The sequence below is a fragment of the Chiloscyllium punctatum genome, chromosome 33, assembly GCF_047496795.1.
Source record: "Chiloscyllium punctatum isolate Juve2018m chromosome 33, sChiPun1.3, whole genome shotgun sequence".
Classification (NCBI taxonomy): Eukaryota; Metazoa; Chordata; class Chondrichthyes; order Orectolobiformes; family Hemiscylliidae; genus Chiloscyllium; species Chiloscyllium punctatum.
In genome coordinates this window covers 10891072-11142092 of record NC_092771.1, presented here as the reverse complement: position 1 = coordinate 11142092, position 251021 = coordinate 10891072, and the positions used below count along the sequence as shown (strand labels likewise).

The 251021-nt window shown below is 42.9% G+C and overlaps 3 protein-coding genes across 4 annotated transcripts in view; 2 read left to right on the top strand and 1 right to left on the bottom strand.

The window, feature by feature from the left end:
• fbxo22 (F-box protein 22) overlaps nt 1-22206 on the top strand; it is a 27124-nt gene extending 4918 nt beyond the window's left edge. The window contains exons 2-7 of the mRNA XM_072552961.1: nt 2920-3064; nt 6769-6853; nt 7965-8078; nt 11042-11209; nt 16810-16975; nt 21223-22206. Of these exons, the coding sequence (XP_072409062.1) occupies nt 2920-3064; nt 6769-6853; nt 7965-8078; nt 11042-11209; nt 16810-16975; nt 21223-21640 (1096 nt within the window). The 3' untranslated portion in view covers nt 21641-22206. The remainder of the gene's footprint in view (nt 1-2919; nt 3065-6768; nt 6854-7964; nt 8079-11041; nt 11210-16809; nt 16976-21222) is intronic.
• A 10065-nt stretch (nt 22207-32271) lies between these two features.
• Nucleotides 32272-50372, bottom strand: LOC140458587 (pro-neuregulin-4, membrane-bound isoform-like). The gene is made up of 5 exons (XM_072553343.1): nt 50083-50372; nt 47404-47450; nt 40388-40478; nt 36536-36691; nt 32272-34347 (listed from the first exon to the last, which is right to left on the bottom strand). Exons 2-5 carry the CDS (start codon nt 47414-47416, stop codon nt 34206-34208), a joined length of 402 nt encoding a protein of 133 aa, XP_072409444.1. The 5' UTR covers nt 47417-47450; nt 50083-50372; the 3' UTR covers nt 32272-34205.
• Nucleotides 50373-82875: 32503 nt separating this feature from the next.
• Nucleotides 82876-241282, top strand: tmem266 (transmembrane protein 266). 2 transcript variants are annotated; one of them, XM_072552960.1, is made up of 12 exons: nt 82876-82943; nt 83581-83828; nt 121896-121996; nt 176065-176253; nt 188918-189072; nt 189182-189255; nt 191773-191829; nt 198730-198868; nt 212594-212709; nt 214374-214566; nt 226492-226554; nt 236171-241282. In XM_072552960.1, exons 3-12 carry the CDS (start codon nt 121983-121985, stop codon nt 236773-236775), a joined length of 1605 nt encoding a protein of 534 aa, XP_072409061.1. In that variant the 5' UTR covers nt 82876-82943; nt 83581-83828; nt 121896-121982; the 3' UTR covers nt 236776-241282. The 2 variants fall into 2 exon arrangements, with proteins under 2 accessions (XP_072409061.1, XP_072409060.1); XM_072552959.1 differs by lacking the exon at nt 82876-82943 and having other exon boundaries at nt 83415-83828.
• Nucleotides 241283-251021: the final 9739 nt, after the last annotated feature.

Below are 251021 nucleotides of genomic sequence, written 5' to 3'. Positions count from 1 at the left end.
CTCCCCCACCCGACCCACCCCCCTCTCCCGCTTCCCCACCCGACCCACCCCCCTCTCCCGCTCCCCCACCCGACCCACCCCCCCTCTCCCGCTCCCCCACCCGACCCACCCCCCTCTCCCGCTCCCCCACCCGACCCACCCCCCTCTCCCGCTCCCCCACCCGACCCACCCCCCCTCTCCCGCTCCCCCACCCGACCCACCCCCCTCTCCCGCTCCCCCACCCGACCCACCCCCCTCTCCCGCTCCCCCACCCGACCCACCCCCCTCTCCCGCTCCCCCACCCGACCCACCCCCCCTCTCCCGCTCCCCCACCCGACCCACCCCCCTCTCCCGCTCCCCCACCCGACCCACCCCCCTCTCCCGCTCCCCCACCCGACCCACCCCCCTCTCCCGCTCCCCCACCCGACCCACCCCCCTCTCCCCGCTCCCCCACCCGACCCACCCCCCTCTCCCGCTCCCCCCACCCGACCCACCCCCCTCTCCCGCTCCCCCACCCGACCCACCCCCCTCTCCGCTCCCCCACCCGACCCACCCCCCTCTCCCGCTCCCCCACCCGACCCACCCCCCTCTCCCCGCTCCCCCACCCGACCCACCCCCCCTCTCCCGCTCCCCCACCCGACCCACCCCCCTCTCCCGCTCCCCCACCCGACCCACCCCCCCCTCCCGCTCCCCCACCCGACCCACCCCCCCCTCCCGACCCACCCCCCCCTCCCGCTCCCCCACCCGACCCACCCCCCCCTCCCGCTCCCCCACCCGACCCACCCCCCCTCCCGCTCCCCCACCCGACCCCACCCCCCCCTCCCGCTCCCCCACCCGACCCACCCCCCCCTCCCGCTCCCCCACCCGACCCACCCCCCCCCTCCCGCTCCCCCACCCGACCCACCCCCCCCCTCCCGCTCCCCCACCCGACCCACCCCCCCCTCCCGCTCCCCCACCCGACCCACCCCCCCCTCCCGCTCCCCCACCCGACCCACCCCCCCCTCCCGCTCCCCCACCCGACCCACCCCCCCCTCCCGCTCCCCCACCCGACCCACCCCCCCCCTCCGCTCCCCCACCCGACCCACCCCCCCCCTCCCGCTCCCCCACCCGACCCACCCCCCCCCCCGCTCCCCCACCCGACCCACCCCCCCCTCCCGCTCCCCCACCCGACCCACCCCCCCCTCCCGCTCCCCCACCCGACCCACTCCCACCCGACCCACCCCCCACCTCCCACCCGACCCACCCCCCACTCCCGCTCCCCCACCTGACCCACCCCCCACTCCCGCTCCCCCACCCGACCCACCCCCCCCCCCGCTCCCCCACCCGACCCACCCCCCCCCCGCTCCCCCACCCGACCCACCCCCCCCCCCGCTCCCCCACCCGACCCACCCCCCCCTCCCGCTCCCCCACCCGACCCACCCCCCCCTCCCGCTCCCCCACCCGACCCACCCCCCCCTCCCGCTCCCCCACCCGACCCACCCCCCCCTCCCGCTCCCCCACCCGACCCACCCCCCCCTCCCGCTCCCCCACCCGACCCACCCCCCCCTCCCGCTCCCCCACCCGACCCACACCCCCCTACCCTCACCCCCCTACCCTCAACCCCCCAACCCCCCCACCCCCAACCCCCCCAACCCCTCCACCCCCAACCCCCCCACCCCCAACCCCCTACCCTCAACCCCCCACCCCCTACCCCCTACCCTCAACCCCCCACCCCCTACCCTCAACCCCCCCACCCCCTACCCTCAACCCCCCCACCCCCTACCCCCAACCCCCCCACCACCCCACCCCCTACCCTCCAACCCCCCCCACCCCCTACCCTCAACCCCCCCACCCCCTACCCCCAACCCCCCCACCACCCCACCCCGTACCCTCAACCCCCCCACCCTCAACCCCCCCACCCCCTACCCTCAACCCCCCCCACCCTCAACCCCCCCACCCTCCCACCTCAACCCCCCCACCCCTCCACCCTCCCACCCTCAACCCCCCCACCCCCAACCACCCCACCCTCCCACCCTCAACCCCCCCCATCCTCCCACCCTCAACCCCCCCACCCCCCGCCCTCCACCCCCCCACCCCCCACCCTCCACCCTCAACCCTCAACCCTCCACCCTCAACCCTCAACCCCCCCAACCCCCCACCCTCAACCCCCCCACCCCCAACCCCCCTACCCTCAACCCCCCCAACCCCCCCACCCCCTACCCTCAACCCCCCCACCCCCCCGCCCTCCACCCCCCCACCCCCCACCCTGCACCCTCAACCCTCAACCCCCCAACCCCCCTACCCTCAACCCCCCCAACCCCCCCACCCCCTACCCTCAACCCCCCCACCCCTCCACCCCCACCCCCCACCCCCCCACCCCCTACCCTCCCACCCCCTACCCTCAACCCCGCCACCCCCCCACCCTCCCACCCTCAACCCCGCCACCCCCCCACCCTCCCACCCTCAACCCCGCCACCCCCCCACCCTCCCACCCTCCCCACCCTCAACCCCCCCACCCCCCGACCCCCCACCTCCAACCCCCCCACCCCCCCCACCCTCAACCCCCCCACCCCCCCCACCCTCAACCCCCCCACCCTCAACCCCCCCACCCCCCCACCCCCTACCCTCAACCCCCCACACCCCCCCACCCCGTACCCTCAACCCCCCACACCCCCAACCCCCCACCCCCTACCCTCAACCCCACCACCCCCAAACCCCTTCACCCCCCCATCCCCCTCCACCCCCCCATCCCCCTCCACCCCCCACCTCCCCCACCCCCCCTAACCCCCCAAACCCCCTTCACCCCCCCTCCACCCCCTCACCCCCCACCCCGCATCTCCCCCACCTCCCATCCCCATGTCCCCCACCCCCCAATACTAAAATACTAAACCACTTATCATATTGAACTGCAAAGCGAATCTACCATATTGTGTTTTAACATTTCAATAAATAATATTTTAGGGTATGCAGACTGTGGAGAGACTGTGCACGTAGGGTCATCCGGACACATCAAAAGCTGTCGTGGATCTCCACAAGGGGCCACTCTTACATAGATGAGGATGATGGTCATCATTTCCTTGCGAAGAAAATGCTTGTTGACCTGGAGGTAACATTTGATAGGCCGAATGGTTTTCTCCAGTGCCGTTCTTACTCAATGATGTTTGCTATAAATGTTAGAAGTGTGATGGAGTGCATTCAAAATTCACGTGAGTAGCGATCTAAAACACCAGTTAGCTACAATAAATTTCTGAAGTTACAGCAGTGACTTCACAGTACATTGATCGTTGTAAGTTCCTTTGGGACATTATGTCACTGCGAATGTTGTGATACAATTATTTTGTTTTATCGGCATCTCTTGCCTTCTTTGTTTCAAGTTGAGATTTGTCCTGTGTCGCTGTGAAGCATCTCAGGACGTTTTGCCTATATCTAAACTACCCAGGGTAGGAAGAACAGTAAGCTATTTAATACCTCAACCCTGTTCAGTTTAAATAAAGCATGGCAGTTTTGTACCACAACTGCATTTACTCATCTTAGTTCTATCATCTGTCAACAGTCTTACAACCCAACAGATATTTCACCCCCAAACAAGGGAAGAGTCACTTAGTCTACTCAGTGAAGCCAAGAGTCAATTCCTGCCCTTAAAACTCTGCTCCCCATCTCCATATCTCCCTTAAATTTAACTGCAACCACGCCTTTGTCAATGCTTTCCTCTCTTTGGTCCAGTGTCTGTTTTTAGCCTCCATGAATGCCATATGTCTTTCTGCATGGGAAGTGTTATATTTGTGTTGTTCATTGAATTTTTTTGTCATCAATTTCTGTCATAATTTCCAAGTTGAGGGAATAATTTGGCAGAATGAACTGTAATGTCTTCAGTGAACAAAGTTTAAAAATCACACAACACCAGGTTGTGGTCCAGCAGGTTTAATTGGAAGCACACTAGCTTTTGGAGCACTGCTTCTTCATCAGGTCCCACAACCACCTGATGAAGGAGCGTCGCTCCGAAAACTAGTGTGCTTCCAATTAAACCTGCTAGACCACAACCTGGTGTTGTGATTTTTAACTTTGTACATCCCAGTCCAACACCGGCATCTGTAAATTGTGTCTTCAGTGAAGCATTTGAATCAGTTATTTTTTTTTGCAAAATTGTACACATATCTTTATTTCCCCTCCATTGATGTTGAACCACAATCACCAAATTTATTGAGGTCAATTTTCCAAGTTAACAGTGAAGTAAGGAGGACGAAATGTAATATTTGTGCTAATTTGGTTGTTAGTTCTAATAACAGAACCAATGCCACACAAAAGTTTCCTGCATAGAATTCTATATCCATTGATGGGATGTGGACATCGCTGGCAGAGCCATCAGTTATTGCCCATCAATGACTGCCATCAAGAAGTTGCAGTAATCTACCTTTTTAAACTACAGTCCTCTTTCCAAGCCCCACAGTGCTGTTAGGAATGGAGTTCCGTGGATTTTGATGTCATGATATTTGAAGGCACAATGACATCTATTCCAAATCAGGATGATACGTAGCCTGAGGGGGAACTTGCAGGTATCCCCATACATCTGCTCCCCTCATCCCATTGTGATTGCAGCTTTGTAAGGTGTTATCGAAGGAGCCTTGGTAAATTATTGCAGTGCATCTTATAAATGGCACACCTTGCTGCCACCCAGTTGATGGTGGTGGAGGAAGTGAATGTTGAAGGTGGTGAATAGGGTGCTATTCACGCTGGCTACGTTGGAGAGGTGATGGCGTCGTTAGACTTTTAATTCAGAAACCCAGGCAATGTTTTGGGGACCTGGGTTCGAATCCCATCATGTCAGATGCTGGAATTCAAATTTTGATTTTTAAAATCTCTGGAATTAAGATTATGGTGACCATGAAACCATTGTCAATTGTCGGACAAAGCCATCTGGTTCACTAATGTACTTTAGGAGAGTGTTAAACTAGTTAAGTGTTATTGTAGTTGCAGCTAACCAGGCTAATGGAGACCATTCAGTCACACTTCTACTTGTATCATGTGGCACGGTGGTGTCAGGATTTGAGTTACCTGTTGAAGCATTCCCAACCTCTGACTTGCTGTTATAGGTGCAATGGTTGGTTCAGTTCAGTTTCTGCTGAACTTACTTTCTGCTGAGAATGGTTATAGGATTCATGTTGTTGTGGAATGATATATTCTGTGATTTAAGATGTAGATGTATTTTATGGCATCATCTCACTTTAATACCTCACTGTCAGAGGCCAGTCAGAATCTACTTGTTGTAGATAAAAACGTTTACAGACTGCAAGGAGTTTATCATTTCTTGCTCACAGAACATAAACAGCATGTTTTCTGTATAACATCTCCATTTTGAAAAGTAATTAACACCCTCAATGAAAATCAGTGAACTCAGTAACACCTTTAGAATTTTTGGCCTTCCCTGTTTCAAATTCAGATTATTTCCATATTGCAAGTTGTTATGACACTGGGTAAACACTCCTGCTTAATTTAATCACAGAAAAGATTCATCCCGTGCAATAATCTGTGAAAATTCGAGAGGCCAAGAACTATTTAGAGTAAAACTTAACAACTTTATTCTCTGTTATACTTTAAGAAATAATTAAGTAACAACTGTTTAAATCTCCTTCCTCTAACCTATCTTTTATCTTCCCTTCTAGAATACTAGTCCAATAAAACCCCCTGATTAAGGTTTACCAAAAATTCAAGATTTCAAAACCAGCCAGCTATCAGATCTTCTGTTTGGATCTTCCTGTGTCATCTCTGATTCTTCTTAGGGATTATGTCTCACAGGTCACTGATTGATAAAGGAACCTTTAAGCGAGCTATTTTCTTGGGCAGTCTCTACATGCTGGTGGTGTGGCAGTTTTCCTCCCAACTGTTCAATTTTCCCTGGTTTGGTTTCCCCTGGCCCCCCCTCCCGGCCCCCCCCTCCCCAAGCATTGGATTGTGTCATTGGCTTTTAAGATTGTCAATATACTCAATTCAAACTTGATTGGAATTTGGTATTTTTCGGGGTATAATTTAAACTGATTGGCCTAATTCGAATCTGTTTTTGTCTCCAGGCAACCAGCTACCCTAGCTACCCCAGCAGCTGGACTACATGTTACATTGTATCTTATTCAGAACACTTGGTGCTGTCAGGTAGTTCTGCTAGCTTTTAACTCTCTTAAAGGTACTGTACACCCATATCTTCATAAAATGGTATATTGTCTCAAATCCGGCTGTCTAAACATTGGCAATGTTGGAAAGCTGTTCAAAAGCAGCCATGATTAAATTTCAGTTATTATTAGTTGAACAAAGTAGCTGGCTGGCTTTGAGTCTGTTGTATTCCTGGTCTGAATGATCCTTGACCCATTCTGACAGTATACTGCTTCACCCAAAATTGGCAAGATTTGAAATCCAGCACAGACTTTGTCCTGAAGTGGGTGCTTTGAGGACGTTTTACCTGTACTTACCCTGCTAAAATAAAAGCATTTTGAGTTACTGTTGTGTCTTTCAGTTGTGTTCATAAACTGGTTCTGTTTGGATAGGTGAAAGTGAGGACTGCAAATGCTGGAGATTAGAGTCGAGAGTGTGGTGCTGGAAAAGCACAGCAGGTCAGGCAGCATCCAAGGAGCAGGAAAATCAACGTTTTGGGCATAAGCCCTTCATCAGGAAGGGCTGATGAAGAGCTTTTGCCCAAAAAGTCAACTTTCCTGATCCTTGGATGCTACCTGACCTGCTGTGCTTTTCCAGCACCACACTCCCGTTTGGATAGTATGGTTTATTGATTCTCTGACTGACTGTCTTTCTCTCTCCCTTGAATAGGAAGTGTATGTGCTGCCAGAGACAGTACTTTATATGGCTGGCACTGATACCTTCAGTGCACAGAGTTCTAGCAGGCGGAAGAAAGGTGAAATACAGTTCTTTGAATATAAATGTTTTTAAAAATTTTTTTTAATTTAAAATAAAATTTTAAGTTAAGCAGTATAAATAACACGCTTGTTTTAATTTAATTATCAATTAATTTGTATTAAGATCTGTGACTTGATCAATTGCCCTAATTTATTTTTATGGAAACTTTAATTGGGGTTCTAGTTTACATTCCATGTGACTTTTCTGTCACTGTTTTCCATCTAACTCTTTAACATTTCCTTCTCTTCCCTTCTCCCTCATATTTAACAAGCTTCTCCTCAAACATACTTGCTCTGTTTGCCTCAGCTATTCCTTATGTTGATGAGTTTCGGGTTTTCACCATCCCCTGGGGTTTGATCTTAAAAACTAATGGCAATTCTTTTTTCAATGCAATGTTAGACGTTGAGTATCTCACTCCCAATAATACCCATTTACTCAATCCAATGCTGCAGAGCTGTCTTTCCTCACAATTTTATTCATGGGATGATAGTGCTAGACAAAAATAAAGAATCCCATGTTGTAAGGAGTCTCATTAATGCATTCTTTAAAGTTACGCCTAATAAAAGCCAAGAAATTAAACCTTGAAAATAATTGCTTAAAATCTGTCTTCACGCTTCCAAACCAAGTTGGAGCAGCACGGTGGCTCAGTGATTAGCACTGCTGCCTCACAATGCCAGGGACCTGGCTCCAAGTCCAGCCTTGGGTGGCTGTCTGTGCGGAGTTTGCACATTTCTCTCTGAGTGCTCTGGTTTCCTCCCAAAATGTCCAAGGATTGGTCATGGGGAATACAGGGTTAGAGGGATAGGGACTAGGTCTGGGTAGGATGCTTTTCGGAGGATCGATGTGAACTCAATGGTCCGAATGGCCTGCTTCCACACCGTCGGGATTCTGTGATTCTAAATGTTGTGTATTATTTATGGCAGTTTCAAGCTATTGGATCCTTTTACGGTTCATTTATAATGCTCCCTGCTTTCTTATATAGGTATAATGTCAAATAGTTTAGTTGTTACTTTCACTGCCATTTGCTACTGTCTGTTTTGTTTTCTGTTTTCATGAATATATATATACTGATACTTTTCTTACCTTCTTTTTGACTTTGAATGTCTCAGAGAGAAGGGATGCATTGTCAAAGAGAAGCAAAGCAGCAGAAATGGCAGCAAAATTGGAAAAGCTATTGCCTTTGGAGTGCAAAACGTTGGGGGTCAGTTCCCCTGGAATTGTCTGTAAGTGGCATCTCTTGTGAGTACCTTATGGCCTGACATTTGTGTGATTGAACAAGGTGAGTTGGGCTAGAATGAAACTTTGAACAGAATCAACATTAAAATCCTTATTTGGGGGAAAAAAATAAAATTTAATCTGCATCATTCTCCTTTTGTGTGAGGGATCTGCTGTAGTGTCAGTCTTTGTTCCTGCACTTGTATGTTTTGTCCGCATTGAGAGTATTTCCCTACATCTGGGAGCCACACTGTAGCAAAGGTGAAAAGGCATGTGGGTGTGAAACAGATTAAGCATAGGTCCAGCGAGGAGATACTTCAATTACATTGAAGAAACTGGGACTGCCCTTAGGAGGTTGAGTGGAGACCTGTTGGAGATATTCTTGAGCATGGAAGAGAAATTGAAAACCAGAGACAAAATATTAAAGTGAATAGTAAAGAACAAAAGGAGATGAGAGGAAACACAATCAGAAATAAGTGGAAAATCTCAGCAGGTCTGGCAGGATCTAAGGAGAGAAATCAAGAGTTAACATTTCAGGTCGAGTCACCCTTCCTCAGAACTGATGGTAGCTCGGAAAAAGTTGTTTTTTATGGAGAAGGTTGGTAGGGGGGGATGGGGGTACCTAGTAAATGATAGGTGGAGATAGGGCTCAAAAAAAGAGAAAGGAGTGAATAATGATCAGCCTACAAGAATGAGGACAATGGGTAGCTAACAATAGGTAGTGTATAATAGCAGACCATGTGATAACAAATCCTGGTGTGTGGGGCTGGGGTAAGGAGATGGGAGAAGGTGCCTCATTCCCTAAAATTGTTGAACCTGATATTGAGTCCAGAAGGCCGGAGAGTTCCGAAAATGAGGTGTTCTTCTAGTTTATGCTGAGCTTCGCTGGAGCACTGCAGCAAGCCCGAGACAGAGATGTTGCCCAGGGAACAAGGTGGTGTGTTGAAGTGGCAGGCAACTGGAAGCTTTATCGCAGACAGAATGTAGATGTTCTTTGAAGCAGTAATCCAGCCTATGCTTCATTTTGCCAGTGGAGAGGGCACCACATTGTGAGCAGTAAATGCAGTACACTAGATTGAGTGAAGTGCAAGTGAAATGCTGCTTCACCTGGAAGGTATGTTTGGGCCCTTGGATACTGAGGAGGGAGGAATTAAATGGGCAGGTGTTACACCTGCAGTTGTAGGGGACGGTACCAGGCTGTGGGAAGGCATTAATTGTGAAGGTCAAGTGGACCAAGGTGTCCCAGGGTTGTAGAAGGCTGACAAGAGCTGGGAGGGTGTGATGATGGAAACTGGAAGCAAGATTGATAAATCTTTTCAATTCAAGGAGCCCATAGATGCTCGTTCCAATCCCTACAGTGTGGCTTTCAAAATGGGATTGGGTAATTATCTGTAGGGTGGAAAGTTGGCAGGTAAGTGGAGAAAGGGCGAGGGAGTGAGACTGACTGAGTTGCTTTGCAGAGTGCTGTTATGGACAAGCTGGGCTGAATGACCTCCTCCTGAGCTGCACCCATTCTGTGGTCATGTTTCATATGCGTCAAGAAAGTGAATGCCATCTTGCGGTTCAGTTGTTGGGAGTGGCAAATGAACTGAATCTGACCCTGTCCTGCCAAAATGCTTGTGCATTTTTTCAGCAGAAATTTCAAGTTTGCCCTTCAGTGATGAGTTCCTAAACTAATTGTTGTTACAACGTGGTTTGCTGAACTGTCCACCAAACTTCACACCTTTCAATGGGAAACAATGGTGCATGTTTTATCAAACATATATTAGTTTGTTGTGTAAACTGTATTGAAATTTTATGATCTGCAGTAAAACCTCCTGCACTCTGGAGTTTTGAAAGCCTTGAGCTTGTCTAACCTGCTTGTTTGCGAAAATGACTTGGACCCATAGCAATGCTGAATGTAAAATCCAGGACTTATCCTTGGTCTGATCATACCTGTTGCATTATTTGAATGTTTGACTAGACAATATTTACAACATTGCATTCTGGTGGAAGGTACAGATTGTCCACTGCATTGCCTCAAGGAGACAAAGAGTTTCAATTCATTGCAACTTGTGGTCATTATCCATGCTGATGCTCAGTAAACCGGCTGCATAATTGCAGTGGAAATGTGGAACTGCATTCGGTATGGCAGCAATAGCATGTCATAATTGGTTATCTGACATTTGAGCACAAGCACATGGTTTTAATACACATCTCACCCGATTCTGATCTGTAAAAGGTTAAGTTTTCAGTTGTGCTGTCCAGTCTTTCATGGAGCAATTTCTCAAAAGTTAAATAACTTTTCAGCCCAATGCTGACAAACCATCTGTGGATATTTCCCTCAAACTGGACTCGAACACGATAATCTCTCTAACTCGGCAAGTCTGGTCCATTCCCTTGTGTTCCCTAACTTGAGGTGGGAAACGTGACGTTCTGTTTATTTTATGCTATTCAGTTTCACAGCCCAACTTAAACACAATCGCCTTCTATATGTGTGTTTGGGACAAGCTGTCAAAGTGCTGAACCATGTTGCTGACATTTATAAAAGGGATATGCTATTAGACAAAGTAATTGAACATTTTATGAAATTTCAGCCAAGTAAAGGCAATTTGTGGAATTTGAAGTATTTTGAGGTGTAAAATGGGTTATGCCAGTAATATTCTTGAGAATTCTATATTTAGGATTAAATGTCCGTAATAATATCTTATTACATTGTCCATTGTATTGCCTGTGCTCAGTTGATGCACACATGTTTTTTGTGTGAAAAGTTGGCAACAGAGATTTCAGAAACCCAGTGGCCAGACCTTACATTTTATATCATTGTTTATACACAGGGTTTCCATTCTAAATGTTTACACAGGCAGTTTCAATGCTAAACATTGACATAAAAGCATGACCAAAGGTTGATCTTTTCGCTAAAGAAAATACTTTATTACCTCAGTTTTTGTGACTTTGAATTTATCGCCTGGTTAATAATTTGTTTTTTCAGACACTCCTATGGGATGTGGCACACAGAGACCTCTTGAGGTGGAAGATGGAATTGCAGGGTTTGTTCTGCTCCTGCCCAAAATTGAGGGAGTGACAGTCAAACGCTTTCACTTGTCGAACAAAGATTTGAACAATAACGTGTTTGATCAAAAAAAACTCCAAGAGGCAGGCAAGTTTTCTCTCTGACCACCTTTGTCCACCATTGGGATAAAGCTAAAATCCTGTATGAAACATTCAGAGCTTATTCAATTTTTTGCACACAAAGGGAATTGAGGTTTTGTGGGATCTGGTGAGAGGGTGAAGTTGAGATGGAAGAATGCCAATGATTGTATTGAATAGCCGAATAGGCTCGAATGGCTGTATGACCAATGCCTGCTCCTTTTTAATTATCATGGGTTAAATTTGAGGTTTAGAGATATTTTATGCTTCAGGGATGGTTTCTATATTTGAAATGCTGTTAACAAATTTTGTTACAAGTCAATAATTGAACAGTTGACAAGGAAATGCAACTTTTAAAAATAAAAAGTACTTGAGAATTTAGTTTTGGAAGTCCTGACTAGCTCATAAACTTTGTCTTAAGAATTATTTTCAGTCAACCTCTCCTGACATGTTATGACACACCTCTGGGGCAGGTGGGACTTGAAGCCAGATCTTCTGGCACAGAGGTAGAGACACTGTCACCTGAGGTTTTGACTGCTGCCAAGATCTGCTGAGTTTGCCCAGCTTTCTCTGTGCTTATTTTGGATTCCTGCACCACAAGAGTCCCTGAGAGCACTGTCTAATTTGACAATAATTAAATGTGCTGAATCCATTGGATTCTGTTTCTTGATGAGGGGCTTTGATTGTTGCTTGGTAACTGGAAATTGACTTTAGTTTGTAAGCCAGCAGCTCCAGCTTTAGTAAGTACACCTATAATGTCTGTTGTCATGCTGGGTTAGCTGAAGGTTGGGCTCATTGCTTCATTGAAGAATTTGCAGTTGCAATGCACTTGTAAATATAAGAACATTAAATGATGCAGGTGGAGGTCACACAGCCTGAGCTTGTTCTGCTGTTCAGTAAGATCCTGGCTGAGCTTTGCACTCATCAGATCCCCACAATTCCTCAATCCCCTTTAGCGCACAAAAATGATCACTCCGTTTTGAATATACTCAATGGCTGAGCAGCCAAAGTCTCTGAGAGAAACAGATCGTTTTCAATCCACAGAGTGAGAAAGTTTCTTCTTATCACAGGGCTGATCCCCGTATCCTTTGACAATGATGTACAACTCCAGGATGTGAAAATTTTAGGCTTTGTTTTTGGTAAAAGGAGTCACGGGAACCCGTAGGAAGAGACAATTAGGATCTGGAATGCACTGCCAGAGAGTGTGGTGGAAGCGGCTAAAATTGAGGTCTTCAAAGAGGAATTGGGTTATTACCCGAATTGGGGGGGAACTTGCAAAGTTATGTGCAAGAGGTGGAGAAGTGAGACTAGGTGAGTTATTCTTACAGAGAAGGGCTGACTGGCCTCACTATGCTTCAACCATTCAGCTATTCATCTTTGTCAATGTTTGCCAAAGCATTTATTGATTTTTAATCTTCAATTTATGTTGTGAACTTTTCAAAATGTGTGTGTAATATTTTTACAGTTAATAAAGCATATTACATCTCGTTCTATGCTACTACAAGATTTTAGATTCTCATAATTAAACTTGTAATTTAGTGTTTGAACTGTTGTCACATTTTACTCACTGTATACTTGAGCTTAGTGTGCATGCTTTACTCCCACAGTGGGTGGTTGGAAGGGAAAGAGACTAATATTGGAATATTTAGGCTGCTTTGGATCCACTGTGACTGCAGCAAGTCATCCATCATTGAAATGAGGCTTCTATTTCCTGCCAGCATAGCTCGTGAAGCTCTTCACAAGGAACTTTCACAGCAAGAGTATTTCCAAATAAAGATGTTACAGTTTAAACACAGAAGGCATGTTATTGCTAAAAGCAAAAAGTCCTGGGATGGAAGTTGGCTTTAGCAATGGATGTAAAGACTTAAAAGTTTTGTTGACTGTACATCCGATAGCTAGCAGGCGGATGTAAATTTTGACTTCATCAATTTTGAGTACAATCCATGCAGCACAGTAAAATGGAGGTAAAGATAGTAAATGAATTTAGAATTGCTAAATATTATCTGTTAAGTATACACCTCCAAAGGAAGAAGCAGGAGCTGGTTTGTCTTCTACATAGGTTTGTTTATTTACAGTACTGAGTAAGTGCAGACTGCTTTTCCCTTCACGCACCAGCACCCTCCCAGTTGGAATTGGATTCTTGTATTTTTAGTCAGCTGGTTTGAATGTTTTTTGATATGCTTCTGTGGTTGTCATATCTTGAAGTGTGACACTACCAATGTGCTGCAAAACCCAAGGTAAACTGCTGTTTCTATGTGCACCCTATGTTTTCTAAGTTGGTATCAGCTGCTGATATGTGCTTAATGGACACAGCATTTGCAGCATGAGCACTATCTTTTATTTGACCTGGGCGTGCAGCTTGTTGCTGTACTTGCCCTGAGTATTGTAACAAATACTCCTTTCAAATTTTCACTTGATGAACTCTGTATTACTTCTCAAACAAAGCTCCAAGCCATTTCTCTATGAAGTGGTGTCCAGGGATTGGATCAATGGAGATGAGTCAGAGGCCATCAGATTTAAAAAGAAAAGAACCCAACTCCAGCTGGGAGGATATTGGTGTTTGGAGGGAAAAGCGGTCTGCAACTACGATGTAATTAAAAGCACACCCCTTTTGCGGGTTTCCAAGGCAGGCTCACGTACTGGTGTTTGAGAATAGGTGCTGTTTTAGGCTGACTCCCACCTGACCTCTATGTGTGTTGCATTTTAAGCAAAGGGTGCAGTTAGGAGCACAGCTGTTGCTGACTTTTTTTGACCCTACTCTGGGTATTGGAGCTCATTATATAGCCTGCTTTTTGCCATTGCTGCTGTGATCGGTCAACTCAACTCGGATCACTGAATGAACAACTACTTTGGTGCACATCGGTATAGAGAAATTCAGATGCATCATTTTATAGCAAGCTTGTTTAATAACTGACCCTCTTTCACATCCTTTTGCAATGAGTAGTTACTCATAACCCTAAAGGGTCAATTACAACAAATCAACTATGATATCCCTGTTGCAAAAATTGTTCCTATGTCTGATTTCTATTCATAATACAGTTAAATGGATCTAATTGTATTTGCAATTCAGAGAATGATAGTCAGTAGTATTGCAGAGCAAAATTTTGTAAAGACTCTGTATAATAAGTGCTGGTGATTGAATGTCTAGCCCATTTACAGGATTTTGTCAGACCTAATGTGGAAAACTCCAATTTGTTAGCAAGCTCTTTTGATTTGCCTTCCAGACATTGCACAGACTGGCTCATGACCTTATGGGGCCTCTATTTTGTTTCCTGCCTAGATGGCAAGTTGAAGGCATCTTGCCTTTTGCTCTTTTGACTGCTGTTAAATGTATTAAGTGGAATATTTGGACAGTTATAATTTATCTCCAGGGTCTGCTTTATCATGTTCCATCCACTCCACAACTGAGTTGGCTGTCTAGACTTGTAACGTAATCAAGTATTTTGACAAACAAGATAAAGGTGCTTCACCAGTCCTCTTGGGTTATTGATTACAGGATCCTTGCAATGTAGAAAGAGGCCATTTGGCCCATTTACTCTGTGCTGACTCTCCAAATGAGCAAATCAATTAATACCAAACCCTACAAGCTGGCATGTTCGTCATTTCCAGATGACTGTCTAATTCCCTTTTAAGTGCTTCAGTCTCCACCCCACACTCAGACAGTGCACGCCAGATCTTAACCCCTTGCAATGGGAAACCACTTCATATCATTTTTGCTTCTTTTGGAATTACGTTAAATCTGTGCCTTCTCATTCCCTGATTCTTTCAGTACTGTGAACGGCTTCTACTTCCTAACCCTGTCCTGACCCGTCATGTTTTGAATATCATCTTGGCTGTCTGTTCTCTCAGGAATATAGTCCTTACCTCTCCAATCTATCTTCATTGGGAACGTTTGTATTGATTGTTTTGCGCCCTTTTCCATGCTTTCTTGTCCTTCCTAAAGCCTAGATTGGACACACTAACTAGTTGAGACCCAACCAATGTTTTATACAACTTCAACATAACCTCTTTGTTCTTGTACATTTTGCCTTCATTAATTGTTTTCTCAACCTGTACTGTCATGTTCAAAGACCGACATACATGCATCCAGATCAGGCTTGTGGCTTTAACAGCTAGGTATCAGTGAACTGCTTTTGGGAAGGAGAGTAAACAAAACATACCATTGTTAGGTCTTTGGGAAACATGTTGTTGCTTTATATCAGTAAATTACTTTTTACTTTTGTTTGCGTGTTGCTGGCATGGGGAACATTGCAATTTGTATCCATCCTCCATAACTGGAGTTCTGAGAAAGGGTCACTGGACCAAAACGTTAACTCTGATTTCTCTCCACAGATGCTGCCAGACCTGCTGAGCTTTCTCCTGCAATTTCTGTTTTTGTTTCTGATTTTCAGCATCTGCAGTTCTTTCGATTTTTATATTTTTGAAATATTAAGATGAAAGCAATGGGAGCTGGCATGAAAGAAGAGTTGAGGTTCAGAGGGGATCAGCCATGATGTATTTCAAAGTAAGGAAGGTGTGATGTTAAGGTGATAATGTGCTCTTGATTTTGCCACTCTTGTCCTTTTGTGTGGTAATATTGGAAGGATTTGGAGGCGTCTTACTTTTCAGTGGAGGAATTGTTTTATAGGCAGAGATGAATGCCATTTAGAGTCATAGAGATGTACAGCACGTAAACAGAACCTTCGATCCAAATTGTTCATGCCGACCAGATATCCTAATCTAATCTAGTCCCATTTGCCAGCACTTGGCCCATATTCTTCTAAACCCTTCCTATTCATGTACCCATCCAGATACCTTTTAAATGCTGTAATTGTACCAGCCTCCACCACTTTCTCTGGCAGCTTATTCCATACAATGAAGTTGCATAGCTTCTTAATGTTTTACTGCTTTCCCTTTCTTTTTAAATGCGATTTGGTATCTGATCTGTTACCACTGGATGGTGCTGCATTAACGCTTCGTGTTGTATTGTTCTGTGCCTAAACTGAGAATTATTGCATAGGATTTATAGTGAAACTCTGAGAAAGATTCAATCAACATTAAAGTTTGGTTCAGTGTACTGGTCCATTACAATGCTTTCCACGAACAAGGTTTAGGGACGAGAATGAGTTTAATGATATTGCTCTGTGATTTTGTTGGGATTTTGTTTTCTAGAACCCTTTGTGTCAAATTGACTCCCATGAAAGTTGTTGACATCTTCTTGGCTGTCATAGAAGGGAAAATAAATATTGCATTTGTATAGGGCTTCATCGCATCTTTTAAAACCTTTTTCACAAATGATGAATAGCTTTGAAGTGCAGTCATGGTTACGTAACGCATTCGTAGCCAGTTGGAATCTTATCTGTAAAGGATAAAAAGTGGAGTCTGTATTGCTGCATCTAGTGTAAATGAAATGAAAAGAAAGCATATGCTAATAATGTCTTCAAACTGCATGTAAATGAGCCAAAACTAGCATCTTTTAATTTGATACAAAAACATAATGAGTTCCCTGGTGGAAATAATTCCAGATTTGCTTTTACTGTTGGATATACCTATAAGAAAATCTCATCCCATACCCAGGGCACATTGAGGATGTGTAGGGACAGCTTTATTACTCTTTCTTTCCTCTCTCAGGTCTTCAGGATAACCCTGACTTACGTGTTGTCTTCCTGTTTGGATACAACACCTTTAAACCCGCAGCTGCAGACTTCATTCAGCGTCTCACAAAGCCATTCAATGTGAACAACACCATTGTTATTGGGGGACACGTTGACCAAGTGGTTTCGCCTAGTTCTGAAAGGTAGGTGCCCATACGAATGAGTCTTTATCCAAGCAAGTACCTTGTTAACACTGGGGAGAAATGCTTCTGTGCTTTCTTCCCACATTTAATTCATTCCACGACTCTGAATGATTTATCTGTCCATCAAGCTGGCTCCCTGCAGTATAATTAAGCTGTCCTCTACCACGTTGCCATGTAACTGTATGCTCCTGGATTGCAGTAAAAAATTGCAAATCAGTTCCCCCTAAAGCCCAGAGGTAAATGCACCACTTGACGTGTTAGTGAGCCCTGGAGACAACTGAAGTCTTGGATCTATTCCATGTTGTGTGCTGAACTAGTTGTTCTTGAGGAGGAAGGTTACTCATTGTCTTCAGCAGAGACGGAGGTAAAGTCATCAAGGATTCCGGTGTTATTTCACGAGCTATTGTTAGAAGTACATTTCTGCACAGAGGGAAAACTGAGAAAGTAGTTAACAAAGCACACAAAATCCTTGACTTCATAATTAGAGGTGTGGAGTATAAAAGCAAAGAAGTTATAGTGAATCTTTATAAACCATTGATGTGTTCTCAACTAAAGTATTGCATCCAATTTGGGCCCCACACCTAAAGGAGGATATGGATGTTTCAGAAAGAATGCAGAAATGATTGGTGAGAATCATTCCAGGCATTAGGGCCTTCATTTACATGAATTTGTTGGAGAAGCTGGAGTTTGATTAGATTCCCTACAGTGTGGAAACAGGCCCTTCGGCCCAACCAGTCCACACTGACCCTACGAAGAGTAACCCACCCTCTGACTAATGCACCTAGCACTATGGGCAATTTAGCATGGCCAATTCACCTGACCTGCACACCTTTGGACTGTGGGAGGAAACCGGAGCACCCGGAGGAAACCCACGCAGACACAGGGAGAATGTGCAAACGAATTGTTCTAATTAAAGAAGAGAAGGTCAAAATTAAATTTGAAGAGACATGTTCAAAGTTCTTCCAAAGTTGGAAAAGAGAGAAACTTCCCATTGATGGTAGGGTCATGACCCAGAGGTTAAAGATTTTGAGCATTTGGCAAAAGGATCAAAGTTGGCATGAGAGTAAAACTGTTTACCTATCAATTGGTTACAAACTGAAGCACACTGTCAGAAGCAGTGGAGTCTGATTCTTTCACAACTTTCAAAAAAAAATTGGGAAAACGTCTGAAGTGAAGAAACCTGCAGAGAATGGAATTGCCTAAATTGCTGTTGTGGAGAGCTGGCGTGACCTCGATGTCCCAAATGGTCCCCTGTTCTATAACCATTTTATATGTGATGATTTAGATGAGGTAGTTTAGCAGAAATATAAGAAATTTCAAGTCCTTAGCATCTGCATGCAGCAAGTGAAATACGTTGTTTTAAAAATATGATTAAACTAGGTTAGATGTCATACAAGGAGAAGTACCGATTAAGAACTTCCTTAAATCACTATCCAGGTCATTCAATTGAAACAATCTTTGCAAGTGACTAAATTGTGGGAATTTGATGGACCATCTATGTTCCCTTTCAGCTCTCAATGATTTGATGTTGCAATCTTACAACACTGACAGTCTCATGAAGCTAAAGATGAGTTAATGCATAATACCAAATATATTGGAAAACCACTTGTATTTATTGACAGCAAAAGTAAAATATACTGCTGATTCTAGAAATCCAAAACCAAAATAAAAGCCTTTAGATATACAGGGCAGGTCAGTCAGCATCACTCTGGAGAGAAGCACAGTTAATATTTCACATTGATAAACGTTCAGAATTTTTATATACATTTTTCTTTAATTACATAGTTCAAATCTCCTGTGATGCTTTGACAATAGTTGTAGTAGGACAGGGGCTATTGCACATGCACAAAAGTGCAAGCCATTCTGCGTCAGCAACATCTCATTAGGCTAAGAAAGTCATTCAGCATAGAAACAGATCGTTGTTTGACATGGACCATAATTCCCAACTAAACTAGTCCCCCCCTGCCTGCTTCTGGCCCATAACCCTCCAAATCTTACTTCTCCAAGTGTCTGTCAAATGTTGCAATTGTGCTCACACCTACCACTTCCTCAGGATGTTCATTCCATACATGAACTACCCTCTGTGTAAAAGGTGTGCCCCTCATATCTTATAAAATCTCTCTCGTCTCATCTTAAAAATGTGCCCCCTCATATTGAAATCCCCCATCCTAGGGAAAAGATACATGCCATTAACCCTATCTATAACCCTCATGGTTTTAAAGACTTCTGGACGGTCACCTCTCAACTTCCTACTCTCCAGTGAAATAAGTTCCAGCCTCTCCAGCCTTTCTTTATAACTCAAACTTTTCATATCTGTCAGCATCCTGATAAATCTCTTCTGAGCCCCCTCCACCTTAATAATGTCCTTCCTATATTAGTGGTTTTTTTTGCAGCAGGATCAGCTGAGAGAACCCCATAGTGTCTATAAAAACAGACAGAGTGATGCTACTGCTGTCACATCCAAAGCTTGATGTATGCAGAGTGATGGCATTGTTCCTGGTATTTCTTTACTGTCCAAGCTGAGTGAAAAAGTTCCATGTGTATACAGGAGCAGTCCTTGAATGTAGGTGCAATAAAGAATTCAGTATTTGGAATGATTGCTTTGGCACAGTTTAAAGAATTGGGTTTAATTGTTTTGGTGTATTTATGTGACTGTTCCTGTCAGTCAGGATGAATGTATCTACTTTGTGTTCTGTTGATTAAAGTGATAATCTGCCCTTGTCTGCTCACCAGTAAGTCGTCATCATTTTAAAAAAAAGACTTCACTGTGTTTTGACTCTCATCTTGGAGGAGGAAAGCCCTAATGGCATTTGTTTCAGTACAAAGTGTTTTCCCATCCAGCCTTTATCATTTCAAAAGGTATGTTCCTCATTTCATGTGGGTGGTGCCATCATCATTTTTAATATCAAATGCCAATTAGAGAGTAAAATGAGTCAGCACTGTGAAAATCAGGAACTCCCAGTTGATGAAACAAATTGTACAGTACACAACCAGGTAAGCAGCTAGTCACAGATATGAAGGATCAAAGAGAGGTAGAACATGGAGGATAAATTACTGTCTTACTAATAAGCAGCGAAGTCTATTTCTCTTCCTAATTAGAAATCCACTAACTAAATCGCCTAAGAAGTTCCACATTTCAGAGCCATATGTTCGAGTGATTTTGTTCACAGGTTGTTAATCATTGGAGAGTCATGCTTTGGGTTTATTTTAGTTCCTAGCCCACCTGGGCTCAGCTGTAAATGTTTTTTTTCTTTTCATCCAATTTACAAATTCGACAGAATTAACACCCACAGAGAGAAGGAAAGCACTTAATTATAATTCAATCCTCTTACCTGTCCATTCCTGAGGTGACTAAATTAAACAAGTAACTTAAACCATAAAATGGTTCTTAAAGCTGTCTTCTACCACCTGATTTGTTCTTGTGAATTTTATGTTGATTTGAGGTGAGAGGTGTTCAGAGGAATGAGTTGTTAAATTTTAGGAAAAGCAGGTCGTAATTAATTACTGTCAAATTGGGTATAATTTAGATTTACATGGTTCTCCCTCTTTTTCCGAAACAATGTGTCTTAGTACTAACTCTAAAAGAGTCACAGTTGTTTCACTAGTGGGCGTTATCCATTCAGGATGGTTTTGCACTTTAAATTGAGGGGTGATAGACATAGGACAGGTGTCAGAGGTAGTTTCTTTACTCAGAGAGTAGTAGGAGCGTGGAACACCCTGCCTGCAACAGTAGTAGACTTGCCAACTTTAAATTTAAATGGTCATTGGATAAACATGTGGATGAAAATGGAATCGTGTAGGATAGATTTGCTTCAGATTGGTTCCACAGGTTGGCGCAACATCGTGGGCCGAAAGACCTGTACTGCTCTGTAATATTCTGTGTTCTGTGACAACCTTGTTTTAAGATGGACTTTTGCACTTTCATCCCTTAATTCAGGTGTCATCCTAATTCTGATCTCAGAGGTGAAAGGCTCCCAATCTAAACCATAGCAGTCCTTTGCTCCCATATTATTTCTGTAAACATGCCATTTCCCATAAGCTTCATTTTGGAAATAAAGTGATGTATAAGCACTTAGACATTACAGAGCTATTTTACGTTCTTGTGCTTTAAGGGGCAAATATTCATCCTATTCTGTTCCATTGAAAATGCAGAAAGTTATTCCTGTTGCCTAGAAACTGACTGACTGACAGCAATCTTTCACAATCAATGTTTTACTTTCATTCCCCCCCAAAATAAACCTTTCTAGTATCGACGTACAGTACATGTACGGTTTTGTTGGCCTATCCTTAAGTGGAAGATCGATCCAGGCGGCATCAATCCTCCTGGATGAGGATGTAGAGACACCCAAGAGTGCTGAAGCAGCCATGCAACGTCTCAAAGCGGCCAACATACCCGAGGTCAACACAGTAGGCTTCATGTTTGCCTGCATTGGACGGGGTCAGAACTATTACTCCAACAAGGAAAACGTGGAAGCAGATGCCTTCAGGAAGCAGTTTCCTGGCATTCCATTATTCGGTTTCTTTGGAAATGGAGAGATTGGCTGTGATCGCATTGTGACTGAAAACTTCTCCCTGAGGGAGTGTGGCAACTCTTTAGATGGCGATGAGTTGCTTCATGGTTACACTACAGTGATCGCGCTTGTCCATCTGGGACCTGTGAAATAAAAAAAACAAAAAAAAAACTCTTCAAGAGGCTCGAAAATTGGGCCCATGGTATACAAAGATGCATACCTATTGTAGGATTGTCTCCATTATTTTGAAGCAACATTGTTCTAATGGACTAAGCAAATTTGCAGAGTGGGTTCATATAATTCGGGCTCTGATGGCACAGTCTAAGTTAAAGTTGCACCTGCTGTAGACGTGTGACAACCTTTCTGAACTGGAGGGGGCTAATTAAAAGTAAATGGACTCATGTTTGAGCTAAGTGATCGACCCAAACAATTCTCTTGTGCCTCAATAGAACAGGAGGTGAAACTGGGCTTTTGGGTGTCATCAATTTAATTGATTCATAGCTTTTTGACATGATTTTGATTTTGCTTTTTATTACACACTGGAATGCAGAACTAATCATGAATAAACAAGCAATTTTTTTAGTGATCTTTCCCATGTAATTTTAAAAATTTGTAATCTTTTGTGACTTAAACCAAAGGGTTCAGCGGGATTTTAACTGCTGTGACTAGGAAAATCTTGAACTTTCTGGATTGTTCCAATAAATCTGTTGGTTGAGTTTCTATTGTGATCGTTGTTAATGCTTCGGTAAAGAGTAACAGTGGTGAAAACTGGAATGCAGGAAGTATGCACATACCCAGTGATGAGATTCGTAAAGAAAAGAGAGACTTGCATCTGCAGAGCACCTTTTCACAATAGTTGGCCATCCAAAAATGTTTTCGGGCTAATGAGGTACATTTGCAGTATAGTCTATGCTGTAATGTTGGAAACGTGTTAGCCAATTTCTGAACAGCATGCTCCCAATAGAAGACAATTTGCTGCAGTTACATTGGCTGAGGGTGAAACATTGGCTGTAGCACAAGGAAAACTACTCTTTGAATGCTACCATGGGATCTTTTGCAACTACCTGAGTAGTTGTCTCAGTTGAACATCCTTTAAGAAAAGTGACAGTATATGACTTGTACTTGAGTGCCAACCTCAATTTTATGCACCGCTCTCTGCAGTGAAGCTTGAGCCCATGTCTTTCTGACTCAGAGGTGGGAGTTCTAACCACTGAACTGTACTGACACTATCTCAACTTCCTTTCTGGAAACCGCCCAGGTTGGTACATTTGCCCTTCCCTGAAATGGGCCTAGAAGAGAACGTTTTTGGGTTCTCTTTGAGCTGTCATTAGTGAGATACATAAATGAAGTGATTAATGTAGGGGCAGCATCAAACAAGACATTACATAGCAAGTGCAGTCCCTCTCTCCACATTCGAATCCAGGTTTGACAATGAGGATGGACTGTGTGGAAAGAGTGGGATCAGGTGGAAGTGGGATGCAGTGGAACCTTTAACAGATAAGTTGTATAACCTGGAGCCGAGGGATTTATCATTTTAAAGGTCTTCAATGATCTGATTTTTTAAAAAAATGAAAATGTACAAACCACCTTCCCCATTCCACCTCTCCTCTCCAAGCTGAAGATTTTAAAATGAACTAATTCTATCAGCCTTTTTATGATTGTGTAGCAGGAGACTCTCGGTGGCGGGGGGTACAGACAAAAAGTGCTTCAGCAATGTCCTGGAAATCCCTGAGAAGTTTGAACATCCCCACAGACTCCCGTGGGTCCCTGTCTTCTGACTGACCAAAAGTGTTATTCTTTACTCTTTCATGGAATTTGGGTGTCACCGGCAAGCGCAATGTTTGTTACTCATCCCTAGTTATCCTTGAACTGAGTGGTTTACCTAAACGTTTAAGAAGGCAGTTAAGAATTGTCTGCTTGGGTTTCCTCCCACAGTCCAAAGATGTGCATGTTAGGTGAATTGGCCATGTTAAATTGCCCATAGTGTAAGGTGCATTAGTTAGAGGAAAATGGGTCTGGGTGGGTTACTGTTCAGAGGGTCGGTGTGGACTGGTTGGGCCAAAGGACCTGTTTCCACACTGTAGGGAATCTACAAAAAGAATGAGCCATGTTGCTGTGATTATGAAGTTTCACAGACTAGGTAAGGGTGGCAGATTTCCTTCTGAAGGGCATTAGTGAATCAGATGGTTTTTTTACAACAATCTAATAATTTCATGATCACCATTACAGATCAGCTTTTAAATTCAGGTTTAATAATTGACTCTAAATTCCACCAGCTGCCATAGTGGGATTTGTCTGCACAGTATTAGCTTGGGCCTTTGGATTAATAGTCTTAGAGTCATAACAGATGGAAAAATACCCTTTGGTCAAACTTGTCCATGCTGACTAACTAGTCCCATCTGCCTGTTTTTGGCCCATGTCCCTTTAAACTTTTCCTATTCACGTACCTGCCCAAATGTTTCTTAAATGTTGTGACTGTACCTGCATGTACCACTTCCTCAGGCAGTTCATTCGAAATTTGAACCACCTTCCATGAGGAAAAAGTTGCCCCTCAGGTCCCTTTTAAATTTTTCTTCTCTCAAGTGACATTACACTACACTACCTTCTCAAAAGCAAATTTAAGGTCGCAGGGAGAGCACACAGAGACCTCTAAGTTCACTATATGACCAACCTTTTAAATGCTACCAGTCCTATAAGTAACATAGTCTGCCAACCTCCTACACAATTTGTCAGTCAACTCCGTATCCACTGAAAATGAAGTGGAAACAAATCACTTTCAATCCTGTGGAATTGTTCAATTCGAAGTAAATATACATGCTTGTGTTACAAACATCTATGATTACCTAAAAATCTCCAGGAATTGAAGATCAATCCCATGTACATTCCAGACTGAGTTAAACTGAGACCCATCGCCTGCTTGGAAGGATGTAAAAAAAAATCCCATGGCACTGTTTTAACAAAGTGGGAAATTATCCCCAGTTCCTGGCCTATATTTGGACCTCAGTCAACATTACTTAAAGCAGGTTATTACCACGTTGTTCCATGTGGGATTTGCTGAATGAATATTACCCCGCTGTGTCTAATCTGGCAACAGAGACTACACTTAAACAACGTGCACTTCATTAGCCGTAAAGCACATTGAGATGTACAGTGGTCGTGTAAAGTGCTATTTAAATGTATGATTGTATATATTGTGTCTTTAATTAACCTGGGAGAAATATTGTAGAAACTTGAAAGCACAGAGGGAATGATTCAGCCCCTTGAGCTTGTGCAGGCCTTTTGGAAGGAGTAGTTCTTAGTTTCTACATCCCTGCTTTTGGCATTTCTGTCCAACTCCCTCCAAAACTTATTAATGGCGTTGGCTTCAACCACCACTTCAGAAAGAGATCCTGACAGATCAGAACGAAATGTATGCCCCTCTCCCTTTGCAACAATCTTCTCGAGCCAGGTCCATACACAGACATCCTTTGAAGTTAGAAGCACAGGCAGTTACTAAACATTTCTTACGAGAATCCCGTTGATCAGATGGTGGGCTTTGAATTGCCATGGTGAGAGTTATTTCAGCATAAACCCCTTCGTGAACAGACACACATCATGCTGCACATTGCAGAGGAATGCCCCCCTGTACAGATTAAGTGGCAAACTAATCACATTGAACTCAGCAAATGAGAAGGTATTTCAGCCATTTGTATACTCATTGAAGGAATAAATCTCTCAACCCTTTGCACATAATTAGTATTTATGGCTGCTGGATATTGAGGAAGATGTCGGCAGTTGTATTGTTTTTCATTTTCTTGGGATGCTTTTTGCTTTTTATTTACAGAGATGGCAGGGGAAATCCTCTGACGAGGTCAGACCTTTGGAGTTAGATGGTTACATGACAAAGCCTCCAGGAATTAGTCGAAGTAGAGGTGGTAACCAATGTTAGTCCCGTTGTCGCTAACAATTTCTAACCTTAGACTGCAGTCCTTGTGTGAGTGAGGATACTGCGTGATGGGATAACTGCAGCTTTCGTAGCAGGTGTGACCTGTTTGTTGTTAGATCAGAGATCATTATCTGAATTGGAAGCACTTTTGTTACTATAATTAAAATGGCTAATTACACTCATTAACTTTCTTTTTATAATACAGGAACTGTTTAAAATAAATGTATGTAAATAGATCACATTATTAGTGTCTTTTTCTCTGTTTAGAACTGTATGCTGATAGCAACACAGTTTTTGGCTGTAACTCCTAAGTTTGTCATCCTCAAACACGCTTCAAAATTTAATAATGATTTCACCTTTCACCGTGTCAGATCAAGCTCCTAACAATTTGGACTGAAAACTATTCTGGCATCTCGTCTTGGTGATTATTGCTCATAAGATTGCAAAGTTAGGCTTTTTGAAAAAATTCATTTGTGGGATGTGAGCATCGCTGGCCAATTTTGGTTGCCTGTCCTTCTTGCCCTTAAAGAGACTTTGTAGCACTTGGTACAACTAAATGACTGGCTCAGCCTTTTCAGAGGGCAATTGAGAGTCAGCCACATTTGCGTGGATCTGGAGTCACATGTAGGCCAGACCTGGCAAGCTTCCTTCCCTGAAGGGTATTCGTGAACCAGATCATTTTTTTTCTGACAATTATTTCATGGTCACCCAGATATTTTTTACTGAATTCAAATTCCACCTGGGTCCCCACACCACTAGCTGAGTTTCTGAATGAATAGCCTAGCGATAATACCACTAGATCAACCATATTGGTTGAATTCCAATATCTTTCTGATAGTCCAACAATTTGCAAGTGGGAAAAGGAACAGTTAGCATCTTAGAGGTCGGCGTCAATCGTTCCAAGCTTCGTGACATCATTTGCAAGGGACCAAGGATTTGTAATGGGATGTAAGAGTGTGTTTTTATTCAGTACATTTACCATAATCTTGGACTTGTGAATGTTGAAAGGGTCTATTATTGGGTTCCCACAGTACATATAAAAATAGGGATTAGGAGTAGGCCATTCAGCCCTTTGAAGGTAAAAACAATGACTGCAGATGCTGAAAATCAAATACTGGATTAGTGGTGCTGGAAGAGCACAGCAGTTCAGGCAGCATCCAACGAGCAGCGAAATCAACGTTTCGGGCAAAAGCCCTTCATCAGGAATAAAGGCAGTGAGCCTGAAGCATGGAGAGCTCCCCACATACGTTCGAGACACCACCCACGCCCTCCACCTCCTCCAAGACTTCCGTTTCCCTGGCCCCCAACGCCTTATCTTCACCATGGATATCCAATCCCTCTACACCTCCGTTCGCCATGACCAGGGCCTCCAAGCCCTCCGTTGTTTCCTCTCCAGACGTCCCCAACAGTACCCTTCCACTGACACTCTCATTCGTTTGGCCGAACTGGTCCTCACCCTTAACAATTTCTCCTTTGAATCCTCCCACTTCCTCCAGACCAAAGGTGTAGCCATGGGCACACGTATGGGCCCCAGCTATGCCTGTCTCTTTGTTGGCTATGTAGAACAGTTGATCTTCCGTAATTACACCGGCACCACTCCCCACCTCTTCCTCCGCTACATTAATGACTGGATTGGCGCCACCTCGTGCTCCCGTGAGGAGGTTGAGCAATTCATCAACTTCACCAACACATTCCACCCTGACCTTAAATTTACCTGGACTATCTCTGACACCTCGCTCCCCTTCCTGGACCTCTCCATCTCCATTAGTGACGACCGACTTGACACTGACATTTTTTACAAACCCACTGACTCCCATAGCTACCTGGATTACACCTCTTCCCACCCTATCTCTTGCAAAAATGCCATCCCGTATTCCCAATTTCTCCGCCTCCGCCGTATCTGCTCCCAGGAGGACAAGTTCCACCATAGGACACACCAGATGGCCTCCTTCTTTAGAGACCGCAATTTCCCTTCCCACGTGGTTAAAGATGCCCTCCAACGCATCTCGTCCACATCCCGCACCTCCGCCCTCAGACCCCACCCTTCCAACCGTAACAAGGACAGAACGCCCCTGGTGCTCACCTTCCACCCTACAAACCTTCGCATCAACCAAATCATCCGCGGACATTTCCGCCACCTCCAAAAAGACCCCACCACCAGGGATATATTTCCCTCCCCACCCCTTTCCGCCTTCCGCAAAGACCGTTCCCTCCGTGACTACCTGGTCAGGTCCACACCCCCCTACGACCCACCCTCCCATTCTGGCACTTTCCCCTGCCACCGCAGGAACTATAAAACCTGTGCCCACACCTCCTCCCTCACCTCTATCCAAGGCCCTAAAGGAGCCTTCCACATCCATCAAAGTTTCACTTGCACATCCACCAATATCATTTATTGTATCCGTTGCTCCCGATGCGGTCTCCTCTACATTGGGGAGACTGGGCGCCTCCTAGCAGAGCGCTTTAGGGAACATCTCCGAGACACCGGCACCAATCAACCAAACCGCCCCGTGGCCCAACATTTCAACTCCCCCTCCCACTCTGCCGAGGACATGGAGGTCCTGGGCCTCCTTCACCGCCGCTCCCTCACCACCCGACGCCTGGAGGAAGAACGCCTCATCTTCCGCCTCGGAATACTTCAACCCCAGGGCATCAATGTGGACTTCAACAGCTTCCTCATTTCCCCTTCCCCCACCTCATCCTAGTTTCAAACTTGCAGCTCAGTTACTGTCTCCTTGACTTGTCCGACCTGCCTATCTTCTTTTCCACCTATCCACTCCACCCTCTCCTCCTTGACCTATCACCTTCATCTCCTCCCCCACTCACCCATTGTACTCTATGCTACTCTCTCCCCACCCCCACCCTCCTCTAGCTTATCTCTCCATGCTTCAGGCTCACTGCCTTTATTCCTGATGAAGGGCTTTTGCCCGAAACGTTGATTTCGCTGCTCGTTGGATGCTGCCTGAACTGCTGTGCTCTTCCATTCAGCCCTTTGAGCCTGGTGTATCATTCAATAAGGCCATGTCAATGATTCAGCAAACTGGTTTGTTGGGTTCTGAGTCCCATAGACCAGCACATGTTCAGTCTCTGTCACTAACCTGTGCTGATTTAGTTGAATTGGTGCATTTACTGCTTTGCAACAGGTAACTGATTTTAAACTAGCCTTGCAGTTGCAAATGCAAAAGTAGGCTTTGCATGTAATCTTTGGGGAAAGCTGGATTGTCAGATCACAGTATCCAGGGTTAGTGTGGCCCCAGTTTTAGATAATATTTTCTGTTGTTTTTTTAAAAAAAATAATTTGCATCATCGATGGTCAAATAAAGAAATTGTTTAATTTAAAAGGATGCAGAAAAAACTTACAAGGATGTTGCCCGAGTTAGAGGGTTTGAGCTACAGGGAGAGGTGAATAGGCTGGGGCTGTTTTCCCTGGAGTGTTGGAGGTTTGGGGTGACCTGATAGAGGGTTTTAAAATCATGAAGGACATGGGGGGCTGAATAGCCAAGGTCCATAGGTAGGGGCCTCCAAACCTAGAGGCCACAGGTTTAAGGTGAGAAGGGTTTAAAAGGGACCTAAGGGGCAACTTTTTCATGCAAAGGGTGGTACATGTATAGAATTAGCTGCCACAGGATCTGGTGGAGGCTGGTACAATTAAATGTTTAAAAGGCATCTTGACGGGTTCCTGAATAGGAAGGATTTAGAGGGATTTAGGCCAAATGGTGGCAAATGGAACTAGATTTATTTAGCATACCTGGTCAGCATAGCCGAGTTGGACCAAAGGTTCCGTTCCCATGCTGTACATCTCTATGACTATAAAATAAGTCAGAAATTTGAGAAGCTGTGAAGTAGAGTTTGTTAGACACAAGGAAACTGTCTTCAGTATAGATTGCAACAAAGGTACTGTAGTGCTGTATTTGATGGGAAAGGTAATTACAATGTGACATGTTTCCGTAGGAATTTATTATGACAAAACCTGACACAAGTATGATGTTTTGAAAATGGTCGAGTGGAGAGTTAAGGTTTTCAGAGAGGAAACATGTAAGTGCATAAGATTGACTTCTATTTAAATTGGATAATGGAGCCTACATGTACTGTAGTTTAGAAGAATGAAGGTTTATCTAATTGAAACATAGAAAATTCTGAAGGGACTGACAGGGCAGACAGTGAATGATTGTTGCCTGTGGGAATCTAGAACACAGGGGCACAGTCTCAGGATAAGGACTGAATTGGACATTGCGAATATTTACATGATCTGTCCCAGAGGGCTGGGGAGGCTCTATCATTTGAGTATGTGCATAGCCAGGACAGATAGAGTTGTGATGTCTTCACAAATTAAGAGATTTGGGAAATGGGCAAGAAAGTGGAGTTGAGGCAGAAAGTCAGCAATGACCATATTGAATGGCAGGGCTGGCTTGATGGGATGAATGGCTTCGTTCTACTTTGAGGGGGCAAGTTCAAAGGAGATGTGAAGGGCAAATTTTTTTACACAGAATAGCAGCAAAAACAACACATGACCAGAAACCCTAGCCACTCTCCCCTACATCAAAGACATCTCGGAAATGACTGCCAGACTACTCAGACTACTTGGCATCATGGTAGCCCACAAATCCACCAACACACTAAAGCAGCAGCTAATGAACTTGAAAGATCCTATACAGACAACAAGTAAAACTAATGTCATTTACAAAATACTGTGCAAGAACTGTAACAAACACTACACTGGACAAACAGGCAGAAAACTAGCCACCAGAATACATGAATGTCAACTAGATACAAAATGACGTGATCCTCTCTCACTAGTATCCTTACGTACAGATACAGAATTCTAGATTAGAGTAATGCTGGCAAAGCACAGCAGTTCAGGCAGCATCCGAGGAGCAGGAAAATCAACATTTTGGGCAAAAGCCCTTTATCAGGAATAGTAAGGAAGGACACCACTTTGACTGGAACAACACATTCATCCTAGGACAAGCCAAACAGAGACACACATGAGAATTCCTAGAAGCATAGCATTCCAACTGGAACTCTATCAACAAACACATTGACTTTGGGCCCAATTTACCATCCCTAAGAAAAAGAATGGGAAATGACATCACCACAGGAAATGACATCACCAACCCAAAGAAACCCAAACATATAAATAGATAGCAGGAATCATCAGCAGTACTTCATCCAGGGACTCACTGAAGATGTTACCTAGGTTAGTGACAAAACATCTGAAAATGGGTAATATTAAAGCTACCACTACCTTTCAGACATATGACACTGTGTACAAACTGCATCTATTGACAAGATGTCCATCATTTCCATGCTGCCTCACATCGAAGTCTTACCAAATCAACCCACAATATCCAAGCAACTTGATCAGAATCAGCCTTACTTTACTTTACTTTTTACTTTATTATTTGAAGTAGGCCAGAAGGTTTGGTTAAAAAAAATGGAGTTGTCCCATTGGAAAATATATTCCAGATCAGAAAGCCAAGATCAGTTGGCGACATTAACTTGAGATGTAAACAAATTATTGAGATCTTTGAGCTAAATGTTGTATATGGCCAGAGGTTTCAAAGGAGCTTCAAAACTTGGACATCATCTTTGACACCATATGCCTCTATCTAACAGTTCTTTTAATCACAGTAAGTAGAAGTAGGCAAGTTATGCTAAGTATTTATAGATTGATGGCTTGGTCCCAACTTGAAAAGAGTATTGCCTCTCAATGCTCTACTGCTACTGCTCCTCGGATGCTGCCTGAACTGCTGTGCTCTTCCAGCACCACTAATCCAGAATATTGCCTCTCAAGTCTGGGCAACACATTTTAGGAAGAATGTTAAGGAAACAGAGGATGCAGAGGATATGTCAGAAATCAGGGGGTTGAGTTCAAACAGAATATTAAACTGTGATTGTTCTTCTGCAAATAGGGAAGGTAAGCAGAACATTTAAAGGGAGTTGCTTAAAATCAGTGCTAAGAAGAAAAAACTGTTTATGCTGATGGAAGGGCCATTAAGCAAAAGGCACACGTGTAATATAATTGACATAGAATCAGTAAGGAAATGTGAGATTGTTTTCTTATGGAGTGAGTTCTGGTTTGGACACAGAACCTTGGAGGAAACAGATCTGATAGTAATTTCTAAAAGGGAATTGAACAAGAGTCATAGAGTCATGCAGCACAGAAACAGACCCTTTGGTGCAACTTGCCCATGCTGACCAGGTTTCCCAAACTAAGCTAGTCCAATTCGCCAGAATTTGGTCCATGTCCCTCTAAATCTTTCCTATCCATGCACCTGTCCAAATGTCTTTGAAATGTTGTAATTGTAGCCACCTCGCACACTTCCTCTGACTTGAACAGAGAAAAAACTATTTGCAGAAAAATCTGAGGCTATGGAGCTAATTGGTTTTCTTTTCCTGCACAGATGTGATGGATTGAATAGCCTCCTTCTTCCCTGTAAACGCCCCCTTTTGGACAAGATGTTGCCCCTCAAGCATTCCCCAGTTATCTCTGGAGGAGATGGTGATAATGATAGTGAGCTAGTAAACCTGGGGATGTGGGTTCATATCCCACCACAGCAACTGATGGAATTTAAATACAGTTCATTAATAAATCAGGAACGGAAAGCTAACCTTGGTAAAAGTAATAATGAAACTAACATCAATTATTGTAAAAAAAACCTTATGGAATCACTAATGTCCTTTTTGCAAAGGAAATTGGCCATTCCTACTAAGTCTGTCCTCCAATGATGCTGTCAAGATGGGTTCGTGATGGACAGTGATGCCCACAGCTCGTGAAAAAACAAAATAATCTATGATTCTAGCAACGTTTATGTTGAGAATACTCTGATACGCCACAAGAAAGTGGAGAGGTTACGAACAACAATATACATTACTGAACAATAATTTACCAGACTGATGACTAAAAAACAAAATCATTGCTTCAGTAACTGGGGTAAGAATTTTTCCAGTCGCTGCGTTTAGGAGCATGGATGTAAGTTTGCTTGCTGAGCTGGAAGGTTTGTTTTCAGACATTTCGTCACCATAGTAGGTAACGTCACCAGTGAGCCTCCGGTGGTATGGCCCGCTTTTTATTTATGTGTTTAGGTTGGCTTGGGTTGGTGATGTCATTTCCTGTACTGATTCATTTCCTGCGGTGATGTCATTTTCCATTCTTTTTCTCAGGCGGTGGTAAATGGGATCCAAGTCAATTTGTTTATTGGTAGAGTTCTGGTTGGAATGCTATGTTTCTAGGAATTCTTACGTGTATTTCTTCTTGGCTTGTCATAGGATGGATGTGTTGTCCCAGTTGAAGTTGTGTCCTTCCTCATCTGTATGTAAAATACTAGTGAGGGTGGGTCATGTCTTTCTGTGGCTAGTTGATGTTCATGTATCCTGGTGGCTAGTTTTCTGCCTGTTTGTCCAATGTAGTGTTTGTTACAGTTCTTGCACGGTATTTTATAAATGATATTAGTTTTTGCTTGTTGTCTGTATAGGGTCTTTCAAATTCATTAGCTGCTGTTTTAGCATGTTTTAGGAGCATCTTACTTAAAGGTTTGATCCAAATGATGGGTGAATGGAACTTGGTGCAGGTCCGGATATAGGCAGGAGAGTTTTGGATGAGCTCAAGATTATGGAGGCTGGAGCATACAAGACCAGCCAAGAGTAAATGGTAGTTTTCATGTCTGGCAGAAAGAAAAGCAAGGATTAGGATCTCAGCAGCTCATGATCATAGACAGTGGTGGAGGTGGGTCATGTGGGGATGGAGGCAAACTATTTGGGTCCCAGTACATACTCAATAGTCAACTGAAGTACCACATCTTATCTTTGTCCAAGAAATTTCAGGGAAGATCGCAAGGCAAAAACACATCATTTTTACTAGAATAATTTATCTTGTTGCAGTGTGTATTAAGTAGAACATACAAAGCTCATATAATGTGATCACAGTCGGGCAATATCTCAGCTGTTCTCCTGCCAACCTCTACATCAAATTACTAACCAGGACAGTGTGATTTTGAGCCTTACAGCCAAGTACAGGAATTGATAAGGCACTGACGAAAAGGTAATTCCAGCGAAAAATGTTTCATCATATCAGATTCAAATCATTAACTCTGTTTCTCTCTCCAGGAATACTGCTAGACCTGCCGAGCTTCTTCAGCACATTCTGTTTTTGTTGCAGATGTTTCATCACTGATAAAACAAAGTGAGTTTCATAACTGAGGTGGAACAACAGAGGTGTTTGGAAGAATATACAAAGACCATAAGAAATGGAATCAGATGTTTACTGTTCGAGCCGGCTCCACCAATCAGTAGGATCACTGCTGATCAGATGATATTCCTTGTGTCCACTTTCCTGCCATAACCCTTGGTTTTCCTACTGATCAAACCTGTATCTATCTCAGCCTGAGGTAGAAACAAGGACTCTACCCCCACAGCTCTCTGTGGCAAGGAGTTCCAAAGACTCACAACCCTCTGATAGAAGAAATTCCTCAGTCTTAAACTGGCGGCCTTTTATTCTGAGACTATGCCGCCTGATCCAAGAGTCTCCCATGAGGAGAAACATCCTCTCAGCATTTACCTCATCAAACCCTTTTAGAATCCGAGATGGCATGAAAATGGAGGCCCTTGTTACTAAGAAACCAGGTGAGAGGGCATACAGGAGCAAACAGGTCAATGCCCTTCTGCTGTTGCTGCTGGTCACTTGTGTGACTCAAACATTTTGTTCATTCATTCCAGGAGAGATACTCTCAAGCTGCAGTTCAGAAGGGTCATCCACTTTGACATTTCTCACCTAAAACATCCCCTCCTTGGACTTCTAAACGCATCTGGAATCTACATCTTGCTTTTTGATGCTGGAGCTGACCGACAGTATCTCCCTGATGTCAATTGCTCTATGTGCTGTCACTGTGTAGTACAAGCTGCTGTTCCTCTGGTTGTTTCTTTTTTGTCTCCGTTTCCTGTAAGTGCAAGAAACTGTGAATAATTCATCTGTCCAACATTTGTCTTCAGCACTTGCTGCGAGCTGTGCAATTTTGCAAAGAGTAAGCTATGTACCTTGGAGTGATGTGGGTGGAGGACTTTCTTCATCTTATCCCAAACTCTGGTGTCCAGACCCTCACTCACACATCTATTGCCCCTGTGTTCACTGATCAACATTGGCTCCCAGTCCGGCAGCATCTCAATTTTGTTATTCCCACCTCTGCTTTCAAAGCGCTCTATGGCTTTGCCCCTCTCTATCTGTAATCTCCTCCTACAACCCTCTGTGTTCCTCCATTTCTGGTCTCTTGAGAAAGCCAGTATTTTAATCACTCCAATCATTGATGGTTGTATCCTGAGCTGCCTGGGCTCTGAACTCGGAAATTGCCCTCCTAAATGTACCCGGCTCTCCATCCTAATTCCCATTCATCCTTTAAGATGTTCCTTAATAAACTCCTCTTCAACACATTTTTATGTGGCTCCCTTAATGTAACTTGGCGTGAAGATTCCTTTGATAACATGTCTATGGAGCTGCCAGGGACCTGTTGCTCTGCTAAGGTGCTATTTAATCCAATGCTTCCCCCCCACGGTGAAACATCTTGGTGACACTCAGTGATGCCCTGGAATATCACCAGAGCCTCAGTCAGAGGGTTGTATGTTCAAATCCCACACTGGGGACTTGTACACAAAATGCAGTCTGACAATTCCAGTGCTTGGGGAGGTGTTGCCATTGTGTCTAGTAACCCAGAAGTCCAGTCTAATGCTATGGGGACGTGGATGCAAGTCCCACCAGGACATCCAATGGTTTTTGTATTCAGTTACTAAAATCTGTAATCATGAATCTAGGTTCAATCATAGTGACTACGAAACCATTGCCAATTGTCATTGGTTAATTAATGCCCCTTAAAGAAGACCTACTTATAACTCCACACCAATGTGACTGACTTCGGTGAAATGACCATTACAAGCCACTTAGTTCAAGGGCAGTTCGATGTGGACAACAAATGTAATGCCCACATCCCATGGAAGGATAAAATAAAACTGTTGGAAGAGCCCCCTGAGACATTAAACCAATGCCCTACCTGCCCTTATGATTGGATGTAAAGGATCACATGGTTAATTCAGAGACCAACAGGGGAGTTTTCCTAGTGCCCTGACTGACAGGAATTCCTCATTCAACACAATAAGCCAGATTATGTAGAGCAGTAATTAATTGCTGCTTGTGGACGTGTGCGGTGCACATATGTAGTGTGCAGTGATTGGAACAATGTCAATTAGGTGACTATCATTGAAGTTCCCTGATTGGGGCCATTAACCTGGATGAAACAGGGCATTCTGACTGACAGATATAAACAGGAGTGTCAAGGGTTCTGTTCATTCTAAGAGCTGGCTCTAAGTTAGCTGGTTCAGAGTCCATGTAGTATGCATGTGTAAATAATGGGTGACTTGATGACAGGATACCAACCTTGGTGGAATTATTTCATACTGCATTTCCCACAGTTCAACAAGTACCTAATTGACTGTAAAGCACTTTAGGATATCCTGAAGTTGTGGAAGGGGCTAAATAAATGTCAGGTCTTTTCTGCCCAGTCTAATACACTAAACAATATCTTGCTGAACAAGGGGGCATGCTGTTGAATTTTTTCATCTTCATCACTCAGCAGGATACAACACAAGAATACTAAATTTCAAAAGGAGCAACAATTTACACTGCATAAGAACAGAGTGTTGATTAGTTGGCCTGTCGACTCTGATTCGTTGCAAGGCTGCCATGGATTATGCATTTGGGAACAATTCCCCCTGAGCCTTTGTTTAATTCAACAATTGAAAAAAATTCAAATATTCACATCCTATACTACCATATATCAAAGAATGCAATCATTGGTAATATGGAGAGATACCTGATAACCAATAGCATTTTGGGCTAATCCTAACAAATATTCTGAGTTTCAGAAAAGATGAAGGTAGCTGAAGACTCAGAGAAGGCTCGAAGCAGGTCATGTGCTGTGTCTTAGGGTATATGATAAAAATGCACCAGTAGACTATTTATGAGCAGCGGCAAACTAAGATGTCTTGCCTCTATCCTGCTCCCTTCCTCCCTATTCAATCCCAGCCATACTGATGCATTTTATTGTCAGGCCATATCAGCAGTTAATCAGGTACACTCACCTGCAGTAGAAGTGTGCTATACCAAGTGTTATGGCGAACACAATAATCAAAGCCACAACAATAACAACGATCAGTGATGGACTTATAGCCCTATGTAATTGATGGCTCGGTAGCAAGAACTCTTCACATCGGCTTCCTTGGAAGCTGTCATCGCACCTAGGGAAGATATTACTCTGAATTAGCCCAGGTAACAGAACAGGAGACTGAGGGTGGATCACATCATGATTAGTATGATTGACAAGCATCAGCTAACATCCATCTATGTTCAGTGAGTTGAGGTCAGAGCTGAAGGCAAATGAAGGAACATAGGAACTGGACCTGCCATTTAGCCCTTACTCCTATTAGGAATATAAGAGCAAGAGAAGGCCATTCGGCCCTTTGAGTCTGCTATGCAATTCAATACGCTTATGTCTGTGTGACGATGCTGCTCCTTTAACAAGGTTATGTTGTCTTTGATATTTTTCAAGAGGGGTTATAAAAGGCAGAGGTTCCGATTTGTCTGGAGTAAGGCCACTTTGATTATAGCTAACAGATCCCACCTAAGGCAATAATCAGGATTTTTAAACAAAGCACTTGTACAATGAAAGGGGAGTGGCCAGTTCTTCCAGTTCAGGGATTTTTCTAGTTTGATTTATCTTCGGGGATCTAGAGAAGTAGCTGCTGGAGTGTGAAGCAGTTCCATGCTGATTCTCTCTCTCTGACATCTCTCTTGTAAGAACCTGGGTTTGAATTTACCTTTTTTGTCGGGGGGGGTGTTTATGGAGATGTTGTAGGAAATCAGAGCAGCATCATTAAGTTGCGATAGAGTTGGTGGGATTTTCAGATAGGTTAACTTATTCTATATTCTGTTCTCTTTTGTTTGTGTTTCATTCAGTAGTCTGTAAATAAGTTCTGTTTTGATTGAAACTGAGTGGCCTGATCAGCTGCATCCCTCCTGGAATATCCACTTTACACCTGTTTAAAACAACTAGCAAAGTTAGAGTCTGGGCTACCTTCTTGAAATGTTTTGAGGGGTGCATCACAGGCTGCCTGATTATGGTCTCAACTCCATTTTCCTGTTAACTCTAGACTGCTTTGTCCATCGAAAATCTATCCAACACAGCCTGGAATAAATCCACTGACCACCACTCCACTGTTTCCGCAGACAGTCTCTGCGAGAAAATATTTCCCATCATCTCCATCCTAAATGTGAGAGCCTCTTATCTTTAGCATGTTCCCTTGTTCAAGTCTCTTCCACAAGAAGAAACATCCTTCCAGTCCTCAATCAGAATCTCATACATTACAATAAATCTCTCATTCTTCTTGACTCCAACCCTTTAAACATTTCTTCTTTAAGTGAACCCTTCACCCTAGGAATTGAACTAGGAAGTGAATTGCATCTGAACAGCTTCTAGTGCAATTATATTCTTTTGCAAATACAATTATTCAAAAGTGTGCATTTGGAGAAAAGTAATCTGTATCTTAACCTCATGTAATAACTCTGAATTCCAAGGTAAAATGGTGGTGTAGTTTAGTGTTGCTGTCCAATAATCCAAATGCTGTGGGTCAAGGGTTCAAATCCCATCATGGTGGCTGGTGAGCAAATGTTGAATATAAAGCTATTATCAAATTGACATAAAAGCCCAACTGGTATCAGTAATACTTTTAAGCAACGAAACCTGCAAGTTTGGCCGTTTTGTGATTCCAGCCTCCTAATAATATGGTTGACTCTTAACTGCCTTCTGAAAATAGCTGAGTAAGTCACTAAGAGGCAATTAAGGAGGGACTTTCCAGTAATGCCTACACCCCAACCAAAGAAGCGTGTGGCTGTCAAGCATCCATCAATCTCAGTTCTGAATTTTCAGTTGACCCTCCAGTCTAATGAGAGGTCAGAACTTGACTTAGCCATGATGACTCCCACACTTGAATGACTTGATGCCAGCTCCTAACTTTTGCCTCTCCAAAACCTTTCTACCAGTTCACAAGGCACATGTCGTGAGTGTGAAGCATTACTCCCTGCTTGTCTGGGCCAGTGCAGTTCAGCAACACTAATGCACCTCAGCATCATCCAGGATAAAGCTTGTTCAAGACCATATTTATTGAGTAACAGTCATAGAGTAATACAACACAGAAACAGACCTTTTGGTCTAACCAGTCCATGCTAATCATAATCCCAAACTAAACTAGTCCCACCTGCCTGCGCTTGGCCCATATCCCTCCAAACATTTGTTATTCATGAACTTACTTAAATATCTTTTAACTGTTGTAACTGTACCCACATTCACCACTTCCTCTGGAAGTTCATTCCATACACAAACTACTCACCTTTTAAAAAAATCTTTCTCCTCTCACCTTAAAAATATGTCCCCTAGTCTTGGAATCCCCCACCCTAGAAAAAAGACACCTGCCATTCACCTTATCTATACCCCTCATGATTTAATAAACCTCTATAAGGTCACCTCTAGACTCCAGTGAAAAAAGTCCCAGCTATCCAGCTTTTCCTTATAACTCAAAGTCTCCATTCCTGGCAATATCGTGATAAATCTCTTTGAATCCTTTCCTGCTTAATAATATCCTTCCTACAGCAAAGCCACCAGAATTGGACGCAGTAGTCCAGAAAAGGCCTCATCAACATCTTGTACAACCTCAATATACATCCCAATTCTTAGACATTCACTCCCTGTACCTCCAGCGCACAGTGGCAGCAATATGTACCATCTACAAGGTGCACTTCAACACCTCTTTTGTGTTTCTGTCAAAGCACATTGCAAACTGAGGGCATCTATCTCCTAGGACAAGGGCAGCAGGGGCATTGGAACACCACTGCTTGCAAGGTCCCCTTCAAATCCCCTCCTATTCTAGTAATATGTCCTTCACTGTCACTGAGTGAAAGGTTTGGACCTCTTTTGTGAACAGCATTGTGGGTGCATGAATACCAGCAGTTCACCATTACCTTCTCAAGGGTAACTGTTGGAAGGGGTAGTAAATGCTGGCTTATACATGGCATTGGTGATGCCACACCTGGAATATTCTGTACAGTTTTGACCTCCTTATCTGAGGAGGGATGTTTTTGCTTCAGAAGGAGTGCACTTTACCAGACTGACCTGGGAAGGCAGAACTGATGTACAAAGAGAGATTGAGTTGGTTAGATATGTATTCACTAGAGTTTAGAAGAATGAGGGGGGGAATCTTGTAGAAAACTATCAAATTCGAACCAGACTAGACAGATTAGATGCAGGAAGGATCTTCTCGATGATAAGGAGAACAAGGGGTCATGGCTTAAGGATAAGGGGTAAACCTTTTAGGACTGAGACAATGGGAAATCTCTTTACCTGGAGAGTGGTGAAGCTGTGGAATTCACATCCACGGAATTTGTTTGAGAGCAAAACATTAGGTATTTTCCAGAAGGAGGTAGCTATAGCTCTTGTAGCTAAAGGGATCAAGGAACATGGAAGAAGGTGGGATTAGAGTGTTGAGCTCAATGATTAGCCTTGATCATGATGAATTGTGGACAAGGCTCAAAGGGTCAAACAGCCTACACTTGCTCCCATCTTCTATGTTTCTACATGAGGGTGCGGGCCACTCAATTTCAGTCCCTTACAATGAACAGGCCAGGTTCTCACCACACCTGGTGATGGGCTTTTGCCCAAAACGTCGATTTTCCTGCTTCCTCGGTTGCTGCCTGACCTGCTGTGCTTTTCCAGCACCACTCTAATTTAGACTCACACCACACCAGAGCCCGATTTGAATTTCCCACAGAGGGGCCTCCTACTGCACCCTCCATCTCTATGGACCACCATGTCCACTATGTGTAATGATTTTGTTGGGGTCTGATTCTGATTGGTTACAGACTGAGGGCTACGTTTGACTTACCAGCAGAATGGATAGGACATTCTTAGAATGTAGCAGGTGCCTCCATTAAGACAGTAGGAATTGTAGATGTTTGGACAGAGCTGACCATGTACTAACAGAAAAGAAAAGAGTCAAAAGTAATGATTAACATGGCAAAATCTTTGGTCAAACATCCGTAGTGTGAGTGAAATGCTTACCTGTTACATTGCTGTTGGACTTGCTATTCTATTACAGCTCAAGTACGGTATGATTGAGCTGTCCTAAAGTTGTTTCTGTACATTTTGCATATTTGATTCAAATTCCAAGAAACTTTGCCAGTTCCTGGTTGTTTGTGCTGCTGAGTCCAGTTCTCTTAGCTGGCGGCAGAATGAGATGACAAAACAAGGACAGAGACACCAACATCAAGGAGTCTGGATTTGAACAGTATGAGCAACAGATGCTAGACAGCAGTGTCTATGTATACAATCATTGGTCAGACCTTAAGTGCTTTATTGTTGTCAGTTAAGGGGAGACAGTGATGTAATGGTAAAATCCCTAGACTAGTAATCCAAAGCCTTCAAGCTAATGTTCTGGAGGTCAAGGGTTCAAATTCTGCCACGGTAGCAATTTAGATTAGATTAGATTAGATTACTTACAGTGTGGAAACAGGCCCTTCGGCCCAACAAGTCCACACCGACCCGCCGAAGCGTATACCACCCAGACCCGTACTCCTACATTCACCCCTTCACCTAACACTATGGACAATTTAGCATGGTCAATTCACCTGACCTGCACATTTTTAGATTGTGGGAGGAAACCGGAGCACCCGGAGGAAACCCACGCAGACACGGGGAGAATGTGCAAACTCCACAGAGAGAGTCGCCTGAGGCGGGAATTGAACCCGGGTCTCTGGCGCTGTGAGGCAGCAGTGCTAACCACTGTGCCACCGTGCCGCCCACAAATCCAATTTAAACCCAGTTTTTTAAAGAAAAGTAATATCTAGGATATACAGCTAGTCAAATGGTGGCCATATAGCAACTATTTTTATTTTTGAAAGACCATCTGTTTCACTCATGCCTTTTAGCAAAGTAAATGTACCATCCTGACTTACTCTGGCCTGCATGTGACTCCAGACACACAGCAATGATGTTGATTCTGATCTATCTTTTGAAATGGTATTAGTGAGCCACTGAAGGGACGGGGAAACTAATGTTGCCAGTGACACCCACATCCCATGGAAGAATAACAGAGGAAAGTTCTGAAACCTACACAGTCCAAAACCACAGAGAGGATTTTCTCAAATGGCTCTGGTGATTAGGACTCCAAAAATGGGAAGATAAATTAGGCTTATTGTCCTTGGAGAAGAAAAGGTGAAGGAGACGTTTATTCGAACTGTTCAAAGGCTTTGATAATTGAGAGGGAGAAATTGTTTCCATTAGCAGGAGAGTCGATAACTGGAGTACAAAGATTTAAGATAAAACAGGCAAGAGAAGCAGCAAAGAAATGAGTAATGTTTACTGTCACACAATGGATTGTCAGACTCAAAAGTGACACTGATCTAAAGCAAGAGATATTAAGAAGGTTCACTATATGCTTGATCAAAGGGATAAGTTTTCTTAATAAAGGATTTGTATTTTTCACTGCACCTTTCATAACTCCAGGATGTTAAGTAAGATAATGAGAGTCCATATTCTGACACAACAATGATGTTTGTACTGCAGTGCTGTACTATAGTGAGTAAATAAAAAGAATTTGTTAGAATTCCTAAGTGTCAGACCATGGTCACTCTATTAAGGAACAGACCTTGAGACATCACACTGACACTGAAGACAGTGCAGTTCCCAAACCTCCAACCTCAAACTTCATGACTCACCCCCAAGACCTGACTGGGCAGGGGGTCAGCTGGACAGCTTGACACAACGTCAAAGCCATGTCGATGATACAAACATTAGTGGCAGCAGGTTAAATAATTTTACAGCCAAGTTAGTACTTTTGACGTGTAATTGTTCTCATAATGTGGGGGACAGTGAATAAGGAGAGGCAAAAAGACTCAGAGTTTACAGAGCTAAGGACACAAGTGACTAGGATGCAGAGAAGAAAGGGTACGAGAGGTTAGAGTTGGAGAAGCACAATGTTGGAACGTTGCAGGAGTGGTTAAAACTGAAATGGCTGAGGCCGTGGAAGGACCAGAAGGTGAAGACCTTGGATTTGGAGTTGTAGAAATTCAGAGACCAGGAGCGAATGAAGATTCTTGAACAAAACTTGAAAGGTTTCAGAAAAGATTTACAAGGATGTTGCCAGGTTTGGATGGTTTGAGCTATAGAGAGAGGCTGAACAGGCTGGGGCTGTTTTCCCTGGAGCATCAGAGACAAGGGGGTGACCTTATATATCAGTGGGAGACAATGGCCTAGTGCTATTATCGCTGGACTATTAACTCAGAGACCTAGATAATGTTTGAGGGGCCAGGGTTTGAATCCCACTGTACCAGATGGTGGAATTTGGATTCAACAAAATAAAAAAAATCTGGAATTAGTCCTTAGACTCTGGGGCAGTAGAGAAGGTTTACTAGACTGATGCCAGGTACAGGAGGTTTGTCTTATGAGGAGAGGTTAGGTAGATTAGGCCTGTACTTGTTAGACCATAGAAGAATCAAAGATATTGAAACCTACAAGATTCCTAGGAGACTTAAGGGGGAAGATGCGAAAAGGTTATTTCCCCTTCTGGGAGAGTCTAAGATGTCATCTCAGAATAAGGGATTGTACATTTAAGACACAAACAAGGAGGAATTTCTTGTCTCAGAAGGTTGCAGGGGTCAATTAGCTCAGTTGGCCAGACAGCTAGTTATTCATGCCAGTGCTATGGGTTCTGTTCCCACAGTAGCTGAGATTACCATGAAAGACTCTCCATCTGAACCTCTCCCCTTGCCTGGTTACCCGCAGGTTAGGCCACCACCAGTTGCCTCTTTTTAATGAGAGATCAGCCCTACAGATAACAGCGACTTTTCCTTTCAACCTGTGGAATTGTTTACCATAGACAGTGGGTCATTAAGTATATTCAAGGCTGATATGGATTTTTAATCAGAAAGGGAATCAAAGGTAATGGGGCAAAAGCAGGAAAGCGGAGTGAGGTTTAACAGACAAGCCAGGATCTCATTAAATGGTGGAGCAGACTCAATGGGCTGAATGGCCTACTTCTGCTTTTGCCAATGTAATCTCACTGGTGACAGAATGTTAGATTGCCAAAGAGGAGAGTTAGGAACCTCAAAACATACTGACTGGTTTAGAGTTTCTTACTGTAGGATGATATCGGATGTCAATGATCTGGAATGTCAAATGTTGACACTTACTATCCAGATTTGATATGGTTGTCAAAGCAACTGTGATAGAGTTCATGTTACTATTATACTATCAATGGCAACAAATTTCCAGAGAAGAGGCAATCTGAAGAATGCATTACCAGCAGATCCTGTGAGCGCCCTTTGTGAGCTGGGCAGGCTGGGGCAGGGATGGCATCAAATAGTGGGTATGTGGATTAACAGAGACATGTGAGCTGTTGAGGAGGAAGCTGCACAACCTCAGGGTTCACACACCGTCAGGTTCACTCGGGATGGCTGATGGCGGAAGCTAACGTAGGAGGGAGTAATCTGACCACTGCCATGGATGATCCATGAATGCTTGACACGAACAACGGGAGTGAAACGTGAGGAAGTTTCCGTAACCCAACACTGACATTCCTCACCACATGATCACTCAGAATTTGTGAAATCAGAAGTACGAAGGGGCCAAATATCTACTTTTCAGCTAAAGAAGAAATGCTTGCATTTATATTTCTCAACTTCCGACGCAATGCTGCAAATTGACACACATCACAAATGGAAAATAAGATTAATTACTAGTTAGTTGATGAAGGTGGTTAGGAGCAGGAATACGTCATTTGATCCTCTCAAGCCTGTCCCACCAGTTGGTAAAATCATCTGACTGTAGCCTCAAATCCGCATTCCTGCCCGCCCCCACTATCCTTTGACTTTCTCATTAGTCAAGTATCTATCTATCTTCATCTTGAAAATAGTCAGTGACACTGCCTGTCTGGGGAAGGGAGTTCCATGCATTCATGATTCTCTGAGAGAGAAACCGTCTCCTCATTGCCGTCTCAAGTGGAAGGAAGAGGAGGAATGTCTACTCAGGGACGTGGGAAAGCTAGGAGAAAGTGAGGACTGCAGTGAGATCAGAGTTGAGAGTGTGGTGCAGGATAAGTACAGCAGGTCAGGCAGCATCCGAGGAGCAGGAGAATCGACTTTTCAGGCAAGAGCCCATCACCAGGATTCATTCCTGATGAAAGGCTTTTGCCCAAAATGTCAACTCCCCTGCTCCTCGGATGCAGCCTGACCTGCTGTGGCTTTACCAACACCACACTCTCAATCCTGGGAAAGCTCCCTGTTCAACTTCAACAAGTGTCATAGTACTCATTACATCCACTCGTGTAATCCGACATGTCTCATTTGAAATGCACCTCTGGCAATACAGGGCTCCCACTAACACATCAGGCTAAATTATCTGCTCAAAGTCCAGCAATGGGTATCCATTAGGCTCTCTATTTTGCTAACAGGTCTAAGATGACACCATTTATAACATTACTTACAGTCTTCAGTTCTTAGGTGTTAATTTAACATAATACCAATCCCTCAGGGATGGCCATTTGATGGCTATTACAGACCACAATTACAGGAATCAAAAGAAGAAAGACATGCATTTATATAGCACCTTTCCCAACTGTGGACACCTCAAAGTGCTTTACAGCAAGCAAGGAACTTTTGAAATACTGTTACAAAGGGAGAAAATGTGGTGTCAAAATGCCCCAGTAAACTCACGACATGCAGTATGGAGATAAAGCCTTGACTAGTCAAATGGCCAAGTCCTGAACTGATCTTCAATGTTTCTATGATGAGAATATGATAACTATTGGAGTGTGAATGCCACTCCTTTGGGGTTAGTGTCTTATTCACATGACAACGGGTTTGAAATGTTTGAAATGGGATTATGATTGACATGGATTGGTTGGACCAAAGGGTCTGTTTCCGTGCTGCCTGACTCAATGAATTGGCAGCAGGGGATGAAGGTTTGGTGCAAAAGTGACAGGAAGCACAGACCTACTTATCCCCCAGTTCCACCGAGCATGCCTCAGGACAGAAGTTGGATTGAGTGGCTTGTGGTTTGCCCTATTGAGGGACTTAAATTGTGACATAATGGTAAATGTTACCAGACTGGCGAACTTAGATATCTATAATGATCGTCTGGAGATATCAGTTTGAATCCCACCACAGAATTAATCTGGAATATAATGAGAGTCTCAGAGATGATAACCATGAATTTTGTCACTGTCGTAATAACTCATCTGGTTCACTAATGGCCTTTAGAACATAGAACTGTACAGCACAGGAACGTGCTCCTCAGATCATGATATTGTGCCGAATATGGCACCAAATTAAACTAATCCCTTCAACCTGCCCTTGCTCGATATCCATCCATTCCTTGCATATTCATGTGCTTCACTAAAAGTCCCTTCAAGATCCCTATCAGAACTGCCTCTTCCACCACCCCTGGCAGTGTGTTCCAGATTCCTAGTACACTCTGTGCAAACAATTTTCCCCTCACATCTCCTTTGAACTTACCCCCTCTCACCTTAAATGTATGCCCTGTAGTATTGGACATTTCGACTCTGGGAAAAAGATTCTGACCATCAACCCATCAACAGCACATTACTTTATAGATTTCTACCAAGTCTCCCCTCAACCTACTGCTCCTGGGAAAAGTTTTTCTAGCCTCTCGTTATAGCTCAAGTCTTATAACTCTTTTAGGAAAGGAAATCTGCTGCCCTTACCCGGTCTGTCCGACATGTGACTCCAGACCACAGCAATGTGGTTGACTTTAAAGGTAGAAAGGCCTAACAAGCCACTTAGTTCAAGGGGCAGTTAGGGACAGGAAACAATTGCTGACCTTGCCAGTGGTGCTCACACGCCGTGAAACGATAATTTTTTAAAAAATGACACCAATATTTAAAAGCAAAATATCACAGATGCTGGAAATCTGAAACAAACTATGGAGAATGCTGGAGAAACTCAGCAATTCTGGCAGCATCCGTGGAGAGAGAAACAGGGTTAACATTTCGAGTTCAGTCTGATCCTTCTTTAGACCTCAGCACAACCACCAAATCAAGCAACAACATTTGCTGTTCAGGCTCAGGGTAAGCGGTTGGTGTCTTGGACAAGGTGTCACAGGAGATTATCCCCTGGCAATCCAATGATGGGTCAGCACATTCTGGGGAAGGAGTGAAAGGGAAATGTTTGAAAAAAAATGGATATTGAATATAAGTCAAAAGGCTAAAGTGGGAGCCCAATATGAAGTGGTTCAATGTCCCACAGATTTAATTATCAATATTTTCTGATTGACAGTATTATTACTTGACTTGAATCCAGACCTCTTGGCTGAAAGGTAGAGGCACTACTACTGCACCACACAAGCCCTACAGATTTAATTATGGTGCAAGGGTCTATGCTTTCTGTCTTCCTTGCCAGTTTTAACTTTACACAACTCCTAGAATTCCCATAGCATGGATGCAGACCATTCTACCTATCGAGTCCAGACCAACATTCCAAAGAGAATCACTCCCAGACCCATCCCTACCCCATCCCTGTGTTTCCTGTGGCTAATCCACTTAGCCCACACATCCACAGACACTATGGTCAACTTAGAATGGCCAATCCACCTAACCTGCACATCTTTGGACTGTGGGTGGAAACCCACACAGACACTGGGAGAATGTGTAAACCCCACAAAGACAGCTGCCCAAGGCTGGAATTGAACCCAGGTCCATGCTGCTGTGAGGCAATAGCGCTAACCACTGAGCCACAATGCCATCCTCTCCTGTGTTATGACAAATCTATAAACAACACCCTCTCATAACATGGCCAAGGTTCTCAATCCCAACAAAGTTTAGAATGTTTTTGTTCTCCTTTGGAGTAATGCACATCATATCCCATTAATCCTGATTCCATTCCCTACCTGGCGTTGCCATGTCCCAGTGCTCCTTGTGACCCACGTTAATTTTCCTGCAAAATGAGAAAGATCAGTTCAGACAGCCGGCATGGTCTCAGTTGGCATTTTATCAAATTGCAACAGTAAAGTTAGTCACAGTTAGGGCGGCACGGTGGCACAGTGGTTAGCACTGCTGCCTCACAGCGCCAGAGACCTAGGTTCAATTCCTGACTCAGGTGACTGACTGTGTGGAGTTTGCACATTCTCCCTGTGTCTACGTGGGTTTCCTCTGGGTGCTCCGGTTTCCTCCCACAGTCCAAAGATGTGCAGGTCAGGTGAATTGGTCATGCTAAATTGCCCATAGTGTTAGGTAAAGGGGTAAATGTTGGGGAATGGGCGGGTTGCGCTTCGGCGGGTCGGTGTGGACTTGTTGGGCCGAAGGGCCTGTTTCCACACTGTAAGTAATCTAATCTAATCTAATTTTTACAGCAGGGAAGAAACAGTAAATGCTCAGTGTGACACTGGGATGACATAAAATGAATCTACCAAGGACATGCAACAACAACTTGCATTCATATTACATCCTTACCATCCCCAAGGCACTTCTTTAAGGGTCGGACAAAGTTTGACACTGAACTACATTGGGAAGTTTTAGAACGGGTTACCAGATCTTGGTTTTGAAGTAAGTTAAAGAAGATGTGGTGAAGATTTAGGGAGGGAATTGCAGAGCTCAGAATCTCTACACAACTAATGGAATGGATGCCACTGATGGAGGTGTTAAATCGGAGGATGCTCAAGAGGCTGGATTTGAGGAGTGCAATAACCTTGGAGGATTGGAAGAGATTGTGGAGATAGAGAGGTGAGTTCTAGGGAGGAGCACATCTCTGTTAGATTGGGCTGATTAGCCAGTGTGTGGGTCAGAATAGCATCAACTCTGCTGGTTCAATTCCTGTTCCAACTGAGCTAGACTTACCATCTGACTCTGAGTATTGAAAACAGCAGCAAGTTGCCACTGAGGAGCTACTGCCATGACAGCAGCTCAGGGTGAAGCTTCAAGAGTTCCGGTAAAAAGCCAAGGACCTGCCTCAAGTGAAGTTCATCAAGAGTCAGACCAATTAGGACCAGGAACACCAGTTCTTTTATTCTCCTGCCTTCTTACCATCTAAGACAAAGGAAGTTTTGCATTTCTATAGCACTTTTCACAGCCACAGGATGTCCCAATCGTCTTTGTGGTTAACAAATTACTTTGTGGAATGTTGTCACATCGAAGAAATGGCAGTCAACTCGCATGCATCAAAGATGCCACAAAGAGCAATGTGATCATCTGCTTTTATTATACTGGGTGAGGGTTAAGTATCAGCCTGGACACAAAAATGAACAACCTTCTCTAATCTTCTTTGCAAGGTTGAGAGGGAAAATTCCATCTGAAAGGTTGGCAACAGTGCTACACTTGCTTAGCATTGCAGTGAGTTCTCAGTCGAGATTTTTATGCTCAAGTCTCAGAAACAGGATTTGTAAAGATGATCTCCTGACTCAGAAAGCTGTGAGTTACAGCTGTCAACTAACTTTGAACAAATTGAGAGTTAAACAGAGATTCTGGTTTACAGTCATAGAGTCATAAAGCTGTATAGCACGGAAACAGAGCCTTCAATTCAACTTGTCCATGCTGACCGGATATCCTAAATGAATCTAGTCCCATTTGCCAACATTTGGCCCATATCCCTCTAAACCCTTCCTATTCATATGCCCATCCAGATGCCTTTTAAATGTTGTAATTATAACAGCCTCCACTGCTTCCTTTTCAGCTCATTCCACATACACACCACTGTCTGTGTGAAAATGTTGCCCCTTAGGTCACTTTTAAGTCTTTCCCCTCTCACCTTAAACCTATGCCCTCCAGTTTTGGACTCCCCTACCTTGCGGAGAAGACCTTAACTGTTCACCCTATCCATGACCCTCATGATTTTATAAACCTCTATAAGGTCACCCCTCAGCCTCTGACATTCCAGGGGAAATAGCCACAACCTATTAAGCCTCTCCTTAATAGTTCAAGCCCTCCAACTCTGGCAACATGCTTGTAAATCTTTTCTGAATCATTTTATCTTTCTCAGTGTTGGTGCCTCTGACTCAGAAGATTGTGGGGTCTACGGTCCCACTCCTGGACTTTAGCATGAAAATCTTGCTTTCTATTTCCAACACAGCACTGAGGAAATGCTGCATTGTCACAGATGCTACCTTTTGTATCAAATGTTAAACCAAGGCTCCACATTCCCCTGAGTAGGGAAACAAAAGTTCCTTTCATGCTATTTCAAAGATGAACAGGGGAGATCAGTATTTCCATCAGTAAATATTACAGAACCAAATTATTTTCTCATCATAGCACTAGCTAGTCATATATTGGCATGTCTCAATGAAAGCATCATTGATATCAAGGTGATTTCTGTTGCCTTTTTGAGGGAGCTTGCTGTGCGCAAATTGGATGCCACATTGCATTCAAGATTGGCTGCAAAAGGAATTTTATAAACACAAGATATTTTGGATGTGTTCTGACTGTCAGTAAGAGGGTACACAGTTCACAAGCATCATTTGTGACACTGAAATGAGACTGCACATTTCACAGCAAAAGAAACCAACACACAGCCATCTTTACATAAGTTGAACCCTCACAAAACCACCCAAACCCAAAATGAAATCCTCTGTACTTACTTCTAATGCAGCCCGCAGTTGGTTATTGCTCCTCTACATATACTTTGACATCCGCCCAATTTGTATTCAGCTCTTCACTACTGGTGGGGAGTGTGCTGGGTGTGAAATCTATTCCAATTCCCCTGAGGCAAATATAATGAAAGAATCTGTTGGTTTTGGAACAGTGTTAAAAATCACACAACTCCAGGTTATAGTGACTGTGTAGTAAAAAGGTTCCTTTCCTGCATTCCCAGGATGTGAGTGTCACTGACTTGGCTAGCACGTGTTAGCCGTCCCCAATTGCCCGTGAGTAGGGGGTGAAGAACCCAAAATAACAAGTACATCAGCTCTTCAGTGTGTCGCAACTTAACACTGAGCTCTGTAAAGAACACTTGAACATGGTTTGACTGACGTTTGCGAGCTCAAAGTCACATGCTTATTCTGGGTGGACCAAGTCTTCGTTGACTTCCACTTGCTTGTTCCTGCATTCTCCGGCTTGGCTGATGGCCAAGTTAGATCATATCTCTCAAATCTCTTTCCTTATATGTGATCTCTATTTTGATGAATAAGCAGGGAGGCTGGAGCCAAATTTGCGAAATTTTAACACAAAGGGATATGCAATGTCAGAATGTGAGCAGAAATTTCCCATCGAAGACTTTTCACCCGAGGCAGTAGAAACCACCTTTTACAACATAGTCCTATCATTACGACACGCTATAACTAGTCAGTACATGTAACAGCACCCTATGTTCAACAGGTTTGTATAAAAACTGCAGATGCACAAAATGAATTAACTCTTCCTAAGTTAGAATGTAAGATTTATAAGTACCAGGTCAAGGCTGTTCGTCACAAAATACACAGTCCTTCCCCTACTTTTCCAATTGAATTGCCACTTTTTCTCCCAATCATTTCTACTGTCTTCAGAAATGTTTCTAACATCCCATTATTCCTCCTTACTTAAATAATTTTCCCTGCTGAGTTATTCCACAATTATGGATGCAACAAATGAAAAATGCTGTAAGTTAATCTCTACTTGTGTTATTCCATTTACATGACATAAAACATTCCATCCTGCACATAATAATACACACATTATTCTCCCACCTTGCACAATACACCCCTCCCACTTTACACACAATACCTCACATCCCACACACAATAACCCACACCCAATGCCTCACGTAATAGTAATGTCACTGCAGTAATAATTCAGTCAGTACGCAGAGGCCATGGGTTCAAATCCCATCAGCAGCTGCTGGAATTCAAATTCAATTAGCAAAGCAAATTAAAAAGTTTTGGAATCAAATATGAATTGCAGTCATGGTGACCATTACAACTATTGCCAATTGTTGTATAAACCCATGTATTTCACTTTTGGGAGGGAGATCTGCCACCTCCACCTGGTCTGGCCGACAAGTGACTCCAGACTCACAGTAAATGAGGTTGACACATAGCTGCCCTCTGAAATGGCTGAGTGAGTCACTTCGTCCGAGAGTAGTCAGGGATGGAGAACAAATGCTGGCCAGACCAATGATACCGACATCCCATAAAAGAATGAAAAAAAATACAATCACAATATTCAACTCCATATGCCTTTTCGTCACAGTTTGCTCAATGCATTTGGTTTATTTTGCTTGTTTACTTTGTGATACCTTGCCATTTGCAGGTGGACTGCAGTGTTTGGACTGCAGTGTTTTGTACAACAATTGCAAAACTAATTGATGGAATGCCTTGAATTCATGAAAAGTACGTTGTCAATACAAGTCTTCAGTTTTCTGATATGGCTCACTTTGGTCACCCTGGCCAAATGGATCCTTACCTGGCTCACTCACAGCTTTTCTTCCTACTTGTAAAGGTATCATATAGATGCAAATTGTTGTTGTATTTAGCATATTTAATGCAGGGCCTCCAGCTGCTCTGTATTTTGACAAACCATTAAAGGGCATTTTGATTCTGATTCAGGTGAGTTAGATTCAATAGTTTTGTTGTTGAATCTGTTTTTGCATTGTCTGTTCAAAACTAGACTCAACGAACAAACAAGAGCAGCGAGGTCCCCAGACAGGATAGAAAAGAGCAATGTTGGCATCAATGTTGACCAGGGATTGGATGGGTCATTGTAGTTCATGATCACATAGTCTGTGTAGTGCGGTGGTAGGAGTTGGCCTCTGTCGATGTACCGAGTCTCATTGTGTTAGACATTGATCCTGAGTGTAGACATGAAGGACCTTCCACTAGCAAGCCCTTGTGTTTTCCCCACCCAGCATTATTAGTGGAACAGCCAATCTTAGGTAGTGGTACATTGTTGTAAGTTGCAATGTTATTGTTTTCCTGGACATCCAGTTACTGTGTTGGGAAACTGCACTACTGAGCTCCTCTGATATAAAAGTCCCATTGAGTTTTGTTTGAAGTTAAGCAGAAATAACAAGGAAAAGGAAGGAAATAGATTTGAATTTACATAGTGTCCTTAAGTGCTACACAGCCAATTGGTTCTTTTTGAATTCTAGTAATACAGGAAACAAAGCACAGGAATCTAATGTTGGACATTATGTTCTGACTTTTGCATATGCCTTGCATGCTTCTGATAATGGATAATATGTTTGCATTATTTGAATCTACAGTTACATGGAACAATCTCCATACACAAATTAATGAACTCCATCCAAAGATATTCAGATTAGGGTGGATTGGCCATGCTAAAGTGCCCATAGTGTCCAAGGGTGTGTAAGTTGGGTGGATTAGCCATGGGAAAAGCATGGTTACAGGGATAGGGTGGAGGGTAGGTCTGTGTGGGATGCTCATCGGAGGGTCACTGTGGACCTGATGGGCTGAATGGCCTGCTTCCACACTGTAGGGACTCTATGATTCTATGATCCAGCACTTGTACTCATCTTTGTAAAGGGGCAGCCTTTTCCTTGATGCGCTCATTGGGGAAAGGCACTAATGGGTTTTCTACTTCTGCCTGACACATACCACCCTCCATCACTGGTCAATACACACATTGGGATTCCTACGATTCTACTCACTCAACCTTAGGAACAGAGTTTGAGGCATTTTCTCATTGGAAAGCTTGCTATCCAAATAGGGTATATGAAAGCCATCTTGCAGGATAGTTATCAATCAGATCTTTGCTCCCTGAGTATCGGGCATACTTATCTAAAGTATCCCCAGTTGCTGTTGGATTACACTCATATCTCAAACACTTGACCAACAGGTGAAGTTTTCCATTTCACAACATGAGTGGTATTTTCCGCTAATGAGATGCTATCATCAAGCTACAAGGATGTTCTGACCACTACACTAATGAGGCATGTGGTATGTGAATTTCAGTGTCAGTGTGATGCCAGATTCATGGGCCGCCACAGGTCCCAATGACTAACATTGTATCAGACTGCGTGCCTCTTTCACTGTTCGCAATGTGTAGTGCACTGACCATACCTGGACAACTTACACTCAGGACCTGTCCTCTGTAGGAAAAACAGAGACTGGACTGAAACAAAGAAAATAGGAGCAGAAGTTGGCCATTTGACCCCTTAAGCCTGTACCACCATTCAACACAATCATGGCTCATCCTGTATGGTCAAAGTCAAATTCCTTCTCTTTCACCATTTATCTTGACACCTTCAGTGGCTTGATATTTATAGTCCTTAACTATATGCCCAGGCCTTGCATCATTTTTGAAGTAAATAAAAGCCTGGGGGAACAACAGCTCCCTGGTGCATTCCCCACAGGAACAACTTAACCAATGAGACCAATGTGCCAAAGATTCAGCTCCTTTTTCTCATGCAGTGCAAATGTGCTCCCTACGAAATTGGCATTCTTGCATCTGTCCTGATGAGTGCAAGATGAAAAGCTTTGACTGCATGTCTCTTTTTCTCAGTAATATGGTATAGAAGCAGGCCAATTGGTCCATCAAGTTTATGCCAGCCCATTATGATGTATATCATTCCCTTTTAATCCTTTACCCAACATATGTATATATATGTAAGATTTATACAGACATCCAGCTTCCTCTTAAAGAATATCTACACTATTCACTTCAATGACTCCATGTGAGTTCCATACTCTAGACACTCTCTTTAATGGAATCCTGAATCGTAACATCCTCAATGTGACCCACAATGAGATCAGCTCATTCTGCACTAATTAGTTCCCAAGTCTGGGTCCGTACAGTTCAGCATTAGAAAAGTTATTGTATTCACACGCTGAGCTATGGAGGGGGCCTGAATCTTTTTAACCTGTGTACCCCTCTCGAAATTCCAAATGGATTGTCTATCCTAATGCAGGATTGTAATAAGCTGAGCTCATTATCTCACCATTTGGCACTCTCACCTTGACTTGGATAAACTGCTGTTCAGAATCTGGCAACAATTATCTGTTAACACAAGCTTTGCAGATATTGATATGCTTCAGGGAAATATGGAGCAGGATAGAGGCATAAAGGACTTTGATCATAGCTTGCACTGAGTTCTCTGATAAGAGTGTGCACTTACAGAGCACAATTGCTGATGAATCCTGTTGCATTCCTCTCTACCTGTCCTCCCACAAACCCCCCCAAAATAAGGAGAAATTGTTTCCACTGACAAGAGAGGAAGGCACCAGAAGACACCGATGTATGATATTTGGTAGAAGTACCAGAGGCGGAGATGATGAGAATTGTTTGAATGCAGACGAATCATTATGATCTCGAATAAGATGCTTAAAAGGACAGTGGAAGCCGATTAATCATCACCTTCAAAAAGGAAAAGGATAGTCACTTGAAAATAATCATGGTCCAAAGTATTGGAAGAGAGAAATTAGGCTCAATGAGCCTTCCTTGCTGTAAGACATTATGAGGTTAATGTTCAGGTTCCCAGAACATATGTGTAACCAAATGTGAATGTTAAAGAATCTTTCCATTCTAAAGTCTGTGGAATGGATCTCGAACAAATAGTTCTTCTAACTAATAACTTAACCGGGGGTGCGCAGAGGAGAAGTTGAGGCATTGGAGGGAGTGGACAAGTCACTAAATAACCCATCTATCCAATTCATCTCTCACAGTATATACCAGAGGCTGGAGATTACATATTGGCCTGACCAATCTATCTGGAATGGAAGCAAGTCATCCTCAGTCCTAAGGAGCTCCTAGGCAGAGTCCCTCAGGAATTCTCATTTAAAATTTGTTCTGGACCATATTAAGCAAAATTTCTTGTCAGCTCCCAAACAGAAATGTTTGGCAGAAATGCCTGAAGGGATGCAGATGGCATCACACTGGTATGAATGTGAATCATGGGGCACATCTCTCTTCACTTATGAGATGGGCAACTTAACGTCAATTTGTAACTTAGTACTGCTCATTGACAGCATAGAGTCTTAGAGATGTACAGCATAAAAACACACCCTTCGGTCCAACTCGTCCATGCCGACCAGATATCCTAAATAAATCTCGTCCCATTTGCCAGCATATGAGCCATATCCCTCTAAACCCTTCTATTCATATTACCCATCCGGATACTTGTTAAATGCTGTAATTGTACCAGCCTCCACCACTTCTTCTGGCAGCTCATTCCATGCATGCACCACCCTCTGTGTGAAAAAGTTGTCCATTCGGTCCCTTTTAAGTCTCTCCCCTCTCACCTTAAACCTATGCCCTCCAGTTTTGGACTCCCCTACCCTGGAGAAAAGACATTGACTTTTCACCCTACCCATGCCCCTCATGATTGTTTAAACTTCTATAAGATCATCCCTCAGCCTTCAGGAAAAAGAGCCCCAGCCTATTCAGCCTCTCCCTGTAACACAAACCCTCCAATGCTAGGACAGTTCCAAGCAAGGACACTGCCATCAAACACAGTTTGTAGTCTGGGGATTCAATCCAAAGTTGTTACCCGTGAACTAAAACCTCTTCCTTATGTGTATCACGAATGGAACAATGTGCCAACTGGCTAACGTATATCCAATTGGTGTAGTGCAGAAGTGCTACCTCCATTGTGTTCTGTGAAAGCTAGCAAATACCATCAGGGCAGACGGTCTCTTACAGGCTCTATTTAAGAAAATGGGGGCTTTGTTAGTTTGGCCAGCTGCTTTATGAATCAGAGTGATGCAAACGGTGAGGGTTCAATTCCAACACTGACTGAGATTACGCTGAAGGAATTTCCTCCTCTACCTCTCCCTTTACCTGAGGCATGATGACCCTCAGGTTAAACTACCAGCAGTTGTCACTCTCTAATGTGAGAGCAGTAATATGGTCTGGTAGGACTATGGTAGGAGTTTTTTTACTTACATTTAACAATCAGATTTATTTATATGTAAGATGATAATATTGAAACAGAAATGCACCATTATTTTCTGATTCAAAGAAAAGCAAAACTTGCATTTATATAGCACCCAACACATCAATACGAAACATTTGACAGCCAACAAAACATATTCACTGTGTATTCAGTGTTGCAGCTAATTTGTGCACAGTAGATGCTATACAAGCAGCAGAGTGAATACATAATTTAGTATTGCTGACTGAGAAGTAAATACTGCTCAAGACACTGGGGAGTTCCCTCTAAAATGTCAACTGAATAACGCCATGGGATCTTGTCTGCCCATCTGAGAGAGCAGTGGTGCTACCTCTGAGCCAGGGAGTCCCAGGTTCAAGTCTCACCTGCTTCAGTGGTTTGTAATAGAATCTCTGAACTGGTTGATTAAAAATTAATCTAAACTCCTCTCTGAAAGTCGGCAGCTGTGATATTGTAACACTCCCTGAGTGCTGCACAAAGATTTTTGATCTCATGTCGCTGGAATGGGACTCAAGATTGTCCTCTTACTCAAAGGGGCAAGACTGCTACCCTTTGACCTACAGCTCATCTTGACTTCACAAATACTCAAACAGCAATTCAATACAATCAATTCAGAGGAATTTAAAATATACTTTTTGGGAATGCATTCTTTGCATGCTGTTAGAAGCAGGTTAATCTTTTGTGCACTCCCAGATATCATGTTTACAAAAATGACATGGTTCTTATATTATCCACAGAGACAAGGTCCTAAAACTGAACTTGAACATTGGGTTAAGCATGATGAGCCATGGAATTTTTTTATTTGCCAATAGACAACATTTATCTCATTGATGTTAATCTCCAAATGTTAATGATGCATTTCCTGGCCAGACATCCTAAATAAGTTAATCACTAAACAAAATTAGATACTTCCCCCAGTCTGAAAACTCTACGCTTTCATCAACTCGAAGTGGTTCAGTCCATTAACAGACCTAACCCAATTAGCCTTTGATCACAGGCACTGACACTTAAAAACTGAGTAAATTCTCACTGGGACTGTGATAATTCTGAACAGCTTTATGTATTGGCTACTTGCCTTCTCACTCAATGATAAAAGAACTTCCTTCCCTCATTTGTCTGAAGCCAATCTTCAATTTACCATGTGTCAAGATCTGAGTGTGAGTGAGGGGGAATTGATGAGCAATGCAAACTTAGCTTCTGGTACATGAGAACAATGAAAACAGATCAATCAGCCCAGTTAGGCTGTGCTACATTTATACTACATTCAGACCCCTGCCCAACTTTTCTCATCTAAAGTTGTGGGAGCTGACTCCACCCTTTCATGCTGCTTCGATTGTTCCAACTTAAAATAAGCAACAAAAACCCTTACAACTTGACTTTATTGTCTTGGAACAGACTGTTCGGCATTTCTGTTTCAACCTCTCTTCATAAAGAAATCCAGGAGAAAATCTTAAAACCATAGTATCATCACAACCTGGAGGTAGTCAGTGGTTGGGTTCATCACAGCTACTGAGGCAAGAAGTCAAAAAGTGTGGCACTGGAAAAGCACAACCAGTCAGGCAGCATTCGAGGAGCAGGAGATTCGATGTTTCGTGCATAAGTTGTCCTGACGAAGAGGTTTTGCTTGAAACCTTGACTCTCCTGCTTCTCGGATGCTGCCTGACCGGCTGTGCTTTTCAAGCACCACACCTTTTGACTCAGATCTCCAGAATCTGCAGTCCTCACTTTATCCTGCTGAGGCAAGAAAATGGGGAGGAGCAGAATGGAAGGTTAGAGAGACTGACACCAGGGTCTAGGGGTGAGAAGAGTTGCAAGGGGGAGCTAACACTTTGAAACATTTCAACATAGGAATAGTGTATTGTATGAGCATTATTATTGTAATTAATACTGTAAATTAGATAATTTAATGCTGTGCACTTAGAGTCATACAGTCATAGAGTCATCCAGCACGGAAACAGACTCTTTGGTCCAACCAGTCCATGCCAAACCTTGTCCCACCTGCCTGCTCCTGGTCTATATCCATCCAAAACTTTCCTATTCATGCATTTATCCAACTGTCTTTTAAATGTTGTAACTGTACCTGCATCCACCAGTTCATTCTGTACAAGAACTAAAAAGAATTTGCCCCTCATGTGTTTTTAAATCTTTCTCCTCTTACCTTAAAAATGTGCCCCCTCGTCTTGAGACCTCCCACCCTAGGAAAACGACAACTACCATCAACTCTACCTATAGCTCTCAGAATTTTATAAACTGCTATAAAGTCACCCTCCCGTCAATCTCCTATGCCCCAGTGAAAGAAGTGTCAGCTCCTGTGAATTAGTCGAACTGCAGTAGCAGTGTTAAAGTAAAACATGTGTTTGTGCTCTAGTGACCTCATTGGTCAATGAAGGGCATGTTAAGGGGAAACATTTTGGATAAAAAAGTTGTATCAATTGCTATTTTTGCCAATATTTCCCATGTCAATTAAAATATCGTAGTGTTTTGAAATACATGCTTTCCTTTTATGCTGTGGCTTTAGATATCCTGGAGTGATGATGATTATTCAGGATATTCTACAATTCTTTTAGTGTTGCTTCGGACAGACTCCAAATATCCCTCGAGTCAACTTTGAGATCTCCTTACAAGTTTGTTTCTCAATTTCCCTCTGACTATTAGGGGGTCTATAATACAATCCCAATAAGATGATCATCCCTTTCTTATTTCTCAGTTCCACCCAAATAACTTCCCTGGATGTATTTCCAGAAATATCCTCCCTCAGTATAGCTGTAATGCTATCCCTTATCAAAAATGCCACTCCCCCTCCTCTCTTGCCTCTCTTTCTATCCTTTGTATCCTGGAACGTTTAGCTGCCAGTCCTGTCCATCCCTCAGCCATGTTTCTGTAATTGCTATGATATCCCTGTCCCATGTTCCTAACCATGCCCTGAGTTCATCTGCCTTCCCTGTTAGGCCCCTTGCAATGAAATAAATGCAGTTTAATTTATTAGTTGTACCTTGTCCCTGCCTGCCCTGACTATTTGACTCACTTCTGTTCTCAGCTGTACCCGTCTCAGATTGATCTCTTTCCTCACTATCTCCCTGGGTCCCACCTCCCCAAGTTACTAGTTTAAATCCTCCCGAGCAGCTCTAGCAAATCTCCCTGCCAGTATATTAGTCCCCTTCCAATTTAGGTGCAAACCATCCTTCTTATACAGGTCACTTCTACCCCAAATAGATTCCAATGGTCCAAAAATGTGAATCCTTCTCCCATACACCAGCTCCTCAGCCATGCATTCATCTGCTCTATCCTCCTATGCCTGCCCTCACTAGCTCGAAGCACTGTGAATAATCCAGATATCACTACTCTCAAGGGCCACCTTTTTAAACTCCTGCCTAACTCTCTGTAATCTCTCTTCAGAATCTCAACCTTTTCCCTTCCTATGTCGTTGGTTCCAATGTGGACAATGACCTTTTGCTGGCCCCTCTCCCCCTTGAGAACATTCTGCACCCTCTCTGAGACATCCTTGATCCTAGCACCAGGGAAACAACACCCATTCTGATTTTTCTCTGCTGGCCACAGAAACGTCTGTCTGTACCTCGAACGAGAGAGTCCCCTATCACAATTGATTTATTGGAACCGGACGTATCCCTCATTGCATTAGAGCCAGTCTCAATACCAGAAACTTGGTTGTTCGTGCTATGTTCCCCTGAGAATCCATCATCCTCTACATTTTCCAAAACAGCGTACTTGTTTGAAATGGGTATAGCCACAGAAGGCTCCTGCACTAGCTGCCTACCTCTCTTACTTTTCCTGGAGTTAACCCATCTATGTGACTGTATCTGAGACTTTCCCCCCTTCCTATAACTGCCATCCATCACATACTGCTGCTGTTGCAACTTCTTCATTGCTTCCAACGGATCCATTCGATCTGATAAGATTCACAACCAACAGCAATTATTGCAGATATAATCCGCAGTAACCCTTAAACTCTCATTAAACTCCCACATCTGACAAGAAGCGCATATCACTCTACTAAAGGCCAATTTTGCTCCTTCACAATCTACATACCCAGAAAATAACACTGTCTTATTCTACAAAACACTGCCCCAGGTTAAATTAATAGTTATGGCTTATATTGTAAGTTTAATCAAGAGACATATATCAAAACAAAATCAAGAAAGAACCCACTCTACTCACTACTGCAGACTTTCTGTAGGCCCCACTTATAAACAATACACTTATCTGATTCTGTGCTGTGAACTTCACCCAAACAGTTCCTCCAAGATCAGTTGTGAATTTCACTGTTTGTTAATTTTCCCAGACACACTCCGATGTCCAGAGATACATGAATTCAGGTGGCTGAGGTGTGAGTGGTGGAGCACTTTGGGGCCAGCGACCATAATTCTATTAGATTTAAAATAGTGATGGAAAAGGATAGACCAGATCTAAAAATTGAAGTTCTAAGTTGGAGAAAGTCCAGTTTTGATGGTATTAGGCAAGAACTTTCAAAAGCTGATTGCGGACACATGTTTGCAGGTAAAGGGATGGCTGGAAAATGGGAAGCCTTCAGAAATGACATAACGAGAATCCAGAGAAAGTATATACTTGTTAACGTGAAAGAAAAGGCTGGTAGACATAGGGAATGCTGGATGACTAAATAAATTGAGGGTTTGGTTAAGGAAAAGAAGGAAGCATATGTAAGGTATAGACAGGATAGATTGAGTGAATCTTGAGAAGAGTATAAAGCCAGTAGGAGTATACTTAAGAGGGAAGTCAGGAGGGCAAAAAGGGGTCATGAAATAGTTTTGGCAAATAGAGTTAAGGAGAATCCAAAGGGTTTTTACAAATATATTAAGGACAAGGGATAACTAGGGAGAGAATAGGGCCCCTCAAAGATCAGCAAGGTGGCCTTTGTGTGGAGCCACAGAAAATGGGGGAGATACTAAAAGAGGATTTTGCATCAGTATTTACTGTGGAAAAAGATATGGAAAATATAGAAAATAACGAAATAGATGGTGACACCTTGCAAAATGTCCATATTACAGAGGTGGAAATGCTGGATGTCTTGAAATGCATAAAAATGGATAAATCCCCAGGACCTGATCAGGTGTACCCGAGAACTCTGTGGGAAGCTAGAGAAGTGATTGCTGGGCCTCTTGCTGAGATATTTGTATCATCGATAGTCACAGGTGAGGTGCCGGAAGACTGGAGGTTGGCAACGTGATGCCACTGTTTAGGAAGGGTGGTAAAGACAAGCCAGGGAACTATAGATCAGTGAGCCTGACCTCGGTGGTGGGCAAGTTGTTGCAGGGAATACTGAGGGACAGGATGTACATGTATTTGGAAAGGCAAGGACTGATTCGGGATAGTCAACATGGCTTTGTGCATGGGAAATCATGTCACACAAACTTGTTTGAGTTTTTTAAGAAGTAACAAAGAAGATTGATGAGGGCAGAGCAGTAGATGTGATCTATATGGACTTCAGTAAGGCGTGCGACAAGGTTCCCCATGGGAGACTGATTAGCAAGGTTAGATCTCACGGAATAAAGGTAGAACTAGACACTTGGATGCAGAACTGGCTGAAAGGTAGAAGACAGAGGGTGGTGGTAGAGGGTTGTTTTTCAGACTGGAGGCCTGTGACCAGTGGAGTGCCACAAGGATCGGTGCTGGGTCCACTACTTTTTGTCATTTACATAAATGATTTGGATGTGAGCATAAGAGGTAGAGTTAGTAAGTTTGTAGATTACACCAAAATTGGAGGTGTAGTGGACAGCGAAGAGGGTTACCTCAGATTACAACAGGATCTGGACCAGATGGGCCAATGGGTTGAGAAATGGCAGATGGAGTTTAATTCAGATAAATGCGAGGTGCTGCATTTTGGAAAAGCAAATCTTAGCAGGACTTATACCCTTAATGTAAGGTCCTAGGGAGTGTTGCTGAACAAAGAGACCTTGGAGTGCAGGTTCATAGCTCCTTGAAAGTGAAGTTGCAGGTAGATAGGATAGTGAAGAAGGCGTTTGATATGCTTTCTTTTATTGTCAGAGTATTGAGTACAGGAGTTGGGAGGTCATGTTGCGGCTGTACAGGACATTGGTTAGGCCACTGTTAGAATATTGTGTGCAATTCTGGTCTCCTTTCTATCAGAAAGATGTTGTGAAACCTGAAAGGGTTCAGCAAAGATTTACAAGAATGTTGCCAGGGTTGGAAAATTTGAGCTATGGGGAGAGGCTGAACAGGCTGAGGCTGTTTTCCCTGGAGCGTCGGAGGCTGAGGGGTGACCTTATAGAGGTTTACAAAATTATGAGGGGCATGGATAGGTTAAATTGACAAAATCTTTTCCCTGGGGTCAGGGAGTCCAGAACTAGAGGGCATAGGTTTAGGGTGAGAGGGGAAAGATATAAATGGGACCTAAGGGGCAACTTTTTCACACAGAGGGTGGCACATGTATGGAATGAGCTGCCAGAAAAAGTGGTGGAGGCTGGTACAATTGCAAAATTTAAGATGTGTATATGAATAGGAGGGGTTTGGAGGGATATGGGCCGGGTGCTGGCAGGTGGGAATAGATTGGGCTGGAATATCTGGTTGGCATGGATGGGTTGGACCAAAGGGTCTGTTTCCATGCTGTACATCTCTATGACTCTATAAATGAAAAAGGTAATGTTATTATGTGACTGCATCACCTAGTAGTTAATGAGAAAGATAAAGGAGCTCCCTAAAACCAGAATAGCTCTTGAAAATTCAAAAGATTCTTGAGAAGATCTCAAGAAGGATCCTCAAACATAATACTGACCATCGTTCCCTTCCTCCATAATTAGTTTTGTTTTAAAGGCTTTTATTTATGCTCTTCTACACAAGGAAGAGCAGATTCTCTATTTGTCTTAGACATTTTCAGGTCATCCATCAGTGGTTTTTCTTTGAAGAGAAGAAAGAGAGAGAGAGACAGCCTGTTCATTCTTACCTCGTGTTTAACACTGTTAAAAGGTTGTTCACTTGGCAAGAGCTGTATTCTTTCTTCCTTCCAAGATAACTATTTTAAAAGTGTGGAGACATACTTTATTTATTGTGTAAATTATGCTCTTTGCACCAGAGACTTCTGGAACTAATTTAAGATTTATCCCCTGACATTTCCTTCTAAAGAATTATCGCCTCCATAAAACAGTGCCACCACATGAAGTACTCGATTTAATAACTTACATACAATAACTGGAAGTTCCCCTTTCTCTACACGCTATCTTTATAGTGAGACATTATATTGCATGTGGTGTGACTTGATTGCATGATATGGCTCAACACAATATTAAACAATAGCGTTGTAAATGAAAAAGTATATTTTTTAAAAATCAATGTTTACTTGCTGAAGATTTTGGATGTGCATAGAAGCTTGAAGGAACACTATTTTAAATCTATACAAAATTTTCATTTACTGGGAATGTGATATAGAGATGGAAAGCTTGGTGAACCCATTGGGTCATCTTTATCTGATTTTCCAGTTTCCTCCTCTTATTCGCTAGGTTTTAGGAACATGAACTGATAGCTGTACAGCATCCTTGTCCCCATCCTCACAGTGACGGTTCTGAAATGCTTTTGCTCGGTGCATGCAGTTTCCTGGCAATAGCACTGGACAGTGCTCCATATTAGGAACCCAAATGTTCATCCCTTGATCAACGTTCAAAGAAAATTACAGACTGTTTAGTAATTGCCAGAGACTTTGTTGTGTATCAATTGGTTTTCTACAACATAATATTGATGTGTCCTCAAATGTACTTCATTGTAAATAAGAAATAAGATATGTATGTATTTACAAAGATGTCTCAATGTCTTAAGACAGCCAATACAATGTTTTTGACGTGTGGTCACTATTATGTAAGTAGTACTGTGGGAAGGTAATGGTATAGGGGTCATGACACGAGGTTATCAGTGTAAAAGACAGGCTAATGCTCCAACAGTATGGGCTCAATTCTCACTGTCATAGCTGGTGGAACTTGAACTCAATGAAGAATTCTGGAATTTAAAAAGCTAATGAGCGTTCAAAAAAGTAAAGTCATCTTTAATTGTCTTAATAAGACTGACAGCAATAGGATACGCAGGCCATCAAGTTAAAATTGGAGGTGTAGTAAACAGCGAAGAAGGTTACTTCAGAGTACAACAGGATCTTGATCAGATGGACCAATGGGCTAAAGAGTGGCAGATAGAGTTCAATTTAGATAAATGTGAGGTGCTGCATTTTGGAAAGGCAAATCAGGGCAGGACTTATACACTTAATGGTAAGTTCCTGAGGAGTGTTGCTGAACAAAGAGACCTTGGAATGTAGGTTCATTGTTCCTTGAAAGCTGATTCATGGATAGATAGGATAGTGAAGAAGTCGTTTGGTATGCTTTCCTTTATTGGTCAGAGTATTGAGTACAGGAGTTGGGAGGTCATTTTGTGGTTGTGCAGGACATTGGTTAGGCCACTATTGGAATATTGTGTGCAATTCTGGTCTCCTTCCTATCAGAAAGATGTTGTGAAACTTGAAAAGATTCAGAAATTATTGAGAAGGATGTTGCCAGGGTTGGAGGGTTTGAGCTATAGGGAGAGACTGAACAGGCTGAGGCTGTTTTCCCTGGAGTGTCGGAGGCTGAGGGGTGACCTTATAGAGATTTATAAAATCATGAGGGGTATGGATAGAGTAAATATCCCTGGGATGGGGGATTCCAGAACTAGAGGGCATGGGTTTAAGGTGAGAGGGGAAAAATTTAACAGGGACCTAAGAGGCAACTTTTTCACACAGAAGGTGGTCCATGTATGCCAGAGGAAGTGGTGGAGGCTGGTACAATTGCAACATTTAAAAGGCATCTGGATGTGTTTATGAATAGGTGAGGTTTAGAGAGATATAGGCCAAGTGATGGCAAATAAGACTAGGTTAGTTTAGGATATCTGGGGCATGGACAAGTTGGATCGAAGGGCCTGTATATCTCTGTGACTCCATGACTCTGCTCCACCATTCAATGGGTTGACACAGGGGTTAGCACTGTTGCCTCACAGTGCCAGGTATCAGGATTTCAGTCCATCATCAAAAAACTGTCTGTGTGGAGTTTGCATGTTCTCCCCATGTCTGTGTGGGTTTCCTCTGGGTGCTGCAGTTTCCTCCCATAGTCCAAAGATGTGCAGGTTAGGTGGATTAGCCATGCTAAACTATGCTGTAGAGTCCAGGGATGTACAGCTGGATGGATCAACCCTGGGAAAGGCAAGGTTACAGGAAAAGGAGGCGCAGGGTGGTAGTGGTGGGGGGTGGGGGGGGGGGGGGGTGGGGGGTGGGAAGAATGGGGGGCAGTAGAGGTGTTGGTTCTGGATTGTGGATGTTCTTTGGAGGGTCAGTGTAAACTTGATGGGTTGAATGGCCTGCTTGCATACTGTAGAGATTCTATGATCATGGAAAATTTGAACGTCCCTAACTTCACTCTTCTGCATTTTCTCCAAAGTCCCTAATGCCCTTACTGATTAGAGATTTCTCTATTTCAACCTTGAATATACTTAATGGCCCAGCCGTCTGTGGTAAACAGTTCTGCAGATTCTCTAGTCTCGGAGAGAAGAAGTTCCTCCTCATCTGTTTTAATTGTAAGATCCCACCTGGTTCACTAATGTCCATTCAGGGAAGGAAATGTGCCGTCCTCATGTGGTCTGTCATCCACACACATCTCCACAGCCACAACGATGTGGCTGATTCTTCACCACCCTCCGAAATGCCCCAACAAGCCACTCAGTTCAAGATGAACTAGAGATTGGAACCAAATACAGTGGCACTTTTATCTTTTCAAAAAGCTATAAAGACATGGCAGTCAATTTGCAACACGGCACACTCCAACACGTGATAATCTGATTTGATTTCTGATTTTATTGTCACATGTATTTTGCAATAAAAATACAATGAAAAGCTTTCACTTGTCACCACGATTTGGCACCATTTTGAATAATTTAAGAATAAGGAAAAAATAAGAAGATACCACTTTAAAGAGAGACTGTCAGTCCCGAGGCAGGTCCTCACCATCATTGAGGCCTGCACTGACATCCTCTGCCACCTCTTTGCCGCCATCAACACTGGACCCAACCAATGTCAGAGTCGCCAATCCTCAGATGCCATCTTTGTCACTGGTCCCATTCTCCTCCGCCATTGTGTCACCACTGCCTGTGCCAGACCAACCAATGTTGCGTCTCTTGCTGCTCAGCCCACCTCAATGTCAATGTGATGCACTTTCACCACCACCAGCACCAGACCCAACCAATGACGAAATTGCCGCTCCTCAGACGCTATCTTTGCCACTGGGCCTACCTCACCTATGTTGCAGCTGCCAATTCCAGGTCCCATTCTTGCTCCAGAAAAGTAAGTAGAGGCCCACTTGAGGTCCTTTCCCTGGGCCCATTCTCCTCCACACTGGCCCTGCTCTCCTCTACACTGGGCCCATTCTCCTCCACACTGTGCCCACTCTCTTCTGTACTGGGCCCATTCTCCTCCACACTGGGCCCACTCTCCTCTATGCTGGCCCCACTCTCCTGTGCACTGGGCCTATTCTCCTCTCTACTGGGCCCAGTCTCCTCTACGCTGGGCCCACTCTCCTGAATGTTGAGCCCACTCTCCTCCACACTGGGCCAACTCTCTTGTGTAGTTGCCCACTCTCCTCCATACTGGGCCCACTCTCCTCATCACTGGGCCAACTCTCTTGTGTAGTTGCCCACTCTCCTCCATACTGGGCCCACTCTCCTCATCACTGGGCCCGCTTTCCTCCACGCTAGGCACATTCTCCTCCGTGCTGGGCACACTCTGCTCCACACTGGCCCCAGTCTCCTCTGCACTGGGCTGACTCTCATCCACACTGAGCACATTCTCCTCCATGCTGGGCCCACTCTCCTCCACTCTGGGCCCACTCTCCTCTGCAATGGGCCCATTTGAGGTCCACGCTGGGCCCACTCTCCTCCACGCTGGGCCCACTCGAGGTCCCTGATAACCAGACAGTCTTTGCAGTGTTGAGGGGCAAATATTGACCAAGGCAGCAGGGATAACGTCCCTGCTTTTCATTGAAATTGTGCTATGAAAACTTTGACATCTACTCAAACAGACAGTCGGGTTCTGGGGTTTATTGTCGTATCCAAAAGACTGTTCCTCCAACAGTGCAGCACTCCTTGGGCACTGCATTCAGACAACAGTTTTGGTTTTTATGGTCAAGCTTAGATTGTACCTGGAACCTTGTAATTCAGAGAAAATATTACTGCACGCTGAACAGCTACTGATGGGAAAGATCTCGTTAAGTACAAATCTTTCTATTTTCTACTGTCATGAGTGTCCACTATTTACAGGGATTATTGAATTTGTTGCTTATGGTTAATTCTTAAAAGGCTGCATATTTCCTCCCATTTTTGGAAGTGAACGACTTTCAATTCCAAAGAAAAGATTCATGGCACTTTTCTTGCCAACTCTATTGAACAGAAAACCTGCAATAAAAATATCAATAAGCGAGTGCCACTAGGGACATCATTAATATTTTAATTCAAAACATTTTTATTAAATGCACTCTGGGCTGCAGATTCCAAAAATAAATGATCTGAAGCAATATAGGGTTGAAGCAAAGATGCACCATAGAACATTTGACTTGACTTCTGATTTTTGACTTTATTGTCATGTGTATTTTACAGTAAGAATACAATGAAAAACTTTGACTTGCCGCCATTTTGAATAATTTAAGAATAGGGTAAAAAAACGAAAGATGTAACTTTTGCTGAATGCAAAATGAATATTTTTAATTATCAGTCTATTTAGAGTTGATATGATATACCTCTTGAATTCTAATTGCTTTGTCCAGTGATAGGGACACTATACCACCACACCACAAAAGCTAAAATGGTCTAACTTTATGGCAGTACTGTATTGGTTGGTATCCTACAGCAATAACAACCTTGCATTTGTATAGCAGCTTTAACAGAGTAAAACATTCCATGTTGCTTCAGAGGAGGATTAATAAATATAAATTCAACCCCATGCTACAGAGGTAGATGTTTGAGGAAATGACCAATTGCTTCATTAATGGTTTTAAGGGGCAACTGAATGGAGGAAAGAAGCAAGTGATTCACAGGAGGAATTGGGAGTAGCAGGCTGGGGTGCTCTTCAGAGAGTTGGTGCAGACTTGATGGGCTGAATGGCCTCTTCCAACACTGAAGGTATCCTATGACTCTGTGAATTCCACGGTCATGGAGCTGAAAGTTCATCCCCAAATGCTGAAGCATATGTGGAAGAGGCCAAGGTTAGAGGACTGCAGAAACCTTGTGGAGTTGAAGAGGTTAGAGGGTTGGGGTGGGTTGTGGCCATGGAGGAATTTGAATAAAATTAGAATTTTAAGATTGAAGCAGTGATCAAAAGCTGATTGTTCCTTATCATCCACAGCCTTTTAAAACCATTAGAGATAGGAACAGGAGTAGGCCATTCAGCCCCTTGAGCCTGCTCTGCCATTCAATAGGATCATGGCCAATCCAAATTTCTTCCCATTCACTTTCCTGCCTTTTCTCTGTAAGGAGGCTGGAAGAGCACAGCAGGTCAGGCAGTATCGGGACCAGTCCTGTACTGATTAAGAATCCACCTATCCCAGCCTTAAGTTTTGGGGAATGGTTTGAGATTTTTACTGGTTAGATATTTGACCTCCCATAAACGTTAAGCACATGTATTTCTGTTCTTGGTTTCACCATCAGGTTCTTCAATTTATCTACTCCACCAACCCCTTCCTGTACCTCTAATAATCCTGAGTCCCATTTCCTGAACAGAATCGTCTGTTTCCATCTTAAAAATGACCATCTTAAAAAGTTTCCCATTCCGTCAGATGACTGAGAAACACAAAAATAGACACCAGATGACAACATTTCACTGTAATGCCCTTTATTGGGTTGCACAACCTGTTTGCCAAAGCTCATAATCTCGGTTCACAATTTTCTAATGTACTTCTGCATATGCAAATCACTTACTTAATTGAATAGGTCATTTGCATAAACAACTAATATGCATACAAATGTGCCTTTCAAACAGATTCTGATCTGTGCTCTTTTGTTGCATGACTTTTGTGCTCATCAAGGTAAGAGATCTTAACATTAGGACACGCAACATTTTCCCTGTATGCTTCCATTGTCAGCAGCAGGCAATCCAAGGTCAAGTAGAATATTATAGACTTAAGGTCCCTGTACACTTTCACAACAGTGGGACTCAGGCCCATTAATAGTATTAGGAAGCTATTGGCATATTTAGAAAGAGAATTTCACAATCTCATGAAATTCCGAAGATACAAAAAATGGTGAAGTTGTGGGTAGTGTCAAAGGATACAGCAGGATATAGATCAGCAGGACAGTTGGATAGAGAAATGGCAGATAGACTTTAATCTGGATGAGCTTGGGGTGATGCATCTTGGGAAGTCAAACGCAAAGGGAAAGGATGCAGTAAATGGCAGAACCCTTGGGGGTATTAATATACAAAGGGATCTTGGGGTGCAAGTCCAGCATGTTCAAGAACAGTTTGTTCCCTGCCATTATTAGTAATGAATGGACTCTCAAACTTCAAATAATGCTGATCTTCTAAATGTTGATCTTGCCTAGTGTATGTCACATTCGACAGTCACGTTGCAGCTATAATGGTTTTTAGTTTGGCCACATTTGAAGTATGGTGTGCAGTTCTAGTTGCCACACTACAGGAAGGATGAAAGGCTTTGGTGAAGGCATAAAAGAGGTTTACCAGGATGTTGCCACAATTGGAGTAAATTAGCTATTTAGACAAACTTGGATTTCCTCTATTTTCCACTAGAGTGTCAGAGGCTGAGGGGCAACCTGATAGAAGTATATAAAAGTATGAGAGGCATGAATGGTCTTTTTCCCAGTTTGGAAATATCAAATATTAGAGGCATAGGTTTAAGGTGACAGGGAAAATGTTTAAAGGCGATATGCATGGAAATTTATTTATACAGAGGATGGTAGATGCCTGGAGAGCAATTGCAACATTTAAGAAGCGTTTAGACAGACACATGAACTGGCAGGGAATGGAGGGGTACAAACCATGTGCAGGCAATTGCAATTAATTTAGAATGGCATCATTGTTGGCACGGACATAGTGGGCCGAAGGGCCTATTCCTGTGTTGAACTGTATTTGTAGCCAATGGATTTAGTGTTGAAGTATAGCCATGGTTGTAACATAACAACTGTGACAGCCAGTGTGTACACAGCAAGGTCCCTCAATAGCAGTGTGATGATAACCAGAAAATCCATTTGGTTTAATGATATTGAATGAGGGATGGACATGAAAAGTTTGTACAGTGGTGTTCATAATCACAGGACTGCCCAAAGTGTTTTACAGACAATGAAGTTCTTTTCCAATGTAATCACGACTGTATAACTGTAATGTAGCAAATTAGTAAATCAATTTCTACATAGTGAGATCCCACAGACAGCAATATAATAATGAACAGACCAGTTTTTTTTAAGTGATGTTGTTTGAGGGATAAACACTGGTTGTAACACCAGGGGTGTCTCATATTCTTCTTTGAAGTACCAGTCTAGAATGTTTTACATCCACCTGAGAGGATAGGATGCAGCCTCAACATCCCATCTGAAAGATCCTCTGAAACTGTGACTCTTCCTCACGATAGGAAATGCCCCTTTCTTCAAAAGGCCGCTCGTTCCTTTCACCCACAGTCTTGCTGCAGGCAGTTTCAGATAATTGCTGCTGTTTTATGAAAAACAATGCCTTCTAATTTGACCTCCCGCACATTTTAAGCAAATGTACCCTATGTCTTGATATGCCCGTCAGCTTCTTCAGTTCGTCTAGTCCACCTACCCGTTGTGGCATCTCTAATAATCCTGAATCCCATTTTCTGAAAAGGATCTATCTGATCTATCTTGAAATTTGCAAAGCTTCTGGGCTGATGGCAATGTAGTGTTAATGTCACTAGCCTAGTAAGCAGCAAAGTTCTGAGGGAGCAGGTTCAAAGCCCTCCCATGGCAGATGGTTGAAACTTGCGTTTGACATTTGGGGAAAAAAAAGGTCTGAAATTTGGAAAGATAATACATTAGCAAGTCAATTGTTGTAAAAACCCATCTAGTTCACTGAAGTCATTTAAGGAAGGGAAGTCTGCCACTTTTACCTGGTCTGGCCTACATGTCACTTCAGACCCACAGCAATGTGGTTGACTCTTAACCATCTCTGGGCAATAAATGTTAGCCTAGCCAGCGATGAGCCAAAGTTTAAAAATAATTTGCAGGATACGTTTTCCCAGAGAACTCACAACCAGTGATTTTCACAACCATCTCCCTGTTCTAGGGAGAATATTATTTAGCTGGAAAGGGTTCAGAAAAGACTTAGCAAGTTGTTGCCAGGTATGGAAGGTTTGAGTATAAAGAGAGGCTGCATGATTGACCTTTTTCACTGGAGCGTAGGAGGTTGAGAGGCAAGCTTATAGAGGTTTATAAAATCATAAGAGATGCAGATAAGGTGAATGGCAGGGGAATATTTTTAAGGTGAGAGAAGAAAGATTTAAAAGGACATGAGGGACAAATATTTTTACACAGACAGTGGTTCATTCAAAGGAAGTGGTGGATGTAGGTACAGTTACAAGGTTTGAAGAGATATGAGCCAAGTGCAGGCAGGTGCTACTCATTTAGTTTGGGATTATGGTCAGCATGGACTGGTTGGACCGAAGGGTCTGTTTCCGTGCTGTATGACCCGATGACTCCACGCACCTAACATATGCATTGTGTTTACTTTCACTCCAGGAAGTAAGATTGTTTTTTTGTCTTTACGGCTGTGATAAATTACCTATTGCGTGCAGTTAGCAAAATGTGTTTCAATAAGTATCATGTGGAAGACACAAATGTAGACAATAGCGCTGGAGCATCGATGGAGATTTTATGCTCACATGGCTAGCATCGCATTTGAACACACAATCTCCTGACTCAAAGCACTGCCTCCTGACCTAATATCTGCTAAATCCATTGTGCTTCTAGCTTTCATACCAGCCACATTTTTAAAATATTCATTCATAGGATGAGAGTCTTATTGGCTAGGCCTGCATTTATTGCCCAAAGGGCAGTTAAGAGTCAGCAGAAAACTTGCCACCAGGATGCATGAACACCAATTGACAACCAAAACACACGACCCACTATCACTAGTTTCTATACATACAGACAAAGAAGGACACACTTTGACTGGGACAACACACAATTCCTAGGACAGTCAAAACAAAGACACGCACAAGAAGTCTTGGAGGCATGGCATTCTAACCAGAACTCCATCAATAAACACATTGACTTAGATCCCATCTACCTTGCCTTGAAAAAAAGAACAGGAGATGGCATCACTCACCTTAAGAATCCAAGACCTATGAAGACAGAGGCGGGACATACCCCCAGCACTGCACCGGACACTCTCACCAATAATGTTACCTAGTACGGGTGACGAAACGTCTGAAAACAAACCTTCACGCTTAGCGAGCTAACTTACATACTTATCATCAATCTGAGCTACAAATCTTCTCAAAGATCATTAAGTCAGTCCCATTGCTGTAGTCTGGAGTCACATGTAGGCCAGACCAGGTAGGGAGGGCAGATTTTTTTCCCCTAAAGGGCATTGGTGAACTCCAGCAGTGGGCTCATGGCCAGCACTAGACATTTAATTCTAGATTTTTAAAAATTGACTTCAAGTTCCACCATCTGCCATGGTGGGATTTGAACCTGGGTCCCCAGAAAATTATTTGGGCCTCTGGATCAACAGAGCAATGATAATACCACTAGGCTTCCCCTCATGCATATCATCTGGGCACAAATGAGTTTTGAACTAAGGGTACTTTATGCCTTAAGCTCATATCAAGGTAATCCAAGATGGAGGACAGGAAAAATTTCTGGCTGTAAGAGCTGCTCCTTTGTTTGAGATATTTTAGGTGTTGGAGGTGATTTCCTCGAATTCCAGAAGCAGCAATTACTGTTTTATATGCTGTTGCATTGTTTTGGAATTTTGGAAAAAAAAAGTCAAAACAACAGCAATTTAAAAGGGAGAAGAGCAGACAAAGGAAGAACATGGTGAGGACAGTGCAGGAGAGAGAGAGAGAGAGAGAGCGAGAAAAAGCTGCACAGTTACCACCTTTGCTGTTTGAATTCGTGTATCGCTGGACATCGGAGTGCATCTGGGAAAATTAACAAACAGCGAAATTCACAACTAATCTTGGAGGAACTGTTGGGTTCACAGCACAGAATCAGATAAGTTAATTGTTGTTTTAAGTCTGTCCAAGAGAAAGGCTGCAATAGTGGGTACAGTGGATTCTTTCTTGATTATATGTTTTTGGAGATAACTCTCTCGGATTAAACTTAAAATATAAGCCATAGCTATTAATTTAACCTGGGGCAGTGTTTGTAGAGGAATAAGATGATGTTATTTTCTGGGTCTGTAGATTGTGAAGGAGCAAAAATGGCCTTTGCAGTGATATGTACTTCTTGTCAGATGTGGGAGTTTAAAGAAAGTTTAAGGGTTACTGCGGATTATATCTCCCATAAATGCTGTTGGATGCGAATCTTATCAGATCGAGTGGATCGTTTGGAGAGACAGATAGAAGCGATGAGGAATTTGCAACAGCAACAGTATACGATGGATGGCAGTTATTGAAAGGGAGGAAAGTCTCAGATACAGTCACATAGATGGGTTAACTCCAGGAAGGGTAAGAGAGGTAGGCACCTAGAGCAGGAGTCTTTTGTGGATATATCCATTTCAAACAGGTATGCTGTTTTGGAAAATGTAGGGGGTGATGGATTCTCAGGAGAACATAGCACGAACAGCCAAGTTTCTGGTATTGAGACTGACTCTAATGCAACGAGGGGTACGTCGGCTTCCAAGAAATCAATTGTGTTAGGGGATTCTGTAGTCAGAGGTACGGCCAGCAGAGAAAAAGCAGAATGGTGTGTTGTTTCCCTGGTGCCAGGATCAAGGATGTCTCAGAGAGGGTGCAGAATGTTCTCACGGGGGAGTGGGGCCAGCAGGAGGTCATTGTCCACATTGGAACCAATGACATAGCAAGGGAAAAGGTTGAGACTCTGAAAGGAGATCACAGAGAGTTAGGGAGAAATTTAAAAAGGAGGTCCTCAACGGTAGTAATATCTGGATTACTCCCAGTGCTACGAGCTAGTTACGGCAGGAATAGGAGGATAGAGCAGATGAATGCATGGCTGAGGAGCTGGTGTATGGGAGAAGGATTTACATTTTGGGATCATTGGAATCTCTTTTGGGGTAGAAGTGACCTGTACAAGAAGGACGGATTGCACCTAAATTGGAAGGGGACTAATATACTGGCAGGGAAATTTGCTAGAACTGCTTGGCAGGATTTAAACTAGTAAGGTGGGGGGGTGGGACCCAGGGAGATAGTGAGGAAAGAGATTGATCTGAGATGTGTACAGCTGAGAACAGAAATGAGTCAAACAGTCAGGGCAGGCAGGGACAAGGTAGGACTAATAAATTAAACTGCATTTATTTCAATGAAAGGGGCCTAACAGGGAAGGCAGATGAACTCAGGGCATGGTTAGGAACATGGGACTGGGATATTTTGGCAATTATGGAATGGGCAGGACTGGCAGCTGAATGTTCCAAGATACAAATGCTCCAGGAAGGTTAGAAAGGGAGGCAAAAGAGGAGGGGGAGTGGCATTTTTGATAAGGGATAGCATTACAGCTGTGCTAAGGGAGAATATTCCCGGAAAGACATCTAGAGAAGTTATTTGGGTGGAACTGAGAAATAAGAAAGGGATGATCACCTTATTGGGATTGTATTATAGACCCCCCAATAGTCAGAGGGAAATTGAGAAACAAACTTGTAAGGACATCTCAGCTATCTGTAAGAATAATAGGGTGGTTATGGTAGGGGATTTTAACTTTCCAAACATAGACTGGAACTGCCATTGTGTTAAAGGTTTAGATGGAGAGGAATTTCTTCAGTATGTGGATGTACCTACCAGAAAAGGTGCAAAACTTGACCTACTCTTGGGAAATAAAGCAGGGCAGGTGACTGAGGTGTCAGTGGGGGAGCACTTTGGGGCCAGCAACCATAATTCTATTAGCTTTAACATAGTGATGGAAAAGGATAGACCAGATCTAAAAGTTGAAGTTCTAAATTGGAGAAAGGCCAATTTTGACGGTATTAGGCAAGAACTTTCAAATGCTGATTGGATGCGAGCATAAGACGTAGAGTTAGTAAGTTTGCAGATGACACCAAAATTGGAGGTGTAATGGACAGCGAAGAGGGTTACCTCAGATTACAACAGGATCTGGACCAGATGGGCCAATGGGTTGATAAGTGGCAGGTGGAGTTCAATTTAGATAAATGTGAGGTGCTGCATTTTGGAAAAGCAAATCTTAACAGGACTTATACACTTAATGGTAAGGTCCTAGGGAGTGTTGCTGAACAAAGAGACCTTGGAGTGCAGGTTCATAGCTCCTTGAAAGTGGAGTCACAGGGAGATAGGAAAGTGAAGAAGGCATTTGGTATGCTTTCCTTTATTGGTCAAAGTATTGAGTACAGGAGTTGGGAGGTCATGTTGCGGCTGTACTGGACATTGGTTAGGCCACTGTTGGAATATTGCGTGCAATTCTGGTCTCCTTCCTCTCGGAAAGATGTTGTGAAACTTGAAAGGGTTCAGAAAAAATTTACAAGGATGTTGCCAGGGTTGGAGGATCTGAGCTACAGGGAGAGGCTGAACAGGCTAGGGCTGATTTCCCTGGAGCGTCGGAGGCTGAGGGGTGACCTTATAGAGGTTTACAAAATTATGAGGGGCATGGATAGGATAAATAGACAAAGTCTTTTCCCTGGGGTCGGGGAGTCCAGAACTAGAGAGCATAGGTTTAGGGTGAGAGGGGAAAGATATAAAAGAGACCTAAGGGGCAACTTTTTCATGCAGAGGATGGTACGTGTGTGGGATGAGCTGCCAGGGGATGTGGTGGAGGCTGGTACAATTGCAACATTTAAGAGGCATTTTGATGGGTATATGAATAGGAAGGGTTTGGAGGGATATGGGCCAGGCGCTGGCAGGTGGGACTAGATTGGCCAGCATGGACGGATTGGACCGAAGGGTCTGTTTCCATGCTGTACATCTCTATGACTCTAAGTCAGCATGGATTGGGCCCCCTCAAAATCATTTTACAGAGAATTCTTGTTGATAGATTTGCTGACAATTTGACCCCTGCTTTCATGGGCAATACTACAAGTTCCCACTGCTCCACCTCTTTGCAGACTCGAACACCCTTCCAGTGAAAGAGAAAGCAAATGTGAAACCAACAAGGAGATATTTATTGCTTCAGAATTAAGCTTCCATTACACTCTTCAGGTGTAAACCCCTTGAATAAGAATGAGAATGAGTTCGTTGTCGGCTCTAGAAATTAAATACACCACACGCAACACCTAACCATCACGGCAAAGAAGCTTTCTTTGACGAACATTTGCCCCTTAGGTCCCTTTTAAATTTTTCCCTTCGCAACTTAAAGCTATACCCTTTAGCTCTGGACTTCCACATCCCCTGGAGAAGACCTTGTCTATTTACCCTATCCATGCCCCTCATGACTTTGTCGACCACTGTAAGGTCATCCCTCAGCCTCTGATGCTCCAGGGAACACAGTGTTAGATGAGTTGGCATTGGAGTTCGCTTAACTTGGTTAAAATGTAGGAAAATTCATTAAATGTTTCAGCATCAAACAGGCTACATATGGAGCTGGAAAAGACCATTCAGCCCTTCGAGTCTGCTGCATCATTTAATTAGTTCATAAGTGATCTTCTACCTCAATGTCATTATTCCATACTATCCCCATATCTCTTGATGTCTATAACTTCCATTGATATTTTACTCAAAATATCATTACTTATATCAAATCAAATACACATAAAATCTCTACCCCCGTGCTTCTCTTTGTTGCATTGTTTAATCCTACTTTCAACAGGAAGTTACATTTATGTAGCAACTTTGATGAAGTAAATCATTCCAAGACCTTTCTCTAAAGGGTTGTCAGGTGAGGTTTGACTTCAAGCCACATGAGGAACTATTAAGATTGGTGACAAAAGTCTTTTTCAAAGAGTTACGTTGTGTGAGGAATCTTAGAGGAGGAAAATGAACAGACAGATTTAGGGAAGGAATTTCTGGAGTTTAGGGCTCAGGAAGCTGAAGGCATGGCCGCCAATGGTGGAGCAATTATCCATAGGGATACTCAAGAGGACATCATTGGAAGAACACAGAGATGTCAAAGTCTGTAAGGCTGAGGATTATAGAGATAATAAGGTATAGGTCCATGGAGGCAGTTGAAACCAAGGTTGAGAATTTTACAATTGGCAGCCTCTTGTGAATATTTCCAGTGACTGACCACTTTGGTAACCAAATTGCAAAAATAAAACTTTATGATCTAACAGCTCAAGTTCCACTCTGGAGTCTAACTTGTTCAATATATCATCTGGGATCATAACACAGAGAATGTTATCAGCCTTTTTGTAAAGATCTTTTTTTCTAATCTTTCCTTGCATATTTTTGCCTCTGCTACAAGTAGGTCCCACAACTCATTTGCTGTCTGTCCTGCTGTCAAAGCTGTTATCAACAGCTTATTTCTTTCACAACTTATCATTATCCCTCTGTCCTTGCAAATGACTCCCCATCTCCAGCCTTCATTTTGCTCTCCCAGATTTAGGAAAGTGGCTTTAATTCCCAAATCTCTGCATATCTTTCTCAAAAGATCTCCAATTCCCAGCTTCCCAATTTAACTAGTTCCTATTCTTAACTTAATCTTATTCCTGCTGAAGCCCTGAACCTCCATACATCTGACCAAGACCAGGATGTGATCTTTTTGATAACATCTCTTCCCCACACTGTAACCTTTAGCTCAGGCAGCTCTGTGACTTTTTCTGATCTAGCATCAGGTGCCTCTCACCCATTACTTTTACATTCATGGGTTTTTGACTGCTATGGGTTCCTAACTCCGAAAATATGAAACTTTCATCCTTGTGTTCTAATTCTTGCATGGAATTAATTCATTAGCACTCCTCGGCCAAGATTTTAATCAGCTCCTGGCTTAGGCATAATTTTGATTTTTCTCTGTTTATCTTCTGTTACAGGTGCTACAAAACATTTGTGGAACAGTAGATAGTGTCTGTAACTCTAGACCAGAAGCTCTGGGTTCATGTCCCACTCCATGACTTAATAATCCTTGTCAGGTGCATCTGTAACGTGGCCAAACAGGTTGCGGTCAGTCTGTAAACCTTTCCAATAGCCAGATGGAAAACCATAGGAATGAGAAAGATTTTCCAAGTTCTTGGTCAGCCATCATGCAGATGGCAATGACAAACCAATGCAACACTTTACTGTAAGTGTGAACATATCTAATGAAAGCCCAGAGCCCAACATTTAGAAACAAGGATGAGAAGACAGGCAAACAAAGGCTCTAAGTGAATAGAAGGATTTTGATTTATTTATTGGTGTTAATTTGTTTCCGGTTATGATAATATCCTGGCTTCACTACTTAGGCAAAATGCAGTGCACCAACTCACCAAGACTCCTTTAATAGCACTTTACAAACACGCAACCGCTACCACCATGAAAGACATGAGCTACAGATGATGGGAACCTCACTGCTTGTATGTTCTCCTCCAAGCCACTCACCATCCTTACTCAGAGGTATATCACCATTCCTTCACTGTTGCTGGGTCAAAGTCCTGGAACTCCCTCTGCAACAGCTATCTGGGTGTACTTAATTCTCAAACAAGATCAATGGTTCAAGAAGGCACCACCTTCTCAAGGGCAATTAGGGATGGGCAATAAAGAAAATATTCAATGTTCCTCAATAAAACTTCCTCTGTAACTTCATCCTCTCTCAGGTGCAACTCTCTAATTCTATCATTGAGCAGTTTCTTCTTGACATTTCAATTTCCCACCAGAAACAGATTCCTTGAAGGCTGAGGCTGTTCTAATGGAGGTTGAACACAGTGCAGGGTAAGAAGTTCAGTCACTATCCAGGTTCAGAGCTAGGCAGCTCTCCTTGGTGGCCTGGTCCATTATTTACCTTTTTCACCAATGCCCAAAGTATAGAACTCCTGCTCACTTATTTCATTGCTGCTGGTAGGCTCATGCTGTGTGCAAGTTGGTTGTCCTGTTTCCTACATTACAGCAGTCACTACACTTCAAAAGTACCCCATGAGTTGCAAAGCACTTTGAAATATCCTCAGCTTATCAAAGACACTGCATAATGTCAATTGCTTCTTCCTTCTTTATTCTTAATGTCTAAGTTTAGTTGACTTTGCATAATGTTGAAACTCCTTAATACAAGATCTTTGAATGATTGCAGTGTTGCTGTGCAGCATCTGGTGTGCACTGCCTGTTACCTTTCGACAGGTTGCTTGCATTGTTTCAGATATTAGGTGTGAAAATGCTCAGCAATGCAGAGCCATCTGTAGTGTTAATTTACAGAGTTGGAACTCCAGTGAACAGGGTGACACCTAATAAGGAAATTAACTGAAGACACCAATTAGTAAGTGTTTGTAAATTGAAGAAACTTCGAGCATTCAGAAGGCAGTGTCTCAACACATTGGACAATTAACCTATAGTCAACCATGAAGCGGGAAAATTTTAGAAATTAAATAACATAAGAATTCTCAAATTGCAAACTATGTTGGGTGCAATTTCCAAGGAGCAGGAAAAGGTTAAGTTGGGAAAATAAAATATATAAACACTCAGGTCTTCCTGCCTTGTAACATTTGCAAGTAAGCGATTGTACTTTTTTATTTCTTTTATTTGTGTTTGGAAGGTTACGGAAGATGTGTGGATGTGTGTGGAGGTGGGGGGAGGTGGTAATGGAATGAATGTGAAGCCTTGTGTGATGGTCCAGATACTGTAATGGAATTGGGAGTATCATCATAAAATGAGAAACAGGCCAGTCCAGTGAATTCAGGAGACAACTTTCTCACAGAAGGATATAGCTCAAATCTGGACCTCTGTCCTCCAAATGGCTATGACTGTTAAGTCCAATGAGAGGTTCAAGTTCAGTCGTTCATTAATAAAGGTATCACAGATTCTAGATGTAAATGACAAGATGGATAATGACATTGAGATACAAATTGACCATGATCTAAATTTGAAATGTGTACAAATGGCTGAGGGACCTCATCCTCATTCCATGTTTCTAGTGAAGATACTGTTTCTCCCTGTTCCTTTGCCAGAAATTTGATCATGTTTTGTCTCCTTAACAAGCTTAAAACTAAGAGTCCAGTATATCATGTGGCATATATACAATGCTGGACCATAAGTAAACACTGCAAGCACTCATGGCACTTGCCTTAAAATTACTAAACAGCTCAATTGAATTATCACATTATAAACAGAAAGTGCTGGAGATCCCAGTGGATTGGGCAGCATCCAGGGACAGAATTCCTCATGAAGGGCTTATGCCCGAAATGTCGATTCTCCTGCTCCTCAGATGCTGCCTGATCTGTTGTGTCTTTCCAGCACCACACTCTCAACTCTGATCTCCAACATCTGCAATCCTCACTTTCTCCTCCTGTATCACATTATAAAGTGTTTTTGAACTAGGGCACTTTGCTTAATTTAAAGTTCAAATCAGCCATTTTCTAACACAGAGGTTTCCAAACATTTTCCCACGCAGTCCCCAATTTGAGGCTGGGAGAGTAAGGAGATTGTTAAAGTGAGAGCATAGCTGTTACAACTTACTCAGAGTGCCACAGCGATCATCATTACCTCAGAGCTCATGACCCCATTTAGGGTCCTGATCCCCAATTTGGGAAGCCCTGTCCTAACTGATCAGTGGTCAAGGGGTGAATTGGTCTCCTGTTTAACAAAGGCTTCACATTTGTTGCAAGATCCTATTGTGAAACTGATCACCAAGAGTTTGACCAGATAAACTTGCTCAACACCTCATGGTGCTAAGTGTTACATTGGATGAGAGAGAAGAAGGGACAGAAACAATTGCATGAAGAAATCTCAATTCGTTCTCTGCCAGGGAAGATTGAGAACTATTAATTCAAGAAACTGTGAATTTAAAGACCTTTACTCACTGATATTCTGATGTCCCATCAATTCTCCCTTGATATTCACTGGGATTTTCTGTACGCTAAGCATTTTAGCAGCAGCAGTTAAGAATCTGAAGGATCTTGAGATTATTCCTTGTCTAGTGTGCTACACAATTTAAGTGACTGCGCACCTGACTTGCAGGATTTGGCTTTGTCCTTTAATATTGACACAGTCAAAATAGCAGTGAGCTCTTTGGTGACTGACGAATTGTCCACAAAATGAACAATGGATGTCAGGTCCACCAGTTTGGAGAACTGGATTCTTCAGGTGAAAATTCTTCATTTGCATTTTATATTCAGTTCAGAAACTTGGTGAGTGTTGTAGTAAGCAATGCCTTCATGGATGTGATTTCTTTCAGCATGCTGTACTCTGAATTAATGTGAGTTATCACTACAGTGAGTCAAATTCATTTTTAAAAATTAATTCATACACAGGATGTGGACATGACAGGCAGTAGGATCAGCATTTATTGCCCAGAGGGCAGTTAAGAATCAACCACATTCTTGTGGAGTAGGAGTCCCATGTAGACCAAATCACATAGTCCTTCCCTAAAGGGCATTACAGAACCAGAAAGTCTTTTTTGGGCAACAATCTACAGTGGGCTGCACGATCACCAATTCTAATTCCAGATTATTTTTGGAATGGTAGGATTCAAACCCACATCTCCCAGTACTTTAGCATGCAGCTCTGGATTACTAGGCCCACTGAAATTTCCACTACACCAGTGCATCTCCCATTGTGATTGCAGTTAAGTTGAAGTTGTCAACCATTTGTCTTGACAGAATAGTAGAGTAATAAGACTATAAGACAGTAAGATATAAGAGTAAAATTAGGTCATTTGGCCCATTGAGTCTGCTCCACCATTTGATCATGGCTGATATGTTTCTCACCCCATTCTTCTGCCTTCTCACTGTAGCCTTTGACCCCATTACTAATCAGGAACATATCTATCTCTGTCTTAAATACATTCAATGACTTGGCTTTCACCGCCAATGAGTTACACAGATTCACCACACTCTTGCTGAAGAAATTCCTCCTCATCTCAGTGCTAAAGGTTCATTCCTTCACTCTGAGGCTATGCCCTCAGATCCCAGTCTCTCCTACTAGTGGAAACGTCTTCTCCACATTGAATATCAAGGGAGAAATGTTTAGATTCTCTCACAGTGGAATGTTCTCTCATTGCCTGACACTTGTTACTTTTACAAATCTTTGTAAGTATCTAAGGAAAATGCCAACGGGGAAAGAGAGAATCTAAGTGATATCGCTTTGTGATTAAATGCCTACAACGCACCTTAGGGAGTTAAGTAAGCACACACACATGTGCTTATGTAACCATTATTGGCAAATACCAAAATGAAAAGTCCTACAGTGGAACAGATGATACCTTCACTCTTCTGAACCAGGTCTGATGCCAAACAAATTATTTGGTTCTATATTTCTAGAAACATCCAGAGAACCACGTTCCTCTGGTGGATCTATCGGGTGCATAATAAATTTAACTGGGATGCCTGTGCACAGGAAGTAGCCGTACAGGCACAATGGGCAAACTACAGTAAGTATATTTCCACTTCCAACGCGGGTGACCGAATTGAGCATTAATGAAACAGGTTTTGATGATATAATTCTCAACATGGATTAATACCGCCGAGATAACGGGGATGCCTTCCCCCCACCCCCTCATACAAAACGGACGAAATCTTATAATCTGCCGTCCTTCCAGCGTGTATTGATTAAAAATAAACCCTTGCAACAGCCCATACACAGAGGCATATAAATACGCTCAGACCGATTCCACTTTAATTAGAAGACGAGGATTTAATCATCGCCAGCAAAAACGAGCGTGGAGAACATCGTCGCTTCTATAATAGGAGCTTTCTCAGGTTTCTGAGCACGTTCCTGCACGGCGGAGAGCTTTCCTGGAAATTGGCGGATTCAGCACGCTGGACAGCTCCCGTTTTAATTGCCCAGTGTCTTTCCCCCGCTGAGAGGAAACCTCTCTCTCCGTTTGGTTGCGGTGGGGGTGGGGAGCAGAGGTGGTTTGTGTGTATGTGTGCATTATTGTCAAGCATTTACCCCCCCCACACACATACACACACACACACTGTTATCTAGTGCGTGCATGTGCCTGTGTGTGTGTGTGTGTGTGTAGCTGTTAAAACCTGCGCATGGTTTTGTTTGGGTCTTTTCAGCCGATCGTTCCAAACACTCCGCTGGTGATGACGCTAGCATTTTTATTCCGCTCCTTGTTCCTGAGCAAGAGCAGCATTAGTCCGGGTAGAAGCCAAATCCACTAAAGGAGAGAGAGAGAGCGTGAGACAAGAAGACTTCCATGAAACAACCTGAACCCCGTGCGAGATCAGCGAGAAAGCCCCAGCACTCCCCCCTCTCTCCGTGAGGAGCCACGCTCGCTGGCTTTCCAGGACGTGACTTGCAGAAGGTAACGATGCAATTTCTAACCATCCATCCTTTTACACGTAGAGAGACAGAGAGGTGGGGGGGGGGGGGGATTAAATAAATAACAGCCTATTTCTCGAGTCGCTTGTGAAAAAAAAATGCAATGTTCCAAATGTACATTATATAACTCCTTACTTCTGAGTCAGTGCAAATAACGGGGAGGGAAGGGTTGGAGAGCACTGGGAGAACAGCCGTGTTTGCATTTTCGAACAGGAAGATGAAGTGCAGCGCCTCACGACCCGTGTTTAAATGTTTATGTATTGTGCAGGTGTCTACATGTGTGTGTTTATCAAGAACAGGGAAAACCATCCAGGCCTCGAAACTTACAAAGCACCCAGAGACACAATAAGGATTTCAATGTATCAACAATATTTATATGTTTTTAAGTGGCCAGGGCAGCGGTTGCTGAGGCGCTGTTACCAGGCGGTAGAAAGCGGGAGCCATGAAATTTCTGAAAACTGGTTGAGATTACAGGCGTGCCTCGACCTCGAGGGAGCAGTGCAATCTTTAAACAGGAATTCATAAATATTCAGGGGAAATCCGTGTGAGGAAACGGTTTCTATTTTGCTCGTAGATAGATTTATTTGAGATGAACGGGGGCGGGGGGCGGGGGAGAGCGGCACTCAGGATGAATTCCTTTTGATGATTACCCCGTTTTAACTTAGTGGGGCCTACTGTACATCGTTTAGAAAAACCAATTCGACATCGATAATCCCATATTCATCAACACGGTTAGGCATAATCTCTTCCGGAATGTCAGCGAAGGCTGTGCCCGGTTATAATGTTGGAGGGGAACTCTCTACAAAGTGGTCAAAAGCAACCAAAGTGGTCAAAAGAAATGACTGAATTGCGTTGTGTAAGTACAGAGTGACCGCCTGGTTAGAAACATAGAAAATAGGTGCAACAATGACCCTTCGACCCTTCATTCAATATGATCATGCAATTTCAGTATCCCACCTCTGCTTTCTCCCCACACCCCTTGAACCCTTTACCTGCAAGGGCCGTGTTCCAGCTCCCTCTTGAATATAACTAACCAACTTGTCCCATAGCTTCCAATGGGAGAGGGTTCCACAGGTTCACAACTCTCCCAGTGAAAAACTTCTTCCTCACCTCAGTCCTGAATGGCTTATCCCTTATTCTTAGACTGTGACCCCTGGTTCTGGACTTTCCCAACATTGGGAACAGTCTTCACACATCTCACCTGTCCTGTTCCATCAGGATTTTATATATTTAATAGTACACTGTACATATGCGGTAATCAAATACTTGCTGTTTTAGAGACAAGGTTTTGAACCCCATGAGGGCAGATGGTGAAATTCAAATTCAATTTTTAAAAATTGAGTTAAAAGACTCATTGTAGCCATTATTGATCATCATGTATACCCATCTGTTCACTAGTTCCTTTCAGGGAAGGATATCTGCCCTCTTTACCTGGTCTGACCTACATGTCAGTCTAGACCTACTGCAAAGTGGTTGACTCTTAAGCACCCTCTGACATAGTCCCAGGTTCACACAATGATCATAGGCAACCAGGAATAAGCAACGATTTCAGGACCAACCAGTGACACCCACCTCCCATGAACAAACAATAATAAGTTGGATGCTGGTAAAGTTTGATATTATTTAACATTAACCATTATGCACTAGGTCAGACTCTTTCTCCAACCCACCTTCCCTTGTTCCTCTCTCTCACTCCTTCCCCCCCTTATTTCTGTTCACATTTGTCCCTTCCCCGCTCTCTACCGCTCTTTTCTCTTTGGCTATTTCCCATGATTTCACTGCTTAGATAATTTCAGGCAAAGCAATGGTTTTACCCTAATAAACAATATTAATTAATTAATCAATGGCAGTAGCAAGTAATATAGTGATTGGTTAAATGTCTGTGGGCACAGGATGATAAGTGTCTGAGAGCAGTTCACTGTTCCACAGACACTTTTGTATGTGTAGTTTACTGGTTTACACGCAGTTACATGGTAATGAAAATGTTTAACATTCTTTCCATTTCTCACCTCCTTTGCCCTTCACTTGGTGGTCATGCCTTCAGTTACCTGGGCCCCAGGCATGAAATTCCCTCTCTAAATGTCTCCAAACCCTCACACTTTTAAGATTTTACTCAAAACCATTTGTCATAGCATCTTTTTCATTGACACCCTCAGTTGTGGCCTGACTACATTTTGGTAAATACCTCAGAATTCATTGGTACATCAAAGGTGTTATCTGAATGTAAGTAATTGGAGTTGGTATGCAGCAACATATGAAACTGCCTGATTGTGCACACACGGGAGTAGTGTTCATTTGAAGTTTCCTGCAATTCCCCTTCAACATCCACCTGAAATCCTGCTGCCATGCTATTCCCTTTCTCCTCAGTTGAAGATTGAATCTGGGCAATAGTAGTGCATCAGCACACAACAGAGGCAGTCTAGATCATGGGCTCTGGAGTGGGATTCAAACCTTTCACCTGCTGTTTAACAAACACTGGTGTTGCCATTAAATAAAGTGATCCGATTTTTGCACCCACTGCTAAGCCCATTTTTTAAAAATGCACTTTAGTGGCATGTTACCCACTCCTAAATGCCCTTGAAATTTTAAATAATTATTATGTTTGATTTCTGTCATTGATATTGGTGCCTTGATAGGGCGACTTATAAAACTTTTCACTGTATTTTTAATGTAAAAGTACGCATGATAATAAATGTCTATTCTATTCTGTTTCTGTTCTATTGAGCCAAGCAGTTTGTTAGGCCATTTTAGAGGGTAGTTAAGAATCAATGTTTAGGTTTAGATTTAGATTTTATTGTTACATGTACTGCTATGGGTTTGTAGTCACATGCAGCCCAGTCTGCATAAGAATGGCAGATTTCCTTTACACAAGGGCATTAATGTATCAAATGGGTTTGTGAACAACAATCAACTATAGTCTCCATGGTTACCATCATTCAATTCCCAACCTTTACTCATTTGAAGTTTACCACCAGCAGGTATGGACCCAAATCATTAGCCTGGGCTATATAGATTATTACCCCAGTGATATTACCAATACACCACATACTGCCCAACCCCAGCTGCTGTCACATGGTTTCTTGGATGTGGAGTTGTACCTGATGGTTTTCATTTGCTCACTGTTGGATAAATATGGCACTTCAATTTCCAATTTTCTCCTGAACACAATACTGGGCAGCACAGTCAGGTGGTAACAAACTGCTATCAAGAGTGTGGTGCTCGAAAAGCACAGCAGGTCAGGCAGCATCTGAGGAGCAGGAGAATCGACGTTTCAGGCATAAGCCGAGCATCAGGCATATGCCCTTCGTCAGCCCTTCAACAACAAACTGCTGTAAACCTCAGTCATCAGAAAGTTATTCACTGGTACCTTCCCTTTGTCACTTATGTAGTTTCTTCCACTTTGTGAATCTAAATAACTGACAAGCTAACTGTTTTGAATTTCTGCTCAAAAAAATTACAATGCAAGTTGCAGATTCTGTTAAAACCCTGCATAAGTAAATAAGGATATTTTCTTAATCTGTCATGATATATAAGGGGCCTTACTTATGTCAGTACAAAATCCTTGTTTAAAACCTCATGACCCAATATAACAAGACGAAGTTTCACTTGTTCAATCATTCAAAGGTAACCGGTCAGTATGTGCTATGATTAGCAATGAGGCTTATTTTTTTGAGATTCAGAGTTGTTTAAGAAATGCAGTACAGCTGTCAGATAATAATTTAATGCAGTCAATTATCATTTTTGATTTCACTGCACATCAGGGGGCAGTGAAATTATCATCACTGTGCAATAAATAAAAGGCATTTTGCAGATAGGTTGAACACGCATGCTTGAAAGGAACTGCACAAAGAATGCAAAATCCAAAAAAAGGTTTTTCCACTGTATCGTTTAATTCCTTTTTTTAAAAAAAACATTAATTTAGGATATATTTTATGACTACAAACTTCTGTTGCCTTGTCCACTGGAGGATAGATAGACACGAGGTAGAAAGGGATACAGGGATATGCCAATAGGTTTAAGTTAAAGGGGAAGGCAGCAACAGTGCCAGCAAAAGCCTTTGGGCTGAATGGCCTGTCCTTATGCTGAGGGCTCTTTGTCATGTTGGAAAATTGACCTGTACTTAACAATGAAATTGGTGGAAAAGCCCAAGTCACCAGAATTATGACAGTATCGAAAAAAAACTGTTGAGCCCATTGTGTCTGCACCCACTCTCAAATGAACGTTTCCTTTAGTGTCATTCTCTGACCTTTCTCCTGTAACCTTTGAACATTGTTCATTTTCAGTTAAGAGTCCAATTCCCTTTTGAAAGCATCTGTTGAACCTCTATTCGGCCCAACTCATCCATGCCAACCAGGTTTCCTAAACTGAACTAATACCATTTGCCTGTATTTGGCCCGTAACTCTCCAAACCTTTCCTATCCACTTACTTATCCAAATGATTTTTAGATGTTGTAATTGTACTCGTCTTTACCATTTCCTCTGGCAGCTTATTCCATATACACTATCCTGTGTTTGAAAAAGATGCCCCTCAGGTCCCTTTTAAACCTTTCCCCTCTCACTCCAAACATATGCCGTCTGGTTTTGGACCCCTCTACCCTGGGGAAAAGACCTTGGCTATTCACTTTATCCATGCCCACATGATTATATAAACCTCTATAAGGCCACCCCTCAGTCTCCCACACTCCAGGGAAAACAGTCCCAGCCTAACCAACCTCTCCTTATAACTCAAACCCTCCAGTCTCGGTAACATCCATGTAAATCTTTTTTGCACCCTTTTCAGTTAATAACATTCTTCCTGTAGCAGGACAAGCACAATTGTACACAGTACTCTAGATGTGGCCTTGGTAAAAACAAGGACTGCAGTTGCTGGAAACAAGATTTTAGATTAGAGTGGTGCTGGAAAAGCACAGCAGGTCAGGCAGCATCTGAGGAGCAGGAAAATCAATGTTTCGGGCAAAAGCCTGAATGAAAGGGTTCAGAAAACATTTACAAGGATGTTGCCAGGGTTGGAGGATTTGAGCTACAGGAAGAGGCTGAACAGGCTGGGGCTGTTTTCCCTGGAGTGTCGGAGGCTGAGGGGTGATGTTATAGAGGTTTACAAAATTATGAGGGGCATGGATAGGATAAATTGACAAAGTCTTTTCCCTGGGGTCAGGGAGTCCAGAACTAGAGGGCATAGGTTTAGGGTGAGAGGAGAAAGATATAAAGGAGACCTAAGGGGCAACTTTTTCACACAGAGGGTGGTACGTGTATGGAATGAGCTGCCAGAGGATGTGGTGGAGGTTGATACAATTACAACATTTAAGAGGCATTTGGATGATTATATGAATAGGAACGGTTTGGAGGGATATGGGCCGGGTGCTGGCTGGTGGGACTAAATTGGGTTGGGATATCTGGTCGGCATGGACAGATTGGACCAAAGGGTCTGTTTCCATGCTGTACATCTCTATGACTCTAAGGGCTTTTGCCCAAAACGTTGATTTTCCTGCTTCTCGGAAGCTGCCTGAACTGCTGTGCTTTTCCAGCACCACTCTAATCTAGAATCTAGATGTGGCTTTACCAATTTCTTGTACCTCCTCAAATTAGCATCTTAACTCCAGTACTCAATTCTCTGACTGATGAAGGCAAATATGCCAAACACCTTGATTTTTTCATTTGTTCCTGTGATGTTGGTGTAGCTGGCCAAAGTTTGCGTGGGAATTGTACTTGTGAAGCCTCTTGAGAACTTATCAATGTGTTGAACATTCTAAGTAAATACTAGTAAGGTCAGACCAGGTAAGGGAATACATTTTCTTCCCTGAGAGCTATAGCTGAGAGTCCCTGTTAAAGAGGGTGTTTCTCTATCGGGATCACTTTGAACAAAGGTTCGTTAGCAGGACATGTTTTAAAGTGCACCATCTCACTGCTGAGACTCATGACTAATGGATCATGTGGCTGTCTGTAGTTTTGAGAAGTAGGTTGATGAGAAATTGAGTAATCAGCAGCAATGTGATGTCATTGTTAATTTGTGATGAATAGTTCTGGTTAGTTTTACAAATATTCTAGAGATGACAAAATCTCATTACCCTTTATGGCCTTTTCCCACCGTGCCCAAATCCACCCAGCAATTATGTCAAATCCAATACCTTCAGAGATCTAACTTTTCAGTTAAATTTCATCTCCAGAGACGTCCTGTTAGTAAAGGTTAGACACAGGGTTGAGTTTATCCTTTGCATAAGGCTCTGGTCAAATGCATTCAGAATACTGTGAGCAGTTTTGGGTCCTGTATCTAAGGATGGGCTAGCCTTGGAGGGAGCCCAGAGCAGATTCACAAGAATGATCCCAGGGATGAAGGGCTGGGCAATGAGGAATAGTTGAGGATTCTGGGTCTGCACTGGATGGAGTTTAGAAGGATGAGGGGGGATCTCATTGAAACTTACAGAATACTGAGAGGCTTGAACAGAGTGGACGTGGAGAAGATGTTTCCACCACTAGGAGAGACTAGGATTGTAGGGGACGGCTTCAGTGTGATCCTTTAGAACTGAGATGAGGAGGAATTTCTTCAACCAGAGGGTGGTGAATCTGTCAAACAGAAGGCTGTGGTGGCAAGTCACTGAGTGTATTTAAGACAGAAGTAGATATACTTTTAATGGGTGAGGGATTCAAGGGTTATGGGAAGAGGACAGGAGAATGGGGTTGAGAGCCATGATTGAACAGCAGACCAAATTGAATGGGCCAAATGGCTTAATTGTGCTCCTAATTCTTATTGGTCTTTCCCAGAGTGAATATCCTCAATGCCAAAATAACTCTGGAGCATGCCTGTGATGTCAGCTGGCTGTGAGAGGCTTCAGGAAGCAGGTGCTGATGTGTTCTTGTCAAGGGGACCGGGAGATCAGGACTACTGAAGCAGAGTTTCTATCCTAGGGGTACTTGTGGAGGAGAATCCCTTGGCTGATTGTGACAGCAGGTCAGGGAACTTGTTTAGAACAGCACAATGGTTTCAAATATCAGTTGGGCCACTCAAGATGAATGCAGAATTTAGATTAGATTAGATTAGATAGATTAGATTAGATTACTTACAGTGTGGAAACAGGCCCTTCGGCCCAACAAGTCCACACCGACCCGCCGAAGCGCAACCCACCCATACCCCTACATCTACCCCTTATCTAACACTACAGGCAATTTAGCATGGCCAATTCACCTGACCTGCACATCTTTGGACTGTGGGAGGAAACCGGAGCACCCGGAGGAAACTCACGCAGACACGGGGAGAATGTGCAAACTCCACACAGTCAGTTGCCTGAGGCGGGAATTGAACCCAGGTCTCTGGCGCTGTGAAGCAGCAGTGCTAACCACTGTGCCACCGTGGTTATTGCAGGTGGACACCAATTATCCTTTTTTTTTGTTTTTCCGAATGAAGCCAGTTCTTTTGGCCCTTTTAATTTCAAAGATATGGAGATTGCGGGCCAGGCCAGTTATTGGTTATCTCTAACTGCCCTTAGGAAGGGGGTGGCGACCTGCCGTCATGAATGCCTGCAGTCCTTTTGGGCAGGGACACCTACAGCGCAGAAAGAAAGGGAATTCCAGGATTTTGATCCAGCACCAGTGATGGGACAATGGATATAGTTCCAAGTCTGAATGGTGAGTTAGTTGAAGGTGAGCTCACAACTGACGATATTCGAATGCAACTGCTGCCCTTGTCTTTCTAGGTTGTAGAGATCATGTGTTTGAAAGGTGTTGTCAAAGGAGATTTGGCAAGCTGTTGCTTGTTGATGGTCCCACTGTGCATCAGGGACTAAAGTTTTAATGTGCGCTTTGTCTTGATTCTTCACTCCCCTAACTGAGATCAGCAAATTCAGTACTGCACTCATTGGGACACGACCATCAAACTATTGGGACATGTTACTCTCTTGATAATCAATAAGGCAAAGGTAAAGTTGTAATTGGGAGAGATGACTGGTGATGGTTTAATCCAAGGGTCACCACACCTCAGGCAAGGGGAGAGGTTGGGTTGACAATACTTCATGGTAACCTCAGCCATTGCAGGAATTGAACCCATGCTGTTGACGTCACTCTACATTGCAAATCAGCCATCCAGCCAACTGATTCTGTTTTTATACTAGAAGGTGTCACTGTATCTATCCGAAAAGCATAATCATTTATAATTAAAGCTATCAAATTAATAGATTATTGATATGATCAGGTTATCAATAATAAGGCTGTCAGCACATAGTACAACAATCTTGCATCTGTGTAACATTTCAGGACTCATGACCACTCAAACTCATGACCAGTCAAATATGTACTTTTAATTGTAATGTGGAATAAATCTGGCATTCTTATTAATTGAGTATTGTATTTAGAGTCATCCAGCACAGAAACAGACCCTTCGGTCCAACTCATATGTGCCAACCAGACATCCCAGTCTGATCTAGTCACATTTGCCAGCATTTGGTCCATATCCCTCTATTCATGTACCCATCCAGATGCCTTTTAAATGTTGTAGTCGTACCTGCCTCCACCACTTCCTCTGGCAGTTCATTATATACACGCACCACTCTTTGTGTGAAAAAGATTCCCTTCAGAACCTTTTAAAATCTTTCCCATCTCATCTTAAACTTATGCCCTCTAGTTTTGGACTCCCCACCCTAGGACAAACACCTTGGTTATTCACCCTCTCCATGCCCTTCATGATTTTATACTTCGGAATAAGATGGTCAATAAGTAAATTTTTACATTGCTTTACATAAAATGTTACTTGCTCATTTGTTAAGTATCAGAGATGTGCAGCTGAAATTCGTTGCAATTTTGAGAATTTGAATAAGTCAGGTACAAAAGTGAAATGCCAACTATGTTTATGAAGACAAAGTAACATAGTCCAAAGCTTCATGCAGCACTACTCACTTACGGAACATCTGTTAAATTTCCTCCTCCTTTCAGAAAGGAACATGTCGTTCCACTTCCCGACAGCTGTACATAAGATCTTGAACCTGGGCCACCTTCACCTTCAAATTATACATGATGATATAATGTAGCAATTTTAAACAATTAATTCTAAAATGGTGGACTGAAAGTAACATGGATCTTGCACCTGCTCCTGAGATTCAGGCTTATTTCTGACAGTTATTATATTTCAATAGTATTGGATTTTTATTTTGATTCATTTTAGTTAAAAGACATTTAGATAAGTACACGAATAAGAAATGTTTGGAGGGATATGGGCCAAGCACAGACAGGTGGGTCGAGTTTTTTTATTCATGGGATGAGGGCATCACTGGCCCATTCCTAATTGGCCAGAGGGCAGTTAAGAGTCAACCATATTGCTGTGGATCTGGAGTCACATGTAGGTCGGGCCAGGTAAAGATGCCCAGTTTCCTTCAAGGACATTAGTGAACCATACGGGGTTTTCCAGCAATTGACAATTGATTCATGGCCATCATCAGATTATTAATTCCAGATGTTAATTGAACTCAAATTCCACCATCTGCTGTTGTCAGGTTTTGAACCCAGCTCCACAGAACAATCTTGGGTCTCTGGATTAACTATCCAGTGATAATACCACTAGGCTATCACTTCCCAAACTTAGTTTGGGATTATGGTGGACTTGTTGGACTGAAGGGTCTACTTCCTTGACTCGATGACTCTGTTATTCCTTCATACTGATGGCATTTGAGTTAGTTACAGCACCGTCTTGACTTGGAATTGTGGTTGCCATTCCTTCACAGTTGCACAATCAAAATCCTGGAACCCCTGAACAGCATTGTGGGTGTATCTGCAGCAATTCAAGGTGTCCAAGGATGTGAAGGCGAGGTGAATTAGCCATGGGGGATAGGGTAAGTGGAGTGGCTCTGGATGGGATGCTCTTCGGTGTGGATTCGATGGGTCGAATGGCCTGCTTCCACATTGTAGGGATTCTATGATTCTCCTCCTTGAAAATGCTGACAGCCTCTTCTGACTGACTAAGACCCTCAGCTGGGATGAGGATGCCCTAAGCCTCTCTCGCACCCTGCCCCCATAAATCATGGGTGGTCACATGGGAAAACCTAGAAAGCTCTGCAGTCATTTGTGCCCCTCATAATGTGTAAAGTTCTGCCCGTAAGGCTCTGAAGTGACTTCACAGGGTAAACACTGAAAACTTCTACCCTCCCCACCAGAAGTGGAGCAAAGAACTCAGTATCAGAGTCTCAGAATAAAGAGTCCACCATTTTGGACTGTGATGGGGAGAAATAACATCAATCAAAAAGTTATACATCTTTGGAATTTTATATCCCAGTTGGGTGGAAATGTGTTGGAAACAGTTAATAGGAGGTTTACCAGACAAATACCTGGGTTATCTTATTAGGAAGGATTGGACAGGCCACGTCTGCATCCACTGGAGTTTGGAAGAGAAAGAAGTGACCTGATTGAAACATGTAGGTTCCTGAGGTGTTTTGACAGAATGGATGTGGATACAATATTTCTACTTACGGAAGAATCGAGAACTAGGGATCACTGTTTGAAAATAAGGGAGGTCACCATTTAAGACAGAAATGAGGAGAAATTTTAGTTGGTAGGACGCAAAGTCTTCGAATATCTTGAACGGAGAGTTGGATAGATTCTTGAAAAGGAAGAGGCGTGTGAAAGTTTATCAGGAATAGGCAGCAACGTGGAGTCATCAGATCAGCTGGGATCTTATTGTGTGGCGATCCGGCTGAGGAGCTGAGTGGCCTGATTCTAATTCATATATTGGTTCGATCATGGGGAAGTTAATGAAAGTTTGGATGATGGGAGGATTAAGCGCTATGCGTGTACTGGTGGAGCTGAGGTAGTAGATCAAATATGATCTTTTTGAAGAATGGAGCCGGCTCAAAGGGCCGAATGGCCTATTCCTGCTCCTATTTCTAGGGTTCAGCAGAATTCGCTTCCTAGGCTTGTGCGCAAGCAGCTCTTGAAGAAAGCACAGGACATGCTGCCCTAGCCCAATGGAACTGTACACTGGGAAGAGTCAAGACTTTTCAGAGGGATGAACAGGAAATGGAAAGGTCAGGGAAGAGAAATGAAGAGGATATAGAAGCAAATTATTGCAGATGCTGGAATCTGTACTGAAAACAACAAATGCTGGAGATCACAGCAGGTCAGACAGTGTCCATGGAGAGAGCGTAAGCCAACATTTCGAGTCGAGATGACTCTTCATCAGCTGTCTCTCCAAGGATGTTGTCTGACCCACTGTAATCTCCAGCATTCACTGTTTTTATGAACAGGATGTACAGAGCTGAAAATTGAATTTGCTCTGAGACAGTGAGACGCCCAACAATTGTCATAGAGTCATACTGCATGGAAACTGACCCTTCCTTCCAACTCATCTATGCTGACCAAGTTTCACGGATTAAACTAGTCCCATCTGCCTACATTGGGCCCACGCCATACTAAATGTTTCCTATTCATGTACCTGTTCAAATATCTTTTAAATGTTTGAAATGTACCTGCACCGACCATGTCCTCCAGCAGTTCATTCCATATATGAACCACCTTTTGTGGGAAAAAGTTGCCCCTCAGGTCCCTTTCAAATCTTGCTCTTCTTACCTTAAAATTATACCGGCTAGTTTTGAACTCCCAACCCTAGGAAAAAGACCTTTGCTGTTCACCTTATCTATACCCCTTATGATTTTATACACCTCTATAAGGTCACCCCTCAACCTCCTATGCTCCAGGGAAAAATCTCCCAGCTTGTCCAGCCTCTCCTTATAATTCAAACCCTCCAGCCCCAGTAATATCCTTTAAAACTCTCCAATTTGATAAATATCCTTCCTGTAGCAGGGCGGCCAGAACTGAACTCAATTTTGAAGATGTGGGTCAGATCACCCCTTAACCTTCTAAATCCTAGATAAACCAACCTCATTTGTACAATCACTCCTCATTATTTAACCCCTGAAATCCAGGAATCATTCTTATTAACCTGTTGTACCCCCTCCAAGGCCAATCTATCCTTCTGAAGATGTGGTGCCCAAATCTGTTGAAAGTACTCCAAGTGGGGTTTAATCAGGGCTTTGTATAACTGCAGCATAAGATGTGAAGGCCAGCATTTAATTAGCTTCCTTGATTATTTTCTGGGCTGTTGAGGCTGTTTCTTTGAGTCGAATTGAAACCCATACACCCATGCATTTGGGTGCTTGCCTGTCAATAAATCATGCTGCCTCTTATTTCTGGCAATTGTGTGAATCCTAGCCATGCCTTTGATTTACTTTTTGAAAAATAGGCTTTAATAAAATTACATCTCAGTAAAATAGCGCGGTGGAAATAATTGTTAGAAGGAAAAGTATCATCTTGCACTTCTAAAGCACCTTTCACCTCCTTCAGGATGTTCTAAAGTACTTCAAAGCCAGTTAATTATTCTGACCTTTGTCATCATTGTAACATAAGCAGAGGGCAACTGTTAAGTTGTGAACAGCAATGAGAACTGAGGTAAATTGCCATTCAAATCGTTTTGGTTGTGCAATCTAAAAGATGGATATTAAACAATTTTTTAAAAATCTTTTGAGTTTTCATAGGATCTTTCACAGCCATACAATGTTTCAAAAGCAGTGAAGTTCTTTATGAAGTGTAATCATGACTATAATATGAGAGATGTGGCAGCCAGTATGTGCGCAGCAAGACCCCAAAATCAATAATACAACAAATCCCCCAGATAATCTACTTCTATGATGAGAGGTCAGTGCACTTCCCACTGAGTCTGGGTGGTGGCATTGGTTAGAGCATTAGGACAGTTCTCTCAATAGTGCATTAAACTGATGATTGTCTGCTTAACTCCTGAAATGAGCTTTAAACCAATGACCCTCTGACACTGAGGCCAGGGTACTAGCAACTGAGCAAAGCTAAAACATGGTGATTTCATCAGATAAATTATATCTGCTGTCACAATAAGAGCATTTGATTCTTTAGAGTAAATAAGTTAAAAGTCTAATTTTAAGTTACAAAGTTAATTTTATAGTGTGCGTCAAATTAAGCGTTTGGTTATTAATATTACAACAGTCATTTTGAAGTTAAAATGTTTATGGAACTGGATATAAAGATAAAGTTGAAGTACATTTTTTTCAATTTCTACTTTCAATGCCTTAACTTTAGAGTAGGAGAACTGAATGGAAACCCTGTATCAGCATTATTTCACACTAGCAAGATTTAATTTCAGCACTGCTGATATTTCCAGATTTGATACAACAGTTAGATGCAGAATTGAATCTTTCTGCTCTGCCACAATCTGACTGTAATAATGTGACATTGCTATTTCCTGTACGAGCTGTTCTCTGGCCTCTCTGAGTGCGACTACCAATTTAGTGGAAATTTAGGAATGATTTTCCACTCTGAGACTATGTCCACAAGGAACTGGGCTGAGTGCTCGAACACATTGCTTCAGATCGTTAGCAGCACACAGGCAAGGCTTTCATCCATAAGTCTAAGCTGGCTTTGAACTCATGTCAAGTGATAAAAAGCTTGAAATGAATTTTAACTCATCTGCAAATTGCAAAAAACAATGAAGGTGGGAAGGAAATCATTTTCTAAACATATACATATTTGCCAGTCAATTTTTTAAATAGCAGAATGTTTGACAAAGGGATATAACTGTGTAATTTATTGTATTGGTGAGATGTGAACCCAGACTGCTAAGCACAGAGGACACGACACCACTAGCGCCTACAGATTTCTGGTTTAGGTTTAATGTATCCAGTTGCTGTGAAGAACAAAGAGAAACCAGGATCTGTCTCTGGTGCCAGTCTATTGCAATCTCAATGTTAAAGAAGTAACTCCCCTGTTCATTTCACAAACAAGAACAGAAATTGCTGGAAAAGCTCAGCAACATCTGTGGATTGAAGTTAGAGTTAACATTTCAGGGTTCGTGACTCTTTCTCAGAAGTAGATCATTCCCCTGTTCATTTACCTGATTGTTATTTGTGGACAAAGTCAGAAGTCACAAGACACCAGGTTATAGTCCTACAGTTCATTTGAAATCACAAGCTTTCAACACCCAGTGAAGGAGCAGCGGTCTGAAAGCTTGTGATTTCAAATAAACCTGTTGGACTATAACCTGGTGTGATGTGGCTTCTGACTTTGTCCACCCTAGTCCAACACCAGCACCTTCATATCATGGCTATTTGTGGGGGGGGTGTTAGGTGTGAGGATGGGTTCAGTTCCTGCATTGGTTGAGGTTAAATGAAGGTGCAACCCTACCTGTCAACTGAGGTGACCCTCGGGCTCAACAACCATTGGTTACCTCTCCCTAATAAGAGAGTGGGCTATGACTACTATGCATGTGCAAATTAATTGGTGCAAGTTGAGGAAATTCATTGATGCAAGTTTGCTTTTCTTTTTCTGTTAAGACAGTACCTGCTATTCTAAACCATAGAGAGACCTGCATTCTAAATCTAATCTATGCTTAGAACTAACCTGGGAGTGTTTGACACTGACATGAGTGATCTTAATACCTTCTTGGAGCTATTTTTAGTGGACTGATTAATGCAGTCATAGAAATTCCTGTCAGTGCTATCTTATCGCAGATGTGAATCGATTTAAAATAAACAGCTTAGTGACTCTGTGAAAATGCACATTAATTGTCGAGCTAAAAATAGCTCGCAGAGGAAATCAAACCGACAGGTGTCAAATGGAAGAACATACTCCAGTCTTCAGTTGTTATTGCTGGCGGTGAGGGTCCGCCAGGGCGAGAGGAGGAACAAAGGAAAAACATTCATGAATTTTTCAGTGTGTCTGGAGTCCGAGTTTTCGCTCCATTTATTTATTTTTATTAAAAGCTCCTTCAAAAGCGGGTACCGGGAACGGAGATCAGTTGCTGTAACTGACAGAAGCCTTTGGAGGGAGTTCCCTGTAACTGTTGCACCCTCGGCACTTGGTTCATTGACAGAATTAGTGTCATCCTGAGTAGGTATGCCACGAATGAATCGGGGACGTGAATGTCACTGAGTAGGGGTGGTATTTATTACTCATCCCTAACAGCCCAGGGAGCACCCACAATGTTCCCTGGTCAACATCTCCGCCTCTCAGGCCTGCTGCAGTGCACCAGTGCCGGCTGGGTCAACAACGCCTCATTTCCTTCTTGGGAACTCTACAGACTTCTGGACTCATTATCAGATTCAACCATTTTAGGTCTTGAGTATTTTCTCCCATGTCCTTACCCCAACCTCCATACGCCAGGCCTTGACATCACATAGGCCGCTACCACACAACCCATTGTCAGCTACTAATACTGTAGTCCCCACTAGCAGCTATTCCCTCTCCCAATCTGATCTTCACCCACTCCTTTGTCTGTCCAACTGTTTTTCTCTTCTTCGGGCTCTATCTCCATCTATGGTTTACTCCGTCCTCCCACCCTGTCTTCTGCAAATATATCAACCTTTTCCTAGCTACGATCAGTTATGAGAAAGGGTCACTGGACCCGAAATGTTAATTCTGCTTTCTCTGCACAGATACTGCCAGACCTGCTGAGTGTCTCCAGCAATTTCAGGTTTTGTTTCTGATTTCTAGTATCTGCAGTTCTACCACCTGAGTATATAGGCTTTGAATCTAGGTCCCCAGAACATTGCCTGGGATACTGGATTACAAACCCCATTGGTGGGACAGCGGCTTAGTGTTTAGCGCTACTGCCTCACAGTGCCATATCTGGGTTCAATTTCATCCTCAGGAAACTGTCTGTGTGGAGTTTGCACATTTTCCCCATGTTTTGCATGGGTTTCCTTCAGGTATTCCAGTTTCTTCTCACAGACCATAGATGACAGGTTAAGTGAATTGGCCATGGTAAATGGCCCATAGTGTCCAGGGAAGTGTAGGCCAGGTGGATTAGTCATGGGAAATGTAGGGATAGGTCTGGGTGGCATAAGTCAGTGAGGATTCGATGGGCCAAATGATTAGATTAGATTAGATTCCCTGCAGTGTGGAAACAGGCCCTTCAACCCAACAAGTCCATACGGACCCTCCAAAGAGTAACCCACACAGACCAATTTCCCTCTGACTAATGCACCTAACATAATGAGCAATTTAGCATGGCCAATTCACCTGGCCTGCACATCTTTGGACTGTGGGAGGAAACCTATGCAGACACGAGGAGAATGTGCAAACTCCACACAGACAGTCGCCTGAGGCTGGAAACGAACCTGGGTCCCTGGTGCTGTGAGGCAGCAGTGCTAACCACTCACCTGATTATTGCCGATCATTGGTTTCTTAATCTGTAGAAAATATCTTGCAACTTTGGCAAAGAACTTCATAAGATGTTTTCTGGGTATATTCAAAATCACAAACCCCGTGGACATCTGTCTCAACCTCAATGGAAAAGCGGCAACTTTTGGAAAGGCAGGGATTAGGTGATCCATACATTGTCATGTCGTAAAGACTGCTCCACTCAGGTAGAGTCAGTTTTTCTGTTCTTTGGCTTTGATAGAAATCAAAATCAGAACAAAGTACAGAAAAAAATCACAAATAAAAATGGCAGCAGATCAGGCAGAGAAGAGAAATTGAGATTTTAAAGTCAGTGGAGGGAGAGGAGGGGCAGGGAGAAGAAAGGGAAAGTCAGTGACAGGGAAGACACCAGATGAAATTTAAATATCCAGAGAGTTCTTGATGCAATGACCAAAAAGAGTGGTAAAGGATTCAGTGAACAAGCAAGGACTATGTCCAAATGAGGCATGAATTGCTTTATAAGAACCATCTGAGAATAACATGGCAGCCATGATGTGGAGGTGCTGGTGTTGGACTGGAGTGGACAAGGTAAAGTCACACAGCACCAGGTTATAGTCCAACAAATTTATTTGAAATCACAAGCTTTATGAAGGAGTAGCACTTTCAAATAAACCTGCTGTACTATAACCTGGTGTCGTGTGACTTCTGATCTTGAGTATGACATGATTGGGGGACCAAAGACCAAAATGATAATAAAGACCGACCCAGCAAGCAAAGGGGAGCAAACAAAAGTGATGAAACAGAATCATGCATGACAAGGTAGAGGCAGAGTTTATAATTTAGTTGTTGAACTCAACGTTAAGTGTGGAAGACTGTAGATTGTTGCCCCTCGTGCTTGCAAAATTGTAAACAATATTAGGCCATGTATGTAATTGACGGCTTATTGATATCTCCCACTTCATAACATCACCCACAGTTCAAATGACCCCTCTGCATACAGACCCCATATTCATGTGGAATATCATGTGACATTGCCTGGTATGTAATGAATGTTAGATTTACGGTTACCTTTCAGTCTTACAATTTTAATACTACACAAACAGTCCGATTGATAGCCCAGGTAATTTAATAACGTTATATGCTAAGGTACACTGGTTGTTCTATTGCTTTACAACAGGCAGTGACATAAAATCAGCTATTACTAAAGTTCGGATTATGTGAGTCATGGGACCATAGATTCCTCTATTCTATACCTTGTTATCTGTCATTGGCAAATATAAAACTACCTCCGCAACTGCTACTTTAGGTAACATTATAAATGATGTTACAGAGGATTACACATTTCATTGTTGAGGGCAATGCAGAAGTTTCCCTGAGCTGGTAATCCAAGGTCTGTGCTGATTTAGCACAATGTCGGGCAATGTTGTGAAATGAACATTACCATGGGCAAAGATATTCTGTTAGTTTTGTATGACGGAGAAAGCTTACAATGGGATGTCTCATTTGACACTGTGTTCAGTAAACCCCCAAACCATTGAGTGGGGAAATGAGGTACCTTCTGCAACAAATGTTACTGGGCAGGTTGATATAATGACTTCCACAGTTGGAGACTACACGAGTCACAATAATTCCTTATTTTCCATTTATGAAGCTGTGACTGCATTGTCTGTGTCCTGTGTGCATTGAGTTGAGTGCTGTCTTTGAGGGAGATTAAAGATAGGGATGTCCATTGCTGGGTCAGTGATGAGCTATTGCTTGTTCCTGCTGTAAAGATCCCATGATCCTGGGGTAGTGAATGAAATAACTGCAGAGGCTGGTCTCCTGTCACTAAGCCACCCTTTATTTATTTGTGGACAGCACACTGCCTGAGACCAGCCAGCTCACAGTCAGTCCCTGAAATTAGGAGACTCTCTGAATCCCCATTTTTTTTTTCTTTTTTTTATCTTTTGTGTGTGTGCAGGTATCGGACATAGTGAAAAACAACAAGTGTGTAAATCTTTATTCAATTTCCACCACCAGGAAGAAAGGAAACATCCAAGTGGTCAGCGGCAAGCAGTGCCCTTCTCAAAGGGCAATGCTGTGTGATCAAACAGTGAAGGGGAGGGCAGAGATTAAATCAACATAGAGTTGGAGAGGGAAATAATACCCTCCGCTATCCCCTGTTTATTTATTTTTTTTATTAAACCCCCACACTACCGCCTAATTGCGGTGGTGCTTATTTTTTCCCCCAGCACCCATGGTGTGTGTGTGCAGGTGTGAGACACAGTGAGAGACACAAAGTGCACGAATCTTTATTCAATTTCCACCACCAGGAAGATAGGAAAACACCCGGGTGGCCGGTGACAAGCACTGCCCTTCACATCAAAGGGCAATGCTGTGTGATCAAACAATGACGGGGAGGGCAGGGATTAAATCAAAATAGAATTGGACGGGGAAATAATACCCTCCGCTATCCCCTGTTTTTTTTTTCTTTTATCCAATTCTCAAGATAGGCAAACACCCGAGTGGCCAGTGACAAGCAGTGCCCTTCACATCAAAGGGCAATGCTGTGTAGCTCTGTTTTTTTTCGTTTATTTTTTTTTAACCCCCACACTACCACCTAACTGTGGGAGTGCTTATTTTTTTTCCCCAGCACCCATGGTCCCCTGTTTATTTTTTTTCTTTTTTTAATTTTTTTCCAAGGACACCCAGGATATTTCTACTTTTTCTTTTTTTTTGTTTACTTTTTTTCTTTTTTTTAACCCCCACACTACCACCTAACTGCGGGAGTGCTTATTTTTTTTCCCCAGCACCCATGATCCCCTGTTTATTTTTTTTTCTTTTTCTTCTTTTTTCTCTTTTTTTCCAAGGACACCCGGGATATTTTTACTTATTCTTTTTTTTTGTTTATTTTTTTCTTTTTTTTAACCCCCACACTACCACCTAACTGCGGGAGTGCTTATTTTTTTTCCCCAGCACCCATGGTCCCCTGTGTATATCTGTCAGTGAGGGCTCCTGGATTGGCTCAGGTTAACAACCCTAATCAAGGATTTCATGGTAAATAAGATCCACCTGATTTCAATCACTACAATGACTCAATTTTTTAAAAAAAACCATTCACAGGCTGAGGGCATTGCTGGCTAGGTCAGCAATTATTGCCCATTCCTTTAATTGCCCAGTGGACAGTTAAGTGTCAACCATGTTGCTGTGGGTCTGGAGTCACATGTAGGCCAGACCGTAAGGATGGCAGTTTCCTTCCCAAAAGGGCATTAATAAGCCAAACGGGTTTTTTCTGACAATCAACAAAAGATTCATGGTCATCATTAGACTCTTAATTCCAAATTTATTTAAAAATTGAATTTAAGTTCCACCATCTGTTGTGGCAGGATTTGAACATGGGTCCCCTGAACAGTTCCTGAGTCTCTGGACTAACAGTCCATCAATAATATTACCAGGTCATCGCTTCCCCAAATGTAGTGCAGTATAAAAGGGAGGGGGATTATGTCTGATGGTGTGAAGTGCTTGTGAGAATCAGTATAGATTGTCTCAGGAAGTGACATGATGTCACATGATCTTGCTATTTTCTGCAGCCTTATGATAGGATGAAGCTCCAGTAAGATGTTTCCTAAGTTCATTTTTTCCTTTCTTCAGCACAATTACTCTAATAATTTGAATATTACTTAAAAATACATTTCTTTAAATTTTTAATATCTATTCAGCTGAACAATTCACAAGAAATGCCAATGTAGAAGGAAAGCAACCTTTGTACTAGATTTAGCAGAGTGCTGACTGATTGGCAAGTGCAATCTGATTGTTAGAGTTGTTGCCACGGAGAATGTAGCAGTTAATGATGACTGACAGTTAACTGTGAAGCTTTGATTAAATTTTAAACCTCTGAATGCTCAAGATATTACCCTGAGAATGAACCACAGAATGGCTATCACATATCTTGTTAAGTTGAGGCATAGTGTGTGTACGTGTTATATCTGTCTTCAACGAACATGGTCCGTTTTATTGATACGTGTCATTTGAGATCACAGTGTGGCATACTTGTATGACTAGAAGTTACATATTTCATGCAGGTGATGCTTATCTACTATAGGAGGTCCTGCAGAATAAGTGAGGATCGATTATTGCATTCTTCAATAAGAGGTCTCCAAGCTGCTCCAATGTCACCCTTCAGTCTGATAGTCAGCCCCAGATAGAATTCTCAAACTATTGGTGAAATATCATAACTTTCAAGCATAATTACTGTATATTATCACAAAAATTGCCTTTTCAGAAGAAACATCCCAGGGTGTATGAAGTACAATGGAATTTATTTCAAGTATACTAAAATGAAGGGTAGAAGTTAGAAGGGAGGACACAATGCTGGTGCACACATTCCAATTATATTCCTTACAGCATTATTGCAGACAGATCATTATCTTTGAACCATTATAATTACACAAAGGTCAGTTACACTAAAGACTAACACACTGGTGAACTTCAGACTGACTCCAGGCATGGAATTCCTAAAGTTAACCCTTTTGCGTGTTGAAATTATAGCATGGAATAGTACTAGGAGAAAGTGCGGATTGCAGATGCTGGAGATCAGAGTCAAGAGTGTGGTGCTGGAAAAGTACAGCAGGTCAGGCAGCATCTGAGGAGCAGGAGAATCGACATTTTGGGCATAAGCCCTGATGAAAGACCTTTGCACGAAACATTGACTCTCCTGTTTCTCAGATGCTGCCTGACCAGCTGTGCTTTTCCAGCATCAGACTCTCAACATGGAACAATACTGTCAATTACTAAGCACATTTATCTCACATTATTTTAAAATGTGGGAGCAAGAGAAAGACATTCAGAACCTTGAGACTGTTCCATCATTTAATTCATTCATGTTGATCTGTATCCTAATGTATCAAATTGTTTCTTACCATCTCAACCAATCTCCCAGCTTTAGTTCTGTAACCCTTAATACTTCAGTTCAATGAAGAATCAAATAATCACAGTTTTGACATTTTTAATTGACCCCAGACTGAACAGAACTTTGAAGAAGGTTGCAGACTTCCAAAAACCTTTGTGTAAAGCAGTGGTTCACAATTTGCTAAGTTGCTTTGCTCTAACTTTAAAATTATTTTAAAATAATCTAATTTTATGTCCATTTGAATTTGATTCTCCAATGACAGGGTATAGTTTCTTCCTATCCTCTCTGTTGACACTGTTCATCATCTTCAATATCTCAATCTCTCCGCAATGTTCTACATTAAACAGCATGCAAGCTTAGTCTGTCATGGGACTTTAATCTTGTTAGTCACATGCACATAACTTTGTATTAATACAAATCCTGACACAGCACGTTCTGGAACTGAATCCAATGGATCTATGACTCGCTCAGTAAAGTGTCTCAAAAGACAACGCACTGTGCCTGGTAAGGAGAATGGTTCATAAGAAGAGAATCCACTGGTAAATTCAATTATTTTAGTAACACTCAGGTCTGTCTTGAGTTTAGAATGGATATGTGCTGCCCAACATAATACCAAGCAGGTGATCCAATAGATCAACTTGAAATATTTCTTCTAAACTTCAAAAAAAATCTTCGAACAATTCTTCAAAGCTTGAGAAAATTCGCCGTTAACCAAGAAAAGCTGATTTTGTTTTGGTCATTTATGGCATTGCTGTTTGTAGCTCCTGGGTGTGTACAAATTGGCCGCTCCACGGTTGTTCAACATGGACCAGAATTCAGAAACATTTTGAAAAGTAATCATACTGGACTCAAAACCTGAACTCTCTCCCTCTTTCCACAGAAGCTGCCAGACCTGCTGAGTTTCTCCAGCACTTTCTGCTTTTATTTCAGCAACATGTCATTTTCTGTGAGGCACGTGGGCAAATTTCACTGGAAAATTGTTGATGATGCCCTGTTGGATCCTGTTCTTGGGAATGATGTGGGCCAAGCAGATCAGTGAGGGGACATTTAGGAAACAGTGATCGTTGTATGATTTAGGATGACAATAGAAAAGTATAAAAGTGAACCTAGAGTAAGTGTCATTAACCACAGAAGCACTGATTTCTATGGGACAAGAATGGATCTGGGCCAGATAAACTGGACCAAAATTTGACAGGAAAGGCTGCATCAATAGGCTGCATTCAAAAGGGAGATGGACTTGGTACAGTGAAACGATATTCCCTCAAAAGGGAAAGGATGGTCAAACAAATTAGAGCTCCTGAATGAAAAAGAAGATAGAAATTAAAATAAATAAGAGAAACTGTGCCTATGACAGGAGTCAGCTTGAATATAATTGAAAAGCAAATGGAATTGCTAGGGTTTAGTTGGGGATGGGGCTGTAAAGTAGGCAGGTGTTAGATGTTCAAAGATGGTTGGGTTGTTGGGAAGGGCTACCAATATGGAAGTGCTTACATTTGAGGAATCGCCAAATGTAAGGGACTAAACCTGAGACTCACTGTATGAGGAGCAACTGCTGTTTCCTTCCATTGTACTGTAAACAACAAATATACAATAGAACTGAACATAGCTGCAACTACAACCAGAATGTCTTCAATAAGGGAGCGGGCATCAATTTTGGATGACATGAAACCTTCAAAGGACTACAGCAGTACACAATCACACAGACACAAAAGCTGAAACACATCTGCCAATAATACATGCTTCGTGAATCTTAAGCATTAACTGACAGGTAGCTCTGCTATAATGTGTGTTTCATCAACGCGAATTGGCTATAATGCGATTAACGAATAGGGATGCTGTTTCTAAAGCAAGAACTTTTAAAATGTGTGTCGGCTATAACGCGATTGCATCACCAACACTTTAAGTGCTATTTTTATTGCATGATTTTTATGTAGCTCAGGGTCGCACAAGAATGCAACTATCACGTAATAGCAGAACTACCTGAACTGTGTGCAGTGCAAATCCTAGCCCCAAGCTCTGTTGCAATTATTGTGCAACATTACGAATCAATCCCCACCAATGGCTGTAATGGAACAACAATGTTTTGCTGTCTGTAAAGGTTGACCCTGGTTGCCACAGTAGAAACTCATAACCTGCAAATGGTGCAGAAGTTGCTCATTTCACACCTTTACACCATCAAACATCAGGATGGCTAAACTCTCAACCTTCAAAGCTGTAGCTGTGGCAAGAGAGACATTCACCCACAGCTGATGGTGAAAAGTGAACACATACTGAGAAATGTGATTTGTTGCTCCTGCCATCAATGTACCTTCAGAAGGTCTTCTTTCTTTCCCTTGCTGTTTGCCTCAGCAAGGTCCTGGCATCCACAGCTGGAGTAGAGGGAACCGACCCTACAGTGGAGCCCACTGTCCTTGGAGCTTTGGTTGGGTAACCTCACAGGCATTTGTGTCCAGAGGGTCCAGACATATTGAGTGTATCCTCCCCAGAAGCAGGTGTATCCTCCTCAGCTTGAATTCCCACAGGGTAGTAAGGGTAGCAGGCAGGGTGAAGCCACCTCCCGATTGTCCAAAGGAGACTTTAGGAGAGTTGAGTGTGGTTCCTCTTACAGCTGAGTGTCTGCTGGCACTGCCCTGTCTCCTTGCAAGGAAGGGACACATTGAGTGAGGTCAAGGTCCCTCATTTCCCCCGTTACCTTGCTGTCAGCGCTGAGCAGGGTGTAGATCTGTGCCCATATCCAGCAGGCGCTGAGTATGCTGGGCCTGGCTCTCTTTGGCAGCTGCCAACCTGTCCATGGTGGAAGCCAAACCATCATGGATCTGACGTGGCAGAGTCCCAACCATGTTACTGAAATCTTGCAGCTTTTGTGTCAATTCATCAGTGCCCCTGAAAATCCTGCCCGCTGCTCTCCAGTGTCACAAATCACTGACAGCATGCACTTCTCTCCCGCTTCCTCTGAGGCATTGTGCTGTCACCTCAGTGTTTTGTGTCACTGTCCTTTTGACTGCAGAGACCATGGACATTTGGCTGGTGCTTTCAAGAGACAAAGAGAGAACGCGTTACAAGCAAAAAGTTGTGGCATTATAACTATACTTTCACAGAGGAGCACAGCAATGGACAATGCTGCTTACTGGTTTGCCAGGACTGGGAAGTTTCAGCATCTCCACAGCCTTTTAAACATAGTGCTGATGCCAGGGATCCTGTGATGTCCTGGCATTGATGAGAACTCCCACCTACAGAAAATGGGAGAGTGGAGCTAGCATTGGACCAGGAGAGTTTGTTACCTGGTTGGGACGTGTTACATAGTTTAGAATTAGAATTGGTTTGTTGTCATGTGTATTCAAATACAAAGTGCAGGAGTGCAGTGAAATGTGTGCAGTGTCGCTACACAAGGGACTATCTTAGGTAGAAAGAACAGAGGTACAAATCATAGTTACTAAAATAGATTAGGTACAAACATAGAGAAATAAAGAGAACATTGTAGTTCTTCATAGTATAAATTAGAAAGTTAAAGAAATAAAATTAAAAGATACACGTTACCGTCCTTCTGTAGCCTGCAGTCTCTCCAAGCTGTTTTGGATGATCATGTGAGAAAATGCATGAGGTCCCACGGACAGAAACCCTGTACAAAGCTCAACAAAAAATGACACTTAGCCAACTTCTGGTAAACGTTCAGCCCTATGTTACTGCACTTTATGACAATACCTGTAAGGTATTAGTCGATTTCACCAGCATTTGCTGTGTTTTCATCCGTTTTCACACATCTTTTGATGAGCTGGCCCAGTGGCTTTGCAGAAAGAAAGTATTTCAGGACGTATTCGGAGCTGAGGACGAGTATCGATGGAAGGATCAGAGAAATAATGACCACGACAAGAAACGAGAATGAGTTTATCAGATAGTGAGAGAGGGAAAGGAGACTGGGGCGTGGTGGAGACTAGTGAAGGAGCTCCTATATCAGACGACAATCTTCTTGCACTGTTTGTCAAAGCAATGAACTTCATCACAAGCTGAAGGAATGATGCTAACAATGTGCCTGCAGGCATATTTGCTCACACTCAGTTATTGCCAAAGTGAGAGTGTGTGGATTTGCTTTAAAAAAAAAGAGAACACCAGAAATACTCAACAGGTCAGCTTCAAAGAGAAGCAGAGTTAATGTTTCAAGTTGATTTGAAAGATGGCTGACAGCCACTAACTTTGACTCTCTCTCCCCTGGTACTCCCTGACCAATGAGATTTTAATTTCAGATTTCCAGCATCTGCTATTATTTTATACTTGTCCTTGGAATATGGGCATCAATGGCTAGGCCAGCATTTATTACCCAGTTGGCAGTTCACAGTCAAGCACATTACTGTGGTTCAGGAGTCACATGTAAGCCAGACCAAATAAGGTTTCCTTCCATAAAGGACATTATTGAATCAGATGGAATTTTACGACAATTGACAATAGTTACATGGTCATCAATTGACCAGCTTTTAATTCCAGATTGCAAAAAATTGAATTAAAATTTCACCATCTACCAGAGTGGGATTCAAACCCATGTCCTCAGAACGTTAGCCTGGGATTACTAGCTCAGTGATGTTACCACTGTGCCACTGCCTGCCCTTGTAACTACAATACTAGCACTTGTTATAGAGTCATACGGTGTGGAAACAGACCCTTCGGTCCAACCAATTCACGCCGACCATGTTCCAAAACTAAACTAAAAGTCCCACCTACCTATGCTTGGTCATATCCCTCTAAATCGTTCCTCTTCATGAATTTATCCATTTGTCTGTAACTCCATCCATCATTTTCTCTGGTAGTTAATTCTAAACACAAACACTGTCTGTGTAAAAATATTGCCCCTCGTGTCCTTTTTAAATCTTTCTCCTCTCACCTTAAAAATACATCCCCTAGTTTTGAACTCCCCCACCCTCGGGAAAAGACCTTTGCCAATCACCTCATTTATGCCCCTCATGATTTTATAAACCTCAATAAGTTCATCCCTCAACCTTCTACACTCCAGTGAAAAATGTCCCAGCCTTTCCAGTCTCTATTTATATCTCAAACTCTCCATTCCTGGCAACGTCCTAGTAAATCTTTTCTGAACCCTCTCCAGTTTAATAATATTCTTCCCACAGCAGGACGACCAGTACTGCACACAAGACACCTCATCAATCCCCTGTACAACCTCAACATGATGTCACAACTCCTATACTCAAAAATCTGAGCAATGAAGGCAAGTGTGCTAAACGCCTTCTTAACCACCTTGTCTACCTGTGACGCAAATTGCAAAGAATTATGTACCTGAACCCCTAGGTCTCTCTGTTCTACAGTGCTATTATTTGGTCTGAAAATGAGCAAAATTTGCTGGCCTGAGACAAGTGTAAGGATTAATTGAAATTCCCTCCAACCTATTTGCATCTACAAGTTCCTTTGTGAATAGATTCTGCCCAGTTAATGTTCCTGGTGAACACTTGCAAACATCACTTATGATGCAAGCTGGCCAGTGTCCCTGTTGAACGACACAACAATCTAATTTTGGAGAAATTTTTTTTTTCACTCTCAATACACCTTCTGCCTCAATAGCAATATGCTGACAATTCAACTTCTGCAGGAGTAGCAATATCATGCTGTACTAAGGTCTTAAAAAACTGACAATATACTTGAAGTGTTAGTAATTCAGAATAACAAGTCACCTTGCTTCTCAAGCTTCACGTTGAAGCTATGTATAGTGAACATCACCATATGAATACTGCTAAAAAAACTATCAACATGACAACTTGTATTTATATAGCACATTTCACATAAAGAAACATTGCAAGGTGCTTCACAACATTATCAGACAAAATGTAGCACTGACCCCCCCACCCCCAACCCCATAAGGAGACATGAGGACATGTAGGAGGTACACAGCTCAGAAGGGTTAGGGAGGGAATTCCAACTTTAAGGTCCATACTGTTAGTCATAGAGTTGTACAGCACATAAACAGCTGTACAGTCCAACTTATCCATGCCCACCAGATATCCTAAATTAATGTAGCCCATTTGCCAGTATTTGGCCACTATCCCTCTCAAAACCTTCCTATTCATATACCCATCCAGATGCCTTTAAAATGTTGTTATTGTACCAGCCTCCACCACTTTCTCTAGCAGCTCATTCTATATATGCACCACCCCCTGCGTGAAGAAGTTACCTCTTTGGTTCCTTTTAAATCTTTCGCCTCTCACCTTAAATCTATACTCTCTAGTTTTGGACTCCCCCACCCCAGGGAAAACACCTTGGCAATTCACCCTTAGCCATGCCCCTCATGGTTTTATAAAGCTGGATAAGGTCAGCCTCCAGTGCTCCAGGGAAAACAACCCAGCCTGTTCAGCCTCTCCCTTTAGCACAAACCCTCCATCCCTGGCAATGTAAATCATTTCTGAATCTTTTCAAGTTTCACAACATCCTTCCTATTACAGGAAGACCAGATTTGCATGCAATATTCCAAAAGTGGCCTAACCAATGTCCTGTACAGCTGCAACATGACCTCCCAACTCCTATGCTCAATACACTGACCAATAAAGACAAGCATACCAAACACTTTCTTCACTATCCTATCTATCTGCGACTCCACTTTCAAGGAACTATGAATTTGCTCTCCAAGGTCTCTTTGCTCAGCAACACTCCCGAGGGCTGTACCATTAGTGTATAAGCCCTGCCCTGATTTGCCTTTCCAAAGTGCAGCACCTCATATCCTCTAGGAATCTTCTAAGTTTTAATAAAGTCTTATCTCATTCTCCTATACTCCAATGAGTACAGGCCCAACCATCTCAACCTCTCCTCACAAATCAACAAAGGTGAACCTTCTCTGGACTGCTTCCAGTGCCACCAGGGCTGGCAGGGTGGCTCAGTGGTTAGCACTGCTGCCTCACAGCGCCAGGGACCCAGGTTCAATTCCAGCCTCGGGTGACTGGTTGCGTGGAGTTTGCACATTCTCCCCATGCCTGTGTGGGTTTCCTCCTGGTGCTCTGGTTTCCTCCCACAATTCAAAGATGTGCAGGTCAGTTGAATTGGCCATGCTAAATTGCCCATAGTGTTAGATGCATTACTCAGGGTAAATATAGGAGAATGGGTCGGGGTGGATTACTCTTCGGAGGGTCGGTGTGGACTTGTTGGGTCGAAGGGCCTATTTCAATACTGTAGGTAATCTAATCTAATCTTTCCTTTGATAAAGGGATCAGAGCTGTTCACAGTTGGGATTGTTGTGGTCAAGTCAGGGATTGGGGTGAGGGTACCTAGAACTCATTGTGCCTGTTGTTTCAGTCCTGGGTGAAACAATGAAAATCTTGGAAGCTCAAAGTGCATAATTAGGGTAACAGAGAGTCTGGCAAAGCTGAAGCAAGTTACAAAGAAGAAGGGAGCAAGGCAAAGATGGGACTTGAATATAAAGTGTGTGTGTTTTTTTCAATTAATCTGTACTTTCCCAGCTCCATGAATGCAAGCCATTCCACATTACAATGGAATTCTTCCTGGTCTGTGCAGCTCAATTACATCTCGGGAAAATATTCATTTTTAAATATTCATTTAAAAAAAAACTCCTTCACAGGATGTGGACTTTCCAGGAAAATCCAACATTTCTTGCCTCTCCCTCAATGCCATTGAATGGATTGATTCACTATTTCAGAGGGCAGTTTTTAAAGTTAACCACATTGTTGTGGGTTTGCAGTCACATGTAGGCCAGACCTGACTTAGAAGGCAGATTTCCTTCCCTAAAGGACATTAGTGATCTGGATGGAGTTTAACGACAATCAAAAATGGCTTCATGGTCACGATCATTGAGATGAGCCTCTATTCATTTAATTTCACAAGCTGCCATTCTGGGATTCTAACCCGTGTCCCCAGAACATTAGCCTGAGTCACTGGCCCAACAACAGTATGTCATGCCTCACTGGGGTAGTGTGCTGAATATCAAGCCCCACTCCCCAGAGTCATCACAAAACTTCAAGATTTTGAAAAGTATGCAGAATTTTCCAATTTATCTGTCTTTTAGACCCAAGTTGACAAAAAACACTGGCCAGGTTTTCATATTTAACATGACTTTTTTTTGCAAACAAATAGATTCTAACTACAGATAAGCAATTAGGAATCATCAACATACAACTTTATTGATTAAGGCTTGAACACACACCCCTTGGGTACTATGTATAGAGATAAAGGCTGGGAAGATAATTAAGTGATCCCTATGCACAGTTTTCACTGAGATTAGATTAGTTTCCATACAGTGTGGAAACAGGCCCTTCAGCCCAACAAGTCTACACCGACCCTCCGAAGAGTAACCCACCCAGACCCTCTGACTAATGCACCTAACGCTATGGGCAATTTAGCATGGCCAATTCACCTAACCTGCATATCTTTGGACTGTGGGAGAAAACCCATGCAGACACGGGGAGAATGTGCAAACTCCACACAGACAGTCACCCGAGGCCAGAATTGAACCTGGGACCCTGGTGCTATGAGGCAGCAGTGCTAACTACAGAGCCACCATCCCACCCATTCCCACTACCTCTCGCATGATCTTTTTGCTGATCAAAACACTACTCCTCAATCTTTCACCAAGTATTTCCTTGGTTTGCAGTAGACACAGGGTGATTGGTTCACACATTTAAAAGTCTCTGGCTTGTTGATTGAACGTCACAGCTTAGAGCAACTGATGAGGTGAAATAAACTGGCTACCTTCAGGATTAAGTTGAATTTTATTGCAGAGCAAAACACCTACTTTCCTTTCCAAAGTCTGATGGCCTCTGTCCCAAACATTCACACCTCCAAGTTGTTTTGCTACCTGGAAGCCAATCATGTTGTAGTTGGCAGACAGAAGGTCTTTGTTTTCAATAGGTCATAGAGTCATAGAGATGTACAGCACAGAAACAGACCCTTCGGTCCAACCCGTCCATGCCGACCAGATATCCCAACCCAATCTAGTCCCACCTACCAGCACCCAGCCCATACCTCTCCAAGCCCTTCCTATTCATATACCCATCCAAATGCCTTTTAAATGTTGCAATTGTACCCGCCTCCACCACATCCTCTGGCATCTCACTCCATACACGTACCACCCTCTGCGTGAAAAGGTTGCCACTTAGGTCTCTTTTATATCTTTCCCCTCTCACCCTAGACCTATGCCCTCTAGTTCTGGACTCCCTGACCCCAGGGAAAAGACTTTGCCTATTTACCCTATCCAAACCCCTCATAATTGATCAATAGCATAACAACATCTCTACTTCCTCAGGAAGCTGAGGGAATTCAGCATATTCATAAAGACACTTACCAATTTTTATAGATGCTCCATAGAAACCATTCAATCCAAATGCATCACGTCTTGGTACGGCAACTGCTCTGCCCGGGGCCATAAGAAACTATGGAGAGTTGTGACCTCAGCTCAATCCTTCACACAAGCCAACCTTACATCCACTGACTCCATCTATCCTTCTCACTGCCTCGGGAAGGCAGCCAATGTCATCAAAGTCCCCTCCCATCCTGGTTATACTCTCTTCCAACTCGTCCATCGGACAGAAGATACAAACGCTTAAAAGAAAGCTTAAACGCACATTCCAACAGATTCAAGGGAAACTTCTTCCCCACTGTCGTCTGACTTCTGAATGGACCTCTCAAATTTTAAATTTAAATGTTGATGTTGTTCTTTGTGTGCCTTCTCTGCAGCCATAACATTGTATTCCTCGCTCTGTTCTATTATCCTAATGTACTTTGTATGGTATGATCTGCCTGTAAAGCAAAACTTTCACTGAACCTAGGTACATGTGACAATAATAAATCAAATAATTGATCATAGATCCGTGAGCTATTTGTTGCCAGTCAAATCTCCATTCGTACACATTCAGTTACCATTTTATTTCATATAGAAAGCAGACACAATGTTAGATGGACAAAGAGGAATGTTTTAATGCTGAGTTCCTCCCCGTTTCAGCTAAGATAGAGAGGATTATAAAAGAAGCCAGTATATGCAATACATTCCTGTGGTGATATATCTAAAACACATTTCCGTGTGTTAACTGATCACCCCATCAAATATTAATGTTCAGTCAGACATTGGATTACTGCGAGGTGGAATCCCCAGCTGTGGGAAAGAGTTAACACTGCATATCAAGACTGAAAAGACTTGGAAAAGAACATTTGCATTGATGTAGAACTTTACAAACCCCAAGGATATCGCAAAGCATTTTGCAGCCCATGAAATTCCTTTGAGTCTGCATTGGAATCCTGTGCAGCAGCCAGTTTACTCTCTGCAAGCTCCCACACCCATAATTTCTTATTGTATGAATAATTATAAATAATACAATATAATATAATGTCAACACAATCTATCTGAAGCCTGGGTGCAGTCTGTGGATTTGGGGTAGACTGCCATGTTAGTCTATGAGGATGGTTGGGCCACAAACAAGCAAAAGAGGTTCTTGTCGTTCAGAATAAGATGCAGCTCATTATGTAACAGTAACTAAGTATATGTCACATTAACTCTTAGGCAATTTGAATATTGATGATACGAGATAAATAAGGCAATCGTGTATCCATCAAGCAATTGCTCGATCTGACTGTAGTTGCCTAACTGCAACTGGCATAATCCAATGTTCCACCCAATGGCTATGCTACCTACCAGAATGGGTGGAGCTTCAGTTCTGTTCACATATTAACCCATTCATACCCATCACCTTGTACAGTAATGATCAGTATATGTGTTCTTAGTTGTTGATTGTTCGATTAAATATTGGTCCAAGGTATGGGGCAGACCTTCTATATTCATCTTCAAAATGGCATAGAATAGAAGCATAACAGTGCAGAAAGAGGCCACTCAGCGCACCAAGGGGTGGCACAGCGGCTCAGTGGTTAGCACTGCTGCCTCAACACTCCAGGGACCCGGTTTCGATTCCAGCCTTAGTTGATTGCCTGTGTGGAGTCTGCACATTCTCCCCGTGTCTGCGTGGGTCTCCTCCAGGTGCTCTGGCTTCCTCCCACAGTCCAAAAGCTGTGCAGGTTAGGTGAATTGGCCGTGCTAAATTGCCCATACTGTTAGGTGCATTAGCCAGGGGTAAATGTGGGGAGGTGGGTCTGGGTGGGTTACTCTTCAGAGGGTCAGTGTGGACTTGTTGGACCGAAGAACCTGTTTCCACACAGTAGGGAATCTAATCTAAAAACACCTATCCTCCAAAGAACATTCCGCCCCAACTCTATACCTATAACATTGTATTTCCCATGGTTAATCCACCTAGCGTGCAAATCCCTGGACACTACAGAGCAACTTAGTACTGCTAATTCACCTGCATATCTTTGCACTGTGGGAGGTAAGAGAACCCAGCAGAAGCAGGGAGAACACACAAACTCCACACAGTGACCCAAGGCTGGGATCAAAACCAGATCCCTGGTGCTGTGAGGCAGCAGTGTTAACCACTGAGCCACCCATAAGTGCTTCTACATCCAGTGTAAGAGCAGATAGCCTCCCAGTTTAAGAAAGATAGAGTGCCTCTAATTCTGCAGCACCTCCTCAGGAGTATTAGCTTAAATGCTCTGGAGGAGAACTTGAGCCCACAACCTTCATCTTCAGAGATAGAAATGTTACAAACTGAATCGTTATTGACAAGACTCCTACCTTGCCACAATTGTTTGCCTGTGTAGTGAACCCCATAAAATGTAAAAGTTTAAATTGATTTGTTTCCTTTAGCCCTTCTTTAATAAATGCTCCTGCCAATGCAATTAATGTCAATAAGCATGTTTCCAAAGATGGTTAAGTAATTTTAATCTTTCTGATTGCTTTAAGCTCTCACAATCAAATCTCAATAAATGAAACACAGCAATCATAACTATTAAGAATATGTCTGAACAATAAGTATTAAAAATTAAATAATGACAAAAGTTAATAGTTGAATCTTTGACTTTGTGCTGATTTACTTTTTAGTCATTAATGGGATATAGATATTTATTACCCATCCTTAATTGTCCTTGCGAACATGACGGTGAGCTGCCTTCTTGAATCAATGAGGTAAAAACAATAACTGCAGATGCTGGAAACCAAATTCTGGATTAGTGGTGCTGGAAGAACACAGCAGTTCAGGCAGCATCCAACGAGCAGCGAAATCGATGTTTCGGGCAAAAGCCATTCATCAGGAATAAAGCTTTTGCCCGAAACGTCGATTTCGCTGCTCGTTGGATGCTGCCTGAACTGCTGTGCTCTTCCAGCACCACTAATCCAGAATGCCTTCTTGAATCGTTGCAGTCTATGTGCTGTAGGTTAACCTACGTTGCCCTTAGGGAGGGAATTCCAGTACCTTGACTCAGTGACAGTGAATGAACAGTGAAGGACAGTGAAGGAATTCCAAGTCAGAATGGTGAATGGCTTGGAGGGGAATTTGTAGCTGGTGGTGTTCCCAAGAATATGCTGCCCTTGTCCTTCTAAGTAGTAGTAATCGTGAGTTTGGAAATTGCTGTCTTAGGAGCCTTGGTGAAGTTCTGCAGTGCATGTAGATGGTGCACATTGAGCTTTGTGCTTAGAGAGAGTAAATGTAGATGTGGTGCCAGTTAAGTAGGTTGCTTTGTCCTAGATGGTGCCAAGCTTCTTGAGTACTGTTGGAGTTACATCCATCCAGGCAAGTTGGAAATATGCCATCATAGTCCAATCGTTGTGTTTTATAGAATGTGGAAAATCTCTGGGGAGACGGAGTGACTTACTCACTGCAGGAATTCTCACCTCAGACTTGCTACAGTTTTTTTTATGGCTAATCCAATTCAGTTTCTGGTTAACTAATCTCCAGGGAGATTCAGTGATGGATTACTGTTGAATATCAAAGGACAATGGTTGGATTCTCTGTTGTTTGGAAATGGTCATTCCCTGACAGTTGTTTGGCCCAAACGTTAATTGTCCCTTGTCAGCATAAACCTGGATATTGACCAGGTCTTGCTGCATTGGACATTACTTCAGTATCTGAGGAGTCATGAATTGTGCTGAACATTGGTGCAGTAATTGGGAAATATACCCACTTCTGGCCTTATATGGAGGAAAGATCACTGATAGCTGAAGGTGATTGAGCCTACAACATGACCCTGAGGAACGCTGGAGGAGATCTTCAATTGTTTAATAAATGGCGGTGAGTTTCCTTCCTGCTTTCAGCACATCAGGTGGCACAGAAATTTACTTTAGGGAAGAAAATCAGATGAAAACCATCTCTAACTAAGACTAACGATTAAGGTAGTTCTGCCCAGATCTCTTGAACACTTTGTTAACAACGTGTCCTTGTTTGAATATTTTGTCCAATAGCTAATTTTGCTGACAGTGTAGTACTTCCTCAGTCCGACATTTGGGGAATCATTCTCAACCATGTGCTTTGGACTCCAGTGCAGCTGGACACCAACAAACTTCTGACTTAAAAGTGACTACTTACCCACTGAGATGACACAGTGAAGTGATTTGAACAGAGTGTGTGCAGGCAGGTGGGAAGAAACCTCTAATCCAATGTATTGCTTCTTAAAGTTCATTATTGTTAAGTAAACATGGGGAATCCTTCATTGATGACCCAGGGCATCAAGCTGTTACGTTAAAAACAATTCCCTGTTTTCACAGGTTCGGTGTGAATTGTTACCTAACATGTTGCTTTCTCACTCAGATTTCTGTTGTCTGCAACATTTGGTTTTTGTATTATCTGTATTAAGTTTGAATCTTATGTTAGCTATCAAGCTAGCTTAAGGCTAGGGACAAAATCAAAGATGAATAACACACACACAAAAGCAAGATTATGAATTAGAGATGACCAGGTTAAAGAGATGGACATCAAGAAGCCTCTTGAAGTCAGGGAACAATGTAACAGAGAAAGGTATGCGAAATTTCTTCCAGAATACAAGGGAATAACAAAAAGGAGCTGTGTAGTTGATGGATCTGGGAAAGGTGGTAAATCTTGAATCAAAGAAGGTGGTGGCATGTGGTAAGACTAAGTCTTTCAAGAGAAGTATGAATATGACAAGGTAGTAGAATGGGATTTATGCAGAGAGAAAGAACACTGCTGTAAGTCACTGGACCCAAAGCATTAACTGCTTTCTCTCCATAGATGGTGACAGACCTGCTGAGTTTCTCCAGTAATTTCTGTTTGTGTTGTTCCGTGGACATGATGGGCTGAATAGTCTATTACTGTACTATAAAATCATTTTGTAATGAACTGTAGATTCTGTACCAATCAGGAAGGTCCTAATATAAGACGAAAATCTATAACTAAAGCATCATTTTTCTGCAAACTCACCTTGTTAATTCCACTCACAGAATGCAGAGAAAAAAATGCATGTTTGTAGCTATTCAGATCTCTGTGGGAGAGATCTGTCTATTGATTACTTTGAACTTTAGCCCCATCATTTAATAAGAATCACTAACTGCTATAAATAAATTTGGATGATGAGAATTAATGGCCGATGCGTGTGTTGGATTGTACGGATATTCTGATGGGATTAACCATGAGGATATTTGTCTTGCAGTAATGAGAGTTAAGTAAAATTGAAATCAAGTGCAATAAGATCATTTCTGCTCAAGGACAAGGGTGTCACTGGCCAGGCGATCATTTATTGCCATCTCTAATTGCCTTTGAGAAGGTGGTGGTTGGATGCTTTCCTGCACCATTGCAGTCCTCAAGGGTGTGGGCAGACCCACAATGCTGGATTTTGACTCAGCAACACTCATGGAGCAGAGATATATTTCCAAGTCACGACAATGTGTGGCTTGGAGGGAGTTTGCATTTGGTAATGTTCCCATGTATGTGCTGCCCTCATCCTTTTAGGTAGTAGAGGTGCTTGGCTTGGAAGGCGCTGGTGAAGGAGCCTTCACAATTTACTGCAGTGCATCTCATTGATGGTGCACAGTCCTGCCTGTGTGCTTCAAAGGCTCATTAATGATCAACTCCATTGATGGAGGATTGAAATCATGTGTAGAGTCAGGATCGCAAATTGCTTTCCATGAAGGACATAGGGAACCAAATGGATTTTTAGGGTAACCCGACATAAGTTTTTTTTTGAAAGTGAAGTCAAAGTTCTCAATCTGTCAAAGGTAGAATTTGAAGATTTTGGCATTAAAGAAGAGGGATCGGGGGAGCCCAATAGTGGGCAATGAGACTGGCAACACTGGGGATATGGAGGTCCAGTCAATCTCATCAAGCCTGTGTCCTCTAGTTATTCATACATCCTCATGGAATAGTGGTTATGATGAGTGTACCACCATTCTCCATGTGAGCATCAAGGACTTGTGGCAGTTCTTTCAGGCAGCAGAGAGTAAAGACTATCCAAGGCTCTGTGCTGGAAAGAGGTGCGGTAGATCGAGGTTGGAGGATCTGGGTTGCGAGGCTGGAAAAGGTTACTGGGCTTACACTGAATTTGGATCCAAACATTGTTGCATCCCTTCTGTTTTCTGTTTTTTTAGCAGGTTTTTGTTAGAAATGGTTTCTAAATTGAATGGACTGACCTCCAGGGCACAATACACACTCGATCTTAGATAGATTCTTGATCTGTGACGGATTCAAGGGTTATGGAAAAAGGGCAGGAAAGTGGATGTGAGGACTGTTGGATCAGTCATGATCCTATTGAATAGCAGAGCAGGTTCAAGATGCCAAATGGCCTAATTTTGTTCCTATTTCTTATGGTCTGCTGATAGTTTCCATTTAGGTTCAAGCAGAGAGTATACCTTTTTAGGGAGTGACGATCAAGGGGAATGATGTCCTGGCTTGAGGTTGGTGGCTCGGGGATATCAAAGGTGCCTTCAAGAAACAAAACAGAAAAAATACAAGGAAGATCAGAGAATGGGCCACTGAACAGTTAGATTGGTAACTTAGATAGTTAAATGAAATTGCTCTATGCTATTTGTGAAGCTATTACACTGCACCAACACAGCTATTAACAAGTCTGGGGCTATAGCTCAATGGGAGAGTGTTTGGTTGCCAAAAACAGGATCAAGGCTTAACTTCTTGTCAGAACAATGCCACCTCTTACAGTGCAGTGTTCCCTTGGTTCTACCAGCCCATAGCATGTGCCCAGGTTGATAGAGTGGGACTTGAATTCAAAGCCCTCTGACACAATGGTGACAAGGCTTACCATTGAGACACAGCAATTACAGATTACTCCACTTTGGTCTGTCCTAGTCTGGTGACTATGAGCCATGCAGGAAGACCCCAATTTGATTCACTGGCCTGTGCCTCAATCAGGCCCATTGTAGATGGCAACAAATATGGGATGAGATGTTGAACTGGTGTCTCCTGCATCCCCTGGGGTAGGTGTGAAAGGTCAGATGACACTATCTTGAAGAGGAGCTGGAGATTTCTCCCTGGTGTCCAGCCCAAGTCTTCCCTTCTGACCTTTGTGACAATGCTGTGGCTTTAATATTTTATTTTGTCCTTTTTTTTGAAGAGAGGTAATAAGGCAGAAGTAATGAGCAGTCTACCAAAACCACTAGAGTAAACAGCTTGTGAGGCCTTGGTTTTTTTTTAAAGTTGGAACAATAGAGGCAGCCTGGATGAGTTTGGCCAACTCTCATAGACCAGGATTTCTCGGGTTTTTCAGTTTATTGGTTTAGGTTTAGGCAGCTACTGTTGTGGGTTTGAAGAAGTGGAAGCTTTTTTTCTCTCCCCAGTTATAGCCAAAAGCTGGGGATTCTCTTCCTGGGCTGTTAGATGGCATGTGAGACAAAGTGTTTTACTGATTTTGCCTTTTTGCCAAAGGGTGTGTTTAAGGGATGTCATTATATTGGCACAGTTAATGAGTAATAGTAATGTATCTATTATTCTATTACGTTTTGCAATAGAGTTGTTATTCTAAATTCCTCTTTCTTTGGTTGTATTTTAACTACTTATTTAAATTACTTGTGTTTTGCTGAACATCAGTAGTTTGATGAGTTGAATTGCATCTGGAACATGGCACGTTACATTTGCCTTTGTAATAAGAAAATGTTAGGGTCTAGGCTACCTTCTTAAAATATAACCCATAACACTTTTAACAAGAATGAAGTCTAATGGAATAACTGTTATTAATTTATAGGAATGTAAACTCCAAGTGATGAGTTGAAACTCTGATCGAACATGCCGGAGGTTTAAAAAGCTGCTGTTGAGCTCTGCATCTCCCCACATGGCGAACAATCAGTAAGTGTGATCAATAATCATCTTGACCTTGATATTACCCAGTTACCTATACCTCCATAATGCTGAGTAATTAGAGAAAGTCATTACCTTCCATTAGCTTATGCATAGGTTTCTGAAGGAGTAGCTGGGGATTCAGTTCCCTGCACTATTGCACAGGAAAGCACTAACCTCATTGTTTTCAACTGAGAAATAGATCTATAAGAGTTTGTTTGATTGAAGGCAAATTGAATTTCCCAAAGTGAAGATGTAGCACTGGCAGCGGTGCACTGATCATCTCGGAAATGGACCAGATGTAGATACCATCAAATATTGAGAAAAGACCTTACATTTAACTTTGGTCACAATTATTGTCTGATTTAATAAAACACTCAGGTGGTCATTAACTGCACCATGTTACATAAGACAAATTAACCAAGAGTTTAGAAAAGGAAAACCATAATGCTGAAATATTAATCATCGCTAACCATTCAATGAGGTGGTACCACAACAACATGCATTTGTATAGCATTCCCAATGTAGTAAAACATCTTCAAAATGCTTCTCAGAAACATTTCTGACACCAAGTCACACATTCAGATGTTAAGACCAGTGATAGAAAGAGTTAGTTTTCAGCTTTAAATAACAGCTTAAAGGAGGAGAGCGTTAGAGGGGAGAGAAAGTTTAGAGATTCTTTCAAGGCCAGGATTTACTGCCCGTTCCTTGAGCATGCAGTGGTGAACTGCCTTCTTAAACCCTTCAGTACATGTGGTGGAGGGACAAGGCCAGGGCTACTGGGGAGGAAGGCTCAGGAATTTGATCCAGTGACACTGATGGAACAACAATATAACTTCAAGTCAGGATGGTGACTGGTTTGGAGGGGGATTTATAGGCAGCCGTGATCCAGTACATTGACTGTGCTTGTCCTTCTAAATGGTAGTGGGTGCATGCTTGGAAGATGCTATTGAAGAAGCCTTAGTGAGTTGCTGCAGTGCATCTGAAAGGCAGTGATAGTTTGAGTGAAATTAAACATACAAACATATTAATTACAAGCAGGAGTATGCCCTGACTCCCCTTGAGCCTGATCCTCCACTCAATAAAATCATGGCAGATCTGATTTCTCTACAATCCTGCCAACCCACAATAGCCTTCATCCCCTTGTTTATCAAAATGCACATCAAAAAAGGGGTGGTATGGTGGCTCATTGGTTAATATTGCTGCCTCACAGCACCAGGGACCTGGGTTTGATTCCACACTCAGGTGACTGTCTGTGTGGAGTTTGCACATTCTCCCTGTGTCTGCAAGGGTTTCCTCCGGGTGCTCTGGTTTCACCCCACACTCCAAAGCTATGTGGATTAGGTGGTTTGGCCTTGCTAAGTTGTCCATGGTGTCCAGGGATGTGCAGGCTAGGTGGATTAGCCATAGGAGATGCAGGGTTATGGGGATAGGTTGGGGGGATGTAATGCTCTTCGGAGGTTCGGTGTGGATTCAATGGGCCAAATGGCCTCCTTCCACACTGTTGAGTTTCTACAATACTAGTTGTTTGAAGCAAATGCTGTGTGTTTACAACACTCGCTGTTAGAACATGGTGTGGATGTGAGATTGATGGAACATAGTGACACATAGCAACATGTCCCTCCTCTGGGTTAGTGACCACTAACAAGGTGCCTGGCTTTATGCCTGTGCTAAACAGCAAGGCAAGACAGAAGTAAAGTGAACCTGTTTGCACTGGCTGAGGAGGCAAGGAAATGTCAGGCAGAGGTGCAGTGAGCCCAGGCAGATAGGTGCCAAGAGAGTGAGCACTAAGAAAGTAAGCGAGCAGGGGTCCCGCCTTGCCACCTAATCTAATTCATGGGCTGGCTGTCAGTCCCCAGACACAAAGTGTCCTGACAGCAGTAGCATTCCAATAAAGATGGAGCTGTCCTCTGAAGTGCAGCATTGAAGTGAGGCATCATACTGTAAGTGGGTCAGAGACATGTCATGATGGTGCAGAGGAGCTGACCTGTGAGTGATGCCAGGATCTGTGGATGCAGTGACTGCATAGAATAGTGCTCTGAGCTATTGGCGCTGGGTGTTAGCGATGGAGGCCCCTAGGCGCAAGTTGGAGTCACCAGATACTCGCTCTGACTCTCAGGTTGGGAATTCTCAGCATGTAGTTTCTAACCAGAAGGTATTGGAGTAGGACAGTGCATATTCATGAGGTAATAATGAGGGTGATAATGAGCAATAATCCCCATTAATAGGCCTCATGCCTCCCACTGGTGAGAATCTCTTCTCAGTGTCAAAATTTAGCAGGAAAACAAGACTCATCACTCCCAACATCGAGAAAGTCTTGGCTTCTCTTGAATCTCTCAGCGTAGCTCATCTTTTTCAGGATCCAGTAAATTCCCCCCTTTTTCATTTCACTCTTCAACAGGATGTGGGTGTTGCTTGTTTTAAAAGGACAGGTTTCATTTAACAACTTGAATTTTCTGAGCAGTGTGTCTGCATAACGTGAACACAATAGATTATGTAATATATTGATTTTTGGAAAACATTAATAAGACATTAAATTGGCAATTTACATTATAACAGCCCCGGTGGGATTTGGAATCAACCATAGGCTTCTCTCTTGAGCCCCATAACTTTCTTGCAATTTACAAAAGAAAATATAAATGACCCACTTTGGAACACTGGTGCACACACAGACACACGTACATAGACACACACACACACAAGCAAACACACACATACACATTGACACATACACACACACAGACACACATACACGCACATACATATAGACACACACGCACAGACACACACACATACACATAGACACACCTAGACACACACACAGACATACACACACATATACACACACAGACATATGCACACACACAGACACACATACACGCACACACAGGCACACATACACACTCACTAACATTTGCGCGTGTGCACACACACATGCTCACACACCCACAGACACATACATGCACGCATACACCCACCTACAGACCCACACATGCACATACACACACACACACACACACACAAAAAGGCCTCTGACCAGACTCAAGATGAGAAGCTGGAATCCCAGCAGTAGAAACCACAACGAGGTAAATACAGCTACATCACAAAAGTAGAACATGACCAGGGGCAATCTGGGGAAAATGGAACCCCACTTAGGTTGTGGCTTCAAGTCCCACTCCAGCAGTCTGAGTACATAGCCAAAACACAACCAGTATATTGCAAAGAGAGTTTTATTTTTAATTTATTCCTTCATGGGATGTAGGTGTAACTAACAAAGCCAGCATTCATTACCCATCACCAATTGCTCACAAATTGTGTATCTTGCTTGCTACGATACCTCTAATTTCTTTTCCTTCCGCGCAGTCCTCCAAGGTTCTTGCACAGTAGTGACTTCTGAAAGCAGAAGTCCATGTACTTGCATGCTGACCAGAGTGTATGGAACCTTGGAGCAGGTCATTGCTTGTTAGGGCCATTCCTGAGGACAGTTAAGAGTCAACCACATTATTATGCCCTGCAGTAGATCAATGAGCTTGGGATGGCACCTACACTGTAACAATTCATTGAATCATAAGAACTTACTTATTGTACCCGTGCCAGCTCATTGATCGAACTATCTCAATTAGTCCCACTCCACTTCTTCTTTCCCCACTTCCCTTCAAATTTCCCCCTTTCATAAATCTATCCAATTCTTTCTTGAGAATTCTGATCAATCCACTTGCATCATAATAAATTGCTGCAGAAAATAAGTTTTCTTTGTGTTGCTTTCTGCCATTTACCTTAATTCTTTGAGCTTCTGACATAGCTGCCAGAGAAAACCATTTCTCCCCACGTTCTCTAACAGAATCCCTCATGATTTTGATAATAATCTTCTTGATGTGAATGAATGAATTTATTGTCACATATATTTCCAGAGATACAGTGAAAAGTGTTCTGTCGCCACAACCCGGCGCCATTTTGAAGTCCAAGGAGACTAAAAGAAAGTCCTTAAATGTAGTTCACTTTCAGGATCCCAAACACAGCTTCAAGAATTTCTGCAAGGTCCCTGCTCCGGGCCTACCACAGCCAGCAGCCCTCGCTCCAGGCACTGACACTGTCCATGTCAATGACCCACTGCCAAGAGCCCACACTCTGAGCCTACAGCAGCCAGGAATGCCCATTCTTCCATAGTTGCTGCAAACGCGCCCCTACCATCCCAGGAGTCCACACCTCAGGCCTAGGAAGCCAGGAGTCGCTGCCGACACCGCTCCAGCTTCCTCACGATGCCAGGATGATGAAGGAAAGAAAAGACGTAAAGGAGAGAGAGGAAGAGAAAGCGGCCAGCCTGGAGCAGATGGGGTCAGCCAGAACGCTACCTGCTCCTCGCTCACTGGGTGGCCCGAGGCTGGGGTGGAGCCGTGTCCGACTCATCCTGGAATTGCTGGAGACCTCCTCCTTCAGCCACCACTCTCCAGGCTTTAAAGAAAAAAGGAAGAGCTAAAGTAAAAAGATGAAGACAATAAGGAAAAGAGTGGACAAGGCCCCGGCTCAGCCCTGTATTCCGTCGCTATGTTGCTGGAACATCTATTTATTCTGGATGTGAATTCCTGCTTTGAAGTGAGTGGATGCCATTCAGGACATTGCTTACCTTGCAATACACTCATACCCAGGAGAGTTTTGCCTGCCCTGCTGTAATTGTGCTCCCTAGCAGCAGTCTCATGTCTGACAGTAAAAGTATGTCCCAGAGAGATTGCTAACCTTGGATCGGTTCCCTGGCCTGTGATAGTCTTTAAGCAGACAACAGTACGGCCACTGAATGCTTTTGCCAACCTATTAGCTCAGCTGGTAGCGCGTGTTGTCATGTGCCTCAGGCTGCTCTTCCGAGCAGATGGCCAGATGGAGTCACTGGAGTATGGAGTGGGCAGGTGTTGATGTGCTCTTCAGGATACCCAGCTCCAGCCTGATGTACATCACTAATGAGGGCAATGATTACGTTGGTCGAGTGCTACTGTGTTCCCTGACTCTAGGTAAAGTGCAGCATGTCACAAACGTACACGTCAGAATCATGTGCGAGACATTTCTGTATTACACATTCTGACATTCTATAGTCAACCATCCCTTCGTTCTGTGTTACACCATTCCTGCAGTATATTGTATTCCTACATTCTGCTCCTTTATTCATGTATCACACCATTCTTGCATTAATGCATTAGACCATTCCTGTACTTAACTATTCCTGCATTGATGCTTCACATCATTTCTACGTTAATGCATTCCTGCATCACACTGTACCTGCATTCCTGCATTACACCACTCCTCTGTTATCCCATTCCAACAGTGACTACAGGTATATGACAATTTTTTTTAGTAGGCAGTAAAGTTCTTCAGGATGTGAAAGATTCTCTGTGCAAGTTCTTTCTTTTTCCCGAGCATTTATTAAACTGACATGTTTGAGTGAACACTATGGTAACCCTTTGACAATGACCTTGCTGTGCCCAACACCATGGAGAGATGAAATCAGACATAGACAAAATCTCTAAAAAAGGCAATCTTGCATTTTCTGTCCCTTATTCGAAATGTCTGATAGTTAGTGTGACAATATTATGGCTTTAAGGAGTATATTTTGTCCTAGTTGTTTTTAAGAGAGATTTTGAGCTAGAGGTGTTTCTTATTTTGCAACTTGTACTACGAATCACTGTAAGATAATGTAACTTATTTTTCTTTATTATATCTATTTTGTATCTAAGATTTGTACCTAGGTACTTTGTAGCTCAGATGGTGCTGTATGGGGGCGATATTGTTAATTTTTCACTGTATTCCTGTACTTATGTACATGAGTGCATGTGACAACAAACCTATTTCTAAATTCTGATTCTTCGAGGCCAATAAACAGCTTGTGAGGCACTGAGGCTTTTCTTAAAGTTAGAACAATAGAAGCAGTCTGACTGGGTGGAATCAGGCTCCCACAGAACCAGGGCTTTAGTTTAATTTGCAGTTATTGGGGTTTTAAAGTTGGTTGTGGAAGCTGTTATCTCTTTCTCTCTCTCTCTCTCTCTCTCTCACACACACACACATACACACACACACGCACATACACATACATGCACACACACACACTTTCTCTCTGCCAAAATTTTCTCTTGCTGTTCTAATCTCCTGGACTGGAGAAACATCACATCTAAAAGAAACAGTTTTACTGTATTTGACTTTGCAAAGGGTGTGTTAATGGGATGTTACAATACTGGAGTAGTTGCAGTTTAGAAGTTTTCCAATAAAGTTAAAGTTATAGTAATTCTTTCTTTTGTTTGCACTTTAACTGTATGGTGAGAATAAAATGTATTTTGCTTGAAGCCAAGTAGTGCGACTAATTGAAATACATCTGGAACACAGTATATTACACTTTAAAAAAAAATAAAAGTTAAGGTCTTAGACTGTCTCCTTAATATATTCTGGATTAGTGGTGCTGGAAGAGCACAGCAGTTCAGGATGCTGCCTGAACTGCTGTGCTCTTCCAGCACCACTAATCCAGAATCTGGTTTCCAGCATCTGCAATCATTGTTTTTATCTTGTTTTTACCTTGTCTCCTTAATATAGTTGAAGGAGGTTTGGTCTGGTCCATAGCATCAGTTATTGAGCTTTTAGGGAACCTGATAGCAGCAACATTATGACTGGGTCTGATCATGCTAGAAAGAATGGATTCTCATTTCTGTGAATGGATCTTCATTTCTGTGCATTGCTTAATGACTGGGTCAAAGTACACATACGCAGATAGTAAGCTACCGCCATTCTTCAGCTGCCTCATTCCCATCCTCTTGAACACCATCTCCAGACCACAAGGCTCCTCCATCTTGTTCTCCACTAATCTCCTCCAATCTCAATCTGTGCAACCAACTGAATTTCCTTTCCATTACCTAACCTTAATTTTCTCAGCTCGGGGAAGCCCTGATGGAGCGTCAAAGATCCCTGTGCAAATACATATTTTTTTAATTCACTCGTGGGATGTGAGGGTCACTGGCTGGGCTAGCCTTTATTGCCTATACCTAGTTGAGCTGAAAATATTTTGCTGGAAAAGCGCAGCAGGTCAGGCAGCATCCAAGGAGCAGGAGAATCAACGTTTCGGGCATGAGCCCTTCTTCAGGAATGAGGAAAGTGTGTCCAGCAGGCTAAGATAAAAGGTAGGGAGGAGGGACTTGGGGGAGGGGCGTTGGAAATGCGATAGGTGGAAGGAGGTCAAGGTGAGGGTGGTAGGCCGGAGTGAGGGTGGGGGCGGGGGCGGAGAGGTTAGGCAGAAGATTGCAGGTTAGGAAGGCGGTGCTGAGTTCGAGGGATTTGACTGAGACAAGGTGGGGGGGAGGGGAAATGAGGAAACTGGAGAAATCTGAGTTCATCTCTTGTGGTTAGAGGGTTCCTAGGCGGAAGATGAGGCGCTCTTCCTCCAACTGTCATGTTGCTATGGTCTGGCGATGGAGGAGTCCAAGGACCTGCATATCCTTGGTGGAGTGGGAGGGGGAATTGAAGTGTTGAGCCACGGGGTGGTTGGGTTGGTTGGTCCGGGTGTCCCAGAGGTGTTCTCTGAAACGTTCCACAAGTAGGCGGCCTGTCTCCCCAATATAGAGGAGGCCACATCGGATGCAGCAGATACAATAAATGATGTGTGTGGAGGTGCGAATTTGTGGCGGATATGGAAGGGTCCCTTGGGGCCTTGGAGGGAAGTAAGGGGGGAGGTATGGGCGCAAGTTTTGCATTTCTTGCGGTTACAGGGGAAGGTGCCGGGAGTGGAGGTTGCGTTGGTGGGGTGTGTGGACCTGACGAGGGAGTCACAGAGGGAGCGGTCTTTTCAGAACGCTGATAGGGGAGGGGAGGGAAATATACCCTTGGTGGTGGGGTCCGTTTGGAGATGGCAGAAATGACGACGGATGATACGATGTATATGGAGGTTGGTGGGGTGGTAGGTGAGGACCGGGGGCTCTGTCCTGGTGGCGATTGGAGGGCCGGGGCTCAAGGGCGGAGGAGCAGGAAGTGGAGGAGATGCAGTGGAGGGCATCATCGATCACGTCTGGGGGCAAATTGCAGTCTTTGAAGAAGGAGGCCATCTGCGTTGTATGGTATTGGAACTGGTCTTCCTGGGAGCAGATGCAGCGGAGACGAAGGAATTGGGAATATGGGATGGCGGTTTACAGGGGGCAGGGTGGGAGGAGGTGTAGTCTAGGTAGCTGTGGGAGTCGGTCGGTTTATAGTAAATGTCCGTGTTGATTTGGTCGCCCGAGATAGAAATGGAAAAGTCTAGGAAGGGGAGGGAGGAGTCTGAGACGGTCCAGGTGAATTTGAGGTTGGGATGGAAGGTGTTGGTAAAGTGGATGAACTGTTCAACCTCTTCATGGCAGCACGAGGCAGCACTGATACAGTCATCGATGTAGCGGAGGAAAAGGTGGGGGCTGGTACCAGTGTAGCTGTGGAAGATGGACTGTTCCACATATCCTACGAAGAGGCAGGCATAGCTGGGGCCCATGCGGGTGCCCATGGCTACTCCTTTGGTTTGGAGGAAGTAGGAGGATTGGAAAGAGAAGTTGTTCAGGGTGAGGACCAGTTCAGTCAGTCGAAGGAGGGTATCAGTGGAAGAGACGGTACGGTGGGAAAGGAAGAAGCGGAGGGCTTTGAGTCCTTCGTGATGGGGGATGGAGGTGTATAGGGACTGGATGTCCATGGTGAAGATAAGACGTTGGGGACCAGGGAAGTGAAAATCATGGAGGAGGTGGAGGGTGTGGGTGGTGTCCCGAATGTAGATGGGGAGTTCTTGGAATAAGGGGGACAGGACCGTGTCGAGGTATGCAGAGATGAGTTTGGTGGGGCAGGAGCAGGCTGAGATAATGGGTCGGCCGGGGCAGTCAGGTTTGTGGATTTTGGGCAGGAGGTAGAAACAGGCGGTGTGAGGTTGTGGGACTATGAGGTTGGAAGCGGTTGATGGGAGATCCCCTGAAGTGATGGGGTTCTGGATGGTCTGGGAGATGATGGTTTGGTGATGGGAGGTGGGGTCATGGTCAAGGGGGCAGTAGGAGGAGGTGTCCGCGAGTTGGCGTTTAGCCTCAGCGGTGTAAAGGTCGGTGCGCCAAACTACTACCGTGCCTCCCTTGTCTGCCGGTTTGATAGTGAGGTTGGGGTTGGAACGGAGGGAGTGGAGGGCTGCACGTTCCGAGGGTGAGAGGTTGGAGTGGGTGAGAGGGGTGGAGAAGTTGAGGCGGTTAATGTCGCGGCAGCAGTTGGCTATGAAGAGATCGAGGGCGGGTAAGAGGCCAGCACGGGGTGTCCAGGTGGATGGGGTGTGTTGGAGGCAGGAGAAGGGGTCGTCAGAAGATGGGCGAGAATTCTGGTTGAAGAAGTAGTCGCGGAGGCGAGGGTGGCGGAAGAATTGTTCGATGTCACGCCGCGTGTTGAATTAGTTAACCCAAGAGCGTAGGGGAATAAAGGTGAGGCCTCTGCTGAGGACCTTGTTGACCTTGAGAAGGTGGTAGTGAGCTGCCTTCTTGAACCTCTGCAGTTCATGTGCTATAGATGGACCCACAATACTGTTAGGGAGGGAGTTCTAGGATTTTGACCCAGTGACACTGAAGGAATGGTGATGTATTTCCAAGTTAGTGTGGTGAGGGGTTTGAAGAGGAACTTACAGGTGGTGGTGATGTTCCTTTGTATCTGCTGCCCTCATCCTTATAGATGGAAGTGTTTATGGGTGTGAAAGGTGCTGTGTGAGGAATTTCTGCATTGCCTCTTATAATGATAATCACTGCTGCTGCAAAGCATCAGTGGTGGAAAGAGTAGACGTTTGCAGATGTGGTGACAGTCAAACCAAATACCTTGTATAGATGGTGTCAAGCTGCTTGCATGTTGTTAGAGCTACCCTCATCCAGGCAAGTGAAAAGTATTCTATCACACTCCTGACTTGTGCCTTATAGATAGTGACAAGCTTTTGGGAGTAAGAAGGTGAGCTACTCAATGCAGGTTTCCTAGCCTCTGACCTGCTTTTGTGGCCATTACATTAATATGGCTAGGCCCATTCAGTTTATGGTCAATGGTTACCCCCAGGATCATATTACCCCCAGGATTCAGTGATGGTAACATTGAATGTCATGGGGTAAAGGTTAGATTGTTTCTTGTTGGAGATGGTCATTGCCTGGGACTTGTGTGGCATGAATATTACTTGCCACATTTCAACCCAAGCCTTCAAACTATCCATGGCTTGTTGTAATTCAGACATGGATTGCTTCAGTATCTGAGGAGTCATCAATGGTGCTAAACATTGTGCAATCATTGATGAACATCTCAAATTCTGACCTTACCATGGAGAGAAGGACATTGATGAAGCAGCTGAAGATGGAAACTACTATGAGGAACTCCTGCAGAGATGTCCTGGAGCTGAGATGACTGACCTCCCATAATCACAGCCACCATCCTTCATGCCAGATATGATTTCAACCAGCAGGGAATTTACCCCTGATTTCAATTGACTCCAGTTTTGCTAGGACTCCTTGATGCCACACTCGGCCAAGTACAGCCTTGGTGACAGCACCTCTGGAATTTAGCTCTTCTGTCCATGTTTGAGCAAAGGTGAGTATTGAGGTCAGGAGCTCAGTGGTCCAGGCACAAGCCAAGCTGGGCATCACTGAACAGGTTATTGCTGAGCTGGTGCTGCTTAGCCTTCTATCTCTTTATTGATGATTGAGAGTAGACTGATGGGCCAGTCGTTGATAGGGTTGGATTTGTCAGGTAGATGCCAGTGTTGTAACTGGACTGGAACAGCTTAGCTAAGAGAGCAGCAGATCAGGGAAGAGGGAAGGAACAAAAAGGGTTTTTTTATTTTAAATACAGAGGAACCTCGATTGTCTAAAGGAGATGGGTGGGCAGTATTTCGTTCGGATAATTGATTATTCGGATAACTGATTCTCCTCTGGGACTTGGAGTTTTCTTAAGTTTCTTTTTCCTCGCTCTGCCTGCCTTGCTCCCTCTCTCTGTCTCAGGGTTTGTTTCTGAGCAGGGACACGCTTGTGTGGAAGGGTCCTGCAGCATTGCTGTAACCTCTCCCCGCTCGCTGCTGCTTCACTTCAATGGGATTGACAGAGTGAACACTTGCTATGTCTGCTCAGGAGACTAGGCAGCAGAACACTGCGCAACACCCCCCATACCCTGCCACCCCCCCATGTACCTCCGCACTCCCACATGTCCCTGCTCCTGCCCCCCCCCATATACGTCCATCCCCACCCCCCCATGGACCCCCACCCCCGCCCTCGGAATGGAGATGGCAGCCAGATTGGAAAGCAACAGCAAGAATGCTGCTGCCTTTGGGGAGGCGAGTCTTAAAATAGCACACACACTGCAAATACACACACACAGACACACACAGACACACACAGACAAACAGACACACACACACACACATACACAGACACACATGCACACAGACACACACAAACGCACACACACAGGCAAACGCACAGACACACAAACACGCACACACACACACACACACAAGTTTTTGACAAGTTCCACCGTTGCCCTGTACAGGACAATGCTGGAGAAATTATCTGGGGAAGAGGGGTGTAGTTTAGGGTACACCCCTGTGTAGAACTCCAGGGTAAGTGTGGGGAGAGAGGGGGAGGGCAGGAGGTTAGTCATTTGGAGATGGTGCCTGGGCTCCCATCAATGTAAAGGACTGTCCTCAACAGCATTTCAGTAAGCTAATTTCACTTTTAATCATTGTAAACAAAAGACGCGATCAGAGTTGGTAACACCTCTTTGATGTAATATTTCTATCGGGACCTTGAGATCTTCTTCAGATAATCTGAAATTTGGATAATTGATATTCGGATAATCGAGGTTCCTCATTGAAAAAAGGAAAGTATTTTTGAATATTATAACAAATACAAACCAAACAATTCAAACCAAAGTAAAAAAAAACACTAATTACATCGATAAATAAATAATAACTAATAACTAACTAAAAAAAAGGATGTCATGACAATAATAATAACTGATAACACAAAACAAAACAAAGCAATAGCCCATGACCATCAAGCGCATAAATTTATAAATATTCATATGTTCGTAGTTCCTCCACTCTGGATACCAGAGTCATTAAACAGAATTGCTATGGCTATTGAAAGGCTCTTATTAATATGGCAGACAGATCTGTACCCAAGTAGTCCAAAAAGGGGTGCCACATCTTATAAAAATTCTCAGTTTTATGGTGCACCATACTTGTAAGAAAGTTTAAGGGGATGTGTTCCATGATTAGCTTACACCAACCCGCCAGCCCCGGGGATTTTCAGACACCGACTCTAATAGAATGTTCTTTCTTGCACAAAACATGAGTATACTGAAAAGCCTTTGTGTGCATCTAATGGAAGTGAACTAATAAGGCAAAAAAAGAAGAGAGACTGTGTCCATCTCCACCTCCATTCCCAAAGCCTTCTCTATTTCGCCTACCACAGTGCTCCGGTATTCCTGCAGCCTGTGGCAGGACCAGAGACAATGAGTGAGCGTGCGCTTACTCAGTCTGTATTTTGGACACATTGGAGATGCTCCCACTTTAAATTTAGCGAGGCAGTCTGGGGCCAAATGGACCCTGTGGAGAATCTTCAACTGCAAGGCATGGGTTCTGTTGCAAATCGAGATCCTTCTTGCATTTTCCCAGATATCCCCCCCATACTTCAGAAGAGATCTCAACATCCAACTCCCTCTCCCATACCTTAGAGAGCCATTCAGATTTGTCCAAGAGACCTTCTCCCAGTAGGTGACAAACATTGCTAACAGAAAGCATACCCTCAGGGCTCAGCACCCTCTTCTCCATGTCAGACCTCTAAAAGTCAGTTCGAAATGTGGTCTCTTTTTGTATGAAATTTCTAATTTGAAAAAAAATGGAAGAGGTCCCTACTGGGCAATTCATATCTCCAAGCCAACTAGTCAAAGGACATCACTGTGTCCCCTTCAATAAATTACCCAGACAAGGCACACCCTTAGCTGCCCATAATTTAAACCTCGGGTCCATCATCCCTGGCTAAAGACCCGGCATGCCCACTATGGGTGTCAAAAATGATGTTTTGGCAATATTGCTCTCACTCTGACGCATTGCCCCGCCACACCTTGACGTATTAATAACTATTGGGCTGCGATAATACTCCTTAGCTGTTCTCATTTTGTCCAAGAATAGCAGGCTCGTAAGGGGGCATCTTGCCTGAGCTGCTTCAATGTCCAACTAAAGTGATTAGGGTCTCCCCGGGCTCAGTCACTCACATAGGATAGCAAGGGGTTTAATTGATAGCTTTTGATATCTGGGAGGTCCACTCTTCCCAGCGTGTAAGGAAACTGCAGTCGAGTCAGTTTAATGAAGGGCCGCTTGCGATAACAGATAAAGGAACTGAACCAGCCGTTCAGTCTTCTAAATATTTGCTTCGTAAAAAGGCTCAGGAAACATTCACATAGGATACAACAGAAGGGGCAGAATGTTCATTTTAATGAGAGCTATCCAACCTAACCAAAATTTCGGAAGCGCCTCCCATCTACGAAGATCCTCTCGAATAAATTGGTCTTAAATAGCCGATCTAAGACAGGGGTAATAAATATAACTAAGTAGAGAAAGCCCTCCTGCAACCAGCTAAAGGGAAATCAAGGTTCGCCCTCAGGATCAGGCAATCTCGGAAGACCATCTGTAGGCATGGCGTCTGATTTCACAAAATTGATCTTATAACCCGAAAAGCCGCCGAATAGATTGATGCATTGTATCAGGAGTGGCACTGAAACTGTTGGGTTTGATAAAAAGGCAAGGACACCATCTGCATACAATGCAATCTTATGTGACTTTGTCCCCACTTCTGGAGCAGATATATTGGGATGCCTACATATTGCCTCTGCCAACGTTCGAACAACAATGTAAAAAGCATAAGGGACAGCCTTGTCGACTGCCCCAATAAATATTGAAACTGCTTGACCATACACCATTGGTAAGGACTGCAGCAAGAGGGTTACTGTACAAAACCTCCACCTACCTGATGAAAGTTCTTTAAAGTATAAAAAAGATATGGCCACTTGACCTGGTCAAATGCCTTTTCTGTGTCTAAAGAGATCACAAATCCTTGTGCCGATTACTGTTGACAAACATGGATCATATTAAGTAAGTTCCTGGCATTATTCAACAATCTGCAACCTGTTATAAATCCCGTCTGGTCCTCCTTAATGCTGGAGGCCAGTACAGTTTCTAGTCTTAGAGCCAAAGCCTTAGATAGGCCTTTGAAATCGACATTCAGGAGTAAAATGGGTCTATAGGAAGCACAGTCCTCCGGGGCCTTCCTTTCTTTAAGAATGAGAGAGATGTTCACCTCTCTAAGAGATGGTGGGAGGAGGCCACAACTATGTGAGTCATTAAACATACTAAGCATCGGCCCTGACGATATAAATTCCTGATAGAACTCACTGGGGAGGCCGTCAGAACCCGGCGCCTTTCCATTCTGGGGCTGCCTCACAGCTTCCTGCACCTCTTGCTCTGACAACGGAAAATTGAGGAGAGATTCTTGTTCAGGTGCCACTCCCGGAAGGTCCAACTTCTTCAAAAAAGTCTCCATCCTAACCCACCCATCCTCACAACTTTCAAATTAAAATAGTTCAGAGTAAAATTTCTGAAATACTTCATTAATCCTGTTAGAATCTTGGGTTAAATTTCCAGTGTCCTCCCTGATCAAGGTAATGGCTTGGGGAGCACTCCTTTTCCTGGCAAGATATGCTAAGTACTTGCCTGGCTTGTCCCCATGCTCAAACAGCCTTTGGTTTGCAAATGTAAGCTCCCTCTTTGCTGTCTATGTGAGCATGGAGTTCAGTGTGGACCGAAGTGCTGTAATGCTCTGCAGTTTATCCAGTGGAAGGCCTGTCAAAGTAAGCCTTTTCAACTACTTTCAGACATGTTTTGAGCAAGTGTTGCTGTTCACCTGCCTGCCGTTTCTTACTAGCTGAACAGGAAATAACTAACCCCCTAGCATAGGCTTTAGCAGTTTCCCAAAGAATGGGTGGGCTACTGGCCAAGCCTGAATTAATGTCTTAAAAAGTCCTGAATTCAGTAGACAAGAATTCAATAAACTTACTATCCTGAAGGAAGAAGGAGTCCAATGGTCAATGCCTCGAAATTACCATAGTATCCTTATTCTTGACCATTAAATACACTGGGGCATGATCAGAAATAGTGATATTGCCAATTGTTCATAACACCACTGATCCCAGATGTGTTGCAGGGGTAAAAAAAATCAATTCTGGTGCAGCATTTATGTGGATTCGGGAAGAACATGAATTCCTTACCAGTAAGGGGAAGGTGCCTCCAAACATCTACCAATCCCAGTTCAGCACACAAATCCCTTAATTGCTTAGATCGTGAAAAAGATATCGGAGTGCTTTGGGCAATCTGCCCACTGTAGGATCTATTAGACAATTGAATTGCCCTGTCCGCCCCGCCCACGATAATATGCTGTGATGCAAGGTTAACAAGTCTAGAAAGTGCGTCTGTCAAGAACTTACGGGGGTGGGCAGGGGGACAGTAAACATTTAAGATCCTGTATTCTTCCTTATGTATCAGAACTTTAAGGATTACAAATCTCCCGTGTGTGTCTTTAATACACTCCAACAAATGGGAGATTCTTTCTAACTAGAATGGCTACCCCTCTACTCCTCGTATTGAAAGATGAGAAGTAAATCCTGTCATACCGATTCTGTTACAGTTTCAAATGCTCTGCATCATCTAGGTGTGTTTCTTGCAATAAGGCAACATCCACCCTCTCCCTTCCAAGACTGGAAAGTATCTTTTGTCTCTTGACTGGCGAGTGACTCCCCTTAATGTTCCAGGTGCACCACTTGAACACATCCTTAGCCATAACCTTCTCTAGCACCATTTAGACTCCAGAGAAGGGGAACTCGAACTGTAGATCATTGAGTTTCAATGCAAGAAAACCCACAAAACCCAAAAGCTACACAAACTAAAATAACTACAGCCAACAAATCTACAGAACTTACAAAAACTAGATACACCAAAAACAAAAAAACAAAAATCACCAAAAGCACTGATTAGAGCTTACCCCCCCCCATTCAGAGGGGTAACTTTCCCAACCATCCTCTCAACTCCTACCAGCTCGGGTCATGCCACATACACCGATAACCCGCTAGAAAAAAACCCCACAAAAACAAGATTTGTACTATAAACAATTAAGTTAAAAATAAATACATCACCCATCCCTTGGTATAACTTAGCTTAGGGATTAAAAGTAAATACTCTATCCATCCCGAGCACAATTTAACGCAACTTATTACCAACAGAAAGGAGACTCCACCAAGCCCTCTTTAAAGAAGAACAAACCCGAACAGCTCTGTCTTCTGCCTATTCAATTAACTGATTTAAGTCAGCGTGTCCACAAAATTCCTCTCTTTCTCTGGCGAGTTGAATCAATGTACAGATCCATTATGATTGATCCGAAGGACCGCTGGATATCTTAAAGAATACAGGATCCCAAGCTCTGTCAATCTCTTCTTGACGCCATCGTAGGACTTCCTTCTCTGGATCACCACCGCCAAGAAGTCGTGAAAGAACATAATCCTGGAGCCCTAACACACCAGTGCCGTTGGATCCCTCCCCTGGGCTCTGGAAGCTTCCAGGACTCTCTGCTTATCTTTATAATGATGGAACCTTACTGGAACAGGGCGGCGGCACTGATCCATGCCTGGCTTTCGTGCCGCGACTTGGTGGGCTCTCTCAATCTTTATCGTTCCCTTTTCAGTCTCCAAACTAAGGAATTCCAGGAACCACTTCTCGAAGAACGCCACTGGTCACTCACCTTCTGTCCCCTCTAGTATGCCAACAACGCACAGGTTCTTTCTTCTGCCCCAGTTTCTGAGATCATCCATCAGATCCAACAGACCATGAACTTGCATTTCCAGGGTTTCAATCTGGCTCTTGGAGGAGTCAGTCTCTGCCTCTACCCCTGCAGCCCAGTGCTCAAGCTCATTGGTCCTTTTTCCCAGCAGCATAACAGATACAGGAGCCAGCTTCTCCATGATTTTTTCTTTGATCTGCTTCCCCAGGACCTCACGAGATTTGGCCAGCTCCTCAACCAGGGTCTGATGAGTGAGCAAGCCCGCTGCTTCAGTGGCCCTGGCCCTGGGCGAGCTTCCTCCTTTATTCTGCATTGTCCTGCAGTAAAAACAAAGGTAAGTAACTTTTTTCAGGTTCTCTAGCTCTTTCCCTGTGCTTTTACTCACAGTAACATGGATGGGACAGGTTCCAGCACTGTCGTGTTGACGTTGTGGTGTGGAGCCCAGCAAACATGATCCTAGCAGGATACCCACCATCTTGGATCCCCAAAAGGGCGCTTTTTAACCCCATGAAGTTGGTGTTGCCTTGAGTGGATAAATTGATTCCTTCTCAGAATTCCTTTTAAGCTAGGTCCCATCACAGGAATCATCTCCGAATCACAATTGGAAATACGTCGCTATTCAACTATTGGGTTAAAATCCCCCAGAACTCCCACCTCATCAGTGAGACAGAGGCACCTTCACTACGTGGGACTGGAGCAGTTCAAGAAGGCAGCTCATCACCACCGCTACCTTCTCTAGGGTAACAAAGTGACTTTCCCACCCGCTCCAAAATCAGACAATTAACTTTTAAAATACTTAGAGATCCATAGACAGAACTCACAAGTCTCAAAGTTTTCAGGAAATTACTTTGGGCAGAGATTTTCTTGCTCTGCTGAGCAATTAATTCCACTCTTACTTTGAAACACAGAGTGAAAGGAGGCAGCAGCTGGGACCCAGTACGCACACCTGCCTCCCAGCCAAGCTTCCCCCTCACTGCCAGAACCCTTGAACACATGCCTGCCTTTTACCATGCTTGAGCCAAAATAAGCACTGAAAGGTCCCACGTGATTAATTCACTGGACCCCATGCGACAGATGTCCGTCCCTCTGCCTCTCCATCCCTTTGTTTACTCAGGCTGAACAGAAAGTGGAAATGTTGGAATCGAAATCTCAAATGGGCACAGGCCCAAGAACAGTCATTAGTCAGTGCCAAACTGAGCTGAGGAGACCTGAGACATTTTCCCCCCAAATCATTTCCTAGAGATTTAGAAATGCTGCAGTGCAGCAATCCTACATAGAAACCTAGCCACTAGGAGCAGCAGCAGGCTGTTCAGCCCTTTGAGCTTGCTCTATCATTCAATATGATCATGGTTGATCATCCAACTCAGTTAGCTGTCCTTGCTTTCTCCCCATACCCTTTGAGCCCTTTAGCCCTAAGAACTATATTGAACTCCTTTTTGAAAATGTTTTGGCCTTAACCAAGAATTCCACAGGCTCATCACTCTCTGAGTGAAGAAACTTCCCCTCATCTTAGCCCAAAATGGTCTACCCTGTATCTTTAAACTGTGACCCCTGCTTCTGGACTCCCACGTCATCAACACTTCCTTCCTGCATTTAGCCTGCCTAGTCCTGTTAAAATCTTAGAGGTTTCTATAAGAGATCCCTCAACTTCTCAACTTGAGTGGTTATAGTCCTAATTATCCAATGTCTCTTCATACATCAGTCATACTATCTGTCCTATCCAAATACCTCATGCACTTCACTCTGTGAGTCATTTGGAAGTGCAGTGATTATGTTTTCGCGGTAAAGTCATTTTGTTTCTGTGGTTCAGTTGATGACACTCACCTTCTGAAACACATGGTCCCAAGTCTCACTTGAAACCCAGGCATTGCAACCAAGGCTGGCAATCCAGTAGTTGAGGAGGTGCTGCACTGTTAGAGGTGCCATCTTTCAGATGAGACTTTAAACTTTCTACTTGTTCAGGTGGATGTAAAAAAGTCCAATGGCACCATTATAAAGATGAGCAGGGGGAGTTATTCCCCAGTGCCCTAGCCAATGTCTAACCCTCAATCAATATCTCAAAGCAGATCATATGGTCATTACTGCATTCTTAATAAAGCAAAAATATATGGCGGTTGAGTATGGATGCTAGTCTGAGATGTCAACCAAAGCAGAGGAAACAGATCGTACAATAAACAAGGCTCCTTAGACAGCACCTTCCAAACCCCAAAAGCTCTCACACAAGACTGGCAGATACAAGGGAACACCACCAAATGTAAGTTTCCCTCCAAGCCACACACCATCCTGACTTGGAAATATATCACAGTTCCTTCAGTCAAAGGAACTGGGTCAAATTCTTGGAACTCCATCCATATCAGCATTATGTAACTACTTACACCTGATGTACTTCAGTGGTTCAAGAAGGCAGCTCACCATCACCTGCTCCAGGGCAATTAGGGATAGATAATAAATGCAGATCAGTGACGCCGAGATCCCATGAATGGATATTTTACAATATCAGCAATGGTCAAGGGACGTGATTTATTTGGTGAGAGTTGGTTAGGATGCAAGGAGCACTTTATCTCTGAAGGTCAGTGCTTCCCACAATGCAGCATTCCCTCAGTACTGTTTTGGAAAGCCACTTTAAATTCCAAGGGTCACCTTTGATCTGTGCAGTGTCTGCAACTTTAAGGAAGCTTGTATCTGTTGTGCTATTTTATAGTTTGTCCATCCATAATGTACAGTGTTGGCAAAATTAGTATTTGATTGGGTTATTTTATACCACTCACATAATAAATACATATAAAGGTTATTAAATGGCTGTTCTGATTAGATCCTTTGGCTTTGATTAAACCTTGAGACTATAATCACTTTGCCATGAGGCCCCTCCTGTGGTACAATAGTAGTGTCCCTACCACTGGACTGGGAGGACCAGAAGGCCTGGGTTCAAATCCCACTTGCTCCAGAGGTGTATAATAATATCTGAATAGGTTAAAAAAGATCACTTCACCATAAGGGCCTTGTTGTGGTGCAGAGGCAGTGTCCCTATCCTTGGACTGGGAGGCTCAAGTTCAACCCCCCCCCCCCGCCCCCCCGCTCAGGAGGTGTGTAATAATATCTCTGAACAGATTGATTAGAAAGATAGGTTAAAATAACTGCTTTGCTTAGTCATACAACAGCAAGCTACGTTAGCACAAATCAATGGCCTTGTAGAAAACAGCCAGAACGCCCTCCCATTCACCACCATTTGATCTTGACTTATTAAAGGTAGGCAGCATTGCCTCCAAACCTTTCCGGATTAGTGGTGCTAGAAGAGCACAGCAGTTCAGGCAGCATCCGAGGAGCAGTAAAATTGACGTTTCGGGCAAAAGCCCTCCAAACCTTTCCTGTCTGCTTCACAGCCCTCTGCACTCAAACTGCTGTATGCCATACTCTCTCTCCCAACAACATGTTGCAACTCATAGAATGAACATCACCCAGGGCAATCCCCACTCCAAGTGTTAAATGTCACAGCAGGTTCGAATATTTCACCTTCAAATATAGCCCCCCAGGAAATCTGACAGAATTCAATCTTCTGCTGGGGCAGTAGGATTGACGACTTACAGTCTTATCTCTGTCATCTGACTCATTCTATGTGCTAGATGTGTGGATGCCAGTCACCCCTTGGTATCTCACCCAATGAAATGTGTGTTGACCTTAAGAGAATGGAGGAGGTGAGCTGGTCCAACATGGGCACTGATTCTGCCCTTGGCTGATGTCCACACGCAGGCCCCTATGGAGGTGTTACTGATGATTCAATTGTGGGAGCCACATGCTCCTTAATCCGAGACCAACTCACTCAGCATCCAACAGTGATCAAACCTGGCCTGTATGACTCAGACTCACACCAGCTGCCATTCAGTATCATTGTTGTGGTATTTTGTGCAAAACATGCTACAGCTCTATCTAGGTAGTGTAATTACTAGGCAGCGCCTCTACCTTGCTAGTTATTACACTTTGTGGAATTGCTTTGAGCTTCTGTCATTCATTATTGTAATGTTTCTTGTATTTATCAAGCAAATACACACTTTCCAAAGCTACATAATGTCCAACCCATCCAAATGACTGATTACTTCCTTTGTGGCTGTGGGCAGTGTCCCTACCTCTGAGCCAGAAGGTCCAGGCTCAAGTCTCACTCCAGGACTGAATGGCCAAAGAGAGGTGCATTAACAATGCGGCCAAACAGATTGAGAATCAACTTGCAAATCCTTCTGATACAAGTAGCAGGAGAGCTCTTCCTCAGCCAGAACCATGTGGTAGCTGCAGTGCAACAGCCTCCTCCACATGAAAAGACTCCATCCACAGATACTTGCCAGGGGCCACATGCTATGGCAAGTGTTCTCCTTGCTTTGAGTGGCTGCCAGTAAGATAGAAACTTTCCTGAGGCATCCTAAAGAATAAAGCTTAACTTTTCATTAATTTCCAAATACACTTCCGTTAATATCTGCATTTGCTCCGTAGCACGATAAACTGAAAGAACAAGCAATCCAAAAGTGGATTTATCCCACCTAGTTTCTCATCCAAACACTTCAGCCTTGCATCGCTGATGAAAAGCGTGTAATCTTACCATCAACTCAGTTGCACTTTCTCAACATAAGAAATAGGAATGGGCCATTTAGCCCCTCAAGCCTGTTCCACCATTCAAGATGGATCATGGCCTCAACTCTGCTTGTGTGGCTATCCCTACCTAACCTTTGGTTCTTTTAGAGATCATGACTCTTGAATATATTCAATTACCTAAACTCAACTGCTCCCTGAGGCAGAGAATCCCAAAATCCTCCTCATCTCTGTTTTAAACACAAAGATTCCTTAAAGGGAAGGAGAATGAGGGGAGATTTGACAAAGTTGGACAAGATCGCAACAGTTTTAGTTAAAGTAAGACAACATGACAACAACAGTGGAACAAAAACCGGCGAACACCAATTTAAGATTTAGCATAAGGAATGCAGGAGGAACGTGGAGAAGAATCGTTTTACACAGCAAGTGCTAATGAGCAATGATTGTACTGAAAGACAGGGCAGTTTCAATGGGCTGAATGGCCTGCCCCTGTTCCTATGGGCTGTCCATGAGGGTGGTGGAAGCAGAGACAGTGAATGCGTTCAAAAGGAAATTGGATGGCCTCAAGAAGAAAATGAACTGGCAGAGTTATGGAGATAGGTAGGGGAGATGGAACTGACTGGAATGGTCTACAGAGGGCTAGAACGAACTCAATGGGCAGAGTGATGGCCTCCAGCTCTGCTGTAATGACTCGGTGTTCTCTGAAAGCCTCACAATGCTTCACAGCCTTTGATGTACTTTCCTGAATTGTGGTTGCTCTTGTAAAGTCGGAAATGTGATGTTCTGTTTGTGCATAGCAAGATCCCACAGCAACATTATGTTAATGGCCAGCTACCCAGCCTTAATGATAGTAATTCAGGGACTAATACTGGCCCAGACAAAAACTCCCAAACCTTTCTATGATACGGTACTGTAGAAGCTTTCTTATCAACCCTGGAGTCCTGACAGATCTCCATTTATTATCGCATCTGTAACAGCACCTCACATAGTGTAGCAATCTCTCAGTACTGCTCTGGGTGTGGAGAAGAGTGGGATTGTTAGCATTTCTCTGCTAACAATGTAAAGAAGGTTGGTTACACAGAACCTGAAGTACTGTGTGTAGTTTCAATCTCCTTGTCTCTAGAAAAATATCATTGCCATGCTTGGGAGCGCAACAAAGATTAATCAGACTTGATCCAGGGTGGTGGAACTGTCCTAAGAAGAGAGATCAGGCAACCTGAGCCTGTATTCTCTAGTGTTTTGAAGAATGAGAGCGGATCTCATTGACACTTACAAAACACTTAAAGGGATTGACTGGGTAAATGTAGGTAAAATGTTTCCCCTCGCTGGGGTAGTAGAGAACCAGGGGGGCACAGCTTAAAAACAAGGGGGTGCCACTTAGATCATACACTTTGGGAATTCTCTACCAACTGTTTAGGCTCAGCCTTTGAGTTGAATTGAATTAGATTTATTGTCACTGCTTGAGGTAGAGATTGATAGGTTTCTGATTAGCAGTAGATTCCCTACATTATGGGAACAGGCCCTTTGGCCCAACAAGTCCACCTGGCCCGCCAAAGAGTAATCCACCCAGACCCATTCCCCTAACCTATATTTTCCCCGACTAATTCGCCTAGCACTAGGGGCAATTCACCAGACCTGCACATTGTGGGAGGAAACCGGAGCACTCGGAGGAAACCTGTGCAGACACGGGAGAATGTGCAAACTCCACCCAGACAGTCACCCGAGGTGGGAATTGAACCTGGGTCCCTGGCACCGTAAGGCAGTAGTGGTAACCACTGAGCCACCGTGCCACCCGCTAAAGGCATTGAAGTGTTCAATCAGCCATGATTGTATTGAATAGCAGGACAAGCTGAACAGACTGAATGACCCAATTCTGTTCCTATGTTCCTAACTTCCTGAGGTGGGATTTGGGCTACAGCCTTTCTGACATAGAGTCACATGTGGGTACCACTAACAATTCCAAGACCCCTCTCTCCCTGATGATAATCAGCCCAACTTCTTTTCTCCTCCTGCTTGACGCCTGCCTGGAACAAAAGCTTTGCAAAGCAAATGTCTCAGTTTTTAGTTGAAACTTCCTTTGTGTCACAAACGCAACACGCATGGTAAGTGTTTGTTAGGGGAGGAAAAGAAATCAACTCGAGCCAAGACAAGTGACAAGGACCAAGAATTTGCATAATTGTGAATATAACAATGAATTAATTATGCTGACAGTTCTTTCTCTTTGTGTGTGTTTGTGAAATTTTTCTGTCACCAGTGGGTGATGTTATAATTGGTATTTGTTTAAGGAACTAACCTGCATAAATAGGCTTTTAGTTGTATTTCATCGGTGGCTAAGCGAGGTGGGACGTTTGCCTCTCAAACTGAAACATTGCAGAGTTACTGGTGAAGGGGTTAGAAAGTGTTTGTTTGCGTTGAGAAACCCAGATGTGTGTTGCAAATGATCGCTCTGGCTGAAAATGGACTAGGTTGCTTAAAAATCTGAGACACCCTTAAACATTGCTGAAACGCTGCCAAATCTAGATTAGATTAGGTTCCCTACAGTGTGGAAACAAGCCCTTCGGCCCAACAAGTCCACACCAACCCCAAAGAGTAACCCGCCCAGACCCATTTCCCTCTGACTAATGCACCTAACACTATGGGCAGTTTAGCATGGCCAATCTACCTAACCTGCACATCTTTGGACTGTGGGAGGAAACTGGAGCACCCGGAGGAAACCCACGCAGACACAGGGAGAATATGCAAACTCCGCACAGACCGTTGCCCGAAGCTGGAATCGAACCCTGCTGTGAGGCTGCAGTGCTAACCACTGAGCCACCATGCTGCCCTGTCAACGGATGAATCAAGAACTAGTTGCCACGGAAGTTCAACTTGAAAAACCTGGGGGTCTGTGGAAGAAAAATGGATGCATGCAGTGGGCTAGAACAGACTGCAACACCATCACAGTGAATGGTCCCAAAGATGTGCAGGTTAGGTGAATTGGCCATGCTAAATTGCCCGTAGTGTTAGGTGAAGGGGTAAATGTAGGGAAATGGGTCTGGGTGGGGGGTTGCTCTTCGGAGGGTCGGTGTGGACTTGTTGGGCCAAAGGGCCTGTTTCCACACTGTAAATAATCTAATCTAATCATTATACCCCATGTCATTGGCACCTTATAGAGTCATAGAGGTTTACAGCCCTTCAGCCTGTCTTGCCCATGCTGCCCAGTTTTCACAATTTAAACTAGTCCGATTTGTCTGTGCTTGGTCCACATCCCTTCACACCTATCATATCCATGTACCTGTCTAAATGTTTCTAAAATGACAAAATTATACTCACCTCCACCACTACCTCTGGCAGCCCATTCCAGACCCTTACCACCCTCATTGTGAAAAGACTGCCCCTCTGGACCTAGTTGTGTCTCTTCCCTCTCTCCTCAAACCTATGCCCTCTAGTTTTAGACTCCCCTACCATAGGGAAAAGCTGTCAGCTGTCTACCTTATCAATGTCTCTCATGATTTTATAAACCTCTATCAGGTCACTCCTCAGTCTCCCATGCTCCAGGTGAAAAGAGTCCCAGACAATCCAGCCTCTCCTTAAGACGCAAACCTTCCAGTCAAAGTAACATTCTAATAATTTTTTTCTGTATTCTTTTTAGTTTAATGATATCCTCCTCCTTTTTTTTCCTTTATGAGAAGCACTCACCCTTTCTTTACCTCCCTCTGAAACAAGCTATCTTAAACCCTCTGGAAATATCCCAACAGGTATCAAGTCCCGTTCACCTGTCACCCCTGGTCTATATGATCTCCCTTTCCCACAAGATCTCATTACTGAAGTTCTCATCGTTCTTTCCACATTCTTGCATGGCCTCACCATTCCATATCGTTTTACTCTCCTGCTGCCCGACATCTCTGCCAAATCTCTGCACTTCTCCAATTCTAGATTCCTGACATATCTCTGATTTTAATCTTGGTCTTCAGCTGACTATGCTCAATGCTCTGTAATTCACTCCCTGAAACGTTCCTTCTCTCTTTGTCTTCCTTTAACCTTTTTCCTGCCATCATGTCCCCTCATTTGACCCAAGTCAAAATTCTGTTGGATACTAATGTCCTGTAAGGAGCAAAACTGCCATCCCTACTTGGTCCTGCCTACGTGTGACACCAGACCCACAACAATGGGGTCAACATTTAACTGCCCTCTAGGCAAAATAGGGATGGGCAATAAATGCTGGCCTAGCCAGCAATGCCCTGATCTGATAAATTAATGAAAAGAAAAGCTAACCCTCACCTGGAGCATCTTGAGGCAACTTTACTAGGTGAAACAGGTTATATAAATGAAAATTGTGCCAGTTTTACAGAAGGCAACTATTACATCATGATGTAAACTCAGTGCAAATCCAGGTATGGGGCAAGCTCAGAGGAGTATATCTGAAGCTGAGAAGGGAAAAGGGAGACAGGGACATTTCTGAACAGAAGTTTCTCTGATAGTATTTACAGAATACTGTAATAAAAAAAAGACGTACCAATGGTGAAGTAAGGCTGGAAGGTCCAACCACTGTAGTCACCTTTGATATGAAAGAAATGTGAGAGACCTTGAGTGTGCCTTTCAATCAGGTTTCTCAATTTAAGTGACTTTTGTATCCAGAATTATAACATTCCTACAGTGTGCAAGCAGGCCATTCAGCCCATCGAATCCACACTGACCCTCCAAAAAGCAGCCCACCCAGCCCTACATTTCCCATGGTTAATTAAACTTAGTCTGCACATTCCTGGACAATTTCCGTTGGCCAGTCCACCTAACCTGCACATCTTTGGACTGGGAGGAATCTGGAGGACATAGTGGAAGTCCACGCAGACACAGGGAGATTGTGCAAACTCCACACTGACAGTCACCCGGGGCTGGAATTGAACCTGGGTCCCTGGCACTAAAAGGCAGCAGTACTAACCACTGAGCCACTGCCTACCCAGAATGTATCAGGTCTCTCCATGGGCATTTGTGTAGCTTGTCCAAAACCAATGCTAATAGGAGTACACTTGTATCTTTGAAAGAAGCTTTGCTTCTGTTTGCCGTGAATGGGATGCAGAGGTTTGTTGGTTTTGGGTGCACAGCCAGTGTGATAGCACAGACAGAATGCCAATAACAAGCTCCAGAGACTCCACAGTCACAGCTTTCCCTCTCACTGCAGTTTCATTATGAACTCTGATAGGGCTCAGCAGTTACTCTTTCACAGCTGCTGCAAGTGTTTTAAGGCACGTAATGCTAATCAGTTTTCGCACACACACAAAAATAAATTCTAATTTGGTTGGTTTGGCTAGATTAGTCATTCTGGCTATTAACAAGACAACAGCATATGTGACTATTGAACAATTTCACAATATTAATGATACATGTTAAAGTACAGACAATGAATGATGTAAGTTTTCAAATTGGGAATCCCAGATGCTAGCAAGTCCAGTTGAGGAACCCAGTAGTTTTGCAATGTCTTGCTTCTATCCAACTATCAAAGATCTCCCCACCTCTTGACTTGCAATTTCCTTGATGCTTTATATTAATGAAGTGAGTGTTTTCTACAATGAGAACCTTCTGCGACTAAAACTGTCTTTTAGAGGTTGGGCAAATTATTTGCCCTGAGGTATAACAAGGTGTGACAGAGTGGGTAGAGGAAGGGTGTTGCGGCACAAGCATGTTGTCCCTGGCATTGTTTCAACACTGCAAGAGCTGCATTTTCTACATTACAACCATGAGTGCACTTCAAAAGCAGTCCATTGGCTATAAAGCACTTTGAAATGTGTAGCAGCTGTGAAAAGTGCTATGCAAATGTAAGTCTTTATTTTTATTTCTGCTGGAAAATGGGATTAGAATTATTAGGTACTAGTCTTTGACCAGTGCAGAATTGATGAACTGAAGGTCCTTTTCTTGTGCTGTAGACTGCTATGATTACACGATCAATCTTAAGATTTACTCTCTCACTCAAAATGGGGAAATTCACAGCATTGAGAGCATAGAATCATAATGTTCCTACCATGTGGAAACAGGCCACACCAACCCTCCGAAGTACATCCCATCCAGACTCAACCCTATCCCTGTAACCCTGCATTTCCCATGGCCAATTCACCTAACCTGCACATCTTTGGACTGTGGGAGGAAACCCACGCAGACACAGGGAGAATGTGCAAGCTCTTTAGTCAGTCACCCAAGGCTGGAATCTAACCCAGGTTTGGACTGTGAGGCAGCAGTGCTAACCACTGAGCCACCGTGCCGTGCCAGATCTAGCAGAGAAATTGTAGAGAAGATGTAAGTGTGCCTTGAAGGAGGGTTAGCTAGAAGCTTTCAGACTTATCCACAACAATGGTTTCTTCTGTACAGTCTCGATCTATTCTAAGTGAAAGTAATAGTTCCTCTAAGGCAAAAGGTAGTGGACTCAAGTTATGCTCTTCATTAGCAGCCAGCTGGCTGGATATGAATGGATCCAGTCAGAGTTCTTACTGGTTTCTATGAGTCAGTTCGATATCCGGTAGTCCGCTTTTTAAACCAAAGATTTACTATAGTCCTGATGAAGCGTTATGCCCGAAACGTTGACTCTGGTGCTCCTGACGTGCTGTGCATTTTCCAACGCCACACTTTATCGATCCTGACTCTCCAGCATGTGTGGTCCTCACTAGCTCCTATTTACTATAATTCCAATCAAGTGTATTTATTTCTATTTCAGATTACCAGTAGATTCATGAAGATAAGTGCTTAAATGATGCACCATAAAGCACAAGATGTCACTGAGACACCCCCAATAATATCTATTGAAGTAGAGAATAAAATGAAGAACTGGTATTAATATACTGCCTTCATGACCTCAAGACATTGCAAAGTTCATTGTAATTAATTATTCACTTTAGAAATTTAATCACTGTCGTAATGTAAAAAAAGGCAACTGCCAATTTGCACACAGCAAGCTCCCAAAGACAAATAAGTGACTGGATAATCTGTGTTAGTGGTGTTGCTCAGCACTAATAGTCACCCAGGGAACTACAAAGAAAAGACATGCAAACAGAAATTGCTGGAAAAGCTCAGCAAGTCTGGCAGCATCAGTGGAGATAAATCACAGTTAAGGTTTCAGATCTAGTGACCCTTCTTCAGAACTTAGCAAAATGTCCCCCTCTTCAAGACAAATCCACATAGGAGCACAGGCAGAGCTTCAGTTTTATAACTCAAAGGCTAGCTGTGCCCCCTACTCCCCTCCCCCAGCAATGCAACATTCCCTCAGCATCGCACTGCAGCACCAGTCTTCATTTCTGTGCTCAAGTCACTAGAATGGAAATGGGATGGTAAACTTGAAATCACAACCTCCAACATACGAGAAAACACAGCTCCGAACTAAGGCACAGCCAAGAGGAAGGTAAAAAGAAGACAGACATCAACACCGAGTCTATTTAATTAGCAAATATCTACTTATATATTCCATTATTGATTGCTGGTGAGCTACTGCCCAGAGTAGTGCTTTCCAACTGCATCAAGGAAACCTACATTTAAAATTCAAGTGCCTTTCCCTTGAGATAGATTTAAACACAGAACAAAATACTGTTGAACTGGCTCACTGGACCATTGCTTATTTGTTACTGGCAGAAATCCTGTGGCACTGCTCATGATCCAATGGATGAAACTCTGCTTTAGGACGGTCAGGGCATCATAACAAATACTTATCGACCTGATTATCTTCTGCTGATTATTTTGCTGTTAATATGAAATCTCATCAAATCTCCAGCTTCTTTCCTCTCCATCAAAAGTATTTCTGGAAACAAAATGATACCCAGTGTCCTCAATCACAGGGTGAATGGATTGTACAGCACAGAAGGAGGCCATTCAGCCCATCTTTGAGAAAGCCACTGCCCAGTTCTTTCCCAATAGCCCAACATCTTTCCCCTGCAGGTCCACATTGAATAGATGCTTTGAAAGTTCACTAAACAACCTGCTCAAATCATCCCTTCAGCCAGTGGCATTTGGATGGGTATATGAATAGAAAGGGTTTGGAGGGCTATGGGCTGGGTGCTGGCAGGTGGGACTAGATTGGGTTGGGATATCTGGTCGGCATGGACAGGTTGGACCGAAGGGTCTGTTTCCATGCTGTACATCTCTATGACTCTATGACTCCTGAGGTTCCCCTCCAAGCCACACACCATTCTGACTTGGAATGATATCAACAATTCATTCACTGTCACTGGTTGAAAACCCTGCAACCCTCTCCCTACAGTGGACATTCCTACCCTCCCTGGACTGCAGCAGTTCAGGAAGGCAGTTCACTCACCTTCTCTGGGGCAGTTTGGAATGAGCAATAAATGCTGACCAGACTAGCAATACCCACATCCTATGAATGCATAAAGAAAACTCATTGTTCATAAAAAATACTCATAATTTCCTCTCTGGTTCTTTAGCCGATTACTTTTAATCTGTGCCCTCTGGTTATCAATCCTCCTGCCATTGGAAAGATTTTGTCTTTACTTACTTTAACAAAACCCTGAGTTACTGCCAATGCCTCTATTAAATTGACTTTCCCATTTAACTCTGTTCACTTGACCATCTATTCCCTACTCCCTCATATGTTTATCTAGGCTTCCCTTATGTGTGTCATTCACTTAAACCACTTTTTACGATCATGAATTTTAAATTCTCATGATGCTATAGATGAGAATATTTATCCAGAATTCTAAAATTTTCTTTTTATTATTTAATTATTATATCTTTATTATTTATATTAACTTATATTCAAGTTAAATAGTAATTATTAATCACAGACTGAGGAAGTAAGTCAAGAGCAGATCTTATCCTGTACCAACACACCCCACTCCATCTCCCAACCTCAATCCCACCCTTGCTCTCCCCTTCTGCTGAATCTTCTGTAACCAACTATTGGTCACAGGAGGTATTTGATGTGTGAGTGGGGCTGTCAGAAAATTCAAATTGTTTAATGAATGACAGACTTTCTCACAAAGCAGCAGCTTTCAGTCCCTAAGATATTTGCTGAGGGTACCTTTAAAAGCTATCAAAATGATCAGCAGTTAAAACAGGACTTGAGTGAAATAATCTAGTGTGGGAGCAGTAGCATAGTGGCAATGCTATGGACTAATAATACAATGATTTTGAGTCATAAATTCAATTCTCACCAATCCACCTAATGGCTTTTTTAAAATTCAATATCTCTGGTCATCAGAGTGCTCTAAGAAAAATTAACAAACAGCGAAATTTCCTTACAGAGAATTATAAAATCATGAGGGGCATGGATAGGGTAAATAGACAAGGTCCTTTCTCTGGGGTGGGGGAGTCCAGAACTAGAGGGCATAGGTTTAGGGTGAAAGAGGAAAAATTTAAAAGGGAACTAAGGGGCAACTTTTTCACACAGAGGGTGAGTGTATGGAATCAGCTGCCAGAGGGAGTGGTGGATGCTGGTACAATTACAGCATTTAAAAGGCAACTGGATGGGTACATGATCAGGAAGTGTTTGGAGGGATATGGGCCAAGTGCTGGCAAATGGGACTAGATCATTTTAGGGTATCTGATCAGCATGGACAAGTTGCACCAAAGGACCTGTTTCCGTGACTCTATGACAGTATGATATGGGCATCGCTGGGTAGGCCAGCATTTATTAGCCATCCCTAATTGCCCAGAGGGCAGTTAAGCATCAACCACATTGCTGTGATTACGGAGTCACACATAGGCCAGACCAGGTAAGGATGGCAGTTTCCTTCCCTAAAGGACATTAGTGAACCAGACGGGTTTTTCCGACAGTCGTTAATGGTTTTTTTGTGGTCACCATTAGATTCCTTTATCCTGATTTTTAACAATTGCATTCACATTTGACCATCTGCCATGGCAGCATTCAAACCCAGGTCTGCAGAACACTAGCAGGGTCTCTGGATTAAATAGTCTAGCGATAATATCACCAGGCCATTGCTGTTTGGTCGTGCAGAATTTCAGTGCTGCTGTAAAATAACACATTTTGTTGACGTTTTTCATCTTGCACCCATTAGGATAATTTAAAGAATGCCAACGTGAAGGTTTATTCCTTAGGGTATTGCCTTGACTAATCAGAGTCAATCCGCCTGGTTTAGATTTAATTAAAGCTTGACAGTCAGGTGGAGGTGATGGCTTCATGATATTATTGCTAGACTACTTATCCAGTGATTCAGGTAATATTCTGGTGAACCAAGATTCAAATCATATTACAATAGATCAAAGAATTTGAATTCAATAAAAATCTGGGTTTCAGGGTCTAATGATAATCATTGCCCCTTTCTCCTGGGGAAAATCCTGATTCATTAATGTCTTATAGGAAATATAACTGCTATCTTTACCTGGTCTGCATCCAACCCCAGAACAATGCAACTGTCTGTTAACTACCCTCTGGGCAATAAGGAATGAGCAGTAAATGCTTGCCTTGCTAGTGATGCCCATATTCCATAAATGAATTAATCACTAATTGTCAGCTATCATCTGACTGAGACATTCCTCATGGCAAAGCATCTGACAAACAGAGTTCTGAGGAAGGCTCACTCGACCTGAAACATTAATTCTGATTTCTCTCCTCAGGTGCTGCCAGACCTGCTGAGCTTTTCTAGCAATTTATGTTTTTGTTTCTGATTTACAGCATCCTCAGTTCTTTCAGCTTTAATCAATCAGAGCCCATTTGCCAACAAATGACCATGGTCTTCTCATACACTACAAAGATCTTGTTCCCCTTTACATTGCTATTCTTGTGAATTGTCCTGATGAGTGCAAAATGGAATGCTTTCATAAAACGTGCCTTTGTTCAGTAATAATGAATCTAAAATAAAATGCTGGCCTTATTAATGATGATCATGAAATTACCAGATTATTGTGTAAACAAAGACATCCTGGTTCACTGAGCAGAAAAATAAACCAAAAAACTGTGGATGTCGGAAGTTTCTAAACTGAAACAAAACACAACTGTTCTTAAGAGTCACTGGACCTGGAATGTTAACCTTACTTCTTCACCACAGATGTTGCCAGATCTGCTGAGTTTCTACAGCAATTTCTGTTTTTGTTTCAGCATCTGGTTCAATGATGTTCTTTAGGGACATTCTTAACCTAACCCTGTCTGGCCTACATGCAAGCACAGACACACAGCAATGCAATTGACTCTTAACTGATCTCTGAAATGACCTAGCAAGCTACTCAGTTGTATCAATCAGTACATAGAAAGCATTGTGAGTAGACAATGGGCTCACTATGACCTTCCCAAGGGCACTTAGGTTTGGGAAACAAATGCTGGCTCCTGCCAGTAGTGCTTACATCCCAAAAATGAATATGAAACAAATATGATAGGGCACACTGTCCCCTTGTCAAGTAATACCCAATACTAGCTGTTACATATTGAGGTAAATATACTGAAGCATATTTATTAAGAGTTTTTCAGAAAGTAATCTATTTATGGTGAATTTTGATACCTCAGTTTTTAGAAATAAGTATGTTTCATCAAATCTCATCACTTTCTCCTGCAATCTATTTGTTCCCAAATTCAAAGCTTGCAATCAGTTGAGAGTTACCTCTCTCCAGATCATTTCATCTTTGATCTGCAAAATGAGCCCTAGGCTTCCTAATAACAGAAAAACAGAAATGAAAGACTTGTACTTACATAATGTTCTTCATAACTTCAAGAGATTGCAAACCTTACTTCTTCTTGAACTCCCAAAATAGAGTTACTGTTGCAGAGTGGCAACTGTTTTGTGCACAGCAAAATCCCACAAACTAGCAGGACCAGACAATGTGTTTAATTGATCCTGGTTGAGGACTGGGTTGCTCTGAACTTTTTATTTCTCAGTCTTCTGATTTATTCCTGTGATCAGTATTGATGGTTCTTATTTCTTTATTTTTCTAATTCTTTATCATAAGAACTTGTACTGAAGAATCTGTACCTAGGTACCTTGTTCCTAAGATGGCACCGGAAGTGGCAACTTCTAAAGTTTTCACCGCACAGTCAGTTCAGTTCTGTTCTCGTGCAATCTCATGTATAAGAAAATCATGTAACAGCAGTACCATTTAAACTAATGGGACCGGGAAATCATGTTATAACCAATGCACACTTTAAAATTTTGCGCTTTAGAAACAGTGTCCCCAATTAATCAAGTGTTATTGCGAAATTGTGTTAACGAAATGCGCATTATAGCAGAATGGCCTGTACTCATTTGAGCACATGTGACAATAAAGCTAATTTAGTGTTAAAACTATTGACGGGACATTGGGGAGAACTCACCTACCTTTCTTGGATATAGCTGCATAGAGTCAATTACTTCTACCTGACAATGCAAACAGGACATTAGGTTAACATTTCATCTGAAAAATAACACATCTGATGGTACAGAGCTCCTTTAGCACTGCATTGGAGTGTTAGTGTATTTAATGTGCATTTGATGATGATCGTTATGATGATTAATGTCAGTGCCAAGTAGTCCTGGATCAGGACTAGAACCAAAGTTAAGATACTTTAGTTAAAACTTTAGTTAGGCCGCATTTGAAATATTGCATGCAGTTCTGATCACCACACTACCAGAAGGATGCCGATGCTTTTGAGAGGGTGCAGAGCAGGTTTATCTGGATGTTTCCTGGTCTGGAGGGTTGTTGTTATGAGGAGAGGTTGGATAAACTCTGACTGTTTTTTTCTGAAAAGACGGAGACTGAGGGGTGACCTGATGAAACTCTACAAAATTATGAGAGACACAGATAGGGTGGATAGTCAAAGGTTTTCTTTTCCCCAGGGTGGAAAGGTCAACTACAAGAAGGCACAAGTTCAAGGTGAGGGGGGAAACGTTTAGGGGAGAAGTGTGGGGAAAATGTTTCACCCAGAAGGTGGTGGGAGCCTGGAACACACTGATGGTGGAGGTGGTAGATGCAGGCAGGTTAGCAACATTTAAAGTGTATCTTGATAGACAGGTGAAGGGCAGGTGAACAGAAGGATAGAAACCACGCATATGCAATAAGTAGCAGATCTAAATAAGGGCTAGGAATCAGCACAGGCTTGGTGGGCCGAAGATCCTGTGCCTATGCTGTGTTGTATTGCAGTGTGTATTGTATTGGATGTACTGCAGTCTGAGATAAATACAGAAAGTGTTGGAGAAAATTATCAGGTGTGGCAGTATCTGTGAAGTAAGAGAAACAGAGTTGATGGTTCCAGTCCAGCATGACTCTTCAAGAATGGTTACAGTACAGAATAATATCATTTAGCCTATTGTTTCTGGGCCAACTCTCCAAATCAGCAGGCCCACTGTAAGTGTTGAAGCTTTGCAGCTTTTATGGTGGGTCTGAGAGGAACATAGAACACAGACAGTACAACACAGGAATTGGTCTTTCGGCCCACCATAACTGTTCCGATCATGATGCCATTCTAAACTAATCCCATGTGCCTACACAGGGTCTGAATCCCTCAGTTCCCTGCCTATTCATGTGTCTGTATAAATGCCTCTTAAATATTGCTATTGTATCTGATTCTACCACTTGCCCCAGCAGCATGTTCCAGGCATTTACCACCCACTGTGTAAAGACTGTGACAAGACTTACCTCGCACATTTCCCCCTCTCATCCTTAAAACTATGCCCCCTGGTATTTGGCATTTCCATCCTGGGAAAAAGTCTCCGACTATTCATTCTACCCAAGCCCCTCATAACTACACATACTTCTATCAGGTCATCCCTCAGTTTTCAGTGCTGTCACAAAAGCAAACCAAGTTTGTTCAACCACTCCTTATAGGTAATACACTCCAATCCAGACATCATCCTGGTAGACCTCTTTTTGCTCCATCTCCATGGCCTCCACAGTCTTCCTATAGTCTGGCAGCCAGAACTGTGCACAATACTCCAAATGTGGCAAAACTAAAGTTGTATACAGCTGCAACATAACTTGCCAACTTTTATACTCAGTGCCCCGACCGATGAAGGCAAGCATGCTGTATACCTTTTTTACCATTTGTACCACCTTATCCATTTGTGTTGCCACTTTCGTAGAGCTATGGATTTGCATCCCAAGATCCCTCTGTATATCAATGCTCCTAAGTATTCTGACATTTACTGTGTAGTTACCTCTTGCTTTTGACCTCCCAAGTTGCATCACCTCACACTTGTCCAGGTTATCTCCATCCGCCATGTCTCTGCCCAACTTTCCAACTGATCTAAATTCTGCTGTATCCTATGACAAACTTCCTCACTATCCACAACTCCATCAATCTTTGTGATGTCTTCAAGCTTATTAATCCAAATAATTGATATGTATTACAAAAAGCAGAGGTCCCAGCACTGATCCTTGTGAAACACCACTGGTTACAGACTTTCAATTGGAAAACAACCCCTTCACAACTACCCTCTGTCTGCTTTGACCTAGCCAATTTTGTATCCAACTTGCCAAGTAATCATGGATCCCAAACAATTTAATCTTCTGAACCGGCCTCCCATGAGGGACCTTGTCAAGTGCTTTATTAAAGTCCATGTAGAATATATCCAAAGCCCTACTGTCATCAATCATGTCATCACTTCCTCAAAGAAATGCAATCTAATTTGTGAGACAAGATCTCTCTCCACAAAGACTATCCCTAATACATCCATTTTTTCCTAAATGTGAGTAAATCCTGTCCCTAAGAATCTTCTTCAATAATTTCCCTACCACTGAGGTGAGGTTCACTGGCCTATAACTACTTGGATTATGCCTGTTCTCCTTCATCCACAAAGAAACAACATTGGCAATTCTCCAGTCTTCTGAGACATCTCCTGTAGCTAAAGAGGATACAAAGGTCTCTGTCAAAGTTCCAGCAATCTCCTCCCTTGCCTCCCTCAGTATCATGAGACAGATCCCATCAGATTTTGGGGACTTATCTAGAGTCATATAGTCATACAGCACAGAAATAGATCCTTTGGTCCAACCAGTCCATGCTGAACATAATCTTAAACTAAACTAGTCCCACCTGCCTGCTCCTGGCCCATATCCCTCCAAAACTTACTTTTATGGTTTTCATTACCAGTTGTTTGCACTAATCTTAAAATAAAGAAGGGGAAGGTTTAGGGTTATCAGGGTGAACAGGCAAATGAGATATCCTTTTATCCAGTTGGGAAAAGTATCCTTTCACACAAGCAATTAGTGAATCTGAGCCAATTGCAGTTTGAAAAGGAACTGGATAGGAAAAGGAAAGATGTGGAGAAAGTGGGGAGACGTTGGGATCGGAATAGATACCCCAATGCCTCATGCCCGTATCGGGTAAACAAAATGGCTCCCTTCTGGAACAGAAATTTCTGCAGTTCTGGGAAATTACTGCGTTGGACCTAACTCAGGGACAATGCTCCCCTGTCACAGTTTCCTGGTCCAGAGGTCGCATATTGGGTCCACCAGAAAAAAAACATCTCTTTGGCAAGAGGAATCTTTCAAGTAAGCACAGTTCCAACCAGACTAACCACCCTATCTGATTAAAGAATGGAATTGGATGTTGAATTTCAAAATGACAGAGGGGAAAATCAATATTAAGTGGAATTTCATCCTAATTAATGATTCTATTGATTATGAAAGCAATGGGTCATGTAATAATGACTTTCCGCCTTTAGGTGAAGCTAATGATTTTATCAATATTAATCAGTCTGGAATATTTATAATCACATGCTTGTGACCTCTAGAGACAGGATAAGACTGTTGATGAATCTCTCTACTCTTTCGGACACTATAGTTATTGACCTACCCATTCCCTTGTGCGCAATTTTAACACAGTCATTAACCCACTCAAAACAAATAACAGAAAAACCTGCATTCATATAGCTTCCTTCAAAACCTCATGACATGACTAAGCATTTTACAGGAAATGAAGTACTTTTGAAATTTGTCATTGATCGCATGCAGGAAATGCAGCAGCCAATTTGTGCACTGAAAGATCCCATAAACAGGCATGAGATAATGACTAAATTATTTATTTCAGGCATATCAGTAAAGGGATAAATGTAAGCCAGGAGATAGGGAGAACTCCCTTGCTTTACTTTGAAATAGTGCACTAGTATATTTCATACCCCCCTGATAGGACTGACCCTTGGTCTAAAGGTGGCAGATTCAAGGACTTGAGCACATCATCGAGGCTGATGGTCCAGTCCAGTACTGAAGGAGTGCAGCACTGCCAGACGGTCAGTTCTGAGGGAGTGCTGCACTGTCAGAGGGTCAGTATTGAGGGAGTGTCGCACTGTTGAAGGGTCAATACTGAGGGAGCGCCGCACTGTCAGAAGGTCAGTACTGAGCGAGTGCAGCACTGTCAGAAGGTCAGCGCTGAGGAAGTGCCGCACTGTCCAAGAGTCAGTACTGAGCGAGTGTCGCGCTGCCAGAGGGTAAGTGCTGAGGGAATGCAGCACTGTCAGAGGGTCAATATTGAGAGAGTGTTGCACTGTCGAAGGGTCAGTGCTGAGGGAGTGCAGCACCGTTGGAGGGTCAATACTGAATGAATGCAGCAATGTCAGAGGGTCAGTACTGAGGGGGTGCAGCACTGTCGGAGGGTCAGTGCTGAGGGAGTGCAGCACTGTCAGAGGGTCAGTACTGAGGGAGTGCAGCACTGTCAGAGGGTCTTTCAGATGTCACACCTCTCAAATGGCAGTAATAATATTGCAACACTGTTCAAAGAGGAGATTCCCTCCATCTAGCCCTGGCCATTATTTATTCCTCGACCAAAGTAGGTTATCCAGTCATTATCACATTGCTGTCTATGGGAGCTTGCTATGCACAAATTGACTTGTGTTTCATACATAACAACAGCATCAAGAGGCAGCATGGTGGCTCATAGCACCAAGTACTTGGGTTCAATTCCACCCTCAGGCAATCCTCTGGGTGGAGTTTGCACATTCTCTCCCTGTGTCTGCATGGGTTTCCTCCGGGTACTCCAGTTTTCTCCCACAGTCTAAAAATGTGTATGTTCAGTGGATTGGCCATGTGAAATTACCTATAGTGTCAAAACATGTGCAGGCTAGGTGAGTTAGCCATGAGAAATGTAGGGTGATAGGGTTGGTCTGGGTGGAACGCTTTTCCGAGAGTCAGTGTGGACTCAATGGGCTGAATGGCCTGCTTCAACATTGTAGGGATTCTATGATTCTAACTAAGCTTCAAAAAGTTGCTGCAAAGCACTATAAGATGTGCTGTGAAAGGTGCTATGGAAATGCAATTTTTCTTTCTTAATCGCTTTAGTGTGGTGATGGTGAGAAAGATCCGCACAGTCAGTGGGTGAGTTTGCAATTGTAAATCTATTTTGTGAAATTGAGACCTTTCTTGCCACTGATTTACATGTCTGAAGCTGCTGGTATAAAATCATTGCAGCATTCTCATATTGATTTGGCCACTTCATCCTACTCTACCCCCTCTTGACTCGCTACCCCCCCTACCCCTCCAGTCAGACAGCAGCAGCATTGAGAACAGCTTTTTCCAGGTCTCTGTGCATTGAGGTTCCAACTGGGAAAAGCAGAGAGTTGGAGAAAGAACAAGTGAGTGAAGATTAAGAGGCCTGGAGCTATCAGAGTTCAGCCTGTAGCCTACTGGCCCCATCACATTAGTCATTTGATTAGAACTTCCTTCGGAGATCTGAAAGAGTTTTGTTGCTCAGAGGGGAAGAAAAAATACATTGCATTTAGAGGGAGAGAGCCTTTCATAACATCAGGGCATTCTAGAGCACTTTACATCCAGGAAGGTGTGTCTTAATAGAACTGCAGTCACTTTTACAGCATAGAGAAGCCAGCAATGTGTGCACAGTGAGATCCCACAGCAGAAAAAAAAGAATATTTATGTGGGATAGTTACTGTGCATTTAGGTAAAGCCACCCTAGTCCCATCCCGGCGTAAGAGAGAGACAACCAGCAGTCGTTTAACCTGAGGAACACCACACCTCAGGCAAGGGGAGAGGGAGAGGTTGCGAAGGTGGGACCCTTGTGGTTGCACAGTTATCATCACGCTGCATTGCAATCCAGCTGTCCAGCCAACTGAGCAAACCAATCACACGGTTACTCTTGCATGGGATGTTGAGGGGGTACATCACTGGCAAGGGCAGCATTTATTTCCCTTCCTTAAATTGCCCTTAAACTGAGTGGCTTGTCGCTCAGCCGTTTCAGAGGTTAGTTAACCACATTGCTAGGCCAGACCAGGTAAGGGCGGAGATTTCTGTTCTTAAAGGGCATTAGCAAAGCAGACACAGTTTTAACAACAAGCAAAGACAGTTTCATCGTCACTATCACTAGCTTTTAATTCCAGATATAATCGCATTTAAGTTTCACCAACTGCTGTAGTTCATTGCTCAGACCATTGAGTACAGGGATTGGGACATTGTGTTACAGCTGTTCAAGACATCTCTAAGGCCACATTTGGAGTACTGCATACAATTCTGTTCACCCTGCTACAGGAAGGATGTTATTAAATTGGAAAGGGTGCAAAAAAATTTATAAGGATGCTACTGGGACTGGAGGGTTTGAGTTATAAGGAAGGGCTGGATAGGTTCGGACACTTTCCTCTGGAGCGTAGGAGGCTGAGGGATGACTTTATAGAGGGTTAGAACATAGAACATTACAACGCAGTACAGGCCTTTCGGCCCTCGATGTTGCACCGACCTGTCATACCAATCTGAAGCCCATCTAACCTACACTATTCCATGTAAGTCCATATGCTTGTCCAATGATGACTTAAATGTACTTAAAGTTGGCGAGTCTACTACCGTTGCAGGCAAAGCATTCCATACCCTTACTCCTCTCTGAGTAAAGAAACTCCCTCTGACATCTGTCCTATATCTATCACCCCTCAATTTAAAGCTATGCCCCCTCGTGCTCGCCATCACCATACTTGGAAAAAGGCTCTCCCTGTCCACCCTATCTAACCCTCTGATTATCTTATATGTCTCTATTAAGTCACCTCTCAATCTTCTTCTCTCCAATGAAAACAGCCTCAAGTCCCTCAGCCTTTCCTTGTAAGACCTTCCCTCCATACCAGGCAACATCCTAGTAAATCTCCTCTGCACTCTTTCCAAAGCTTCCACATCCTTCTTATAATGCGGTGACCAGAACTGTACACAATACTCCAAGTGCGGCCGCACCAGAGTTTTGTACAGCTGTAGCATAACCTCATGGTTCTGGAACTCGATCCCTCTATTAATAAAAGCTAAAACACTGTATGCCTTTTTAACAAACCTGTCAATCTGGGTGGCAACTTTCAAGGATCTGTGTACCTGGACACCGAGATCTCTCTGCTCATCTACATTACCAAGAATCTTACCATTTGCCCAGTACTTTGCATTCTGGTTACTCCGACCAAAGTGGATCACCTCACACTTGTCCGCATTAAACTCCATTTGCCACCTCTCAGCCCAGCTCTGCAGCTTATCTATGTCTCTCTGTAACCTACAACATCCTTCATCACTATCCACAACTCCACCGACCTTAGTGTCATCTGCAAATTTACTAATCCACCCTTCTACACCCTCATCCAGGTCGTTTATAAAAATGACAAACAGCAGTGGACTCAACACTGACCCTTGCGGTACACCACTGGTAACTGGACTCCAGAATGAACATTTCCCATCAACCACCACCCTCTTTCAGCAAGCCAATTACTGATCCAAACTGCTGTATCTCCCACAATCCCATTCCTCCACATTTTGTACAATAGCCTATCGAATGCCTTGCTGAAATTCATATACACCACATCAACCAGCTTACTCTCATCTACCTGTTTGGTCACCTTCTCAAAGAACTCAATAAGGTTTGTGAGGCACAACCTACCCTTCACAAAACCATGCTGACTATCCGTAATCAAATTATTCTTTTCTAGATGATTATAAATCCTATCTCTTATAACCTTTTCCAACACTTTACCAACAACTGAAGTAAGGCTCACTGATCTATAATTACCAGGATTGTCTCTACTCCCCTTCTTGAATAGGGGAACCACATTTGCTATCCTCCAGTCTTCTGGCACTATTCCTGTAGAAAATGACGATATAAAGATCAATGCCAAAGGCTCGGCAATCTCCTCCCTGGCTTCTCAGAGGATCCTCGGATAAATCCCATCCGGCCAGGGGGCTTTCCTATTTTCACACTCTGCAGGATTTCTAATACCTCTTCCTTGTGAACTTCAATCCCACCTAGTCTAGTAGCCTGTATCTCAGTATCCTCCTCGACAACATTGTCGTTTTCTAGAGTGAATACTGTCGAAAAATATTCATTTAGTGCTTCCCCTATCTCCTTTGACTCCACACACAACTTCCCACTACTATCCTTGATTGGCCCTAATCTTACTCTTGTCATTCTTTTATTTCTTAAATACCTATAGAAAGCCTTAGGGTTTACCCTGATCCTATCTGCCAACAACTTCTCATGTCTCCTCCTGGCTCTTCTGAGCTCTCTCTTTAGGTCTTTCCTGGCTACTTTGTAACCCTCACGCGCCCTAACTGAGCCTTCACATCTCATCCTAACATAAGCCGCCTTCTTCCTCTTGACCAGAGATTCCACTCCCTTCGTAAACCTCCCTGCCTGACAGCTACATACTTATCTAGGGGACACAGGAGTTTTTCCTTGAATAAGCTCCACATTTCTAATGTGCCTATCCCCTGCAGTTTCCTTCCCCATCCTATGCTTCCTAAATCTTGCCTAATCGTATCGTAATTGCCTTTCCCCCAGCTGTAACTCTTGCCCAGTGGTATACTCCTATCCCTACTCCTATCACTAAAGTAAACATAATAGAATTGTGATCGCTATCACCAAAGTACTCACCTACTTCCAAGTCTAACACCTGGCCGGACTCATTACCCAGTACCAAATTTAATGTGGCTTTGCCCCTTGTTGGGCTGTCTACATACTGTGTCAGGAAGTTCTCCTGCACACACTGAACAAAAACTGACCCATCTATAGTACTCATACTATAGTGTTCCCAGTTAATATTTGAAGTCCCCCATGACAACTACCCTGTCTCTCTCACTCCTATCAAGAATCATCTTTACTATCTTTTCCTCTACATCTCTGGAACTATTTGGAGGTCTATAGAAAACTCCCAACAGGATGACCTCTCCTTTCCTGTTTCTAACTTCAGCCCATACTAACTCAGTTGACGAGTCCCCTAACATCCTTTCTGCAACTGTAATACTGTCCTTGACCAACAATGGCACACCTCCCCCTCTTTTACCACCTTCTCTGTTCTCATAAAATCAAGAGAGGCTTAGATAAGATGAACAGCCAAGATCTTTTTCCAGGGGAGTCCAAAGCTAGAGGGTATAAGTTTAAGTTGAGAGGGGAAAGATTTAAAAGGGATGTTGAGGGCAACATTTTCACACCAGAGGATGGTTGTGTAAATGGATTGTGGCTGTCAGAGGAAGTGGTAGAGATGGGTACAATTACATCATTTAAAAGATATTTGGACAGGTACATGGATAGAAAGGATTTAGCTGGATATGAGGCAAACGCAGACAAATGAGATTAGTTTAGTTTGAAAACCTGGTCAGTATGAATGAGTTGGACTGAAGGGTCTGTTTCCATGCTGTAAGACTCTGTGATTCTAGTGGGATTTGAACCTGTTGCCCCCAGCATATTTATCTAAATCACTGAGTTGCTAAGTTGAACAATACCATCCTCTCTCTGACAAACAGAGGCAGCAGTGTGTACCATCAAGATCCACTACAGAGACTTACCATGGCATCTTCCAAACCTGCGATCTCAACCATCCCGAAAGACTAGAGCAGCAAACTCAAAGGACACTACCAAGTTCCCCTCTGAGCCACACACAGCCTTGACTTATAAATATAATCACTATTCCTTTGCCGTCACTGGGTCAGAATCCTGGAATTCCCTTCCTAACTGCGACATGGACTGCAGCAGTTCAAAAGCAGCTCACTATTGCCTCCTCCAGGGCAATTAGGAATAGGCAATAAATGTTGGCCCAACCAGTGGCACTTACATCCTCCCGGTAAAAAGATCAATTTTAAAAAGTGTTAGTACTCTGTAGTATAGTCACTTATTTTTAAAAAATGGTTGGGAAGAAGAAATGCTGGAATTCAGAGAAAGCAGTGTCTCCTTGTTCAGAATCACTGGAAGGTCAATGTACAGAGATAGAAAGTATTTAGGAAAGTAAATGGCATTTACATCAAGGGACTTTTCACGTCCAGGCTTTGAATACCTTTGATGGAGATATTCAAACAGTATTACCTCTACTCGGTTATTCAATTTTCAACTGAGTTGGTAGGATCTTTTCCCTGGTTGATGAGGAGGGTGCAATCACAATAAATAGTCAGTCACTGAACACTGTGGTGTGCAGAAATAAGCCAGTGGATCTTTGGGATTCACCATCCCCATGGATGCTCCGTCATTGAGCATGCTCAAGACTTGGATGACGATGAACTCAGTTGACTGATCTGCTATGTAGGCTGAGACCAAAAGTGTGGATCCAGCTCCCACACTGACTGAGGTTGACATGAATCTTTATCCTTCTCAATCTTTATCTTCACCTGACCCTCAGGTTAAACTCACCACTGGTTTTCTCTCTCTCTGATGAGAGAGTGGGACTATGGAAACTTTACAGTTTTTATATGCAAGACAGAGATTGATACATTATTGGACACTAATGAATCACGGATTGTGGAATTGTGCGGGAAATTGGAGTTAAGGTGAAAATATTTGATCTAAGCAAAGGGAGGAGCACATAATGTGATTTTTTTCTTATGTTTTTAAATACAGAACTAGACAATCTGTGTTTTTCTTTTAGTGATGTTGGTTAGTGATGTTGGTCCAAATTCTGGGCCAGTGCTGGAACAGGCATCTTGGAGACTGGGAACAGTCCCATGACTGAGCAGGAGGTGAGGACTGCACAGCAAGGGATATTCGGAGCCACAGATGGTACAATGTGGCCGTGGGTTCTGAACATTTGGCGCTATCTTTGGAAGGCTGCCTCAGCCAGAGGAACTGCTCGCTCATTGCTAAATTTAAATGTTCAGGATCCCAGCTGCAGACTTTGTGTGCTGAGTTCAGAACAACAGAGAAACTTCAGCGGCTCAACGGGTAACAAAAGAAAACTGCATTTACGTAGCACCGTCAGCAGAGCCGTACATCCCAAAGAACTTTGCACGCAGGAACTAACAAGTCAAATTCGACATAGGGCCATGAAGAGATATCGGCACCCAGAATCTTGGGTCCAATGAGAAATTGTTAAGAAGCATCTTTATAAAGTTCTGGAATGTAAGACTTAGGAGCACGAGTAGGCCCTTCAACCTACAGCTTGCAGTTCAGTAAGATCAAGTCAAGCTGCAGTTCAGTAAGATCAAGTCAAGCTGCAGTTCAGCAAGATCAAGTCAAGCTGCTGCCTTCCACTTTTCTGTTTGCTCTTCAAATCCCTAGATCCCCTTGCCCATCAAAAAAATCTCAGCTTTGAATAAATTCAACTCCCCAGTCTCCATTGCTTTCTGAAAAAGTGAAATCCACAAAGTTATAAGCCTCATCATCCTCCATCCTTAAAGGGTGACCACTTATTCTGAAACTGTGCCCCCTCATTTTCATCTCCCTCCCCATCTACCTTGTCAAATCCCTTCAGAATCTGCTAGGCTTCAATGAGATCACCTCTCATTGTTCGACAGTCCAATGGAAAAAGCCCAAATTGTTCTCATTAGATAAGCACCTACGTCCCAAGGGAGTGTAGAAGGTTCAAGGTTCAAAAGGCTGAAGGCATGGCTGCAAAAGAACAGAATTTGTGGGAAAATTGAGATCTTGGAGAATTGCAAGGGCAGGAAGAAGTTATAGAAATAGAGATAGGGGAAGAGACCACAGGGAAACTCAACGCAAGATGTGCACTTAAAACCTATTGATGATGCTGGATCAGGAACCATCAGCTTAGTGAGCACAGGAGCGATAGGTAAGGTATGGACCACAGAGGTTTAGATGAGCTGCAGTTTATGGAAAGCATGGAGGTCAACAGACCATTCAGTAGAGCATTGACATAGTCAACACTGGAGATGACAAAAGCAAGGATAATGTTCCATCACAGGGGAATCATAAAGATGGAGTGTAAAGCATCCCAGAAAGAATCAATGAGTTTTCAATGTGATTAGCTGAGGCTTGTTGGTTTGATTTCCCATCAATGCTGAGGTTACTGATCTCAATTGATGTGTCATTGGGGTCACTAAATTGCTTTCAAAGCTCTCCTGTCCTAATTAACCCCTGCTCTCGTTCTCACTATTGGATATTTCACTCAATCTCTAAAGCTCTCTCTCTCACACACTTACTTACATTGTTTGTTAAACGATCTCTCTCTTGCACCCTCTCTCACTTCCACTCAGTCTCCCACTCTTTCTCTCTCATCTTTTCCAACAAATAGAGCTAAGGGAGCTGATGTCATTTAGAGACAGTGACCAATTTACGTGGTGTTCTCATTATTTCCAAATAGACTAAAATCTGCAGTGTCTAGCACACCTCCAGGAACCAGGTACAAATAACATATGGTGAGTAAGAACATAGCAACTACTGTACTTGGACAATTATCAGCTAAATAATTTTGAACTAATAATTGATAGTAAAACACACTAGTAATAATAGAATAATTACCGTATTATTAGAGCTAATTAATAATAGCCTAGTGAACAGTCTCACCATTATTAAAAAAAACACTTTAAGGTTTTGTCTTTGGCTCAGTGGGACAATGTAGACGACAGTGTGAGAGACTGAGCCATGAAGTTCTAGGGATGTCCTATATACAATTCCCAAGTTAGCTAATCTCAATCAGAGTGACAGTGATGCTCCAGTTGACCTCACTGAGTTATAGAGGGCAAAAGTCAAAGGATATTTGCCACCAGGATCTGTTTTGGGACCACTGCTGTTTGTCATTTTTATAAATGACTTAGACGCAGGCATAGGTGGATGGGTTAGTAAGTTTGCCGATGACACTAAAGTCGGTGGAATAGTGGACAGTGTGAAAAAATGTTGCAGGTTGCAGGGGGACTTGGATAAACTGCAGAATTAGGCTGAAAGGTGACAAATAGAGTTCAATGCAGCTAAATGTGAGGTGATTCACTTTGGGAAGAATAACAGGAAGGTAGAGTACTGGGTCAATGGAAAGATTCTTGATGGTGTGGATGCGCAGAGGGATCTTGGAGTCCATGTACATAGATCACTGAAAGTTGCAACCTAGGATGATAGTGCTGTTAAGAAGGCATATGATGTGTCAGGTTTTATTAGTAGAGGGATTGAGTTCCAGAGCTGTAATGTCATGCTGCAACTATACAAAACACTAGTGTGGCCGCACTTGGAATATTGCGTTCAGTTCTGGTCGCCCCATTACAAGAAGGATATGGAAGCATTGGAAAAGGTGTAGAGGAGATTTACCAGGAGGTTGCCTGGTCTGGAGAAAAGTTCTTATGAGGAAAGGCTGAGAGACTTGGGTCTGTTCTGATTAGAAAGAAGAAGGTTAAGAGGGGATTTAATAGAGACATACAAGATGATCAGAGGATTAGATAGGGTAGACAGAGAAAGTCTTTTTCCTAGGATGATGACGTCAGCTTGTACGAGGGGGCATAGCTACAAATTGAGGGGTGATAGATTTAAGACAGATGTCAGAGGCAGGTTCTTTACACAGAGAGTGGTAAGGGCATGGAATGCCCTACCTGCCAAAGTAATTAACTCAGCCACTTTAGGGAGATTTAAACAATCCTTGAATAAGCACATGGATGATGATGGGATAGTGTAGGAGGATGGGCTTAGATTAGTTCACAGCTTGGTGCAACATCGAGGGCCAAAGGACCTATTCTGTGCCGTGTTGTTCTATGTTCTATGATATGGTGGTACATTGGTTACAGTACAATCTGAAGAATGTGAGTTGCAGCCTTCCATGGTGTTTTGACAGTTTGAATTTGATTAAAACAAAAAGTCTGGAAGTAAAAGGCCGGAGCATTAACCACAAACCTGTTGATAAAAATTGATTAACATTCTTTAAAGAATTGGAAAGAATCTTGAGAACTCTGCTGACTCTGAACAGAAACCAGTGGTAGTTAACTCTCAGACAGTAAGGACTGCAGATGCTGGAAGTCAGAGTCAATAGATGTGAAGCTGGAAAAGCACAGCAAGTCAGACAGCATCCGAGGAGCGGAAAAGTCAACAGTTTGGGTCAAAACGTTGACTTTCCTGCTCCTCAGATGCTGTCTGACCCGCTGTAGTTAACTCTCAACTGACTTCTGAGGTGGTCTATTGTTGGGTCAATCACTTTCTGTCCTGCCTGTTGGGTCTCTGAAGCCCCATTCACTGTCTGATGCATCTCCAGGGTGTCTATACATTTGCTGTGCTCCCCACTGAACCAATTTGCATCCAAGGAGGTCTCAGCACCACCTTCTCAGGGCAAATCAGGCTGGTCAATAAATATCGATGAATAGACCTCCTGAGAATGAATATTAGACAAAATATTCAGTCACATTGCCAACATCTCAGTTTGTTCTTCAGAGGATGCATGATGAATTTTGGCCTGTTGATACACAGGCTGTCAATCATTGTTGGAACAAAAGCTTGAAGAATTGGAACATTTCTACCATTCAATGAGATTCTGGCTGATCTGTATTTGAACTGCATCCACCATCATCCATAATCCATTGTCTAACAAAGCTCTGTCGTTCGCTGATTTTGAATCATACAAAACCAGAAATTGCTGGAGAAACTCACCAGGCCCAGCAGCATCTGTGAAGAGAAAACAGAGCGAACGTTTTGAGTCCAGTGACCCTTTTTCAGAACACTGGCTTAGAATGGTTAATTGAGTCAGCATCCACTGCTCTTTGCAGGAGATTGCTTGTTAACTTCTCTCCCTGAATGATGTAGAGATGTTGGTGTTGAACTGAGGTGGACAAAGTCAGAAGTCACACTGCACCAGGTTATGGTCCAATAGGTTTAGTTGAAATCACAAGCTTTCGGAGCACTGCTCCTTCCTCAGGTGAAGCCATTTTACCTGACAAGGGGGCAACACTCCGAAAGATTGTGATATCAAATAAATCCTGTTGAACTACAACCTGGTGTCGTGTGACTTCTGACAATCTCTTGAATAACCTTGCTCTGTTTTGAGGCTATATCCCTTTGTCCAAGACTCCCATCATCAGTGCAAATACCAGAGCTCAGCTAAATCTATGTCGGTGTGTGGTTTGGAAGGGTACTTGGATGTGATGCACCTGCTACCCCCTGTTGCATTCTTATTTATCACAAACATACAAACATATTACAAAGCTTGGGAAAATAATTTTATGGGGATTTTTATTTGAAGATAAGACTACATAGATATTATGATATCTGTAACATTGCGGAGACATATTCAACCTCCATGATTTCTATTCTTTTATGACTCAGAATCATGGGAATAATACATCACATCCTGTCTCAAAGGTAGTGATTGTCATCAGTTTAAGGGGGCACCATCTCTCAACCACATCAGAACCCTCTGGTCCTTCTAGCTATTGGAGGCTGTGTGCTTAGGAGTTTCTGTCAATGGCAGTGTTAAGGGTGTAGCACACTGCATCTTGTAAATGATACTCACTACATCTATGGACTGCCAGAGAGTAATCAGATCAGGTGGTGGATGGAAGCCCAATCCAACAGGCTACTTGTCATGGATGGTGTCAAGTTTTTTGACTGTTGTTGCAACATCGTTGAGAATGTAGCACTGGAAAAGCACAGCATGTCAGGCAGCATCCGAGGAGCAGGAGAATCGACGTTTCAGGCATAAGCCCTTCATCAGGAATGAGGCTTGTGGGCTGGGGGGCTGAAAGATAAATGGGAGGAGGGTGGGTTTGGGGGGGAGAGAGCTGAGAAAGCGATTGGTAGATAAAGTTGAGGGAGAAGGTGATAGGTCGGGGGGTGTGGAGCAGATAGATGGGAAAAGTGATGGGCAGGTCAGGAGGGCAATGCCCATGAGGTGTTCTTCCTCCAGGTATCGGGGTCACCCATCCAGGCAAGTGGAGAATGTTCTGGACTTGGGCAGTTTAGGTGGGGAGAAATTTTGGGTATTCAGCCCTCAGCACAGAGTACTCAGACTCTGAATTGTCCTCATAGCCATGGCATTTATGTGGCTGGACCAGTGGTATTTATTGTCAGTGACAACCCTCAGGAAGCTGATGATCTGGGAGCTGGTGATGCTCATGCTATTGAGTGCCTGAGCTAGTCAGAAGCAGTTAACACAGGGCAATTCAAGGATAGTGAACTTTGGCTGATCAGTAAGTGTGAGAACAGGCTAAATGGAAAAAGAAAGCACAAGCTACTCAGGGAGAGGGAGACTGGAGTAAACAGAGACAGATTTACAAAAGATTTTGTTTAACAATTTGAATTTTCTGAGCAGCACATGTAGACAAACAGAATGCAACAGATTATGTAATGTATTGATCGTCAGAAGACATTATTAAGACACAAAATTGGCAATTTAAATTATAACAACCCCACAGGGAATTGAAATCAAGCACAGGCTTCTCTCTTGAGCCCTATTACTTTCTTGCAATTTATCGAAGAAAATATAAATGAGCCTCTTCAGATCATTGAGGTCTACATAGCGCTTTGTCCCCTGACACCCCCCATGCCAGCTCTGACACACACACACACACACACACAGACAGCATTTGCAAACAGAAGAGGAACATCACGTCAGCTACACCACAAACATGGTCAGGGGCACATGGAACTCACCTTAAGTTGTGGGTTCCAAGTCCCACTGCATTGACCTGAATATGAAATCAAGGCCAGCAGAGGTTTATTTTTAACTTGTTCGTAGCAAGTAGACATCACTGCCCAAGGTTAGCATTTTTTTGCCAATCATTCATTGCCCTTGAACTGACTGGTTTGCTATGGCCATTTCAGAGGGCAGGAAGAGTCATATTGCTATGGGTCTGGAGTCACACATAAACTACATGAGGGAAAGATTTCTTTCCTTGGAGGACGTTAGTGAATCAGATGGATTTCTAAAACTATCAGCAATGATTACATGGTCACTATTACACCAGCTTTTAATTCTGGATTTTGTTAAATTCAAACTTCACCATCTACCCTGGTGGGATTTGGATCAACACCAACCTTAACCTTAGCCTAGGCTTCTGGATGATTTAGTTGAGTGATATTTCCACTACACCACCACCTTCCTACTGCTGTGCTGTGGGACAGAGCTGCCTTTTCACTGAGATCTTAAATTCAGCGCTCTTGGGTTGGTGTTAAAGATCCCAGGACATTATTCTGAAGGAGAGCCAGGGAGTCCTCCCTAGTTTTCTTGCGAATGTTATCCCTCAATGAACATCACTCAAAACAGATTGCCCAGGAATTTACTGTGCACAAATGTAACTGTTGTGCTTTCTGCATACAGCAGTGACCATATTTCAAAAGTACCTCGTTAGCTGTAAACTGCCTTTTCTTTCCTTGTTCAGAGTGGGGTCTCCATGCAAGCTCTGCTCCCCTATTGCCCAACTCTGCTGAAGATTTAGACAGAATTGCAAGTTGCAGGATTAAACTGCTGAAAGGGTCAAAATTGCACATTGTGCTTAGTGCTGAGCTGCCCACTACTGTCAGCTTCCTGCTGGTGGGGCTGGCTCCTAACAGCTGCTGGCTACATCTCGGCTTGAGCCAAACGATTAACTTTATAATTAAATATTTCACTAAGTGTGGAAATGCTTTTAAGCAATAAGAGACAGGCAGGAGTGTAGCAGGTTGGTAATTGATTTTTATGCAGCTTGTCATCCATTATAACCCATGACAGCACTGCAAATCTGCTACTGCGATTGAGTCAGATCTTCTAGACTTTCACAGTCGCTGCTCCAGGGTTTAGACCAGCAATTCTCAAAGTTTTGCAGCAACGGTGCACTTCACGAGCACGTATCATTGCTTATAAAAGTGGAAGGAAGTTGCATGTATAAAGCACCTTTTAGGGCCTCAGTTCATCCCAGATTGTTGTCCAGGCAAGAAGACAGGAGTCAGTCAGTTTGTGTAGAGCTAGCTTTCAAAATCAACAATGCAAAGCCCCTAAGACAGCACCTTCCAAACCCACAACCACAACTACTCTCGAAGGACAAGGGCAGCAGATATGTGGCAACACTGACATCTGCAAGCCACACAATATCCTGAGTTTTTATTTAATTTGTTCCTGAGTTGTGGTATCACTGTCTAACTTAGCATTTATTGCCTAGCCCTAATTGTGTATTGACTGGCTGGCTAAGGCCAGAGAGCAGTTAAGAATCAACCACGTTGCTGTGTGTCACATGTATGACAGACTGGGTAAAGCTGACAGATTTATTTCCTTAAAGGATAAGTGTCTCCAAAGAGGTAGGCTTGAGAGGAGGAGAGAGGTGGGGAGGACGCTATTTCATTCGGTAATGCCCAGGTGGGGGTTAGTTGGCTCAGTCAGCTGGTTTGTGATAAAATTTGATGCCAGCAGCATGGATTCAATAGCCAGACAGGCTGAGGTTACCATGAAGGGTTCTCCTTCTCAACCTCTTCCCTCACCTGAAGTATGGTCAGCCTCAAATTAAGCCACCACCAGTTGTCTTTCAAGAGAGAGCAGTCCTATAGTCTGGCAAGATAATCAGCAGTGATTTCATGGTTGCCATTTGGCTAACTTTTTAATTCAAATTTTCCTTTATTGAATTCAAATTTCATCATCTGCCTCAATGAGGTTAGAACCCATGTTCCTAAAACATCAACCTGGGTTTCTGGATTACTGGCCAAGTGATATTACCACTGCTCCACTCCTTCCCATAGCTTCCCCTGACTTGGAAATATATCACTGTTCCTTCAGTGTTGCTGGGTCAAACTCCTGGGATTCCTTTCCTCCAGCATTGTGGGTCTACTGACACCAAATGGACTGCAGCAAATCAGAAAGGGAGCTCACCATCACCTTCTCAAGACATTTAGGGATGGACAATGAATGTTGGTCCAGCCAGTCCCCTAAGATTTAAAAAAATGATACTGACCAGATACTTACATCTTTTTAACAGCAATGTTCATTGAAGAATAATTATTAACTCATGATACTTGAAGAGAGATCACTCTCCTCTGTTTTCACATAGTGCCACAGAATCTTTTATAAACTCAGTTTAGCATTTCATTTGACAGATAGCCCCTCAAACTGTGCAGCTGTCCTTCAGAACTGCATTGGAGTGATGCCTTGAATTTATGACAAGATCTCTGAAGTGAGACTTGAGCCTACAACTACCTCAGAGAGGTAGAGCCATACCAATTACTAGAGCTAATTTATAACCCGTGTTTGCTTATAGACATTCCTACATGCTAAAAATTGAATCAGAAACAGGAAAGAGGCCATTTGGCCCCTCAAGCATGCATTGCCTTTCAATAAACCACACCTGATCAGATTGTGCCTTCAACTTTACTTTCCTGTCTGTCCTCCAGTACCTACTGACTTCCTTGCTAGTCCAGAGTCCATATAACTCAGCATTAAAAATATTCCATGACTCAGCCTCCACTGTTCTCTTGGAAAAACGAAAACATATTCTCCTCATCCCATCTTCACTGGGAGATCCCTTATTTCAATACTGCGTCCTTTGGTTCTAGTCTCTCCCACAAGGCAAAACATCCTCTCAGCATCCATCCTGTCATGTCTACACAGGATCTAACTTGTTTCAATTAGATTGCCTCTTATTCTTCAAAATCCAATGGGTACATTCAGTCCTACCTTCACTGAAGAGCTAAACCCTTCATCTCAGGAAAAAGTCAAGTGAGCCTTTTCTGAACAGTTTCTAATACAATTATTCTCTTTCCGAAATAATGAGATCAAAAACTGCACTCAGTACTCTAGATGTAGTCTTGTATATTCCATTCCCCCTGTAATAAATGACAACATTCCATTTGTCATTCCTAATTTTCATCACCTGACTATTAATCTCTGGTCTTTGGGTCCTAAAGTGTGGAAGTTCCCGATAACTACCTACCAAAATGTCAAGAGTGTGGTGCTGGAAGAGCACAGCAGATCAGGCAGCATCCGAGGAGCAGGAGAATCAACATTCCGGGACTGAGCCCTTCATCAGAAACTTGTCCTGAAGAAGGGCTTATGCCCAAAACGTCGATTCTCCTGCTCCTTGGATGCGACCTGACCTGCTGTGCTTTTCCAGCACCACACTCTCGACTCTGATCTCCAGCATCTGCAGTCCTCACTTTCTCCTAATCCTTAAACTGGGCCTCTTTGACCCAGCTTTTAACTACTGACGTTAATACTTCTGTACAAGGGCCCAGTGTCTTACTCTGTTTGATAAATCTCCTGTGAACTGTGTCATCTGACTATGTTAAAGATGTTATATAAATGCAAACCCTTTTTGACACCGTGGGAAACATCATAAAGTGGCAGCCCGAATACTGAATGTTTTTGTACAACTGAGGCAAGTGAATAAATGAAAGATTTTGCAAAAACAAAAGAACTACAGGTGCTGGAAATCAGAGACAAAATCAGAAATTCCTGAAAAAAACTCAGCAGGTCTGGCAGTATTTGAGGAGAGAAAGTAGAGTTAACATTTCGGGTCCAGTGATTTATGCTTTTATGAAAGACTTTACAGAAGCTGGAAAAGGTCTGCACTGAATAATGGCTGTTTTTGAGATCCATTCTTACAGCTGAAACAAAGGTAGCTTATAGCTCCAGCAAAGCACTGTGGGGATTTGTCACGCACTGTGTTGACATGCAATCTTGTCTTTGGTAGGCTTGGTCAGGAAGGGACTGTGTCAGACCTTGAGATCATCTCACAGCAGGTGGAGGAGGAGAGCCAGTGCATCGCCCCTGTGCAACTTGTCAGCTTCGGCTATCGTGACCTGCCTCTGGCTGCACTTGACCTCTCGTTGGCCGGGTCACAGCTACTTTCCAACATGGATGACGACGATCAAAGAGAGAGGTGAGCAGGTCATCAGACATTTCGGCTCCTTTTTCTTTCTTTTGGGAAAATAAAGCTCTTTAATTTGATGTCTTCCTACTGGTCTCAACACTTATAGTTGTTCAGTAGAACAGAACTTGAGTATTGCTGGTAGAAAGAGAAATGCTCTTTTCATCAGGACAGATGCAAGAATGCCAAATTTCAAAGGGAGCAATAATTTAGACTGCATGAGATAAGGGTGCTGATTATTCCTGGTTACTAATCCACCATCATGTAGCTATCTCCGGGCACAGCTTGCATGGGTCAGCCATGCCTCTGGCTGAGCTTAGCCTAAAGGTCCCCCCTTCTTAACCCTGACCCTCAACCGAGGTGTAGTGAGTTGAGTCAGCACACAAGTAAACCTTCCATCCATCTATACTTTTCCTTGCCTCGGGAAGGCAGCCAATATCATCAAAGACCCCTCCCAACCCGGTTCTAATCTCTTCAAATCTCTTCAGTCAGGTAGGAGATTGAAAACTGTAAACATGTGTACCGACAAATTCAAGAGCAGCCTCTTCTCCACTATTATCAGATTTCTAAATGGACCTCTCAAATTTTAAATTTAAATGTTGATGTTGCTGTCTGTGCACCTCCTCAGCAGCCATCTTTTTTTAAATAGAAACCTTACAGTGTGGAAACAGGCCATTCGGCCCTACAAGTCCACACCCACCCTCCAAAGCTTAACCCACCCAGACCCATTCCCCTACTACTCTACATTTACCCCTAACTAATGCACCTAACCAACACATCCCTGGACACTATGTGCAATTTTACCTAACCTGCCTATCTTTGGATTGTGGGAGGAAACCGGAGCACCCAGGGGAAACCCGCACAGACACGGGAAGAATGTGCAAACTTCACACAGACAGTCACGCGAAGCTGGGATTGAACTTGGGTCCCTAGCGTTGTGGGCCACCATGCTGCACTAATATTGTATTCCTCACTCTGTTTATTACCCTAATACACTTTGTATGGTATGGTCTGCCTGTGCTAAACACAAAACAGATCTTTTCACCGTACCTAGGTACATGTGATAATAATAATCAAATTTTTAAAAACACCAGTTGTCTATCTCACTCTAATGGGAGAGCAGCCCTATGGTCTGGTAAGATTGTGGTGACTTCACCATGTCATTATTGAACAGTGAAAGATGCTTCAAGGACTGTGTAGTTCTACTCCTAATTCCCATGTTCATTAAAGCAAAATAGCTCAGAAGATATCCCTGGCTTCTGTTCATTGAAATTAAAGAGGATAACTTCTATTCTCCAAACTACAGGCTGTAATCCAGCTATTATTCTGAGACAAATTGTGATTTGATTAATTGCAATTTAAATTGTTGTTGCACTATTACATCTGTGATTAATATTTAACAAGGCGCCACCACGTTGACAATCAATTTTCCCATCAACAGCAAAGCCCAATGAAGGTTTCCTTCCTTCTGCTAGTTACTGAGCATTGCCTGGAAGTGATTAATACAAAATTACTTTGCACCAAAAGTGATTGAAATAATATCAATTGATTACCTTGAATATTGGATGAGAGCACGATAATTTATTGCAGCTCATGTTTTTACCAAAGCTGTCAAAGCAGGTGAAACCTTTTCAGAAAGTGTCCCAAGTGAACAGGTTGAAAGGAAAGTATTTTGCATTAACATAGCACCCACCACCTCCCCAGGCTCTCTCAAAACTCCAACCCAACCAACCCATAGCTCAACACTTCAACTCCCCCTCCCACTCCACCAAGGACATGCAGGTCCTTGGACTCCTCCATCGCCAGACCATAGCAACACGACAGTTGGAGGAAGAGCACCTCATCATCCGCCTAGGAACCCTCCAACCACAAGGGAGAAACTTAGATTTCTCCAGTTTCCTCATTTCCCCTCCCCCCACCTGGTCTCAGTCAAATCTCTCAAACTCAGCACCGCCTTCCTAACCTGCAATCTTCTTCCTGACCTCTCCGCCCCCACCCCACTCCGGCCTATCACCCTCAGCTTGACCTCCTTCCACCTATCGCATTTCCAACGCCCCTCCCCCAAGTCCCTCCTCCCTACCTTTTATCTTAGCCTGCCGGACACACTTTCCTCATTCCTGAAAAAGGGCTTATGCCCGAAACGTCGATTCTCCTGTTCCTTGGATACTGCCTGACCTGCTGCGCTTTTCCAGCAACACATTTTCAGCTCTGATCTCCAGCATCTGCAGTCCTCACTTTCTCCTTTCTCAAAACTCCTCACAGCCAATTGATTTGATACTGAATTTGAAGTAAAATTGCTGTTATAATGTGGGCAAATGAGGCAGAGATACAGTCAGAGTTATAGAGTCATACAGCACAGAAACAGAGCCTTTGGTCCAACCAGTCCATGTCAACTATAATCCCAGATGAAACTAGTCCCACCTGCCTGTGTTTGCCCCATATTGCTCCAACGTTCCTTATCCAAATGTCTTTTAAATGTTCTAAGCGTACCTGCACTTCCCCGGAAGTTCATCCCACAGTCGTTTTGTTTCACAGACAGCAAGATTCCACAAACAGTGGTGAGACAGATGATGTTATCATCTATTTAAATGGGGTAGATGCCAGGAAATGCTGGGAAATATTCAACAGGTTAGGAAGCAGCTATGTGAGGGAATGATGTCAGATTTAAAGTTTCAGGTCAATGACCTTTCATCAGAAGAAGGACATGTCAAAGATGATCAATTTTTAAGAAAACATTCAGGGCCAGAGAGACAAGAGGGAATGAACAGAGATATAGAGGTCTGTGTTTGGATGGAGAGCAGCAGAGGTTGATTGTTAATAGGGACAATAATAAAATGCAAAAAAAGGAGGTGACAATGAGACAAGAACAAAAGAGGTTTTTAAGGTTTTTGTGAAAATCTTTAGCTTGGGTTGTGGATGAGGTAGTTGATTAGCTCACCAAGCTGCTGGTTTATCATGCAGACATTTCATTACCGCAGTAGATAACATCATCAGGGTGAAGCACTGTCATTCTGTTCTGCTTGGTTTTTATAGAGTCTAGTCTGGTGGGCTGAGTGTCACTTTCCAAAGTATGACAAAGTAACCATTCTAGGACAAGCTAACTAGACACATGCCGAAGAGTTCTTGGAAACCTGGTTTTCAACCAAAAAGACCATCAACAAACACATAGAGATAGACCCAGTGTACAAACCGCTGCAGAAAAGACCCGGAATTGAGCACGGTAACGAAACATCTACACGATAACCCAGCAGCTCGGTGAGCTAACCAACTACCTCAACCACAGAGGCAGGAATGGTTACAACAGAATGTCAAAGGTTACTTTGACTAAGAACTGGAGACTGGGTATAATTCAAAGTAAAGTCAAAGTACTATGGATTCTGGAGGTTTGAAAGACAAACAGAAAGGTTTTATTGGGTAAGTAATGGTCTAGTGATTTTAGATTTGGGAATCCAGAGACACAAGTAATGTTGTGCGGATGGTGAAATTTAAATTCAATAAAAATCTGGAACCATAAATCTAATGGTGACTGTGAAATCGTTGTCAATTTTTAAATTCTTTGATGGGATGAGGATGTCACTGGCTGGGCCAGTACTTATTGCCCATCCCAAATTGTCCCAGAGGGCAGTTAAGAGTCAATCACATTGCTGTGGGTCTGGAGTAACATGTAGGCCAGACCGGGTAAGGTCAGCAGTTTCCTTCCCTGAAGGACATCAGTGGGCCAAATAGGCTTTTCCAACAATTGTCATTAAAAACCCATCTGATTCACTAATTCTCTTTAAGGAAGGAAAAAACTGTGGTCCTTACTTGGCCTACGTGTGACTCCACACCAACAGCAAGGAGCCTAACTCTTAACTACCCCCTGAAATGGCCAAGCAAACCACTGAGTTGTCTCAACCACTACAAAGTCTCAAAATAGGAATGAAAGCAGATGGATCAGCTGATGTCAAATAGGCAACAGAAAAAATAAAAGGCAAATGCACCCTTGTCAATTATTAAAGTCCACCTTACTGGGGACTAGTGCCAAAATTGGGAGGGCTCTCTCACAGAATATTCAAGTAGCAATGTAACATTTGTCCAGAGGAGTGTAAGTTGAAAAGTCTCAACAACAAAACTCTCTTTTCAACTATATTCTGCATTTATGAATTGTTGTACATATGAAGGAAAGCCAACATCAGTTTATTAAACATAGCACAGTCCAGCTAATATGTACAACATGGTTAATCTGGCACATACAATGCAGTCCCATGTATCCAATGCAACAATACAAATTGAAACAACAACAGAAATTGCTGGAAAAACCCAGCAGGTCTGGCAGCATCTGTTGAGAGAAATCAGAGTTAACGTTTTGGTTCCAATGACCCGTCTTCAGAATGATATGAAATAGAAATAAAGTTACAGGTACAAAATGAATGTTTGGGCAAGACTTTAATCTTCACTTTATCTAGTAGGAGGATTATCCTCCTCACCACATTGAAAGGGTCCAGAAAGGATTGACAAGGATGTTGCCAGGGTTGGCCTTCAGCTCTATATAGGGAGAGGTTGAATAGGGTGGCAGTATTTTTCCTGGAGCGTCGGAGGCTGAGGGGTGGCCTTATAGAGGTTTATAAAATCATGAGAGACATGGATAGCATGAATAGCCAAGGTCTTTTTCCCAGAGTAGGGGAGTCCAAAACAAGGGGACATAGGTTTAGGGTAAGAGGGGAAAGATATAAAAAAGACCTAAAGGGTAGGTTTTACATACAGATGGTGTTGCATGTATGGAATGAGCTGCCAGAGGAAGTAGTGGAGGCTGTACAATTACAGCATTTAAAAGGTATCTGGATGGATACAAAAATAGGAAAGGATAAGAGGGATAAGGGCCAAATGCTGACAAATGGAACTCGGTGAATTTAGGATATCTGGTCGGCATGGACTAGTTGGACCAAAGGGTCTGTTTCATTGCAATATGGGCAGTACAGTGGCTCAGTGGTTAGCATTGTTGTCTCACAGCACTAGGGACCTGGGTTCAATTCCAGTCTAGGCTGACTGTCTGTGTGGAGTTTGCACGTTCTCCCTGTGTCTGTGTGGGTTTCCTCCCACAATCCAAAGATGTGCAGGTTAGGTGAATTGCCCATCATATTCAGGGATGTGTAGGTTAGATGCATTACTTAGGGGTAAACGTAGAGTAGTAGGGGAATGGGTCTGGGTGGGTTACTCTTTGGAGGATCAGTGTGGTCTTGTAGGGCCTATTTCCACACTGTAGGGTTTCTAATTCAACACTATGATGCTGTACACAACCCTAACAGTCTGTGTTTTACAGTGTGAGTTACCCGTTCTGTCTGTGTGTCTCTATGTGTAAAGCTTCAATGTATCGCTGTGTGATTACCTTGGGAAGTATTGTCAGAGGGTATGAATATTTATGAAGTTTAGACAATAATTGACTTCTCCTTGCAGGTTTGCAAAAAGGAAAAGTAATAACAGTCCCTGCCTCAGGCCTACATCGTGGTTTTACAGACTGATTTCAACTCACTGTTGAACACTGACAGGCTGATTCCAGAAAAATCAATGTGCTTGCCTTGCTGCCTCATTGTTATATACTGAATAGAAATGACTTACAGAGAAAAGTGAAGATGATTATCTTCACTGATAATAGAAGAGACCTTACTCAAAAGAAATAGAATGGAAAGGAGTGGAAAAGACATGAGGGTAGGAAGTTTAAAGGCATAGAGTATCTTGCGAGTGCTGAATAGACACACATATGCGCATACACACACAGAATACAAAGCTCCTTTTCTGTGTATTGCCTCTCTGGGGACTAGAGAGGAAGCAGGCAGCAGTTCCTGCTTATTTAATTAGTGTGCAGTGTAACTTATCTTGAAGGAGCACCCAGGAGAGGCCTACAGGGCATCTTACTATCTAACAGGTCACGCACTCCTGTCTACTGCAGGGAATGCTTATTGCAGCAGGAGCTCAGGCACCTCCACTTAATTCACTTCTTTCAGGATTTGATTTAATAGCTTGAAAATTGTGATGGTGTGTTGCTTGGGTGGCTTTTCATTTTCTCTGTCCAGTCCACAACTGCAGAATTAATGGCCGCAGGCATCTTCAGTATTGAATAATTGGTTGCTTATTTTTAATCCTCCTGATTTCTCCCCTTTTCCCTGTTTTCTGGAGCACTCAATAGGCGTTGGTGTTCTGTCTGGCATCGTGAACAATACACTCAATGTGTTGAATGTAGCATAGTCACATATGAAACATCATCAGTACGTTGAATGTACCACAATCAGTCCATCCAACATGTATCCCTCACACAATATCATTAAAGGAGATGATTTGTTCATAACCAGATTTCATGTCTGTGGGTTCTTGCTATGCGCAGATTGGCTACTGCATTTTCTAGGGTGCGACAGGTCATCCTGCTGTGTTGCAACTGCAGTGACTGGACTGAGCTAGTTGATGTTATGGACCAGGCCATAGCCCCTAAAAACATTTCAAGAAAGTAGCCCAGACCCTAACTTTGCTAGTTGTTTCAGCTGGTGTAATGTGGATATTCCAGGAGGGATGCAGCTGGTCAAACTACTTAGATTTAAACAAAACAATTTATTTACAAAATTACCAGATGAAACACAAACAAAAGCGAATACCAAATAACTTAACCTGTCTGAAAACCCAACAGATCATCCCAACTTAATGATGCTGTCCCAGATACTTGCGACAATCCTCATAAAGAACTCTTGGCACAAAAAGTAAAATCAAACCCAGAGTCTTACAGGAGAGATTTCAGAGAGAGAGGAGGATCAGCATGGACCTGCTTCTTTGGGTCCAGCAGTTTCAAAACTGCCTGACTGTTTTTAGTGAATAGCCAGACTGCCCAAAACCAAACCAAACCAGAGAAAAGCTGAACTAGGAGAACTGGCCACTTCCCTTTCATTGCACAAATTTTTTTTTAAACTTGAAAGCCTTTTTTCTGAGACAGTATCTGTTAGCTATAATCAAACTGGCCCTAAAACCTATTGAACTTAAACTTTTCAGAGTCTGTGTCTTCTACAACTTCTCTGGGAAAACAAATCCAAGGACAGCATTAGCCTGTTAAAGGAGCAGCATCATCATACTGGTTAGAGTCCATGTACCATCCATGTGTCAATAAAGCATAACTTGGTGACAGGATATCAGCCTCTATGGAGTTATCTCACAACAGCTCACCCTTGTGCTTTCCCAATGTCCCATGACATGGAACCATCGACCATAATGGATTTTGATCTCATCTTCCAGAGCACTCAAGCCCTCTCCTCCTCCAACACACTTCACCACTCCCGCCCCTCTACCCAATGCCTCATATTCACTCTGGGGTTGTCAAATGGGGTCCCCCATACCTCAGCATGGTTGCTAAAGTGACCAAATGTTAGGCCTTTTCATTGTGAATCCTCAACATGATTGTGCTCCTGGCAAACACCTTGAGGCACATTACAGGCAGGGAGGACTAATGTAAGTGCAAGTCATCATTGCTGGTCCCAAATGCCTCTAGCAGTTACCTAAGCTGAAACAAAGCTCTAGGTGGATCTCATGGGGTCTGGGTTCACTGGTTAAGAATGGCACTAGATTTGTGGACAACACAACAATAGAGGGTGAGGATGGCACAAGGAATCCATAGAGGGATATAGACAGATTAAGTGAGTGGGCAAAAACCTGACAGATGGAATATAATGTGGGTGGCATGGTGGCTCAGGGGTTAACACTGCTGCCTTACAGCACCATGGATCTGGATTCGATTCTACCCTCAAGCGACTGTCCATGTAGAGTTTGCACATTCTCCCTACGTCTGCATGGGTTTCCTCCAGGTACTCCGATTTTGTCCCGCAATCCAAAGGCGTGTAGGTCAGGTGGATTAGCCATGCTAATTTGCCTGTGGTGTCCGGGGATGTGCAGGCTAGATGGATTAGCCATGGGAAATGTGGGTTAACAGGGTTGGGATGAGCTGGCTTCTTACTGCTCCTGGTGTGTAGTGTTGGTAACTTTTGTTTTTATTGATTTGCTGAGGAGTCTATTTAAAAAGAAATAGCTGACTTCATTCTCAGTGTGGTGTTGCATTCCACAAGTGCAAAGTGGAAACTGAGGTTTGTACTTGACTATAGATTTACAATAAAATCTAAGTGTTTTGGTGCCTAGTTCACCATATAAAGGTAAAGTCACCATTCTCTTACAGCACCATAGAACTGTTCTCTTAGACAGTCATACAGCACGGAAACAGACTCTTCAGCCTGACCAATCGAAGCCGACCATAATCCCAAACTAAACAATCCCATCTGCTTGCTCCTGGACAGAAAGAAGATCACCATGCTTTGGGTGAAGGGAGAGTCCTTCATGGTAACCTTAGGCTGTGTGGCAGTTGAATCCATGCTGTGGTAACATATTGTATCACAAACCAGCTGTCCAGCCAAGTGAGGCAGCTAACCCCCACCTAGACATCACCTTATGAAATAGCATCCTCTCTATCTCTCTCTCCTCCTCTCAAGCCCACCACTTTGGAGACACTTCTTCAACTTTTAAAGTCTCATTATGTGGCTCAGTGTAAAATTTTGTTGATAGTCCTCCTGTTTAACATATTGGGATGTTTCACAATGTTAAATGTTTGAACAAAATGCAAGTTAGTGTTGAACCAGGGCTTGCCAGTTTGCATAGTAAATCCATTCAAGGAGCTTCTCTATGTGTTAAGCTCTACCCTTTGCACTGCTCAGCTGTGTCCTTCAAACGTCCCTCCACTGGATTGTTCGTATCACTGAAAGTATTTGATTATCAACATCATTCCTGCCCCATTCCCTGATATCTATCCAACTCATTTAGAAAGAGTTAAGTTGTCTCAGACTCTGCTGTTTAGACTGCACATCAAATTCATACATAGATTCCTACATTTGAGGTGAGCTAATTATAAACTTACGCCTTCCATTTCATAGCATGGGTGAGACACCTTGCAACTGCATCATCTGGATCACTCAACAACTTAATGGCTTCAATCGTGACTGTTCAAAAGTTCAGCAGAAACAAGTTCTGATTTCATCATAACTTAAAGCCCCAGATCCACTTGTATCAACCTTCACTACATCCTCCCAAATGCTCAGCCCACTTGGAAGGCCCTTCAAATCAGCAATGGTTTGCTCTGGTTTGCCCCTCTGGTTTGCTCTGCCATTCAATAAGATCATGGCTGATCAGATTGTACCATCAACTGCACCTTCCTGCTGACCACTTTGAATCCCTTGTATGTCAAATATCTATTGGTCTCTGCCACTCTGGGCAGCACCACGACTGGGTGAAGCAATGAACATTTGTATGTTGCAGTACAATGTCACTACAGCTGCCTATATTAAAGATGGCATTGCCACTCTTAATGATGCTGGGCAGCATGATGGCTTAGTGGTTAACAGTGCTGCCTCACAGTACTAGGGACCTGGGTTTGATTCCAGGCTCGGGCGTCTGTTTGTGTGGAGTTTGCACATTCTGCCCATGTCTGCGTGGGTGCTCTGGCTTCTCTTACAGTCCAAGGATATACAGGTCAGGTGGATTGGCCTTGCTAAATTGCCCGTAGTGCCCTTGGATGTGAGGGCTAAGTGGGTTAGCCATGAGAAATGCAGGGTTACAGGGATAGAGGAGGGTCTGGTGGATGCTGTTCAGAGAGTCTGTGTCAACATCAATGGGTCTAATGACCTGTTTCTACACTGTAGGGTTTCTATGATTCTACCCATCTTAAAGTTGGCACCATTCACATGCCACAGGCTGAAAATGAGCTCCGAGGCATTACCAGAAAACTAGGAGTTTCTTTCTGACACATTTGGTTTTCCACTGAGATACAATGGATCCTATTTTGTTTGTTACTGAGTCCTACCTGATGCTCCTTGTTTTCGTGCAAGATTCCTATGATCATTAAGATATGGTGTTAAATGAGGATATTGGGAAAAGCAACAGATGAAATAAGTGAATACAATATTTCATTGCTTGAGGCCTACACTGAAATCCAGTCCTAACTCTAGTGAGGCTCAGAACAGTTCTGTCTGTCATCACACATTTCCACATCAAACTATATGGATGCAGTGATCTTGAATTTCTGCGGAACACCACTGGCCACCAAGCTCCAGGCAGAGTACTTTCCATCTATCACTACCCTCTATCTTCTATGGGCCAGCCAATTATGTATCCAGACTTTCAAATTTCCATGTATCCCATGCCTCCTTACTTTCTGAATGAGCCTACCATGGGGAACCTTACCAAACACCTTGCTAAAATCCATATACACCACATCCACTGCTCTACCTTCTTCAAAGTATTTTATCACATCCTCAAAGAATTCAATGAGGCTTGTGAGGCATGACCTGCCTCTCACAAAGCCATGCTGACTATCTCTAATCAAGCTATGCTTTTCCAAATAATCATAAATCCTGTCTCTCAGAATCCTCTCCAATAATTTGTCCAGCACTGACTTAAGACTGACTGGTCTCTAATTCCCAGGGTTATCCTTATTCTCTTTCTTGAACAAGGGAATAACATTTGCCACCCTCCAATCATCTGGTACTACTTTAGTAGACAGTGAGGATACAAAGATCATCGCCAAAGGCACAGCAATCTCTTCACTCACTTCCCATAGAAACCTTGGGTCCGTTTGGCCCAGGGGTCTTACCTATTCTTATGTTTTTCAAAATTTCAAGCATATTCTTACCAACTTCTTCAGAGATGTTATTACAACTGGAGCAGGTGGGATTTGAACCCAGGCCGACGAGCTCCAAAGTAGCAACATTACTGCAGTGATTGTAAGAATGTTGTTAAAAATCACACAACACCAGGTTATAGTCCAACAGGTTTAATTGGAAGCACACTAGCCTTTGGAGCGACGCTCCTTATCACCTGATGAAAGAGCGTCACTCCGAAAGTTAGTGTGCTTCCAATTAAACCTGTTGGACTATAACCTGGTGTTGTGTGATTTTTAACTTTGTACACCCCAGTCCAACACCGGCATCTCCAAATCATGTAAGAATGTCAGCCAGGTAGACCTCATAAAATATGAGTTCACTGAATGGGGCTATTAATCTGGTCCAGTCAGGGAGCCCTTGCTGACAGATATAAAGAGGAATGTCAGAGGTTCAGTTCACTCTGAGAGCTGTCTCTGATTGAGCTGGATCAGTATCAAGGACTCTTCATATGCAAATGAAGGGTGACTTGGTCTCAGGATACTGGCCTCTGTGATACACTAGCCCTGGCTGGTTTTATATTCTTCCTGCAAAATAGATGCTGTAATTCAGACTCAGGTTCAAGCTGCACTCCAGAGAGTTGAGAACAAAATCTACACTAACCTTCCAGTGCCCGAACTAAGGGGTTGCTGCACTACCAGAGCTGCCGTCTCTGAACAAGGTGTTAAACCAAAGGCCTTTTGCCCTCTTGGATGGGCATAAATATATCACGGTACAGTTTGGAGTAAGTGCATTCTCCTCAGCATCACAGCCAACACTTACCTCTTAGTCAGCATCACAAAAACAGATGATCTGGTCTTTATTGCTGTTTCTGGGATCTTGCTGTGCACAAATGGTATGCACCACTTCATAATTACAACAACACCATCAAAAACGACTTAGTTAGCTGCAAAGGGATTTAGGACATCCTAAGGCTGCAATAAAAAAAAGAAGGCAAATCTTTCTTTTTACAATGTGCAACGTTGCACACAATAAGTTTAATTTTGACCAAAGGACCTCACCTATAGGTCACCTTAACTGCAAAAAATGGGATAGCATGGATGGCAGACCACCTCATGAATGTCCCGATGCACTTCAGATATAAGGTCCCCAGCAAATGTGAACACAATTGTGGAGGATGGGACAACCTACAAGAGGAAGCTTCTGTAGCATGATCCCGTAAGAGGGGTTTCTGAGCTACACTCCAGAGAGTTTCATTGTGAATGGCTCTCGGGGTCTAAAGAAATCCTGGTTCGCTGGAGAAAGGCAGACAATGTCCATCCGAAACAACAGATGGCTGTCATCAGTGCCAACATGGTTGGAGAAAGTTACATGGCCCATTTAAACACTGTTAGCATTGTATTAACACCAACTGAATATTCACTCTGAGATCTCAATGCTGCCCAACCCAGAATCTACCCAGAGCTCGAGGTGTTATTTCCCTTTCACTTCTTGCCAGCTCCAACATGATTTATCTCAGCCTTGAAAAAGGACCTTCTGCTATTCAACCCATTCTGTCCATTCCTTGAGATGATGCTTTATCTTTATTCAAACATGACCCTTAATGCTCTTGCTTACCACCACGTAGTAAATGAATCCCAGGCCTGAAACTAGACCCAAATCCTTGTCTTGGCCATTCTTTTATTTACAGAATACACTACAAATTACAGACTAAATAAGAACCAACAGAACTGCAGATGCTGTAAATCCAAATCACAAATAGAAAAGCTCAGCAGGTCTGGCAGCATCTGTGGAGAGAAATCAGTTAACGTTTCGGGTCGAGTGACCCTTCCTGCCTTCTATCGGCTATCCCAGTGTGGCAGCAGTTTCTCCTTACGAGAGTTGTAATTAAATAATGTCTTCCTCCTGAATATATATAACTAATCTATCATTAAAAAATGTGTTTGTTGTCTTGCAATTAAATGACCGTAAATAGGCATAGTGACACTCACTAACTCTGTGCCCCTCTCTGGCCTGCCTCCCAGCTCGAACTGGCTGAAGCCTTGCTGTGGGAGACGGACAGCTGTCTGGCAAGTGGTCCTACTCAGCGCTGGACTCAACTGCTTCCTGGTAGCGTCCGTGGTCCTGGTTGTCCTCCTGCTAACGCTGGAGCTCCTCATCGATACCAAGTTACTTCAGTGTGAGTACAGTATGACCTTACCCGCTCAACCTTCCCTTCTCCAATGGAAAAGCTGCGGCCTGTTCAGTCGTTTCTTGGTAGTCATCATCCCTTTTCTCTCTTGTTGAAGTTACCAGCGCATTCCAGTTTGCGGGGATCATTCACTGGATAAGTCTTGTCATCCTCTCTGTTTTCTTCACTGAGGTAAGCCGTTGCTATTTGTTAAAAAGCGTTTCATATTTGCTAATGACTATGCAATGCTATTTACAATCTCTCCTGTGGCACTACTCATATTAAGACAGCAGATGCACTGATTTGGTACACCATTCATTTGCCAGTTGAACATACTGGCTTCATCACACGGCTGGAAAGGGACTAAAGGGCTAGTTGCTGAACTGGTTGATGATAGAACAATAGGAAAGTAAATTGTGAGGAGGATGTAAAAAGGCTATAAATGAATGTAAATAAGTTAAGGGAGGGGCACTGCTCACTTGCCACTCAACCACCACATCCCACTATAATGTACGATTAATTGAACTCTACCAGTATACATTGATGCTTACTCTACTGTTAGCTGGCCAATCTCGAAATGCATGCCAATATGTTACCCTCCTACATCATGAATTTTAATCTTCTGTAACAATCTTTAATGTGGCTCCTTACCAAATGCCATCTGGAAATCTAAGTACAATATATCCACCACCTCACCTTTATCCACAGCATATGTTACTATCTCAAAGAACTGCAATAAATTGGTTGAAATATGATTTCTTTTATAAAGTCCATGTTGACTTTTCCTGATTACCTTGAACTTTTCTTAGTCTCCATCTACAACGCTGGTGGCTCACCTCTGCCTCACAATGCCAGGGACCCGGGTTTGATTCCACCCTTGGGTGACTGTGTGGAGTTTGCACATTCTCACAGTGTATGCATGGGTTCTCTCTCGGTGCTCTCATTCTTCCCACAGTGCAAAAGAGTGCAGGTTAGGCAGATTGGCCATGGCAAATGTGGGTCTGGGTGGAATGCTTTTCAGAGGGTCAGTGTGGACTTGAATGGCCTGCTTCCAAACAGCAGGGATACTATGATAACATCTCCATTGTGCTCCTGAGGACGGGTGCCAAATTAACTGGCCTGTTGTTTCATGCTTTCCGCCTCCCTCCTTTTTTTTGACGTTCATGAATTCAACCCAAAGGTGTCCAAGAAACAGGGAGCAAGCAAAAAAACCCAGCAAAATGAACAATTGCCCTCACCGAGTCCAGCTATGCAAGGACATATAAGGTGAACTAAGGAGCTTCATTAAGTTTTGTCCCTTTATCAGGGAATAAGCTTCATAGAAACACAAAGGCTAGAATGGGACATATAGCTCATTGAGCCTGCTCCATCATTCAGTTAGCTAATGGCTGATCACCTAGCAACATCATTGACTTGCACTATCTCCACATCCCTTAATGTTGCGAGATTCCTAAATCTGTCAATCTCTGACTTGAACAGACCCAATGACTAAGCTTCTACAGCCTCTGGAATTGAGAATTCCAAAGACTCACCCTCCTCTGAGTGAAAAAAATTCCTCATCATCTCAGTCCTGAATGGACTGTAGTCGTGAGAGTTTGGAAGGATGAAAGAGGATTAGATTGAAATATATCAAATTCTAACAGAGCTAGGAGAAAGTGAGGACTATAGTGCTGGAAATCAGAGACAAAGAGTGTGGTTCTGGAAAAGCATAGCTGGTCAGGCAGCATCCAAGGAGCAGGAGAATTGACATTTCAGACATAATCCCGAACGTGTTTCGGGAATTTCTAATGAAGGGCTTATGTCCGAGATGTCGATTCTCCTGCTCCTTAGATGCTGCCTGACCAGCTATGCTTTTCCAGCACCACACTCTAACAGAGCTAGACAGACTAGATGCAGGAGAAGTTGTTTCCCATGCTTGGAGAGTGCACTTTGAGGATACAAAATAGACCATTTCGGACTGAGGTGAGGAAAGATTTCTTCACTTAGACGGTGGTCAACCTGAGGAATTTGCTACCACAGGAGGCTGGGTTACTAAGTATATTCAAACAAGAGCTCGATAAATTGTTAGATATTAAAGGCATCAAGAGATTTGGAGAGAAAGTGGGAATTGAGCACTGAGAGAGAGGATCAGCAATAATCAAATTAAATGGTGGAGGAGCTTTGAAATGTCAAAGAGCCTACTCCTGATCCTTTCTATGTTTATAAATGGCTTGTCCACCCTACATAAGCCAAGATCAGGAGTCTCTATGGAGAATATTTAGGCTCAGTGCCCATCCCAGTGAATTCAGTTTATACACTTTGTATATGGCTGCTGATTGGAACTGCAGGGTTGAACAAACTTAGGAGTAACTTAGCACTTTCACTCACCCTGCTGGTTGAAAATGGTAATGTCACACCGAGGCCCAATGGACCATAACAGGCTGAGCTGTACACCACAGCCATTTCTCCCCACACCTGATCGGGAAATGCTTTGGGGTTAAAATTGTTGAACTGCATTGTGGCCTCCTGACATTTAACGACCTTGTCATGGAGTAGGCTATTTAACTTCTGGTCAATATAACAGAATTTCCTTTCCTCCCCAGAACATAACTCAGAAAAGTCAGAACGTTTACATCAGGGAACTGTTCAAAAAAACAGAGAGCGCGTGTATGCTGTGTAGGTCTTGATGCACGGAAAAGCTAAGTTTCTGTTGTGTTCTCTCTCTATCAGACTGTCTTCAGGATTGTGGTACTTGGCATTTGGGACTATATTGAGAACAAACTGGAGGTGAGTTGTGCATTTACCTCAATGCACGGTTTTGCATGTGTAGCCATGTCCAAGGTCTAGAACATCAGAACTAGATCAAATATATTACTCTTCATTGAAATTCTTGCCTCTCAACCTGCACAGAAACTAGTGCTGCGTTGCCTGATCTGTGAGGAAGGAAAACAGTTCATGAGTTAGCAAAGAGGGGTCTTTTCTGTCTCCTCCTTGTACAACAGTTACAAGTGCAGGGAAAGAAACAATTTTATATTGTCAACATGCCTATGCTATGGCCATCAGTGGCACCAAAAAAATGGAATAAGGTAGGCTATTCAGCCCATCTCATTCATGCTGCCACTTGAGTAAACTTTGGCTTACCTCTTTGCTCTATATCCTGTTTAAAAACCACCATATGTTTCTTTTTAGATTACTTACAGCGTGGAACCATGCCCTTTGGCCAAACAAGTCCACGCCTACCATCCAAAGCACGGACCACCCAGACCCATTTCCCTACACCTAACACTACGGGCAATTTAGCATGGCCAATTCACCTAGCGTGCACATTTTTGGAATGTGGGAGGAAACCGGAGCACCCAGAGGAAACCCACACAGACATGGGGAGAATGTGCAAACTCCACACACAGAGTCACCTGAGGCGGGAATTGAACCCGGGTCTCTGACACTGTGAGGCAGCAGTGCTAACCACTGTGCCACCGTGCTGCCCATTTTGCTTCAGCTGGAAGATGAGAAAGTCAAACAACTTTTGCTTTCAAGGGATTCTTGACTGTGGCAGGGATGGCAGAGAGTATCAGATTAACATCACAACAAGTAACAACTCACGTGGGCCAGTTACAGGAGCTAAGGAGGTTGAAGACAACTTAATCTGGATGTTTTTATTTTCCCTTTTTGGCCTGGGTTTTTTAAAATACCCTCCTGGGAGATGACATGATAGGTATAAGAAGTGGGAGTGAGTCATGAGTACAGTCTATTATCATGGTGTGTAGGGCAGGCTCAAAGAGAAAATGTGATCTTTCCCTGTCCATCAATTTCACATGTATGTACATTTCATCACTGGGTATTTGACCATGTAGCTGGGATTTGACCACTAACCTCAGACTGAGGAAGGTCCCAATCAGAGGTGTAAAGCCAGAGGTAGGACTTTGTGCAGATGGGAGTGTTGCATTTTTTGTGTACCACCCCAAACCTTTCACTCACCCAGCAGGAATGGCTAAGTCTAGGATCCAACCCAATCCTGGAACTGATTCCATTGGAAAAGCAATATGATTATACATCTCCATTGGGTCGAGCAGCCAATCACGTTTCCATGGAGATGTATGCTGCTGAGTTCTTGCAAGGAAGAACACCATGGATACAAGCAGGAGGAAGGAATAATGTCGGAGATGAAGTAATATTTGCCTTTATCACACACAGGGACAGGCGTATATAGAGAAAAACACACATATGGATTCACATACATACAAGCACACACACAACCATACACACAGGAACAGATCTATTCACAGAAAAATGCACACTTACATAAAACACATGCACAGACTCACACACACATATACTCAGAAAAACAACACAGAGGCACAAACGCAAAAATGTATGCATGAAAATCACATACACAGAATCATATAGACTCAGACAAACACACACAAAAGGGCAGAGATGTACAGATAGGAAAACATGTACATGCAAAACACGTGTATAGGAACACACACACACACACAAACACACACACACACTTGCCTTCCATCCATGTTTTTCAATCCCATTTCAGAAAGAAAACGATATGATAACGCAGTGTGTTGCCTGTTCTCAAAATAATTCTGTAAGAAATCATTAATAGAAAGCAAGCTATGCTAAGCAGCCCTGCTGCAATGGTAAATTGGCACTGTGCTCATTAACAATACGTCCAGAGTTACAATTCGTAGTTAACTGAGACTCGCTTGTTGACCCCAGCTTGAAGTGGTGCATGGGGATAATTATACACCACAGGACATTAAACCGAGTGGCTGTTTCCCTGTTCATTCTTCTCTGCTTAAATGTGTCTCAGTGTAAACACAGCAGCTTTAACTTAATAATGAAAGGAAAAGCTGCAAAGCCTAGAGATCAGAGTTCAAAACAAGAAAATGCTAGAATTTTTAAAAATTGTTCCTGGAATGTAGGTGTCACTGTCTGGGCCAGCATTTATTGCCTGCCTCTACTTCCCCTTTAGAAAATCATGTGAGCTGCCTTCTTAAACTGCTACAGTCCATGTGCTGTAGGTAAATCCATAATACTGCTAGGGAGGGAATTCCAGGATCTTGACCCAGCAACAGTGAAGAAACATTCCCAAGTCAGGATGGTGAGTGGCTTGGAGGGGAATTTGCAGTAGGTGGCTTACTTATGTGCCTGCTACCCTTGTCTTTAACACAAAAGTGGATTGCACATCAGCTTGGGTTTGCTTCCTCTCCCAGCTTGCTTTGTGGATAGCAGACCACATAGCAGAAGATGAGCAAAGTATGGCTGTGTCCCTGACTCAGTCTTATACATCTATCCATCCCACGTGTCTATAGCCACCCACTGACCCATTTACCCATTCACTCATTTAGGGGGAGGTGGTGACCTGTTGGTCCAGGTAATTAATATTTTCGGGACCTGGTGCAGATGGAATTTGAATTCACTAAAAAAAAATTAGTATCTAATAATGACCATGAGTCCATTGCTGTTTGTCAAAAAACTCATCTGGTTCACGAATGATCCTTATCTCGCCTAGTGTGACGATGCTGCTCCTTTAACAAGGTTATGCTACTTGGCTTTTTTTTCAGAAAGGTTGTAAAAGCAGCGATTCCAAAAGGTCTAGGTTTGAAGGTTTTACGGCCAGTTGATAATAGCTAACAGATACTGCCTCAGGCAAAAAGGTTTTAAGTTTCAAAAAAATCTTGTACAATGAAAGGGGAGTGGCCAGTTCTCCCAGCTCAGTTTTTCTCTAGTTTGGTTTGGTTTGGTTTTTAGCAGGCTGGCTGTTCACTGAAAGAAGTCAGTCAGTTTGAGGCTGCTGGACCAAGAAACAGCTACTTGGAAGAAAGTTTTCCATGCTGAATCCCTTTGCCGTCTCTCTCTCTCTCTCTCCTGTAAGACACTGTGTTTGATTTTTCCTTTTTTGCCAAGGGGTGTTTATGGGAGTTGTTGCAAGTATTTGGAACAGCATCATTAAGTTGAGGTAATCTATTGGGTTTTAGGATAGACTAAGTTATTTTTTATACTGTTCTTTTCTTGTTCACTAATCTTGTAAATAAATTTTATTTTGTTTAAAACCGAGTGGTTTGACCAGCTGCATCCCTCCTGGAATATCCGTGCTACACCTGCTTAAAACATCTCGCAAAGTTAGGGTCTGCATTTCTTTCTTGAAATGTTTTGAGGGGGTCTGACCTGATCCATAGCACTAGCCTACATGTAACTCCATACCCTCAGCAATGTGGTTGACTCTTAAATGCCCTCTGGGCAATTAGGAATGGGCAATAAGTGCTGCCTGGTCAGCAATGCCCTCATACCATGAGTGAATACGAAAAAAAACCCAAGGGCACCCAAACATTCACAATCTCTTTAAAATCCATGGGCATCAATCGCAAGACAAGGATTTTTTGCCCATCCTTACTTACTCTGGAACTGATTGGCTTGTAAGTGCCATTTTAGAGGACAAATAAGATTGCTGAGGGTGTAGAGTCATATGAGGACCAGACCAGGTAAGAACAGCAGATTTCCTTCTCTAAAGAACATTCGTGAACCAGATGGACTTTTACAACAATTCATCATCATCCTCATCATCATCATCCCTGAGACCAGCTGTCAATTCCAGATTTATAATTTGAATGTCAATTCCACCAGACGCCCTCAGAACATTAAAATAAAAGCAAATTACTGCAGATTCTGGTAGTCTGAAAGAAACACAGACAATGTTGGAGAAACTCAGCAGGTCTGCTATCATCTGTGAAGGAAGAAGCAGAGTTTTGAGTCCGATGTGACTGTTCTTCACAACTGTTCTGAAAGGGAGTTCATACCAGACTCAGAGCATTAACTTTGTTTCTCTCTCCATAGATGCTGCCTGACCTGCTGATTTTCTCCAACATTGTTTGTGCTTGTCCTCAGAACATTAAACTGGGCCTCTGGAATGTGTTGAAAGCCATAGTTAGATTCTGTATTAATACTGTACTTAAGTGCCACACATTTTGACTCTAGAGATATAGGTGGGGTCATAGGTACGTAGCTGGACTGAGTAGATAGCCAGAAACTATTCATGAAAGGATACAGAATGAAATGGCAAAAATTATTTAAATTGGCAAAGGAAATTAAAAAAGGTGTGAGAAAAGTCTTGTTCATGCAGCGAGTGATTAAGGTCTGAAATACACTTCCTGAGAGTGCTGTGGAAGCAGTTTCTACTGAAGCATTCAAAAGGGAGTTAGACTGTCACCTGGAAGGCTCCATAAGTGGGCAATCACACCCCTAGGTGGTGTGTTGCCGTTGTGGGTAGTAATTCAGTTAGCACAGCTCTTATTGTGAGGTGTAGGTTAAGCCTGCAACAGGGCTGTCCCTAGGGGGACTGGGGATATTGTGTGGTACTTCACTTCTGCCCTGGGGCAAAATTGCACATTTCAGTTAGGGTTGAGGCCAAAACATTGGATGTTTCCAAGAAGGAGTTAGATATAGTCCTTATGGTTAAAGTGATTAAGGGGTAGGGGGATAAAGCAGGAACAGAGGACTTCATCATATTGAATGACAGAGTTGGCTGAAAGGGCTGAATGTCTTACTCATGTGCCTAACTTTTATGTTTCCATATTTCTGTATATCTCCAACCCCTATCAACTGACTATGTAATTTATTATGGATCAGACCATTATCCCCCAAAAATATAGGAAGGAATTGCCTTGGACCTAACTTCTATATTTATTTAAAGGCAAGTATAAGGTGCTATGTTCCAGATGTAATTCAACTGGTCCATCACTAGGTTTAAGCAAAACACACTTTATTCCTACAAAACAGTTAAAGTACAAACAAAATGAACTGACAGAACTTTTGAAATGCTTAACAAGATAATGTATCATTAAAGTACTAAATATCAATTGTTCCTTGATCCAATGGGCTGAGAAGTGGCAGATGGAATTTAACTTAGATAAATGTGAAGTGTTGCATTTTGGTAAGGCAAGTCAGGGCAGGACTTATTCACTTAATGGTGGGGCCCTAGGGTGTGTTGCTGAACAAAGAGACCTTTAGGGTGCAGGTTCATAGTTCATTGAAGGTGGAATTGCAGGTAGACGGGGTAGTAAAGAAGGTGTTTGGTACGCTTGCCTTTATTGGTCAGTACATTGAGTATAGAATGTAATACTGCAGCTCTACAGGACATTGGTAGGCCACTTTTGGAACACTGTATTCAATTTTGGCCTTCTTGCTGTAGGAAAGATATTAAACTTGAAAGGGATCAGAAAAGATTTACAAGAATGTTGTTGAGGTGGAGGATTTGAGCTCTCGGTAAAGGGTGAATAAGCTGAGGCTAATTTCCCTGGAGTACTGGAAGCTGAGGTTAGGTGAGTCCAAAACTAGACAGCATAGGTTTAAGGTGAGAGGGGAAAGATTTAAAAGAGACCACCTGTTCACACAGAGGGTAGTGCGTGTATGGACTGAGCTGCCAACTGTGATGGAGGCTGGTACAATTACAACATTTAAAAGGCATCTGGATGGGTATATGACCTATGAAAGGTTTAGGGGGGCATGGTGACTCAGTGGCTAGCATTGCTGTCTAACAGCGCCAGGGTGTCTGGTTCGATCCCACCCCTGGGAAACTGTCTGTGTGGAGTTTGCACATTCTCTCCATGCCAGTGTGGGTTTTCTCTGAATGTGCTGATTTCCTCCCACTGTCACAAAGATGTGCAGGTTAGAGGATTTGGCTGTGCTAAATTGCCCATAGTGTTCAGGGATGTGTAGGTTAGGTGCATTAGTCAGGGGAAATGTGGAGTCATAGGGTAGGGAAATGGGCCAGAGCGGGATACTCTTCAAAGGGTCGATGTGGACTTGTCAGGCCAAATAGCCTGTTTCCACACTGTAGGGATTCTATGAAGTGGGCCAAGTGTTGCAAAATGGGACTAGATTAATTCAGGATATCTGATCAGCATGGACAAGTTGGACCGAAGGGTCTGTTTCCGTGCCATGCAACTCTATGACTGTATGTTTCAATATAGGCAGCATCTCATAAACACACCCCTGGCAAGGCAATTTCGCAAACCAGTTTTATCCTCATGTGCTTATTGTTTTCCAATTCAACCAAAAGAACAAAAAAAAAGTCTGCCTGTTTTATCACTAAGAGGAAAAACATCTGTCTAAGTCTTCACCAGCAGCACAGAGAGAGAGAGAGAGAGAGAGAGCTTTATTGGTTAACTCCAACAGCCAGCTAACATTATCAAAATCAAACTGAAAGCAAAGCCCAAAGACCCTTGGTTCTCTGTGAACCTGACCCTGACCACTCCTGTGTCTTTTGTTTAACTTGTAAAAAAAACCCGGGGATAACTCAAAAGCTGTTATCAACTGTCTGTCAAAAGGAGATTTTCAGCACCACTGTGATAATATCTCTTTGCAAGAGAAACAGGACAGAACACATCTCTCTTAAAGGCCCAGTACCATCACAAAGTGTGTCTCAAGTCAGGGTGCAATTGAATATGTGCAAATAGATTGCAGTGACCATTTTGTGTTCGGAACACACATCGTCCATATCCAAAAAGGAAAAATATGAAGTGTTATGGGGTGAAGGCCAGACAATGGCACTAAGCAAACAGTTCATTTGAAAAGCCGGTGTAGTCATGATGGACTGAATGGCTTCCTTTAGTGCTATAGCAATTCTCTGATACTGTAATGTCTGATTCCCTGTGGGCATTTTGCACATTGCAGGTGTTTGATGGTGCAGTCATCGTCCTGTCATTGGCTCCCATGGTGGCCTCGACTGTAGCAAATGGACCCAGCAGCCCATGGGATGCCATCAGCCTAATCATCACCCTTCGTATTTGGAAGGTCAAACGCATCATTGACGGTGAGTGGGTGGCACTAATGGTAACGTTGTGGGTCAATTGGATTTTATTGACAATATACTTTTTCTCTGTTACCTCGGCAGTGAATGGGAAACGTCTCTGCAGCATCACTGAAAAATACCTTGTGTTCATATAAACACTTCACAATCACATTGCCTGTGTCTTGAATCAGGAACGTTCAGAGAATTTTAAAAAACACAATGTTTTTTTCACTCATCTTCTAACCATCCAGCTCGATGCATGATACATGCAATAATAGAGCATTTACTAATCACAATCTCAGCCTCATTCATTGGCTCACAGGCATGGAATGCAGTAAATGCCCATAGAGTCTTAATTCCAAGGACAGCTGCATTACTTTTTTATCCCAATACATTTGTTCTCAGGATATGACCCTCACTAGCAAGGCCAAAATTTCAATAATTTCTCGCCAACCTGTTCAGAGCTTTTATCACACACCTTTGGAGCAGGTTGGACATGAACCTGGGCCTCCCAGCTCAGAGGTAAGGGCACAACCACTGCATCACAAGAGCCCTCCAAGGCCAACATTTATTGGCTGTCTGTAATTACCCTCTGTGTGATTCATTTGGCAATTTCAGAGGACAATTAACAGCCAACCATGTTTCTGTGGGTATGTGCTAACATGTTAGCCAGACTAGGTAAGGATGGCAGATTTCCTTCCATAAAGGACACTTATAGGCCAAATGGGTTTTTACAGCAATGTGGTAGTTTCATGGATGTAACGAATGAGAGCAGCCGCTTAGCCCAGATTTATCAATTCATTTAATTTAAATAGCACCAAATGCCATGTTTGGATTTGAACTCAGACTCACAAATATTGATCCAGACCTCTGGATTACTGGTAATCATTAACATTGACTCTGTATACGATGCTTTAGATTGCTATTGGCTGGAGGCAATTAATGGAACATCTGGGGTTACATCAGAAAACATTTCTTCATACAAAGGAAATTTCAAATGGCAAAGGTACTGCTGAGGATGCTTTAGTGTCATGGTTACATCAGTAGACCAGCTAGCTAAAGTCCCCTGCTAATGGTCTGGGGATGCTGGTTCAAATCCCAGCAGGACAGCTGGTGGAATTTTAAATCAATTAATAAAATCTGCAATTGAAAGTTAGTCCAGTGGCCCATGAACTGTATTTATTATTATAAGACTCACCTGGTTCACAAATGTTCTATAGGAAAGGAAATCTGCCTTTCATGTCCTCCATGTGACTCCAGACCAACAGCAAAATAGTTAACTCTTAATTGCCTCTGAAATGGAGTTAGTAACCCACTCAGTTCATGGGCAATTGAGGGGGGGGGGGTGCAAATGTTGGTACCATTAGTGACACCCATATCCCATGAAAGCATAAGAAAAGCTTCTTTCTGCACTGTAGGGATTCTATAATTCTGTAATACTATGAAATACTACATCTAGAAGCCAATTAAAAATATCAAAGCTGAAATTGATTGATTTTTGCTGAGTAACGATTTTGAGAGTTGGAGAAAAATGGTGGGCGGATGGATTAGGAAATAATTCAGCTGTGATGGAATTGAATAGTAGATCTCCTCCCATTCCTATGAAGTGTGACATGAGGACGGGCTCATGTAAAACAGTGATGTCCCTGCACTGGAAGAAGCCGACACAGTGGGGCAGGAATTTACAAATGCATTTAGGAGTGGCCACGGTCCCCCAAACACACATACACACGCACACACAAAATAGCCTAGTGGTATTATCAGTGGACTGTTAATCCAGGGACCCAGGTAATGGGGTGGCATGGTGGCTCAGTGGTTAGCACTGCTGCCTCACGGTACCCAGGACGCGGGTTCGATTCCCACCTCTGTGCGGAGTTTGCACATTCTCCCCGTGTCTGTGTGGGTTTCCTCCAGGTGCTCTGGTTTTCTCCCACAATCCAAAGCTGTGCATGCCAGCTGAATTGCCTGTAGTGTTAGGTGCCTTAGTCAGGGGTAAGTATGGGGAAAGGTCTGGGTGGATAAATCTGTGGAGGGTCAGTGTGGAGTTGTTGGGATGAAGGGCCTATTTCGATATTGTCGGGAATCTAATCTAATGTAGTGGGACAGAGGCTCGAACCCCACCATGGCAGATGGTGGTATTTGAATTCAATAAGTATCTGGAATTAAGAATCTAATGACTACTGTAAATCCATTGCCAATTGTTGGACAAACCCATCTCATTCACTAACATCCTTTAAGGAAGGAAACTGCCATCCTGACTTGGTCTGGCCTACGTGTGACTCCAGACCCATAGCAATGTAGTTGACCAATTAGGGATGGGCAATAAATGCTGCCTAGCCAGGGATGCCCTCATCCTGTTACATAACAAAGGAAAAAAAACACGCACACTGTGACAGCATGCCTTGGATTGGCAACATAACATCATCGCACCAGTCTCCCAAATTACAAAAGGCAAGTGGGCACTGGAATCAGGATGCCATCTGCCACACGGCTGACAGCCTAGTGGTATTGTCACAGGGTTTTTAATCTAGAGACCCAGGTAATGTTCTGAGGACAGTGATTCAAATCCTGCCATGTCATTGTCCTGAGGGTGAAGGCTGTTTCTTCTGCCCTATTATTATGCTCTCAAACCTCTTCATGTCAGCTGCTTGAAAAATGCAGTGGGCAACATATTATCAACAACCTTGATAACTGTTAGTTGGCAATTTCAATTTTTAAATTCATTCACAGGATGTGAGTATCACAGACTAAGGTAGCACTTGCAACCCACCCCTATGTGGGGATTCCCAGAGTGCAGTTAAGATATAAATAGAAAGCAGGAGACAACAGCTTCGCTTCACTTGGAGGTCGCCACTGATGATGTTACCTAGCCAGGTAATGAAACATCTGGATATCAAACCTACAGCTCAGCGAGCAAACCTACACCCTAAGGCTAAACTAATTTGAATCTAACTTTAAAAATCTGTTATTAAGAATCTAATGAGGACCATTTTCAATTGTTGGGGAAAACCCATCAGGTTCACCAGTGTCCTTTAGGGAAGGAAACCACCATCCTTTCCTGGTCTGGCCTACATGTAACTCCAGACCCACAGCAATGTGGGTGACTCTTAACTGCCCTCTGGGAATCCCCACATAGGGATGGGTTGCAAGTGCTACCTTAGTCTGTGATACTCACATCCTGTGAATGAATTTAAAAATTGAAATTGCCAACAAACAGTTATCAAGGTTGTTGATAATATGTTGCCCACTGCATTTTTCAAGCAGCTGACATGAAGAGGTTTGAGAGCATAATAATAGGGCAGAAGAAACAGCCTTCACCCTCAGGACAATGACTGGATTCTGTTCGTTGTTCTGTTATGGGATGTGGGTATCATTGGCTGACAGTTGTTTTCCATACCAAATATCTCCTGAACAAAATGGCTGGCTGGGGCTATTTCAGAGGATGGTTAGACATCAACTATGTTGCTGTGGGTCTGGAGTCACGTATAACCAGACTGGGTAAGGATGGCAGATTTCCTTCCTTGAAGCACATCAATGAATAAGATGGGATTTTACAGAAATCAACACAAGTTTCATGGCCACCATCAGTGGGACAAACTTTCAATTCCAGGTTTCAATAGGTGAATAGAAATTCCACCAGCCACTGCAGTGAGATTTGATCCCATGCACCCCAGAACATCAGCTTGATGTCTACAATACTAGTCCAATAGCATTATCATGATACTACTGTCTGTCTGACAATTGACCCTGTTGACTTGAGTGTATCAGTGCAGCTATGGAATTGATTTTCATAAGAAAAGAGCAAATTAGCAAACAGAAAAATCCTTTCCCTTGGCTGCTTGCAGCAGACATGAACCTGGCTACAGTCAGTGAGTACATCTGTCCACTGAAATGCTAAGTTTAGCTCAATTTCAAAAATAGTCTGCAACTATTCCATTCTGCAAACTAAGAACTCATTCCAGAATTAAACAAATGAAGGAAGTGCAGTGACAACAAAATATATTGGGCAGATGTGGCTTTTATCCAGTTTCAATTAAGTGGCAGATTTTCGATATTAAAATTAACTAGCTGTGTGTTTTTGGACTGGGGAATCAATTCAACCCGTACAGTTCTTCATTTTTACACTCAGTAATAGTTGCTGTTCTAATTGTGTTCCTGCAAAGAAACATCAGCAATCTACAAGGAGCACTTGATAATGGTTAGATGGGGACCTTACTTTTCACGAATTAGAGATACTGACTGTTGCAGTTATGTGATCCCACAGCACTGACACCTCATCCAGGAGCAAGCTATCGAAATGTGTGCCTTCACAGTTGAGTGATGGCAGGCTGCTCCGCTGCAAAAGGCATCACCAGGAGGCCCAAAGCCTGTCCTCCTCCACTGCCCACTCTCATATGTTTGCTGGGTGACAGTCACAACAACAACTTACATTTAAGTAGCACCTCCCATGCAGTGAAATGTCCCCAGGACTGAATAAAAGCCAAGATATGACACCCGTCCACAAGTGGACATGTTAGTTCAATGGCTAAGATGTTTGTAAAAGAGGTGCATTTTAAGGATAGTCTTAAAAACAGAAGTGAGGCAGTGAGCTCATGAGGTGTAGAGACAGAATTAGGGAGTTTACGGTCTTAGAAACTGAAGACATGACCATGAAGAGGTTAATACCTGTATTAGGAATTCGCAAGAGGCCAAATAAGGAGAGTGCACATATCTTGCAAAGTTGTTGGGCAAAAGAATATTAGAGTGAAGGGAGGGGCAAGGCCATAGAAGGAATTAAAAACAAAGAGAAGAATTTTAAAATCAGGACTTTGTTTGACCAGGAGTCATTGTAGTTCAGCAAGGACATGGCAGTGAGGGAAAAAGGTCATGTTGCCTGTTAAAACACAGGCAGCAGAATGTTAGATCACCCCAGGATTATAGAGGGTAGAACAGAGAAGACCAGCCAGGAGTGTTTCAGAATAATCAAGGAGCAACAGAATCTTAAATGGTAGCTTCAGCATCAGTTAAGCAGCTACAGGGGTGAACAGTTTTACACAGGTGCAAATAGGAGACCTCAGTGATGGCACAAATATGAGATCAGAAACTTGTGGAAGACCTAAACGTGGCATCAAGATTGCAAACAGGCTAAAGGTATAAATAGAAAGCAGGAGACAACAGCTTCGCTTCACTTGGAGGTCACCACTGATGATGTTACCTAGCCAGGTAATGAAGCGTCTGGATATCAAACCTACAGCTCAGTGAGCAAACCTACACCCTAAGGCTAAACTAACCTTAGACTGTTGCTAGGGAGAGGGATTGTTAGGGACAGAGTTAGGAGCAGGAACCAAAAACAATGTCTTCAGTTTCTTAATTGGATGGAACTGCAGAGCCACAACTATTGTTCATCTTTTCTGCCCTTCATCAGCCAGTGGAACTGGGACCTACTCTACACAGCAACTAGTATCCCACACAGCTAGCCAGAGCGCAAACCTCCTGGTCTATCTGCTGTCAGTCAGGACCCAGTGGATATCACCACTCTCTGCCCATGAAGTTTGCAGCCTTAGGTTCCACTGCAGATTCAAAATCAAGGCTGACACTAACAGAGCACTGCTGAGGGAGGACTGTGGTGTTATAAAGTTATAAAGGTGTACAGCACAGAAACAGACCCTTCTTTTGGATAAGACATTAAATCGAGATCCAATCTGCTTCTCCAAGATCCATTGGTGCTTCTTGAGCAAGAGTGAGGGATTTCTGACCAGTGTGTACCCTTCCACCAACACCAATTTCACAAAAGAATTCCAAATTATCTGTTCATTCTTGTCTGTGGGTACTTGCTGTGTGCAAATTGGCTGCTGTCTTCTCTACGTTAAAGTAATGACCACCACTTCAAGTGCAGTTTATAAGTTGTGAAGAGTTTTGAGATTCCCTCTTGCCAAGGACCATCCAGGCTGGAGAGGAAACACCCACAAATGTGACAATCATCTTGAGTTTGTCTGATGGTGTTGGCTAAGTACAAACAGTGAAGGGAATATGTGAGAAACCGAGCATTCCACAAGATTACCTTATCAAACAGCCCCATCTCCAACAGGGAATGTCACTCTACGCAGACTGGATAAAGAAATGAAGATTGAAATGCAAGTTTTTTTTATGGCAGTTTCTCCCCTCTTCCCCACCCAGCTTTACTGATTGTTGTAGATGTAGAGAGAGACTAACAAAGGTAAGTTCTTCCACTCTTTCTGAATCAGAAATATCCTCCTCTGATTCCTTTGATTGCATTAATGCAGATTATGCTGCATTCCAATTGCAAACTGTTTTCCCAAACTGTTCATCAGCAGAACTGATATTTATGAGCACATGTTTGCTAATCAGCATTTGGAGCTGTTCATTAGGAGCAAGTGGAATATCATTAACATTTACTGTGTGGTTTATGAGTCTAGCTTAAGGGGTAATCAATGTGGATGACAAACTTATTTTTTTTTAAAGTCTAATTTAAAATTTAACAATCAACCTTTACAGAGAAACAGTCAGTGTGGAGGGGCCATGTGGGTGCAAACTATTTCAAAGACAGCCACCCTAATCAACTGCAAAGAATGCTCAGTTGTTACTGTATATAGAAAAGTATAAGCGCTTTAGAAGCCAATAAGTCTCTCAAACCCATTTCACCATTAAATTAAATCAAAGTTGATCCACATCTTAACTCCATCTACCCACTTTCATTCCTAGCTCCTTAATATACTTCCCCTCTACCACTCTCATCAATTGAACATCCTCCCCATCTTGAAAAGTTATTTTTGTTGGGGGCGGGATGGAAGATTTGTTCTTCCTTTTTTTGTGAAGAATATTTTCTTGCAGCATTCTTGAACAGTCTAGCTCAAATTCTACTTTTATGCCCTTTTGTCCTACACCCCTCCAACCAGAAGAAATAATTTATTTCCATCTACCCACCATGATGTATACTGACCTAAAGCTTGTGTTCAAATATCTGGACTAGGATTTGAACCTATCATTGCACCTTGGGGGTGTCTACACCTCGTGGACTGCCGCAGTTCAAGAAGGCAGCTCTTGAGGGCCATTCCAGGATGGCTGCTACATACCCATATCCATGGAAAAAAATTAAAAGAGGTGGGAATCATAGAATCTCTACTGTGTGGAAGCAGGCCATTCAGCCCAACGAGTCCACGCCAACCCTCCAAAGAGCATCCCACCTAGACATCCCCCCCCCCCCCCATTTCCCATGACAAAGCCACCTAACCTGCACACTATGAGCAATTTAGCATGTCTGATCCACCTAAACTGAAGATCTTTGTGACTGTGGGAGGAAACTGGAGCACCCAGAGGGAACCTGTGCAGACACGGGGATAATGTGCAAACTCCACACAAACACCTGAGAATGGAAACGAACCGTGGTCCCTGGTTTTGTGAGCCATCATGCCGTCCTTAAGAGTGTGAGTGAGTGTTAGCCAGTTAAAGGAGAGGGGAAGAAAAGAACAAGTAAGAGGAAGCTGTGACCCGAGAATTATCCTTTGCCTACTTTGCTGGGGCTGTGGGTCCACGTCGCTTTGCTGGGTGGATTGTGTAACTCCGCGGGCATAATACATTTGAAGACCCATTGAAAATCTCATTGTTGTGGATGATTGAGCTCAGAATGGTGCTATCCGTGGTGCTGAATTGTGTAAGTGAAATGTATCGCCCAATCGCTGGTGCTGACATTGACAAATACCATTTCCAGTCCTGGTAAATACAAGGCACGCAACACACCTAAAAATATCTTGCTGGAATCCTCTCACTGCAGCCCAGCCTCTCCTACTTTGAAACGCAAATCCTGCAGTGTCTCTCCCTTCATTCTATAGATAGTCACCGCTGTTGTTGAATACAATGAAGACGGTGCCAGTCATCGAGTCATAGAGTCATACAACGTGGAAACAGACCCTGCGGTCTTCGGTCCAACCAGTTCACGTCGAACATAATCCCAAACTAAACTAGTCCCATCTGCCTGCTCCTTTTCCTCAAAACCATTTATAGTCAAAAACTTCTCTCAGTGTCTTTCAACTGTTGTAACTGTTCCCGCACCCACCGCTTCCTCCGGAAGTTCATTCCACAAGCGAACCACCCTCTGTGTAAAACATTTGCCTCTTATGTCTGTTTTTAAACCTCTCTTCTCTCACCTTAAAAATATACCCCCTAGTCTTGAAATCTCCCCACCTAGGGAAAAGATACCTGCAATTAACTCTGAAATGCTCAGGTGTTAAACAGAGCTCCTTTGTTCCACAGCAGAAACAGAAATAGCTGAAGAAACTCAGCAGGTCTGGCAATATCTGTGGACAGAAAACAGAATCAACGTTTCGTGTCCAATGATCTTTCTTTACTTCTTCTCCAGTAATTTCTGATTTTGTTTCAGATTTCCAGAATCCGCAGTTCTTTTTTAATTTCTTTCTCCTTTGTCAGGGGACGGGAGTGGGAGGGAAAGGAGATCAAAAGCCGAGTAGAATCCAATTTCATTACCCTATACACTTGTATTAAAGTAGAGAATTTGAGATGAAATCTTCAATCAAAGTGAGTGGGGCAGGGGGTGGTGGCTATTGACGTTTACATGGCGTACTTCAGAAAGGGTTGAAATCCATGTCGGGTCTTTGGACCTGCCGATAATGACGAGAACCACTGGTCGCTGTCCATGGTCCTGCATTCAGCAGGGAGCTGCTGCCTCGGGCTGTTTACTGGTATGTCTAATATTTAAATGAAAAAACAGCAAATGTGAAAAAGACTCAGAAGATCGACCGCCCACCATCACCACCACCAACAACTCTGCTCCCAAAACTAGCACAGGGTATATGAGAAATGGAGACTTTTCGAACCAAAGTCCAAAGGCCAACTCATACGTAAGATCGACTCTCACTTGTATTATACGGTAGCCTCTTTGCTGATCGAAATTAGTGGGAAATCATCAAAATTATTGATTCTGATTCATAACTTTTATGGAAAACTTGCATTTATGTAGCACCCTTCACAACCCCAGGATGTCCCAAAGCATCTTACAGCGAATAAAGAATTTTCGAAGCGTGGCTACTGTTATAACGAAGCAAATGCGACAGCTAAAGTGTGCATAGCAAGTTCCCACAAACCATCCCCGAGACAATGAACAGATAGTCTGTAAAAGAAAATAAACATTAATTGGTGTACTGACTTGAAGGGCAGACTATTTGAATTGTTTATATTTCAGATATTTCCAAACAATGCATTTAAGAACGGTTTGCCTGGTTTGTCCCAAATCAGACAGAAACATTCCTATTCCTGTACTTTGCAATGTGTCATGGACAGGAAACACTGCTTTGGTGAAAATTAAACTAGAATGTTAAAAGGGGGAAGCCTGAGGTACCGACATCGAAACTGTTCCTGGTTATGTTATTGTCTGTGAGTCTATACCTTGTGAGGCACATTGGCTGTGAAAGACCTCAAACTTCTCTCATGAGTTCCAAAATTACTTCTCCAGAAACATGGATAGAACCACAGGAAAGAGGAGTCAGGTAGGTACATCAATCTATTACTCACCCCCGTCCTCCAGCACCAACCATCTGACCGTATCCAGTCTAGACTGTGTGGCCAAGCCATACTAGACACTACAGTAGGTCCAATCGAATTAATTGAATTGCAAAGAGCATCCAGGACAGAGCAACTCACTTGATTGGCACAACATCCACAAACTTGCACTAATCCACCACCGACTATAGGTAGCAGCAGCATGTACCATCTACAAGATGCACTGCAGAAATTCTCCAACATTCCTCAGACAGCACCTTCCAACCCGATGCTGACTGTATAGTTCCCAAAGGGCTTCATGGTAACTAACAGCCCAGGACATCCTGATTTGATCAACCCTTTCTTATCCATTGTCAAAGTTTCACAATAGAACAACAGGATGGACTTTGGAACCTTCCAACTCATTAAAAGCAGCTTAAACCATCTATACTAAAACAGGATTGGGGTGTGATGTTTTGAAGTCATTAGAGAATCTCAGGGAAAAATAGGTGGCTCATGCATCTAGCTCTACTTAGCTTGAATTTAAATGCTAATTGTAGGTAAGGCAACTAGCAATTTATTACTTAGTACAACAGCCAGGGGCGCACAAGTGCCCACAACTCAACCCAACATCATTCACATTGAACTAAAAATGCTCAGTAAGTCTGGCGGCATCTGTGGAGAGAAATCAGAATTAACATTTCGCGCCTAGTGACCCTTCCTCAGATGTAGCCAGACCTCTTGAACTTTACCAGCAATTTCTGGTTTAGTTTCTGATTTCCAGCGTCTGCAGTTCATTCAGTCTTTATTTTAAAAAAATCACACAACACCAGGTTATAGGCCAACAGGTTTATTTGGAAGCACTAGCTTTCGGAGCGCTGCTCCTTCATCAAGTGGTTGTGGAGGTTAAGATCATCAATAGTTCATTTTGTCATTCATGTTGATCCTTTGAGTCCTTGTATTCTGGCCCCCTCTGGTGGCAGAGTTCATGAATGGTATGCCTGCCACTCATTTTACAGGGACTCAAACCAGCAACTCAATTGCTTGGAATTTCTTCTCTGCAGACTGAATTCCTTCAGTCCATATTTGGTGCTAGCAGTAAGGAATGTGAACAAAAATAAAGGGTTACTGGCCCACAGAAGTCTTTATCCTGCACCTGTGTAGTTCGAATGTTGTGAATGATTCAACCTCTACTATTCCACTGAGAAGTGTTCCAATATTCATTCTGAATATTAAAGTTAGGTCTTCCGGACTGACTATAAAGCTTCAAAATGCAGAACACTCTTGTATTATTGAAGCAGTTTTCTGCTTTCAATTATTAATAGATGGCTGAAAGCTCAATTAAACTTATTAACACTTCTATTTTTTGGCACCCTGAGGGACCGCGGGCAATAAGTCTCTAACAGTAGTTCTGGTCTATGCAATCTCTTTTGCTTGAGGTCCTCTTTAAATATACTTTACCAGGTCTTCTTTGGTCAGATCCATTGTCTATTCCCATCTGAGAGTGTCCATTTGAATGCCAATGTGGCAGAGTGTACATCCAGGAGATGAAGTTCGTGTCCTTTCAGTCTCAGTCAACTTTCCCTCACAGTGTCCTGTAGGCACCTCCAACCAATCCTGTGTAGCTCTTCTTCAATAGTGACATCCTCATTCCAAATGATTTACAGGATTTAAGCCCCAGGTTGAAGAGGATTCATACAGGACTCAAAACATCAATTCTGCTTCTCTGCCCACAGTCACTGTCTGACCTGCTGAGTTTCTCCAGGTTTCAATGTTTTGTTTATCTCTGATGTGGAGGTACCAGTGTTGGACTGGGGTGAACAAAGTTAAAACGATTGTTCAATACATCACATCAGTTGTATGACACTTTGATCTTTTACTATAAATTCTGTGTCCTATGATCCTACCCCACTAGCTGTCTGACATAGAAGCAGCTTGTACATCCAAATAAATCTGTTGGACTATAACCTGTGTGATTTTTAACTTTGTTCATCTCTGACTGCCTTTGAGAAAGTAAGGAGAAGCAGACATTTGAGCCATTGCAGTTTATAGGGTGTAGGTGCACCCACAGTGATGTTAGGGTAGGAGTTTGAGGATTGTAGCGATGATGAAAGAACATCAATGTATTGCCAAGACAGGCTTGTGTGAAGCTCGGAAAGGCATGTGGAGGCATGTCTTTGCACATGCAGCCCTTATTCTTCCAGTTGGTAGAAGCCTATGGTGCAGTTCACCCTCTGGTCAATTCTTTGATGTGATCATTTTTTATGGAGAAGTGTAAGTTCAGAGTGGCAACAACCAAGAATGAAAAATGTAGGAGGCAAAAAACATAAGTGAAGAAGTTGAATTTTGGTGATTCCAAGTTTGAGTTTCTGAAGTCTGAGGAATTGGAGACTGAGGGAGTGACGAGAGTGCCTCTTTTGGCAAAGGAAGAGATGAGACAATAAGCCACTGTGGATTGCAAGGTTCTAGGCTCTATTCCAGGGTTTCAGCACATTCAATGCAGTAATGAATGAGCTAGGAACTGGCTTTCTGATGAGATGTCAAACCAAAGGCCTCTCTTTGGGTAGATATAACATTTTTTAGAATAGTGCAGTTTTGAAGAAGAAGAGATGACTGGTACCCAAGTCAATGTTTGTCCCTCAGTCAAAAAGAAACACTTATCTGGTCACTACCATATTGCTATTTGTAGAAGTTTACTTTGTGCAAACTGACTGAGGTGTTTCCTACAATACAACAGTGACTATACTTCAGCAAAGGACTTCATTAGCTGTAAAGTATTTTGAGTAGTCCAGTGCTTGTAAAGAATGCTTTATAAATGCAAGCCTTTTTTTTTGCAAAAGCAGATAGATTGTGGAAAATGCTCTCTGTTGTATTCATAGGCAAGTAAGACTGAAAGTGGAAAGTTCAAAGAACTGTTATGTACCAACAAAATAGAAAAATAGTTAAGAGAGCCTGTTATTATAAAATATTCAGAGATGAGAGGCATAATCTATTAAATGCTAGATACTTTCTCTAACAGCCATTGAGCCCAAGTTTACAACACTTGAGAAATACCAGATCCTGTGTAAAATTGCCCCCTGATTCAAGTCTGCTTCTCCAATTCATTTTTTTAGTGAATCGTTGAGCAGTTGAACTCTTTCCCCCAAATCTTCAATCCATTAGGACCCATGTTCAGCACTAACTAGTTTCGATTTATACCTTAGCAGTTTCCTGTGCTATGTGTGGTCTTGGTGGAGGCTTGATGGATATTGTGGGTTCATGATTTGGTCATGGATGAACAATCCAAGAGGTGAAGAGTTTAAATCCGACGGTGGCAAGCTAGAAAATCGGTCATTGATAGCTGCCATCAAATTAAGTGATTGTAAAAGGGCACTGGGTAAATGATCAACTGCACTGAACCCCTTCAGGGGAAGGGATCTTTCATTAAACATGGTCTGTGTACAGCTCCAGACTACATGAAATGAGGCCCTATTTTTGTCCTCTGCAGTCCAATATCAATGATAGGATGATCTAAGCCAAGAAGAGGTCACTCAGCTCATCATGCTAGGACCAGAAGGAGCTTTCTATTAAAATCCCACTCCCCATCTCTGTCCCAAGAGCCAAGCAATTTTCTCCCCTTTATGTTTATATTAATTTTATGTTTGACAGCTAGTATTGCGTTAAAAATATACCATCCTATCAGGCAGAGAATTCCAAATCAATACAGACGTCAGGACAAAATTATATCCCCTAATCTCCCTCTCTGCTTCTGTTTTAAACATATTAAGTCTGTGTTCTCTGTTTATTAACAGCCCCCTGTTATTGGGAAACAGTTTCTTGTTATTTATTGCATCAAAATCCTTCATTAATTTGGAAAATTTCTATTAAATCTTCCTGCCAAACTACACATACTCAAAGGCAGGAGCCTGTCCTCTGCAGGATAAAGGAAGATGCTAAGGTATTGTGTCTTATTAAATGAAACAAAAGCACGGGGGAGCAATAGTTCCATGGTGTTTTCTCCATGGCAACAACTTGACCAATCAGAACTGCCTTGTCAACCAGTCAGCACTCTTTCCTCATGTAGTATATATTGGTGTTCCCTCTGTAATTTGGCATTCTTGCATCTGTCCTGATGAGTGCAAGACAGAAAGCTTCAACATCATATCTGCAGCAATAATAAAAAGAAGCTCACCTGCGTTGAGTAGTCTGATGATCTGTATCATTTCCTCAGTCTGTAATCTGGCTTTGATAAGCCTATGGCTGTCACTCTTTCAGCTTACGTCCTGCCAGTTAAGGTGGAGATGGAGATGGTCGTCCAACAGTACGAGAAGGCCAAACAGGTCAGAGAGGAACAACTTGAACGACTCACACAAATTTGTCAGGAACAAGCTGTAAGTATGATCACAACAGAGAGCCAGTGTTTAGAAAGCACATTTTACAATCCAAGACATCCCAAAGTGTTTTACAGTCAATTATGTACTTTTAAGAGTGTGTAATCATTGTTGTAATCTAGGAACAAAGGGGAAGAAAATGTTTAAGAAATTTTTGATGGTGGTACCTTTGGATGTGTGAGTTATGATGGGCTGAATGGCCTTTATCACACACATCAATTTTGGTGACACCAAAGCAAAGATTAGAATTAAAATTTTATGAGCCTGAATCTTTTGTGGGTACAACAAGCAAGTATTACAGCCACACTGGAAAGAAAGAACTGCTTTATTATTGAGGATAAATCTTTAAAAATCAGCTTAAATATTATAAAGTACATTATAAAAATATAAATCCCTCTGATAATTTTGATCGAGTTCATCAGCTTGGTGCAGTGGCTGTACTATTATTTCCAGACAGCAGAGGGCAGTGAATTCACACCAATCTTTTGAACACTGCAATCTTTTGAAATCTGAACAATGTCTCCACCCTCCATGGAGTTTACCTTTTGAGTTCTGCATGATTTGCATCCAAATACAGTGTGGAATTTGATGATGTGTTCAATGCACACAGAAATTTATTACTTTATAACTCTAAACTCAGAGACAATTCTTTCCCTCAACCTTAACCCCTGGAACTTAACCAACTAAAATAGCACTTCTCCCACTCAAAGTGCTATGCCAATACTTATTGTTTAATCAACATCACTAAAAAAGATGAAGTGGTCATGTTCTCATTGCTATATGTGGTAACTTTTGTTCAGTGATTGCTGTGTTTCCTATGTTAGAATAGCGCTGACAGTTCAGAAGTACAGAAGTGAATGCAAGGAAATCTGATATGCCCCAGGGTCAGGAAAGGTGCTATATAAATGCAAGTATTTATTTTCTTTCCGATCTGCTATTACCCCAGATAAATGTTGCCCCACCCACTATCTGGGTGCTCTTTGTCACAATCACTCCACTGCAATATCACATGATAATCTTCCAGTCACTGTTTCAGGATCACTCTTTCCTGCCTGCTGTGTTTGAGGGTTCAATTGTCTGTGTTCAATTTGTGAGTTTGCTCACGGATCCAGGCTCACTGTGTTTGATTGTTGATTCTGGGTGTTGACTCAGAGCAAACAGATAGTTAACAGTCACCACAGAAATCAGAACTGGGATAAACATTAACTGAGACCCTTTTTGTGATTGGAGAGAGATTTTAAAAACATTTGATTTTCACTTAGAAACTGGAGTCATCCTTGTGTTTTTCTGAGGAAAATCAAATATTAAAATGTACTAAATTCCCAACCTTCCAAAGTCTCTGAAAAATATATCCAGTGGAAAGCTTCTATATAAATGTGAGGTTTTTAGTAAAGATAAACTCACTATAGCTGTACCAGATGATAGGGCTGCTCTTTCATTAGAGACAAATAACTGATGGGTTTAACCTGACGGTCGCCAAGACACAGGCAAGGGAAGAGGTTGAGAAGGAAAGTCCTTCATGGTAACTTCAGTTGGTGGGGGAACTGAACCCATGCTATTAGTATAATTGCAAGCTAGCCAATTGAGTTAACCAAGCCCCCACTGCTCTGATGGTAATAAATATCTCATGATAACACACCTCTGCATTTGTATCCAATGTATAGTTTGAAATCAGACAGCTAAGGGCCCACCTAGCACAGCAGGACCTGGATCTCGCTGCTGAAAGGGAGGCTGCTATGGAAATGCACCACGTCTGGAACAAGCAGAGCAGCAAGTTTCAAGTAGTCGATGGCTCAACCGCTGGAGTGTCTGATGATGAGTGTCCTGACAGCATCATTGATCCACGCCAAACACAAAGTAAGGAAACTGGCAAGTGTCTGTTTGCACAATCCTGCCCGTTTGGAAATGTAAATCTTACTAAACTAAGCAGACAGCTATAATCCCATCAAGGTTGAAATTTGGAGTGCAGCAGAGGTGAGATATGGGTGTCACTGGCAGGGCCAGTGTTTATTGCCCATCACTAGTTGTCCTTGCAATGGTGGTGAAGAGCTGCCTTCTTGAACCACTGGAGTTCATGCAGTTTAAGAGGCAATTTAGACGGACTCAGGAACAGGCAGGAAATAGAGAGATAGGGACCATTTGCAGACAGATGGGGTTAGTTTAGAATGTTATCATGGTCAGCACAGACATGGTAGGCTGAATGTCCTGTTCTTGTGCTGCAATGCGCTATGTTCTTTGTTCTATGTAGGTAGACCCACAATGCCATTAGGTAGGAATTCTAGGATTTTTATCCTGTGACACTGAAGCAATGAAGATGTATTTCCAATTCAAGATGGTGAGGGGCTAGGAGGGGAACTTGCAGGCAGTAGTATTCCCATGTATCTGCTGCCCTTGTCCTTATAGATGGGAGTGGTCCTGGGTACGGAAGGCGCAGTCTAAGTATCTTTGTTGAACTGCTACAGAGTGTCAGTGGTGGAGGGAGTGAATGTTTAGTGGATGTGGTGCTGAGATGAAGCAGGGCATAGCAAGAAATTCTCTTGCCTGCAATCCTAAAGTTTTAAAACCTCAGCCTGGACTTTAGGAGTCTGGAGATTGTGGACTGAAGGAAAGACCTAGGCACCTGAAACTGGTTTCATTGTCACCATTGAAGGCAAAGCAACAGAGGTTCACTGGACTTCTTTCTATGACATCAGGCCTGTCCTATGAAGTGTGAAATAAACTGGGCCCGTATTCTGTCGAGTTTTGAAGAATGAGAGGTGATCTCATTGAAATCTGCAAATACTTAAAGGGGGAGACAGTTAGATGCAGTTAAGACATTTCCTCTGGTTGTTGTATCTAGAACCAGGGGACACAATGTAAAGAAAAGGTGATACCATTTAGGTCCCAAGATGAGAAGAAATTATTTTTATTCAGACAGCTGTGAACCTATGGAATTCTCTGGCACAGAGGGTTGTGGTGGTTCAGTTGTTGAGTATGTTTGAGGTAGAGATTGATAGATTTCTGTTCCATGGACCTGCTGAGTCTATCCAGCATTTTCATTTTAGATTTCTAAGCTCCGCAGTATTTTGCTTCAGTTTGAGTAGCAAATATCTTTTATATCCAACAAGTTAATGGTTAGCACTGCTGCCTCACATTATCAGGGACCTGGGTCCAATTCCAACATCATGTCTGAGTGATTTTCCTCTGAGTGTTCTGGTTTCCTCCACAGTCCAAAGATGTGTTGGCTAGGTGGATTGGCCATGGGAAATTGCTCACAGTGTCCAGGGATATGTTGGTTAGGTGTATTGGCCATGCTAAATTGCTCACAGTGTCCAGGGATGTGTTGGTTAGGTGGATTGGCCATGTTACATTGCTCACAGTGTCCAGGGATGTGTTGGTTAGGTGGATTGGCCATGTTACATTGCTCACAGTGTCCAGGGATGTGTTGGTTAGGTGGATTGGCCATGTTACATTGCTCACAGTGTCCAGGGATGTGTTACCTAGGTGGATTAGCTGTGGGGAATGCAGGGTTATAGGGTTGGGTCTGGGTGGGATGCTCAGTAGAGAAGCAGTATGGGCTGAATGGCCTGTTTCCCCACTATAGGGATTATAGGTTTCAAGTCTTGGCATGGGTTTTGACCCAAAATTGCAAGTTCAGAAACAAGGGTACGACTACTGAGCTATGTAATGGAAAATTAACAAATTTAACATTCACTGTGAATTGTGAAAGAGAATGCTTTTCTAAACTTAATACTGAACTTTGCTGAATTCTGCAATTGAGAAGACAGCTTGTCTTTGTGTGAACTTTGTAAACATTCAGCTTGACCTTGACCTTGTGACTGTTGAATTCAGCAAAAAGCTAAGGGAAAACATAAGAAGTTATGTACACGACAAGGGACTGAGAAAATAACAACTTAAGTTTGCCCAGTCTTTGCCCTTGAGAGCGTGATAAGAATGGTATAAGAAGAGTATGTGAATTATGCTCAGGGCCCCTTACATGAGGCATCTGGCCGAATGTATTGGGTCGGTTCTGCAGAATCTGAATAAAGCTCTTTTCTTTGCTCTTGCTAACAATTGAGTTGAATCAATTTAATTTCCATGACAGCTACAATAGTGATCTTACAGCTTACTTGTATTTTATAGTTCTGAGCCTTTTCCTTTGTATAAAGTTTCAATATTACAGCTCATTGGGAGTATTGCAATACAACAGTCCAACTTGTCCTTAGAAACATTGCAGAGCAACTGGGGAACTTGCAGGCAGTAGTATTCCCATGTATCTGCTGCCCTTGTCCTTATAGATGGTAGTGGTCCTGGGTGTGGCAGGCGCGGTCTAAGTATCTTTGTTAAACTGCTATAGAGTGTCAGTGGTGGAGGGAGTGGATGTTTGTGGTTGTGGTGCTGAGATGCAACAGGGCATAGCAAGAAATTCTCTTGCCTGCAATCTTAAATAATCTCTGATCATAACCATCAAAGGAAATATTACACATAATCTCAGCACCAAGAATATTACAATACTTCTTGTCACAGGAGTTAAAAGGATTTATTCTATTATTATAGATATTGCAATCTGTTTCCCACAAGCAGCATCAAGGTCTATCTCACAATTAGAATTGCTACAATTCGGTGTTGCTCATATTGACTCTGTTTTTCTCTCCACAGATGCAGCCAGACCTTCTGAGTTTCTCCAGCACTTTGTTTTTATTTCAGATTTCCTGCTTTTATTCAAAAGCACGGTTTTTGAGTGTGCTGAAGCAGATCTTTTATTAATCTAAAAGCTGAATTAAAACCATGAATCTGTCATTAAACACTATAAACATGAATCCAGAACTGATACCTAGATAACCATTGCCTAATGATTGTGATTATCACACAAACTACAGTCCAACTATTCATTAACTGAACAGCTAAAAACTATGGACAGTGGGTTCGAGAATTTCCTTGTACAGACCTTACTGTGTTTCAGATGTACCTACTATTTTAGTGTTGGGAGCTCTGCAGATGGGCCCTGAAACTGCATTGAAACTTAACACAATTGCAGTTATCCATTTGAGTCAATAAACCTCTTACTTCAGGACCTTGGACAGCAAATAATATTCTGCGTCATGCTGTAGCTAGTTACTTGAATGCCCAGAGTCAGTGCCATCCACTGTATATAACTTACTGTTCTAAGCATGCAACAAATCAATGACCGTTGTCAGTAGAAACTGTGGAGAGTCTGGCTTTAAACTGCATTTAAATAGGCAGCAATAGATTGTGAGTGACTCGTTTGTAAGACCACATTAAAAGTACTCTAAATGAATACAAATCATTGTTATTTTATTCAGGTTACTATTCCCCAGCTTTCACTTCTCTCATTCTCAGAGATCTTATCTATTTTCCAAAAATGCTCTACCAAACATTTCAATCCCAGACTCTGTTTAATAACCTCACACTTCACCCACAAAACATTTAATGTACACTGGACTGGCATTTTGATAATTTCATGAGCTTGATTAAAGATGTTAATTTTCTTTATTCTGCCTTGGAATGTGAGTGTCACTAGCAAGGTTAGCATTTGTTTCCCATCTGTCATTGCCTTTGAACTAAGTAACTTGCTGGACCATTTCAAAGGGCAGTTAAGAGTGAACTACAGTCATGTATACACCAAGACAGGTAAGGATGGCAAATTTCCCGATTTAATGACAATCGTTCATAGTTGTCTTGTCACCATCATATGGTGATCTTTCAATAAATCAATTCTTTTAAGGAATAAAATTCCACCAGTTGGTGGTGGTGGTATATTGGGATTTGAACACACCCTGCAGGGAATTGAATAGCACCTCTGGGTTGCTCATCCAATAACATTACTGTTAAGCCACCATGAGGGGGCACCACTTTAGGACAAATAAAAGAAGAATTTCTTACTTTCAGAGAGCTGTACAACTTTGGAATACCACCACAGAAGGCAGTGAAGGTGGGATCATTGTATATTTTTAAGAAGCTGGATAGACTCTTGTTAGACAGAGGAATCAAACGTTATCAGATATAGATGGGAATGTGGAAATAAAAGTACAAGCAGATTAACCATAAGTTTATTAAATGATGAAGCAAGCTCCAGGGTTTGAATGGACTACTGCTTCATACATTCCTTCACTAATTGCCAAGTTAAATGTTGTGAATGTAGTTGACAAGTTGGATGCGATAATCTGAGGACTGCACTGTATTCACAATCCAGTCTGTCTGGCGCAGTATAAAGAACATGCTTTTTATTGTAGCCCTTCTATTAATAAGATAGCCCTGAAGAATATATAGTGTTAATACCTCACTTATGGTTTTCTGAAATAAATACTTGGATTCAAAATAGTTACTAACAACATCCCAAAGGGGATTGACAAAGGAGAGAAGGTGTTTCCCCTTGTGGGCATGAGAATGAGAGGTCACAGTTTTAGACTAAGGGGTGGAAAATTTAAAACAAAGATGTAGAGGAATTACTACTCACAGTGTATCTGTGGAATTCACTCCTCCAGAGTGCAATGGATTCCAGGACACCGAAAAAGTTTGAGGAGGTAGATTTTTCATTAGTCATGGGTTGAAGAGTTCTGGGGAGTGAGCAGGAAAGTGGAGTTGAGGCTGATAAGATCACACATGATTGTATTAAATGGTAGAGCAGGCTCGAGGGGCTGAATGGCCTACTCCAACTCCTAGTTTTTTGCTAACAACAGTCGACTATGGTTTAAAGGCTTGAAATTTGGTTCCAATGTCTATCTTGAATGAAATGCTATGGTAGAGAGAGAGAGAGAGGCTTTTCTTGTTGAGTTTAGTGAAATTCTGCCAAGAAGTCAGACAGCATGTAAACAATGAATCCTGGATGAGTGGAATGTGAAATCTTTTTACACTGAGTATCTAGTGTAATTCCAGCCTTTCCCATGTATCCACATCAAGTCCTGAGGAAAGGCCCCAGGCTACACCAAGGCATCCCTTTAGAAATGAGACATTAGCAAAGTACATGCTACTGACTGGGGGCATTTAGACGAGAGTGAGGCCAGAAAAGCTTTTAATGCTCTGTGGAACCCGGGAAACCAGTTATGTTCTCTTTGTATGTCAGGTTAGATTGCCATCTCTAGAGTGCAGCTATTTCAGGTACAGAGTGCTCAGTGGTTTGGGTCATGTACTGAGGGGATTGTGGTCCACAGAAAACATCTGTTTCTTTCACCTGATGACTACAAGCTGCTGTAAAAGAGGGAGGCCGCAGACTCCCGGGGACTGGCTGTCATCACTGAGATAGGCTGAGCCCCTGCCACCCCACATCAATGTGAGAGTACCTTACTGAGACAGCAACACTCAGAAGGAAGATTACATCTGCAATGATTGTCATTGAAGGGAAACCTTCCCTTCACTGTCCCAGCATTGAACAAGAAAGCGCTAAGTGGTATTTTGCTTTCTTTTTTGTTCTGATTAGTCGTGATGAATAAGAAATTAAGGATGGCTTTTGTTTTGTTTTTGCAGACATCAGTTTTTGAGATTTCCCAGTTTCTCCACTAACCTTCACACCCCAATCCCAGGATAATGATATTGTTTCTCCTTTCTTCTTCCTCCCTGTGATGATTTGGTTTAACAAGGAAGCTGGGTTAGACAGCCCATTACTGAAACCCAAAGGGAACTGCTAAAAGGCTGCCAATCCTGCCCTTCCAAAATCTTTCTGCGCCCTGAGAGCGAGTGAATGACTAACTGAAGCCTGTTGTTGTACCACCACCACCCACAGGCTATCTCTTGTCCTTATTTAATTGTCCTTCGTTTTATTACTTTAGTGTGAAGTGTTCTCGAGTCCACTGCTAACTGTCCACCATTGCACTTGTACTTGTAGCAAAATCCAACGTGCGTTTCCCTCGTGCTATAACTTGGGAGAGAGATAAGATTCTAATGAGCTCTAAATGATCTACCTTATGCCACTGGACAGAGGTAATTCTCCCCCACCACCTCTATCAGCCAACATTTTTGCTCCTGTTTTTGACTAATAATTAGGTTTGCTTAAGAATGTAAACGTAAGGCCTCTTCTGGAATACTGTGTCAAGTTCTGGTCACCCTGTTATAGGAAGGATATTATTAAGCAGGAGAGGGTTCAGAAGAGATTTAGCAGAATGCTCTGTGTATGGAAGGTTTGAGTTATAAAGGAAGGCTAGATAGGCTGGGGTGTTTTTCACTGGAGCGTAGGAGGCAACATTATAGAAGTTTATAAAATAATTAGAGGTGTAGACAGAGTTAATGGCAGTTGTCTTTTCCTTAGGATGGGGAATCTCAAGATTAGTGGGCACATTTTTAAGGTGAGAGGAGAGAGATTTAAAACAGGCATAGAGGCAGTTTTTTTACACAAAGTGTGTTTCACGTGTGGAATGAACTTTCTAAGGAAGTGGTATTTGAGAGTACAATTATAACATTTAAACAATATTTGAATAGAATAATGAACAGGAAAGGTTTGGAGGGATATGGGCAGCCCTTGGAGTACAGCGTTAAAAACAGCAGCACCTTTCCAATGCACTGCCTGTCCTTTGTACCCATTCAAAATGTATCAGCATACATTTGCAAGCAGATGAGAAGTCACCTTATTGAAACATACAAGATGATGCAGAGACAGATTCAATATGGAAAGGTTGCTTCCCCCTTAGTCGAGGATCAGATGACATCATCTTAGAATAACACATTAAGGCGGAAATGAGGAGGAATTTCTTCTCTCTGAGGGAAGTGAATCTGTGGAATTCTTGACCACAGAGGTCTGTCAAGGCTATATTCAAGGCTGAGACAGACATATTTTTAATCAGTACGGGAAGCAAAGGTTACGGAGAAAAGGCAAGAAAGTGGAGTTGAGGATGATCAGATTAGCTCTCCAACGATGGGCCTTTGAATGTGGGCAGGATCATTCATATATTTCCCTCCTTTAGCCTGTGGGAACTCAACAACATTATATTGCATTTGTATAACACCTTTACTGCAGTGAAACAGCCCAAGGACCTTCACAGGAACTAACTTTGGTCACAAATATGCAAGTCTCTCTTTTTTTGATTTGGCCAGGGCTTTGCTTTTAATGGACTTGGGTGAATGTGGGGGTGGCTGAGGATTCTAACATGACAGAAACGGTGAACAATCATCTATCTCATACAAATGAATGAGGAAAGATGTAAAGAAAAATAACTTTTAACAGTTCATGAAGTCTTAAAAAGCATTCATGACTGGAAATGGTTAATGCTGTGAGTTCGATTATGCTGGATCTTACTCTCTAAGTAAATTCAGATTAAGGATTCAATCAATTTGGACTGAGAGAAAAGGAATTTCTTTGCTCAGAGGGCTGCACATTTTTGCAAGTCTACACTAGAGAGCTGCAGATGCTCTACCATTGATACATTCAAAGCTGAGATCATAAGAGCTTTGGGCATTATTGGATTTAAAGGATATAGGTATCAGGGAAGAAAGTAGAGTTAAGATAAAGGTCAGCCATGAATGTATTGAATGGTGGAGCAGGCTTAAAGGGCTGGATGGCCTATTCCTGTTTCTATTTCTTCGAATCACAGAGTTACACAGAAACAGACCCTTCAGTCCAAGCAGTCCATGCCTAACATAATCCCAAACTAAACTAGTCCCACCTGCCTGTTCCTGCCCATATCCCTCCAAACCTTTCCTGTTCATTATTCTGTTCAAATATTGTTTAAATGTTGTAATTGTATCCTCCACCACCACTTCCTTAGAAAGTTCATTCCACACGTGAAACACACTTTGTGTAAAAAAAACTGCCTCTATGCCTTTTTTAAATCTCTCTCCTCTCACCTTAAAAATGTGCCCACTAATCTTGAGATTCCCCATCCTAAGGAAAAGACAACTGCCATTAACTCTGTCTACACCTCTAATTATTTTATAAACTTCTATAATGTTGCCTCCTACGCTCCAGTGAAAAACACCCTAGCCTATCTAGCCTTCCTTTATAACTCAAACCTTCCATACACAGAGCATCCTGCTAAATCTCTTCTGAACCCTCTCCAGCTTAATAATATCCTTCCTATAACAGGGTGACCAGAACTTGACACAGTATTCCAGAAGAGGCCTAACGTTTACATTCTTAAGCAAACCTAATTATTAGTCAAAAACAGGAGCAAAAATGTTGGCTGATAGAGGTGGTGGGGGAGAATTACCTCTGTCCAGTGGCATAAGGTAGATCATTTAGGGCTCATTAGAATCTTATTTCACTCCCAAGTTATAGTACGAGGGAAACGCACGTTGGATTTTGCTACAAGTTCAAGTGCAATGGTGGACAGTTAGCAGTGGACTCGAGAACACTTCACACTAAAGTAATAAAACAAAGGACAAATAAATAAGGACAAGAGATAGCCTGTGGGTGGTGGTGGTACAACAACAGGCTTCAGTTAGTCATTCACTCGCTCTCAGGGCGCAGAAAGAATTTGGAAGGACAGGATTGGCAGCCTTTTAGCAGTTCCCTTTGGGTTTCAGTAATGGGCTGTCTAACCCAGCTTCCTTGTTAAAATGGACTGAAACATATAAATATCTGTTAAATTGCAATACTTCTGAGCAGAATATAGCCCTATCTGCTGTCACCATATCATTAACCTGACCATAGAATCCCTACACTGTGGAAGCAGGCCATTCAGGCCATCAAGTCCACACCAACCCTCTGAAGCGCACCTCACCCAGACTTACAACCCTATCCCTGGATATCCCTGGAACCCTGACTTTCCCTTGGCTAAAACACCTAACCTGCACATCTTTGGACTGTGGGAAGAAACCAGAGCACCCAGAGGAAACCCACACACATACACAGGGAGAACGTGCAAACTCCACATAGACAGTCACCTGAGGGTGGAATTGAACACAGCTCCTTGCCACTGTGAGGCAGCCGTACTAACCACTGTGTCACCCATGCTATAAAGGCAGCAGAGAGAAAGTTTACAAGGATGATACCAGAAGTGTACATTTTACACAGTGGATGCTGGAAATCTAAAACAAACACAGAGAATGCTGGAGAAACTCAGCAGGTCTGGCTGCATCTGTGGAGAGAGAAACAGAGTCAACATTTCCAGGCCAGTATAGAACATAGAACATAGTGCATTACAGCACAGTACAGGCCCTTCAGCCCTCGATGTTGCGCCGACCTGTGAAACCAATCTGAAGCTCATCTATCCTACACTATTTCATTTTCATCCATATCTTTATCCAATGACCATTTAAATACCCTGAAAGTTGGTGAGTCTGCTACTATTGCAGGCATGCATTCTATGCTCCTACTACTCTCTGAGTAAAGAAACTACCTCTGCCATCTGTCCTATATCTATCACCCCTCAACTTAAAGCTATGTCCCCTCGTGTTAGCCATCACCATCCAAGGCTCTCACTGTCCACCCTATCTAACCCTCTGATTATCTTATATGTCTCAATTAAGTCACCTTGCAACCTTCTTCTCTCTAACAAAAACAGCATTAAGTCCCTCAGCCTTTCCTCATAAGACCATCCCTCCAGACCTGTCAACATCCTAATAAGTCTCCTCTAAACCCTTTCCAAAGTTTCCACATCCTTCGTATAATGTGGTGACCAGAACTGTACACAATACTCCAAGTGTGGCCGCACCAGAGTTTTGTACAGCTGCAGCATGACCTCATGGCTCCAAAACTCAATCCCTCTACCAATAAAAACTAACATGCCTTCTTTACAACCTTATCAAACTGGATGGCAACTTTCAGGGATCAACGTACATGGAGACCAAAATCTCTCTGCTCACCTACATTACCAAGAATCTTACCATTAGCCCAGTACTCTCTATTCCTGTTGCTCCTTCCAAAGTGAATCATCTCACACTTTTCCATATTAAACTCCATTTTCCACCTCTCAGCCCAGCTCTGCAGGTTATCTATGTCCCTCTGTAACCTGCAACATTCTTCAGCACTATCCACAACTCCACCAACTCTTCACCAGAAGTATGACTCTTCACCAGAACTGAACAGTGCATTTTGAGAAGATTTGTAGCTCAGGTTCAGGTTTTAGATGTAGGTTTGCTCACTGAGCTGCAAGGTTCATTTCCAGACGTTTCGTTACCCTGCTAGGTAACATCTCCAGTGGACCTCAGGTGAAGCAATGCTGAAAATTCCTGCTTTCTCTTTATATGTTTGGGTTTCTTTGGGTTGGTGATGTCATTTCCTGTGGTGATGTTATTTCCTGTGGTGAAGTCACTTCCTGTTCCTTTTCTCAAGGGGTGGTAGATGCTTCGCCTGAGGCCCACTGAAGATGTTACCTAGTAGGGTAACAAAATGTCTGGAAATGAACCTTGCAGCTCAGTGAGCAAGCCTACACCCAGAACTGAATAGTGTTGCAATTTGTTTATATAGTTTTAAGAGATGCAGAGGAGGAGCGAGGGGGCAGATGGTGTAGAGGTCCAGTGCAAAAACCTTAGGGGTTGTTAATTGTGGTGAGAGAGAAAAAGATATGTAAAATGGGTGTAAATGAAGGTGTAAAAGGGAGTGAATAGATCCTCTCTGCTATGAGTAAAGAAGACACCAACAAATCATGGCTGGGGGTTGGGAAGGGGGAGAGAATTTAAGCTAGGTGGAGAAGACATGTCAGGTGGTCAGTTTCTGACGTTGTGGCTTTCAATATTGAGCTCTAGAGGCTATAAATTGTCTAAGTGGGAAATAACATGTTGTTCCTCCAGCTTGTATTGGTATTTCCCTGAAACACTGCAGTAGGCTCAGGAGAGAAACATTAGCACGAGAGCAAGGGGGTTGTTGAAATGGCAAGCAACTGGGAGTTCAGAATCATTCCTACTGACAGAATGGAGGTATTCCATAAAGTGGTCGCCTAGTCTGAAAAAAGAATCACCAGACTCAAAATATTACCTCTGTTTCTCTCCCCATTGATGCCGGCAGACCTGCTGAGTTTCTGCAGTCATTCCTGTTTTGGTTTCGGATCTTCAGCATTCGCAGTTCTTTGTTTAACCTAGTCTTTACGATTGTAAAGGATACTGCACTGAGAGCTTTGTATAAACCCAACAGGAGTCAGGACATTAAAGAGAGTAGAGGGAGAAATAGAGAAGGGGTCAAGCAGGGCTGCTGGGCAACATACAATTGCTATAGGTATGGCACTGCCCTATGTGGAGACATGAGTGGATAGTAAAGAAATAACTTGCATTTAAAGATCATAGAACCTATTTAAATAGCACCTTTCATAGAATCCCGACAGTGTGGAAGCAGGTCATTCAATCCACACCAACCCTCCAAACACCCAGAGCCACCTTATCTTTCTTATAGCTAACCCACCTAGCCTGCACATTCTTGGACACTATGGGCAATTTAGCATGGCCAATCCACAAAACCTGCACATCTTTGGGCTATGGGGTGAAGCCAGAGCATCTGAAGGAAACATACACAGACACAGGGAGAATGTGCAACCTCCACACAGTCACCCCAGGGTGGAATCAAACTCAAATCCCTGGCACTGTGAAGCAGCAGTACTAACCACTGAGCCACCGTGCCACCCCATGTCACAACCTCAGGTTATCCCAAAGTGCTTTTCAGCCAATGAAATACTTTAGAAGTTTTGTCATAAGTCTAATGAATTTGAGAACCTTACAGACTGAGGAAATGTGTGCATGAGTGAGTTCTAGGTCAGATGATCAGTTCAATGTTGCACCACAGCCCAGCAGAGGAAATGATCCTGATAATGATAGACAGAAGCTGAAAGCAATGTTTACCAGAAGAGACCGATGATATGATTCCCAGTTCTGTTGAAGTGGGATCTGCACAATGTGCTTCAGTTGTCACAATTTATCTTGCAGAAGCTGTCACCAGAGACGATATGAACAATTACATCAGCCAGTATTACAGTGAACCCAACAGCGGTGAGTACTCAACATCCCATGGTCTATCCCCCTCCCTCCTCACCACAGTCTCTTCAATTCAACTGAAATCGTGTTCCAATTTGTTGGCATTAGGAAGCTTTAGTCTCCCCTGGGCAGCAAACATCTTGTCTCTGTTGATGGAAACAAAAAGATGGGCAGCACCTTAGAGAAGTATTTGACACATAAAGAGTGATCTAAATATAGAGCAAATCCCTGGCACTGGACCATTCAGCCCCTCCACCCTATTGTGCAAACGCTAATCATCTGAACACATGAGATCTGAATTAGTGGGCGGCACGGTGGCACAGTGGTTAGCACTGCTGCCTCACAGCGCCAGAGACCTGGGTTCAATTCCCGACTCAGGCGACTGACTGTGTGGAGTTTGCACGTTCTCCCCGTGTCTGCGTGGGTTTCGTCCGGGTGCTCCGGTTTCCTCCCACAGTCCAAAGATGTGCAGGGTCAGGTGAATTGGCCACGCTAAATTGCCCGTAGTGTTAGGTAAGGGGTAAATGTAGGGGTATGGTTGGGTTGCGCTTCGGCGGGGCAGTGTGGACTTGTTGGGCCGAAGGGCGTGTTTCCACACTGTAAGTAATCTAATCTAATCTAATATAAAACATGTCATAATCAAGGTCACTTGTTGCCCCTGATTATGATCGAACTGAATAACAATCCTAGAATCACAGCCTAACAAAACTTACAGGCTCATTCAACCAACATTACGTTAACCATTACATTAATGGGGAGGCAATGGTATTATTGCTGGACTATTAATCTAGAGATCTAGATGATGTTCTGGGGACCTGAATTCAAATCCTACCATGGCAGATGATGGAATCAGATTTCAATAAATATCTGGGATTAAGAGTCCAATGGTAAATGTGAATCTATTGCCAATCGTTGGGGGAAAACCCATCTGGTTCACTAATGCCCTTCAGGGAAGGAAACTGCCATCTTTACCTGCTCCAGACCCAATAGCAATGTGATTGACTCTTAACTGCCTCTAGGCAATAAATACTGGCCTGGCCAGTGACATCCCTATCCTGTGAATGAATAGACAAAACCTGTGTGTTTTGAAGGACTGATTGCCCCATTGGCTAGATCAAGCCCCAAATGAACTTTCTCCCTTTATCAGGTATAATGTGTCCATTTTGGGAACTGTACTAACATAGAGACGATAACTGAAGATCTGTGGAAAAGAAAGAGAAGCCATTGAAATGTTGAAGCTTAAGATTCCATCACAGACAATAAGACAAATGAGGAGGGGCCTTGAAATTGCATGAAAATAAATACTCCAAAAGGTGACACGCAGAAAAGATCTGCATTTTGGCCATTCATTGAATCAGAGTTGAAAAGCTGCAGAGATCTCTTCCAAAGGGTATTTTGGAGGGCAACAGGAAGTGGGATTGAGTGGGGTGTAGCTGGGTAACAAATGTCCTGATGAGCTGTAGAGAATGTGTAAGGGTGGCCCGAGACAGATAAGAGTAGCACCACAAAAGGAGAGATTGGGACTAACACATGGTTAAGTCTGTGGGATTTATTTGCTCTTCAGAAACTAAGGCCCAAGTATTTATATTGTAATGCAGCACAAGAGATCAATATAAATGTATGCTCTACAGGAATGCAGAGGAAGTTCCAGATCTTATTTCCCCTGTTAATGATCCTGGTGGTTTCGTCTGGGTTTGTTTTGGCCTCTCTTGGTGATTTATTTTGAGAGAAAGAATGTCGAAAGGCCACATTCCAAAAATGCACTTCCACCAATGTCATTTATTGCATCTGTTGCTCCCGATGTGGTCTCCTTTACACTGGGGAGACTGGACGCCTTCTCGCAGAGTGCTTCAGGGAACATCTCCTGGACACTCGCACCGCCCCGTGGCCAAACAGTTCAACTCCTCCGCCCATTCTGTCAAGGACATGCAGGTCCAGGGCCTCCTCTACTGCTACTCCCTCACCACTCGATGCCTGGCTGAAGAACGCCTCATCTTCCGCCTCAGAACACTTCAACCCCAGGGCATCAATGTGGACTTCACCAGTTTCCTCATTTCCCCTCCCCCCACCTTACCCCAGTTCCAAACTTCCAGCTCAGCACTGTCCCCATGACCTGTCCCAACTGTCAATCTTCCTTCCCACCTGGCTGCTCCACCCTCCTCTCCAATCTGTCACCTTTATCCCTTCCTTAAACCACCAATTGCACTCTCAACTACCTTCTCCCCACCCCACCCCCTTCCATTTATCTCCCCCCACTCCCAAGGTTTCCAGCTTCATTCCTGATGAAGGACTCCTGCCCAAAATGTTGACTTTCCTGCTCCTCGGATGCTGCCTGACCTGCTGTGCTTTTCCAGGACCACTCTAATCTTGACAACATTCCAAAAAGGCTTGCCGTTCTAAAGAAGGATACGGACAAATCACTAAGGGTGACAGGGCAGCCAGATAGGACAGTTAATAAAGCATACTGTATCTTAGGTTTGCAAAATTGAGTTAAAGAGTGCGGTATCAATGACGTAAGGATAAGCCTGTATAAAGCATGGCTCAATCTCAACTGAAGACTTGTGTCCAGTTCTTGACACCACACATTAGGAAAGGTGTGCAGGTATTAGAGATGGTGCAGAAGAGATTCATTGACACAGTCCCAGGAGTGAGGAATTTTAGTTATGAAGATTGGAGAAGGTAGGACTGTTTTCCCTGGAGAAAATGAAGGAAGTTTGACTGAGGTGTTCACCATCACAAGGGGTCTGGACAGAGCAGGTAGGGAGAAACCATTTCCAATTGTGGAAGGATCCAGAACCAAAAGGGCATGGATTTAAGATGATTGGCAGAAAAAGCAATGGCAACACAAAGAGAAACCTCTTCATTGTCACACAGCAAGTGGTTAGGATCAGGAATGCACAGCCTGAGAGTGAGGTGGAGCCCGGTTCAAACAAGACTTTCAAAAGGAAATTGGATCATTGCCTGAAGAAAGAAAAGTTGCAGGACTCCAGGTGAAAGGCCAGGGATCAGTGAGTTGCTCTTGTTTAATGCCAGCATTGAGATGATAGGCTGAGTGGCCTCCTTCTATGCTGTAATTCAATTATTCTAAGGTTACATGATAGGAAGGACTTTACAAAGGGGTTAAGTTTTTATGCTGGGGTGATTGTGGTATGGGACAGGCTTGTTGGATAGCTGGTGCATCCATCCCCATCCTCATCAGAAGGCAGCTATTTGGCCCTTCAAGCTCATAGTGGCTCTCCTCTAGAGCAAATTAGCTGTTACTACTGCCAAGTTGAAATATCTGCACAGAGGCCGGTATCCTGTCACCAAGTCATCTCTTATTTACATGTGCACAATACACTGGCTATGGACTGCCAACTCAGAGTCAGTCCCTGAGTTCAGGAAACTCTCTGAATCACCTGTTTATTTTTTGTTTTTCTTTTTTTCTTCTTTTATTTAAAAACAAGAGCAGAGTCCTTTGCTCACATTGATCCAGTTCCCTCAGAGGCAGAATCTCCTGGTTTTTTTTTTCAAGGAACAAAACACTTCAAAATAAACCCTTCCTCCTCAATGGGAAGACACCAACAGAATCAGTCTCCTCTCCTCTTTAATACAGTGGAAAAAAAGAGCAGAGTCCTTCACTCCACACTGATCCAGCTCTCTCAGAGGCAGCTTGCAGAGTGAACAGACCCTCTGACACTCCTGTTCATTTTTTTCCCTCTGTCGTCACTGAAGTAACTCCACAGAGGCCGGTATTCCATCACCAAGTCACCCTTAACCTCCTGTCTATTTTTTTTTTCTTTTTTTTACAAAGTACACGAATCTTTATTCAATTTAGGAGATAGGAAAACACCCGAGTGGCCAGTGACGAGCACTGCCCTTCACATCAAAGGGCAATGCTGTGTGATCAAAACAGTGAAGGGGAGGGTAGGGACTCAATCAAAATAGAGTTGGACGGGGAAACCTCCTGTCTATTTTTTTTCTTTCTTTTTTTTTCTTTTTTTTTTCCTTTTTTTTCCCCACACTACCGCCTAAGTGCGGTAGTGCTTATACTTTCCCCAGCACCCACGGTGTGTGTGTGTGCAGGTGTGAGACACAGTGAAAGACACAAAGAGCACAGATCTTTATTCAATTTCCACCACCAGGAAGATAGGAAAAACACCCGAGTGGCCAGTGACAAGTACTGCCCTTCACATCAAAGGGCAATGCTGTGTGATCAAAACAGTGAAGGGGAGGGTAGGGACTCAATCAAAATAGAGTTGGACGGGGAAACCTCCTGTCTATTTTTTTTTTTTCTTTTTTTTTTAATTTAACCCCCACACTACCGCCTAAGTGCGGTAGTGCTTATTTTTATTCCCCAGCACCCATGGTGTGTGTGTGCAGGTGTGAGACACAGTGAAAAGACACAAAGTGCACGAATCTTTATTCAATTTCCACCACCAGGAAGATAGGAAAGACACCCGAGTGGCCAGTGACAAGCACTGCCCTTCAAACCACAGGGCAATGCTGTGTGATCAAAACAGTGAAGGGGAGGGTAGGGACTCAATCAAAATAGAGTTGGACGGGGAAACCTCCTGTCTATTTTTTTTTTTTATCTTTTTTTTTATTTTTTTTTTTGTTAACCCCCACACTACCGCCTAAGTGCGGTAGTGCTTATTTTTTTCCCCTGCACCCATGGTGTGTGTGTGCGCAGGTGTAAAACACAGTGAAGGACACAAAGTGCACGAATCTTTATTCAATTTCCACCACCAGGAAGATAGGAAAGACACCCGAGTGGCCAGTGACAAGCACTGCCCTTCAAACCACAGGGCAATGCTGTGTGATCAAAACAGTGAAGGGGAGGGTAGGGACTCAATCAAAATAGAGTTGGACGGGGAAACCTCCTGTATATTTTTTTTTTTCTGTGGTAGTGCTTATTTGGTTCCTGTGTTTATCCTTTTTTTTTTAATTTAACCCCCACACTACCGCCTAAGTGCGGTAGTGCTTATTTTTTCCCCAGCACCCATGGTGTGTGTGTGCGCAGGTGTGAAACACAGTGAAAGACACAAAGTGCACGAATCTTTATTCAATTTCCACCACCAGGAAGATAGGAAAGACACCCGAGTGGCCAGTGACAAGCACTGCCCTTCAAACCACAGGGCAATGCTTCTCCTGGTTATATTTTTGTTTTTTTTTGTTTTTTTTTTTCTTTTTTTTGAGACACAGTGAAAAGACACAAAGTGTACGAATCTTTATTCAATTTCCACCACCAGGAAGATATGAAAAACACCCAAGTGGCCAGTGACAAGCACTGCCCTTCAAACCACAGGGCAATGCTGTGTGATCAAAACAGTGAAGGGGAGGGTAGGGACTCAATCAAAATAGAGTTGGACGGGGAAACCTCCTGTCTATCTTTTTTTTTTTTTTAACCCCCACACTACCGCCTAAGTGCGGTAGTGCTTATTTTTATTCCCCAGCACCCATGGTGTGTGTGTGCAGGTGTGAGACACAGTGAAAGACACAAAGTGCACAAATCTTTATTCAATTTCCACCACCAGGAAGACAGGAAAAACACCCGAGTGGCCAGTGACGAGCACTGCCCTTCAAACCACAGGGCAATGCTGTGTGATCAAAACAGTGAAGGGGAGGGTAGGGACTCAATCAAAATAGAGTTGGACGGGGAAACCTCCTGTCTATCTCTGTCAGTCAGTGTTTCCTGATTGGCCCAGGTTAACAACCCCAATCAATGATCTCATAGTCAATGAGATCCATCTGGTTCTAATCACTACATGGCTCTGCAAATGCTTTTCCCTTCAAGTATTTATTTAATTGCCTTTAGAAAGCCAAAATTGAACAGCTCTGCACCATACTCTCAGGCAGGATAATTCAGATCCCAACTATTGGCAGCATAAAAACAGTTTTTCTTTATGTTGTCTTTAGTTAAATCCATATTCTCTAGTTCTTGACCACTTTTGTCAATGGAAACAGTTTCTGTTACATTTCAAGTGTTACACAGTAAGAGATGTTGACTCTGCAGACAACAAGTTTATGCTAGGCTGTTTCCTGACCAAAATGCCTAATCACATCATCAAGACATCATACGATCAGACTCCTAAAGTGACAGTTCACTATAGTTATAAAATTTACAGTAATTTCTCCTTCTTACTGTGTCCAGATGTCTTGTAGTTTCGAACACCTTGATCACATCGCCTCTCAACCTTCTTTAGGGACAAGAGTGTAATGCTGGAAAAGCACGGCAGGTCAGGCAGCATCTGAGGAGCAGAAAAATCAACATTTTGGGCAAAAGCCCTTCATCATCCTTGAGGGAATCAATCCACTCCTCCAATCTACCTACACAACTTTATTGTTCCCATTGTGCTTTTGCTGACTGTAATGATGTGCCTTCAAAGCTCAGTGCTGTCAAGCTATCTGATGATGGCATTACAATGTCTGTAGGGAATGAGGTAGCCAGGATTGGTATAAAGATTTAAGGTGGAATGCCTCAGGACCAAGTCAACCCTCCTGTAGGGGAGTCAGTGCTTTGATAACCGAACCAGAAAGGTTCATGTTGTGTCTGGATTACATTAACAATAAATCCACATATCTGGTTCACTAATGGAACTGCGGTGACTGGACCCATTATCACAAAAGTACGATTCTTCACATTGAACCTCAAATGGTCCTACAGATCGGCTGCAGTTTACCCTCCTGACTAGAGAATCTGCACATTTCAAATGATTCATTTCCAGCACTGTCTCTGGGTAAAATTGCAAGTGCCAAACCCTTACAGTGACCAAACTGAGCCTAGGCACTTTGCACTTAAATACATGATCCATGTCCCAATAATGTGAGAGTCTGCCCTCAGTACTGGGCAAACAGAAATCATACAAGGATAAGTTTCTCAATAATTTGGTAAGGAAATTCCTAACAATTATGGTGCAATGTGGGAACCACAGCAGCCAATTTTCACACAGCAAGCTTTCACAAAACAGAAATGTGAACTTGATTTGATCATCTGCTTCAATAACATGGCTTGAAGAATAAGTATTGGCCAGGTGACCTGCAGATATTCCCTGAAACAGCACTGCAGGATTTTACCTGGGTGGCTGTTATAATTGACATGAAGGCCAGGTATATCTCATTGGGTATGAGATTCCTGATTGGAGCTGTTAACCTGAGTCAACCTGGGGACCTTGGCTGACAGATATAAACAGGAGTCTCAGCAATTGGCACTACTCTAGGGACTGGCTCTGAATTAACTGGTCAGTCTATGTACTGTAAATGAAGGGTGACTTGGTGATAGGATACTGGCCTCTGTGGAGTTATTTCAGTGGAAGACACAGCCTTGGTATAATTTGTTATCTGAAAGACGGCACCACCAGGCTGTCCAACACTCCCTGTATTGTGCACTGACATCCCCAGAGGGAAGTTCCAGTATACAATCTGAGGAAAGAGCATCACCACCAGCGTCACAGCTGAAAAAAATAACGATAATAAAGGGCAAAGCTTTCTCAAGAGTCAAGTGACGATTAATTCTCTGCCAATCCACATCAATTCCATAATTATTTTGCCTTTGCATCCATCATGCACTAGTTCATAACTGTCTGAAGATACATGTGGTGGTTAAAAATTGAATGAAAGCTCCTTATCAATTGGCATGAAATATATTTAATATCTGAAACATGAGGAAGACTGAACTCCAATGTGAAAAAAGACTCTTCGGCCTTTCGACTCCAAACTATCAAAATTCCATGTCTGGTCATTAATTCATGGCCTCTCACCACCAGTAACACCTGTTCAGAGAGCACTCCCTTTCATCAAAGATGTGTCTAATAGTGTCATTAACAGCTCTCCATCTCTCCTTGGCCCTGAACAGCTATTGACCCTTTTATAAGTGACAGTAATCCAAAATAACCACCTTCCTTTGAAGGTGTACAATGGGCTGAGGTGACTGATTTCAAGGATGTAATGTAATCTCTGGATTTGAATGTCATTTATAGAGCTGCTGCTCACAGATTCTGACAATGTCTGAATCCCTTGATTGGATTACCACTATGTAATCACTTTCAGGTATCTATTATTCTATTTATAAAGCATCCGAGTTGCTTGATTAGATTACTTTTTTTTTCAATTACTCACAGCATCCATTATTCCATGTTAAAATCATTTAGTCGAATGCTGCATGTAATTGCCCTGGTGTTACGTGACTAAGGTGCAGGCACCAAGCTCTGAGTCAGAGCGTTACAGATTCAAGTCACTTCTTTAGACTTGAGTTCAAAAAATTCCAGGCAGCATTGAGGGAGAGCTGCATTGTCAGTGGAGCGATCTTTACGAGAGGATATTAATCCCAGGCACGGAGGGTTTATCCCATGAGGAGAGGTTGAATAGGTTGTGCCCGTACTCATTGGAGTTTAAGAATGAGAGGCAACTTATTGAAAAATATAAGCTCCTTACAGGCTTGCTTCCTCTTGACAGAGGGACATAATCTCAGAGTAAGGAGTCACTCAGCTAGGACAGAAATGAGAACTTTCTTCTCTCAGAGAAAAGTAAATCTGTGAAATTGTTTACCACAGAAAGAGACTAGGTTGTTAAGTATATTCAAGACTGAGCATGACAGATTTTAAATTAGTAAGGGAATCAAGGGTCATGGAGAAAAGGTAGGAAAGTGGAATTGAAGATTATCAGTTCAGCCGTGATCTCATTGAATAGCAGAGCAGACTTGATGGGCTGAGTGGTCTCCTTCTGCTCCTACATATTATGGTCTTTGTCTACTTCCTCAGATGGACAGGAAGAATCCCTTGGCATAATTTGAAAGAAAGGAAGTTTATTCCTCAATGCAGATCACAAGATGAATTCTCCTGCTCGTGAAAACTCAATAGGCTCAAATTGTCTGTCACGTTTCCTGCGTTACATCAGAGACAAGACTTCAATGGGGTTTCACTGATTTGTAAAGCGCGTTGAGAGGTCTTGGACTAATATAAGGTCCCAGAGAAATGCAAGGGCTTTCTCCGATGGTGCTTTTGCACCCCAGAAATATACTAAAGATGGAGGTGGTGGCATAACAATAATACTACTAGACCTTGTAATCCAGGTTAATGCTCTGGGAATATGTGCTCAAATTCCACTTTAGGAAACTGGTGGATTAGGGATTCAGGTAAAATCTGGAACTGAAAGCTAGTCTTGGTGATCCTGGCCTGGAAACTATCATTGAATGTTGTTTTAAAAACCCATTTGATTCTGTTCCTAGGGAAGGATATCTGCCATACTTACCCAATCTGGCTCACACGTGACTCTGAATGCAGTCAACTCTGAAACGGTCTGGAAAGGCACTCAACTTAAGGATCTCTAGAAATGGGCAGCAAGTGTTGGCCTTTCCAGGATTCTGTGAAAGAATAAAATGAGCATTGCAAATCTGAAACTGCTTTACACCAATATTAAATTTGGAGTGAAAATTGGGTTTCAAGGCCCTGTGCCAGTTACAAAATAAAACAGAGGGATTTCCTCCTCCAAATGGTTCCAATCCTTTCTTATAAGTGGGTGTTTACAGGAGTCATAAGTTGCTTGTACACAGTCAATCTCAGGCTGATACCAGGTGAAATATCCTCAACTCATTACTGCAGCTGAAATGCTTAGTGATTTTGTTTGTGGCGATAACTATGCTTGTCTTTCTTAGATATGGGAATTCCAGAAGGTACCTCCCATGTTATCACAACTGCTGCCATTGATGTCCATCTCCCCAGCTCCCTTCACAATGCCTCGTCTGACCTCTTGACAGTGGAGATGCCGGCAAAGCTTGAGAGGGCGAGCAGTTCCGTGAGCGATAATTCAGGCAGTGCCTCCAGATCTATAGACAGCACCACCACACAAGCCCAAAGCATCAGCAGCCAAACCCTGGGCTCCTCCACGGACTGCAGCACAACCAGGGAAGCATCGTCCGAAAGCTACCTGTTGGAAAGGCCTGAGAAGGAGGCGGGAGTGCACCAGGACAAAAGGGTGGTGGTGCAGGAACTCCTGTCCACCTTATCAGAGGATACGTGCCTGACTCAGAAGGGCCTGGACCCAGTAAACCTCAAGCTACCAAGTCCACCTGGGTCCACTAACGCCAGCCCAGAGCTGGGACATAGGGTTAACATTTATAACAAAAAGAACCAGGACCATCTCTGTGTGCATCCAACAATGCCAGTCATCCAGATACAAGGCAACGACATCACACTTGAAGAAAAGTACAGATTCCTGGAACCTACAGAATCTACAGTGAACAGACTGCCAGAGTCTTAGTCCTCATTGTGCCCAGAACAGCACTCCCTATGCTTCAGGCATTGGGGGTTCTTCTGATCCTGGCAATCACGGATCCATCATCGGTTGAATTCAGGAAACGGGATCCCACGTCAGGTTATAGTGAAGAATGTTTTGCCATTGGCACCATCTCACATGCTGAGTAGATGCAAAACAGTATGACAAACAATTACTTTTTTACATTTTGAATGTGTGTCTTTCCTTTTTCTTTGTAATGTCTGTCTTGAAGTGCTGAACATGACATAATTGGAAGAATGAGCTGGGAGAAGTTGCACTCAATGGACAGCAATGGACCACGAGTCAATGAATGTTTTTGTAGTGAGATGAAGACCGTACTATTGGCTTCAGTGAGTCCTAATGGTCATGTTACTGATAGTTCAACCTACCAATTGAAAGTATTGTGGCACAGTGGTAATGTCACTGAATTAGCAATCCAGAGGCCCATACTGAATCTCTAGAGAAATGAGTTCAAATGCCATAGGGGCAGGAGGAGGGAAATTTAAATACAGCTAATTTCTGAATATTAATACTTGTTATGAAATGCCCTTTTGTCAGGAAACTTGTTGCCCTTATTCAATTTGACCCACATGTTTCAAATGCACATCTACACTGTATACAATTGACACTTAACTGTCCATTTGTAGGGAGATCACCACCATATTCTCACGGGCTTTGGGGGTAAGTAATAAATGCTGGCCTGGCCCATAACCCCCACATCCCATAAAGAAATTTTGAACATTTACTGTTTCTGATAATTAGCAATGCTTAACCAGTTTATGCTACTTGTAGTCATCTGTTTTTTTTAAAACAGGGTATTAACCTCCAAAATCACCATAAAATAGTTAACATGGAACATCTCACAAAAAGAGCTTTGAGTTTAACAATACAAACAGTAATATTCCAGACCCCTGGTGTTTAAATATTAAAGATTTAGAATTGTTCCAGATGTTGGAGAAAAGAGGAGTTGAGGGTTATCAGATTGGTCATCATTTCATTGAATGACAGAGTTGTCTCAATAGGCTGAATGGCCTACTTCTGCTGCTGTACCTTATGGTCTTATGGTGTGAGTTTGAAGTTAAAGGTTGGAAATGAAGATATAATCAATCAGCCTCTGATAGAGAAAACATAAAAATAACCAGAAAAATATTGTTTTCTTTTCTCCTCTTGGAGGAAACAGACACTTGCAGAATGCTTTACTTTAAGATTTTCAACATTTGTGCGTTTTTCTCATCTTGAAACACCAAAATATTGTGGCGTTGGGGATGAAATATGGGCAAGAACCAATTGGTAAAAATCTCTCTTTAAAGTTGTTTGAATGTCAGTACCAGCAGTGAGCAGGTCTGGGACTTAGGCTAGCCCAATAATAAACTATTTTTTGTGTTTTAAGAGAAATACTTTTTGATGGTTGAGAACATTCTTTGTAAAACCACTTGAAGGAGCTATCCTTCAGCATACCTTGCTGTCTTTTGATTTGATTTGACTTGATTTTAATGAGGTTCAATGAGTAGTTCATCGGGGTCTCTGTAGGTACCTGAGCAAAAATAGTTGTCCCAGAAGATGATTTATTGTCCAGAGCTCTGGATCCCACCCTCGAAGTAATTCTGTTCATAACTACTTGTCATTTAAATACTGATTCACAATACTTTAACTCTCTGATCACAGTAGTGTGAAAATATAATCAAAAAATTAGGCTGATTAAAAAGTTAATTTGTAAGAGTCCAGAGTCCTGATGTTTCCCTATTAAACAAAAGTTCAATTCAATTTTCTTTGCATTTTCTTCACACCAGTTTGGGGTTTGCTCCCCATCTGCCTTTAGATTTAACAGTCCAGTTCTTGTGTGTGGGCTGTCAGTAACCCTCAAACAGTGGAAACTGATCTCCAAAGCTGTGTCTGTATTTTCCAGTCTGATTTCTCACTTGCTCATTTTACAGGGTGCTAAACTGTGAGCTGGTGACTGGAGATGTAGAAAATTTCAGAAGCAAAGTCTTTTTAATAAAAGACCAATCCTTCCCTGGTTTACTACCTTGGCCTGTGATGCAATGGCATTATTAGTTATCAAGGTTGTTACAGACATCATCAGACTTTAAGCCCTGATTCTGCCTCTGCACCAGTAGAGCAGTAAGTGGCTAATGAAGATAAATTGTTATGACACAGGGTAAACCCCTCTGCTAACTTAAACCAGCTACAGAGAAAAAGTTCACCGCACACCGTAATCTGGTAAAATTCGAGAGGCAAAGAACTATCCCAGAGGTCACTATTTAAGGTAAAAATTAACAGTTTTATTCTTTAAGTCCAACAGAGAATGTTAAAACCAACAACTATTTACAACTCCTTTCTCTCAAAGCTATCTTTTACCTCCCACTCTACAATACTAATCCAATAAAAAAAAGCCCTGATAGAGATTTTAAAAATCAGTCAGCTTCATCAATTCTCCTTTGTAGATTTTTCTCTGCAGATTTTCTCTTGGTCAATTTCGATGTTCTGCTGCTCAAACATCTTATAGACAGGTATTTTTCAGAGAGCTCTTCAACTAGCAGTCTATTTTTGTGGATGTCCTTGGCAGTTCTCCTTCTAACTGTTCAAGATATCTGGTTTTATACCCCAAAACATTAAATTGTTTCATTGGTTTTAATATTATCAAAATGGTAAATTCAAATTTGATTGGATTTTGCTATCTTGGGGCATAATCTAAACTGACTGGCCAAATTTGAATTTGTTTTTGTTTCATAGCAACTCAGCTACAGCTATTTGTTTCCCAAGTGTTACATTATTACTTTGTTCAGGACTCTCTGTGCTTTTGTCAGTCCTTGCTAGTTTTTAAACTCTCTTAAAGGTACAATGCACCTCTACACCTTCAGAACAGAATCGACTCTGGCTCTCAGTCTGCCCACTTGTCCAGCAACCCTTAGGATGCAAAGGTCATGCATCACCAAATTAAAACACTTCCTGACTGGATGGCCAGAGCAGAAAAGAACATTATAGGAACCTGTTCTCTTGCTGTTAAAAGATAAAAATCTGTTAGAAACAATGCTGTTGCACTGGATCATAGAGTCATGAAGTTATACAGTGTGGAAACAGATCCTTCAGTCCAACTCATTTGTACCAATTAGATACCCTAAACTGATACAGTCCCATTTGCCAGCATTTGGCCCATATCCCTCCAAATCCTTCCGATTCATGAAACCATCCCCATGCCTTTTAAATGTTGTAATTGCACCGGCCTCCACCATCACCTTTGGCAGCTCGTTCCACACACACACACACACACACACACACACACACACACACACACACCACCCTCTGCGTGAAAACGTTGCCCCTCAGAGTCCTTTTAAATCTTTCACATTACCTTTGAGCCATTTCCAATGGCAGTTTGGGGCCCCTCCTGCAAAGTTATCTGTGCTGAAAAGGATTTATATAAGCTGGTGAAAAATTAATCAGAGTTCTTTGTAGTTGAAGTTCTGTGGGAAGAGCTCTCTTACACAAAAAACATTTTCTTTCAAAGGCAAGGCTCATTGGTTTTAGACCAAGGCTAACCAAAGTCTGTATCCTATAGAAGCCAGATGTTTGCATCTTGTCATAAACCCAATTAAGTTTGAATCTTATTAGTGAGTGGATCACTCAGTAAACTGGAGGGGACAGAGAGGCTTGATATCCCAAGCTAGTTTGAGTTAACTGATTACAGTTGAATTGAGCTTGGTACAGCCAGACTAGTGAGGGGGAAACTGAGCCAGGATTCTAATTGGTGACATCTTTAAAGCACACACGTGTCTGTGGGTTGAGAGTTGGTTTCACCTTGTGTGTGATGCCTTCCAAGGTCAAACAGCTCACCAATACCTATGATCCAGCGGCAGGGTACATGAGGTGATCACACATGAACAGGGCTGCCAGTGACCTTTGCATCAAAAGCCAAAAGTGTCAGAAAATAGAGTAACATTGGGAAAAACAATACATTCATTAAAATAAACTTGAATTATCGAAGATTATATTTGAAAAATAATTTAAAATGGGACTTTATTGTTCAACAACATTCTAAATGAGGTAGCTCTATTCTTGAATTGAGAAAAAGCTGAGAGGTTGCCTGATGAAAATGATACTGTACCCTTAAAAGGAAGCTTACATTGATAGGCGAGAACAAGCAGAGTGAATATCTCATTCAAAGAATACTGAGCTCGGTAATCCTCTAAGTACAACACTGACCCAATAGAGAAGAGGAAACAACAGTGCATTTAAACACAGGCTGGAGAAAAAACATACAATGACTGTTCCCAGCTGCATTGTTCTCTGATTGCCAGATAAGAGCCATTATCAAGGTGATTTAATTTAAGGTTAGAGGGTTTAATTGTGGGGACAGTGATGTGACCTGATACCTGCACCTGCATGTGAACTATATGCAGTACACCCAGCCCTGCATTTGTAACTGAAATGCTTCATTTATAAGGTCTCAATTCTGTAAGAAAAAAAGGAATTTATATTGCAATGAGCAATTGTGGAGAATATTATTGAATCTCTTTTAAATAAAAAAAATCTTTTTGATTGATTACAGCAATTGTGTCAATTCTTTTCCTGTGTTTTTCCAGTCTCCTTCCTCAATATATTGACAAATATCTCCAGCCCCTCGCCCCCAAGTAGCCATTTTTCAGTTCATAGTTGATGGGAAAGCACCAGACTATTTGACAGCAAGAGCATCACAGTCAAGTCTAGTCCTATTTTTAATTGCTATCTACACTTTTCAGCCTGAATTAACAACTTGGAATTTCAACTGAATTTTCTCCTGCAGTTATAGGTACACATTACATTCTGCAAATAATTCAGCATTCAAGGAGAAAGTGAGGACTGCAGATCTGGAGAGTTAGAGTCGGTAGTGTAGTGCTAGAAAAGCACAGCAGGTCAGGCAGCATCCGAGGAGCAGGAGAGTCGACATTTCAGGCATAAGCCCTTCATCATAAATGTGGAGGGGTAAGGGCAACTGAGGGATAAATAGGAGTCTGGAGTGGGACTGGTTGCTGGGAAGGCCATAGATGGATGCAGGTGGGGGTAATTGTTATAGGTGGGTCAGGAGGGTGGGGTTGTCAGATGGGAGGGTGGAGTGGATAGGTGGGAAGGAAGATGGACAGGTAAAACAGGGCAAGAGGGCGGTGGTGAGTTGGTGGGGTTGGATCTGGGCTGAGGTGGCAGGAGGAGGGGAGATTTGGAAACTAGTGAAGTTGATGTTGATGCTGTTGTGGTTGAAGGGTCCCAAGGTGGAAGATAAGGTGTTCTTTCTCTAGTTGGTGAGAGGCTTTGGTTATTGGCATTCATGCCAACTAGTCTATGCTATGCACAATCCAAATTCTACTCCCACAAATGCTGTCCCATTAGTTAGCTCATTAGTGCAGGAATCAAAACTGACGCTTTCTATTCTTAATGATTTATGATTAGAATGGAATGGAATGAGCTTTATCGGCATGTTTATAAGTCACCACTTATAGCTCCATCACAGGTACAAAGATACCCAGATATAGCTTCTTCAGTTACAAGGTCTTAGTTTAGATTAAATTCCCTACAGTATGGAAACAGGCCTTTCAGCCCAATAAGTCCACACCGACCCTCTGAACAGTAACCCACTTAGACCCAATCCCCTACATTTTACCCCTGACTAACCCACCTAACACAACGGGCAATTTAGCATGTCCAATTCACCTAACCTACACATCTTTGGATTCTGGGAGGAAACCAGAGCACCCAGAAGAAACCCATGCAGACACGGGGAGAATGTGCAAACTCGACACAGTCACCCAAGGTGGGACTCAAACCTGGGTCCTTGGCGCTGTGAGGCAGCAGTGCTAACCACTGAACCACGGTGTCACTACATAGAAAAACAGAGAAATAAAAGTGGAGTGTTGCAGAAGTAAAAGTTCAGAAACAATGATCTTCCAACCCAGTCCACACTAGCACCTAGCCTCCAGTCTGGATTGGGCTCCTCTGGCACCAGACCATACCAGGCCTCAAGGTTCATAAAGCAAGGATTAACTCACAGATAACTGTAGTTCCTGATTTCAGGAGTTCATCTCCACTTACGTAGTTCTTCTGGCACAGAGAATATTCCAAGACTCTTGAAACAGACACATAAACTGAGAATGGAGTGATCCTGTGAGAGTAGTGGCAAGGTTTATTTGAAAATGTGGCTTTTAAAAGAGAGTCATCAGGGTGGAGAGAGTGTCACAGAAGCTGACAGGGTTTAAGAGTAGGGAATTCCAGAAGGTAAGCTGAATTAGATGAAAGTACAGCCTTCAACAAAAGAGTTGACGGACAAAAGGTTGGAAAGGGAGGATGGAAGAGCTCAGAGGGAAGAGGGTGAGATGGAGGAGGCTTTTTACAAAATATTTTCTTATCAACCTGTTCAGAGATGACATCATACACTTTTGGAGCTGATGGGTTAGAACCCAAGCCTCCTGCCTCTGAGGTGGGGGGAACACAACCACTGCACCCCGAAGGGCCTCCATCTTCTTCTCTCGATATTTTCTAATTAACCTGCACAAACATGTTTAGACACACTACCAGGGCACGTGGGACTTGAACCCAGGTCCTCAGCCTCAGAGATAGATGCACTACCGCTGAGGTTATTGCATTAGGAGAGGACAGGGGTGTGGAGATATTTAAAGACAAAGATGTGAATGAGAGTATGAGTGGTTAATTACCAGGGGCGCAGGTTTAGGGTGATTGGTGGAAGGAATGGAGGAGACATGAAGATGGCGGGTATCCAGAATTGGTTGCTTGGTTGATGCAGAATCTTTCAATTCATTTCAAAGGAACATGGAGCTGCAGCTGAAGTCTGCAATGTTCCAGACCAGTTGCTGGGAGGTGGGATTAGAAACGGCTGTCTTACTCACCGCTGGTGCAGACACAATGGGCTTCCTGCACCATACATTTTCTTTGGTTCTAAAGCTGATATGATCAATCTCAAATACAGTCGAATCATAGAATCTCTACTGTGCGGAAACAGGCCAGTTGGCCTATCAAGTCTGCACTGACCCTCCAACAACATCACTCCCAGACCCACCCACCCATCCACCCTACCCTACCCTATTCTCATAACCCTGCATTTAGCATGGCCAATCCATCAAACCTGCACATCTTTCAACTGTGGGAGGAAACCCACGCAGACACGGGGAGAATGTGCAAACACTGCGTAGACAGTCACCCGACAAGGGTGGAATCAAACCTGGGTCCCTGGCACTGCGAGGCAGCAGGGCTAACCACTGAGCCACTGCGCCGGGAGACTTCTGAAACGGGTAGTTGTACAGACCATAGCTTTCCACACATGATGCCAAAGCTCAACTGAGAATTTTTTTTCATTCATTCATGAGATATGAGCATCGTTCGCTAGGCAAGCATTTATTGCCCATTCCTAGTTACCTTAAGGAAGTGGTGGTGAGCTGCCTTCTTGAACTGCTGTGACCACTTGGTGTAGAGAGAACACAGGGAGGGTGTGTTTTCAGGATTTTGACCTAGCAACAGTGAAGGAATGATGATATATTTCCAAGTCAGAATGGTGAGTGGCTTGGAGAGGAACTTGCAGGTGATGGTGTTCCAGTAAGATTGCATCAGAGCAGAGGTCCTGTGCCCAGGACTCATTCACTCAATCTGTCCACTTTTCTTTTTGTTGCATTTCTCTTTTATTCTCTTCCCCTTTTATTGCACTCACCTCTCATGAAGAGCCCAGTTGCAACCATGGCATCGACAGTTGTGACTGAGCTCAGCGCAGAGTCGTGGCAGAGGATGCCAGTAAAGTGGCGGCAGAGGAGCTGGCAGAGGGACATGTGCAGGACCTGGTATGGGCATTGGTGGCTGCCACATTGACGGAGGCGTCAGCAAGGTAGGCCCAGTTATTTACGATGGTGCCTGAGGATCGGTGACTTTGATGTCGGTTGGGTCTGACGCTAGTGGCGGCAAAACAGTGGCAGAATAGGCAACACAGTGACATTCCAAAGATGTGCAGATTAGATGAATTGCCATATTACATTGCCCATTGTGTCAAGGGATGTGCCAGTTAGGTGCATTAGTCGGGGAAATGTAAAAGTAATAAGGTAGGGGATGGGTCTGGGTAGGATAGAATACTCTTCAGAGGGTCGGTGTGGACTTGTTGGGCCAAATGCCCTTTTCCACACTGTAGGGATTCTATAATATTGGCGTAAAAGGTGGCATATTTGGTTGGCGTCACAATCAGAGATATTGGGCTTCAGTTCCAACAGACTAGAATTGGTATTCCTGGAATGGACTGTGATGCAGGGGTGTTAGTGGACCCAGAGTCCATTGCAAACAGAACACAAGGAAGGAGGAAGGTGACTCTGTTTTTACTATATCTCCGATATCATGATTTCAGTCTTATATCTTAATATCCCTATAGTGTGGAAACAAGCCATTTGGCCCAACACGTCTAGACCAACCCTCCAAAGACCGTCCCACCCAGCCCCATTCCCCTACCCTAATACTTTTACATTTCCCCTAATGTATCTAACTGACACATCCCTGGACACTATGAGCAATTTAGCCAGTTCACCTAACTGCACATCTTTGGACTGTGGGAGGAAACCAGAGCACCCAGATGAAACGCATGCAGACACAGGGAGAATGTGCAAACTCCACACAAACAATCGCCTGAGGCTGGAATCGAACCCAGGTCCCAGGCGCTGTGGTGCAGCACTGCTAACCACTGAGCCACCGTGCCGCCCTAAATATCTTCCTTAAGTCAAAATGGTGTCAGAGCACAACGAAATGTTACACTTTTCACTGTAAATAAAGTGAGAATAAATCATTCAAATTAAATGTATCTTTTCCTTCTAAGTGGAAGTAGTCGTGGATTTGGAAGGTGCTGTCTAAAGAGCATTTGGAGAATTTCTGCAGTGAATCTTGTAAATAGTACACACTGTTGCTATTGAGTGTTGGTGGTGGAGAGAGTGAATGTGGTGTTAATCAAGTGACCTGCTTTATCCTAGATGTTGTCAAGATTCTTGAGTGTTATCGGAGCTCTAGCCATCCAGCCAAGAGGGGAGTATTCTATCATACTCCTGACTTGCACCTGGTAGATTATTCGGGAACAAAGATAGATATTGTTGGAAAATTTCAGCAAGTCTGGTAGTACCTGCAGGCAGGAATCAGACTTAACATTTCGGGTCAAGTGACTCTTCCCCAGAACTCAACCTGAAACATTAACTCGGATTTCTTTCCACAGATGCTGCTCGACCTGCTGAGTTTTCCCAGCAGTTTGTATTTTCGTTTCAGATTTACAGCAACCGCCGTTTTTTTCAGTTTTTAGACGTTTCTGGAAGTTAGGGAGTGAGTTACTCACTGCAGGATTTCTAGACTCAGACCTGCTCTTATAGCTACAGGGTTTATATGGTTCAGTTTCTGGTCAATGGTAAACTCTTGAATGTTGATGGTAGGCAATTCAGTGCACAAAACTACTCTTTACTGTTTCTGGATATAATGGAAGGACAGCAGTAGAAAGTGGTGTAGAAAAAACAACATTTGGGTTTCAGATACATTGAGAAATTTAACTTATCTCTGAAATTAATGCTTGACATTATCCAAGACAATCCATTTCTTGATGCTCTTCTGATGTACAAAACTGAGGACAATTGATCAACAGCTCATTTAAAATCATCCTCACAATAATTGCTGCTTATGACAACAGGATCTATAACAAGATATAGTTGTTATACTCAAGTCGCCAATTTTGACTCAGTGGCATCAGTTCTCCTTCAATGAGTCAGGACAAAGGGCCTGTTTCCACCCAGTAGCACTCTAAGTGAGAAGGTGCCAGAAACCTACCCTTCAGAGTGTTGCATGAAACATTAGATGAAGGTCCTTCTTTTCCTCTTGAGAAGACAAAAGATTTATAAGAGGGAGGATGTAGAGTTCTCCATGTGGCCTGACCAACATGTATCCCTCAATAAATATTACCAGAAAGGAGAATATCTGGTCATTCTCCTCACAGTTATATATGGAACTTATGATTGCATGAGTGTCACTCATCACCTATCAGGCCAAGCCTGAGTGCTGTCTTGGTCCAGTTGTGTGTAGACAGACTGTTTCAGTGGCAAATTGTACTGCACATTGTAATAAAAAATGAACATCACCATTGTTGACCTTATGCTTGAGCAGAGACTGGGAGAGTGCAAGTACATCAAGGTCCAATAACCAGTAGTCCCAGGATGTTGATTTTCATAAAATCCCAGTGTGGAAACAGGCCATTCCAACAAGTTTACACCGACCTCCCAAAGAGCATCCCAGCCAGACCTATCCCTCTACCCTATCCCTGTAACTCTGCATTTTCCATGGCTAATGCACCTAACCTACAGATCCCTGCACACTATGGGCAATTTAGCACGGCCAATCCACTTAACTTGCACATCTTTAGACTGCGGTAAGAAACCGGAGGTCCCAGCAGAAACTCACACAGACACGAGGAGAATGTGCAAATTCTACACAGACAGTCGCCTGATACTGGAATCGAACCCAGGTCCCTGGCACAGTGAAGCAGCAGTGATAACCATTGAGCCACTGTGCTGCCCATTGTGGGAGGGCTCATGAGCATGATTACCTAATATGGGAAGTCCACCACGTATAGCAATTCTCTGATAGATTATTAAGTGTGTTAAGAAGCATCAGTTTCCATACGATACATTAGTTCATCAGATAAAGTAAGTATCTGACCTTGACAAATGAGAACACTTCATCAATCCTGAATTCTGTCGAGTGCAGGAACACAGGGAGTGTTCATCTCTGATGCTGTGCAGTCTTTGATCGTAACAATCTGTGTTGTTCCCTGAAGCTAATTGAGGGGAACCCCTGGTCTTTTCCCAAGAAAATGGTGATCCCCGGATTCCACTCTAACCCCACTCCAGTCTCTCTCTCTCTCTCTCTCTCTCTCTCTCTCTCCTCCCTCCTACCCCAATTGATAAACCTCCTTTTGGGCCCATCAACCACCTGTCTAAACCCTCTTGGCCAAATGATCCTGGACAGCAATTCATTATGCAGGTTAATGATTGTCCCCTTGCCCCCCCCCCCCCCCCCCATTTGAACATATGGCAGACAATAATTTGTTTTGTTCACATTTGTAGAAGGTTTGTTATTGCTGTAATATGAGGTCTCAAGCTTTATATGGAATGCTAAGAGAATTCTGAAATAACATTTAAAAGACATTTGGATAAGTTTATGAATAGGAAAGGTTTGGAGGGATATAGGCCAAGAGCAGGCAGGTGGGACTAGTTCAGTTTAGTTTAGGAACATGATTGGACTGAAGAGTCTGCTTCCATGCTGTATGCCTCTATGACTTAATGACGATCATATTATAAAATACCATTATTTTACATGGTTTAAACAAATAAAGTGCAAGATTCAATTTGAGTATGATTCTATGTAAATCTGGGAGATGACTGCTCACTGTTAAACTAGATGGGACTGTTACTGTCAGCCATTAATTTACGCAAAACTTATTCTAAATGAGTTAGCACCTGCTGGATATAAAGGGAAAAGATGTGTGGAAGGAACTTGAATTGCAATTCTGACACAAAAAAAATCAAATTGCTGGAGAAACTCAACAGGTCTGGGAGAGAAAATGGGGTCAATGTTTCGGCCCAGTAACCATTCATCTGAACTAGTCGTAGCTAGGAAGTCTTTGGTCGTAGCAGTGTGTTGTTCCCTCAAGTTAATTGAGGGGGACCCCTGGTCTTATGCTGAATATGGGGAGTATTGGGGTCATAAAGGAATAAACAATAGGTGGAGATGGAGCCCAGAGTGACAGAAAGACAGTTCAACAGACAGAGGGATGGATAATGGCAAACCAGGGAGAAAGAAAAGCTGTTAACATTAAGTCTGACATTGTACAATTACTCTACACAGACAGAACATGCAAAATATAAAGGAGATTAGAAGAACCCTTTGGGAGAAACTAACTGGAGTTCTGTGCATATTGTTATGTTCCAGTAATGACCTGGAATAGGTCTGTCAAGCTTTCTCCAGCTTAAGCACTGAAAACACAAGTAATAGTAATGCTATGCTACAAAATTAATAAAAGATTAACATTTAATGGCGCCACTCAAAGCATTCAGGAGGAGCTGTGATCTTATACTCTGGTATTTCAACACTGGAGACTGATTATGATTATGCCATTAATAAGCCGAGAGCACTTAAGCTCAAAGGGAGAAGTGTAATCATTCCACTTAGCAACACAATCCTTAATGCTATACAAATGATTGTATCTATACACTTACTGGTGCCTCTTGGATCTCTTTTCCTGTTGTATTTCCTGCTTTAAAGCTGATTAGAGACAGCAATACAATAATAAATTTATAATTTCTTTCTGGGTGTGGTTTGGGAGGCACACGTTAGCCAGAACATCCCTATTCTTTTTTCAAAACAGTGTCACAGAGTCCGTTACATCCACCTTAAACATCTGGATCAGATTAAACATCTGAAAAATGCTATCTATGACAGCTCTGCAGTGAGGTGACAGCCTAGACTCTGCCCTCAAGAATCTTGAGTGGAACTGGAGGCCAACCTGCTGACTGAGGCAAGTGTGAGATGCACTAGGCCAGAGCTGTGACCACCCAACCAGCCTTCATTATATAACACTTTTAACTGGCACCACTAATACCTGGAATGGGAAAGATGTCTCATGCGGAAGTGTTAGACAAGCTAGGCTTATATCTGCTGGAGATTACAACAATAAGGGGCAACTTGATTCAAACACTGAAGATCCTGAGGGACCTTATCAGGGTGCATGTGGAATGGGTGCTTCCTCTTGTGGGAGAATCTAGGGAAGTTTATTTAAAAATAAGGAGTTGCCCATTTGAGATAGAATCAGATTTTTTTTAAATCACAGAGAGTCATGAATCTTTGGTGCACTCTTCGAAAAGCCATGGAAGCAGAGTCTATGATTTTTTAAAGACAGAGGTAGATAGACTTTTGTTAAGCAAGAGGTGAAAGGTTAACAGGGTAGGAGGGTACCTGGAATAATCAGATCAGCAATGACCTTACTGAATAGGAAAGTAGGCTCAAGGGGCTATGAGGAAGAAATGCTTCCTCAAATTAGCTCTGATCGGTCTAAGTTTAAAGCTCCACTCCCTTGTTCTATACACACCTCTACCAGAAGAAATAATACCTCCCCGTCAACTCTTCTGATCATCTTAAACATCTCCATGGTTGCCACATAATTTTTACATGTAAGGAAATTCAAACCAAATTTGGACAACTTGGTCTCATACTTTAACCCATTTAGAGCCTGTACTATTCTGGTGAATCTGTACAACACCATCTCCCAATGTTGATATACTTTAAAGTGTAGTGCCCAGAACTATACACAATACTCTAAAAAAATTTGTAGGTTTTTTTTAGAAGAATACCCAACCTGCCCACAACTTTGGCACAATTCTTGAGCAAGTAAGACTTGAACCCAGACCGCCTGGCTCAAACATAGGAGCATTACCACTGATCACAAATAATACAACCAGAGACTTACAGATTTTTTTTAAATTCAACTTGTTCAGAGATGTTGTTACATGTGTCTGGAGCAGGTGGAATTTGAACCCAAACATCTTGGCTCAATGGTAACATGACTACCATTGCATCACAACAGTCAACCCAAAGACTGATATACTACAGCTCTCTTTATAGTAGCTCAGGTGAGAATAATTGACAACCTACAAACTGGGACATCTGATCTAACTGATGGAGTTGCCATTGTTTTAATTTGTTCTGCCATCAAGGTGCCTAAGTTCTACAGTTATTCTAACATCAATGGTAATATCTTCACTGGACAGTATCTTTAATTGCATATTAGAGTAGGTGGTGGTTTAGTGGCAATGTCAGTGGACTAGTAATTCAGAATCTCAGGCTAATGTTCTATGGACATGGATTTGATTCTCACCACAGCAGATGGTGAAAACTGATTTCAACAAAATATGGAATTGAAACCTACTGTAATGGTAACCATGCAGTCAGCAAAACTTATCTGGTTCATTAATACCCTTAGGGAAGGAAATCTGCCATTCTTACCTGGTCTGGTTTACATACGACTCCATAGACACACAAATATGGTAAGCTTTTAACAGCCCTTTGAATGGGTGAGCAAGCCACTCAGTTTGTGGGCAATTAGGGATGGGGCAACAATTGATGGCCTAGTCATGGATACCCACATCCCATGAAAGATTTTGAAAAAAAATTGTTGAACTGCACAGAATATC

Excerpts from the sequence above, each read along its gene's own strand:
- LOC140458587 (XM_072553343.1), bottom strand. Across the intron at positions 36,692-40,387 it reads ATGTCCTATCCATTCTGCTG|GTGCGATGACAGCTTCCAAG; the intron begins GTAAGTCAAACG and ends TATCTTCCCTAG. Across the intron at positions 34,348-36,535 it reads ATAGCACACTTCTACTGCAG|GAAACGGAGACAAAAAAGAA; the intron begins GTGAGTGTACCT and ends TTGCACTTACAG.
- tmem266 (XM_072552960.1), top strand. Across the intron at positions 191,830-198,729 it reads ATATTGAGAACAAACTGGAG|GTGTTTGATGGTGCAGTCAT; the intron begins GTGAGTTGTGCA and ends TGCACATTGCAG. Across the intron at positions 226,555-236,170 it reads TTACAGTGAACCCAACAGCG|ATATGGGAATTCCAGAAGGT; the intron begins GTGAGTACTCAA and ends TGTCTTTCTTAG.